A 288,358-nucleotide genomic window follows, 5' to 3' on the forward strand; every position below is an offset into this window, starting at 1 on the left:
AGCAAAATCAGACAATGAAAGATCACTTCGACAATGAATTACATAAACAAATCCAAGAAGCAAAAGATCAACTATACAGGGAGATAGAGGTAATAAAAAACAAACAAACAGAAATCCTAGAAATGCAGGAAGCAATAAACCAACTTAAAAACTCAATTGAGAATACTACCAGCAGAGTAGAACACTTAGAAGATAGAACATCAGACAATGAAGACAAAGTATTTCAACTTGAAAAGAACATAGACAGCTCAGCAAGACTGTTAAGGAACCATGAGCAGAACATTCAAGAAATATGGGATAACATAAAGAGACCAAACTTAAGAGTCATTGGGATACAGGAAGGTATAGAGGTCCAAACCAAAGGAATGAGCAATCTATTCAATGAAATAATACGAGAAAACTTCCCAGACTTGAAGAATGAGACAGAATCCCAAATCCTAGAAGCCTACAGGACACCGAATGTGCAAAATCATAGGAGATCCACACCTAGACACATTATAATGAAGATGCCCAGCATACAGAATAAGGAGAGAATTTTAAAAGCTACAAGAGAAAGGAAGCAGATTACATTTAGGGGTAAACCAATCAGGATAACAGCTGATCTTTCAACACAGACTCTGAAAGCTAGAAGATCCTGGAATAACATATTTCAAACACTGAAAGAAAATGGGTTCCAACCAAGAATCGTGTATCCAGCGAAATTAAGCTTCAGGATGGAAGATGAAATTAAAACCTTCGATGATAAACAAAAGTTAAAAGAATTTGCAGCTAGAAAACCATCTCTTCAAAACATCCTTGGCACATCATTTCAGGAAGAGGAAATGGAAAACAACAATGAAAACCAACAGTGGGAGGTAGGACAGTAAAGGGGGGAAAATAATCAAAGAGTAAAACAAACCATGTTTAGTAACATAAATAAACAAATATGGCTGGAAGAACAAACCATATCTCAATAATAACCCTAAATGTTAATGGCTTCAACTCACCAATTAAGAGACACAGGCTAGTAGAATGGATCACAAAACAAGACCCAACAATATGCTGCCTACAGGAGACGCATTTGATAGGAAAAGACATACATAGACTGAAGGTGAAAGGTTGGGGAAAATCATATCACTCATATGGACTGCGGAAACAAGCAGGAGTGTCCATACTCATATCAAATAAAATATATTTCAAGCCAAAGTTAATCAAAAGGGATAAAGAGGGACACTACATACTGCTCAAGGGAACCATACACCAACAAGACATAACAATCATAAATATATATGCCCCAAACAATGCTGCAGCTATGTTCATCAAGCAAACTCTTCTCAAGTTCAAGAATCTAATAGACCACCATACAATAATCATGGGAGACTTCAACACACCTCTCTCACCACTGGACAGATCTTCCAAACAAAAGTTGAATAAGGAAACTATAGAACTCAACAACACAATTAATAACCTAGACTTAATTGACATATATAGAGTATACCACCCAACATCAAGCAGTTACACTTTTTTCTCAGCAGCACATGGATCCTTCTCAAAAATAGATCATATATTATGTCACAGGGCAACTCTTAGACAATATAAAGGAGTAGAGATAATATCATGCATCTTATCTGATCATAATGGAATGAAACTGAAAATCAACGATAAAAGAAGGAAGGAAAAATCATGCATCACTTGGAGAATGAACAATAGGTTACTGAATGATCAATGGGTTATAGAAGACATGAAGGAGGAAATTAAAAAATTCTTACAGATAAATGAAAACACAGACACAACATATCGGAATCTATGGGACACATTGAAAGCAGTTCTAAGAGGAAAATTCATTGCATGGAGTTCATTCCTTAAAAAAAGAAAAAACCAACAAATAAATGATCTCATACTTCATCTCAAAATCCTAGAAAAAGAAGAGCAAAACAACAGCAAAAGAAGTAGAAGGCAAGAAATAATTAAAATCAGAGCTGAAATTAATGAAATTGAAACAAAAGAAACAATTGAAAAAATTGACAAGACTAAAAGTTGGTTCTTTGAAAAAATAAATAAAATAGACAGGCCCTTAGCCATGCTAATGAAGAGAAGAAGAGAGAGAACTCAAATTACTAGCATATGGGATGAAAAAGGCAATATCACAACAGACACTTCAGAAATACAGAAGATAATCAGAAATTATTTTGAATCCTTATACTCCAATAAAATAGAAGATAGTGAATGCATCGATAAATTTCTTAAGTCATATGATCTGCCCAGATTGAGTCAGAAGGATATAGACAACCTAAACAGACCAATATCAATTGAAGAAATAGAAGAAACCATCAAAAGACTACCAACTAAGAAAAGCCCAGGACCGGATGGGTATACAGCAGAGTTTTACAAAACCTTTAAAGAGGAACTAATACCAATACTGTTCAAGCTATTTCAGGAAATAGAAAAAGAGGGAGAACTTCCAAATTCATTCTACGAGGCCAACATCACCCTGATTCCTAAACCAGACAAAGACACTTCAAAGAAAGAAAACTACAGACCAATATCTCTAATGAACCTAGATGCAAAAATCCTCAATAAAATTCTGGCGAATCGGATTCAAAAACATATCAAAAAAATTGTGCATCATGATCAAGTAGGATTCATCCCTGGGATGCAAGGCTGGTTCAATATACGGAAATCAATAAATGTTATTTACCACATCAATAGATTAAAATTAAGAACCATATGATCATCTCCATAGATGCAGAAGAAGCATTCGACAAAGTACAGCATCCCTTTATGTTCAAAACTCTAGAAAAAGTAGGGATAACAGGAACATACCTCAACATTGTAAAAGCAATCTATGCTATGCTCAGGCTAGCATCATTCTGAATGGAGAAAAATTGAAGGCATTCCCTCTAAAATCTGGAACAAGACAGGGATGCCCTCTCTCACCACTTCTGTTCAACATAGTTCTCGAAACACTGGCCAGAGCAATTAGACAGACGAAAGAAATTAAAGGCATAAAAATAGGAAAAGAAGAACTTAAATTATCACTATTTGCAGATGACATAATTCTATACCTAGCAGACCCAAAAGGTTCTACAAAGAAGCTATTAGAGCTAATAAATGAATTTAGCAAAGTGGCAGGATATAAAATCAACACGCATAAATCAAAGGCATTCCTGTATATCAGCGACAAATCCTCTGAAATGGAAATGAGGAAAAACACTCCATTCACAATATCCTCAAAAAAAAAAAAAATACTTGGGAATCAACCTAACAAAAGAGGTGAAAGACTTATACAATGAAAACTACAGAACCCTAAAGAGAGAAGTAGAAGAAGATCTTAGAAGATGGAAAAATATACCCTGTTCATGGATAGGCAGAACTAACATCATCAAAATGGCGATATTACCAAAAGTTCTCTATAGGTTTAATGCAATGCCAATCAAAATCCCAATGGCATTTCTTGTAGAAATAGAGAAAGCAATCATGAAATTCATATGGAAAAACAAAAGACCCAGAATGGCAAAAGCAATTCTAAGCAGGAAGTGTGAATCAGGCGGTATAGCCATACCAAATTTCAAACTATATTACAGAGCAATAGTGACAAAAACAGCATGGTACTGGTACCAAAACAGGCGGGTGGACCAATGGTACAGAACAGAGGACACAGAAACCAATCCACAAAACTACAACTATCTTATATTTGATAAAGGGGCTAAAAGCATGCAATGGAGGAAGGATAGCATCTTCAACAAATGGTGCTGGGAAAACTGGAAATCCATATGCATCAAAATGAAACTGAATCCCTTTCTCTCGCCATGCACAAAAGTTAACTCAAAATGGATCAAGGAGCTTGATATCAAATCAGAGACACGGCGTCTGATAGAAGAAAAAGTTGGCTCCGATCTACATACTGTGGGGTCGGGCCCCAAATTCCTCAATAGGACACCCATAGCACAAGAGTTAACAACCAGAATCAACAAATGGGACTTACTCAAACTAAAAAGTTTTTTCTCAGCAAAAGAAACAATAAGAAAGGTAAATAGGGAGCCTACATCCTGGGAACAAATCTTTACTCCTCACACTTCAGATAGAGCCCTAATATCCAGAGTATACAAAGAACTCAAAAAATTAGACAATAAGATAACAAATAACCCAATTAACAGATGGGCCAAGGACCTGAACAGACAATTCTCAGAGGAGGACATACTATCAATAAACAAGCACATGAAAAAATGCTCAGCATCTCTAGCAGTCAGAGAAATGCAAATCAAAACCACCCTAAGATACCATCTCACTCCAGTAAGATTGGCAGCCATTAGGAAGTCAAACAACAACAAGTGCTGGCAAGGATGTGGGGAAAAGGGTACACTTGTTCATTGTTGGTGGGACTGCAAATTGGTGCAGCCAATTTGGAAAGCAGTATGGAGATTCCTGGGAAAGCTGGGAATGGAACCACCATTTGACCCAGCTATTCCCCTTCTCCGTCTATTCCCTAAAGACCTAAAAAGAGCATGCTACAGGGACACTGCTACATCGATGTTCATAGCAGCACAATTCACAATAGCAAGACTGTGGAACCAACCTAGATGCCCTTCAATAGATGAATGGATAAAAAAAAATGTGGCATCTATACACAATGGAGTATTACTCTGCATTAAAAAATGACAAAATCATAGAATTTGGAGGGAAATGGATGGCATTAGAGCAGATTATGCTAAGTGAAGCCAGCCAATCCCTAAAAAACAAATGCCAAATGTCTTCTTTGATATAAGGAGAGTAACTAAGAACAGAGTAGGGACGAAGAGCATGAGAAGAAGATTAACATTAAACAGGGATGAGAGGTGGGAGGGAAAGCGAGAGGGAAGGGAAATTGCATGGAAATGGAAGGAGACCCTCATGGTTATACAAAATTACATACAAGAGGAAGTGAGGGGAAAGGGAAAAATAATACAACAGGGAGAAATGAATTACAGTAGAGGGGGTAGAGAGAGAAGAGTGGAGGGGAGGGAAGGGGAGGGGGGATAGTAGAGGATAGGAAAGGCAGCAGAATACAACAGACACTAGTATGGAATATGTAAATCAATGGAAGTGTAACTGATGTGATACAGCAATCTGTATACGGGGTAAAAATGGGAGTTCATAACCCACTTGAATCAAAATGTGAAATATAATATGTCAAGAACTATGTAATGTTTTGAACAACCAACAATAAAAAAAAACCTTTGAATCAGAAAAAAAAGAACAAATTATTATTTACCAAATATACTTACCTGGCTATTTTTTTATAACACTTTGGTAGCTTGCTAACTTGAAGCAAATCTTGGATTTCCTAATTCATTTGGAACTAGTTTGCACTTAGGAAAGGAGTAAGACTTTCATATGCATTTTCACTGAGAACTAGAGCAAAAGCAAACAGGTTTCATAATACCAGTGGGGACATTAAACACTGGGAATTGACCTCCCTCCAAGAGGGACATGGCTGAGTACTTCTATTGCAATTTTAAATAGAAATTTTCCATAAGATGCAAGTCCTTCATGATTTTCCTGTGTCTGCAAGAATATCCAGTGATATTTCTCACATTTGAATCAGAATTTTACTCATTTAGAAGATATAAGAAGAATTGAGGAGGTCATATATCATTTTGACGGGAAAGAATCCAGCATTTTGTCAGGGACTATATCTCATTCCCTCAGTTCAGATGCTAGCCTTGGTAATTATTGGCTAAAAGACCATAGAGAGAGTTCCAGAAAGAGGATATGAAAGATAAAGAACTAAAATAAAATATTAGCTTGAATCTAAAGTTTGTTTCTGGTGATTTAACTCTCTGCTTAATCCCCAAATGTCTTTCAAATTATTGGCTTACATTTGCATTTGTCTACCAATAAGAATCTCATTGAATGCACATTTTTCTATACAGTGAAATTCTAATGAAATTTTTTAATTTTTATATTTTTATTAGTTATCAATGGACATTTATTATATTTATTTATTTATATGTGGTGCTGAGAATCAAACCCAGTGCCTCACATGAGCTAGGCAAGTGCTCTACTACTGAGCCACAAAATATTTTTACCTAACGTATGTAAATCAATTTGAAAAATGATAGTACTTCTTTATTTAACCTATCAAATCTTTCCAATATTCTAAAGAAATTACTATCGAATTTGTATCTTTGAGAGAACCAAATTCAAACTATCTGATATGACACCATTGACTTAAAAACAGAATTTTTTTCAAAGCATTGCATCCCCAAGGTATTATATAAGTCTCTTGAGTAAATAATTAACTCAACATTTGTTTTATGATTTTGTTTTGTGAAACAAATCCTAAATCTTCTCCCACAGTTGAAATATGACTTCTATTTATAATTGGATAAAATATTTCTCTGCAATTTGTACTAACTTTGTGCATACAAAAGGTGGTAAAGTCATTTTGCTTTTGCACAGTCATATTTTATGTACTAAGAAACATGTCATTTTGAATGTACAGACATTTTCTTTGAAGTGCTAAGAACAGTGAGTGTTCGTTTTTAAAGAATAAGGAAGCATCTGTTTGCCAGTCTAGGGAAAATACAAAGACATACGGGCTTAACATATTTGACATAAGTTAACTAACTTTCAGCTCAACTACTATGTTAATAGAGCAATCTTGTTGTTTTGGAATGTCACAGTGTCAAATCACTATTCAACTTTACTTAAATACAGGCAAGAGTAGCAACATTATTCATTTACAGATTTTTTTTAATGTGTATGCATTATTGTTAAAGTGTTCTATTAGGTTCTGTCAGGGAGTCAAACGACTCTTTCCCTGCTTGTAGCACCTCACGTACATGTAAATATGAATGTATGAACCTTTTAAAAATCACAATAAAATGTGTGCATGTAGTAAAAATCAAACAATGGAAAAGTTAAATTAAAACTAACAGTACTTCTCCCTAACCTTCCTACTTTCAGTCACTCTTCTTAGAAATAACCATTTTCAAGTTTTATAGTTGTAGATGGACAGAATGCCTTTATTTTATTTGTTTATTTTTATGTGGTGCTGAGGATTGAACCCAGTGCCTCACGCTTGCTAGGCAAGTGCTCTACCACTGGCCACAGCCCCAACCTCCTACACTTTTGATTGTTTTTATTTTAGTTTCTCCATTACCTTTATATCTTTACACAGTATATGTAAACCTTGGTTTGGGATCCTATCAACTTTAGACTGTGTCTCTTCATGATAAAAAATATAAGGTAATTATGCCTAAAATTTATTGTACATTTACCACATGTAGATACTGTTTAAGGTATTTGTATAAATTGTCGTATTTAATCTTTGTAGTAACACCAAGAGACATCATCCTAACTTACAGATGAGAAAGCCAAGGCATGGACGATGGGGAAATGACTTGCCTAAGGTGACAGTGACAGCAATGTGAAAGGGATATTTAAGGCCAGTCAGTCTGAATCCAGACCCCTGGAGTTCCATTACCCATCCCTACAACAAGATCGGTGTCCCTAAATGTCTCTCTGCTCTTCTCACCTTCACCCCCATATTTGGTCAACCATATCTTTACTTTTATAGGTTCAAAATAGCATTTATAATCCATCATATAATCATATTTAAACATGCGTTTTTCTCTACAGGTCAATTCTAAAAGTGGAAGATCCATAAATGTATTTTTATATAATGACTTTGCAAATATTCCCAGAAGAAACAAGAGATGCTCCAAGGTATTTTATTTCCTACCTCCCAAAATATTTGAAGTTCTTCCTTCATTAATTTCTTCCTTCATATGTTCAAGACCTATTTTTTAAAGTCCATTAAGTGTTGGCTACCTGTAGTGGTGGAGATGAATGCAGTGAGAAACAACAATGTTGTCTAACCCACAGCCTCTGTATAAATTTGCAGTATACAATTTTCATTGCAGCAGGGGTGGTGGAAGCACTTGAAGAGAATATGGAATATAAACTGGGACTTACATGAGAATTTGAAAAGGGGGAAAGGGCAAATGGGAAGTGATAGAAGTGACAGTGGTGGAATTAAGAGAGAGAAAGAGAGATTTCCAAGTTTTCTGTTTAAAATCGATGGTTTGCTCTAGAACAAAGTGATAGAATGATTGTATGATCTTATCCAGCTTGAAGAACTGGTAAGAATTTCCACATAGAAATCAGGGGGTAGATAGAAATGTGAAGGGAATTTATGAAAACGTTTGGAAATCACTTAAGAAGGCAATAAGGTCATGGTCATGACTGTGGATGAGTCTGCTAAGAGGAAACAGAGCTGGACGAGGAGGGGGCTGAAGTAGCTTATATTTAGGGGAACAAGTAAAGGAAAAGAGAGCCAAAGAAGTCAGGGCAGGGATCATAAGAGCATGACACAGAAGCCTCTGGAGGAGAGTTTTGCAAAAGAGAGGGGTGGAAAGCTGCAAAGGAAAGGTGAATGGACATGATGCTGAGTCACCGTGGGTGTGGTGGCTCAGATGACAAAAGACCCCTGAACTTCAGGAGAGGGTCAAAGCTGAATCCACGGTAAAGAGACAAGCTGAATGGATGGAGTAGTGCTGTTGATGGGAATCTGTAGAGGCTGTGGTGTGGGGACTCTGCAAGTGACAGAGGGTGGCTATGTGAAGAGGTGTAGAGGATTATACTGGTAGAAGAAAGCCTTGGGGAATGCAATGGTTACTTTAGGTGTCAATTTGACTGGATTAAGGAATGCCTAGAGAATTGGAAATGCATTATTTCTGGGTATGTCTGACATAGTTTCCAGAGAGATTTTGCCTATTTGTCAGTGGACTGAGTAGGGAAGAAGTACTATCGTATTGATGGATGATATTTATTGGGGGCTATATTTTATCACAATCTGATGCTAAATCACAAAATGCATTGCCATTCTATGTCATACATGAGCCCAGCCTAATGATCAGGATGGGCTATATATTCTGGCCATTCTTCTGTACCATTTGGACTGGATTTCAAATTTCATGTGTGAAAAACCCCTTCAAACATTAACATAGCCCTCTTGACCTTACAGATTTTACGAGGCTGAGATCGATAGGTCAGTCACAGAAGTCAGCCAAAATTGATAATGTCACAAATATGACCAATAATACCAGTCACAGTTATCAGACTTGCTTAAGAGTTGACAAAGCATTTTCACATATAATATTGTATTGACTCTCAGTACAACTTTTTATAGAAACAAGGGCAGGGATTATCTTCATTTTACAAGTGGGAAAATGGGAGCTCAGTGAGACTAAATGGACTTTACCAAGATCTTAACAGTGAAAGGCTAAAGCAGGAGCCAGCTTTCCTGCTTTGTCCAGGGCATTTTTCACAGTTGTCCCAACGTTGAGGTACAGATAGCCTCAATTCTGGAAAGAGACCAGCAAGGACACTCCACCCATAGAGGAGAACGTCCTTTGTCGGTTCAGTCAACCTAGTTTCCCAGAGTCTAGAACCCTGAGACAGGACTCAGACAAACAGAGCCACTCCCTTGACTGTGTGTGTAATTGTAGAAAAGTTGCTTGCTGGGGTTGGCACAGGACCTTGGCCCGCTATTGTCTTCATGTCCTGTTACTCCAAAGAACTTTTTGCCCAGGTTGAAGGTAAGCTTAATGATAGTCCCAAGTGCATCCTCAGAAGGAGAATACTACTTCTCAGGGACCCACGTCAGATACCTAAGAACCAGCTCCTATGCTAGTTGTTTAGGGTACAGAGATGAATTAAAACATGTGCTGTATGCATGTGTGTGTGTTAGGGGGGCTAATCTGACATGAGTTTCTCCTTTTTCTTCTAAATGCATAGCAAACAATACTATGTGTTGAAGAGAGCTCTTCAGAACTAGCCATCTTGGAACTCACCTGTTGCTGGTGCTGTTTGACTTGTGTTTGTCTATGAACCAAGGACACGGGGAAGTTTAAAAATGTTGAGAATAGTTTACTTTGTTTCACACTGTTATTTTTTCATTTTATCACCTCTATTCCATTACTTGTCTTCTATTCTGGGCATGAAATATTAGCTACTGATGATAATTAATATATGGGGTTCTCTGGGCCCTATCAAGGCAGCATGTAAAACAGGTGTGATGCTGGTGATGGGGGAGGCAGTGTCAGGCATCATAAATCCAGTTAGCTTTATTACTGGAGATCTAAAATTCTCTGAGAAACACTCATCATTCTTTGGCATAAATCCCCAAGTTGAATGGCTATTGTTGATTATCAAATTATTATTTCAAGGTGATTAGGTGCAATTAAGTGAAGTGACATTTACAGTTTTTAACAGTAACCCAATGTTCTCTATAACCAAACCAATCAAGTAAAAAGAAAATTAAACCCATTGTGGCTGATTAGCAAAAATGTGGTGGTAGAATCTACAGTTCAGCTTCTGTCTCTCCAACCTTCTGGTTATTGCTCTTGCTCTCTCTGATTCCCACCTCTGTCTTTGCCATGATCTATCTTGAATACATATTGGAGATTTGATCTAGACTTTATCCTTCAGACATGAGTTTTTGATATTATCTTTCTGATCTCAGTTATTCTCTTCTTTACTCTATCCTGTTCCCTAGGTCTTGCCCTCTAAGCCTGGACATTAAATATGTATACTCAGGATTAAAATAGCCTGAATATAAAATATATTTTTTTTACTCAATATGTGGCTTTTAAATTTAGACTTATTTTGAACTAAAGGCAAATGATACTTTGCAATTGCTGTGGTTCGATCCCTAACTCAGAAGCAGGAGGCATAAATAATAAAGTAGCCATCAAACATACAGGCTTTGGAGATAGACTGTCTAGATATGAAACACATCTGCATTTGTTGGCTATGTGACCTTCATAAAGTTGTTCAATTTCTCTGTGTTCAATTTCTTCACCTGTAGAATGGGAATGATGATAATGTACCTGCTTCCCAGAATTGCATTAGCCATATCATCAATTTTTATTTGTCTGTATTGCTTCATTTTATTGTACAAAAATTTACTGAGAGTTTTCTATGTGCTGGTCATTGTGGTAGATGCTAAAGGTAAATTATCACAAGATTAAGTGTTTTTCCTCAAGGAGCTCGTTTATACTGGGGAAACAGTAGCCCAGCGTGATAAGTGAGTGCTAGGAATAAGGAAGATGAGAAGCTTTGAGAGCAATGGAAAGTCAACCTAAGCTAGCCCTGGGGAAAAGGGCATGACTCTGAGTCTTGAAAGATGAGGAGGAATTAGCCAGCAACTAGTGCAGATCACTCACTAAGCAAAGTGATCAGCAGGTGTAGAGGACAGAGACAGAAAAAAGAATAGGTCATATTTGGGGAAATATCAATGCAGTAATTCAGAGGAACAATTATGGTGGAGTGTAAATTTTAAAAGTTTATAAAGATGAAGGCTGTGAGATAAGAAGCCCAACTGAGAGCATCAGGAAGGTCAAAGGGGTACCAGGGTACCTAAGGAAGGGGAGAAGGGGATGAGCGAATGGTTGGTGTCCACAGGTCCAACAAGTGGTAGCAGATGAACAACCTAACAGAAAAGTAAAATGGGTAAAATGTGCAGATTCAGATGGTCAGCAGTGCCCATTTGATGTGGTATCACATGGGAGAAAGACCAGCACAGATAGTGCCCTGTGAGGAGTGTGCCAGAGAGGCAGAGGGAAATGGGATAAGTAGAGCTTGAAAGGCCAGTAGTAGATCTAAGCCTAGAAGCTAATTGACTGAATCAGAGCACAAGGCTGGAACGAAGGTAGCCAGAAGCAGTAACAAAGATGATATGAATAGTTACTGAGAGCAGTGAATGAGCTCCTTAAACATCCTTGGGGACAGGACAGATGCTAGAATATGAGATAGGGTCAAAATTTACTGGAAGTAAGGAGAGGTAAAGTTTCAGCAAATAAAAATTTATCTCATTGTGTGACATTTCTAGGGAAGTTTTAGCTAGGGATGATATTAAAAATATTTAATAATTCATATTGCTTATATACTACTGTTTAGTCAGCTTTTGATCACTTTGATGATGTAAACAACATAAATAAGGATTGATTTATTTTGGCTCATGGTTTCAGATGTTTCAGTCCATGGTCAGCCAGTTCCATTACTTTGTGCTGAGGTGAATTAAAACAGAAGCACATGTGAAGGAAGGCTCCTTAGCTTACGGCAGCTAGGAAGCAGAAAACAAAAAACGAGCAGAAGGAGCCTGGGGATACATATCATCTATCCCCAAAGCCCCAAAGGATCCAATCCTTTCAATTAGGCTCCACTTTCTACAATTTCTACCACTTCTCCATAGTCCATTCAAATTATGATTCCATGCTGTATGCAATGGCACACATCTGTAATTCCAGGGACTGCGGAAGCTGAGGTATGAGGATTGGCAAGTTCAAGTCCATCCTCAGCAACTTAGTGAGATTCTGTGTCAAAATAAAAAAAATAATTAAAATAAAAATGTCTGGGGATGTTGCTCAGTGATAAAGTATGGCTAGACTCAATGCCAATATAAAGAGACCAATATATATATATGAATCTATTAATAAATTATTCCACTGATGAGGTCAGAGCCTTCATGATTCAACCACTTTCCATGAGCCCCACCTCTGAACATTGCTGTTTTGGAGACCAAGGCTTCTACACAAGAGCCTTTGGGAGACATTTCAGATCCAAACTATAATAACCACAGCTCAATCCAGAATTGTTGCTGCCTTGATGCAGAGCAAAGCCCAAACACCTCGCTGGGTAAGTTATTTAAACATTTCTTTCCCCGTCATTGGTAAAGCTCAGAGAATGATAAGGTTAGGTGGAAGTCCCAAGGGAGGAACTAAGGAGACAAAAATAATGGTCTAAGCACTTATGGGGCTCAGAAAAACCAATATGGAAGCATTTCATCATTTTAGCCACTGGAACAACTGCAATGGTGCACAACTTTACAGTGTCAGCCTCAGTTTTTATACAAATCAAGGATTGGTGACATGGGAAACAACTCTCTTATTTTTCAAACACACATATAGTGGGCCTGTGTGTACATTATCAGAAAACTGAAAATTCCTTTCCCCTACTTCTTTCTATTACCTTTTACCCACAAGATGAGGAAGGAGACTCTTGGACTCTGATTCATTGGCAGTGAGAACAAATCCAAGTGTTGCTCAATCTGTCAAGGAAGCGGGACAGAGGTAGAAATGATCCATTGTTGGCCAGTGTTATGCTGCAAATGCCTCTGGGGCAAACCATAGTTTTAAAAATGTCACTATCCTTTTTTCCCCCTTTGGAGCAAAGTGCCTGGTTTCTGTGTGTGATGGAAAGGAGCAATCTTTACCTTAAAATTACAGATCTCAGTGCAATCCACAGGGGAGTGCTGATCTAGTTAGTCTCATCACTGAGGTTGATTTTTCCTCCAAAACCTTTCTGTGTTTCAAGTGTGAAAAATACAATGTCTTTTGAAGGTAGTCTTTACAGAAGCATTGTTTACATTCTTACTGTTCAATTTCATTGGATATTTTTTCAGCATTGCAATTTATTCTTTTAGAACAGTCCTTATCATTGATGGAGAGTAGTTTTTCCACAGGCAATGGGGCTCAGTGACCAGTATCATAATTACATTTGTTGTCATAGTAACGATGATGCAAACAGACAGCCTGTTCTCCCACAATGTGTGTTTAATACTAATTAACTCATACGAGATTGGCAAATAGGAGATGAAGTCAGTGGAAGTCATGTTGGTTCATGCACAATTTTCCCCAGCTTGTTAATGTTTTGAAGCCAGTATGGCTGAGCTTCTCATAGATAAAAAAAAAATCTTCACAGTGTATTCAGACTCTAAGATGAAAGCTGGATATACCCTTCAGAAATGACTTTTAAAAAATATCTATCTATCTATCTATCTATCTAGTTTAGTTTAAGTGGACACATTATCTTTATTTTATTTTTATATGGTGCTGAGGACCAAACCCAGTGCCTCATGCATGCTAAGGTGAGCACTCTACCACTGAGTCACAACCCAGCCCAGAAATGTCTTTCTTTTGTGCAATAGGTGGTTCATTTAGTGGCTTTAAGAACTGCTGTATTGTTTTTTACTATGTTAAACTCTTTGAGAAGGTTAAATAGATATAATGCCTGAAAATATTTCTTTAATGTTAAAAGAAAATTTAATAAGGAAGGATATCCTTGAATCATATTTTAAATTTAACTTAAATGGATACTTAAGTATCTTTAAGAACACGTATTTCAAATGACTCTATGCTAAAAGAACACAAAGGTTGGAAATACTGAGATTCTATAGGCAATATCCATGAAAAGTTAACCATATGAATATGATTTTTATCAGGGTTCTAACTGTTTGTGTTAGATTGCTATTTTCAAAGCTGCATTGATTTTTAATATTCTGCCCTTAATAGTATTTTCCCTACAGACCTTATTATTTTCAGTAAGCAATTTTTGCAAAATGTGAAGCTTTCTAGGAACACATATATAGTGTTTTACAAGATGCCTGCATTTGACGCCTGAGTGGTGGAGCCCTAGCAGGGACCGCGGCCGCCTTCCTCCTCCCAGAGCCGGGCAGGGGCGTTGGGCACCTCGAGGGCCGGGTTGCCGGAGTGGGTGGGGTTGGGGGCTGCTGCGTCTGCCTAAAGCACGGGAGCAGGCGGCAGGCGGGGAGAGCGGGCGACAGGGCAGCACCCTACCAGCGGCTGGACTAGTCGGGAGACCCTAGCGCCCCTGCTCCTGGCCTCCACCCCCTCCTGGTCTCCGCCTCCTTGCCTCACACACCCCTGGGGCCACCCAGGCCCCAGGCCTCCCTGTGGTCCTCCTCCCTCTCTTCATACTCGCACTGGCCGGGGTCCTCTTGCTGCCTGCTGGCCTTGCTGCTTCTGGGGCGAGTCCTCCTCCTTGGGCTCTCCTTTCTCTCTCTCTCTCTCTCTCTCTCTCTCTCTCTCTCATACAAACACACACACACACACACACACACATGCCCTTGCTCTCTGGGCCACCCCTTCCTCTCCAGCCCTACTCCTCTCGTTCTTGCTAACGCCGCCGTCGGGGGAGGATTGATGTCCCTTCAGCATCATGCAGCCACCGCAGAGAAAGGTGAAAGTAACACAAGAACTGAAAAACATTCAAGTTGAGCAGATGACAAAACTTCAAGCCAAACATCAAGCAGAATGTGATTTGCTTGAAGATATGAGGATCACTAGGCAATGCTGAGCTGACTTGGATCTGGGGCGAACAGTCTGGGCCTCTCAGAACACACACTGAGCCCGGATCAGCTGAATTCAAGCTCCCGTTCGCCTGCTTCCCACAGACAAACAGCTGTGACTCAGCACTAATCCATCCGGCTGAAACAACTGGAGGTAAATGCCAACCGAGCCTTCATAGGTAGTGGCCACAGGTTTGAAACGGGGCTTGGGAGAGACACTAAGGACCCACCCGTTGCATTGGTCACCCGGCAAAGGGAAATGAACTGTCGCCATTTGTAAGAGATACCACCATGGCAGAGAACTAACGTCATCAGACTGCGGTGGAGGAGATAACTTCATTGAAACCTGCAGCTACAGCATCAAATAAATTTATAGGAGTAAACAGTAACTCAGCAGTCAAACAGAACAAGAAGTAACATGAGCAGCTTCAAAAAGCAAGTAAGAAAAGGAGTACAAACAATGCAGGACAGCCTAAATATTCAGGAGGACCTAGAGTCATCAGAAAAATGGTCATATAAAGACCTCAAGGAACACCTTAGACAGATGGAATGGAACCTTAAAGAGGATACAAGACAGCAAATTCAAGCAGCGAAAGAACACATTGAGAATGAATTACATAAACAGCTAAAAGAAGAAGTTAAGCATCTCTATCAGGAGATAGAGATTATAAAAAATAATCAAACAATAATTCTAGAAATGAAGGAAACGATAAACCAAATTAAAAACTCAATTGAGAGTATCACTAACAGAGTGGAGCAAGTAGAAGCCAGAACGTCAGATAATGAAGACAAAATATATCATCTTGAAAAGAGTCTAGCCAACTCAGAAAGGCTGGTAAAAAATCACGAGAAAAACATCCAAGAGTTATGGGATAACATAAAAAAACCAAACTTACAAGTCATCGGGATAGAAGAAGGTACAGAGATTCAAACCAAGGGAATGAGTAACCTGCTGAATGAAATAATTACAGAAAACTTTCCAGAAATAAAAAAGGTAACAGATATACAAATTGAAGATGCATACAGGACACGGAGCACACAAAATCACAGTAGACCAACGCCAAGACACATTGTTATTAAGATATCCAATATACAGAACAAAGAGAAAATATTAAAAGCTACAAGAGAAAGGAGACAGATTACATTCAGGGGTAAACCAACAAGGTTAACAACGGATTTTTCATCACAGACACTGAAAGCAAGAAAGTCATGGAACAATGTATTTCAAATGCTGAAAGACAATGGATGCCAACCAAGAATTGTGTATCCAGCAAAATTAAGCTTCAGGTATGACAACGAAATAAAAATCTTTCATGATAAACAAAAGTTAAAAGAATTTGCAGGGCTGGGGATGTGGCTCAAGCAGTAGCGCACTCGCCTGGCATGCGTGCGGCCCGGGTTCGATCCTCAGCACCACATACCAACAAAGATGTTGTGTCCACTGAGAACTAAAAAATAAATATTAAAAATTCTCCCTCTCTCACTCTCTCTTTAAAAAAAAATAGAATTTGCAGCCAGAAAACCAGCATTGCAAAGCATTTTGAGCAAAACATTACACAAGGAAGAAATGAAAAACAATAACCAAAACCATCAGTGGGAAGTGCCTCGGTAAAGACAGAGGGCGAGGGGAAAGATAATCATGGAGAAACAAACTAAATTTTTTAAAAAAAGGATAAATAATCAAACATGGACGGAAGTACAAACCATATATCAATAGTAACTCTGAATGTTAATGGCATAAACTCTCCAATAAAGCGACATAGGCTGGTATCATGGATTAAAAAAACAAATACAACAATATGCTGCCTCCAGGAGACACATCTGATTGGAAAAGACATACACAGGCTGAAGGTGAAAGGATGGGAAAAAAATATACCATGCACACGGTCCTCGTAAGCAAGCAGGGGTGGCCATCCTCATATCGAATAAAATCGACTTCAAGACTAAGTTAATCAAAAGGGATAAAGAAGGACATTATATACTGTTAAAAGGAACCATTCACCAACAAGACATAACAATTATCAATATTCATGCACCAAATAATGGTGCTGCGACATTCATAAAACAAATTCTCCTCAAGTTCAAGAATCAAATAGACCACAACACAATAATTATGGGTGACTTCAACACACCTCTCTCACCATTGGACAGATCCTCCAAACAAAAGTTGAATAAAGAAACTATAGAACTCAATACCACAATCAATAACCTAGACTTAACTGACATATATAGAATATATCAACCATCATCAAATATATATACTTTTTTCTCAGCAGCACATGGATCCTTCTCAAAAATAGACCATATATTATGCCATAGGGCAACCCTCAATAAATATAAAGGGGCGAAGATAATACCATGCATTTTATCTGATCATAATGGAATGAAACTGGAAATCAATGATAAAAGAAGGAAGGAAAAATCCTACATCACATGGAAAATGAACAATATGTTACTGAATGATCAATGGGTTACAGAAGACATAAAGGAGGAAATCAAAAAATTCTTAGAGATAAATGAAAATACAGACACAACATATCAGAATCTATGGGACACAATGAAAGCAGTTTTAAGAGGAAAATTCATCGCCTGGTGGTCATTCCTCAAAAAAAGAAAAAACCAACAAATAAATGAGCTCACACTTCATCTCAAAGCCCTAGAAAAGGAAGAGCAAAACAACAGCAAATGTAGCAGAAGGCAAGAAATAATTAAAATCAGAGCGGAAATCAATGAAATTGAAACAAAAGAAACTATTGAAAAAATTAACAAAACTAAAAGTTGGTTCTTCGAAAAAATAAATAAGATCGACAGACCTTTAGCCATGCTAACGAAGAGAAGAAGAGAGAGAACTCAAATTACTAACATACGGGATGAAAAAGGCAATATCACAACAGATGCTACAGAAATACAAAGACAATTAGAAATCATTTTGAAAACCTATATTCCAATAAAATAGAAGATAGTGAAGACATCGATAAATTTCTTAAGTCACATGATTTGCCCAGACTGAGTCAGGAGGATACACACAATTTGAACAGACCAATATCAATGGATGAAATTGAAGAAGCCATCAAAAGACTACCAACCAAGAAAAGCCCAGGATCGGATGGGTATACAGCGGAGTTTTACAAAACCTTTAAAGAAGAATGAATACCAATACTTTTCAAGCTATTTCAGGAAATAGAAAAAGAGGGAGCTCTTCCAAATTCATTTGATGAGGCCAACATCACCCTGATTCCGAAACCAGACAAAGACACCTCAAAGAAAGAAAACTACAGACCAATATCTCTAATGAACCTAGATGCAAAAATCCTCAATAAAATTCTGGCAAATCGAATACAAAAACACATCAAACAAATTGTGCACCATGATCAAGTAGGATTCATCCCTGGGATGCAAGGATGGTTCAATATACGGAAATCAATAAATGTTATTCACCACATCAATAGACTTAAAGATAAGAACCATATGATCATCTCGATAGATGCAGAGAAAGCATTCGACAAAGTACAGCATCACTTTTTGTTCAAAACATTAGAAAAACTAGGGATAACAGGAACTTACCTTGACATTGTAAAAGCTATCTATGCTAATCCTCAGGCTAGCATCATTCTGAATGGACAAAAGTTAAAGGCATTCCCTCTAAAATCCGGAACAAGACAGGGATGCCCTCTCTCACCACTTCTATTCAATATAGTTCTCGAAAGACTGGCCAGAGCAATTAGACAGACAAAAGAAATTAAAGGCATAAAAATAGGAGAAAAAGAACTTAAATTATCACTATTTGCAGATGACATGATTCTATACCTAGAAGACCCAAAAGGGTCTACAAAGAAACTACTAGAACTAATAAATGAATTCAGCAAAGTGGCAGGATATAAAATCAACACGCATAAATCAAAGGCATTCCTGTATATCAGCAACAAAACTTCTGAAATGGAAATGAGGAAAAACACTCCATTCACAATATCCTCAAAAAAAATAAAATACTTGGGAATCAACCTAACAAAAGAGGTGAACGATTTATACAATGAAAACTACAGAACCCTAAAGAGAGAAGTAGAAGAAGATCTTAGAAGATGGAAAAATATACCCTGTTCATGGATAGGCAGAACTAACATTATCAAAATGGCAATATTACCAAAAGTTCTCTATAGGTTTAATGCAATGCCAATCAAAATCCCAATGGCATTTCTTGTAGAAATAGAGAAAGCAATCATGAAATTCATATGGAAAAATAAAAGACCCAGAATAGCAAAAGCAATTCTAAGCAGGAAGTGTGAATCAGGCGGTATAGCGATACCAGATTTCAAACTATATTACAGAGCAATAGTGACAAAAACAGCATGGTACTGGTACCAAAACAGGCGGGTGGACCAATGGTACAGAATAGAGGACACATAAACCAATCCACAAAACTACAACTATCTTATATTTGATAAAGGGGCTAAAAGCATGCAATGGAGGAAGGATAGCATCTTCAATAAATGGTGTTGGGAAAACTGGAAATCCATATGCAACAAAATGAAACTGAATCCCTTTCTCTCGCCATGCACAAAAGTTAACTCAAAATGGATCAAGGAGCTTGATATCAAATCAGAGACTCTGCATCTGATAGAAGAAAAAGTTGGCTCCGATCTACATATTGTGGGGTTGGGCTCCAAATTCCTTAATAGGACACCCATAGCACAAGAGTTAATAACAAGAATCAACAAAAAGGACTTACTTAAACTAAAAAGTTTTTTCTCAGCAAGAGAAACAATAAGAGAGGTAAATAGGGAGCCTACATCCTGGGAACATATTTTTACTCCTCACACTTCAGATAGAGCCCTAATATCCAGAGTATACAAAGAACTCAAAAAATTAGACAATTAGATAACAAATAACCCAATCAACAAATGGGCCAAGGACCTAAACAGACACTTCTCAGAGGAGGATATACAATCAATCAACAAGTACATGAAAAAAGGCTCACCATCTCTAGCAGTCAGAGAAATGCAAATCAAAACCACCCTAAGATACCATCTCACTCCAGTAAGATTGGCAGCCACTATGAAGTCAAACAACAACAAATGCTGGTGAGGATGTGGAGAAAAGGGTACACTTGTACATTGCTGGTGGGACTGCAAATTGGTGTGGCCAATTTGGAAAGCAGTTTGGAGATTCCTGGGAAAGCTGGGAATGGAACCACCATTTGACCCTGCTATTGCCCTTCTTGGACTATTCCCTGAAGACCTTAAAAGAGCATGCTACAGGGATACTGCCACATCGATGTTCATAGCAGCACAATTCACAATAGCTAGACTGTGGAACCAACCTAGATGCCCTTCAATAGATGAATGGATAAAAAAAATGTGGCATCTATACACAATGGAGTACTATGCAGCAATAAAAAATGACAAAATCATAGAATTTGCAGGGAAATGGATGGCACTAGAGCAGATTATGCTTAGTGAAGCTAGCCAATCCCTAAAAAACAAATACCAAATGTCTTCTTTGATATAATGAGAGCATCTATGAACAGAGCAGGGAGGAAGAGCAGGAAGAAAAGATTAACATTAAACAGAGACATGTGATGGGAGGGAAAGGGAGAGAAAAGAGAAATTTGCATGGAAATGAAGGGAGACCCTCATTGCTATACAAAATTACATATAAGAGGTTGTGAGGGGAATGGGAAAATAAACAAGGAGAGAAATGAATTACAGTAGATGGGATAGAGAGAGAAGATGGGAGGGGAGGGGAGGGGGGATAGTAGGGGATAGGAAAGGTAGCAGAATACAACAGTTACTAATAGGGCATTATGTAAAATTGTGGATGTGTAACCGACGTGATTCTGCAATCTGCATTTGGGGTAAAATTGGGGGTTCATAACCCACTTCAATCTAATATATGAAATATGATATGTCAAGAGCTTTGTAATGTTGTGAACAACCAATAAAAAAATAAAATTAAAAAAAAAGAAAAAAATAAATGTAATAAAAATACGAACAAAGCAAAAAAAATAATAAATAAATAAGATGCCTGCATTTGACATTTTAACAAAGGAAATTAAAATTAAAACCAAGAGTGCTCGGAGTTCTTTTATCACATTGACCTTCAATAATTGAAGTTTATAGATCTGTTCAGTGTGACTCACTTACAAATCCAAGTTAAACTGTGGAATACAAACTACCTCATCAACATGTTCACATACCTGAAGTGTCTGTTGAATCAAAAACAGTACTGATTCACAACAATGACTTCAATCTCACATTAGCCTTTACTGTCTTCCAGACAGACATGAGCATCACGTGAGCATCACATGTGACTCTCACAATAGATTTAGGAGATATATACCATTGCTCCCATTTTAATGAGAAAAGCAATGCTTAAGGTTAAATAATTAGTCAGAGCTGTGCAGGTGTGTATGAATGGGAGCTCTGGGAAGACACAAGGGCTGTAGCAAGATTACTGGACTCAGAATAGAGTTAAAAAATGGCTGTGAAATACAGATTATAGATTTCCTCTAGAGAGGTGATGTCCTTACAAACTCGTCTTTTACTTGACCTTTATAAGTAAACATTATTTTCCTATGTGGGTCCAAATGTAGTTTCTTCCACTATTGAGAGCTTGCACTATTTTGCTTACCTTTCCAAAGTACAGGAAATTCACCATATTTTATTTTTAGAAGTTTTAAGTACATTGAGGTTAGTTGATTTTCAGATGTGTCACACTCTCTCCTATAACCTTTGGAACTCTACTCACCAAGCGGATTTTAAAACACTGCATGGGGAGGATAATCTTTCTAAGGCCATATTTCCCTGAGTTCCCCATTCCCATCTACCCAGGCTTGTATGAGAAAAGAGCATTGTCTTCCCAAGTTTGTTTCCTAGTATTTACTGTGAATAAATACATCTCATATTATACAAGCCATTGCTGTGTGAAGGTGGGTTCACTGCACCAAATTAAATTGATCATATCTGTCCCTCTGACCTAAGAGGTGGCCTTGTATTCCCAGTTCTTGAAATGTGTCCAGTGGTACATACTTTTAACTAAAGATAACTACACCAGGTATTAATACCGACTTTTAGAATGATTCTTTTTGAACTCTGTAGTGTACATATTGTTCATAGGTCTAAAGCTAAAGCAAATTTATCCTCTCTGTCTGGACCTCATGTAATCAGATTTACCTGCAGACTTCTAATCTATTTCTATTATATCTATATCCTGATCTCCCTTATTTTTTGCACACAGGTTGTTTCAAACTAAAGTGGAGAGCAAAGAAATAACCTCTCTCCTGGGAATAGTGGCCACAGTCCTATCTTTGGAGAACACAGTCCTGTCCTTGGCCTGTTCTTTCTCAGTGTGCTCCCAGACCTGAAAGATGATTTGCTCCTTGTATTCACAGTCTATTGCTTTGATTATCTGCTTGACTTTGCATCCATTGAATGAATGAACAAGTATACACACTACCAGTATACCACAGTGAACAAGTATACCACACTGCCCCCAACCCCAACCCTGAAGTGAATAAGGGGCATGATTGTTACCCACCCAGGAGAAATATTTTAAAATATCTTTAGAAAATCAAATTGAAAGTCATCTTCAGTCTACTACATGTCATTTTAACTTATTGTAAGTAGAACATATTCATTTTTCATGGTGGATGAATCATAAATTAAGATAATTTAAAACAGTTTAGCCATGAAAATTCCTGCAGCATGTGCAGAACTGAGATTAAATTTAAGGCAATAATAATTCCCTATCAGGAGAAGACGAATACACTCATCAAGGTACTTCATTTGAAAAGTAATTGAGTCACCATTTCTATTCACATTACCATCTGAACATTGTAAGCCTAAATTAAAGATTATGGGATTATAAGATGTTTTTTTGAAAAGTCTCTTCTTAATTGTCAGACTTGAATATGAAGCTTTGCGTCTAAAATGTTTTTCTTTCAAAAGTAAGAAAGCATTAAATTTATGAAAATATGATACTATTCTCATTGCTGTTGAATAGTGTTACTGTATCCTGTCCTTAAATTTTAATGAAAAAAATGGAAAATGGAACTTTTTCCCCAACGTTTCTTTCAATCCAAACCTAAGAATATAACTTTCCCTGACAACAAACCTAGATATGTGAAAATTGTATTTAATTTTTTTTTCTATAACTGACTCCCAAATATTCCAAGTGATAGAGACCTACTCTTAGAAATTGAGAAAAGTTTCAGTCATAGAAGGGTTTTGTTAGTTCTGGGATTCTACCTTTCTCTACAGTGCTTATGTACTCTCTGGAAGTCATGAGAGGGCTTTACTGCATATGGCTGGGGAAGGTGGAGACAGGGATCTGATCCACAGTCAATGTTCATTCTTCCTAGCATCTCTTCTCATGAAATATCCATCTATGTTGTCTGCCAGATTTCAAGCTCCCAGTATATAAAGGCAGAGGATTTGAATGACCCTGTCCTTGTTGCAGCAGATCAGGGTATCTAATTGTCTTGATGTGTTGTGATAGACTTGGGAGTTTGGCAGGTTGAGGCTTCTCCTACAGAGAGAACCCAGTCCTTGTTGAATGAATGAGTGTGTGAGGAAGCAAATGCCTTCATTGCTGCCCTTCCAAAGGCATTTCTGAGTTCTCTCCACATGAGCGAAGGGTTCTAAGTTCATTTGTCCCTGTCCTCTTCTGCTGTGTGCTTTCCACACTGTCAATGCTGATTGCCTTGCAATCAGTCTTCTGTCCTTTCCCTGGGTCTTTTTACATTTTGTGTTCATCTGGCTCTTCTCCCCTTTCCTACGTGTTTGACCTTTCCTTTATTGCCATTTTCAGCCATAGCAATCATCTGCTACTACTGTCCCAGCATAGGGCACATGAGTGTGTTCTTTGGCTAATCCAGACTATGCATATGTTACCTTAATATTTCAGTGGCCTCTCATAGTAATTTCCGCAGTTCCAGTTTCCAAGATGCAGATTGCAAGAAAACAGAGAGTGTACTCACTGTCGTGCATTGAACACAGAGCAAAATCATTGTCTCTGATAGACTTACTGCATTATGCTTTTAGGTTGTTTGGTCATAAGCCTACAGGACTCATGTTTGAAAAGAATGAAAACTAAGAAAAGTAGCATCAAAAGAATGTGTCAGTTGAGAAGTCCAGTCTAACTATAAATGTAAACCATGTTAAATACAATGTGTTTCCTAAGTTTGCAAAGGGTTCTAGATTTTTATTTCCCTCAGAATTAATTTTAAACTCTGAGTAATTTGTGGAGTCTGATGACTCTGTTCACTCTTTTTTTCATTTATATTTTTAAATTTGTTCTAATTAGTTATACATGACTGTAGAATGCATTTTGATACATCATACATAAATAATGGAGTATATCTTCTCATTCTTCTGGTTGTACATGATATAGAACAACACCAGTCATATAATCATATATGTACATAGGGTAATAATATCTGATTCATTCTACCTCTACCCCTCCCCTCTATTCAATCCCCTCTACCTAATCCACCTCTATTTTCCCTACCCATCCTTTATTGTGAATTAGCATCAGCATATCAGAGAAAACATTTAACCTTTGGTTTTTTGGAATTCGCTTATTTCACTCAGCATGATATTCTCCAGCTCCATTCATTTACCTGCAAATGCCATAATTTCATTCTTCTCAAAGGCTGAGTAATATTCCATTGTGTATATATACCACCGTTTCTTTATCCATCCATCTTTTGAAGGACACCTAGGTTGGTTCCATAGTTTAGCTACTGTGAATTGAGCTACTATAAACATTGATATGGCTGCACCACTGTACTATTCTGTTTTCAAGTCCTTTGGGTATAAACCTAGGAGTGGGATAGTTGGGTCAAATGGTGTTCTCATTCCAAGTCTTCTGATGAATCTCCATACTGCTCTCCATAATGGTTGCACCAATTTGCAGTCCCACCAGCAATGTATCAGTGTACCTTTTCCCCCACATCCTCTCCAACATTTATTATTGCTTATATTCTTGATAATTGCTATTCTGACTGGAGTGAGATAAAATCTTCAAGTAATTTTGATCTGCATTTATCTAATTGCTAAAGATGATGAACAATTTTTCATATATCTGTTGATCGATTGTATTTCTTATTCTGTGAAGTGCTTGTTCATTTCCTTTGCCCATTTATTGATTGAGTTTTTTTTTTGTATTTTTTAGAGTTCTTTATATATCCTGAAGATTAATTCTTTATCTGAAGTGTGTATGTGGTAACTATTTTCTCCCATTCTGTAGCTCTTTCTTCATGTTAGTGATTGTTTCATTTGCTGAGAAGAAGCTTTTTTAGTTTGAATCCATCCATTCACCAATTCTTGATTTTACTTCTTGCACTTTAGGAGTCTTGTTAAGAAAGTCAGTTCCTAAGCCTACACATTGAATATTTGGGACTACTTTTTCTTCTGTTAGATGCAGGGTTTTTATTCTAGTGCCTAATTCTTTGATCCACTTCAAGTTGAGTTTTGTGCATGGTGAGAGATAAGGGTTTAATTTCATTTCGCTACATATGGATTTCCAGTTTTCCCATCACCATTTGTTGAAAGGCTATCTTTTTTCTAATGAATGTTTTTGGCAGCTTTGTCTAGTATGAGATAACTGTATTTATCTGGGTTTGTCTCTAATTCTGTACTATTGGTCTTCATGACTGTTTTGGTGCCAATACCATGTCATTTTCCTTACTACAGCTCTGTAGTATAATTTAAGGTCTGGTATTGTGATGCCTTCTGCATCACTTTTCTCACCAATGATTGCTTTTTCTATTCTAGGCCTTCTGTTTTTTCAAATAAGTTTCATGACTGCTTTTTCTATTTCTATGAAGAATGACAGTTTTGGTAGTATGGTCATTTTGACAATATTAATTTTGCCTATCCATGCACATGGGAGATCTTTCCATCTTCTAAGGTCTTCTTCAATTTTTTTCTTTAGTGTTCTGTATTTTTCACTGTAGAGGTCTTTCACCTCTTTCTTTAGATTGACTCCCAAGGTTTTTTTGTTTTGTTTTGTTTTGTTTGTTTTTTGTTTTGTTGTTGTTGTTTGTTTGTTTGAAGCTATTGTGAATGGGGTAGTTTTCCTAATTTCTCTTTCTGTTCTCTGTTCACTCTTCAACAGCGAAAAGATATGAAAGACACTGTGTAGTTTGGGGAAACCAAGTTCAGTGACTCCTCAGACTGATGTTTTGACAGGGAAGAATCATTGCTTAGAAAATAGCTTTTAGACAATCAGCTCTTGAAGTCATGCCTTAAATGAGAATAAAAGTTCATTTAATTAATAAAAAGAACTAATTATAAACATGGCATAATTTAATTATCCTGGGTTTTTAATTACCTAAAACTCTTTCTTATCAGAAATAATTTTCATAGATGCTATTTATATATTCAGATAGATCCTTTTGAGGGAGTAGAAAGTAGAATGAAAAAAATTGTGCTCACCAAAATATTTTCTGAGTCCTTCAACCTCTAATTTTGAGGTTCTAGATCAGACTTTTACACAATGTGTGCCCTGGAGTGTGGTTGGGAGAACCCAGAGAGTTTCTGAAAAATAATAGGTTGGGTCTAGAAAGAGTTGAACATTCATTTTTTTTAATTTCCAAGAGACTCTAATAATAGAACCTTTCATAACATGCAAATATGCAATATAAATCTCCAAAATTAAGGTATGAATGCAGCATTTCCCAATATTATTTGAACAAAATGGTCCTAGTGTTCTATGGAACACACTCTGGGAGTTCCACACTCTATAATTAACAAGAGTAATTATCAGGACATATTTCAATCTGGTGTTTACATTAAAATGAAAGCTAAAAATGGGTAACAGAGAAACAGAAGAGCATAAAGAGCTGTACTGATCAATTACACTTCTACAGGATTCGTTTACATATTTATGAGTCTTACCAGTGTTTTTAGGTTGGTGAATTAAATATACAAAGTTCAAGTGCACAGTTAGCAGAATATTAAATGAGATTTTTTTTTTTAAATAAGCAAGATTTAATGGAAATCGATCTCATTTTCTTGTTACTGTTCAGCCAGTAAAGGTTTATTTAAGTAGAAGGAGGGAAAGTGTATTTCAGTGTTGCAGTATACTATGGTCCTAATATAGCTTCTCCCATCAAAACTCAGGTTAAAGCCTAATTTCTCAGTGTTGGGAGGCAGGGCCTAGTGGGAGGTGTTTGGTCATGGGGCCAGATCCTTATGAATAGATTATGCCATCTCATAGGAGTGAGTTCTCCCCTCATGGGGCTGAATTAGTTACTGAGAGAATGTGTTGGTGCAAAGCAGATTCTGTTTCTTCATCTTCTCTCACCACATGGTCTTTTCTGCGCAAGCTGGCTTGCCCTTCTGCCATGAAACCCTCCCAGGAGCTGAGTGGATGCAGGCACCCACCTCCAGAGCCCTGAGCCAAGACAGTCCTCTTTTCCCTGCAAATTATCTCAGATATTCTGTTTGAGCAACAGAAAATGAGCTAAGTTCCAATATGTAGTATGTACAAAAATAAGTAATTCAGAGGGCTCATCTCCCAAAATTTGAGTTCTTAATTATAATAGGAAGGTTTCATCAGGTAAGTTCTCATATTTAGGATGTTAACATTTATTTGTTTTTATCAACTATTCTTATGTACAAATATTGACTCTCATGGTATCATTGTTCATCTTTTATAACTCCATTGGTATCATTCAGACTTAACTTATAATTAGCATTTTCCTAGACACTACACTGCTCTGAGGATCAATTGAGTATAGCATCCAAATAGAACCTCAAGTTCACCATGGGTTTTAGTTTTTAAGATTTTTATTTGTTTGTTTAATTTACATAATCAGCAACATTCTTAAAACCAGCCACTCATTCTTTATCATGGATTCACTATCTCTGAATTCATGCTTTTGATTCATCTTTTGGCTGGATGGATGGGGGAGCAAATACTGGGGGTTGGTAAAGCTCCTGAGAACTTGTTTGAAATGCAGAATCCCATACTGCATTCCAGACCTACTGATCATAATTTGCACCTTACAAATTCCTAGGAAATACATGTGAACATCAGAGCTTAAGAAGTACATAAAGGATGCCAGCTCTCAAATTGGGTGGCATGTTGGACATCCTGACACCTGGCTTCAGCTTCTTGAGAGTCTAATTAAATTGGTATGGAATGTGACCTGGGCATCTGAATTTTAAAGGGATCTCTAGGTGATTCTAATGTGTAGAAAACTTTAAGAAACACTAAACAAGGAGAGGGAAAGGATAAATAGATTAGAATGCTGTTTTCCTAACTTTGGTATGTATCACTACACAATAAAGCAACATGAAGAGTAAAGTTGTAGAGTAAAACAGATCCTGAGTCATGTATCAAGTTCCCCAGATGATTCTGAAAAACACCAAGATTGAAGAACCAAAACACTAGGAAAATGCAATCACTGGGCAATCACTGTAAGGACGTAGAGGTCTTTAATGTGCCTTGGGTTCTGCTTTTTATGACTGGGTTAGGACACTGATACAAACACCTGTGGTTAGTTACCCTTCTGTTACCTTCCTATTTTATTCAGTGTCAAGATCTGGTTTTTATAGGAATTAAATTATGGCTTGAGTACATACTAGGCTAGTACTATCAAAAACATTTTTTTCATACTATTTAAAAAATTGAAGATTTTAAATCATACATTTGTATAATTTCACTTCCCTTTTCTCAGAATACAGGTAAAATTTGCACGCACAAATATTTTTAGATTTACAGAACTATATTAACTTGAATAGGTTTTAGAGATAATCTAATTGTTCTTTTCAGTTGAGGGGAGAGAGGATCAGAAAGAAGAAATGAGTACCCTCATATCACAATGGAAGGGTATGATATGAACAAAAGTTGTGACAAGTTTTATTTTTATTTTTGTCATTCCTTTTCCATTATTATTTTCTAGTTAATAAGTTTTTAATTATAAATTTACAAATCACAGTTGTATATATTGATGAGATACAAACTGATGTTTTATTTATGAATAAAAGGTATAATAATTAAATCAAGCCAATATATCTAGCACTTCAAATACTTATTTTCTGTGGTGAGGTCATGTGAAATTTACTCTCCTAGCAATTTTGAAACACAAAATACATAATCATTAACTATATTGGCCATGCTGTCCAATAGATCTCAAAAAAATCAAAAACAATAAATCCAGAACTTTTTCTTCCTGAGACTTTTAACCCTTTAACATCATATCTCCATTCTCCCTACTTTCCAGCCTCTACTAATCACAATTCTACCCTCTGTTATGGCAGCTTGATTATTTTAGACCCTATATATAAGAGAGAACATGCAGTGTTTGTCTTTCTATACCTGGCTTATTCTACTGAGTATAATGCTTTTAAATTCCATCCATGTCATTGCAAAGGACAGAATCTCTTTTTAAAGGCAGAATACTCTTTCTCTGTGTATATGAGGCCACATGTTCTTTATTCATCCATCTGTTGATGGACACATAGCTTGATTCTTTTACTTGGTTCTTATGAATAGTGCTGCAGTGAACACTGGAGTACAGATATCTCCTCAATATACTGATTTCAAATCTTTTGGGCAAATGCCCAGAAGTGGGGTTGCTGAATCATATGGTAATATTATTTTTAGCTTTACAGTTTTCCATAGTGACTGTACTCATTTATATTCCTACCACCAGTATCTTGGGTTTCCTTTCCTCCACATCTGATAATTTTTAAAAGTTCGAGTATGCAAACATCAGTCTAAATGATGCCACATAATTACTATAAATTAGTAAAAAAAAAAAAGAGCCAAGATTTTAGGTAATGTAATAGGTAATGCATTGACTGATGTGCATATAACTAACAAGTTACAACATAATTAATCCCCATTACAAAAAGTTTGAATAAATGATTGTATTTTGTGTTTTTACACTGATATCCTTATATTTTTAATCAATTTTCTATTCCCAGTTCAACTCCCTATTATATATAATCAACACTAGTATGTAATTTTTCTCCAGTAATAGGCATAGTTCATAATATTACACATACACATCATTCTGCATATAATTTTGTAAACTTTGAAAGGCATAATGTCTTAGTACTTTAGCTTATCTGGGAGGTGGGATGATTTTTCTCACCCCAAATTGTTATTCCTGACTTCTCTGCTTCTCTTCCCTGCTTCTCAGTGCTTTGGTATCTGTTTCTTCAAAGAACCTAAGATTAATGATTAAAAGTAAATGAACCTAGCTTCCATAATGTTTGGATCAATAACCCTTTTTTAAAACTTTAAGTAAATTCTCTGCAGAGGAATTGGAGAGTGCCAGAAGTCATGCCAGGCAGAATTCTGAAAACAAAACTTTGCTTCAGCATTCTTGAGGCCCCTCTCTTGCAGTGTCTCCCTCCAAGACACAGCACCTTCAACCTACTATCTGGTTGCTTACCAAACCCCCAAGGGAACTCTTCTGCCAATCGTGCCTTCTTAGTTTTGTTTTTGGTTTTTGGTGATAGTCAATCCAGTGCTGCGTGCATGGCAAGTATACACTCTACCACTAAGCAAAACCCCCAGCCCTAACTTTTTTTTTTTAACTTTTTACTTTACTTCTCCTAAGGACTTGTAAGGTTACTTGTTTGAGTTTGAGCATCTGATAAACTTACTCTAACTAAAATGCTGATTCATTAATGAGTGTATTCTTTTAGATTCTTTATATTGCATATGCCAAAGACTACTTGTGCCTATCTTGAATATATGTGAAGGAAAATGGGTGGCAGTTGTGGGAGTATCTGAGGAATTTACAAATTGAGCAACTTAATCCTGGAAAATTCAGAAAATGGAACATACTCAAGTTTTATGTGAGGGACTGACATTAAAGTGATTCAACTCCATTGGACTGGAGCTGGCTTGTGGCAACTCTGAGGAAACAGAGTTGGAGTGTTGGAGAAGTTTGCAAAACAAATGATATTACATTAGTACATTGAAGCTGGCCATGATGTATTTATACCAGAAAAATCACCAAATGCTACCCAAAGCATCTCTGTACACTCTCTCTCATCTCTAACTTTGTTGTAAGCATCAAATTCTTAAGAAAGGTTATTGAAATTGTTACAGAGCAAGGGTCTGCCACAGAGCTAGCAGCCCCAACATCCTCAGACTGGTTCTTAGAAACCCCAGAAAGATTTCAGAAATGTAGTTCAGTATAGCAGACATGAGTTTGTCAGAAAGAAAAGGAGAAGGGAAGAGGAGAAACTCCCAAGTAAGAGTGGGTCCTCTCAGAGAGAAGAGGGATAGTGCACCCCTCCTGCCCTCAGGTTTTATTGGGGGGTCCAGGGAAGTTTCCAGAGAATTTTGCTCACATCCACCTCCATGGCAGCAGAATTGCTTTAAAATTCCAAGTCCCCACTGTGTATGGTAAGGTCCAACGCTACACTAGGTCACTTTGACCCATGCTGACCATTTCTAATTGGAATCTGTCCTTACAGATTCATAGTTGGGAGAATTATACTCATCTCCCTGAGTTCTGGAATCTGGTCTGTGTAAGGGTCACAAAAGTCCCCATTGCAGGGTAACATGTGTTCCTTGTCAGCATATCAGGCCTGGATTTCTCCTGAAGATAACATGTTGTTTGCTGAAGAATGTAACATATTCTGTTGACTTAAACCAGGCACGTATGCAGTTAAATTGCTTTTTAAAAGAAAGCATGTGGGAATTAGAACATTGGGCCCAGTTTATGGGATTATCCCCTTAACCACCTGTTCCCACCACTTGTGTCTGTCTGCTACCTATCAGAATGACTCAGTTTAAATGTCAACTTCTATGTTAGTTATGCATGTGAGCAGGAAAGTATTATAATGTAAAGACCTTCCCACCCAGTATATCAGGGTGTCCTCATGGAAGGGATTTTTGTGAACTGGACAACCACCCAAGGGCTTTTTGCAATCATTATCCCTTTTCAGATAATATATTTACATCTTAAGTGAAGCAAAGCAATTAGGAAATTAGAAGATACAGCATGTGCTCTTGTTGGGAATAAATTTCTGTACAAGATCATGACTGTGATTAATCTTTCAACTATGCTACTGGACTACAACTAACTGCATATTCTAGTCACCTATAACCTTTTTTATAAAAGGGACCAATGCTTGAGTCCCACTAGAGATTCTGCTCTAATGAAGTTATCAGTACATTCTCAAAGCACCTCAAGTAATTTTAATATGTAACCTGGACTGAGAACAACTGATATTATGACTTGATGTTAGTAAAGGTTTTAGGGAAGTGATACTTTCACATATTACTCACTCATTACTGACTTATAACTATTTAACTACTATCCACAGACTTTTAGACTACCATATATGGGTGACTTAAATTTTAAGTTGTGGACACTAAATTGAAACCTGATTTTGTAGGGAAAAGGATAAAAATAAAGCAATCGACATGTTCTCCAGAGTCAGGGACAATCGTTGTATTAGTCAGCTTTCATCATTGTGACCAAAGTACCTGACAATAACACCTTAAAGGAGGAAAGATTCATTTTGGCTCATGGTTTTGGAAGTTTCAGTCTATGGTTATCTGGCTCCAAGGAAGAAACATTGTGGTGGGAAACACATGGTACAGGAAAGCTGCTCAGCTCACAGCAAGAAAGTAAGTAAGGGACCTGGGACAAGCTGTAGTCCCCAAGGATGCACCTGCAGTGATCTACTTGCTCCAACCATGCCCCACCTGCCCATAGTTCTCACCACCTCCAGTAGTCCATTCAGCTATCAATGGATAAATCCTTTGGTGAGGTCCAAGCCCTCAATTTCCTCAAATACATTAGCCTCCTTCTTCTCAAATGTCATCTTCCCCAAACCTCATCTTTGAACATTGCTGCCTTGGGGATGAATCCTTCGTGAGACATTTCAGATCTAACCAAAACAATCTCACTCCTTTGGAAGTGTAATCTGGGACTGATGAACTAGAAGGAGATGGCTATAGTAATTTGAGAATAATATGCCAGGTACTCTGTCAGAGTTAATAAGTCACATAGTTCCTATATATGAAATTTTAAGTTTTCAGACAGCATAAATCTAGGGAATTTTTACTATTGGAAAGATGTGAATTCTTAAGAATGCTTAAAATCAGCATTTATTCATTGATTGATTTCATTCTTTCTTTTATCTAACAATTATTTATTGAGAAAGTTTGGTGTGCAGAGCGTTGTGTTAGGCCTTGGTAACACAGTACCTAGTTTTATTGAATCTCTATTCTAGCAGAAGAGACTCCGTGTCCCATTTAATTACAAATGTAAATAGTGCTACAAAGAGGTACACATTTTTTTCAGACTGTACCACAGGATGACTGAGACCTGAGGCCTATTCTGGGAGGACAGGTGATTTTGAGAGACTTTTAGAAGTAATGTGTGAGCTAAGATATTCAGATTTGAATATTTGACAGATTTATTAAGAAGAGTTAAGAACAGAGATTGCTCCATGAAGATAAAATATATAGAAATGGACATTTGAGAAGAAGGAGACTAATGTATTTGAGGAAATGAAAGGAGTCCAAGTCGTCTGTTGAAATGAAAGGGAAAAATAAGGTGGATAAAGAAGGCATAAAAATGATTATACAGGGCCACAGAGACCATGTTGGTACATATCCTAAAGGGAACCAGAAATCGTGAAGAGAAGCATGTTGTATAAATAAGAATTTGGCTGGTCTTTGTCCCTGTTTCCTGGGTGGTAACCACTAAACCGTTGGAATTTCCTGAGTAGTTAAAGTGTCTAAGTTATTCATAGTGGGCCCCTTGCATGGGTTTATGATAATGAGGTGACTTGGGGCTGGTCATGCAAGAAAGATCAACCATGTGATTAGATATTTGGAGCTTTAAGCTACTTGATATCAGCCTGAACTCTGGGGCTGGGAAGGGGTTCAATTATATGGCCAGTGATTGAACCAGTAATGCCTACCCACACAGTGAAGCTCCAGTGAAGAAGCTAAATGCTTGAAGCTCAGGTGAGCTTCCTGGTTGGTAACAGATGCATCAACGTGGTTAGTGGGTGTCAGGACACAAAAGCTTCCAGTTTGGGAACTCTCAGACCTAAACCTATGCTTCTCTTTATTTGGTTATTCCTGAGTTGTATCCTTTACAACAGAATTGTTATCCTTTACAACAGAATTGTAGTTTTAAGTATAGCGCTTTCCTGAGTTCTGTGAGTCATTTTAACATATTATCAAATGTGAGGGGTTATGGGAACCTTGAATTTGTAACCAGTTGTTTAGAAGTGTGGCCGGCCTGCGGAATCTCCAAATTTGTGGCTGATTTCCGAAGTGAAAGCAATCTTTTTAAAAAAAAAAAATTATTATTTTAATTAAGTATATATGAGAGCAGAATGCATTTTGATTCATTGTACACAATTGCAGCACAACTTCACATTTCTATGGTTGCACACGATGTAGTGTCACACCATATGTGCAGTCATACATGTACCTAGGGTAATGATGTCCATCTCATTCCACCATCTTTCCTGTCCCCATGTACCCTCTTTACCCTTTCTCCCCTTTGCCCAATCAAAGTTCCTCCATTTTCCCCATGTCTCCCCTTCCCTGTTGTGCATCAGCATCCACTTATCAGAGAGAACATTTGTTTTTTGGGGGATTGGCTTACTTCACTTAGTATGATATTCTCCAACTCCATCCATTTACCTGAAAATGCCATAATTTTATTCTCTTTTAATGCTGAGTAATATTCCATTGTGAATATATACCACAGTTTCTTTATCCATTATCTGTTAAAGGGCATCTAGGTTGTTTCCACAGTTAGCAATTGTGGATTGAGCTGCTATAAACATTGATGTGGCTGTGTTACTATAGTATGCTAATTTTAAGCCCTTTGGGTATAAATCAAGGAGTAAGTTAGCTGGGTCAAATGGTGGTTCCATTCTAAGTTTTCTATGGAATCTCCATACTGCTTTCCAGAGTGGTTGCACCAATTTGCAGTGCCACCAGCAATGTATGAGTGTGCCTTTTCCCTCACATCCTCAACAACATTTATTGTTGTCTGTATTCTTGATAACTCCCATTCTGACTGGTGTGAGATGAAATCTTAGAGTAGTTTTGATTTGTATTTCTCTAATTACTAGAGATGTTGAACATTTTTCATATGTTTATTGATTGAATGTATATCTTCTGAGAAGTGTCTTGTAGAAGACTTAACCATGAATTTTCACTAATCTCACATATTTAGTGTTAGGTAGGTTAGTTAGCCATGAATAGGTGAGTAGGGGAAAGGACAATGAGGAACAGACATCAGACTTATGCATTTAGAAAAATCTAGGAGTCATAAAACTGCAACTGCATGGTGTTAGGGTAGCTGGTACAAATATCCACAAGAGACACAGAGAGTCAAGCAAAGGTTTATTGACAGAGAATATCTGCCAGGCAGCCCTTCTGGAAGGTGCAGCAGCCTGCTGGAAAAAAGCTTCTTAACTATATAGTCATGTACAATGAAGTAGTTAAAAATAACCCATCTGGTCCTGTGACTTTTACTTGATGTCTTGTGGTTTTGGTAGTTAGGAACTCTTTGGAGGTGGGCCTAATGGGAAGGTCATGCCTGGGTGGGCAGGTGCAGATCTTCAAAATGGAGTTATTTTGGCCTAAGGACCAAACATTCCAGCCTTTTGTCTTATAATGATAGGGGGCATGGTTTGTTCTGGTTTCTTCCAGCTGAATGGGGGCAGATAATGGTTTAGCTGGAACTTCAGGGTGGGTGCTATATTGGCTCATAAGAAACCTGTTTACAGTCTGATTAGTAAGTGCCTTTACTTGATCTTGTAAAAAAATTTTCAGGCAATTATCAAACAAGGTTCTATTAAAAGCAGTATGATGAGTGTAAGGAGAGGGCCCATCAATGGAGCAGCCAAGGGAGGGCTGGGGATGTGGCTCAAGCGGTAGCGCGCTCGCCTGGCGTGCGTGCGACCCGGGTTCGATCCTCAGCACCACATACCAACAAAGATGTTATGTCCGCCGAGAACTAAAAAATAAATATTAAAAAAATTATCTCTCTCTCTCCCCTCTCTCACTCTCTCTTAAAAAAAAAAAATGGGGCAGCCAAGGGAGAGTGTAGCCCAAAAGTTTCCAGGGGGACGACTCCTACTGTTCCCAGTGGCATTTCTCCATGCTCTACTGGAGCTCAGCTGTTTTTCCTTGGACTATTTCAGATTTCTGGTGAAATAACAGCATTCCTCTCCTAAAAAGACACAAGTGCCTCCCTTCTCTGCCATTAGTAAGCTCTCCTATTTCGGAGAACTACATTGGCTCAGGAGGTGATTTGGATTGGAAGAGATTCTAGGGAGTCTGTCACCCACTCAAAGTCCTCATTCAATCCTTGATAGAGTTTGTAATAAAGATGATGGCTGTACCTAGTCCTGCTATCCACATGCCAGATGCTGCCAATATGCCTGATCCAATGAGGACTGGAGTGAGAATTGCTCTTCTGCATCTGGGACACTGAAGTGAAGTCCAGAAGGGGGAGGAAAGGGCCAGTTCAACCTCCCCCTCAGATTATATGATCATATTGGATGTGAGGGGGACAGGGAGGCAGAAGGTGGGAATAGGGGTATCAGGCAGTGGAGAATGGAGTTTCTGCAGAGGCAGAAGATGCCATGTTGGCTCTGGAGTGGCTGAGTGACATTGTAAGTTGGGTTGCATAGGGAACTACTATATAGCATGGTGGAATAGAGACATTAGGTTGGGGGAGGGTGAAGCAAAGTAAGAGACATTGGAATAAAGTGATCTTGAGGAATTACATGAGAAAGTGGTGAAAAGAAAGATTAGACTGTAAGTCCATGGACAGGGATAGGCTTCACTATCAATGAACTGTGGGTAAAAGGAATGCAGAGCCAGCAGTCAGAAGTATAGGATGGATTAGAGAAGTTTTAAGGTTGTGTTGAGAAATGTGAGCAGAGGGAGTCTACGTGTGGGTTGCTCATGGCCAAAGAAAGCAGCAATGTGGTGTGTGTGGAAGGGAAAACAGGGGATTGGCAAGAAGAGGAGGGGGAAAGATCTGTAGCTACAGGGGTGGTTTGTTCCATATTGGGACTTATGGAAGGGAAATGAAGGGAGAGAGAAGCTTGAAATTTTGAGAGGAGATCTCTTCCCATAAGGGAGTGGGGCAATTAAAAAGGAATGGGTAAAAGGAGTCCCCTCAATGTCGCATAGTACAGGGTTTGTTATGAGTGGGTCAGAAGTTATTCCCTCTACCCCAACTATAGAGGTTTTGGAAAGCTGAGTTGGTCCCCAAAATTTGGGCAAAGCTGAAAAAAACTGCACCCATATCAATGAGGAAAGAGATTGGCTTAACTTTAACAGTGGCAGTTACCCTGGGCTCCAGTGTTTGATAGTTGTTGGGGCAGAGAGTCCTGGGCACCTTTAATCCTCAGAGGCCAGCCCTATGAGGTTAGTTAGGGAGGATAAAGAGGGAAGGTTTGGCCCCTCACCTTGTTGGGTGAAGGGACAATCAATTTCCCAGTATCTGTCCCTTTTGCATTTAGGAAAAAGGCCAGGTGAAGGTCAGGTATTAGGGCATGCATGGGCCCAGTGTCCTTACTATTTACACTTGACACAAGGTTCAGGAGGTGCCTTATAGTGCCCTTTGTTGGAATCTGTACCCTGGGGTTTGCCTTGTTGGGCCTGTGCCAAATGTTGAAATTTGGCTTTATGTCTTTTTTCCTTATTTTTTGCTGCTTTTCTCTGTAATTAAAAACCTTAAAGGCAGCATTAAGAATGGTTGATTGGCACATTTGGGGACCTCTAACCTCTTATTTTTTTCAAATATCTGGGGCAGATTGGGAAATAAAATGAGTCACTAGGATGATAGTATCATCTGGGGATTGTGGGTCAACTTTAATATACCATTAAAGAGCCTCTGTAAGATAAAAGAGAAATTGGGCTGGATTCTTATTAGGTTCTAGGGTAATTTCCCTAAACCTATCAAAATTAACCTCCTTCTGGGAAACCTTTTTAAGACCTGCTAGGAGACAAATAATCATCTGATCTCTTATTGTATGGCCGTTGATTTGGTAATCCCAGTTAGGCTCTTCCGAGGGAACTGGGGAAGCTCCAACAGGATGAGGGGGATTGGTTCTATGTGTCTCAACTGCATGAGCTTAAATGGCTGCCCAAATCCTCTGGGAGGAGGGTAGAAGGGACAATGATATAGATATTGTGCCATGTCAGATCGTAGGACTGGGAAAGAATTCCTATTCTTTAGCATAGGAATCCGGGTCAGTACAATAGGAACCTGAAGGTTTCTCAGCCTGGGAGAGGTCAGTGATTAAGAAGTGAAAGCGGACAAAGCCTTCAGCTCTGCCTACCTTCCTTAATGGTAGGAGTGTGTGTGTGTGTGTGTGTGTGTGTGTGTGTGTGTGTGTGTGTGTGTGTGTAGGAGAGGGTGCGACCAAAGCCACTGGGAGGAGCCCATGAGAGCCAGTATGAGGAGGGGAAGAGAAGGAGAAGGGAGGGGGAGTTGGAGATGAGGGGTTGAGGTCAAGAAAAGGGGAAGGGAGATGAAGGATGGGACTTCTCAGCAAGACAGGTCCCTATTTAGTGAAGGTGCATCTGAGTGAGGTCGTGAAGGTGTGTTGGTGACAGAGAAGCATAGGGTGGAGGCTGAGGAAATGAAGAGCGATCTTGTGTCAAAAGAGGAAAAATCGCTAGGATTGGGAGGTGAACGGGTTAAGGAAGAGCGAGCAAGGAGGACCTGCCTAGGGGAGCAGGACTGACATAAAGAGGGGCAAAAGCCAAGAAAAGAGAAAGCTGGAACATAGGGGATTCCATCGCACTTGCTGCCGCGGTGACAGCAGTTAAGTTCTGCATATTATAATAGTGGGATTGAAAGTCCCATTCCCCTGGGTCAAGAGGAATCATTATCTAATTTATATTGGGGCCAGGTTGTGTTACAATAGAAAATGAGCTTGCAAGGTTTGAGATCTGAAGTCGAATGGAGAGGCCGGAGGTTTTTGAGGAGACAGCTGAGGCGGGAGTGGCGGGGAATTTTAGATCTGGCAGAGCCCATGGCAAAGACTTCTCAGAAGCTCAGAGAAGGGAGTCAGGAGAGGAAGGGGCGTCCCCACAACCTCTTTGATTTCCCACGTAGGAGCAGATTGTCAGTGAGGGTCCTCACTGTCCCTGACAGGACCAGGGTAGAAGGGCAGAAGCAGGGGGAGGTCCTGACCCAGCGCCAAGATTTAAAGGGAGAGAGAGAGAGAGAGAGAGAGAGAGAGAGAGAGAGAGAGAGAGAGAGAGACACCGACCGAGCTCAGGACCAGTGCAGAAGGGTTCTGAGAACTCATCACTGGTAGAGAGGGAAGGCTGTTGAGAGTCAAATTCTGTGGTGGGCAAGGAGGTCAGTAACAGCAAGAGGCAGAAATGCCCTATCTTGAATATTGGCCAGGGAGAACTGGCACCGTGAAGGCAGCTCTGTCTGATCCCTGTGAAGGGAGAGCCAGCAGGTAATGACTGTGGATTCCCCTCCTGGGTTCAGCTCCAGAATATTAGGGTAGCCTTTGCAAACATCCTCAAGAGACACATCTCTGAGAATATCTTTGTTCAAGGTACAGCAGCCTGCTGGAAAAAAAAAAAAAAAAAACTTCTTAACTATATAGTCATATACAGTGAAGTAGTTAAAAATAACCCATCTGGTCCTGTGACTGTTACTTGATGTCTTGGTTGTGGTTTTGGTAGTTAGGGACTTTTGGGGGCAGGCCTAACAGGAAGGTCATGTCTGGGTAGGCAGGTGCTCATTTTCAAAATGGAGTTACTTTGGCCTAAGGAACTTTAACAAAACAGGCAAGCATTTGAGGAATGAGAGCTGGAATGCCCAACCTTCCTCACGTTGTAGATAAGAATTAGCCTCTCAAGGAAACTATTGCTTAAAATCATAGGGAACCCTATGATTTTAAGCAGACAATCTTCAGAAAAGCTATTACATAGCTACTGACATGTCAAGCCCTTCCCCAATTATAGTTAATTATAGCCCCTCCAGGGAAACTACTGTTTCAGACCATGTCATCAGTATCTCCAGTAACCAAGTCACCAGACCTGTTCTTATCACTCACCATGTCACAGCCACCCAATCACCCCAGCAACCAGATCATCAAGATCCACACAAAGGAAGTTTGCTGAGGGCCATCCAAAACCTAATAAACTGATTATGGTGGCAGAGAAATTGAGGCATGAACAGGGGGACTCAATTTTATTAAAACTCAAACTCTGTGAGCACCACCCATCTTCTCTTCCAAGTGGTCCATGCAGTTCCTTCCTTCCACATTCTATTAAAGTTTTGCTTGCTACTCTGTTGTGTTTGAATTCTTTCTAGCAAAATCACAAGAGCTGGCACCCGAAGACTGCTGTGGCTGTTCCCACTCCGTAATGGGCCCTTGCCCTGTAATACCATCAGAAGTACATTGCAAATTGGTGTGTGTGCGTGTGTGTGTGTGTGTGTGTGTGTGTGCGCGCGCATTTGTGTGTGTGTGTGTTGTGGTAATTTATCAGTTCTTCTCCCATGTTGCACTTTAGGGCTCAAATTCAGTTCTGTCATTTCTTCTGTGAAGGCTTTACAATTACATGGCTTCAAGCTATTCTTACTATAGAATTTGAGAGAAAATATATGGAAGGAAGTAATAAAACTGGGCTACATTATCCTACTAATTTAAGAATTCAAGTTGCAGAGTAAACACCATTATATTAATAATACATGGTACAAATCTACACTACATTTCCAAAAACTGGAAGGAGTGGGAGAATCCTAAATCAAAGTATACTAGTACCAGAATTCCTCTAAGGCTACTGAGGTCCCTCTCAGGAATCTGGTCCAGCTCAGAGCTACTCATTCTAAAGTTTTGGCTGGTCTTGGTCCAGGGCACTGGCAGTCTTGACAACCCATTTTAAAAATTTAGGCATTTGCAAATATTACATAGCTACTAACCTACCTTTCTGTTTCTTTTTGCATCTGTTTTCCTATAAAATAATTTTGAAAACTATGTATCCACAAGACATTTAAAATTTTTAATTTTAAATCTAAATTTCAAATATTATAAATTTTGATAATTTTAATAGTTGGAAATGACATAATTTGTAGCATATTGTAAATATTAACATTTGAAACATATTACATTTTTAAATGTATCTGTGGATTATGACTATCATAAGTTTTTTTAAATTGATTTTTTAGTGGTATGTTATGATTATACATAATAGTGGAATTTATTGTGATGTATGTACATGCACATAATATAATTTGGTCAATTTCATTCCCCAGTAACTTCCTTTTGCCTCCTATCTACCCTTCCTCTGATCCTCTTCTTCTGCTCTATTTCTAATTTCATAATATAGGGATTCAAAACCTACATATTTAAAATAGAACAAGTTCGATTTTAACAGTTTGGAGATACTTTCTTCCTTTGCATATCACTTTTTTCCCAGAATTTTACCCCAAATATTTTATGATTATGAATCCTTATTTCATGATTTTTAAAACTGAAATGTGTATTAATTGAAAAATAAATGAAAAATTAATTTTAAGAGATTATAAAGCTTACCTAATTTTGATAACCTTCTGGTTTGTACTTTAATTACAACTATTGCTTGTACCCAATTGATCAAAACAAGATAAATATATTACAAAAAATTTGACAAATTATTTAAACATTATACATCTTGTAAGGAGATAAATGTTATTTTCAATGATGCATCTGTGTGTGAAAATTTCTAGAATGAGCTAGGATTCAGTAACAATTATTTTCCTACTTTAATTTTTTATGTAATGCTGAGAAATTTGTTTACTGAATTAGTAGTGGGGAATATAATGAGTTTTATTCCAGCAATATCACTCAATTCTTTGAACCCTTTGTCATATATATGGCAAAAATCACATAGTGATCTATCATCAAAAAGTAGTTTTAATTATCTACTAGTTAAGTCTTTAATTTTATTGAAAGTAAGGACTTGGAAACCACCTGGTCACTACAGGTATTAACTTTCTAAATTCTATTTTTTTTAAGAGAGAGAGAGAGATAATTTTTTTAATATTTATTTTTTAGTTTTCGGCGGACACAACATCTTTGTTTGTATGTGGTGCTGAGGATCGAACCCGGGCTGCACGCATGCCAGGCGAGCGCGCTACCGCTTGAGCCACATCCCCAGCCCAACTTTCTAAATTCTAATAACAACATTTTGTATTTCTCTTTATTTAAATCATGGAGGTTTTCATTCCAGGAATAGAACCCTAGTAATATTAGCCATGGAGAGACATTGACCTTTGTTTGTCAAGTGAAAGCAAGAGTGGAAAAAATTCCTATGACATTTAAACTACAAGAGAAGTTCTCAGATCACATTTAGGTAGGGTACATATGAAGTCAAGGTTCTGGGAACTGATCCCCTGTCGGATGCAGCTGTCTGCCTGGGTGTCCCTTGCAAAGTCTTTGTGGGGTACCAGTGGTCTGATTATTGCTCTTGAAGACTTCTGTTTAAATTGTGTTTATTATCCTGCTTCAATTTGGGCCAATCATATAACTCTAGAAATTTGTCAATGCCTTCGATATTTTCTATTTTATTGGAGTACAAGTTTTTGAAATAATTTCTAATTGTCTTCTGTATTCCTGTAGTGTCTGTTGTTATATTTCCTTTTTTATCACATATATTAGTAATTTGAGTTTTCTCTCTCCTTCTCTTGTTAGCATGGCTAAGGGTTTGTCTATTTTTTTTCCTAAGAACCAAGTTTTTGATTTATCAAATTTTTCAATTGTTCTGTTCGTTTCAATTTCATTGATTTCAGCTCTGATTTTAATTATTTCCTGTCTTCTACTTCTTTTGGTGTTGATTCGTTCTTCTTTTTCTAGGGATTTGAGATGTAGTGTGAGGTCATTTATTTGTTGACTTTTTCTTCTTTTAAGGAATGCATTCTTTTTTTTATTGGTTGTTCAAAACATTACAAAGCTCATGACATATCATCTTCCATACATTTGATTCAAGTGGGTTATGAACTCCCATTTTTTACCCCAAATACAAGTTGCAGTATCGAATCGGTTACACATCCACATTTTTACATAATACCATATTAATGACTGTTGTATTCTGCTACCTTTCCTATCCCCTACTATCCCCCCTCCCCTTCCCTCTCATCTTCCCTCTCTACCCCATCTGCTGTTGTTTAGTTCTCTCCCTTGTTTTTTTTTTTTCCCCTTTCCCCTCACAAACTCTTATATGTAATTTTGTGTAACAGTGAGGGTCTCCTTCCATTTCCATACAGTTTCCCTTCTCTCTCTCTTTCCCTCCCACCTCTCATCCCTGTTTAATGTTAATCTTCTTCTCATGCTCTTCGTCCCTACTCTGTTCTTAGTTACTCTCCTTATATCAAAGAAGACATTTGGCATTTGTTTTTTAAGGATTGGCTGGCTTCACTTAGCATAATCTGCTCTAATGCCATCCATTTCCCTGCAAAATCCATGCAATGACCTTTCCCTTAGTACTGCCTTCATAGTGTCCCAGAAATTTAGATATGTTGTATCAGTGCTCTCATTTACCTGTAAGAATTTTTTAATTTCCTCATTGATGTGTTTTGCAACTCATTGTTCATTCAGTAGCACATTATTTAGTCTCCAGGTGTTGGAGTAGTTTTTATTTTTTATTTTATCACTGATTTCTAATTTCATTTCATTGTATCTGATAGAAAGCAGGGTAGTATCTCTACTTTTTAAAATATTTGTTAAGAATTGCATGTGGCATAATATATGGCCTATTTTAGAGAAGGATCTATGTGCTGCTGAGAAGAAAGTATATTTGATCATTGAAGGATGATATATTTTATATGTGTCAGTTAAGTTTAAGTTATTGATTGTATTATTGAGTTCCATAATTTCTTTGTTCAGCTTTTGTTTTGAAGTTCTATTCAGTGGTGAAAGAGGTTTGTTAAAGTCACCCAGAATTATTGTGTTGTGGTCAATTTGACTCTTGAACTTGAGAAGTGTTTGTTTGAAGAACACAGATACTCCATTATTTGGGGCATATATATTTATAATTGTTATGTCTTGTTGGTATATGGTTCCCTTGAACAGTATGAAATGTCCTTCTTTATCCCTTTTGATTAACTTTAGCTTAAAATCTACTTTATTTGATATGAAGATTGAAACTCCTGCTTGCTTCCATAGTCCATGTGAGTGGTATGATTTTTCCCAACCTTTCACCTTCAGTCTGTGAATGTCTTTTCCTATGAGATGAGTCTCTTGGAGGCAGAATATTGTTGGGTCTTTTTTTTTTTTTTTAAATTCAATCAGTTAGCCTATGTCTTTTGATTGGTGAGTTTAGGCTATTAACATTCAGTTTTATTACTGAGACATGATTTATTTTCCCAGCCATTTTTGTTTATTTTTGTTATTTAACTTGACTTGGTTTCTCCTTTGATTAGTTTTTCCTTTAGTATAATACCTCCCTCTGCTGATTTTCATTGTTGTTTTTCATTTCCTCTTCATAGAATATTTTGCCAAAGATGTTCTGTAATGCAGGTTTTGTAGCTGTAAATTCTTATAATTTTTGTTTATCACAGAAGGTTTTTATTTCAGGTTTAATTTTTCTGGATACGAGATTCTTGATTGGCATCCATTTTCTCTCAGAGCTTGACATATATTGTTCCAGGATCCTTTAGCTTTCAGAGTCTGGGTTTAAAAATCTGCACATAATCTAATTGGTTTTCCCTTATATGTAATCTGATCCTTTATCTTATGGCTTTTAATATTCTCTTCATATTTTTTATAGAGGCATTTTCACTGTAATGTACCTTGGTGTGATTCTGTTGTGATTTTCTACATTTGGCATCCTATAAGCCTCTTGAATTTGGTTTTCCAATTTGTTCTTCATACTTAGAAAATTTTCTGATATTATTTTTTTGAATAGATTGCTCATTCCTTTGGTTTGTATCTCTATTCCTTTATCTATCCCAATAACTCTTAAAATTGGTCTTTTTATACTATCCCATATTTCTTGAATGTTATACTGATGGTCTCTTACCATTTTCACTGTGTTGCCTACATTCTTTTAAAGATTATGTATTTTGTCTTCATTGTCTGAGGTCCTGTCTTCCAAGTGGTCTAATCTGTTGGTGATGCTTTCAATTGAACTTTTATTGGTTTATTGTTTCTTTCATTTCAAGGATTTCTATTTGATTTTTTCCTTAGATCCTCTATCTCCATATTGAAGTAATCTTTTGCTTCCTATATTTGTTTATGTAGCTCTTTGTCGAAATGATCTTTTGCTGACTGTATTTGCTTTCTGATATCATCCTTTAATTCACAGAATATTTTAATTATGTACATCTTGAACTCCTTTTCTGTCATCTGCTGTGCTGGCCATGGATTCTAATCATATGGTATCTTGATTTGCTTAGGGCACTTTCTTCCCTTGTCTTTTCATGTCGCTCATGTGTCTTCCCTTCTAGCACTGTGGATCCAAGGTGTTACATTTTTTTACCCTATATGTTTATAAGGCCCCTCTATGGTTCCAATACTTCTCCTTTGAGGGATAGGACAATGTTAACAAATCCCAATATAAACAACATACCACCTAAAAACAAATAGTTGTTAATAGATGTTTACAGTTTGATTACAATGTACAGAAATGGTGAATTCAATTATTATCTACAATATAATCAGTAGGTTTGTAAAAGGGTTTACAGTTTCTGATGTTGGCCTAAGAACCAGGGGTGAGGTGTAGGATGATATGCTGAGGAGGTAGGAGGTGAAGATATATAATTATTATATCTTAGGATGTGTGAAAGAGAAATCTAAGTAAAAAGTTAGTAGCACAAGAGTAGAGAGGAAGTAATTTTGGGTAGACAATAAGTGGAAAGACACACATATATAAAGAAAAATAAAAAATATTAAAGTAGTAAAATTTAGGAAAAAATAAAAGAAAAAGAGAAGAATATATAACACAACTGTAATATACTAGTCAGTCATCTAAGTCCTCAATATCCTAATTCATGCAAAGTACTGGGTTTCACAGATGTTGTGGCTATGAGTGTGAGAGAATTGAGAGGGAGAAGAAAGAAAAAAAGAAAAAAAATCTCGAAGGAGGAAATATGGATTGTTTTGGTTGGAGGTCAGTATCTTTCCTGCTTCCCTTCTCATCTAACAGGTGGGGTCATCTGTTGTTAGCTGGTATCTCTGCCCTCAGGATAATGAAGGTAACCAGGGTAGGTCCCAGGGGTGGAGGGCACCTGGAAGTGGGTTGTGGTACCTGCTGGTCACTGAGGGGAGACTTCACCCCAGAGATCTCTTTTGGGGCCTGCTTCTGTGATGTAAGCATCTGGTCTTATCTCCTCATCTCACCTGAAGACCTCGAAGTTCCTGGTCTTGATGTTAGTCTCTAAAGTGTTTCACCCCCTCCCTCGCCACTTCTCAGTAAGGGACTTTTCTCTCCAGGGCTTGCTTTGGGCATGCTGCACACCTTCCCCTGTGAGAATTATTTTGTGTTGGGCAGTCACTGTGCCAGGCAAGTGGCTGCTAGGAAGAGGAGGTAGTTAGAAACTGGATACCTGGCCAGGCTGAGTTCCAAACTGGGAATTGCCTCTACTAAAGATCTTGATGAAGGTGATCCAAGATGGAGGCATTTGCTTTCAGCAGTGGGGTGTCAGGTTGGATGGGGGGAGCAGGGTGATGGCGTTGGATGAGTTCAGAGACTGGATCTGTGGCATGCAGTGTATGGTTTCGGATGTCTCCAGAGCCTGTGTGAAGTTCCTCAGTGCAGGCAGGCTATGGTGTGTAGGGGACTATCTCCATTGCTGCAGAGTCCCAAGATGGCGGTGACTGAGGCAGCCCCACATTGGTTGATGGGGGTCCACACAGGAGTGGTGGCTGGAGATCCAGTATGTGGGTAGCTGTTAGGTGTCTTGCATGGGAACTGTGGCCAAGATTTCTGCTTGGATGGTTGGCTGAAAATTTTGCATGGGTGATGATGCTGATAGTCCTGCTTGGGCACTGGGTAGTCCTGTGTGGGCAAGTAGTTGGGAGACCTACTCTGACACTGAAGCCTGGAGCCCTGCGTGAGCATGGTGGCCGTGATTTTTATGAGGAAGCAGGAATATCACACACAGAAGCAGTATTCTCACTTCTTGAGTCCCAGATCATGGAGCGACACAGAATGCTGCCTCCCTCTGGCCCGCCATCTTGGATCTCCCTCTTGTAGCATTTCTTACCCTTTAATGGGGAACATCTTATCCTCAGCATTGACCCAACCACATGTCAAGCATCACTGAAAGTCCCAAAACATCTCCAAAGCAGCTCCAAAGCAGCTTTGGTCATAACCTTTTCTACAGTTGCAATTGTCCTTAAGCCTCTTGGAATAGTCAATAGAAGAGTTTTGCCCTTTTCAGTGGACAGTCATAATTTTACATCAAACCATAGACAATTTCATGAGGAATCTTTTTTTGAGTGTGGGGAGGGGAACTATTATCAAAACCAGATTCCTAACCACTAGTATTCTCCAAAGAGCCCCTTAATATTCCTTAATATCAGAGAGGGTCCAGCATATAGCTGTTACTAAAATTCTCATTCTGGTGGTTTTAAACCGGTGGTGTGTATAAGAATCATTTAGGCGCTTCTTTAAAAAGTAATTAGATCTTGATTCGGTAGGCTTAAAAAGTAGCCTATTACTAAGTAAGAATTCTCTGGTGTTTCTTTGTGTTGTCAACATTTGTATCATAATAAATAAGATACAGGATGAATCCTTATTAGATGATTTATTTTTAAAATTTGTTTTAATTAGTTACACATGTCAGTACAATGATCTTGACATATCATACATTTGAATCAGATGGGATATAATTTCTCATTTTTCTGAGTGTACAGGTTGCAGAATCACATTGGTCATGCAGTAACGTATATACCCATAGCAAAAATAATGTCTATTTTATTCTGCTGTTCTTCTATTACCCCCTACCCCTCCCCTCCCCTACCATCACTTCTCTCTACCCAATCTAATGTGACCCACTTCTTTTTTTTCCCCTCACATCGTCATACCTCTATTCTGTATAATGATGAGGGTCTCCTTCCATCTTCCATGCAATTCCCCTTCTCCCTCCCTTTTCCTCCCACCTCTCTTCCCTATCTAGAGGTAATTTTCTTCTCATGCTTTTCCTCCCTACCTCATTTTGAGTCACACCCCCCTTATATCAGAGAAGATACCGGCATTTGTTTTTTTGAGATTGCCTAACTTCACTCAGCATAATCTGCCCTAATGCCATCCATTTCCCTGTAGATGCCATAATCTTGTTATTTTTGTGCTGATTAATACTCCAGTGTGTATAAATGCCACATTTTTTAATCCATTCATCCATTGTAGGGCATCTAGTTTGGCTCCACAGTCTAGCTATTGTGAATTGTGCTGCTATAAACAGTGATGTGGCTGATTTATGCAGGGTGAGCCAAGTACAATTCAACAATTTAATAGTTAGGGTAATTAGAATCATTATTCCTCTACACAGTATCAAACTCTTGATATGATCACATTCTCATGTCTAGTCTCTGTTCTTTGCTGAGGAGTATCAGTACATTGCAGATACCAATGATTTGGATTAATTTTACTTTGATGACAATCCCAAGTCTTTCTATATTATTTTGTTAAGTGGCTCATTTTATTGTGAATCAGGCCAAACTTGAAAGTTTTGTCTCAGTATAAGTTTACATACATCAAGCACAGAGCTCCATTTATCGCAACAAAATATAGCAATGAATTCAGAAATTCTCAAATTGGACATGGTCAATCACAGAAGGAACCAATATTAATGATGTGACTGCTTTGCATAACATTCTCTATGGTTGGAATCTTTATTTCCACATGAAAGATTAGAAAATTGAGGGTAGAAAGTTTTATGCTTGAAGATAAAAAGTGGCAGATCTGAAGGAAGAACCTTTATTGTTTACTGCAAACTTGAGGTATGAATTTTGACAAAATATATCCATATCTCAGCAAAATGAAAATTAGTTTATTGAAGTAGATTTTAAGTGACAGTAAGATAATTAATAAAAAATATTTTTCTTTACTGGAAGCCCCCTTTAATTGTGGAAGTAGCTGAGTTATTGAGACACTAAAAATCCAATATTGGCAACAAATTAAGGCAACTCTTTTTCATTCTGTGAAGCTGTATCCAAGATTTTAAATTTTGGGTTTTCACATCCATCTAGTTGAATGCAATTACTAACTTTAAGTAGCATGATTTTTTTTTCAATCAGCAATGTATTATTACTGCTGGGATGTGTCCTGCTTTATTTACAAATGCACAAAGATATGTGAACATGAAAAACAGAAGAAGAGATGGAAAATTGAACTTGGAGAAAAAAAATCCTGTCAATGAATTCTTATAGTATTTTCATATACAAGGTAAAGCTAGGAGGCCTTGCCAGGTTCTGTTTATTTTTGACATTTCCCCAGACTCTAAAATAGTGATCTGAATATAGCAGACCCTCAATTAAACCACATTTTTTAATTGACTTCATAATAGGAATACACATGTCCTTCAAAGCATCTCTTATCTTACCATCATCACTATCAATAAAATAGCTTCATATACAAAACTCTTTTGATCTGAGTAAACAACTATACGTTTCCAAAATCACCTGTTGAGAAATATTTATGTGCTTGAAATTCACAGTATCAAAAATTTTGTACTCAAGAAACTCAGGACCCCATTTACTCATGAAGCATAATGGGACATAGAATTTAAAGTTGGAGTAATGGTAAAATATCATCTTCAATAAATTGAATAATGTAGTTGATAAATTTAGTTTCTGTCTAAATCATTATAGACCTGGTAGTTTATCAGCTGTTTTCATTTGGGTTGCTATAACAAAGTACATAGAACAGCGGGTGGCTTATAAACAAAAGAAGCTTATATCTTACAGTTCTGAAGGCTGAAAGTCCAAGCATAGGGTTCTGGCAATGACCTTCTTCTGGGTTTTAGACTGTGGCCTATTTGTTGGTCCTCACATGGTAAAAAAATGAGAGAATTCTCTGGGGTCCCTTGTACAAGGGCATTAACACCATTCATGATGTCTTCATCGTAGTGATCTAATTAATTATTCCCACAGGCCCCACCTGCTAATACTGTCACAAGGAGATCATGAATTTTAGAGAAACATAAACATTCAGTCCATAACTTCGGTCAAGGTCAAGGGGATTACGAATACAATTCAAATCATAAGAGTATTTACATCATCAAACCTAAAATCTAAGATATTTGTAGTATTATTTCCCCTTGATAGGTGGAATGTTAACAATGTATTTTCAGATATATATTCTTTTACAAACTGAGGTCAGGAAAATATTGAGAGTGTTTAATCACCTCTAAAAAAACAAAAAGGATTTACAAAATATATATACATTTTACAATTATAAGAAAGTTTTAAAGACATTTGTGAAACAATCTGAATATGGAATCCTTTTATATTTTTTATAATTTTTCCTCAGTCTTTTCCAGTTATTGTTCTAACTCCCAATTCCACTCACCCCTATCAAGATGTCTCAAAATTAGTCAACCTGGGACACATATGCATCAACTTTCTTTTTCTACCCATTGATTTCATAATGTTCCATTAACATAAATAACTACATAAACAGGTTTGGAACAAAAGTAACTGACTCCTGGCCAAACTCATCTCAAGTAAGGGAACAGTTCTGTGGTACCCCAGGAGCTAGGTTTGCTGTAAAGTTAGCAAGTTTTAGCAAGTAAAGCACTTGGATTAATCTAGTGACTCAGATTTTGTACCCAATTATTATGAAATTATTATGAAATTGGTATCTTAGGAGGGACAAGTTTACTTACCCCATCCCCCACTTCAATTGTTCCAGCACACTGAGATCCTCTCTGTGGAGAGCTTCTTCCTGTGTCCTAGATAAAATTATAGGCAGGCTCCATGGTCTTACGGTTTTTCACACAAAAGAGAGTTTGATTTCTTTTCCACAATACTTTCACTGAAGAGGTCAATATGTCCATTTTACTACAAAAATAAAAAGCTGCACCCCAGGTGAAGTTGAAGTTCTCCTCAACCTGTGCTTGATTTTCCTCTAAGAGAAGAGTCTACAGTGGGAAAGGAGGTGAGCATGGTTAGCTGATTCTCTATTTTCCTATCTTTCACTTCCACCCTGCTAAGCCTGGATTTCAGAGAAAGCTATGAAATCATTTATCTGGCCAGAAGAATGCTATCCCAAGTACTGATGGCAGAGAAAAGAACACACTGAACTATATCTAATCAAAGTGACTTTTCATGTTGGAATGGGATCTTAGGGGGGCTGCATCCCAGAAGCATTGATAAACCTGGAAGGAAAGAATCCTTTGCACAAACTGCAGACTAGTCTTGTAACCAACGGAAGGAACATACTCTTTGTCTTTCCCAAGTGAATTGGTGTGCCGAGATATATTTAGAAAATCTATAAAGTTTGTTTCTGGAGAGAACATGACTAATTTTGTTAAAATTTCCTAGATATAGCTAAGAGGTAGAGCACTAGCCTAGCAAGGCCCTGCGTTTGATTCTGAGTCCTACAAATAAAAAAATCAAAACAAAACTCCTTGTGTGAATTTCCCTCTTTTCCAGGGACAGCCAGGGCCCTAGATTTTATACTTAGCATTCCCTAGAATGTAAGCTCAACTACATGTGTAAAAATTCCTAAATAACATTATTTTGTGTTTTAGAATTTTATATTATAGGCATCACGCTATATATAACCTTCTGCTACATGTTTGCTTGCTTACTGAATATTACATTTGTGAGATTTACTTATACTGTTACATGTAGTAATAGGTCATTCATTTTGGCTCTGTCGTTTTCAGTTTTATAAATAGTCCATCTTGTTGATGAACATTTGGCTTGTTTTCAGGTTTTAGTTACCACCATATTGTAATGACATCGTTATGCATGTCTTTGACTTAGTTTAGAGACATTTTGGGGCTTGGATGCTATTATTTTCTCAAAGAAGATTTTTTCATTTCCTGCTGTCAAGTGCCTTGAGGATATAGTCATCCAGAACTGTAATCTAATTTTGGGACCTTGGACTGGTCTGTAATCTGTATGTAGGCTACTTCCCTTCTAGGTTTATCTTTAATACTGGGATGCATTGAGACATGGCTTAGCAAAGCCCCTACCTTGGGGCCTCCAAGCTTTGTTGGACTTGGACTCCTGATTTGTTGAACTTTCTTACAGGGTGATCCTGAGTGTCCTCTTCAACATCTTATTTTCTTTTTGATGCATTTTATGAAATTACCTTAAAATATTTCAAACATTTTTAGTTGTTGTCAATGGGAGAATTGGTCCAATTTACTTAATCTTATTCTTATAAGAGGAAGTTCTGCATTTTCAATGTTAATATCTAATACAAGTATGCTTTCTGAAGTGTATACCTGCTAGTGAGTAGCATTTCCAGTGATGAATGACATTTAATTTCCTGTTCATATCCTTTTGTATACTTTTCCTTTGGAGCTCTGGGCATTTATTATGTGCTAAAAATATATACAAAAGTCACTAAAAATAAAAATGAATTATCATTAATTTGAAAGGCAGTTTGTACTCCAATCATATGTTCTTATTGTTTACTCTGTTTCCCGGTGTTCTCATTCAGTATTGAGCTGATTGTTATGTCAGCCTAGATTTTTTTTTTTATGGATGGTAATGTATGCATCCAAAGAATTTAAAATGAGTAGTGTTGTCAGATTAGAAGCATCAAAAGATTGTAGTGGATGGGGAAAATTTGATCAGGAAGAATTAATGTAGATTAGAGAAATAATAAGTGCAAGGTGTTTGCAATACCTTCCCCACTAGGGACAGTCTTAGGTTTATAAAAATTCAAATCAGGAGAACATACCAGTAGTAATAGTTCTGTAGAAGGCAACCTTGTAAATAATCTCATATTAAATTTTGAAAATCCATTGAATTTTATTTGGTATATGAAAACACAAGGAGTGTTCAAATAGGCCAATACTATCTGTACACATAACCATGTCATTTGGGATAGGATTTGGGGGGGGGCCATAGAGTTTGTTTAAAATCATGAAAAAGAAAAAAAAAGTCATATAAAATATTTTCAAATTTATTTTTATTGCTAGTAAGTAATTTCTTAAGATATAGATTTTTCCCCCCAACATTTATTAGCCTTCCCTATTGCCTATTCACCAGGCATCTAAGATTGTAGCATGTCAAAACTAGGACAGATTTCATTCATCAATGAATGAAACTCAAAGTAGATCAAGGACCTAAGCATTAGACCAGAGACCCTGTGTTTACTAGAAGAAAAAGTAGGGCCAACTCTCCATCATGTCGGGTTAGGAACTGACTTCCTCAACAAGAGTCCTAAAGTGCAAGAAGTAAAATCAAGAACCAATAAATGGGATGGTATCAAACTGAAAAGTTTCTTCACAGCAAAGGAAACAATCAAGAGCATGAAGAGAGCCTACGGAATGGGAGAAAATTTTTGCCTCCTGCACCTCAGAAACAGCATTAATCTCCAGGTTATAAAAAGAACTCAAAAAATTTAACACCAAAAAAAAAAAGAAAGAAAGAAAAACCCACAAATAATCCAATCAATAAATGACAAAGGAACTGAACAAGCACTTCACAGAAGAAGAAATATGAATGGTCAGAAATATATGAAAATATGTTGTACACCTCTAACAATTGTACACCTCAATTCTAGGGGAACAGAAAGAACAGTAGCATTAATCAGACATTATAGCAATTATAGAAATGACATTAAAACTACACTGATATTTCATCTCATCTAGTCAGAATGGCAATTATCAAGAGTACAAGTAACAATAAATGTTGGTGAGGATGTGGGGAGAAAGGTATACTCATACACTGCTGGTGAGATTGCAAATTGGTGGAACTATTCTGGAAATCAGTATAGAGATTCTTCAGAAAACTTGGAATGGAACCACCATTTGACCCAGCTATCCCACTCCTTGTTATGTACCCAAAGGACTTCAAATCAACATACTACAGTGATACAGCCACATCAATGTTTATAGCAGCTCAATTCACAGTAGCTAAGCTATGGAACCAAACTAGGTGCCCTTCAACATATGAATGGATAAAGAAACTGTAGTTTATATAATCAATGGAATATTACTCAAACATAAAGAAGAATAAAATTATGGAATTTGCTGCTATATGAATGGAACTGGAGACTATCATGCTAAGTGAAATAAGCCAATCCCCCAAAATAAAAATATGAATATTTTCTCTGATATGTGGATGCTAACCCACAACAAGAGAATGTGGGGAAAGAAGAAGTCCATTGGGTTAGACAAAGGGAACAAAGGAAAATGGGGAAGGGGAATAGAAAGAACAGTAGCATTAATCCGATATAACTTTTTTTATCCTTGTATTTGAGTACACGACCAGGGTAAGTCTGCATCATGTACAACTACAAAAATAAGATCCTAATAAGAATAAGTTATGCTCCATGTATGATTAGTATGCCAAACTATATTCTATTGTCATGCTTATCTAAAAAGAACAAATAAAATAAAACTTTTTTTTTAAAAAAGGGTAGTGTCAGTACAGCTGTCCTGTCATATAAAATGGTGGCCCTGAAAGTCTCCTATCCTCTTTACCATGGGGATTCTGTTATTATGATTCAAGTGCCCTTATGCCAAAGGATAGGTGTACTACTCTATGGGTTTGTGGCAAACTGCTTAACTGGTGAATCTGCTCTAAAAAATAAAACATTGTTTTGAAAATGAACTTCTAATGCCATCAATTTTCTTTTAAAAATTTTTATTAATGCATATTTAAATAAGTAATATTTATATTGAGAGCTAAATATTTGAAAGACTGACACCTAATAAATGACCAATACATGTTATTTCAGTAGTCACTACTTATCCATGGGGGATACATTCCAGGACCTCCTGTGAACACCTGAAAACATGGCTAATACTGAAACCTTCCTTATATACTATGCTTTTTCCTATACATGCATTCCTATGGTAAAGTTTAGTTTATAAATTAGGTATACTAAGAAATTAACAACTATTAATAAAAAATAGAACAGTCATCACAATATACCACAGTAAAAGTTAGATGAGAGTAATCACTCTCAAAATATTGCACTTTGACTTAGAGGAAGCTCTTTTTTATTTCTATTGACATACTCAGATTTTGAGCATCACTACTCTTGTAATTTGGAAACATTATTAAATAAAATAAGGGTTTCTTTAGCATGAACACTGTTAATGTAACATGGAGATTGTTATTCTGATGCCTAGAAGGCTAAGTGATTAAGAGGTGGGTAGGGTATACAGCATGGATACATCAGACAAAGGGATGATCCATTCTGCAGGTGGGACAAAATGTGACAATGAAAATTTCATCAAGCTGGAGAGAATAGCAATCAATTTAAAACTTACACATTGCTTTTGTGTGTGTGTGTGGGGTGTGTGTGTGTGTAATTTTGCTTTTAATACCTTCAGACCATGGTTAACTATGGGTAACTGAAACTGTGGAAAGCAAAACCACAGATGAAGGTGTTTATATTATCATCATCATCTTCATTATTATTAGTAGTATTAATATATATTTACACAGAATCTAGACTTTTTTAGATCTTTTATATTCTTAGTAACAATCTACATTCAATAGTTGTATTGTAAGCTTGTAGTCATAATTAAAATATAATCAATCTTCAAAGGCCTGTGAATGAAAAACTTGCCCCTGAAATAGACTTAAAAAATCAGAAACCATTTGGCATTAGAAAATCACAAAGGCAGAAGATATGGTTCCTGTATTTTTAATTGTCCTGTTTTTGTTGTACTTAATAGAAAACTATAACCTTTGTGAAAGTGTCAGAAGAATTCCAGACTAAAATAATTTACAAGATGAGTGTGGTTCATTTCTAACAGGCCTTGTTTATCATGGAAGCTTTAAATAGGTTAGCCTGTGAATTGAAAAGTCTTACTTGGAAATTACTAATGAAGCCTTATAAATCTGACTTTAAGTTGGCCTAGTGGAAAAAATAATGGTCAGTGTTTTGGAACTCACTTATCTTCTACAACCCCCAAGGGACTTCAGCCATACAGAGGTCTCAGTGTTCCTCACACAAGCACTGGGGAACTTTAATTAATTTCAGTGGTGGTGGTGGCGCTTATGGGAAGCATGAAGTGGGTAGAAGCAGGGGGAAAGATGAGGTAGAGTGGGAAAGCAAAATGGGAACTACTATTACAATATTCAAAGCAGCAAATTCCAGAAAAAAAAATCTGTATTTTCATTTTTTTAATCGAAAGAAAGCCTTTAACTTTTATATTAAACTTCTTAATCGCTAGTCTTGTACCGCCTACTTTAAAAGAAATAAAGAGTATTTCCCCTTTGTGGCTATGAATCACACAGCCACATGTGATTCATAGAGCTGTTCCCGCTTTTCACAATTTCATGTTAACACTGACTTCTCTTATCTCTGCTTTCCTAAAACACAAGCAAAAATGAAGAAAAGATCTTTGGAAGGATGTGAGATAGAGTTAAGATTAGTGGGTATCTCAGATCCCAAAGTACTTGAAGCATTTTAAATGCTAATTTTGTGACTTAAATAAATAAATAACTCAGTCTGTCTTCCCACTCTTTCTTTTCAGTACTGTCTCATCAGTACCATGGATATCTGACCCTGTGGGAATAGAGGCAGGGATTATTTTTATAGCTATTCTCTGCACCAATAAATATATCTAATAAACATTTCTATGACTAGTTTATTTCAACTACATTGGCTAATTTTCCCTACAGTTAGAGAAATTGATCCATCTCTAATGACCAGTTAATTTCAAAATGAGAGTAGCAAAATTAAGGGGACATGGTGAGCTAAAGTTTCTGATGGAGACAAAAATTCAAGGTCAAAAATTCAGATGCTTTCAAGGGTCCAGTAGGTAATGAGGAATGTATACATCTGTTGCAATAATAGGGTAGAAAAAAATGTGCTGGCCAACAAAATTCAGGGTCAATTCACATGTTTAAAATCACATCATGCTAGCTGAAGCGAGCTGGCTAAATTCATCCATCACCACACTCATTTGTGACCCCTCTCTCCCAGACTCCCATAGCAAAGGAATAGGTTTTATTCAACGAAGATGAAGATCCCAAGGAATTTCACTGCCTTTTTTTTTTTAATTTGATGCTAAAAACCAATAAAGCTAAGGGAAGGGCCAAACCAGTGAACAGATGGTTGTAATTACCAATTCCAATGTTTACAAGGTTCTCACTGCCCAAATTCTCTTCCTCTGTGGCTTGCCATAGCACTGAGAAGCACACTGTTCAAGTCACTAGGCTTAATGCAGTTGTGTTGATAGAGTGGGGACAGTGCAGGTTGGGGTCATCGATTTATCATAATAACTTCAAAAGTGCACATAGGAGTCTGGAAAAAATTTAGCAGTAAAATTCTATAGTAAGGTCATGAGAAAAGTAAAGAAGAGTCAGATTTTCATGGAGCAAAGACATTTCAAAAAATACATAAATTTCTTGCCAGTCAGGAACACCAACAGCATTAGAGCATAGGTGGCATTGGGTGGGGGAATGAAAAAAAACTATGTGGTTGGTAGTGCAGAATGAGCAACAAATCAGCAACTAAACTAAACTCACATTATGGAATATCTGTGCCATGTGCTGTGATCCGTGCCAGAGATACAAAGATAAGTAGCCATAGATCCATTGAGTAGGTAAGACAAATGCTAGCTTACCACAATACCTAATCAACCATACATAACTCAAGTTTTCTCATATTTTAAACATCTTTGAAATTGATGGCATGTCATGATTTTATTGCCACATTTATTTTTCCTTGTTTAGTGGCAGACAAAGTTATTGTGTGACTGTTACATCAGAAGAAATATAGTAAATAGATTGTGAAATATTAACCAGTAGGAGGAACAAGAGTTGAAATGTATTGTGTAGAATTACAATGAATTATTGAAAGCCTTTAATCAGAGCAGTAACATAAAATCTCAACATCCATTCTTCCTCCCTTCCTCTTGCTTATTCTTCCTTCTTATGCAGGGAACATTTTAAGAGCACATGCTATATGCCAAGTTCTCTGTTAGATCCTGGGAAATAAAGGTTGAAAACAAGAGACATAGCCATATATCAACTGGATTTAATCGACATTTATAGAATAGTTCATCCAACAACAACAAACCACAAATTCTCCTCTAGTTCACATAGAACAATTGCCAAAATAGAACACATTCTGGGACCTTAAAACCCACCTTGACAAATTTAAAGACTAGATCTCATACAAAGTATGCTCTCAAACCAATGCAATTAAAATATAAATCAATCAGAAAAAGATAGATTGCAAATCCCTAGATATTTAAACTAACACACAATTCAAAGAAGTTGTCTCAGAAAAAAAATTTTGAATTAAATGAAAATACATTCTCTCAAAAATTGTGAAGTGCCTAGAAAGTAGTGCTAGGAACAGAAACAAGGTTCTGGCCTTATGAAACAAACTAGCTGAGAAAAATGGCCAATGACCAAATAAATAAAAAAATTAAAAGAATGAAAGAAAATGATTGAAACTCTGTTGAAGGATCAAGGGCATGTGAATATTTTTTTTTATAACGTTATTGGGGAAGGTGACATTTAAGTTGAAATCTGATTGTTGGCAGGAGGGAAAGTTTTCCAGGCCGACAGAAGAGCAGATGTTGAGTCAGAAAAGTGCATATTATGCTTATGGAAATGAAACATGGTCAGCGTAGTAGAAACACCCAAGAGAAGAAAAGTCTGAGATATTTGGAGGGGTAAATGGGTAGATCACATCAGGCCTCATAGACCTCTGAAAGTGACAAGAGAAGCCATTTAGGGGTTCTTAAGCAGAAATATGGGATCCAATTTATCCCATGGTAGATGTGAAAATCCTGGATCAGCAGAAGAGACAGAGGAATCCTAAAATTCTATAGTAAGGTCATGAGAAAAGTGAAGAAGAGTCAGATTTTCATGGAGCAAAGACATTTCAAAAAATACTTAAATTTCTTGCCAGTCAGGTGTGACCAAGAACATCAGCAAGGACAGGCAAAAGAGCCCCCACACCAGGCTGCCAATGTAGTAGTGTTCAAGGAATCTGTATCCTGAGGTGATGTGTGTTCTTATGTGGGCTTGGCTAACAGTTGAGCATCAGCATGTTCACTTTTGAACACAATGGAGGTGAGGTGTCCCCCAAAAGCTCCTGTGTGACACTACAAGAAGGTTTAAAGGAGAAAGGATCTGGTTATGAAAGCCTTGACTTCAATTAGTGAATCAATCCCCTAATGGGGATTAACTGAGTGGTAACTGAAGGTAGGTAGGGTAAGGCTAGAGGAGGTGGGTCATTGGGGACATGCCTTCGGGTATATATTTTGTATCTGGCCAGTGGAGTCTCTCCTTGCTTCCTAATAATCATGTGAGCTGCTTCCCTCCATATGATGTCCCACCTCACCTCGAGCCCTGACAATGGAGCATACTGTCTATGAACTGAGACCTCTAAAACCATAAGCAAACGTTTCCTCCTCTACAGTTGTTCTGGTAGTGTCTTTTAGTCACAGAAGAGAAAAAAAAACTGACTAAAATGAGGAGACTGGAAAGATGGTCTTCAGTTACATAAACATGGCAGGTTCCCCTTTGTCTAATCCAATGAACTTCTATTCTTCCCTTACCCCTGCTTATTGTGAGTTAACATCCACATATCAGAGAGAATATTCAGCCTTTGGTTTTGGGGGATTGGCTTATTTCACTTAGCATGAACTGGAGACTTCCAGTTCTATTTATTTATCAGAAAATGCCATACTTTCATTCTTTATGGCTGAGTAATGTTCCATTTTGTGTATATTTCATATATTCTTTATCCATTCATCCACTGAAGGGCACCTAGGTTGATTCCATAGCTTAGCTATTGTGAATTGACCACATTGATGTGGTCATGTCACTGTAGTATGCTGATTTTAAGTCCTTTGGGTATACCAAGGAGTGGCTTAAATGGTGGTTCCAGTTCAAGTTTTCTGAGGATTCTCCGTACTGCTTTCCATAGTGGTCATAAAAATTTGCAGTCTCACCAACAATGTATGAGTGAATCTTTCTTCCCACATCCTCACCAACATTTATTGTTATCTGTATTCTTGATAATTGCCATTCTGGCTGGAATGAGATGAAATCTCAGTGTAGTTTTAACTTTCATTTCTATAATTCCTAGAGATGTTGAACATTTTTTCATATATTTTTGACTATTCATATTTCTTCTTCTGTGAAGTGCTTGTTCAGTGCTTTTACCCATTTACTGATTGGGATATTTGGGGTTTTCAGTGTTAAAATTTTGAGTTCTTTGTATAACCTGGAGATCATTGCACTCTCTGAGTGAAGGTGGCAAAGATTTTCTCCCATTCCGTAGCTCTCTCTTCAAGTTATTGATTGTTTCTTTTTCTGAGAAGAAGCTTTTTAGTTCTGTACTATCCCATTTATTGATTCTTGATTTTATTTCTTGCACTTTAAGAGTCTTATATTTAAGGAATTTGGTTCCTAAGCTGACATGATGGAAAGTTGGATCTACATTTTCTTCTAGTAGGGACAGGGTCTGTGATCAAGGTCCTTGATCCACTTTGAGTACAGTTTTGTGCAGGGTGAGTGATAGGTGTTTAATTTCATTTTGTTATATTTGGATTTCCAGTTTTCCCAGTACCTTTTGTTGAAGAGGCTATGTTTTCTCTAATATATGTTTATGGCATCTTTGTCTAGTATGAGATAACTGTATTTATGTGGGCATGTCTCTGTGTCTTCTATTCTCTAACATTGGTCTTCATGTCTGTTTTGGTGAAAATACCATGCCATTTTTGTTATTATAGCTCTGTAGTGTAATTTAAAGTCTGGTATTGTTGTGCCTCCTATGTCACTTTTCTCATTAATGATTGCTTTGGCTATTCTGGTTCCCTTATATTTCCAAATGAATTTCATGACTGCTTTTTCTATTTATATGAAGAACATAATTGGAAACTTGATATAAATTGCTTTAAATCTGTATAGTGCTTTTGGTAGTATGGCCGTTTTGACAATACTAATTCTGCCTATCCATGAACATGGGAGATATTTCCATCTTCTAAGGTCTTCTTCATTTTCTTTCTTTAGTGTTGTGTAGTTTTCATTGTACAGGTCTTTCATCTCTCTTTTTAGATTGCTTCTCATGTATTTTATTTTCTTTGAGGCCACTGTGAATGGATATTTTTCCTTATTTCTCTTTCAGTTTATTCATCACTAATGTATAGGAACAAAATTGATTTATGGGTATTCATTTTATATCCTGCTACTTTCCTGAATTCATTTATGAGTTCTAGAAGTTTTCTGGTGGAGTGTTTTTGGTCTTCTAAATATAAATCATGTCATCAGCAAATAAAGAGAGTTTGAATTCTTTTTTCCTACTTGTATCCCTTTAATTTCTTTTTTTTTTTTTCTGTCTAATTGCTCTGACTAGAGTTTCCAGGACTGTGTTGAAGAGAAGTGGTGAAAGAGTCAGCCCTGTATTACTCCAGTTTTTATGAGGAATGCTTTCAATTTTTCTCCATTTAGAATGATGTTGTCCTTGGGTTTAGCATTAGAGCTTTTACAATGTTGAGATATGTTCCTCTATCCCTAGTTTTTCAAGTGTCATGAATGTGCATGGATGCTATGTTTTTTCAAATGCTTTTTCTGCATCTATTGAGATAATCATGTGATTCTTGTCTTTAAGTCTATAATGCGTTTTTGTATGTAATTTGCCAGTATTTTGTTAAAGATTTTTGCATATATGTTTATATGGGATATTGGTTTGAAGTTTTCTTTCCTTGATGTGTCTTTGTCTGGTTTGGGTATCTGGGTAATATTAGTTTCATAGAACGAGTTTGGAAGTGTTTCCTCCTTTTCTGATTCATGGAATAATTTGAGGAATATTGATGTTAGTTTGAGAAGGAGAATCTTGAGAATAGTTTAGGTATTGGTGGAAATTCAGCTTAGAAGACAGGTCAAAATTAGTAACTTCATTTGGTGCAGGCAAGGTTCATTGGAGGCTCCTTGGATTTAAGACCTGCTGTGTCCAGCCAAATGTCCTGGGTAGGATGGAGCCAATGTCAAGATAGAATCTTTGTAATAGAGGTATCTTTAAGAATAGAGTGGGAGAGTGAGAATATTGTTTTGTATGTGGGAGCTCTTGTCTAGAGCACAACAAGTCTGGAAGTTAGAAAAGGTAGGAGTTGGAAAAGGAACACATTTCTCTGTAGGTATGTGCATTTACAAAGAAAAGAAAATTAGAGTATTAATATGGTTTTTTTTCCATGTATTTTTTACTCTCCAATTTTAATTAGGTGTCTGAATGCTTAATTTCTTCATTTAGGACCATTTTTAGAGGGAAAGAAGCATGAGAAGTTTTTCCCTTTCTAAACATCTGTGCCCCACGGTTAAATTCTTGAGTCCCGAAGATAGAAGGGACAGTGTTCTAGGGGAAGTAGCAAGACCACGGAGAGATAGGAACATTCTTTACCCAGAAATGATGGGCCCTCGGCTCCAAGGTAGACATGTTCCAGCAAGGTCTGGAGGCAGTGGAGTCACAGATGTGAAGTCTGTGGGATGAATATTTCCATAGTAACCAGAAGAATCTCACAACCAGATGACTGCTTGATACTTTGGTAGTGCTCAAGAATGTAGGACTGGTTAGTTCTAGGTAGGAGTCAAGAGAAGTTAATAATAATTATAACTTTAATTTCCCAGAGTTAGATGGGTCATCATTTAGAATAGCATTTGTTAATTTAAATAAAATAGGAAAATGTGATATTTCATGCACTCTTGAGTGAGGGACTAAGATTCTTGCCCATTTCAAGACAACAATTTCACCTGATATGTGGAATCAATTGTAAGGAGATGAGTGCATAAAGTGAGATAATTTGGAGGTTACTGTAGTATATAGGCACAAAGCAATGTGAACCAGAGTAGTAGGATGAGAAGGATGGCAGTGGAAATAGTAAGAAGTGGAAAGGTGAGAAATGGTTTGAATCTGGGCTGTAACTCAGTGGTAAGGTGATTGCCTAACATATTTAAGGCCTCAGCACTGCAGAATTAAAAAAAAAAAAGTGTGTCAATAATTTGTGGTGCTTGTGATAGGTTCTTAAGGTGCTTCCCATAACCCATGCCAGGTAGTATCCATGTTCTCATGTGCTCCATTTAATTGGATTGTGGATGGGATCTGTCACTTATTTCCAACTATAGACTATAATAAAATTGAGAGGTGTATATGACTACATCACCGTGTAACATGTTATGCTCATAAGGTTTACCCTGGTGGAGTCTCCCTCTCTCTTCCTGACTCCAAGAAAGCAGGTGGCCATATTGAGGGATCCCAATTGGTAAAGAAATGCAGAAGGTGTCTAGGAGATGAGGGTGGCCACTAATCAGTAGCTGACAAGAAACCAAAGTGCCCTATCCTACAACCTCCTAGAATTGAATTATACTAATAACTTGAATGTACTTGTAAGTGGATCCTTCCCTGTCAAGCCTCAGATGAAACTTCATTACTGGGTGACACCTTGACTAAAGCCTTGTGCAACCCTAAGCAGAGGACCCAGCTCAGTTGTGCCTGAACGTCACACTTCAGAAACTGTGTGGTGAGCTGTTGAATTATGTCCTAGAAACCTAACACAGTGCCCCTTAGATCATCCGTCTCTTGCTATCAACAGGTAAATCTAAAGTCTCATGTAAGAAATCCATACCTTCTATTCAAATTTTCTCAACTGTAACCTGGCTGAACATAGTTGTTTCTCTCTGCCTGCATTAGTAGGCAGAGTTCTTCAGAGATATAAAACCAGAGAGAGAGAGAGAGAGAGAGACAGAGAGAGAGAGAGAGAGAGAGAGAGAGAGAGAGAGAGAGAGAGAGAGAGAGAGAGAGAGAGAGAGAGAGAGAGAGAGAGAGGGAGAGAGAGAGAGAGAAAGAAGATTAATTTTGAAAAGTGGCTTGAATAACTATGAGGTTGAGAAGTCCCATGATCTGCCACATGTAAGCTAGAGATCCAGAAAAACCCATGGTGTGATTCAGTCTGAGTCTCAAGGTCTGAGAACCAGAGGAATCAATGATTTAACTTCTAATATGGGCCCAAAGGCCTAAGAGACAGGGAATTGGGGATGCTGGTATAAGTCCTAGAGTTTGAAAGCCAAAAATCAAGGAACTACAATGTCCAAGGCAAGAGAAAATGAAATATTCCAGTTCAGGAAGAGAGAAATAATGTGCCATTCCTCAGCTTTTTCTTACTAATTCAGGGCATCAACTGATTGGATGAGGCTTACAAACTTTGAGTGGATCTTCTTCACTCAATGCTATTCTCTTCTGGAAACATTCTCACAGACACACTAAGAAATAATGTTTACCAGCTAGTTAGGCATCCCTTAGTCCAGTCAAGTTGACACAAAATGAATCATCACTCTGCCTAGCAAAGAATTCTTGCATCCCTGATTGATTTCCTTTGAAATGATACCTTCTCTATTTATCTAGACTTCCAGGCTCATCATTGTCCCCAAACAAAGTTTTTGATTCTGTCTTTTTTCCCCCATTTATTTATTTATTCCTTTTATGACAAGAATTTCTCTGTCTTAATCCCTTGCCAAACTCTGCAAATTCTAACTTAAACTGATTTTTATTTCTGGAACTCCTGCTATCTTGGGAGGGAAGTCTGGACAGACAATAAGATAAAAAATAGATTTAAAAGCAGGAAAAGATTACAAGTTGAAACTGTAGTTAAGAAACTATGTAGGGGCTGGGAATATAGCTTGATACTAGAGTGCTTGCTTAGAATGTGCAATGCCCTGGGTTCAATCTCAGCACCAAAATAAAAACAAAACAAAAGGGTATGTAATGGCACAGGTAAGATGATTTAAGCCTGAATAGAAGAAGAGGAATAGAAAGGAATGGAAAGTTTTGAGACACACTTTGAGATTCATATTGACAGAACCCAGTGGTAGAGGATTTTTATTTAAAAATTTAAGACAAATAAAAGAATGTCTTATTTTCTGAATTAGTAGGAAATTTATAGGACTCACTAAAATTTATATGGCCTATCTCATAGATTGTACAATTCTTAACAGTTTAAGGAAAACAAGTAATGTTTAGATTATAAGATTGTTTTCCAAGACTCGAATCTCCAGTATCATTTGAGCATATATCTTCACCCACAAAATGCAGTAAAATGAACACTAAAACTTCTAGGGATCCCTTCCAGGTCCTTAATGAAATTGTAAAAACAAAGCTTTATTTTCTAGGCGTTTTATCACTTCAGTGAGAAACCTTGACTGTGATGGTGAACAGGGAACAGAAGATTGAGGTCACTGCAAGGACTGGGCATCATGGGGCAGGCGTGCTCACAGGTCACGTCCTCCTTCACTCACCTCCGTTCATGTAACTCTGATCACACCTCTGCAGAATTACAAACCATGCAAGTTCTAGACATTTGGGTCACCTCAAAATAGTCAAAACTGTGAATGTTAAGTTTCCGTCTACTCCTAGTCCATTTTCATACTCAATCTTTTGATAACATCCTGGAAGTTAATATCATCACACACAGAATTTTAAATTACCATGCCGAAGGTACAGGATGCTTGGAAACATGTGTGTTGATCCTCAGAACCCAACTAGAGTTAAAACCCCCTTAAGAGTGACTCTTTTGAGAAAGAAATCGAGATGAGGAAGATGGCGGCGGGAAGTGAGTAAGCCGCTCTGAGCCCCGCACCGCGGCGTCTGAAAAGATGAGGTAAAGATCATTAAAGGAGATCTGTTGACAAAAACCCAGCACCGTGTCAAGAAAGGGGCCTAGGTGGAGTGAATCAGCCACTAATCCAGCCAAGGTGAAGGGAGTACAGCACGACTTCAGCGCGAGCAGTAAGGCTGCAGCCCTAGCCGCCCGGCTCCCTCAGCCCCTTCTCCTTCTCCTTCCCCTTCTCCTCTCCGCCTTTCCGCCTTGCTTCTTTCTCCCCAGCCGTCTCTCCTCCCAAGCTCAGTCTCTAAATTTAGATCTCAACTTCTTTCCCCCACCCCGCCCGCTCTCCTGCGTGCGCGCGGCCCTGAGGCGCCGCCTCCCCTCCCCCAACCCGCACCCCCTCCCCGGGGGTCCCGAAGGCCGCCGCCGCTGCTGCCGCCGCTGCTGCCGCCGCCTCCCGTGGAGCACCATAGAGCAGACTCTTCACCGCGCGAATGAACTGCCGAATTATATGAAACAGCTGATAAGATGAGCGACAATTTAAAATCCAAGTGATCCGAGAACACGCACTGAGCTCTGACCCGCTGAATTCAAACTCCCGGTCACCTGCTTCCCGCAGACAAACAGCTATGACTCGGCATTAATTCATCCGGCTGAAACAACTGGTCAGCCCTTCTCATCATACGAAGGTAAATGCCTACCGAGCCTTCATAAGTAGTGGCCACAGGTTTGAAACAGGGCTTGGGAGAGAAGGACCCACCCGTTGAATTAGTCTCCCGGCAAAGGGAAACCGTGTCATCAGACTGCTGCGGAGGAGATAAATTCGTTGAAACAGGTGTGTGATCCCATAGCCTTGCCTCTCCACACATCGGGAAAACTCTAAGAGCCCCTCCCAGCTCTCCAGTAAGGGCCCCTCCCAGCTCTCCTGTGAGTGCTTCAGCCAGCCCGAGGGAATCAGAGGTGGTGCGGGTCCCGCAAGCGGAACTTCCGCTCCCACCAGGGCTGACTGCTGAGGTCTCTTGCACCACCTACGGGGATGTGGATACCAGAGGGCAAGTAAAAGCCGCTGAGGATTCTCAGCCCCAAACTCTACAAGCTTAGGGTCTGAGGGAATGGCAAACTGGAAGAGTGTGCCCAGTCGTTCATGAAAACAGGGCTCCCGGGAGCAGCAGACTTGGCGTGTAGCCAGTATTGTGGTGAGAGGGGCCTGGCTAGAGAAAAAGTGGGAAGTGACTAGACACAAGAGGAGGCCCTAGACACTCAGGATTGGAGACTCGCCCAGTCTGGGAGGAGCTGCTGCACAGTGATTGGTTCCCGCGTATGGACAGGAGAAAGTTGACCTGGTGGGCACAGCGTCATCTACTGGAAGAGAAGTTAATCAAACTCTAAGACTGCATTTATTAGGTTTTTTTTTTTCTTTTTCTTTTCTCCTTTTTTTTTTTTTTGATTTAGGTTTTTCTTTCATTTTCATTTTTTTCTTTCTTGTTGTTTTATTAATTTTTTTTTACAAAATATTTTTTTAAATTTTTTTCTACTAATTTTAATTTAAATTTTTTTAATTATTATTATTATTATTTTTTTTAATCTTTTTCTTTTTTAGTTCCTATTCTTTTTCTTCTTTAGTCTTCTCATTTTTCTTATCCCCCCTTTCTTCTTGAATTCTACCTGCCTACTCTCATTCTCTTTAGAGACTTCTTCCCTTCCCTTCAAATACCTTTCCTCCCAAGCATCAAACTAATTTATAGGAGTAAACAGTAACTCAGCAGTCAAACAGAACAAGAAGCAACATGAGCAGCTTCAAAAAACAAGGAAGAAAAGGAGTACAAACAATGCAGGACAGCCTAAATATTCAGGAGGACCTAGAGTCATCAGAAAAATGGTCATATAAAGAACTCAAGGAACACCTAAGACAGATGGAATGGAACCTTAAAGAGGATACAAGACAGCAAATTCAAGCAGCGAAAGAACACATTGAGAATGCATTTCACAAACAGATAAAAGAAGAAGTTAAGCATCTTTATCAGGAGATAGAGATTATAAAAAATAATCAAACAATAATTCTAGAAATGAAGAAAACGATAAACCAAATTAAAAACTCAATTGAGAGTATCACTAACAGAGTGGAGCAAGTAGAAACCAGAACATCAGATAATGAAGACAAAATATACCATCTTGAAAAGAGTCTAGCCAACTCAGAAAGGCTGGTAAAAAATCACGAGAAAAACATCCAAGAATTATGGGATAACATTAAGAAACCGAACTTACGAGTCATCGGGATAGAAGAAGGTACAGAGATTCAAACCAAGGGAATGAGAAACTTGCTGAAGGAAATAATTACAGAAAACTTTCCAGAAATAAAAAAGGAAACAGATATACAAATTGAAGATGCATACAGGACACCGAGCACACAAAATCACAGTAGACCAACGCCAAGACACATTGTTATGAAGATATCCAATATACAGAACAAAGAGAAAATATTAAAAGCTACAAGAGAAAGGAGACAGATTACATTTAGGGGTAAACCAATACGGTTAACCACGGATTTTTCATCACAGACACTGAAAGCAAGAAGGTCATGGAACAATGTATTTCAAACACTGAAAGACAATGGATGCCAACCAAGAATTCTGTATCCAGCAAAATTAAGCTTCAGGTATGACAACGAAATAAAAATCTTTCATGATAAACAAAAGTTAAAAGAATTTGCAGCCAGAAAACCAGCATTGCAAAGCATTTTGAGCAAAACACTACACGAGGAAGAAATGAAAAACAATAACCAAAACCATCAGTGGGAAGTGCCTCAGTAAAGACAGAGGGCAAGGGGAAAGACAATCATGGAGAGACAAACTAAATTTTTTTTTTTAAAAAAAGGATAAACAATCAAACATGGATGGAAGTTCAAACCATATATCAATAGTAACTCTGAATGTTAATGGCTTAAACTCTCCAATAAAGCGACATAGGCTGGTATCATGGATTAAAAAAACAAATCCAACAATATGCTGCCTCCAGGAGACACATCTGATGGGAAAAGACATACACAGGCTGAAGGTGAAAGGATGGGAAAAAATATACCACGCACATGGTCCTCGTAAGCAAGCAGGGGTGGCCATCCTCATATCGAATAAAATCGACTTCAAGACTAAGTTGATCAAAAGGGATAAATAAGGACATTATATACTGTTAAAAGGAACCATTCACCAACAAGACATAACAATTATCAATATTTACGCACCAAATAATGGTGCTGCAACATTCACAAAACAAATTCTCCTCAAATTCAAGAATCAAATAGACCACAACACAATAATTATGGGAGACTTCAACACACCTCTCTCACCATTGGACAGATCCTCCAAACAAAAGTTAAATAAAGAAACTATAGAACTCAATACCACAATCAATAACCTAGACTTAACTGACTTATATAGAATATATCAACCATCATCAAATGGATATACTTTTTTCTCAGCAGCACATGGATCCTTCTCAAAAATAGACCATATATTATGCCATAGGGCAACCCTCAGTAAATATAAAGGGGTGGAGATAATACCATGCATTTTATCTGATCATAATGGAATGAAACTGGAAATCAATGATAAAAGAAGGAAGGAAAAATCCTACATCAGATGGAAAATGAACAATATGTTACTGAATGATCAATGGGTTACAGAAGACATAAAGGAGGAAATCAAAAAATTCTTAGAGATAAACGAAAATACAGACACAACATATCGGAATCCATGGGACACAATGAAAGCAGTTTTAAGAGGAAAGTTCATCGCCTGGTGGTCATTCCTCAAAAAAAGAAGAAACCAACAAATAAATGAGCTCACACTCCAACTCAAAGCCCTAGAAAAGGAAGAGCAAAACAACAGCAAATGTAGCAGAAGGCAAGAAATAATTAAAATCAGAGTGGAAATTAACGAAATTGAAACAAAAGAAACTATTGAAAAAATTAACAAAACTAAAAGTTGGTTCTTCGAAAAAATAAATAAGATCGACAGACCTTTAGCCATGCTAACGAAGAGAAGAAGAGAGAGAACTCAAATTACTAACATATGGGATGAAAAAGGCAATATCACAACAGATGCTACAGAAATACAGAAGACAATTAGAAATTATTTTGAAAATCTATATTCCAATAAAATAGAGGATAGTGAAGACATCGATAAATTTCTTAAGTCATATGATTTGCCCAGACTGAGTCAGGAGGATATAGACAATCTGAACAGACCAATATCAATAGATGAAATTGAAGAAGCCATCAAAAGACTACCAACCAAGAAAAGCCCAGGACCGGATGGGTATACAGCGGAGTTTTACAAAACCTTTAAAGAAGAATTAATACCAATACTTTTCAAGTTATTTCAGGAAATAGAAAAAGAGGGAGCTCTTCCAAATTCATTCTATGAGGCCAACATCACCCTGATCCCGAAACCAGACAAAGACACCTCAAAGAAAGAAAACTACAGACCAATATCTCTAATGAACCTAGATGCAAAAATCCTCAATAAAATTCTGGCGAATCGAATACAAAAACACATCAAAAAAATAGTGCACCATGATCAAGTAGGATTCATCCCTGGGATGCAAGGATGGTTCAACATACGGAAATCAATAAATGTTATTCACCACATCAATAGACTTAAAGATAAGAACCATATGATCATCTCGATAGATGCAGAGAAAGCATTCGACAAAGTACAGCATGCCTATATGTTCAAAACATTAGAAAAACTAGGGATAACAGGAACTTACCTTGACATTGTAAAAGCTATCTATGCTAAGCCTCAGGCTAGCATCATTCTGAATGGACAAAAGTTGAAGGCATTCCCTCTAAAATCCGGAACAAGACAGGGATGCCCTCTATCTCCACTTCTATTCAATATAGTTCTCGAAACACTGGCCAGAGCAATTAGACAGACGAAAGAAATTAAAGGCATAAAAATTGGAAAAGAAGAACTTAAATTATCACTATTTGCAGATGACATGATTCTATACCTAGAAGACCCAAAAGGGTCTACAAAGAAACTACTAGAACTAATAAATGAATTCAGCAAAGTGGCAGGATATAAAATCAACACGCATAAATCAAAGGCATTTCTGTATATCAGCAACAAAACTTCTGAAATGGAAATGAGGAAAAACACTCCATTCACAATATCCTCAAAAAAAATAAGATACTTGGGAATCAACCTAACAAAAGAGGTGAAAGATTTATACAATGAAAACTACAGAGCCCTAAAGAGAGAAGTAGAAGAAGATCTTAGAAGATGGAAAAATATACCCTGTTCATGGATAGGCAGAACTAACATCATCAAAATGGCGATATTACCAAAAGTTCTCTATAGATTTAATGCAATGCCAATCAAAATCCCAACGGCATTTCTTGTAGAAATAGATAAAGCAATCATGAAATTCATATGGAAAAATAAAAGACCCAGAATAGCAAAAGCAATTCTAAGCAGAAAGAGTGAATCAGGCGGTATAGCGATACCAGATTTCAAACTATATTACAGAGCAATAGTGACAAAAACAGCATGGTACTGGTACCAAAACAGGCGGGTGGACCAATGGTATAAAATAGAGGACACAGAGACTAACCCACAAAGTTACAACTATCTTATATTTGATAAATGGGCTATAAGCATGCAATGGAGGAAGGATAGCATCTTCAACAAATGGTGTTGGGAAAACTGGAAATCCATATGCAACAAAATGAAACTGAATCCCTTTCTCTCGCCATGCACAAAAGTTAACTCAAAATGGATCAAGGAGCTTGATATCAAATCAGAGACTCTGCATCTGATAGAAGATAAAGTTGGCTCCGATCTACAGATTGTGGGGTCGGGCTCCAAATTCCTTAATAGGACACCCATAGCACAAGAGTTAACAACTAGAATCAACAAATGGGACTTAATTAAACTTAAAAGTTTTTTTTCAGCAAAAGAAACAATAAGAGAGGTAAATAGGGAGCCTACATCCTGGGAACTAATTTTTACGCCTCACACTTCAGATAGAGCCCTAATATCCAGAGTATACAAAGAACTTAAAAAATTAGACAATAAGATAACAAATAACCCAATCAACAAATGGGCCAAGGACCTGAACAGACACTTCTCAGAGGAGGATATACAATCAATCAACAAGTACATGAAAAAATGCTCTCCATCTCTAGCAGTCAGAGAAATGCAAATCAAAACCACCCTAAGATACCATCTCACTCCAGTAAGATTGGCAGCCACTATGAATTCAAACAACAACAAGTGCTGGCGAGGATGTGGAGAAAAGGGTACACTTGTACATTGCTGGTGGGACTGCAAATTGGTGCGGCCAATTTGGAAAGCAGTTTGGAGATTCCTGGGAAAGCTGGGAATGGAACCACCATTTGACCCGGCTATTGCCCTTCTCGGACTATTCCCTGAAGACCTTAAAAGAGCATGCTACAGGGACACTGCCACATCGATGTTCATAGCAGCACAATTCACAATAGCTGGACTGTGGGACCAACCCAAATGCCCTTCAATAGATGAATGGATAAAAAAAATGTGGCATCTATACACAATGGAGTACTATGCAGCAATAAAAAATGACAAAATCATAGAATTTTCAGGGAAATGGATGGCATTAGAACAGATTATGCTTAGTGAAGCTAGCCAAACCCTAAAAAACAGATACCAAATGTCTTCTTTGATATAATGAGAGCAAGTATGAACAGAGCAGGGAGGAAGAGTAGGAAGAAAAGAGTAACATTAAACAGAGACTTGAGATGGGAGGGAAAGGGAGAGAAAAGGGAAATTGCATGGAAATGAAGGGAGACACTCATTGCTAAACAAAATTACATATAAGAGGTTGTGAGGGGAATGGGAAAATAAACAAAGAGAGAAATGAATTACAGTAGATGGGGTAGAGAGAGAAGATGGGAGGGGAGGGGAGGGGGGATAGTAGGGGATAGGAAAGGTAGCAGAATACAACAATTACTATTAGTGCATTATGTAAAATTGTGGATGTGTAACTGACGTGATTCTGCAATCTGCATTTGGGGTAAAATTGGGAGTTCATAACCCACTTCAATCTAATGTATGAAATATAATATGTCAAGAGCTTTGTAATGTTGTGCACAACCAATAAAAAAAATGTAAAAAAAAAATAAAAGTTTAAAATATGAAAAAAAAAAAGAGTGACTCTTTTATATAACATATTTCTAAATGCTGCTCTGATCTGGTCCTAAAGTGTTAAAAAAGATAAACTTAGGAGAAGGTTTTGTCTTCTCAAACTTAAAGTGTAATTAGGCTTAGAGGAAAATTCAAGGCAAGTAAAAGAAATAACACCTGGGTGTTATGGGTAGAAAACTGTTTTTGTTTCTTCTCTGTCGCACACCACACACACACACACACACACACACACACACACACACACACACACCCTATCCCGTGAAGCCATAGGCTATATATACTTCCTTACTTGTCTCATGGTAATTTTTCCTTAGCTTTTTCCTACCACAGTGCGGTATCTGTGACTCCATAGACAGCATGACTGATGATTGTGTGAAGGCAGTTTTCAGAACGTTTTAAAAAAAAGTGGAGTTGTTATAGAATACTTATCTAAAAGCGAGTAAGATTATAATATCACCTAAATTAATTGATTAGAAACATAGTTAAAATTTAGAACTCATTGGAATTTAGGTTGACCTCAAATGATGGATTGGAAAGCAAAGGGGGGGCGTGTCTCACTTTCCCCATGGGATACAAAGGACACTACCTTCCTTCAAGTGCACAGTGGAATACTAGGTTATAAGACAGACTGTGGTTTGTCACCTTCTAAAATTGAATTCTACTGATCCTCAGACTCTCTTAATCCAAAATAGAAGATGTCTGGATGGCTTGTCAAGAAATAGGAAGAAGGTAACTCAAGGCCTGGAGTGAAATCAGAAAATTTGAACTACAAAGAAGTTTCTCAAGCTCTGCTTCTCATTTCTTCTTTCTTTTGGGGGATGAGTTTAATTCTCTGAACCATCGCTCACAGTGGAAATTTATCCATTACATCCAGGGCAACATTCTTCTAGTAGTGGGCCATAAAGAGAAAGAATAAAAGGGGCTTGTCTTCTGAACAATTCTAGGCAAGGACTCTTCTTGGTTTGGCTTTGGTCATGCGTCGATCCTTGGCCCAATCTTTGAGGCCAGAGAATAGAAGTATGGTATTCATTCCAGACTGAGGCTAAATAATGTGACTATCAGTTATATGAAGGGGAGGGAGGGGCATTGAACAGACTAAGAATAAACAGAGCCCTGGAAATAGTCTGAATGATAACTTGATTTATGGTAAAGTGCTTATGTCGCAAAGTTTAGTGTTCATTGCATTCCCAAATGTCCCATACCTCTCATAATCTAAACCTAGAATTGATTTCCCAATTAATGTATTTTGTCCATAATGATAGTACAGATGACATGAGACCTCCACATAATATTATTATTTCTTTTTTCTTTAAAAAATACTTTTTTGGGGGGAGGAGGGCAGGAACCTGCCTGCTAGGCAAGGACTCTACAGTTTAGTCACATTCCAGCTCATTTATTCAACCTAAATACAGTTTAATATGTGTTGCAGTTATTGTGATTGGCTCATTTAGCATCTCTTCTGTTTTTTAGTTGTTGATAGACCTTTATTTTATTTATTGATTTATATGCGGTGCTGAGAATCGAACACAGTGCCTTACACACATGAGGCAAACGCTTTACCCCTGAGCCACAACCCCAGCTCTTAGCATCTCTTCTAACCTCTTTTCATAATTATTCCATTACTGTAGGGTCTGGAAGGCCAGGTCTTCATTTTCCAGCCTCTTCATTCTCAGATTCTGGATGTGCTTCAGGCTCTGAATGAAGCACTGGTGGGAGACTTGAATTTGGAACTGAGTTCAGTGATGAGCAAGGCAGAGCTGGAGGTGTTCATTTTGCTGGGACAGATTGTAGTATATGCTGTGTGGCTTTGGAACCAACAATAGAACAGCAGCTGCCCAGCTTAGCAGAGGGCTCTGGATCATGGCAAGAGAATCAACTTCCCTGGTAGCCAAATTCTGCCTTGTGGCTTTGGGATTTGTTTCTATAAGCTCCATCTAGTGTTTTTAAGCCTTCCCAATAATTATGTAAGTCATGCAATGGCCCATAATAACCCCTTTTTTGATTAAATAGCTTGAATGGATTATATTCTTTGCAATTGAACCCTGACTGATACAAAATAGAAATCATTTTTTAAAACATTATAGACTTTTTTGCTTGCTTTATTTTTCCCTTTTGTAATTTCACAGACATAAAAAGACTAAGTGAGGTTGGCATTGCTTGTTGCCTTCAATGAGCAGTTGAATTAGGAGGCAATCACTGTTCCTAACTGATATGTGGGGAGTCAGATTCACAGGAAACACCTGCTATTGATCAACAGATCTGGTCTGGGTGCTTCCATGTGCCCCTCCAGATATGCTTTCCACTCTTCCCTCTGCTGCTCGTGTCTTGGGACTGACAAGAAGTAATGGCATTTTTTGTTCATAGGGTAGCTTGTTCTGTTGATCAAGCTGCTTGAGTCAATCAGTGAGTATATTACTTCAGCTTTCAAGCATACTACATGCTGAGTGTTGTGATGGTGTTTTGGAAAGTAACATCCCTTATAAAGTTTTAGAACACAGTGGGGAGACATGATTTATGCAGGTTGTCTGTACTTCCATTGTTCCCTGCCCCCATTAAGTTAGCATTTGCTTTCTCTTTCAAAAGTGTCGGAGTTGATAGGATCTTCCTGTCTTTGGGTCATCTTTCTTCTTAGAGTTATTTCTAAATAATAATAGCTGGGGTTTTGCCACCTGTGGATTTGCAGATCAAAAATCATCAACAGGATGACCCCTCTGGGGGCTTTCTCTGCATTTAGTACCCATGTTTTAATCTCCAAGTTTACAATTCTCAAGTTTTTAATTGGTTGAGGATAGAATGTGAGGGGATGATGCAGTTGCTTGTCAACAACCACAGCTGACTCCAGCCTCTCTCTGCTTCCCCTCTCCCCGCTGTCTGCCTCATCACCAGCATTCTAGAATCCAGAACTGATGCTGACAGTGCCCAATTTTGAAGGCTAATACGGCTAATCCTTAGGGGTCTACTAATTCTCCTGAAGTGTTTCTACTAATTTCTGCCTGAAGTGTGGCAAACCCCCTTTCCCTCAGTGCAGCAGTGATGAACAGATTTTTTTGAAAGAAAATTAATATTTGCCCTGAATTTATTATATATCTATGTATGTACATGTGTGTGTGTGTGTGTGTGTGTGTGTGTATTAAGAGCTACAGTATCAGATTCTCTCAGAATCTGACTCAGAAATCTTTTTTTTTTTAAGTTAAGTTTGGCACATACCTATAATTCCAGCAACTTGGGAGGGCTGAAGCAAGAAGATTGCAAGTTCAAAGCCAGCCTCAGCAACTAACTGAGGCTCTAGGCAACTTAGTGAGATCCTGTCTCAAAATAAAAAATGAAAAGAGCTGGGGATGTAGATCAGTAGTTAAGCATATGTGAGTTCAATCCTTGGTACAATTTTTTTTAAAAAAGTTAACTTATTCTGACATATTTCATTGTTTTGATTTACTTACTCCATCTGCAACTGTGAATAAGTTACTGATTCAAAAAAAAAAAGGAAGAAGACATGAAAACAGTCAAACAGTTTAGGTATTTATTTAGCAGTACATTTAAAAAGTATTAAATGAGTATTTTTTACTTTACTATGATTTTGCTATTTTCATCTTTGAGGATGGAAATTGTCAGACAGCTAAATTCACACAGATTCTATAAAATTTAGCAATTTACCAACCAAGTTTGGAAAATCAAATGGGGATGGGGGTGGGAATCTAACACAATGTTACAGAAACAGAAAAGCCCAGAATTTTCACTTTAACTGGACTTTGGTTTTTGACGTCTTCCCATTGATCCAACCTGTCGTTCTCAGTCTCTTTCCTTCCTTTTTGGTCCTACTGAGTTTGAAGTTGGACAATGGATATGAACCAAAGATTCTTAAATTTCTGCCTTTATGTAGATTTGGGTTGGCCCTGCTTCCAGAGCTGGCTAGTGCTTTGCTATCTAGGATCTCTGATGTTGGTCCCTGATAGCCTGCAGAGCAGCCCTGGCCTTCTCAGGTCTTGCTCTGACCCCAGGTCTAAGTACTTCTCTTTTGTTTCTTTCATAAAAGTGTCTTTGACTTTGAGATCCTATTTGGACTATATTATCTTCTGTATTCTATAGAGGGCCATTTTGCATTGATCATCTTATTTACAGAGTGTTCAAATCAGTTATTGGGCATGAAGTCAGATGCCATTTTCTCCATGAGTTCTTCTAGTGGCCAGAAGTGGATTCATTTTCCATAAGTGAAAAAATTTGAGCTAGAACTAATTTCTCATTAATATCTACTTATTTGGATGATAGTCCCATTTTTAGCTCAAAGAATAGAATCCAGTTTATAGAGTTTAGCCTTTTCTCTAGTTTTAATCCAATTATTCATCCACCATTGATTTTCCTGATGTAGTTATCTTTCTTTGCCTCCAGAACACAAATCCTATAATTATGACAGGAAATACCTTTAATGCTCAGTAACACTAATGTTGCAGGCAGAATCTAGAGTGTCCCTGTTATCCTTGCCTCCTGCATTCATACTTTTGCCTCATCTCCTCTTTCAGTGTCATCAGAACCTATGATTTGCTTCTAACAATAAGATAAGGCAGTTGAGAACAATAGTGCAAGCTTATAAGCCCAGAGACTCAGCAGAGTGAGGCAGGAGGATTTTATGTTCAAGACCAGCCTCGGGAACTTAGCAAGAACTTGTCTTAAAAAAAAAAAAATAAATAAAAATAAAAATAAAAAGGACTGGAGGAATATCTCAGTATTGAACCCCTGAGTTCGATCCCCTGTACCAAAAAAAAAAAGCCCTCAATTCAAAAAGGAACTGAATTCTGCAATAACTACATGAACATGCAATGCCAGATTTGTGGGACCCCATAGACCTCCGGGAGCCGAGTCTGATGCAATCACATAAGAGTTTTTATTGCAAGCTCGAGCCTGGACTCACAACCAATTCTGATGCAGTGGTCCCAGGGAATGAGTCCCGGTCCTTTGTTCAGTGAGATTTTATAGGTTTTAGGGGGATACTCTATGTGTCACAACATCACACAGCAAATCATTCCATACCTTGGGAAAGTCAAACAACAACTCTTAACATTGATTAGCACATTCACTGGTGGGAACAAGTTGGGTAGGGGTGATTGGTTAGTACAACAGGGGTATTCCTTTGAACTGATTGGTTTAGGCCACGAGGGGTGTATGTGCTAAACTACATGGTTTCCCAACATGTTATCAACCACATAGACTACTGGGGGGTCATCAGGCATCCCAGGTATTTCCCTGTCTCATGCTGATCGGTGGTTGCTAGGGGGTTGCTATGGGTCTTCACCTAGCCTGACTGAGTCGGGAACACCTGGCACCACAGATCTCTCCTGTTATTTGCAGATAAACAACTCAGCAGGGAGGTTATCTGCCTAGAAAGGCTCTCTTGGTTTTTCCCAGGACAAGGGTCATGCCCCCTTCCTTAGGACAGGCCTTGAGGTAGAAACTGGTTTCTCAAAAATGGAGTCACATCAGTTTCTCACATGGAAGAAGATCCTTGCCTCCAGCTGACCTCAGATGAAACAGCAACTCCAGACAACACCTTGATTACAACCTCATGAGACTCTAAAGCTCAGCTTTGCCTAGATTCACAGTCTACAGGAACTGTGAGATAATAAATATGTGTTTTGCTGGCATTCACAAAGCTCTATGTTTGATCTTTAGCAGCCCCCACAAAAAAGTGTTGTTTTTAATCCAACATTTTTTATTCCTACCATTAGTTTCCCAGCCTTACAATGCCTTTTATTATTATTATTATTATTGATTCTTTCTAGTTATGTTATTATTGATTCTTTCTAGTAAAATCCAGTTTGACATAATTATAGAAGCATGGAATATATCTTGTTCTAATTCAGTTCCCGGTATCTCCCCTCCTCATCTCCTACCCACTGCTCCCTTCCCTCTACAGATATTTCTGCCATTTACCCATAGTTATTTTTTAAATTCATTTCTGTGGATGTACATGACGGTAAGATTCACTGTGGTGTGTTCATATAAGTACATGGGAAAGTTAAGTCACATTCATTCCACTGTTTTCCTTTCCCCCCTCTCTCCTCCCTTCCTTTCATTTTCCTTTGTCTGATCCACTGAACTTCTACTCTTTTTTTTTAAATGTTCAAAATCTGTAGCAATTAGAGAAATGCAAATTAAAACTACACTGAGAATTCATCTCACTCCAATCAGAATGGCAATTATCAGTTAATTATCAGTAACAATTAATGTTAGTGAGGATGTAGGGAGAAAGGTATACTAATACATTGTTGTTGGGACTACATTTGGTGCAACCACTGTGGAAAGCAGTGCAGAAATTCCCCCCAAAACTAAGAATGGAACCACCATTTGACCTAGCTATCCCATTCCTTGTTATATATCCAAAGGACTTAAAATCAGCATACTACAATGACACAGCCACATCAATGTTTATAGCAGCTCAATTCACAGTAGCTAAACTATGGAGTCAGCCCAAGTGTTGGATAAAGAAAATGTGGTTTACATATACAATGGAGTATTACTCAGCCATAAAGAAGAATTACTATGACATTTGCTGGTAAATGGATGGATCTGGAGATTATAATGCTAAGGTGAAATTTCTAGTTACATCTAAATGAACAGATAGAACAACATGATTCCTTGCAATGGAGTGTGTGTGAAAAGTTGTATATTTTGCCTAGGAAGTTTAACTGAAGTGTGTTCAAACCTGTTAGTGAGGAAGCAAAGGTGAATGGATTTGGGGCAGGCAATTAAGAGTGCCTGACTGGAATGTCCAAGGGTAGAGTACACAGAACTTGTGGATCCTAGGTCTTCACAGGGCCCATGCATTGTGTCAGCTCTGCTTTCCTTGGATTGGCGTCACATTAAAGGAGGCTGTCTTCACCAGGTAGGTGTCCCCTGGAAAGTCACCTACCATATCAAATCCTCAGTTTCCTTATGCTAGAAAATGAAGTTATAAGTCACCTGCACAAGTACATGGTGAAGATCCAACCAGACAGTCATGTGAACACTTTCAAATGCAAAATTGCAGAGGAATTTACTGTTATAAGCTCAGTGGCCTACTTTGGGACATTTTTTTTTTTTTTTTAAATTTGGCATCTATACCTTCTTCCCTGTTTCTGAGTACAAATAAAGATTATAAATAAACTCACAGATTTTGTTTAGCAAGTCTCTCCTGCAATTTGGTGCGCGCACACACACAACTGTCATCTTCTTTATCAAGAGTGAGAAACATTGCTATTTAAAAAAAAAATCAGCATTTAAAAAATTGAGTTCTGGCAGGGCACGGTGGTGCACACCTGTAATCCCAGTGGCTTGGGAGTATGAGGCAAGAGGATCACAAGTTCAAAGCCAGTCTCAGCAAAATCGAGGTGCTAAGCAACTCAGTGAGACCCTGTCTCTAGATAGAATACAATATTGTAAAAGTTAAAAAATAATAATAATAAATAAAATACAAAATATGGCTGAGGTTGTGGCTCAGTGGTCAAGTGCCCCTGAGTTCAATCCCCGGTACTCCAATTCTCCCCCCAAAAAATTGAGTTCTGGGGACACAGGAGCCTGTAGAAGTGTCTCAGATCCAGTGTGTGTGTGTGTGTGTGTGTGTGTGTGTGTGTGCGCGCGCGCGCACCTGTGTGTGTAGGCAAGAACTGAAGGGGCAGAGCTGCCTCGTTTAACTAGAGTAGAGCTGCCTTGCTTTTGTCTGTCTTACATCGTGATTTACATCAGTATGAGTAGCAGTATGATTAAAACGGCAGCAAATCTGGCAACAAAACAGAAGAAATAAATCAAATACTGACATTAATGGACTAAAAGCTAATAAAGGTAGAACTGACTCCTAATTTGAGTTAAATTAAACACAGCTTGATGATATTTGGGATCCAATTTAAAAAAAAAAAAAAGACCAGTAATAGCCTGAAGGTGTACATGTTCCAGTGGCTCAAGCCCGAGGAGGACCTCCCTCCTTCCCTTAGCTCTCATCTGGCACTAAGGATACTTAAACACCTCTAAATTGGATGGAATCAACTAGCCTTCTTACACTGTATGCTACACAGTATTATTACTGTTTACCAATCTCTCCTTATTCTGGCCAATGAAATATGAGTGTAGTATTTAGCAACAAGGTTGTAAAGAACTAATGTATCTTCCTCTGAACTTTCATTTTCCTGCCATCACAATTCACAGGGTCTAAGCTTCAGGTGGCACACCCACAAGATGATGAGCCTCTGTCCCCTTGAGTCCTGGTGGCTATGAAGGGCAGAGTATCCTGCCTAACAACAATAGATATGTACCATGAGTGAGAAACAAAGCTTTGCTTGAACTATGGGTATTTCATGGTTGCTCTTTAAAGCAGCAAAACTAACACTGTATCTTCTGGGAGGAAATCTAGAGACTCATAAAGATTTTTCAGGATGGGAGCATTGAGTGAAATGGAGATGGAGCAAAAAAGGGAAGGAAGCAAGGTAACAGCTGAGGAAGCTATGTGATTAAGGGAAAATCATGGTCTTTGTTGTCAAATAGACCAACCTATCTATGGTACAAATAAGTTTTACTATTTTCCTTTTGATTTTGAGCAAACTGGCAACCTCTCTCTTTTCTTATCTATAAAGCATAATATCTACATTACAGGGCTGCTGAAAAGATTTACTCTCTCTCTCTCTCTCTCTCTCTCACACACACACACACACACACACACACACACACACACAGAGCTAGCATTCAGCACAGTATATAACAGTTAGTATGTAGGTAATCAGCAAAATTATGTTCTTTTCCTTTGTTCTCTTCCTCCTAAACATTTCTAAGTGTGGTAGTTTCCTAAGTTTTTATGTCACAAACTCTACAACTTACTCCTTAAAATTCCAACTACTCACTTCAAGGTTTGCAACCCATACATCTCTGCTAGGACTTTGAAAACTAGGAGAAAATGCTGCCAAATCCTTGGTCTTACTGCTTTTGTAGCATATCTGGACTCTTGAAAGACAAAATCAGGACTAATGTAGCTGAGTCTAAAGCCAAGGAGAGATTGGGTGAACAGTCTTCAGGGGGTAATACCTGTCAACTATTTCCTTGCCCACAGATGAGCTCCATTCTTCCAGGTTCATGTGCAGGCCCTGACCTCTTCCTGCCTTTTTGGTTGTCTTCTGCATCAGTCTGTTTGGATCATTTGCTCCTGACTTTCAAGAAATATTTTTAAAGAAGCTTTACTAGAAACAAAACTGAAACCATCAAATCCAAAAACATAAATATACAGGTAAATAAATGCATGGGGTTTGAACAAGAAATCTATCCCGACAAACTGGAGCAATCAAGAGATGGCTGTAGACCTTAGAGGACAGTGATTCAGAGTTGACACCTCCTGCCATGTTCTGAACGTGTAGAAACCAACTGATCCAAAAGTCCCCATTACTTGTTGAATTTTAATGAAAACAAACAAACAAACTTACTCCCCTTGCTTTGATCCTATCCTGATTGAGTCTAGAACTGAAAGTTAATTTTTATATTACAAAATGTCCTGAGAAGAATGTAGGGAACTAAATATATTTTTCAAAAGAAGACATAAGATTGAAAAATAAAAATGTTGACAAATATTGTTCCAGTGATTTAGAACCCCAGTTCTCAAAGGAAAGATCAGTCTAAGAAGGGGGCTGGACGTGAAAGCCTGAAAACAATACTCAAGGGGGCTGCTACTACTACCGGGACCACCGTCCACTCACCAACTTGGAGCTTTTGGTGAATTTGAATGCTCGTTTTCTTAGCTTGTGACCTCAACTGTTTAAATACAGCCTTTTCTAATTTTTAAGGTTCTAAGGAGAGCGAAGAAATCGTCATTGTCCTTATAAAATAGCGGGAACATTTTAATTTGAGAAGTAGCCAGTCCTCAGGGGACTGGTCGTAGTAGGGAAATTCTGGAGGCCTGCTACAACCCTCCCTCTGCTAATGCAGCATGTCCTAATTTAGCCACTCTACGCTGAAAATAATCCCACCAGACAGTTTGTCAACTACAGAGTATTTTGCAGTTCCTGTTTCTGAGGCGGGCCACGAGCTCTCAGCCCATTCGCAGAGGCGAGGTGATCGACACCCTCTGATTCCAATGGGCGTCAAGCCCTTCCAGCCTTGGGGGACAAGTGAGCCTGGGTCCCTTATTTGGTCCCTTCCTGAAACACCAGCTACCTTCTATGTACTCCAAGTGCATGCTTCCATAAGGAGTAACTAGTGGGAAGAGAAAAGAAACAAACAAACAAAAAAACTCAAAATACGCAGACAAAAGAATCCGCGTTCTTAAACGGGGACCCTCCCTATCTGATCCCTTCTATCAACCCCGCAGTTTCCCGGGTGTCCATACTCATTGACAAATTTCGTCCCTGGGGAGGGACGATGGCCTTCGTGGCCATACCCTACTCCCAGGTTTGTCCTTCGTCAGGTCTTGCTTCAGGCAAGGGATCCGTCGCGTCCCTCCACTCCCGCCCGCAGCTGCCGGGATTCCACTTTCACTTTCGGTCCCGGGGCTCCAGGCAGACAGCGGTGGCGCGAGGGTGAGTCGATCTGTCCGGATCCCCAGGCCGGCCGCGAGTGTCCGGCGTTGGCTGGCAGGGAGCGAGCTGCGGAGCCAAGGAGGGAGCGATCAGGACTTTTTTTCCTGAACTTGCGGGGAGGCGGGGAGGAGGGCGAGGCCGGGCTGGACTGGGCTGGGTTGGGCCGGAGTCAGCGGGGACCACTGCAGGTGGGCGAAGAACCCACCCGCACGCTCCCCTGCCACCCGGAGAAGGCGGGGGCGCGGCCGGCGGGTCGACCTGCTCGCCGCTGGGCGGGCCGCGCTGTGGTCCGGCTGGAGGGAGCCCCGCCGCGCGCTCCGCCTCACTGCTGGAGTTGGGCCAGCCTCGGTGTCCGCTCCACTACGCTGGAGGTCAAAGAGGGGCGGGGTTAGGCCAAGGAGGACGCCTTGCTGGTACTTGCCAGAGAACAGAACTTGGCTTTGGGTGAACAACCGGGAAGATGATAGGGGTTTAGTGAGATGGGGCGCTATTTGTGTCCTAAGGTTGGTTTCCTCCCTGTGTCTGCTGTACTACTTCTTCTTTTTTTCGTACCAGGAATTGAAGTCCTGGGGCACTCGACCGCTGAGCCACATCCCCAGTCCTATTTTGTATTTTATTTAGAGACAGGGTCTCACTGAGTTGCTGAGCGAGGGTGCTGAGGGTGGCTTTGAACTCGTGATTCTCCTATCTCAGCCTCCCAAACCGCTGAGATTACCCTCGTGGGCCTCCGCGCCTGGCTCTCCTGTACTTCTTAACAGCAATTTCTTTCCCTTCTTTGTTCTGACTTTAGCCAGGTTTTATTCCGATAAAACTCTCCTGTTTGAGCAATTGAAGGTTTCCTTCTGAGGTTGGGGATTAAATTCAGTGGCACAGGGCTTATCTAGCACACTCCAGGCCCAGAGTTGGGTCCTGGGCCCTTGGGGGAGAGGTGAGAGGATTTTCTTTCTTGGCCCTTCAGTAGGCCTTCAGGTTAATTTTCTTAAGAGGAAGGGAAAAGCAACACTTCCTTATGCTTATGATTCGGCTTCTTTGTATAGACCACATTCAAAATAAATGCTGTTTTCAAAAAAATACCCAAAATATTTACTCTCGATTTAGGATGTGGTCAACAGTTGAAAAAAACTAACAACAACAAAAACAAACAAAAAAATCTTTATATACTGAGTAGTGGCACATTTTTAGGTAGACCTAAATAGAAAAATTCAAAGTGATCCAAAATTTAAATCATTTGCCAGGAGTGACAAGTGGCAAGCTGTTTTCAGTACTTGTTAACTTCATTGTTCAGGAATTCCAGAAGCAAGTTCATTGTTCCTTTGATGCTCTATTTTGCATTCAGTAGTGTCCCATAAAGGGAAGCCGAAAATAATTGAACCAGTTGCCACTGAACTACTAGATGAGTAGGAAAAGTCAGAATCACCAAGGCAGCCCAACAAGATAAGTTGTTAGATTCTTCAGGCCCCGAAGTAAAGCTCAGAGAGCCTGTTGCACTTGTGGGAGGACATTGATTGTGAAAGAGGCTTTAATTTGACCAGATGCCAAAAGAAAATACTTTTTGAAACTGTAAAGGAGTACACAGTGAAGTATAAGAAAGTCCTTTAAAACCTTATCTCTGGGCTCTAAACTCATGAATTTCCTCCCGAATATTACAGATGTTATAAATTAAACATCTAACAAAATGAACCTGAGCCACTTCTCTCTTTTGAGTCTGTTCCACTCTCCATCTCAAAAAAAGGCACCCATGACTACCATATGTGCATTCTAGAAACACAGCAGCCACCCCTGAAAACTGTTCTCTATTTTCCCACTTCCAATCTACCCTAAATATAGATGAATATACCCCCAGAAGTGTCCCTCTTCCTTTTTCTTCTTCATCCCAGTATAAGACATTACTTTTCGAGGACTGCTTTTGAACTAGTCTCTTGCCTTCATTCTTGCTGATTTCCACTCTTCATATAACAACCAGGGTGATTTATTAAAATGTGAATTGTATCTTAAGATTTAGCTCCAAACCCTTCCAGTGGCTTCTCATTACACTGATGATACCATTCTAAATCCACACAGGCCTATAGGTTGTGTGGTGCTCTGGCCTCTACCAACCTCTCCAGGCACACCTCTCCCCAATGTGTGCTGTATTTCAGATTCACTAACCTTTGAATCCAGTGTTTTCTTCTGCCTTAGCCTGCAAGTATGCTTCCTTTCCCTCTGACTGGAACATGCTACCTCCCCATTTTCTTAGTTAACTTGTTTTTGTGCTATAACTCTATAACTAACTCCTTTAGTTATTCTTGGTTTTATAAGTATTAAGTTAACTTTTGGCCTGAAAATCTGAGGAAGGTTCTAATCTGATTAAAGATTACTATTAGGGATACCTGCCTTTTCCCTCTTACTATTCAGCATCTCTGTGTCCTCCCTGTACTTCCTGTTTTAGGAATTCTTGACTTTGTGAGGCTTGCTGGGATCTCATATCTGATTTCCATAGTCAGACTTAGAAGTCCAGATTCTTTCTTTCTCTGCTTTCCCTGCTTGGTGGTGTAGACACCTCATCTTTGCTCAGGTACTTGGACTTCAAAGCTGGAATGTTGAAACTGAAACAAATTATGCAAAGTTGCAGGGACAGTGGGGACCTCAGTCTAGTGGTAGCTGCAACGGTGCTAGCTTCTGCTAGCAGAAGAGCATCTTCCTCTGAGGTCCAGTGTTGTTGAATAGCAACCTCTTGAACAGAATATTGTCTGAAATGATTCTGTTTGTCCATATTTGTCTGCTTTGTGAAAGTACTTTCCCAAATGTCTTGCCCCCCTGGGACTTATTCATTGAGCTACTCCAGATCTTCAAATATTTTTTTTTTTCTGGCTACATCAACCAGAGCTATTTGATTTCTTTCAACCAAGAACATTGACAGAGTTAAACTTTGAAAGCCAAATGATACTTTCTAATATGTGTTAAGATTGTTACTAACCATAAACTTCTTCCCTTTGTGAATTAGTAATATAGGGAAGGTAATTTTACTTTTAAGAAAACTTTTGGAAGTATATGTCTATATCTGTTAATATTGGATAGATAAATTCTGATACTACGCTGTCTTGACAACATATTAATGACTTTTCATTTTGGTCTTTGTGCCCATAGGTAGTTTGAGCAAGAAGATGGTATCTCTGCCCCTCCCATGGCCACTTACAAGCATGTTATTTCTACTTTCCTCACTCTTGACTCTGACAACTCCTTCATGGTGTCAGAACAGTGATGCTACATCTCCAAAAGCAAGTGATGGGACGGCATTTCCTTGGAATAAAATACGACTTCCTGAGCATGTCATCCCAGTTCATTATGATCTTATGATCCATGCAAACCTCAGCACGCTGACTTTCTCAGGATCCACAGAAATAGAGATCACAGCCAACCAGCCCACCAGTACCATCATCCTGCATAGTCACCGCCTGCAGATATCCAAGGCCACTCTCAGGAAAGGAGCTGCCTTGGAGAGGGCATCTGAAGAGCTGCTGAGGGTCCTGGAGTATCCCCCTCACGAACAAATCGCACTTCTGGCTCCGGAGCCACTCCTCACAGGACTCCCATACACAGTAACCATTGACTTTGCTGGCAATCTGTCTGAGAGTTTCCATGGATTTTATAAAAGCACCTACAGAACCAAGGAAGGGGAAGTGAGGTGATTTAAAATGTTTTAAGCTTCAAGTGCCGCCTGCTCTAAATCCCTTCTTTGTTTCTTTCTTTTTTAAAATATTTTGTTTGTTTATTTTTATGGGGTGTTGAGGATTGAACCCAGTACCTCACAGGTGTGAGGCAAGCACTCTGCCACTGAGCCACAGCCCCAGATTTTAAATCAAAATCCATTATATCTGATGGGTTTTCTTTTAAAACCCCCTCTTTATTGTTAAACTCAAGTGAGTTTTGTTTTTACATTTTCTTTGTGGCATTAAAAATGGCCAATGTTTTTTTTTTTTCCCTTTCTCTTTTAAAATCTCATTTTTATTCTATTTTGATTATTTTCTTTCTACCAGCTTAATCAGAGCAAATAGTAATTTGTTTCATTAGGTTTCTGAGACTACTGAACATTTTAAATTCTTTTGGGTACACATTAGTTTCCTAGGACTGTTGTCACAAAGTACCAACAACCATGTGTCTTATTTAAAAAAAAAGCCAAAGAAAAAAGACACTTATTTATCAGTTTTGGAGGGTGGATGTCTGAAATCAAGGTGTCTGCAGGCCCATGTTTTCTCTGACTCAGGTACAACCCTTCTTTCCTCTTCCTAGCCCTGGTGGTGGCCGTCGATCCTTGTGACCATTGAGCTTCACCTTATTGCTCCATCATTGCTCTCTTGTCACAGGGACACTTCCATTATCCCTTCAGAAACCAGTCATATTAGATTAGTGTCCAGCCTGATGGCCTCTTTCTAATTTTATTAAATCTGAAAAGACCCTATTTTCAAATAAGGTCATGTTTGCAGAGACTAGGGGTTTGAACATCAGTATATATTTCTGGAATCACAATTCGACTCATGGCAGCCCATTAGAGGAAAGATTTTTTTGAAGCTAGAGGCATTCAACCATTGAGTCACATCCCCAGCCTTTTTTTTTTTTTTTTTGTATTTTATTTAGACATAGGCCTCAATGAGTTGCTGAGCCTGGCTTTGAATTTGCAATCCTCCTGCCTCAGGCTCCTGAGCCTCTGGGATTATAGGCATGTACCACCATGCCTGGCTTTTAAATATTTTACCTCAATTAAAATATTTTACAGTGCTCCATTGCCTTGCTTTGGTTCTGCTTTTAAGAAAATATATATTTGGGGAAGTTGTACACTAAACTTTAAAATCAAATTTTCATTGTTAGTTAAGTTTCATTGATTTTATATTATTTTATCAAGTAAAAAGTTAGCTGCTACCAAAAAGAATTGTGTGTGTGTGTGTGTGTGTGTGTGTGTGTGTGTTTGTGTATGTATGTATGCATTACTGGTGATTGAACCCAAGGGTACTCTATTACTGAGCTATATCCCCAGCTCTTTCTATTTTTTTTATTTTGAGACAGTCTTGCTAAATTGCCTAGCCTGGCCTTGAACTTGCAACCCTTCTGTTTCAGCCTCTTGAGTAGCTGGGATGACAGACATGTGCCACTGTGTCTGACCCAAAAATATTTTTTTATATTTATATATGGGATAAAATATATTTTATATTTTTATATGGGATAACATTTATCCCTTAGTCCCCAGAGATAATTATTTCTATTATAAGAAACTTCTCTCTGGATATGCCTAAATGTTATTTTATGTAAATGGAATTATGTTATATTTTCTGTTTACAAGGGAGTTTTTAAAATTTAATACATTGAGAAGATGTTTTATATCAATGACTGTCAGTGTACATCATTTTAATAACTATTAAAATACATGTTTATATGTTAATTTATTTAGCTAATCTCCCATGTATGGAAATTGTTTCCCACTTTTCACTATCAGCAACACTTTGATGAAATCTATAAATCATTTCTTTACAATAAATGCCTATAAGTAAAGTTGGTAAGTCAAAGAATCTCCAAAGTGATGGATATCCCTTGTTATACCTTTACATTCCTCATTAATATGTTTATTAGCAATCTTTTTAGAGCAAAAGACCCTTAATTTTTATTACTTTATTAAGACAGTTGAGCAGCACCTAGGTTGGTTCCATAGCTTAGCTATTGTGAATTGACCACATTGATGTGGTCATGTCACTGTAAATAACTTGTCGGTTCTTCTTTTGTGAATTGCTGGTTTGGTCAGAGATTCCACTTGCTCATTGGATATTTTCTTACTAATTTTTAAGTGTTCACTATCTTTTAAGGCTCTTAACTCTTCCTCATGTATTTTTCTAGGCATTTCCCTGGTTTTTTACTTCTCTTTCAATTTAGTTTGCAAGAGGTTTTGTCATATTAATATTTTAAAAATATTCATTTACTAGTGAAATCCACTAATCTTATGTTAACTTCAGGAATTAAAAAGCAGACAAAAAACTATTTTGGAGCCCTTAGTGTATCATACTCAATTTTATTTTCCTTGCCATGATTTCAGGATACTTGCATCAACCCAGTTTGAACCAACTGCAGCTAGAATGGCCTTCCCCTGCTTTGATGAACCTGCCCTCAAAGCGAATTTCTCGATCAAGATCCGAAGGGAGCCAAGGCACTTGGCTATCTCCAACATGCCATTGGTGAGTCTGAACTCCTGCATATTGGCTCACAGAAAAGTCTGTTGCTTCTTCTGGGACTTGCATTACCCCAATAACAGTTAACAGTGGAGTTTCTTTTATTCCATGACAGATAGTTGCTAACTTTTCCTTTTCATTTTCAATGCATGTTTTTGTTTTAAGCTATAGTTCATTTATAGTCAAAGAAAAAATTGCCCCTAAAAATTCCAAGGTTTCAGTATTAATGCCATTCCAGGTTATCAATGCTGATAGAAAGGAAACTTTAAGTACTTTGGGTCAGGTTCCAATGACAACGACCTCCACAAAGCTCTTTCATCCTCATCTTCTTGTGACAGGATTTTAAAGAAAATATTTTGTCAAATAAGGCCATGTTTCTAGTATAAACCCATTTTTAAATAATATCCATTTACAATATACTAATAATAACTATACAATTTATAAGTATATGTGCAAAGTTGGGCAGACAGAAAAGTAATCTTTTCAGAATGTTATGATGCCGAAGGTAGATAATGATAATAGCTTAGCTGCCTTAAGAGAAGTCATTATCCTCTAATGCACACAGCACTCCTGATTTTTGAAAGTGGCCAGAAGATGACTATGCCAAAGGACTGAAACTACTCATTAAGTGCCATCATCCCTTGATTCTGGAAGCTTGGATAAGCATGTGCCAGCTTTTCTTCTGCAGCTGGTGCACACCAGATCCTGGATGTACATTGTTTTGTTCAGAAATGTTCGTCAAGGACAAGACTCGGTGGAATGGCCTTTGCCTAGAGACTTAAAGACTGTCCAGCTTTATCCCTACGATGACAGGGAAGCAATATCTTAGCATGAAGAGACACTGAGCACCAGATACCTTAAAATTCTCAACCTTAAACTCTATCCACCTTTAAATATCTTAAATAACACTTTCTAACAAAATTCTGGCCCCTGAAAGGGCTGTTCTCCATGCAAGGTACTCTTCTGCAAACTCAGATCAGCTGAGAACTTTGTTCCTCTTCCCAATTTTGGACATAAAAAAATAAGAAACAATTATTCCACTTTCCAAATACAAATTTGAGATAGAAAATATGCCTTTCAAGTCAAAATCTTCTTGCCCAAGCAGTACTTGGGCATTGTTTCATGAAAGAGGAATGCATAAGGAGTAACAGTTCTAGGAGAAAAAGGAACAGACATAGGATGGAGATGTGCAAGAGATTGAAAGAGCAAGCAGAGTTAGTGGAGAAATCCCATGGACCTGCAGAAAGAAGGCAAAGAGCTCTGGAGACTCTACAAAGATGCTGGAGTCTAGCCATGGATATGCAGGACCCACCTGTGGAGGACAGAAATATCTCCAATGCAATTTTGGAAAGCCTGGGACAGATAGAATATTATAGGAGTGGCCTGACCTCTGGCTGCAGATGTAAAGCTGAGGGGAAGGAAAGGGGACATTTTTGGAGACTGGAAAATCAAATATTGTATACCACTGAAACATCACAGTGTTCAGGAAGTAAGCAGGAATTAATCATGTTTAAATTTGAATTAGTATAATCAGGTTGCCATCCTGATAGCACAACATCAAAAATGGAAATTTTGGTTGGGAGTATGTAGAAGGCATTTGAAAATAAGGGATAATTTGGGATCCTTAAAGAGTAAATCTAGCTTGTGTAGCAGAATTGGTTTAGACGACTGAGAGGTGAGAAGAAGGTATATGGCTAAGGCTGGTAAGTATAAGAAGGACAAGGGTATACAAATAGGGGCAGGTATGGGATTACAGGAAAAATGCTTGTTGACATGGTTTCTCCAAGCTAATTATGACTTTTTTCCCCCTCTACAAGATCCTACCTCAATACTTCCTGTTGCTGAGGTGTTAAGACTTTCTCCTTTGATCTTAGACTGCTACCCCAATCAAGCCCACTGGAGCTGCAAGGGGTTGTGCTTAAAATGCTGATTGCATTTAAAAGCTGATTCCAGTGAGACATATCTGAGTTTGGGAGAGACTTTACAGATCCTCATGGGCATAGTTCACTTCCATTTGTATAGAAAGCAGAAGCTCTTTTTTGGTAGGACATGGTTATGTATTTGCCTAGTGAAGAGTATATTAGACATTGCATTTCTCAATAATTAGGGACAAGTGGACGACATCTTGGTAAAACCAGCAGATTCAGTTTTGTTTTGTCCCAAATACATGTTATAAACTAACATGTATTAAATAAGAGTCAGTTTGCAGTCATCTCGGTTACTTGGAAGAAGTTAAGGGTTGATGATTGCACAATTTCAGGAGTATACTAAAAACTATTGTATTATATATTTTAAAGAAGCGAATTTTGTGGTATGTGAATTGTATCCCAATAAAAAAAATTGAGTCAAATGGTCTGACTTTAATATCTAAATTATAATAGATATAAGGTAGAGAAGTTTTGAAGTAACTGTAGAAATATCATGTCATATACATTTGATATTATATCTGGTGATTAGGGAAATTTCTCTTATGTGTTCAGTGTTTTGAATTGGATTACTTGGTAATATGATTTACTCTGATTTTAGGTGAAATCTGTGACTATTGCTGAAGGACTCATAGAAGACCATTTTGATGTCACTGTGAGGATGAGCACTTACCTGGTGGCCTTCATTATTTCAGATTTTGAGTCTGTCAGCAAGATGACCAAGAGTGGAGTGAAGGTGAAACTGTGATTGATGCATAGGTTGACCAAGCTGTTCTTGTTTGCCTGGCTAACCTGGTTTTAAAACTGGAAGCCCTGGATCCTGGGAAATCCCTTAATCTTGGGCAAGGATAGTTGTTGGCTCTGTTATCACAAATGTTCCTTTTTTATGTTTGCTTCTGGGGATTGAACTCTCAGGGGTGGTTTTCCACTGAGCTATACTCTAGTTCTTTTTTATTTTTTATTTTGAGATAGGGTCTACCTTAGTTGCTTAGAATCTCACTAACTCACTGAGGCTGACCTCACACTTGTGATCCTTCTGCCTCAGCCTCCAGGCCATTAGGATTATAGACCTGTGATATGGTGCCCAGCTACAGATATTCATTTTTATAGTGAGGCTGGGGATATAGCTCAGTGGTAGAGTGTTCACCTAGCATGTGTGAGGTCCTGAGTTTGAGCCTCAGTAACACACAACATACACACACACACACACACACACACACAAAATAGAAATGAAGATTAAAACTATATCAAGCTACCATTTTGGGGGCTGGGGATATAATTTAGTGGTAGAGCACTTGCCTAGCATGCACCAGGTCCTGAGTTTGATGCTCAGCACCTAAAAACAAACAAACAAACAAACAAAAACAACAAAAAACAACACCCAATTTACACATTTTAAAGAAGTATAATCTTAAGTTTCAAAAGGAGCAAAAAACCAGTTAGTGGTAAATCCAGGTAGATCAGGCCAGGCCAAACTCTCAGTGTTTTATTATTAGAACCCCACAGTAAAAATGAACATCTGTAGTTAGGTACCAACTGCAGTTCTCTGCAGAATTAGAAGTTGCTGCTGTCACTTTGCTTTTGGCCTTTGAGTATTCCTTTTTTTTTTTTTTGACCACCTTATGAACACGTTTAAAAAGATATTTTTGTAAATATTATGCAGCATTTGTAGTTGTTTTCAGAAAGGAAGTCAGCATGAAATTTCTAATTGTCTTCTTTAATACTGACAATCATATCCAACTGTAGGAAGCCATTGATGTCAGTCTTCTCTACAGCTGTAGGGAGAAGCCACTATGATATTTGAATATCTTTCTGTACCTTTCTCTTTAGGTTTCTGTGTATGCTGTGCCTGAAAAGATAAATCAAGCAGATTATGCATTGGATGCTGCAGTGACTCTTCTAGAATTTTATGAGGATTATTTCAGCATACCATACCCTTTACCCAAACAAGGTAGAGATTTCACAAAGATATTTCAAAGTGGCATTTGATGACCCCAGTCATTGATTATATTCTTTCCATTGGCTCACCCCATGGTTCTCTAGCTGCTCCTCATGTCCTCAAAACCCCAGCGTTAAACATCAGATTGATCCTTCTTATTACCTCTCCTCTGATTGATAAAATAAACTTCTAATGATAGTAAAAGCAAATCTCAATACAGTTCTTGAGGCATGTGGCATGGGAACTACTTTGCCTTCTGATATTATTAGCCAGCAGATAGCAGAGTGCAAAGGCTTTTTTTTTTTTTTTTTAAATTGGTACATGCTTAGCAAGTATATAGAAGGTGCTCAATAAATTTTTTTGAGTGAACAAATTTACACAAGTTTAAGAGATTCTGCATTTTATTTCTTATACAATACCTTAAAACTATAGTGTCTTTGAGTTTTTAGTTATATGTGTGTGTCTTAGGTATTCAAAATAGAATGGATTACTGAGGTACTCGTTCAGATTACTCAGCCCCAAAACTCATGGTCAGAAAGCTAGAAATAGAGTCAAAAGACCTGAGACACAGTTTAGCTTGGTCAATTTGGAAGAAAAGTGACTCCGAGTCACTGAGTGCCTTTTTCTCCGTTAAGAAGGGTTCTTCCTATCAGGAATTCCATATTTCTGCACAAGTAGCTCAGCTTTTCTTTTGGTCCTAACTTTCATCCATTCTGATGCTTAATGTGTTGGGGGAATGTGCAGCTTTGTGATTGGTAATACATTGTACTACTTCCTTCCCAAGATCTTGCAGCTATTCCTGACTTTCAGTCTGGTGCTATGGAAAACTGGGGACTGACAACATACAGAGAATCTGCACTGTTGTTTGATGCAGAAAAATCTTCTGCATCCAGTAAACTTGGTATCACAATGACCGTGTCCCATGAACTTGCCCACCAGGTATACAACCTCAGAGACTCTTCTTAAAAAGTATAGTTAAAGGCTGGGATTGTGGCTCAGTGATAGAACACTTGCTTACCATGTGTGAGGCACTGGGTTCGATTCTCAGCACTGCATACAAATAAATAAATAAGATAAAAATTTCATCAACAACTAATAAAAATATCTTTTAAAAAAGCATAGTTAAATGTTTATATTGCTTTTGTGGGACGTATGAAGCAATTCCTTTATTTTTAGTTTTTCTCTTTTCTGCCATAGGAAAATAATTTCTTTAATAAAGTTTCATGTTTCTTAATGCATGTTGAAAAGTTTTCATTTATATTTGGATAAAACATTTATTATATAAGTACATTTTAGTATTCATAAACAGACTTAGACATTTAAAATATTTCTTTCTAAGTGTGTTGCGTTTCTGTCTGCCATTATAGGTAAGTTAATCCAGTCTCCATAGAAATGTGTGAATGAGCTGAACTGTGCTTTCCTTTCAGTGGTTTGGGAACCTTGTTACAATGGAATGGTGGAATGACCTTTGGCTAAATGAGGGATTTGCCAAGTTTATGGAATTTGTGTCTGTCAGTGTGACCCATCCTGAGCTCAAAGTTGTGAGTTGTTATTTATGTTTTTGCATGAGAGCTTAATCTGTGGGTTTGTTCACTGCTGCTGGAAATATTTTCTAATCTTTGATTATAGAATTTATAGAAATATTTCATGAATAAGTACCCTGGAAGCTTAGATATGAATCACATTTCAAAAATGCTATTGAACTTTCAATATTTATCACAGACTAATTTTTAAACTTAAGTGTTGACCCCTGATTGTTATGAAATTAAGTGTTAAATTGTATCTACCCTTAATATTAAAAAAATAGAAATAACTATGGTCTAAATGTTCCATATCATTTTTCCAACTTGTAGGTTGCTGGTTATAGAAGTATTTATTGTTATTATCTCAACAAAACCCTTCTTGGCAAATCACAAGTTATACTGAGTATCAGATGCATTCTCAGATTACAAACTTTATGCTTTGGAACTGCTGTTTATTTGTTTTAAAAATCATATGTTACACTTGAGAAAATCACATGTACCAAAATTAAAATGAACTATTTTATGTAAAAAAAAGATCTTTACCCTACTACAGTTCTTTTCTTTTATGTATATTCACTACTTCCCATTTTCTCTCACAATTTACTTATACATAGTTAAAATAGAAAGTACATATAGCTATACTATAATGGATCATAAAAATATTCCTATTTCTATAATAACCTTCAATAATAAAAATTATTATGAATGCATGTTAGTCAATTGAGTTAATGTGCCATATAAAGTTAAGGCTGGAATTTCTTCTCTATATTTTTCTTTAACTATATGGTTTTAAAGCTAAATATGTCTGTTTCTAAATAATACAGATGATTAATGGAAATGTTGAATCACTTAACATTTTACTTTCCTGTTTGGCTATAGGCGGATGATTTTGTTTTTAGAATAATATGAAATTTTCTTTATTCTAAAATGATATGTATTTAAAATGAATAAAGTCTAAAATAATTTTATTTTCCTGTAATAGGAAAATAATTTCTTTAAAGCATAGTTTCATAATGCATATTTGAAAAAATTTTCACTTTCATTTTGATAAAACATTTGTTCTATAAATACATGTTAATATTCATAAATAGACATTAGATGTTTAAAGTATTTCTTTTTGAGTGTGTTATGTTTCTGGCTGCCATTATAGATAACAGTTTAATCTTGTCTCCATAAAAGTGTGTGAATGAGCTGAGCTGTGCTTTCCTTTCAGTGATTTGGGAACTAGTCAATATGGATTGATGACTTAAAATGGTCACCTAAAATCACTGTTTTGTGGACTCTCTTTAGAAAGCATAGTCATTCTGTCTTATTTCATAAATACTAGAAATATGGAGTATTTTGGCACAAAATTGGAAATGTAGACCTGTGAGCTCAGATCAAACCTTCCTCCTTTCATAATTTTAAATGTAAGTTATAGATGATGTTTTCTTTCTTTCTTTTTTTCTGCCTTAATAGGAAGATTATTTCTTTGGCAAGTGTTTTGATGCAATGGAGGTTGACGCATTGAATTCTTCACACCCTGTGTCCACACCTGTGGAGAATCCTGCTGAGATTCGAGAGATGTTTGATGATGTGTCTTATGAAAAGGTAAAAATGGATTGTATAGGTACAGGTTTTTTTTTTTCTTTTTCTTTTTATAAGGGAATAGTTTGTACACTAAACTTATTAAAACTGGAGTGAAGAGGTCATAGGTAAAGCTGTTTTTATGTAAAAAATCCAGATTGCTGCTTTTCTTAAGAAAAGAAAAAAGGATTTGGCCAACACTGGGCCTGTATTTCCTTTGGCAACATAAACTGGAGCTAAGTGGTGGCTTCTTCTTTCCGAGATCAAGGCTCTGTATTTCCACTTCACTTCTATCCCCAACTCTATTGTCTTCTCCTCACTGAGGCCGAGAGTGTGTTGCCATTTGTCCTGGTGTTTGTCTGTAGTCGTAGCAAACACAGCAGTATTTCTTATTTACATGTTTCCATCAAAAGTACAGGGAAGGAAAAAAAAAACATAATGTAAAAGAGTATGCTCTTAGACAAGTTCCCTCATTTATTCCATCTGTCATTTGTCACTGGAAACATCTGAGTTTGTGACTTATGATCTATGGCAATGGGGGTTAAGCGGGGAAGACAGCTTTTTACAATTACAGTGTACCTGGGAATTGTCTTGCCCCACTCTCCTTGTTACTCCTTCAGTCCTCTGTGCTCAAGGCTGCCTGGCTCCCTCTCTGTAGTTGCCCACCATTCGTCACCTGGCACCTACTCCTGTTTTTATCTGTGGAGCTCCACCCCTTGTGATACCTGCCTCTCCCACCCATGCCTTGGAGTGGCAGTGGGAGAGCTAGGTAGTGGTTCAGAGTGCAGCGTTTACTCTGCATCCTCATCCACTCACACTGAATAAAGGGTGCTGGCAGTTAATTCTAATTTGCCCCAAGGTAAGCTTGGCTACATAGAAAATAACAGCCCCAATGAGTCTGGAGCATTAAAAAAATCACATTAGACAAATCTGTTTCTTGGGCACCTCAAAGGTTAATTCACTTACTCTGTTTCACAAACTGCCATCATTAAAAATGTTACTGTGGCTGCTTTCTAAAAGAATTATGGGAAAAAAAAGAGGTTCAACCAAACTACATGTAACAATTATTTCTATATCTTTTCAGGGAGCTTGTATTCTGAACATGTTAAGGGATTATCTAAGTGCAGATGCATTTAAAAGTGGAATTGTGCAGTATCTCCATAAGTATAGTTACAAAAACACAAAGAATGAGGACCTGTGGAATAGCATGGCAAGCGTGAGTGTGCATTTGATTGTCTCCATACTTGGGATGGACAGGTTTATCATCTTGTTTTGTTTTGCCTTCTCCTTCTGAGAAGAACCATGAGCATTTTCTACAGAAGTGTAATGTGCTTGGTTTTGGTGTTTAGATTTGTCCTGCGGATGGCTCACAAACAATGGATGGTTTTTGCTCTAGAAGTCAGCATTCCTCTTCAACCTCAGTAAGTGTCTAAATCTGTACATGTTCTCCTGAGCATGTTGTCTAACTTCATTTTTTTTAAAGAAAATCATTCATATAGTCCATGAGTCTTTATTTTTCTACATTTATTATGCCATGAATTCATAGGGAATAGGTTCCACCACCTCAGGCTCCTTTCCATTTGTTCTCCATAAATGTACTTCTCTGGGTGGTGTGGGATGGCGCTTCAGCTGAACCCAGGTACCTTTCTCTTTGGCTTCCTTCTTTTTCTGATCATTTTCCTTTATACATTTCAGGAAGCTGTCTCGGCTCTTAGAGCGCTTAATATGCTCAATATGCACATTAATTCTCTTGGCAAGAATCTTGCCCTTAACCTGCTTATTCACAACAAGGCCAACAGCATGCTGGGTAACATTGTAGACTCTCCCAGTTTTGCCATGATAACATTTGTGGGGCATTCCTTTCTGAACACTCCCTTAATGCCTACAATATCACCTTTCTTGTAGATTCACATATATGTGGCCAAAGGAACAACTCCATGTTTTCTAAAAGGCCTAGAGAACATAAATGGGGTTCCTCTTCTCTTTCCCTTGTTTTGACCATTTTGGCAAATTACTGGAAGATGACAGTTCCAGCTGAAAGGAAGCTCTAACTTGATATTTTTTGAAGGATATTAGCTCTGTGTCAAACTTTATGAATTCCCTGATTATCTTCCCTCAATCTAATGCCACCAAACTCAGCCTTTTGCAGTTTTCTTAAGTGTCTATACAAGAGGGTGGCACAGCCTTCTTTGGTGATAATTGTCACTGATACTAATTTCTTTCATTTCACTCTATGTAAAGCAGTTTCTTTTGTAGATTGAGATGCAGTGTATTAGTCAGGAGACAATGATAGTCATTCCAGGCTCTGCACTATTGAAAAAACAAATAATGGCAATGGTATTCTTGAACATTTACTGTATATCAGGCATATGCTAAGCATGTATGTATATTATCTCCTTTACTTTTCACAACAAACTCATGATCCAACTATCTTTATATGTGGGAATATGAAATCCAAAGGCATATGGTCGATAAATTGCAGAGCAAGGATGTGAATTTAGATCTAACTCTTGTTTTTTTTTTTTTTTTTTGTTACTGCTTACACTATAAAGTATTTATAACATCTGAGTAACAAAATGGTTTGATTATTTATCTGGAATATTTTCATAGGAAAATCACTTATGGGTGAATCTGGGAATTCAACAAAATTTTATCTACTCTATTTTTATTTTCTTGGCTTTTTAAAAATAGACTGCTTTATTCAAGTTTCCAAATTTATCCTGTAGCATATTTTATCCTTTTACTAGCTCTTAAATCTTTTCTTTAAAAGCTTTTTTAGTATCCAAGAATGTATTCCCTTTTGAACTTATGACATGAGCCATCTCTATGTTATCACTTTGGAAGCAGAGGCTCTTGGGTGAATGCTTTTTCCGTCCTTGCTTGTCTGAGAACCTGCATAATTATGTAGGTATTGAAAATCTGGTCACTTTCCCTCCCTTCTTTCCCCTCATTGATTCATTTTTGTGCCTGCTTGGTGTCAAGGCTATGCCAGCCCCAGGGTATACCCAGCAGGCCCAAATATGCTACATGCCAGGACATAAGTGTAGTGGAGGAGACTGAAAAGTATACAATCCATGCTGTAACAGATGTACCATGATGGGAACACTGGGGTAAGGGAGTCAGGGCAGGAGGCTGGAGAGTAGAGTAAGGGATCAGGGCTCACAGAGGAGATTGTCAGTAGCAATCCTTTGAATGCAGGCTGGCCTGCTTTCTTAGGTTTGGGTCTAAGTGAGTAATGCATCTGTCCTTTTCTGTATAATTCAGCATTGGCATCAGGAAAGTGTGGATGTGAAAACCATGATGAACACCTGGACCCTGCAGAAGGGCTTTCCCCTGATAACCATCACAGTGAGAGGGAGGAACATACACATGAAGCAAGAGCACTATATGAAGGGATCTGACTCAGAAACTGGGTAATGTTCATGGAATGAAACTCATTTTGTTACCTAGGTAACATCTACCTGATAGGATAAAATCTTACTTTTGGAAAAATGTCTTTACTTCTATTGCTAACGTATTTCAATGGAATCTACATGCCCTATAAAGTTGGCTTATAATTCCTATCTTCCTGAAAGGATAAGGAGGCTTTATACCTTGGTTAATCTTGGTTAAGCTGATATTAAATAATTATTTTAACATGCTCATGTTTTTTTAGTTTAATAGGATGTACTTTCTAGTAACTGGCTTGAAATCAACTGTGATCTAAGCACCTGCCGCTGAATTTCAACAGGGTTTGGCATTTAGGTTGGTGCAAGGAGAAAAGAACTTAGATTATTTCTGGGAATTATGAGAGACCCGATTCTTTTCTTTGGAAGTCCAAGTTAAATCCTGGAAATGGTCAGCTTAATGCCACAGAAGAATACAAGTAAAAATGAGATGCTACAATTCGATTGACAATGGATGGACATTATGTAAAAATATTTGTTTTATCTTGAAATAATTTCATGCTTATGGAAATGTTGCAAGAATAGTGCCAAGAATTTCCATGACATATGCTTTACCAAGACTTATGTTAACTCTATACATATGATATATATGGTTTTTGAACTGTTTGAGAGCAAGTTGGAGACATGATACCCCTTTGCTCCTAAGTATTTGTATAGTATTTACAAAAAACCAAAAACATTCACTATATAATCATAATATAATTATCAAAATTAGTAAATAAACTTGACACAATACTTTTATTTAAACTCCAATCAACTTTTCCAGTTGCCCTAAAAATACCTTTATATTAAGATAGAAAAATATCTGCTTCAAGATTCAATATAGGAGTACATATCATATTTGTCTCATTGTTTTAGTCACCTTTTATTCTGAATCAATTATTCAGTCTTTGTGTTTTTTGACATTCTTGAAGAGTATAGCCAGTATAGAATATTCTAATCTTTTAATTGTGTTTTCTACTGTTTTTTCATGATCAGATTCAGATTGTGCATCACAGATATGACGTTGTATCCTTCTGAGTATATAATTTAGAAGGCACATGATATCAATTTGTGTCTGTACATGGTCACTGTTTTAAATTAGGTCTCTGGCCTCTAATCACCAATCACTTAAGCCCCAATTCCCAGTTCTGCTCAAGGAGTCCGAGAAGGAAAACAGTCTGGATATATTTTGAGATCTTGGATACAGCAGTTTTTATACCATCCTGTTCTAAGCTAGCCAGTGCCTAGTGTATGGCAGGTGATTTAAAAGCTGTTTGTTGAATGAATAAAAATATAAAGAATCTATCCTCCTTCCTTTTAGGTACCTATGGCATGTTCCATTGACATACATTACTAGCAAATCAGACTCAGTTGGTAGATTTTTGCTGAAGACAAAGACAGGTAACTTACTATGAAAATTAAACTAGTTGAACTAAAGGAACTGTAGAAATGTGTAGGATTTAAACACTAAGTTTCTTTTGCTGCTTATCTTGGTTAAAACAAAAGGGATTAGGTTAAATGTTGAAGAATTGCCAATGTAATGCCTGATAGAAATTAAAACAATTGAGCTATGTAATGTGAAAAAGGAGGGATTACCAATGAAAATTCTCATTACTTTGTTAATACTACCGGGGCCTATAATATGTATGGTCAGAAATGCAGTTGCATTGCTTTCATAAATCTATAAATCTCACAAAATTTGTGTCTAAAGCTGGTGTTGGCTTTTGTCTATGGGTTGCTGTTGTCTGTTTCCTAAAAGGAATAAGTGATTTTAATTTGTTCGATATTAAACTCTGATAAGAAAAGCTTTCATCAGTCAAGATAGTAAATGGAACTATGATTTGTTTTATTTGCTGTAGATGTGCTCATCCTCCCAGAAGCAGTGGAATGGATCAAATTTAATGTGCGAATGAGTGGCTATTACATTGTACATTATGAGGATGATGGATGGGATTCTTTGACTGGCCTTTTAAAAGGGGCACACACAACTATCAGCAGTAATGATCGGGCGAGTCTCATTAACAATGCATTTCAGCTTGTCAGGTAATACAAAAAAATATCTGCTGTGCAAAGTCCTGGTTTATTTCTAAAAGCAGCTGTTATTACTCAGATTCTTGATTCTGAAGATGAAAGTGATTGATTGACTGCTAATGCGAAATTGAAAGGTGTTTCTTGTAAGTTCTTCTAACAATCCAAGGTTGCTTTTAACTTTGTAATTAACCTGCTGTCTATCTGTTACTGGTAGGTAACTTGAAGTATGGAATCAGTATTTTAACCTTTCTCATTAACAATTCATATCAGACTGTGGTAAATGTGTAGAAAGCCAAGAGACAACATTATTTTTCCATCCTTAAAGCCTAGTCCTACAGCTTTCCCTTGTCCAGCTATGGCCTCTCAGGTTTCTTCCATGCTGGGTCTTTGACCACCTTGCAGCCATATTAAAGACCAAATATACCAGGCCCAGTTATTTGCATTGAATCTGTTGATGTGTAAAGGAGAGATTTGCTCTAAACAACAGATACCTGAACTTCAGAACATTTCTATGAATATAGCTCATAACATTTGGCCCAACCAAATGACCTTTGCATGGTTGAACAGAGAGTGAAAACTCTCCTTTTTCTTTTTTATCCCATGACAATGGTTTTAAGGAAATGCTTGCCAAGCCTTAAACTTCTTCAGTCTTTAGGCAGAACTGAAGTCTGAAGGGTAACCATCCAGGTGGGAAGGGGTAGCTCTGTTATTCATGCCCCATGTCCTTCTACCCTGAGTGATGATTTTCCCTTCTGGTCCTCCTACCATCTCACTGGTCCTAGAAGGTGACAAAAAGCAATGGGGGAGGAGGGTTGCTTATTTGTTTCTTTCTAAGATTCTGCTTGAGTCTTAGAAGGTTTTTGCTTAATTATATAAGCATATATGGTACTACTGAGACTTTGAACACCAACCCTCTATTAGGAAGAGTTTCTATGTGCATTCAGTGTCTTTTTGAAAGAGGCAAGATGTGCTTACACCAGGGATTCATCCTTTTGCTGAATGGCAGTTTCTCTTGACCAGGTTTCCTAAAGGGTCTTTGATTGACATCCCCTTCTTACCCAGAAAGCTCAGCACACAATCCAGTGCTTCCTGAGGGACTTGCAGTTCATCTTAACCACAGGCTAGTCCTAGCTCTCTTAACGAAACTTCTTCCCCAGTGTAATCTTGCCAGACGTTATATGTGACAGAAAAGGTACTAATGTAAAGGTTATTATTTATGAGGGGCTCATATATGATTGTTTTGCTAGAAGATTGTTACATTTTGAAGCAAAAAAGGTGATTTCCTAGATTTTCTTTTAAAACTGTAACCATGGTCTCTCTCTTGGTCAGCATCGGAAAGCTATCGATTGAAAAAGCCTTGGATTTAACCCTGTACTTGAAACACGAAACTGAAATTATGCCCGTGTTCCAAGGTCTGAATGAGCTGATACCCATGTATAAGTTAATGGAGAAAAGAGATATGAATGAAGTGGAAACTCAATTCAAGGTAAAAACCTGAAGTAAATAGAAAAATTATATAATTATGTTTTGCTTTTCTTGTGTGTGAAAAAGCACTTACCTTCCTGTATTTTTGTGTCTTCATATTAATATCAAGGAAAAGCCAATGAAAGTTCAGTATGTGGATTGATTAGCAAAGACTTTGATTTTATTTGGCACTAAAATAGGAATGGCTGTATTAGAATTCTATACTTAATTGTCATGGATTGTTATTCCCTTCCTTCACACACTTTTTATTTCACTTTACTTCTTTATTACAATGGGGAATATTAAGATTTTCTGGGACTGTCAGGAGTACCTGAAAGAAGCACAAAATTGTTACTTTTGACAAAATGTCATAAAGTTTTATTGTATAATTTGCTCTTTAGTTTAAGAGTGGTAGTTCATCTTACAATATCTTTAGGAAAGATTGTTAAGCAAATAATAAAACCATTCTTGATTATTTCTTGTTTTTGACTCTTTTCATAATTAAATATAAACAGAGATGCACAGTTTAAAAAGTAAGATTTGAATTAAGCTTTAAAAATCAGTCCCCATTACCTGAGGGAGTGCTCCATTATATAAACATGAAATGGCCTGTGATATCATGCCACATGTCACTGTCCCCTGTCCTACCCCTGCAGGCTTTCCTCATCAGGCTGCTGAGGGACCTCATTGATAAGCAGATATGGGCGGATGAAGGCTCCGTCTCAGAGCGAATGCTGCGGAGTCAGCTTCTCCTCCTTGCCTGTGTGCGCAAGTATCAGCCTTGTGTGCAGAAGGCAGAAGGCTATTTCAGAGAGTGGAGGGAATCCAATGGAAATAAAAGGTCAGTCCTACGGAATAACCAATTTGTTAATGAAAAAGGTATCTTTCCTATTCCCCAACTTTGGTGCTGACCAATGAGAAAAACGAGTATAGACATGTCTCCAATAACTGCCTTTTTTTTTGGAAAATAAATTGTTTTTTAAGATTTATCTCTATATATCTCCCAACTTCCAGTTTTAAGAAATACTGGGAAGGAAATTCTGTGTAAGAAAGAGCCAAATATCTATGTAATTAGAAAGGGATTATAATAATTCCCATTTTTGTATAGCTAAATGAAAATCTTATCAAACTGAGATAGCCAGACCACACTGAAAAAGAGGCAATGCATTTTATAATAGCATCTCTGGGCCTCTAAATTCCCTGACAGGGGTACCTGGTTATTGCTAACACTGTCTATGCAAGGTAGGATTCTCACCATATCTGGAAACCTCTTCTCTTTGAAGCTTAAATGCCATCCAGGAAACATGATGCCAACAATCTATATGCTGTGTTTAAAGAAATGCTTACAAAGCAGTGGTTCTATTGGATTCCTGACTTGCACTCATTGAGTAAAATTTGAGGCTATTTTGAATTTCTTTTGGCTTGAAAGGTGACCAACTATGGAGTCACTCAACATTATTAAAAGATGATAGATATATAGGTGTTTATAAAAATTACATTTCTCATTATGTTTTTGAGAAGGTTGCTTAAAACCTGATTTTAGATATTTTCTCTTGCTTCTTTTTTATAAAATGTAACTGAAGGAGAGCAGTAATTGTTGTGTATATTCCTAGGCATATTGTTGGAGTATGGGGCCAGTTCATCAGTTATTAATTGGTCATTATTATGCATCTAAATGTACTTTCTGCATCTCCAGTTCTCACAGGGTGTGTTCTTTCCCACAGCCTGCCTATCGATGTGACCTTGGCAGTGTTTGCTGTGGGGGCCCAGAACACAGAAGGCTGGGATTTTCTTTATAGTAAATATCAGTCTTCTTTGTCCAGTACCGAGAAAAGCCAGATTGAGTTTGCCCTTTGTACAAGCCAAAATAAAGAAAAGCTTCAGTGGTGAGTCATTCATTCATGTTCATATGGCCAAGGGAAATTAAATTAGATCAGATCATTCTGGCACCTATTTTTGTTCTCCTGGCCAGGAATTCCCTATTTGGCTCAGAACATTTGTGCAAGTGGGCACACATCTAATGAAAAAGGCAAATAATTAGGGAGAACCAGGTGTTGGGGAAAGGAATATATATTGTATATCTTTAAAGAAATAATGTACTTGAAATATTTACTAGATATACCCTTCTTAACTATTCTTTTGAGCAATTAAGAGGCTATATGAGGATTGGTATTATGAATGTGATTTAAATGTTAGTTTTTATTATTATGTTGCTATAGTGGGTTTATCAGGACTCTGGTTCCAAATTTACCTTTTGGGCCTTTATTATTGGCAGACTGGTTTGTTCTTTTACAAGTTACTTTATTGTAGTTTTTTTTTTTTTTTTTATAACTATTTCATCACCTACTCATTGCTGACATTTCTTCTCTTAATCATTACAGGCTACTAGATCAAAGTTTTAAGGGAGATATAATAAAAACTCAGGACTTTCCATATATTCTTACACTCATTGCCAAAAACCCAGTGGGATATCCATTGGCCTGGCAGTTTCTGAGGGAAAATTGGAATAAGCTTGTACAAAAGTAAGTAATGCCAAAATGTCTTGCTGGGACTGGACAAGTTCTTTAACCTTCCTGTTTTAGCTTTGCTGTTTGTAAAAAAATAGTAATAGTCTAAAGGGAGTTTTTTGATTGATGATAGGAAGTAGAGGTACTTAAAATATCCACATAAAATGTAAAACCCTGTTTCAATGTTAACTAATACACCTGGATAGTAAGGTTTTCCATTTGGTCTGGAGTGACCCCTCCCCTGTACCCATTGGACTATCTGAAGTCATCCTCCTACAGGTCAGCCTTATTAACTGTTTGCATTTGCCTTTGTCTAACTCTTGTAGCACTGCCTAAATCTCTATCATTTCTTTTAGATACTTAATCTTTTATTCAGATGTTGGCATGTATTATATTTTACCACTAGATCTTAACTCATTGGAGGATAGAGACCATATTTTACATCTTTTTCAGGCCTCATCAGTTTTCTGTTAAATGCTGTTACATATATGCTGAGTGGATAAATATTTCACAATATATTTGAACAATTTCCATTTCTAGATTTGAACTTGGCTCGTCTTCCATAGCCCACATGGTAATGGGAACAACAAATCAATTCTCCACAAGAACACGGCTTGAAGAGGTAAAAGGGGGAAAACAATCTTTTAAACTTAAGTGTCAATCAGCTACTAAATGTGGGAAGTCAAAATACTTTTAAAAGTTTGATGAACTAAAAATGGATTTTGTCATTTAGAAGCAGTTTGGCGTATTAACAAAAGCAAAAATCGGTTGCAAATAAACTAGTAAAAACTATGCCTTTTTTCAAACATGTTAAGTCTTTGCTCTGTAAGTAAAAATAGGGACATAAAAAGATACTTTGAGACAACAAGTCCTTGTTTAAGGAGTTAAAAGTGAGTGCTGGGGTTGCAAATGACTGAAGTGGTCATCAGCAGGCGTGAAAGAGATGGATCTGCAATCTAGGTTCTTCACTATCCAAGCTCATGGTCTCCCTTCTACTTATGGCATATACCTTCTACTTCCAGAAAGAATCTTAGGCATCTTATAAAATCCATCTGCAAAATAATTGTTAAAATTTTAAAAAGCTGTATTAGGGACAGGAGATAACTGAATGAGGAACTATACTAAGGATAATTATTACCATCCTATCCCTAAATTTACCACAGAGTTTCCTAGCAGTCAGGCAAAAATGAGAAATCCACATGAGTTATTCTCATGTAAGAGGGAACATGAGACATACAAGTATTCTACAAAAGCAGACTTTCCTCCAGCTTAAACTGCTTATTGCACAGAAAATGTTCTGAGAAGGCAGGTTTGAGTCAAATACTCAGTTGATGTACTACATTTGCAAGGCAGATGAGGACAGAGAGTGAGTTTTGGATCAGGAAAGGGTTGACAGATGGCTTTGCTACCGCTTGTGAAGAGAGGCTATTTTCTGGTAGTGCTATCATGATGGGTTCCTTTAGGATTAATGAAATATTTTGACCAACTAATGAAATTACACATGTGCTTTGACCAAAGAGTACCCAACATGATTTTGAATGAACTGGGCATGTTGGGTACATCATCTTGGGTTCTGGAGAGTGAAACTAGGATGAGCTACAAGGTAGAGCAGGAGGGGGTGGCCACCCCTAGTGAGACGTCCTGTGTTCAATTCATTGAGAAGTTGTACTGAGATGTAACTTTAAACAACTCTACCTCATTCTAAATTGGAATTTGAGCTTTCTAAACCCAATTATTACCCTGTCTCCCTTGCTTCTAGACTCATAATATGGTGTTCTGACCTGGGTTTTTAGTTGTCTGGAATCCATGTTGAAAAAATAATACATCTTGGCCTACACTTGGCTTTCTCACTACAATATCGAAAATTTATGGATTAATGCTGTGAAAACTTATGGGGAAAGGTTAAGAACCCTTTAAGGTGAAATAAAATAGCACAAAGTTCAGTGCTGCAGCAAAGCTACCTATCCCCCATGTGAGCTCAAGGGGTTCAGATACCCAGAGGTGAAACAAAAACAAAGTATTTTTGAGGAGATATCCAAGAATCACTTCTTGTCTCTTTAAAAACTATGAGGAACTTTCTGTAGATTTTTATCTTGTGAGCACAATACATGAATTGTGGATTAGGACAAAAAAATTGGCAAAACTTGGAGTCTTACCACCCTAACTTGCTAAGAGCCCTGTTCCCTACAGTGTTTCCATAATGACATACCAGACCAGGCCCGTGGAGAAAGGCTGCATTTATGTGGTTGGAACTGTTTTACTTGGCAAAGAAGATACTCTGCATATTCTGCTTTTAGATACCATGTTTTAAAAATATTGTTTGCATTTGTTTGTATAGAATAGAATACACATTAAATAGACACACTCAATTAAATCTTAATTATAAAATGGTAAACACAGTGCAGCCCTGGCAACTGTGAATAAATAAGAGTTGCAGAGAAAAAAACACAAAACCTGACATCATGAGGCATGAGCTCATTTAATGTAGCTCAAGCTTATGTGTACCTAATCATATCCAGACACCTGGGGCTGCCTTATATATAGAATTTTGACAAATGCTGAAATTTTGGCTTCAGTTATAATTAGCCTGGGGTTATATTTGCTTAATGTAATAAAATAAATTTTTAAAAAATATATCTTTTTTCTCACAAGGTAAAAGGATTCTTCAGCTCTTTGAAAGAAAATGGTTCTCAGCTTCGTTGTGTCCAACAAACAATTGAAACCATCGAGGAAAACATTCGTTGGATGGATAAGAATTTTGATAAAATCAGAGTGTGGCTGCAAAATGAAAAGCTTGACCTGCTGTAACAATTCATTTCTTGCCAAGTTCCTATGATCTATGATCACCAGAATTTTGTTGAATGTGAATGTTTTCAAATAGCAATGGTCATTTTGGCTCCAGCTGAAGATACTTCCTTTCCCCATCAACTCTCTGCATTTGACCATTTCACCCAACAGACAGCAATTAGTTTTTTCATTAATCGACTGTGGCTGCTATTTACAGGTGCCTTACGATGTAAACCCAAGTGGTGGGTTCCCTACCACAGAGTAAAGGACCTGATTCTTTTTGTTTTATATTTTATGCATAAGCCATGCAGTGTCCAAACCCCTGTGCCCCATGTGTCTGTCATAAGCTGGCTCATTAATGTCCTTGTTAAGATGTAATAGTGAATACTGAACAATGAACACTGGATGAATAATTAAGGCAGAAATAGCTATGCTGGAGCTCTCCTGTTGACCCTTCCAGATCTGTTGTCCACTCTTTCTTCCCACTTCAGGTCCAGGTGCTGATGTGTAGGGCCCAAGTCATCAGGCTTCCTTGTCCTCTGAATTTAGTCAGTGGCAAGCCCATGAGTTTGGAGCTGGGGTTGGGTGAGGAGAAGGTGCAAATATTTATTCCTTTGCAGGTTGCCGCAGACTGCTCTCCACCAAAGGCCATAGCTCTTGGGAGGTGGCCCTTTTTTCCACAGTCTTCTCCATCTCTGGATTCTGTGATCCTTTCTGCACCAGGAAATGCAATGGGAGCCTGGCACTACCAGTCCTGGAGATTGTGATTTTCACACATGCTGCCCACATCTTCGTAAAACATCCTTGTTTAGACTCCTCCTCAGATTATTCTGAATGTCAACTATTTTCTCAGGAACCCTGATAGAGTATCCCTTCTGGAAATAAGTACAGAGTGCATTCAGGTCCATAGGACACACCTTCCATTTGCTCTGGAGAGCTGTTGATTCTTAGTAGAGAGGGGATGATTTCTCCTTCTGCTCCTCATTTGATATAGTTTTTAATTCCCAAATAATACGTCATTGGCACTTATTGCCAATAAATCATTGTAGAGTCAAAAATATATGTTAATACACTGGGAACCCAAAATTATTTGCTTATTTTAGGCTAGAATACAACAATTACTAATAGGGCATTATGTAAAATTGTGGATGTGTAACCGACGTGATTCTGCAATCTGCATTTGGGGTAAAATTCGGGGTTCATAACCCACTTCAATCTAATGTATGAAATATGATATGTCAAGAGCTTTGTAATGTTGTGAACAACCAATAAAAAATAAATAAATAAAATAAATAAAGAATGTATTATTTGGTTTTGGAGACTTACATGTGATTTTTGAATATATGACTTTTTTTGAATATATTGCATATTTCAAGATAAAGGTATATGACAGTCATGAAAAAATGTTAAAATATGTTGCTCTAATACACTATGGAATACAGTGACTCTTGGAAATAAATGTGTTTACTATTTCATTTTATATCTATTGGATGGTTGATGTTTTAAGAATTAAAAAAATTTAAAAACTCACTGGTAATATCTCCCTAGACTAATTTACTTCTAACAATAATACAAAGCCACAATTTTAATGTAAAATATTTTGCTTTAATGATGTTTTATTTCTTGATTAATGAAACACAGAAATATTGATTTTCAATTTTGGTCACTTGAGGAAACGATCTACTTTGGAAAAACTGATTTTCTAAACAGATACAATATTGCCACAACAATGTGTGGAAACCTTTTTGGTAATAAAAATATTTGTCTGTTCTTTACTTCTGAGTGGATATTTGCAATAATTTTCTCCTGACTAGATTTTTTTTTTTTAAAAAAGAACTGCTTTAGATCCCATTCTTTCTCAAGTCATTGTGAATTACTAGCAAACATTCAAGTTTAAAGATATTTCTAATAAAAAAGGTATATTTCCAAGCATCTCAAATGAATGCTTACTTTTCTAGGCATTTTTAAACCTATGGATCTTTCTATATCATTTAAAAATATCTCTCTATATTCATGGAAATTAGTAATAGTGCAACCATATCCTTGCACACAAAATGTCAGTGGTCAAAGATTTCAGTCTTTTTAAAAATGAACAAAAAGAGCAATACCTAATACTGCCCAAATAGGAGAATTAAGTACGGAGTTAAAGTTCATCAAGAAAAGTGTTTTTTTCCTTTTCTTGTTAATGGTTTGAATGTAGAATCATGACTGCTTCTCTGATGGGACAGAGACTTGTTTTAAGTAGTGAGGTTTGAAATCCTATAGGTATGTGCCTGATTTGTAGAGAATCCTTTTAGAAAGTGTTAACAAATTCAAGGCCCATTATATGCAGTGTTATTGTTACTTGTCCTCACCCCCATTAGACAGCACTGGTCAGATTATATTCATGTTTAGTGAAGTTAGTGAAGTTCTAACAAAAATTTTAAATTGATTTTAAGGAAGGCTGTGCTCTCTAGAAACAAGAAATTCCAAGTCTGTTTTATTATATGTATCTGACATCTTTTCCTGCATCCACTGCCAGGAAATAAAGATGAAATTAATTATTTATCAAAATCCATCAATGATATCAGTGCAATGCTCATAAAGTATTCATTCAGAAAGATATGGGAAACCACTCAAAGTTGTAGGACATCAGAGTTTAGTTCTTGAATTACTGTGGGGGAAAATCAGATTTTAGATTTTAGTGTACATATATACATATGTGTGTGTATTTTTTGCTTTTATTTTAAAGCAGAACTTTATTTTTGTATTTAGAAAACTAAACTTTCATAAAGCCAGATGCAATACAGTGCAAAGACTAACATGGTAAATGGCTCTAAGCAAACAATTGCTGTTTAGGCTTTATGTAGAGAGAGTAGAAAATACAGTTTAATAACATGCTATACCAACAAAATTCAAGCCATATGAATATTCTAAGGATTAAATGTTCTTGTTCTTGAAGCTTACTACACATCATCTAGCCTGTGTCTTAATCTTTTGCTGACTTTTGATTAAAGTCTCAGTGAGTTTTCTCTGACTTTAAGGTGCAGAAGTCCTCACCCCTGGAAATGAAGAGTTCAAACTGAAAAGGAGGATTGGTGCTTCCTGGTTTGTCCAGGTTACATAGTATTCATTTATTATTAGCAGCCCAAGAGGAGATATGTGCCCAATGTACAATATTTTATGTTTGACCTACAAACATTAACCCAAAGAAACATCAAACACAGTCTGAAGCCCAAGAGAAAAGAGGTAAATAAGAAATCAGAACATTGATGAATGTTTGTTTAAAGCTTTGTTTTCCAAATGCTAAAAAAAATATAATAATAAGTGCAAACTGAAAATGCTAATGAGATTTACAGGCACTGTGTGTAGAATGTGCAAAGTCTGCAAGGTTTTTCTTTCTATTTTTCTTTGGGGGGGTATTTAAGAAATTTTATCAAATATATTTCTTACAAATATAAAGCTTCCTTTCTCTCCCAACTGAAGGCAATTTAAAAAAAATTAAAAGTTCATCAACACTCAGTACAGTAACACAGGTGAATCAGACAAATTCATTTTCTTTCTGGAAAAGAATAACAAACACTGTTTAGGATGTCAAACGACTTAACAGATACCACTATCTAGAAGCCACCCAGAAGAATGTTCTGTTGCCAAAGTCTTTATTCTTCAAAAGTCACCATCCACCAGCTGAAGATTTTTATATGTAGATACCTTGAAAAATTCAGATAAATCCAGTGAACCCTTTGATACAATTTACATATCACAAGCACAGAAAATATGCTATGTAGTGAAAGCATTGTGTAACACACAAGAAGCAGCAATTTCCTATTTTAAGGAAATATGAGAGTAGAGCATTCATAGAAAATTTTCATTAGACTCTGGAAAAAATCTTACAGCAGTTCTTTCTTATCACTATACCTCCCCTCTTTACAGGATCCATAAAAATGGATTGTGGTGAGAGAACTGAACCTGAGTTAGTCTACAATTTGAGTTCTCCTAGGCTTTGGTCAGTTAGCAGAGGTATACTATTGTGGCTTATGGTAAGATCTCCCTACTCTGACAATTTCCACAAGGACCCATCTCTCAAGACAGATCTTAGAAATTCCTTCATCTGCTGGATTTTATCTTCATCTTCAGGCATCATAAATTAGAACCAAACATAGTACTTTACTTTCCAAAATTAAGACAAATAAAAATCAATCTTTTCCTTTGCCTTTGTTCCTTAAACCCTGTAATTCCTACTAGACTCTAAAGGGTACTCCCCCGACCCACACACTGTATGTATATTGATATGTTGGTGCAGTGTGAACCAAGGTCATTTCACTACAAGTTGTAACATTAATTTTGCTTTGCTACAGCAACTTGAAGTCGTAGCATTTGAATTTTGAAGTTCAATTGGCTTTAGATAGTCATTTACTTAAGAATCTTCTCTAATAACAAAATCTTAATCATAAGACTAATGTTTTTAAACATTCTAATATTACAATAATCCCATTTTGCATTTCTCAGATAATGTCTGATTACTCTGAAATTGTGCAAGGTGCATTTCATGATGATAGTATAAAAAAAGCATGAAGTAATATTTAAGAGGTGGACTTGAATGCTTTCCATATAACACAGGTTGACAGAAGAAACAAAATAGTCTTCATTTACAATGAACACTCACCTTACCAAACAGTGTAAATTTTAACTTGTTTTTCTTTCATCATTTTTTGGCTTGGAAGCTTCCTCCACTGTCTAAAAGGGAGAGCAAAACCATCAGTGAGCTCCTTCTTTTTTGGATTAAGTGTCAAAAACAGGGAAGGTTTATGAGGAATAGGCTTGTCAAATCAAAGATGATGGTAATGTGAAAATAGGTTGGTTCTAAGTTTCTCTTCTTCAACTGACCAGAACACTGTGTCTTATTCCCCCCTTTGATCTTCTAATAGAAAAAATAATTTTAAGTGATCCCAAATTTCTCACTCTAAACATTTTTATATTTATATGAATTCATTTATGCAGTGCTGGAGATGTAACCCAGTGTCTTACTCGAAAATGCTCTACCACTGAGCTATTACCCAAACCCTATAAACTTGTTTTTTGAAAAGCCCTTGGTAGGCAACTTTTAAATATGGACAGGTCTTCTTGGATGGCAGTATTTTATCATTCTATAGTGATCCATTATTTTCCCATATTTAGGGCTGTAACTGGCTAGCTAATACACTCATTATATAGGGTTATTAAGTTTTCTATTTTCATTAAGGGGCTAATCAAATACTTAATATAAATAAAATTAAATAGTAAGCAAGTAAGTACTTAATCCATCTAAGATATAATGGTATTAGTAACTGTCAATTATGAGTCCTGTTTCTTGTATCCTTTAATAGAATCTAATATGGAAGATTTCATAATCTTTTTCTTAAGAGTTTAATGCAAATAGTCTAGTTTTTAAAACTGTACCTTTAATTTCCCATTATAATCAGAGGATCATAATTATAACCATGTGAGTCATACATTCTTGGAATTAGAAGAGACCTACAAGTTGTCAAATCCAATGTCTATTGCTGACCACAACATGAGTTATTTTAACAATAGGAAGCTCCCAACAGTTGTCCATTAATGTTCAACTAACTCCAAACCTTGGCTTTGACACTATGACTTCCATTCATTACCTTTCATTCTACTTTCTAGAGCAACATGAAAACTTATGTACTGATATAGTCTGCATGCTGAATGCCCTCCAGAAGTCCATGTATGAAAGGATTGGTCCCCAGGGTGGCACTGTTGGTGGGTGCTATGGACCTTTAAGAGGTGGGGCCTTATGGGAGGTCCTTGGACCAGTAGGGGCATGCCCTGACTGTGGTAAACCATTTCTTCTTCCTTTTTTTTTTTTTTCTTTTTGCTTCCTGGCTGATGAAGTGAGCAGTTTGCTTTGGCACATGTTCCCACCATGATGTGTGCCTTACCAGAAGACCAAAGCAAGGGGGAAAACTGAACATGGGCTTGAATCTCCAAAAGCCATGAGCCAAAACAAACCTTTTCTCTTTATATGTAAATTGCCTTAGATATTCACTATAGTGACAGATACATGACTAATACATGAACTAATAATCTCATTAGGTACTAATCTCCCTAATAGTTGCAGTCTAATGAATATATTTGACCATAGAAACTAAATAACTATCTCCCCTAATTTTATATACTATTTTCATGCCCTAAAATTTATATAAATTATATATTCTGGTATTATTGAAATAAAGGCAGAAAATTTGAATTGTGTTAAGAACATTCACAATTTATTTTGATATTTAAGGCTCCAATTATTTAGAAATTATTAATATATTATTAATATATTACTACTTAGTAATATAATAATATTAAATATATTTTACACAGAAATCTAAAATTACTTAGCATATCATGTATACACATGTACCTATATACATACACACATGCATAAGTATATTTTTAAAATTCAGTTTCTTGAGCAAGAAATACTAGAGCTAGCTAGTGCTTAAAAATCTTTTATTGTAAATAGCTGTTATGGTTTAGCTACAAAGTTTTCCCTGAAAAGCTCATGTGTTGCTCTACTGTTATGTATGTATATCTAAAAAAGAACAACAACAACAAAACAATAAAAAAGCTCATGTGTTAGAAATATGATATGCAACATAGGAACATTCAGAAGTGAAATGATTAGATTGTAAGAGCTATAACCTATTCAGTAGATGAACCCATTTGACAGATTAAGAATTTGAAAGGATTAGGACACTGGGAGGTAACTGTAGGCAGGAAGGATACAGCTAGAGGAAGTATGTCACTAGGGGTGTACTCTTGAGGATTTTATTTTGCTCTGCTCCTTGTTCTCTCTTTCTCTCTCCCCACACCCCTTTCTCCTTCTCATGTGTGGACTGAACCTCTAAAACTATAAACCTAAAATAAACTTTTCTTTCCTTTAAATTGTTCTTGTCAGATGATTTGGTCACAGCAACAAAAAGTTGACTTATAATAAGAAACTAAATTACTACCAGGGATAAATCCCACTTCCATGTAATTGCTAAACTAATGTTTAGTTTAACAGCCTCATATTTACCTTTTCTGAATCCTTCGCTTCACCTCCATTTTGGGATGATTTGGAACTGGAAGCCTCCTTCTTATCCTAAAGCAAAGGAAATGCAATGAGGTTACTTGCTGTCATCAATCCACCTAGCAACTAACTCCTGGCTATGATCAAATTAATCTAGACTATTTTTACAAGCAGCCTGTAAATTCCCAATTTAATTAATAACAGGTGTTTTAGTCATGAGTTTTTAAAACAATGGTGAATGTACACAGAAGTGTTTAAGGCAGGAAGTTAAAAGATTAAAAATAAGGTATGAAGTGAGCATCCCATGGATGATCTGCTGAGTTCCATGGTATGTGACTCTCACACAACTAATTCTGATCATCAAAATGGAACTTGTCCATCATCAAAAAGACAAGAAATAACAAATTTTTTCTCAAGGGGGTGGAGAAAAGAGAATCTTAGTACATACACTATTGATGGGAATGTAGATTGGTCCAACTATTAAGGAAAACAGTGTGAATACTAAAGAGTTAAAAATAGAACTATCATATACCCCAGCAATCCTTCTTCTGAGCATATGCTCAAAGGAGGTGAAATAACGCCCTCAAAAAGGTATCTGCACTCCTATGTTCCTTATAGTATCATTTACAATAGCCAAGATATAAAAATAAGCTAAATATACTTAGATAAATAAAAAAAGAAAATGGCAAATATACACAATGAAATACTATTCAAGCCTTAGAAAAGGACAGCTTGCCATTTGCCACAGCATGGACACACCAGGAGGACAATGCTAATTGAAGTATTCCAGGCACAGAAAGCAAAATATTGAATGATCTCATGTAGATTACAACAAAAGAAAAGCAGTCAGGTGCAGTGGTACATGCCTGTAATCTCAGGAGCTTGGGAGGCTGAGGCAGGAGGATAGCAAGTTCAAAGCCAGCCTAAGCAACTCAGTGGGACCTTGTCTCTAAATAAAATACAAAATAGGGCTGGGGATGTGGCTCAGTGGTTGAGTGCCCCTGAGTTCAATCCTTGGTACCAAAAAATAAAATAAAATAGAAAAGCTTAACTACATAGAGAGAACGAACAGTGGTTACCATGGGCAGGGCAGGCATAGGGGGCAGGAAATTAGGGAGATGTGTGATGTGTGTCAAAGAACATGAAATAGAAAAAAAGTAGGATGAACAAGTCTAGAGATCTAAATCACATTATAAGGAGAAAGTTATAAAATTATATTGTATAAGAAATTTTTGTTAAGTAGATTTTAGCTGCTTGTCACAAAAATGTAATAATAAATTAATAATAACCAATATGTCAGTCTGCTTCACTACAGTAACCATTTTCCTATCTTTATGGATCCCATAACATCATGTAAACCTCAAATATACACAAAAACAATTGATGAAAACAAACAAAATAAACTGTACATAAAACACACACACACACACATACACACAAAATGAAACCAAAACTCAGAGCATTTTTGGACTGGCTTTTGTAGTCAAAACCAAGACATTGTTGTCAGTGTTATGTGGAGAAATTTAACAATGCAAACAACTGCAGAGCTGGAGTCGGTTACATAGGAAAATAAAATCCATTTACCATAAAAAGATATTAGGAGTTTCCAAGTGTGAAATAGGTTATTGAGGAGGTTTACAAAGGAAATCACCCAATACAAAAAGACCAACTATGCCATGATTGGAAGCTGTGATTAATAATAATCAAAGCAAGGTTAAATCTAAGATCTGCAGGATGTATTGTTCTGAGAATAATAGCAAAGGCATTCATTTCATGTTTCCTTCTACGTGAATTAAAGGGTGGCTGTGGTTTACAGGTACAGAACCTCATACTTGTTGAATTAGACATTAGTTTTTCATTCACTTTTAATCACATCTTGAGAATCTGCCAAGTATCAGGCATTTTGCTACTGCTGAGCACACAGGTCATCAGTGAATGATGACCATTATTCAACTCTGTTTACATCACAGGGCCCAGCTTATAAATACCAAATACTATTGGCTTAAATAAATATTAACAGAATTCTGGACAGGCTGCTTGTCACCCCTGGGGACACATTAAAAGTGTTCAGAAATGATGCATTTTTAATGCTATTGTAAAAGAGTGCACCTCTACTTATTTTAATTTTCACCTTTATTTTATTTTATCTTGAATTTAGAAATCTTTGTAGCATAAACCCAATCTTGCCATTTGCCTCAGTTTACCTGCCCATCATCGTCCAGGAGGTGTCTGTATTCAGGTGGGATAGTGTCATCTCTTTCCCCCAGCTTGTCTCTGTGTTCAGCTTTAGTTCTTTCCTATAAACATTGAACAGACATAATGACTCTTCATTTCCTCCTTCACTTAGAAAAATACACTCTAGGATGCAGCATTTGTTTTACTCTTCTGAGGCAAAACATATGCTCTGTGTTTATTTTTTAAGCAATAAAACAACAAAATGGATGACAACAGTTGGTGAAAAAATGTCCACCCATATGCTTCTATATGTCAGCCTATATCTGTGAAGTTTCTGTTTGTATTTTAAATTGAAATAAAGGATTAAATAATTATCTTCAGGAGCCACATTAGGAGAGAAAAACCCAAGGGCATAAAATAAGTTTTTTCTTGTTCAAATTTCAAATAAAATACATTGACTTGTCAGAAGGTCATATTTACAGCTTCGACTATTTTTAACCAACTCTGAAGGAGTTGAAAATTGTAGAAAATCTGATGCTTGTGTTGCAGTGAGGAAGCACCTGCTGGTGTGTAAGCCATACTTGCCCCAGCATCCCCACCTGTGGGTCTCTGCTAGGCTCCGTACAGATTCTGGGACCCTCCCTGCAAGTGGAGTAGAGTTGATTTTTCTGAATTATTAGAATTTCACTTTCCAAATATAAATTAAGTTCACAACACTATTCCCGTGATGGAATGACAATTGCAGAAATGCCAGAAATGCCCTGCCTTTGTGACATTGATTTGGCCGATCAGATAGTTACATTGTGGTTCTAAGCTAGTTTCAAAGTAGCTGAAATAGATTAAGTATTGTGCACTGAGTATAAATAAGTGCTTATACCTAGTATATCAAATGTATAGAATTAACTGTGCCCTCTTCATAGTGCTGAACTCAGCCCAAGGCCTCTCATTGGGAGTTTGATTTCAGATTTAGTTATACACGCAAGAGAAGGCTGCTGGGGGAAACCTCTGACCAATACATGAACTTCGCCACTACTAGCACACAAAATGTGTTCAATTAAAAAGTGCACACATATGCATATCATATGTATGATGTCCTTATTCCCAAGTAAAACCAGGAAAAGGTAATGCAAAAGAAGAAAACAGAATTAAGAAAGCAGAACTGCACTGTCTAACAATGGAAACATCACTACAAGGTCAGGTCTCACAAATAGGACATGTGACTGTCTTAGGTCTGTGCGACAAACATAATCCTTCAAGAGGAAATAAAGAAATGCCACATAGACCACAGGGCAGAAAAAACAATGAAACTCAAATTAGCCAACTGTTCGCTTAGGCCAGCTAAATATAACATCAGAGGTATTTTTTTTTCCTTTTCTGTGGAGGATGGGTTTAAAAACCTTATGCTTTAAAAACCTTACATGAATATTTTTTTTTTACCTTCACTTTATCTTCCATTGGTTTGTTCTCATCTGGGTCAGGCTGCCTTTGCCCGAGACTATCAGAAAGTTTATCCAAGGCATCGTCAAGCTCTTTGTCTCTCTGCTAAAAAAGTAAATAATTCTAAATTATTTACTGCTTAGTCAAACTGTATCAGAGGCAAGTCAGCCAAAGAGCCCCATTTTTTCAGGAGTGGACTCGTTTTCTTGGAAGAGAAACTAGGTGGGGTGCAGGAATAGATACGGTTACAGAAGCTGAGTGAAAGGGAGAGGCAGCAGTAATACGTGTCCATTTGACTGGGTTGGAGGACCAGAGCCCATTTGACTGGGTTGGAGGACCAGAGCCCACCCTGCCCAGAATTCTGGAAAAAAAACACACCAAATTATGGAATTCTCTGTGGTAGTGTCAGGGGCTGCACCCCAACAGGTGACTCAGAGGTTACCCTCACCCTAGAGGGTCCAAATGTAAATGAACCAGACACTTTCCTTTTATTTAGATATTAAACACAACTTTTTAAAAAAAGACAATCCACAGATGTCAGATGGTTAGCAGGTGGGATTTTGCAAAAGAGGATGAGTATTTCATTGGTGTTGTGGGTACACATGACAAACAGATCTAGAAAGTACATTCAAGAAGTACAGCATGACCACAGCAAATTGTGGGAAGCCATACAACACATTTCCATCCCAGTACTTACTTCCTGGAGCACAAAACCCCAGAGACAAACTGGTATCACAAGAGTGAATAGGGATTCTCTGCCATAGCAGGGAGGAGGGGATTCAAAAGAATTCAGAGAATTTCTGCACTGGTGGGGAATCGGGGAATCGTGCAATCACCAAGAAGCCCATAGAAGTGAAAATGTCCAATGTCCCAGCAAAGAAAACTCAGGCGAATTATGATGGTTTAGTTGACTCCTAATACCCAAACACATTCATTTGAATAAATCTTTTTGCCTAGTTTTAGGGATGTCTTCAAATAAAACATGGAGTCAAACTAGACTCTGATGGGGAAAGTGAAGGATCATCATTGTGAAAGGCAAAAGGCTTTTGATTACTGTTTCCTAATAGACTCAATAACCTCCGGCCTGAATAGGTGTTAGGAACTGAAATACATATAGCAGCTTGAGTTATTACTGATTCTGTTACACAAGAACTTCTGCCATTAGGGAAACACACACACACACACACACACACACACACACACACACACACACACACTACTTTAGAGCCCAGAATTGCAGCTGCTAATGGGGAAACTCCCAGTGGCCCAGTCTGGGCTTTGTCGTCTGTGCTTCTGGATATTTTCAGATGGCCCTGAGACTGACCAGACAGGATGAAAATCCATCAGAATCTGAGACTCCAGCACTAAGTAAGCTTTGAAGTTACATCAAAAGAAAAGGCAGCAGAGCTGACCTCACCATAGCGACTTCATCTCTTTCTAGCAAATGAGGCATTGTTCCCAACAGGGAAGATGGGGACCTGGCTGGAGGCCACTCTTTATCTTCTGATGTGTTGTAGATAATGTATCATTTAACATAGTACAGATAGTTAATCAAGGAAGTCTAGAACAGCTTTGGACCTATGGCCTTGCTTCAGAACTTGTAAACAATTAAAACACTATTGATGCATGAAAATGACAAATTTTTACTGGTGTGAATTTGTAATTTTTTTTTTTTTTTGCAGGAGAAGCTTAAATGCTGCAAAATTCCATAAAATAAATCTGAGGTTAAATAAACTGTAGTAAATTATAGCATGTGCCAAAAAACTTCATAAAGAAAAAAAAATCAATTATCAGGAAAGCTAAGGAATTTTTCAAATTGAGTAATTAAAATACATACACAATATATATTATTGTACTTGCAATTATGGTAAAGCAGCAATCATGTTAAGGTCCTTGACTGTGAGTAAAATGGTTTCACATATGTCATTTCATTTAACCACTTCACAGATATTCTCTGCCATCTCCCAATATAGCCAGTCGAGGATTTTCTAAAATGGAAAGTGTCTAATCTAATAATCTTGTCTATTTTCATTTGATGTGAGCAGGTATCCTATTTTCTTTCTTATTGCTGTTTTTGGAATATTTTAATTCCAATATCTTTTGGAATATTTAGATAAACTGTTTTAGACATATAGTTTTCCATTTTTGTGTCTTTATTTTTCTATTCAATTCTTTTTCTTTATATCAGTCTAACATCTTATAGCACCTTTTACTTTCTAATCTGCTGCCAATAATATACATAGCATATATAATGTCATCTGCAATGCGTTACATACAAATAGTCATAGTTACAAGTATACATAAGTGTTCCAAATAAGATAAGTTGCTTACCAAATTGTCAGGTGGGGGCTTTTCAGGGTGGGTGGCTGAAGCTGGGGTTTGGGAAACCACTTCTGAGATGACAGCAGAAAGTTTATCATCTGCAAATTCCTTTTATGAAAAAAAATTTTTGTCAGTAATATGTTACATATAAAATCATGCCCACAAGGCTTTGAAGATAGCTCTAATGACTGTTCATTCTCTTGATTCAAATACATGCAGAGCAACACAACTTAAAAGCAATTTTTTCCATTTCATCTCTAAAGCATTATTTTATACTATTTTCTATTTTGTAGTCATATTTATTATTCTAAATATTAACTGTTCAATAATGACTTAAAGTTCTGGAGTTTGTTTATATACTTCCCTTTGTACTTACATTGTTCAAATGTTTTCAAGTTTTTGGCAACAAACGATCTAACTAAGCTTTAGAAGTGAGTGTTTATAGTGCTGGCTATATTCCACCCAATTGCCCTCTCAGAGTTGCTAGGAGTTTGTGCTGCTAAAAAATAATGAATGAGTGTGTTTCTGATACTACAATACATGTAATATGATGCAAAACTGTTGCTTCAATATTACAATATATGGTGTAAAGTTACAGTTTAATATTTTTCCTGAATGTTGGATAATTATTCCAGAAACTTTCTGAAATAATTTCTTCTCACTTTATTTTAAACAATATACTAAATTTGTCATTTATGTCCACTTCTTAATTTTCTTTCACTGACTTAAGCCATGTTTACTCTCTGAATCATAAATAAGAGACATGATTACTGTATAACATATGCTAGTGTTCAGTTGTATTAATCTTCCATAAAAACACTGAAAAGAAGTTTTCCATACTTTGGTTTTCCATATTTTTATACATTTACTTTCCAAATATATTTTAGAATAATTCAAGTTACAGAAAGTAACTTATTGCTATTTTAAAAACAAATTAATACATATAAAATGACTTGAAGTAATTATAAACATTCTTTTAGATATTTAGATAACTGTCTTAGACATATAATTTTCCATTTTTGTGTCTTTATTTTTCTATTCAATTCTTTTATTTCTTCACATAAGTCTAACATCTTATAGCACTTTTATTATCTAATCTGTTGCCTGTTTTATTATCTAATCTATTTCATAGCATATATAATGTCATCTACAAATGTTATATACAAATAGTCATAGTTACAAGTATACACAAGTGTACCTTTTTAATGTGTTATTTTTTAATCTGTCATTATTCCTCCATAAATTATACAGAAATGACTATAAAATCAAATTTTCATAGTTTTTAAGGGAAATGAATTCAGTTTGATATTTAATATATGATTACTGAAATTAAATAGATACTGTGTAACACATTAAGGGATTACCTATCCTTTCTAGGTTTTTAATTAAAACATGAATGTATGTAAATTTCCAAATATATCTTTTATATGAACATAATTACTTGATTGTTTCTCTATGCTTTTCCTGTGAGTAAATGAATGACTCAGTGCCCCTGGGTTCAATGATGTTTTTAATTTTTTTTATTTTGAGACAGGGTCTTGCTAAGTTACTTAGAGCCTTGCTAGATTGCCGAGGCTGGCCTTGAATTTGCAATCCTCCTGCCTCAGCCTCCCAGGGCACTAGGATTACAGGTGTGAGTCACCACATCTGATGAATGCTTAACTTATGATAAAAGCTAGTGACTACTTTAAAAACTTATTATAGTTCATTCTAGTAATCTTTGTATACCTAAAAATTTAAGTGCCTTTGGATGATATTGCTATATTCAGTGAAGCTTTAAGATTTGGACCATAATCCCTGTAGAAGCAAGCATGTATAACACTATCTTTTTCATGACATATTCATCACCTGAAAACTACCTGAGTGTTAAACACGTAAAAGAGTTATCTCTAGAGCTCTGGCAGGAGGTAAGCTGGGGGACAGGTCTAATCTCTTCTTCAGTTTTCCATTGTTCAAATGTTATGAATTGTTTTATTTTGTATTTTTGTTTGTTATCTCATTAGAAAACCGTTATATGTAGTGATTACTAATAATTTTGTGTACTGATTGTTACTTTTACTTGTTCCTGATTTCTTACTTTCACAATGGATTATACTTTTTAAAGACCTTCTTCTTTTATACCTGCCAGTGCTTTATAGACATCCATAAAAATCAACTGGGGATTGGCTTTGAACTATCAATAATTAGGTTGATCTCTAACGCTGATTGTTATCTTGTCCTCATTTTAAAATTTCATTCTATTTACACAATCTTTTTTTTTTTTAGAGAGAGAGAGAGCATTTTTTAATATTTATTTTTTTAGTTTTTGGTGGACACAATATCTTTATTTTTTATGTGGTGCTGAGGATTGAACCCAGCACCCCACGCATGCCAGGCGAGCGTGCTACTGCTTGAGCCACATCCCCAGACCCGCACAATATTTTCCTCTTTTTGATTTGTTGGTGTTTTGTAATGTATTAGTTTTTTTTTTTTCAGAAGAAACAACCACTTCAAGCTGTCACTTATGCTGCTGCTTTCATCTGTTATTATAAGTCCTTTGCTTCCTCTGCTTCTAGGTTGGTGAGTCTTTTGGGTGGTCATGTTACTATAGCTTTTAGCTACTTAAATTTAAAATTCAGCAAACTTTTGGTTTATCAAGTTTTTCTTTCTCTGTTATTGAAAAAGGCATTTATGACAATAAATACATCTCACGAGTACTGCTTTGGTTGCTTCGCAAAGTCTTTTAATTTGTAATGTCTTCTTGATTTTTTTTTTTCTTGGTACTGGGGATTGAACCCAGGGTACTTAATCACTGAGCTATATACCCAGCTCTTTTTATATTTTATTTTGCAACAGGGTCTTGCTAAGTTGCTTGGGGAATTATTAAATTGCTGAGGCTTGCTTAGAACTCACCATCCTCCTGCCACAGCCTCCCTAGCTTCTGGGATTGACAGGCATGTGACACCATATGCCTGGCTCTTCTTGATTTTTTTTAAAGATAATCTATTTTGAATTTACTACTTGATTTCTGTCACCTTAGGGGAATATTTTAAATATTCTATTTCTGTTCTGTTTTATTATGATCAAAGAACATGATATATACAGTAGTCTTGTACATTGGACTACTATGAGCCAGTATATGGTATGTTTCCCCCAATGTTCTTGGGACTGTTCCCCAAAGAGTTTTCTAGTTTGTCCATTTTATTTTTTATCTCAAATACAACTTCTTAGGGTGAGGAGGTCATATAAATTCAATGTTACAATTTTCAAATCTTTGAATTCCTAGAAGGGAGAAACCCTTACTATGGTCATAATAATAATAATAATAATAATAATAATAATAATAATAATAATAATACTATGTTGAAAGGAAGTAAGGCCCATTTCCCACACCTGGCTCATGTGTTCTGAATTACTGTGATGGGATGATTTCATATCCCCAGGACACTGTTCCTGTTGTACTTTTCCCCATATCTTACAGCCAGGTTGGAGGTGCCTGTCTGTGATGTGTCCTGCTTACACTCATGATGAGAGGAAGGTCATGGGATGGGGTGACCGCATGTCATGATGTTCTCCTAGGGGCACTGTGAGGAGCACACACTGCTTAGTGGCCTCTTCTCAAAGGGCTTATTGCTTTAGCAGCTGCAGAACTTCAGATCATGCCAAGGAATCTTTATTTTTTCTCCTCCTGCTTTCCAACTGATATGCTTTCTTTGTCATCATCCACACAAGAGAGCTTCTTAATTTGCTTTTCAACTGACTGCTAACAATACATTCAGTGATTTAAGTAACTGAGTTAGCTGTAAATAGATATACCAGGCCACATAAGTTACTTAAATAGGAACTCTAACAGACTTATATGTTCACATATAAAATGCCATGAAAATCCTACAGTAGAAAAGCCTGTTTGACATTACCAACATTGTCCAATTTGTTCAGCAACATTCCCTTTGAGAGACTATCTATTCCATATGGAGCTAAGTTTCCTTAGGAGGCAATTTGGAAAATGATAAATTACAGAAATGACAGGTAAAGTGGTCTGAGAAGTGATTTTAGAGAAACTCAAATTTAAACTCTCTTTTCATATATATACTTAATATAGTAAATACTCATTGGTCCAATTAGTTAGACTGTTGAAATCATCCACTGTTCAGAATAATGTTTCAGGTGTGATACATTTTTAATGGTTACAGTGTGTTGAGGACCATAAATTTTGTGATCGTTTCCTCAGCTTCCAAGTCAGATTCTAGTTACAAGTTTCCATTTATTTCTGCCAAAAATAAACCAGAAGTTTCAAACTTACAAGAGAGGAAATGTCCGGGTTACCAGCGAAGTCCTGAGACAAAGCATTGAGAAGGAACTCATCGCTCATGGGCTGCAAGAACCAGGAAATGAGATCAACACTAGTGACATCTGTCTCCTCTTGAAAAGGCAGTCACTATTGCATACTGATCAACTTACTAAAAGGAAAACTCTCCCTTTCCCAAACTATCAATCAGGACCAAAAGGAGACAGATATACTCAAAGAAAACTGATTTGCTTACCGGAAGCTGTTCCTTGGGCTCTTTAGCCAGGAGTGGTTTTCCATCTTTATCCTATTCAGGGGGAAACATGGCAATGAATCATTTCACACTTTATCACAAATATGAAATCTATACACATTGCAAGGGATCAATATACCTAATGTTGTACACATTAAATTAGAGTTAACATTTCAGGAAACAAATTCTCTCACTAGAGAACACACTCTAATTAGTTCATGCCAACAGTCAGCTCACATGCACCAGGTATTCCTAAGGCATGGGGTTTGCACACCTGATTACACATGGCTTATGGCCCCAGAGGCCCAGAGAGTAGGCACAGGAGAAAAAACACACGAACAGTCAATGTAATGTGATGTATGGGGTTGTGACAGGGATTTACAGGAAATAACAAATTAGTCCCTTGCCTACCTGGGGATGGGCTTTGCAGGAGTTGCCTGGAAAATTCAGGTTAACTTCATAAAGCATGCATACAACAAACAAGCATTGATAATGGGCCTTAAGCACTGAGAATACATTAGAAAAAAAGCACGAAGTCCCAACCAAACTTCAGGAAGCTTAGATTAGTGGTGAGTGTTTAAAATTTAAGGCTCAAATTATACCGTGCTTTAAATGACTCCAAGTATAATAAGAAAAAACTGATAGAGCATTTAGGACTCTTCAGGAAAAGATGATCTATAAATTAATGGTAAATCTCATTTATCCATGTACACGCACACACAAATAAAGCCCAAGGTTATATATGAAGATATCTCCTGAAAAACTGTTCAAGGTGGTTTTATTTGTTTTGGTTTTTATATTTAAAATGTGAGGTGCAGTGATTTAGAGATAGCATCTGCTTCCCTCATGAAAAACACAAACTCCTTTATCCCTTTCCATTTCCTCTGTAGTCCACTTGCACCTTCTGACCCTTCTTCCATTAGGAGCGAAAGCAGAACCGGGGCTTGTTATCCGCCATCCCTTAGCTGCAAAGGTAATAAATGTCCCAACTGATATCCTTGACCTTGGGGACCTTTCTGTTCCACACTCAAATTGAATAAATCTTCTATCACCCCATCATCGAGTGTCTGGAATGGGAAACTTGAGATCTGCCTTCAGGAGCTGACTTTCACTGAAGAGACCTTATGTAATTAAGGTGGATGAATAAAGGTGTATTATTTAAACAAAAGATCAAGGCAACACCTGGAAACGTTATAAAGAAGAAGGTAAGTAATGATGTGTGAGCTAAATTCAGAAGAGGATGAAACCACCACTGAACAGAGTGGTCAGGGAAAGCTCATCACTTAAATGCTGCTACTAAATTTCAGTGAAGGCAGTAAGTTAACACCTACTACAGAGCAAGTTAACTGCACCCGTCTGGCTTCTACTGGCTTCTATCTGTGGAGACAGACATGTAGCTCTGAAGACGCTCTCTAAGAATTTGCAAAGCAACATACAAATAAGCTCAAATTAAGAGAAATGCCACGGTTTCAGTTGCATTGTGAAATGCAGAAAGCCAGCAGAATAAAGGTGTCTAGAATAAACTTTCAATCAGTATAGCTCCCAAGTTGCTGAATAAACGTAGCAGTGCATGTGGATGAATTTCCTGTAATTGTTAATAGTTTAGTTGCACCTTCTTTTAAGTAGTGTTATGTTATAAAGATGGCTGACATTTGTCCATACACCTGCTCTGCTTAAGTGACCACACTTAATCTATGACATTCCTAATGGGGTCTTTCCCTCTCATGCTTATTCTGTGTAATCTATTCTTGCAACATAAAAGAAATGGGTCAGTTTTATCACTTTACTTGATGACAAACAGGCTCTCAGTTTTTTGACTTTATCTTAGAGTCACAAATTTTTCCTCATAGTAAGTATCTGCTCTTCATTCTGGTATTACTATCTGCCTAAGGTTTCCTGTATTTCTGCACTATAATAAATCAGGTATATAAAGGAGATAACTTTGGGTAGCAGTGCCAATAGATTTCTTTCACTTAAGGCTGGATTGAAGTCTCATTTAGAAATATTTTAGCTTCATTTCTGGTTTTCTAACATGATATCTGTGGACGAATACAGCGAGTGTTTGAAATTTTAGAAAATAAGATCTTAATATTGCAGGTCTATTCCACATCCCTTCAATATGTTTAAGAAATCCAGAATGAATTAAAATAAGAAAATATTCCAGCCTGTTTACCTTGACCTCCTCTAACCTATAATCAGGAGGAATAGTTTCTTCTTTTTCACCAAGTTTTTCACGATCTTCTTCTTTGGCTTTCTCCTAAATAAAAATCATACCATTTGCATAGTTAATATATTTTCTTCCTATACATTGGATACCTGGGATAGAGTGACTAAATTTGAGGTAAACAAATGTCATTATATTCCAGTATATATATGATCATACATGGAGAGTTCCTCCAGCAACCCAATTTCTAACACCACATCCAAGCTTAGCAGGTACAGGCACCACCACACAGGCTGCCGGGCTGAGTGCAAATTGCAAGGAGCAGCAGGCAGCTGCCACTTCACACAAGTTCTCAGCAATGGGAAGGCAGCCATGGGAATGCAAAGGTGAAACTCAAAGAGCTTGGACATGTGCATGCTGTCCATTCACTGTGGGAGTTAAACACTGGAGCTTCTTCCAGTTTAGTTTATTGACAGAACAGGCGTAGTAATCGAGAAAGCCAATTGGACATGTTTTATGAATAACTTGTTTTTTAAAAGAGACCAAATGACTAACTTATTGGGGGTTTGATCATTGGCAGTTCTTTCTAGATGTGTCAGAGCTGCTATTTATTACCTTGACTTTATCTACTACAGGTTTTCCACCTTCTGGATCTGCTTCCCTTTTCCCCAGGCTACCAGCTAAGGCTTCTACAGCATCATCTGGCACCATGCTTTTCTAAAAAAACACAGGTGGATATGTTAAGTAGGTAGATAGTGATTTTCTTTAAAAACAGACTCTCATCAAATAATCCAGAAGGGCAAGTCCTTATTTCAGGCCTAGATAAGAAGCACACATTATTTTGTAACAATTTCAGTTATCAATTGAATTAGAATCAATATTTAGTAAACTTAAAAGATTAAAAATTATAACAAGTTTCTTCCATACAACCTCACATGTGTGGAACTTACATATTGGCCAGAAATTTGCAAGATCTAGCCAGAATTTTGGTTCAGAAATAAGAAATATAAGGAAAGTAAGAGGAACTGAAAAGTCAGTAAAGAAGACAGAAGTAGTCACTGTGGAGTTCATTGTAAAGACTGCACAGAAAAGATTTTCATAATCCTGTAGGAGAACTTCCTTTTCTACTTCCTGTGAGTTAGATGGCCAGTCCAGGAGGTACGGAGGTGTACCTATGTAGCTTCTGCAGTTCCTGTGGATCACCGATGGTTCAGGTGACCCTGCTGTGACCGATTAACCTGAGCAGCACAATGAAAACTGTCCATCTGTGGTCCAGTAATCAAAAATAAAATATGCTCCCACATGATGTCATGAGCTCTGGTCATGGTGGTATTTAAAGTGAAAAGATGAACACAAAACATAAAAGATGTAAAGGGAAAATAAAGAGGAACACATGTTTGAGTTAAAAGACAGAACTAGCTCTGACTTTTCTAAACAATGGGTTGTTATCTGTACATTAGGTGACTTATGAAAAATCAGTGGAATATTTTATGGCCAGGTCTTATTTTTTTAATATATAGACTATAAAATAGAATGGTTAATACGTAATGGGGATAAGTGCCATTCATTGAATTGTCATTTCAATCATGTGGTACTGAGTTGCAATATCAACTGATGATCTTGGTCAAGCAAAGGCACAGAAGCCTTTGGTTTGAATAGTCTCAGAATTTATTCTTACTATAAGCTTTTTTTTGTGTGTGTGGTGCTGGGAATTGAAGCATTCTAGGCAAGCACTCTACCAATTGAGCTATATCTCCAGCCCCTCAGAGTAAATCTCTCACCTCACACTGATGATCTATTTTTTAAAAAATAAAGATAAACAAAATAAAGGTAGTTGGACACAATACCTTTAATTAATTAATTAGTTAATTAATTAACTTATATGTGGTTCTGAGGATTGAACCCAGGAACTCGCACCTACTAGGTACTCTACCACTCTACCACTGAGCCACAAATCCAGCTGGAGGAATGATTTTAATATTACCAAACAATGGGGCTAGGGCTGTAGTTCAGTGGCAGAGCCACTGAATCATTGCCACACATGATTCAGGCACTGTGTTCGATCCTTAGCACCACATAAAAATAAAACAAATGAAATAAAAGCATTCTATACATCTGCAACTACAAAATAAATAAATAAATAAAATTATCAAAAAGTGTCCTTCTGTTTTATATATCTTAATCATCATCATTACAAAAAAATATTTTCTTTTTCCTGCTAAAGTGTGCTATAAGTCACCAATGAGGAAAGGAAGACCAAGAGGAAGGTAATTTTCTGCCACCTTGTGGCTGAATGTTGAATAGATTTTATTTCCAGGAGGGGGAAAAAAAAAAAAAAAAAAAAAAAAAAAAACTAAACTAAACTCTTTGGTATTATACTTAATTCCTAAGAGTTGCACTAGTACCCAGATCTCATCCAGGAAATCTGGCTTGGTATCTGAGACACCTGCTCACAATATACTTCTGTTTTGTCATACTAAGTCTTGTGGGACCTTTGGAAACCACTGCTTCCCAAACCTGTACCCTTCTCCCACATTGGGTTTAAGAAATTACTGAAACAGAGTTAAAAGAAAAGCAAGGAGAACAGTCTTAGGACTGAAGGAAACTGAAAACAGGACTAAGGACTACAAATTCCATTTCTGTAGTATTTCATGTCAAATTCAGAAATGAGTACTCAGGTTTCTGAATATCCTTAGTAAATTTTCTTTTTATACACAAAAAGAACCATCCTAGACTCACATCCATTTCCTTCTGCTGGTTGTCTTTCCTTCACTCACTAATCCTCATGCTTTCTGAGGTCTTCTGACCTTTATCACACTTTGCTGCTATTCTTTCTGGCTCCCAAGGGTGTCACAATCCCAGAAATGCCAACTGCCTCACTGATGGAAACCTTGGCAACTGTTGCCTGAGTTGACAGGGTGGAGGCCTAGGAAAGGAGGTCTAGGAAGGTAACATTTTTGTTCCTTTTTGCTCACTAAAAATTCAACTCTCAACTATGTAGTCAGGGTCAAGTTGGGAAGAAACTGTCTTGAGTCCCATAATGCTTTTCCTGGCAGTCACACTTGGTGGCTCAAGGTTTTTCACAAGAGCTCTGCTCTGGAATGTGGCTATTGTCCTTTTGATTCCAATAACCATCTTTGCTTCCACTGCTGGTCACTGGACTCTTCCTGGATTCACTTCTCCCCTCCTATTCCTTATCCCTGTGGCCTGTGGCCTGACAATGGAAGCTGGTAGAAGCCTCAAAAACCAACACTCAAAAACTAACACCAGGGTCTCCTTCCTGCCTTTATAAATGGGAATCAAGTCCCATTTATAAAGGCAGGAGGGAGACCCTGGACTGGGGGATTTGTAGTTGACACCAAGCTCTTCCTTGACAGGAAGTGGCCAGTACACAGCATTCAAGATACTTGTGTTTCACTTGCTTCAAGACCCCTCATGCCACTTTTCTCAAACAAATGGATGTGCACATCCCAAGCAGACCAGGGGCTCCAAATGTCTCTGTTGGTCTATTCTAGTTGACTGGTCTCCCTGGAAAATGGTGCTACTTCCATTTTCCAGTGTGACTTTGCCCTTCACCCAAAAGTCTTTCCTAACTCCCATGAAGAGGGGCTCTTTCACTCATGTTTCCTCTGCCCTTTTCCATATAAATATGAACAAACTGTACCGTAGCTGAAAGCAAGGGCCATAGCTCTCATCTCAGTCGAGGCTCTAAAATGTTAGATGGGTTTCTCAAGGTCAACTCAAAGCCCCATTTCTCTCCTCTATTATGGAAAGATGATCAGAACCGAGTTTACAGTGTGCTTGTAAAAATCCAATGAGAAGATATTGCCAAGCATCTAGAACAACGGCATTGTTGGTGACTCATGTTAGCTCTTCACAGTATAGATTGACTTAGTCTCTAATAGAGACGCTATTGTCTGAATCAGATTCTATCATCACTTAATGGAAACAAAATCCATTGAAATCAAAAGTAAACAAAGACTCAATTAGTTAAATATCATACTTCATACAAAAAATTAGAGCATGAGGAGGAGGCAAGAAATGAAGAAGAAAATGAAAGGGAATTGAGTCAATCTCTCCTCTTCTGGTTGAGACAGTGGAGTGAAATCATAATGATTTTGTTGGAAGTTATTCCATCAGGAGTCAGTAAGAAAAGTGGCATTGGCTATCTGTCAAATTCCAAATAGGCTTGAAAGACATAGGACAGTGAGTAAGCAGGATGAAAATATTAGCCAAAGAAATAGAAATAATTTCAGAAGGTGAAAGAAAAACACAGCTTGCAACAATTTAATTAAAAATTTAAATCTAGCTTGAATTTTCAATAGTATAACTAAATCATATTTTGTTTATTTTCTCAGAATACAATGATTTGATGATAATGCATAGCAGAGACTGATAGGAAGAAAATTAGTCCCAGAGAATCACTTACCATGGAAGCTGGCTTGGGTGGTGCCGACTGTATACTGCACATAGAGGTTCGAGACACAGTCTCTGCCACAGTGGTGGGGGCAGCAACCTTATCTTTCTGGGGAAACAAACAGGTTCTTTGACTAACTTTAGAAATAACTGGTCAATGATGGAGCAACAGGACACTGCAGTATCATATGTTATGAGTATGAGTCTCTTGAATACCTAAAGATTTTTCAAAAGTGTGTAATCTAGGCACATTAAAATTCTTTAGTAATCATTATCTTAACTTCACTTTACCTCTTACCTCAGGTAGGTTGTTAAACCTCTCTGAGACTCAGTTTCCACATCTGCAAAATGAGAACAATGACAGTACCTACATCTCAAGGGTTGATAAAGAGGCTTAAATGAGATAACACAGGTGAAGTGTAACCCACAGTACCTAGAAACACAGCAAACTCAACAAATTTGAGTGATTATTGCTATTATTTGTATTATTTGTCACAACACAATATATAAGAATAAAATATGCATATTATGTAATACAAGAGAATCTTACATAAAATGGTATATTTATATAAATCTAAGGGCACATTATAAACTATAAACAGTTACATGTACAGGGAGTAATAGTGACCTCAGAATAGTCCCTGGACTAACAGCCTCAGTACTATCAAGCAATTTGTTAGAAATGCAGATTCTTGGGCCTCCAATGTACTAATTAGAAATTTTGGGAGGGAAAGGCTAATAAATCATGTTTTAATAAACCTCTAGGTGATGTTTGCTATAAAGTTTGAGAACTGTATCATATCTTACTACAGGAGTCAAATTTCAAATCCAGGCATTTATGAGAGCCTGTCCTCTATGCAAAGTACTCAGCAGATAATCTATTTCATGATCTCTTCTTTTAAGAAACTTCCTGTTTTAAACTGCATGTTCAATGTTAGAGTTGGAGAAGGACCAATACAGCTAAAAACCTGTTTGTTATCAATGCTTTAGGGGTAAAAAAGGAGTGGCAGGATTCCCTGCCATGCTGCACCCTTCACACAGGTTAGAAGGATGGTATGGTTAAGCGAGGGGAAGACAAGAGATAAAGGCCATGTTTTAGCAGAGACTTAGAAGAATGAGCAATATTTTTCTGCTGGCTAACACATAATAGACTTCAGGTGATCTAGAATTAGGAGGAAAGGCTATTCCCAATGGAAAGAACCAAATGAAGAAAACCATGGAGACAGATGTACTTACTGTTGAGTGATTGCGGAAACTGGGAAAGGAGGCTTGGGCAACAACACATCAGTAGGAACTTTTCTTTTGTAGGTAATAGGAAGCCCCCTGGTGGGAGCAGGGATATGATTTGAATACAAATATGCTTTAGAAAGAATAATTTTGGTGGACATGTAGGACAGACAGGAAGGAAAATGAAAAAATAAGCCATTTGAGACCCAAGGGGAGAGATGATAACAACATTAGGTAAGTTACAGAAACAGAATAGAACCCCTGATCAATGGATCAAAGTATGTATTTGAGAGCACCCTGAAGGAATAATTGCAGGTCTTAAATTGCAAGAATTTCAGGGTTTGTTTGGTTAAAGAAAACACATCTAGGAAAAGATAAGACGAAAACTGCACATAAAAAAGATGGTATAATGAGCTTATCCACTCCATCATGGTCAAATCATTCTGATTTCACATATTTTAAAATTAACAAAACATAAAACCCTTCAAAAGTAGAGATTTATATTTTCAGAAACATACTTCTGTTTTCTCAGTTGGCTTTGATTGTTTTTCTTTAGATTTAGACCGGCCAAAATCTTCTGAAAGTTCAGCAATGAGTTCTGATTCACTGAGGGGCTGTAACATAGGAACATTGTATATTATGAAGCAACTGTTTCTACTTTGTAAAAAATGTTTTCATAGAGCAATATTTTTCTGCTGGCTAACACATAGTAGGATGACTACATTTTAGAACCTAAAACCAAAAGCTAACTTATAGGGGGCATATGTTTCATTGATCAAGTAAGGAAAAGTCACAACACAATAAGAAACCCTAAATAGCTCAATACTACTGTTAATGGCTTACTTAATCAAAAGTTTTCCTGATGTATCAATTTCAGAAAAATTTTGCTCAAATAGAATTTCCCATTCTCCCCAATGAAGACCTAGATAGATTTTTTCAAATGTGATTACTGTGCTCTTATTTCCGAGTCACTTCTTTTCTGCCTAAGTCGGAGAAACACGTCACGTACTCCTTTGCCATGTCTTTGTGGCTTTCTGGCAGCAAAGTTGTGTTAACCTGGTTGTTTCAGGGGCAGTGGTATTACTAGTTTAGACCTTGTAGAGATGTCAACTAACAGCAGTGGCCTGTGATGGCAGGGCATGTCATTCAGACGCTGGGTCCCACCAGGGACAGCCTGAGCTTGCAGTGTTAGCCTTGCTGTGTTCTAGCTTGTAACTCTCTCTCTCTCTCTCTCTCTCTCTCTCTGTCCATTTCTCACTGTCAAATGAAAATGATGATGCTTCTTCATGCAGTGAGGACTCAAAAAGCTCACAAGAATGCATTTGTTACAGTTTTGAACACAAAGTAAGTGGTTTATAAATGTTGCTAATTAGAATTATCATGACAATGCTACCAACTGAAGTCAATATAGAATAGGGGAATTTGATGGGTCTAGATCAAATTCTAAAGTAAGTGCAACTTAATCTCATCTAAGGCATCAGAGCTCCTAATATTCAATGAAAATCTTAGAAACTTATCATCTACTAATAATTCATGCAGAAAATAATCATTAAAATACATGAAAAGGAGTCAGAGGTATCAGCCAAGTGTTATCATCTGCAGTTCCCCCTCTTTACTAAGTTGGCAATAAGACTCCATAGTAAAATATATTTGTTAAAATTACCTTATTTTATACTTAAATGTCTGTTGTTTTTTAAGTATAAAAAAGACTTATTTTCTAACCTTGAGTTTTTCTTCAAGCTCTGGCAATAGTAGTTTTCCATCTTTATCCTATAAATAAAAATGAAAAATTCACTGGAAATGAAATTGAAAATTTTGCTTTCATGTCCCATTAAGTTTAAGTTTGTTTTTGAGAAATGCAGAATATGAGAGTAAGCTTATTTTTTCTTATATTTGAGTGAAGTTTTGCTTTAGATTAACTTTTTATACAGTATATCAAAAGGACTTCAGCTATATAAAGATCATTATGCCAAATGTTACCAAATATGATGTGCATTTACTATTAAAAGTTACTGAAAAACATTTCTATCTGTTGAGAAATAGAAGAGTAATAATCATTTTAAAAGGACGTTGGCAAGAAAAGTACATCCACATAAATGGAAATTTAAAAAAATATCCAACCCAGGGTAAAGAGGTAGATACCATTCCTGTGATAAATAGCTTTTAGTTTCTTAAATATGATGTTATACAATTTGTGACATTTCTTAAAATAAGAAAATCTTCCCATAAAAAGACATATAACAATAACAATTATCTTCCACCATGTGTTTAATATGTAAGTTTTCCAGAGATTAATTGCAAATGTAATTACAGGAGTTAGTCTACCATCCTCACCCCAGACCAAAACAACACAACTACCTTAATGCTAAGGATACTGCTAAATAGTTGTATGTTTAAGTCTACCACTTGCAGATCTATGGTGCTTTTATTCACATAGCAGTTAGAGAAAAAATTATTACTGATCTGTGTCAAGCATTGTTAGTAGCTGAAATAACTGAATTGGTGGGACTTTACTGACCAATGGTCCCTACTTAGGAAACCAGGAAGGAAAACCCAACCTTAAAAGGTTTTTAACTGCAAAGAGTTAAAGAGAAAGGATCCAGAGATCTCAAAGCCCAGATCTGAACTTGAACATAAGTTTCCTTGGTGTCAAGGGTAGGGACACACGGGAACATGATGCAAAGGCAGGAGAAGTATACGGCTGCTTTAATTTTTAGCACTGCAGCTAAAATTTTACCGTGACTGGCTTTAATCTGTATCCAGTTGGGACTGTTTCATCATCCTCACCACACTTCTCTTGTTTTTCTTCTTTAGCTTTTGCCTGATGACCAAAGAGAGACAAAAAGAAGAAGAAGCTGGATGATGCGTGTAAAATGAGATGACATTGCTTTGTATATTTACCAAAGCACCAAATCAGAAAAGAGCGTGAGCTCTGGTGAGCAGTAATGAGCAAGGCAGTAGGGTGACAGTGAACACAACACAGCCAGGAATCCTGGAGCACGTTGCTCTGCTCTTAGGCTCTGTGACTTGAGGAAGCCCCCTAGCCTCTTCAGCTGTAAAATGTGCTGCTATAATCCTTACATAGCTCCCTGACTTGAAGGCTCACCACAAAAGAGTAAAGAAAAGATCCTTGGACAGTTTAAGTGCAGTGCCAAAATTAGCTGCAATTATTTTAATAAACTTCATCTGTCTTACTCGATGAGGCAGTTGTCCAAGGAAGGGAGAGGGCACAAATCAATCCTCATCCTAAACCTCTAAACTTAGTTCAGAATTGAGAGAAACATCCAATCCCAAATCTCTGCCAATTCATGAATAATTGGTTTTAACTTTTTAAAAATAACTTCCTTCAATAACACTAAGACATCATGCCATTACTGACCTATAAAGAACTAACTGTACTAGAAATAAAAGTATAGCTCTACAGGAGACCGACTTCTAGGACATAACATTTGCAGCTTAGTCTTCTGGTAAGAAGTCTAACATTCCACAACAAGTCATAATTTTTATATCTGTATCAAGGCATGGATTTAGTTCACAAATCAAGAGGGAAATTAACTGAGCAAATTCCAACTCACTCCAGTGCCCCCTTCTACATCTCAGCCTATGAGTGTAGTTTTCCATTAATTGATTAGTCTTTGATTAATTTTCAAGCACTTTTAATGAGCCAGGCTCTATTCTAAGTTTTGAAGTTTTTATAATTTTATTATTCTTTAGATAACATTTTTAAATTATGAAAGTTTTAAAAAAATTATTGCCATTTCTTTTAACAGTTCCAGTTTTATTTTGCTGTAGCATATGGAGAAAATTCTATTACACAATGGTACCCTCAAATTCAGGGATTAGTGAGGTCTCTGGCCATAACAGCCTGCATGAACTTGATCAAGGGGCCCCTGTGTAGCAAGACTGCTCTAGGCTGTGGACAGTGAGAGTTATACACACAGCTAGATACTTTCTTTTTATCTTTGATCTTCATATTCTTGAATGACTATACTGTGGTTTGTACCAAATAGGCACTGGAAAAAACAACAACAAAAAAGTCTACTGAACTGAAATAACAATGGATTAGATAACCACATGTAAAAATGGGGGAGATTCTGATGTAGAATAAACACACGTCTGATTTGTGTTATAAGAATACCAGGGAGGCCTAGTCCCTGCCTCTGAGGTATTATGTACTTTCCACAGAGAGCTGTCTAGTGTGGAACGTGCTGGAGTGGCAGTGGACAGTAGCCACCTCAGGAGCCTCAGCATAACATCAGACTACTGCAAAGTATCTGTATTAAGTACTACAAACTCAGCTTAAGTATCTAGAGGATTGAAAGATCTTCTTAGGAAATATTTATGTTTTGGATATGAGTGAAAAGGAAAACTAGTATGTCATAAGAGTAGAAAAGAAGAGTTCTCACTGGAATTTTAGCTTACTGCTGCCCCAAGATTTTCTAGAGAAAACTGAATACATTCATTTGTATCCCTGTACTAGTCACCCACTCTGCCTTATGAATTACATTTTTTATATCTAGTTTTAGTCACTGCAAGACTCTTTTGGTGCTAGAATTTATATTATGTTTATGCCTTCCCTCCCACATTTCTTATCTTATTAAATCACTCTAATGATCTGTAAAAAGCCTGAGGTGAAAGTGCATTCACTTCTGGCCACAGCCTACTGGTGGTGGAACCATGACTCCACCCAGCCTCCCAACTCCCCCAGCATTCTGCAAGACCACCCTTTCCTTGTGACAATAGGTTTGTGTCTGACTAATCCAAACAACGTGCATCTTCTGTAGTGTAGTAATCAGTTTCCTGTCTTCCAGATACATTACTTGGTCCTGGAGGACAGGGACTACTTCTCCTGCTCCCTTATGTTCACTTTCATAACACTTATCCTGCCACACTGTGGCTGGTGAGCCCTCCAAGAAAGTCGAAGTTAGAAATTGGCCCATCTTGGACCACGCTGTTCCCGACCCAGGAGAGTTCCTGAGAGTTAGGGGGACTCCACTCCCTTGGTGACTCAGAACAGGAAGTGACATCAGAGGCCAGGCATTGTGACAACACACTCCCCAGCTCCCCTTCTAAGCAGATAGGGTGGAGCTCCTGAGGAGGAGGATCCCAGGTTGTGTCTCTATCTCCCACAGGACACTGCCTTGTCAAACACAGGGAACTCTCTTTTCCCCTTAAAGACCAAGTTGAAAATTTCTACAAAAATTGTCATTTATTTATTTTTAGTTTTTATTTATTTATTTATTTTTTTAGTACCAGGGACTGAACCCAGGGGTGCTTAACCACTGAGCCACATCCCCAGTCCTTTCTCATATTGCTAAGTTGCTAAGGGTCTTGATAAATTGCTGAGGTTGGCTTGGAACTTGTGATCCTCCTATTTTAGCCTCCTGAGCTGCTGGGATTACAGGCCAACAACTGCAATTTGATATCAAAACTTTTCTATACCAAATACAAGCTTGCTTTGGCTCAGAAGGCTCGTTAAGGTCTTGGAGGCTGGTGAGATGCACAGGAATTGGCATAGTGCTCTAAATGTGCAGAAGCTCCAATTAATAATTGTGGCTTTGTTTTTGTTTTTATTTTTCTTTTTTGAACTGCTTTATTGCAAAACAGAGTGACAGAAAAAAATTTTTAAACCCTGCACAAGTCTATAATGCATTGTTTTAAGGTGATAACTTTGTGACACCACCTTGTAAAATGGTGAAACTGTCAACCACACTAGAAATCCCACCATTTGCCCATCCTAGTCAGAAACCCTTCCTTCTCTGACACTCTGATGTTTATGCTAATCATCATCTGCATTTCTTGTATACACTTGGTTAATAAAACTAAGTTAAGCTTAGTCATCAATTTAAAAAAATTATGTCTTTTAGTCAATTTTAAGTCTTTTTAAATATATAGATTCTCTTCCTTCCTTGCTTTCAGAGTACTACTTCTCATTCTTCTGGTTGTACACAGAGTAATAATGTTTAATACATTCTACAATCCTTCCTACCCCATACCTGCTTCCATTCCCTTCATTCCCCTCTGCCTAAGTCAAAATACCTCTATTTTTCCACAGGTTCCCCCCGGCCCCAGCATCCGCATAGCAGAGAAAACATTTGGCCTTTGTTTTTTCGGGGATTAGCTTATTTTGCTTAGCATGGTATTCTCCAGATCCATCCATTTTCCTGCAAATGCCATAATTTCATTCTTCTTTGAGGCTGAGTAATGTTCTTTATTTTATTCTAACTTGAGATAACTTTCAATTGCTTTCTCCATGGTTATATAAAAAGGATCTTCCTATCCTTTTATAGTGTTTATTCTCCTCATAGAGAGAAATGCCCAGCATTCCTCTGAAAATACAACTGAACAATTTTCATCAAAGCAAACAAACCTCTTTCCTCACCAGGCCACTGCCTCCTGCTATCTTGTTTAGTCAGGTGCCATGTAAGTTTTGGCAAAAGAGATTAGTGTTCATTTAAAATAGTAAATTCTATACTATTTAAAAGACAGAGAAACATTTCTCTTGATTGCTAACTATCAACAATAAATATCTAAATTAACCATATTTGAAAGTAAAGCAGAATGGAAAGTAGTTCATATTTTTTTAAAGAGAGAGAGAGAGAGAGAGAGAGAGAGAGAGAGAGAGAGAGAATTTTTTTAATATTTATTTTTTAGTTTTCGGCAGACACAACATCTTTGTTGGTATGTGGTGCTGAGGATCGAACCGGGCCGCACGCATGCCAGGCGAGCGCGCTACCACTTGAGCCACATCCCCAGCCCCAGTAGTTCATTTTGAATCCCTTGTAAAATACACCCCCTCCAAAAATTCTAAACACATGAGAGGCATTCAGTTTTAGAACCTGCAGACTAATATGCTTTGTATATCAGCTGCAAGGTCAGTACCTCATTAATTTCCTTAATGGTGCTAAGGTCGAGTTCGGGTTCTGACTTCCGGGTGCCCAGTGAAGCTGACAGAGCCTCAAATGCTTGATCGCTCATGGCATCCTGTTGGAAATAAAAAATTCTGGTTTGAAGAGAGAGAGAGAGAGAGAGAGAGAGAGAGAGAGAGAGAGAGAGAGAGAGAGAGAGAGAGAGAAAGAGAGAGAGAGAACGAACTTCCCCAGAGTACAAACAATCCATTTACTTCTTTGTGAAATACACATCTTAAATGTATAAGATGCATTGTGGATTGGGGAAGTCTTTTAGAGACAATTTTATTTGAAACCTAAGCAAAGAAAGAAAGGAAAAAGAACTTACCAATGAATGAAAACTGGGGCTAAGACAGTTCTTATAGTGATAGCGCTCTCTCGGGTACACTTCGCCCCTTACTTTACAAGTTAGAAGTGTGACTGCAGTAATAACTATAATACCATAAAATACTCTTATCAAAATAAAAATGCAAGTACTAAACTTTCACTACTCTGTTTTTTCTTTTTCTAAAAATGGCTCCTTGCAGCCCTATCCTTCAACAAAATAGCAGGGTGGAAAGCAGAGAAACTTGAAAAGGCCCCTGCTGCTGCCTTCTTCTCAAAAGGCACAATGGCTCATCCTAGTAGGAACTCCCACTTTCAGGGTGTGGCACTCACCACTGTTCCCCCAGTCAGTTAGATAAAAATAAACTGTCCACTCTAGGAGGAGAGAAACAGAAACAGCTATGATAGAAACTGTCCTCAGCATTATCTGGGCTGCTTATACATGTGACCCGTTTTCTCATTCAGCTCAGGGCTGCAGGATCCCCATTCAGATTTTGTTAGATTAAGACATGGTTGACTGTAGTGAAGAAAGGTGGTCAGAAACAGCTGCCAGTGACATCCCTCTAATGATCCAACAAGGCTTGAACTCTTCTAGGAAATTGTACTTAAGATCTTATGTTCCAAGAACCTAATTTCTCTGGTTTCTCCCTTCTATGCGTTGTGGTCAAATGGTCTTAGATCATAACTGTGCTAAAATCATTGATAAGGTCCTATAGAGATACAGGCTTGCCTGTACATGATCAATCTTTCCGTCATTGGCTTCACTATGCCACATAGGCCCAGGGGAGGGAACATATTCCTGATCATAGGTAATGCAAGATCAGACTCAGGGAAGCAACCACTGTCAGTGGGCCAAGGTTCTTTTCCAAGGAATAATTACTGATACCTCTTCCAACTTTCTTTTCTTCTCCTTAGGTGGAACAGCACTTCTGATTACCCCCACTGACTGAGCTTTTAAAACATCTCCTGCAGATTTCTGAAAAATAAAATACAAAAGGTCAAATTATAGTTAAGGGAAATTAAATTATAATAACCAGAACTAAAAAGTTGTTCTTCTGAATTCAAGAGAGTTTCTATCACATTCTCCTTAAGAGAACTAAAAGCAATACCTCTTTCTCAGTTTCCTTTTCATCAGCTGTAGGAGAACAGGTAAAGTCAGAAGACAAGGCGTCTATGGCATCATCAGGCCCCATAGGTTTCTAAAGAAACAAGACAGGGTCAGCAACAATGCTGGGAGCCATTGCAGGGAGGAGGGGATTACACGCCAAGTGAAGGAAGAATTTACCTCTGCACTCCTTTGCTACTTTATGAGATACACCAATGAAATAACTTTTATCAAAGCCCATATTTGAGAGAATAGATGCTCAGTAATTATTATTATTCTCTTCCTCTGCTCTAAAGCAATTTCATGGTGGGACACAGTCATTTTATTGACACGTAATGTTTATTTTATCCTAATATCTTCTTGGCTCCATTCTCTTCCCTTCAAAGAAACTACCTATGAAATGAACCATGGACACCACCCTGCACCCACCCTCTTACTCTAAACAGATACCATTATCTGATTTAGATCAGTTGTGATTTCCAATTATAGAATTGATAGTCCTATTCCCCCAACCAAAGGCATAAATAATATTGATTTACATCTTAGAAGACATTTATGTAAACTCACCAAAGAGTCTGGAGGAGGCTCTGTGATCCCTTCTTTTTTCTGAAACAGACATGAATTAATCTGATGAGGTTGAGAAGGCAAAATTAATCCTCATGATTGTCAAGATGTATTCTCAGTTTGTGATAAACTAAATTGTGCCTCCCCAAAGCCAGACACTAAAGTCTTAATGTCTAGTTCCACAGAATTAGACCTTACTTGGAGACAGGGTCTTCATAGAAGCAATCAAGTAAGGGAGAGGTCATTAAGGTAGGCCCTAATCCAGTATGACTAGTGTCCTTATGAAAAGGGGAAATTTGGAACTCAAGATTTGCATGGAGGGAAGATGATAGAAGAGACTCCTAAATAAGATGGCCACCCACAAGCCATTCACAGCCTTCAGGAGGAACCTTGATTCTGGACTTCCAACACTAGAATGGTGAGACAAAAACTTTCTGTTGTTTAAGCCACCCAGTCTGTGGTACTTTCTGTGGCAACTCCAGCAAGCTAACACATAATGTGAGCTTCTTAATAATGACAATTCAAATGCCTCATTATATTTTCTAACTTGTAAAACCTCTGAAGATATCAACATGAAATTATATTCCAAAAAGGAAACAATGAAATAAATAAATAAATGATTAAACATAAATAAATAAATAAACATAAATAAGTGAATGAATAAATAAACGATTAATAAACTTACAGCCAAAAGTTCCCTGTATTTTGGAGGAATTGTGATTTCTCTTTTACCCAACTCTTCAATATACCTAGAAGTCATTTGATCCTGGAATAAAACCACAAAGATAGAGATATTATGCAATTAATAAGCTGAGAATGTTATGTGAATGTTCTGAAACCAAAGTACTATTGCATTATTCATTTATGGAACTATGAGATGTAATATAAATCATTAAGAATTTAATACTTAATCCAGGCATGGTAGCCTACAGCTGTGATCCCAGCAGCTCAGGAGGCTGAACCAGGAGGATCACAAATTCAAAGTCAGCCTCACCAATTTAGTGGGGCCCTAAGCAACTTAATGAGATATTGTCTCAAAAAAATAAATAAATAAAAAAGGGATGGGGATGTGAATCAGTGGTAAAGAACCCCTTGATTCAATCCCCAGTATAAAAAAATTCATTACTTAATTAAATTAAACAAAAAATCTAATACTTCACAAATTAGGAGTTCTAAGTTTACAAAAGTATTCGATTGTCTTAAGTCATATGTAGTACTAGAAACTATTCAAAATACCAGGCTAAAGTTGAACTTTATATTAAACAAAATGTATTATTGTTCATATTCAATATCTATTTCTTATCTAATGTCTAAGAAACAAAATTACAAATACAGTGGATATCTCCTGTTTGGATCTCTGTAATCCAATACCCTTGTTACCCGGAGATATCCACAACTTTGAACTTTATCATCTCCATATATTTAATGTTGAACATATTTTAAAAAATTATTACATATGTACATATTCATAAGTAATACATAGGATTACTATGAATATTTTCAAATGTTATATAAATGGTGGTATATTCTGTATGCCATTCTGCATTCCTTTTATTTAAAATTACAAATTCATAATGTATCCATGATGATACATGCATAATCCTTTTTTACCACTATAGAGCATTATCCTGTCCTATGTTGAACAAAGTTCTTTCCAAAAGTTTCACCAGTTCTTGTCATTCTTTGTACTTTTTGTATTCATGGGCAAAGCTACACCCCTAAAGAATCACTCTGGAGGTGGACTCTGATTTAAGGAGAGATGTATCTTCATACCCACCAGATATGGGCAAGTCATCAGACTTTAATGCATTTGCCAATCTGATAATGCAAATGTTGTTTTCATGTGTTTTAATGTAATTTTCCTGAATTATTAGGGAGACTTATTTTACTTGTTCATTGTCTAATCACACTTATCCTAAGTTTCTGTTGGCTTGTCTTTTTCTCACTCTTTTGTATTCTTTATAAACTCTAGAAACTAATTCTTCATTATATCTGTTGAAAATACTTTTATCTAGTCTGTATCATATCTTTTTCAATACCAAGAAATACATGTTATTGCTTTTTTAAGAATTAGGAATTGGATGAACAAAGTTAAGTTCAAGATGTAGGATTGGAAATAACTGGGCATGAAAATGAGTTCCAGTCCACTGGACTTAAATCTTGAGGATAGAAAATGAGACTTTCAGACCCAATGGTCTGTGTTTCAGTGTCAAGTCTTAGTACAAATATTTACTGAAGCAACTTATTTGTGTGTTTATCACAGGACAAACCATTCCATCCCCAACACTAATTTTTGGTTGCAATTATTGATAGCAACATCATCCTGCTTCTACCAAGCAACAGAATACTAGGTGTTTTCTTGCATTTGCTGACTTATTTGATCTCCTATCCATTTAATATGAACTTCTACAGATATCAGATCACATACCAAAACTTCTGGTCCAGTATATGTTGTATTATCATCATTAGTTTCTTCTGGTTCTCCTAAAGTGTCTATTAAATCATCCAAAGCAGCATCCATGCCTGACTGGAAATGAAAAAAAAAATAGATATTTAAATGTTATTTGTTAAACATATTTCAGTTTTGATTTTTTAACTATAAAAATGCTTACTCATTCTAAGAAAATATCAAACACTAAAAGTTCTTCAAATGCTAAAATAGTTTTAAATATGATCTTATTATTTATTTGCATCCTCAAATACAAATTCTGTATTGGCAAGATAAAAAGCTATATTCAGATAAGAAACACAATTTTAACAATTTCAAAGGGCAGTAACTACATGAATAAATGTACAAGTTTATTAAAGCTCCAACCCAGTGAACTGACAGTTATAAAAGAAAAAGAAAAACAACAAAACAAAGAATTATGACAATGCTGCTATAACAACATGGTATTTGGTATTTATTGCTTATCAATTTTTTTGGCAGAGTTTTATACAAAGAACCCCTGCAAAATCTCCAGATAGCACTCCTTTCAAATGGAATCTCTCTCAAAAATAGATTTCCCTGTATTCTTTCATTCATTCATTCATTTGTGTGTGTATATGTGTGTATGTGTGTTTTATTCACTTGCTTACCCCCAGCTGTCTACAAAACAGAAATCACCTGAAATACATGTTAAAAGTTATAAGAGGGCTGGGGATGTGGCTCAAGTGGTAACATGCTTGCCTGGCATGAGTGGGGCGCTGGGTTCGATCCTCAGCACCACATAAAAATAAAAGATGTTGTGTCCACCGAAAACTGAGAAATAAATATTAAAAAAAATTCTCTCTCTCTCTCTCTTCTCTCTCTCTCTCTTAAAAAAAAAAAGTTATAAGAACTGACAGTTCTATATTCTATCTACATGGGTTTAAATCAATATAACAAATGAAAGGGAGCTTTCATCTTATTTTTGAGGTTGAAATAACTCATTGTGAACAATAATCCAAATATGAAGGGGGAAAAGAAAAGTCTGGGGAAAGACTCTTTACTATTTAACTTAGATTAAAAAGGATTGCTTAAAATGCTTGCTTTTTTTTCCCTGAAACTATGATATTCACACAAAAAATTTAGGACCCACCTGATCATTGATATGTGTAAAAAAAAATTAAGGCCTGTTAGCTTTGGGCTAATTTTTTTTTTTTTTTTTTTTTTGCGGGGGTGGGGAGCGGACTTCAGAACAAAGAAATACTTTATATTCTTTAGTGATACATCTGGTTAAATAAGATATATTTACAGGAGGGAAATTAGAACATGAACTCCATGAAATGAAACTAGCATTTGCAAAGTAGAGTGTTATAATATAAAATGTTACAACAAAATTAGCTGTGAAAGTCATGCAGACAGCCTAGTCATATTTGTTTAAAATAATTCATTAAAATGGTCCTTTAAGTTGCTCCTCTCATATTGTTTGCCCACAAGAAATCAGATTGAGATAAATACAGAGCAGAGGCTGGACATGTAATCTAGAAGTGCACACAACCGCCATACCTTTTCAGATAGCTTTTCTGGTTTGGATTCAACTGCTACAGCTTCTGTTAATAATTTCTTTTCTTTTTTCTGGTAGGAATTTAGAAAGACATTAAAACTCCTTTTCACATATCTTTATAAAACTCAATACTATTCCATACTTTAAGATGAATTCATTGCAACATCAATAGCATCGATCATATACTCAGCATCTGCTCTGCACCTGTCACATGTTATTTTGTAAGTGTTATATACTTTTTCAGAACTCTTTAAATAACATTAACCTTGTTTAGTCGCTCTTCTCAGGTTACATAGTAAGAGACAGAATCAAGGTTTGAATCCAGGAGTGTCTGTCTCTTTCTCCCGGATACCTCTTCTAAGGCCAACTGCCAGTTTTTGCAAAACCACTGGATTCTTTCTGTAGGCTCTGACATCTAGCTATGACTCTCAGGGTCTTCACCACAGCTCTGACCCCATATGAAGACCTCTATATCCCTTGCTAATATCTCATCACTCAAATTTCCCCACAATGAGTTTCTCTCACTCTCACCATTTCTGTAGTTCCTCTCAAAGACTTTCAGTAATTTCCCAATCTGCAGCCTAGGTGACTTTATCTAGACGTAATCTCTCAAGTTTGATCCTGGGAAGCATCCTTGTGACTCTCATCAATCATAGTTGCCATAACCCAGCACCATCCTTATTCTACTCAGTGTTTATGTCCTTTGTTCTCTGTCACCTCTGGCATCACTTCTGCTTTGCCCCCAACTGCACACATTGAACATGTTCCTGTTCTGTGCTGTGCTGGCGATCTTACCTCAAACCATTCTCTAGCACCAGGCTTCAAACACTTTCTGGGCTTGGCAGCAACTAAATGGGTGAAGTTGTTGGGTTTAAGACAATAGGTGACAGTGTCTCATTTGAAGGTATCTGAATTCCAGTGGCAGAGCACAGGTGAGGAGCATGGGCTCCAGGTACTTGGCTTTGCCTACCGATCATGATTTGCATGGTTGCTTGACACTTGGGAAGTCACTACTCCTTCTGTCTTTTGGTATTCTCTTGTGTGAAGTGGGATAATGACAGTACTATCTCAGGGGTTATGGGGATTAGATAACATATGTAAAGTATGAAAATCAGGGTTGGGCCCTTGCAAATCACTGTGTAAGTATTTGTTATTTAATTAAGAGATAAATAAATGATTTCTGTGATTGGGATGCTAAAAATACTATGGGGACCACGGTGGGTGTCAGAGTCTAGACAATTGAAACACCTTCCAAATTGAAACCATTTCTGTGATTCAACTACCACCTCATGCACATATGCACTCATATTCTCTCCCTTAATTTCCTCCTCCTCCTTCCTCTCTCTCTCTCTCTTTCTCCACCCAACCCTTCTGATTTCTGTATACCTGTCAAAGATAACCAGGGACCCAGGGACAGAATTGCAAGGTTCCTGCTTACTATGCAAGGGGGTACTCTCAGGTGCTGACCCTGCTCCTGGGCTAACCTGACAGTGAGCACCTCCTTCAATTTTGTGTCCTGGCACCTCTTCTGCCAACTTAGTTTAATCAGACTTGACTATCTTAGGATATCTTAGATCCTACTTTGCCTTTGTCCAATTTGGCCCACTGTTTCCTAAAACCTGGAGATTTTATCTCTGCAATGCCTCTTGCCTAACTCCCCAGTCTCTTATTCTATAGCAGCTCTAAGTTAGGCTGACCTATGAATTACCAGGACTATTAAAACACCCCTTTACCAACCTTCTACCTTCCTATTTCTACATATAAACTCACCTTGGCATTCTCCATGGCAGCCCTAACCTGTTTTTATGATTTTATAGGCCCACCACTCACCTCCTGCTTCATCACACTAGAATGCGTTTTGTGCACAGAATACATCTTAAACTTCCAACACACATGGAAGGGTTTGCAAGACTGCAGTCCTAGATGTTTTCCATGCCTAACTCAAGTGGGATCTACCCTCACAAAGCTCTTGTGAATGCCTGAGTCAGATACTCCGATTCTTTAAGAGAAGTTAGAAATTGAGATTTTAGGTAAAATATCCTGACTTTAATTATTGGCAACTAACTAAAAACAATTCCTTTCATCATCAAACAGCTCTCTGTAGGGGCCTTTCTTAATTTTCCCTGAACTGAAGACCAGGTATACTATCTTCTCCCCAAACCTCAATGGGCATGTTCTACAGAGCCAACCATAGTACTTCAAGCATAGAATGTACTAAAATAAGAAGGCAGATCTTATCAACCTTATTTAGTGAGGGAAGAATCAGGGGCAAAGAAAAGTGAAATGACTGGGTTGCAAGTTTCAGCACAAATCAGTGTGTAACATAATTCCACACAAGCTTCACCTGGTTTTATTGTTTAGTGTTCCCTGATAACACCAGGATAAAACTTCAAACTTTTACTGCATTTTAAAATGCATTCTAAAATATCTTAATTTTCTGCCTTACATCACTTTTCAACCTGTTTCATTTAAGCACTTCTCATTGGTTTAAGGCAGTAATATGTATTCCTGGGGTCAGGGTGGGGGTCTCAAGGGCGTAAACAAGAGACCTATTGCAAGGAAAGAATAATCAAGATGGATACTGCCATTTACAAATTTTTGTAATTTTTGCCTTAACTCCTTCAAAGATCTGAATGAATTTGGATAAAAATAATGTGACCTTTTCCCCAAAATCTGAGAAAGAAAACATCCAGAGAGATATACCATCCTTTCTCATGACTTCCCTTCTATTTAGCCCACCAGTAAAGCAGGAATATAAATAAATACATACTACTTTTTTCTATTTTATTTTCCATATTCTCATTGTTGCTTCAGTTGCTTACTTGTGGCTTCAAACTGACTACAGGCCCTCTAAACTGATTGTTCTGTTCTGGGTAGAAAAGGTAAACTACTACACATCTCGTATTCCTGGACTAGATTCTGAAGTTGTTCAAAGGCCCTGAGGAAGGATTGCCAGGAACCAGCCAGCACAACACATAAGTTTTCCCCTCAGGGAGACTGCCATGTCCTCTTTGGAAACATCCCTTGTCAATTCACGTTGATGTCGTGACTGTGATTACCAGCATCAAGGTAACTGGTATCAACAGTGAAAGCTGAGAGTAATGGGTATTCAAATTCTCATGGAAATTTTATTTGCTTTTTATTTCATATCCATAAATTTGGAAGGCAGGATCTGAGTCAACTCACATTTTAATTTCCTTGGCATTGATACAGGTCCCTATTTATGGCAGGTGCTAAATATACTTATTGACTATATGAATTTTAAAATCATTTTAGCACCTTGTTTGCTTTATATCCCTAAGTGCATGTTATTCTTCATAAAACTTAACATAAACAACATTCAGTTGGATAGAGTGATGAGTTATCTGAACATATGTTTCTTATAAAAGAAACCTGATAAGCACAGAGGCCTACCTTTTATGTTTGCTTATGTGTGCTCACCTTGTCATCTGGTTTGATAGTTGTTGCAGCTACACTAGCAATAGCACTCTCTCCACCAGCAGAAACAGTGTCTTGTGATTTGGTCTGAGAGTGAGGAAAAAGATTGACAGGACTAAGTATCTTTGACTATTACCAGGATCATGAATTTCAAATGTCACTATTACCTGTCAATTTTTCCTATCAGAAGTCATGAGAGAAGACTGTTTACTAGCTTTACTGCACCTGGTGCAGTACTTAGAATCACAAAGAGTTGGCCTCAAGGCCTCCAGACTCTATGCAGGTCACACAAACAGGCAGATGTCATTACACCCGCTATGTGTGCCCCCATGTATTTGCACCAGGTAGAATGGCTCTAGTTGACTTTTGCTATGTGAGTCCCCTGTTGCTAGATACTCCAATTCTTCAAGAGAAGTTAGAAACTGAGATTTTAGGTAAAATATCCTGACTTTATTATCGGCAACTAACTAAAAACAATTACACATGTGGCTGCATTTAACTTGGAAGTCACAAATTTGTAAAGTCTGAGGTAAAATATATTACAAAATAGGCCTAGTTATTATCTTCCAAGGGCTGATAATGAACAATTTTTTTCTCCTAGATATTTATTCTCCATTAAATATAAAATTATGGAGTAAATTCCTGATTTTTAGCTCTATAAGTTCATCTCTTATACAACAAGACTGAAAACACTTCAAGACTTCCATATAAAGAAGCATATAAGGCTGGGTATGATGGAACATGCTTGAAGGCCCAGCTACCTGGGAAGCTGAGGCAGGAGGATCACTTGAACCCAGGAGTTCACGGCTAGCTTGGGAAACATAGTAAGACGTCTCAAACAAACAGACAATAAACAAAAAAGAAGCAGATAATACAGGGCACCTGTATTCTCCCTAGCCCAGGTTTCAGTGGGTCCAGGAGGAAGCTACAATTCAAAGTTTACTGTTTGGGAACCCAAGTTTCTACAAGGCCATTTGCAAAACCAAAAAATAATAGCATCGAGTCATTACAATACAAACTATATTCAGCCCCAGAGATTCAACTATACACCTCAGTGTGAATAAGGGAACTATATATTATTATCTGGTTGATGTGAGTGTTTTTGTATCTATCAACCTGCTTTATTTACCTTTGGTTCTGTTGATTTTTCTGATGTCAGCTGCTCATTTGATTTGGAAACTGCTTTTTCACTGTGAGCATGCTTGCCTCCTTTATCTGATGCATGCTTGGGTAGACTTTTTGGCTGAAAGCACACACATGTACACACACACATGCAAAAACATTTTTAACTTGATGGTAGTTTTAAACATAATACTGATACTTTTCTTCACAGAATAAAACTGCTCATAATAGTTGTGCTGTCTGTGGCTTTGAATCATATGAATTTGAATTAGAGTAATGTAAATGTGACAAAAACTTCATTTTAGGTATAAAATTTGAAATGGCACAAATTCTACCTCCCCATAAGCAAGAAATCACTTGAGTAAATTGTGAACACTCCTATAGCCACGTGACGGCACCATTTTAGCTGATAAAACATTTCAGTAATTGACAAGTGTGTCTCAAAAGATAAGAGATTTTAAGTACACTACAGGGAAAATATAATCTTATAATATAATGTCCTAATGATAATCATTTACCTCTGTATGCTCCTTTGGCTTTCCTTCTTGGGGTTTTTTCTCATGAACCACAGACGTCTATTGAATCCAAAAGATTAAAAAGTCAGTTGTATTGGAGTCCATTGTTTTAATAATTCCAAACAAGTTCAAAAATACAATTTCCCACTTAAATCATTTGTGTCTCTCAAGAAAAGCTCACTCAGACCAGTTATTTGAGATCAGAGGACGTGTGCTGTCTGGTCAACAGTAATCCTGCCAATAATGGCAATTACCAGAAAAATTAAAAATTGAGTATTTCATCTAGAATGATGTGATCAAATACACCTTTCTCTACACTACTAGCAATTTTTCATAATCCATGCAGATAAATTGCTAACTGCAAGTCTAACTATGGAAACATTAAATGATCAGCATGACCACTAAATCTGTGGACCAGGGGATCCCACTCTATAAATTAAGTTTTTAGAAATCTTTCATAGGAGATGAAGAATGCTGTAGCTTTTTCTCTGTTACAAGCAGCAAGATCATATCACCAGATACCCAATTCTCTGGCAATTTTATAGATAATTATAAACACCTAAATGTGGACCAGAAAAAAATTTCCACCCAGCCACTGCATTCTTCTCTCTGGAGCTCACTATTTGACCACCATCCTTAGGGACCACCAAGAGGCCTTCCACAAGATCAATACTTAAGCCCAAAGCATCTCAGCTTTCCCATAGAAAATCCTATAGACTTAGCTCAGTGTTTGCTTAAACATCTAAAAAAAAAAAAAAAAAACAAAAACAAAGCACAGCACTTTATTGAGGAGAAACTTGTGTGTTGGGGCAGACACCCAAGGATCCACCTCCATGTGGAGGCACAATGGCTTTCAGTCTGGAGAGCATGAGTCAAGAGAATCCACTCCAGGGAAAGGCCCCCAAATAACTGAGAGCCGGCTACACCAGCCAGGTGAGGCTCAAGACTAGCCTAGCTGGCTTCTTAGCAAAGACCCTCATCCTTACACTATCTGGGGCCGGGTTCAGCAAATTCATTTTTCTTGATGATTTGAGCTATAATTGCATACTCACTCCTTTTGTCCTTTCTCCTTTGTTCATATATATATATAATACTTTACATTCTTTTAAGCAATATATAGATTTAACGTTTTAAATATTTTACATATACTCTATCCAATCATATTCAAAGGGTAGTCCAAAGTTAGCTGACAAAGCCCTTTACCATGGCACCAATGTAGGAAATTGGTTATTATTATTAAAATGAATCTGAATAACTTATTAGCCGACTTAACTCTTTTACCTTAGTTGATGGTGACTTCTCAGGTTCTGCAGGGTCTGTTTTCACAGCCTAAATTCAGATTTAAAAAGAAAAAGAGGAAGAAAGTAAAGGAAGAAGGAAGAAAATAAAAATGAATATAGTTTATAAAGATTATATATTTTATTCAACTAAGTAAGCTCAAAAGATGATTTTGATGTTATTATAAATACAAACTTTATGAGTTAATTTTATGACACTTTGCTTGGAATTATAACTCTTTAGATAGATAAATACTTGAGTGCATTAATCAATATTTTGCTCTTACTATTTATATGGCAATTTATATCTTATTTTTCTGCTATGTGTATCAAAGAAGAGTAAAAACTCATTACCATTAACATTGTAGTATGAGTAGAGAAGCAACATACAATAAAAGCCCTCATACTTCATACTTAAGGGTGTTATATTTCAAAGTCATTAACATGAATGTTTTATCAGTGAAATACTTACCACTGGGTTTTAGCTAAAAGTGTGAAAACAACGGGATGGTGACAGAATCAAGGGCACAGAAAGCAAGGAAATACATTTTTTAGTGCCAGACTGACTGTGGCTGATGAATAGTGAAGCCTATGAAAAGTCCAAGATGGAGTCAGAGCATTATGGAAGATTGTGAACTGCAATTATTAGGGTGTGCTGAGCAGTTTAAGTGAGCATTAGTAAACAGAGATGCCCTAAAACAATGAACCACATCACCTGTTTTTTGTGTCTTTTCTTGTTAGGAGGATGTGGTCCTTCCATCTGTTGGCTGACTGGAATTGCCTAATATATAAGAGCACAGCCCCAAGTGTGATTTTATTTTATCTGACAGTCAAACAAGTATATCCATAAAAAGTGCTCAAATGTTTACTTTGAGATCTGCTCTACTTATCCAGTCATCTACCCAATACATATGTTTAAATTTCAGGAAGATGTAGGCACATGAACTTTTAAGGTCTATGGCATATATTTCAGTTTGGGTTTACATTTTTTCAGTGAAGATTTCCATTAATAAAATTAATTTCTCTTTCCTTTCCCTTCCTTTCTCTTTGTAAAGGCTGCTTGAGCAATATTTCTTCTAGTTATGTTTTCAATATTTGGATATAAAACGCATAGTCATAGGTGTTGTCAAAAAGTTTTCTGAAAAAAAAGTTTTCTGAATTCTATTAATATGATTTTAAAATAATTTTTTAAATATTTAGTATGGATATTTATTGTACATGTCATTGTCCTACATGCAGAAACCTAATTTAAAGTTCTTCTGAAGAACTGTTTACAATTTAGGACCTTAGTATAATATTTGTTGACAGAGTTTTACCCTACTAAAGGTTTCCTGTGGAAAACAAAAAACAAAAAGATAATTATAAGTATATTCTTGATGTAGGTAATATATGAAATCAGGAATAAAACTTGATTAAACATTTTATAAACTTTTTTCAAATTGAGAGATTACAAATTAAGCCTAATAATTCATATAATTTCTTTCCTTCTTTGCAATTTGATAATATCAGCACAAATTTGTATTTTTAATCATCTGAAGAGGTTAAAGCCAAATATCTTCTTAATTTACTATGTCTTTGCTATAGTAGTGAAGACATACTCTCCCTCACAAAATGACCCCTTATTATAGCAACACACTATTGTTTGGAGAAGAAAATAAAGTTCATGATCAAAGAAATATTTTTAATTTTTTTAAAATTTGGGATATTTTCACACTGTATCCTTGCTAATGAGTTTCTGTTTATGCTACTGTTAATGCATCTTCTGTTTATGCTATTGTTTATGCAAGTGCACTTTATTAAGTGATTAACAAGGAAAATAAGCCAGCTGGTATTGTAGTGGTTTGAATCTATTAGTAGCTTCCAATTTACAATTTGGCACTTAAAATTTTTTCATGGGAGAATTCTATTCTACAATTAAAAATGTATGTTCACAGACAGAAGCAACTTGTCATGCAATGTGCATTTATATCAGTAACCACTGAACTTATTTTTGGTAGTTGTTGGTGCTGAATATAATGTGATGATAAGAAATAATAACTAGTGCTTATCAATCACCCCTTACCTACCAGAGACTGTTGTAAGCTTTATATGTGTCAACTCACTCAACTACCCCATGAGATAGACCTTGGCATTATACTTAATTTTGCAGATGAAAAATTGAGGTTAAGGAAGTTAGATTACTTCCCAAGGACACCTGTGATAGAGCTGGGCTTGAGTGTTCTTAGTCACTGAGCTACGTTGTCTCTCCTGTGTTGGCCAATAACCAGCTCACACTGGCAGTGGGACAGGCATGATAGGTTTGTTTCTTTATAGAGTCTTATGAAATATATGGCACTATCATTTTCCTTTAAGCTATATAGGCAAGGAAACAAAAGCAAACAGGGGTTGTCTAATATCATAGCTGGTATAGAGTCAGGATTCCAAGCCAGGACATCTGGCTCCAGTGTCCGCAATACACAATTTCTCAGGGTTTTCATTGTGATTAGAAATTATTTGATTTTCCATCTTATTCTCAACACCATGAACACCAATTCTAATATTCCAGGGAAAAGAGATATAGAACACAGATCTAGACATAACATCTTAGAGATAGACTGACTTTTATTTTACAGTTCAGAACAAGACAAGGATTTGATATAAGCATTATCTTGAATTAGCATCTTTTCTCTGAAAGCTCAAGATATTTGGGAGACAAAACTCATTAAGCTCAAGCTCTCAAAGATATCCAAGAGGAGGCTAAGAAAACTTATGAAATATCAGAAGCACATCAATGAGAGCAGTGTGATTGAAATATACCATGGAATGAATTGAGTCCACAAGTAGTCCCCAGTCACCCACCAGTGATATCACATCATGTGCATCTTATTTTTGTCTTTCCCTCTCTGTCTTATCCTTTCCTTCTTTCCCCTGGTTTCATAGGACTTGCCAGGAATTCTCAATCTAAGTGATGCCTGAAGAGTTTGCTGGCACTTGCTCTAGAACACTGGGCATACATGATTATAAGCACCGGAACTTAGGCTGAGACACAGGGGGACTGCAGTTGAACAACGAGTTAAAAGTGAATTGAAAAGGTGGCACGGTGGCTCACTCCTATAATCCCAGCGGCTTGGGAGGCTGAGACAGGAGGATCACTGGTTCAAAGCCAGCCTCAGCAAAGGCGAGGTGCTTAGCAATTCAGTGAGACCCTGCCTCTAAATTTACAAAGTACAAAATAGGGCTGGGGATGTGGCTCAGTGGTTGAGTGGCCCTAAATTCAATCCCTAGTGAAAAAACAAAACAAAACAAAAAAAAAAACCAGAAAGAAAAAAAAAGTGAACCAAAAGAGTAAAAAGTAAGTCCATGTGACAAGGTCACCAGAGAACATTTTTATTTTCCTTCCATAAAATTCCATAAAATAATTAAAAGAATAAATCCCAAATAGAGCTCAACAAAAGTTTACCAATAAGGTGATATCTCCACATGACTCTGGCCCTCCCTGTTTTCTCTTTACTTAAATTTCCATTAATTTTAAACTTGAAGAGAATTTTTTTTGTAAATGGTTCTCCTTTAATTTCTTAAGATTATTTTAAGATTAAGATTGAATTTAGGATGGGGGAGTTATAGGTGTAGCTCAGTGGGAGAGCACTTGCCTTACATACACAAGGCACTCAGTTCAATCCCCAGCACCAGAAAACAAACACGATGGTTTTTCAATTTTAAAATATTATTTGATATAAATTGTGACAGCTAATAGATTAATCATACATCATATAATGTATATTTTGAATATAATTAAGAATTCAATGTAAATTAAAAGTGTGATATAATTTTAGATAAAAATATATTTAAGAATTAAAACAGATACTAACTGACATTTATAAGAGCTTAGATAAGTGGACACGTTGTTTCCAGACCTTTGCAATGTTTTAGTTCAAGATAATGCCTTGGAATCCCTGATAGCATTAAATTATGGTGCCATTTCCCCAGGGATAGCAAACTAATAGCAAAGTAACATGGAAGACAGAAAGCAACCAACCGTATCTGGTAATTTTAAACAAAGCAAATAATGGAGCTTAGTTTTGAAGGCACTAAGGAATAGGTTTAGGAGTTGAGAACATTTTCAAAATGCCCCTTCTTTAAGCTCCACTTTGAAATAGTGCCAAGAAATAGAGTTTGGGGCATAGTAACTAAAAGCCAGGGCTAAGACAGCTTCAATCACCACTCAGAACTAGTTCACTCCATGTGACAAGCCCACCAGAGAACTTTTTAAAAAAATTTCCTTCTGAAATTCCATAAAATAATTATAAGAATAAATCCCAAATAGAGCTCAACAAAAGTTTACCAATAAGGTGATACCTCCACATGACTCAAATTTTCAGAATGCAAACACAGAAACCATCTGAAATAAGCAGTATATGTTTCCTTTGTTATTTGTTCTCTTAGTGTAATCTTTCTCATTTTTAGATTTATTTTTAAATGTCCAAAACAGTAAGATCACCTTAGTAAAGGTTTAAGAATTCATATTCTTATTTAGGTTTACAACTGTACTTGGAGAGATTATCTTCAATTCAAAAAACTTAAGTAGAGAGAGAGAGAAAAAAAAAAAAAAGCTCTAGATGATTACTCCTTTCTAAAGAGTATAAAGCACTCTCTATAAATAATGTCCAAAGTAAATATTATAAGGAGAACCGAATTTCCCAAGACCCCACAAATTAGGAAGGAAATGTTTATTCCCATAGCATAAGCTTCTGAGGACACATAATTCACCAGTTAACAATTATTCTACATTTGATTCGCTTATATATCATATAACCAAGCTAAAGTAGCATTCACCCAAGTTGACCTTGAGAGGTCTTCCTACCTTGGTTTCTTTGGGATTCATGGTGGAGGATTTGCTGGTTGTACCAGAGGAAGTTGACATCTAGAAAGGAAAGAAAGAGAATGTCTGATTCTATGTAACCCACAATCTACATTGTCCTTCAACTCCTCTTAAGCACCCTGCATTCAACTCTTCACCTTTACCCAGTGTAGAGCCCTATATTCACAAAAATTCAGTTGGTGGTGTTGCCCAGTGGATAAAAGCCTTTGTAACCAGGTTAAAAGGAATACATAGGGCTCAAATGTGGGGTCTGTTATTCACTAAATAACCTTGGCAAGTTATTTAAATTTCCTGATCTTCAGTTTCCCATCCTCAGTATTTTCTTCAGTAGATAGTAACTCCACTTCAAGGCTGAATACAAGAATTATTGTAAGACATATAACTGTTTGATAAATGTTATTAAAAATACTGTTAATACTGTTTTTTACAATGAATATTGACTCTGAAACTTGAAAGAACTTCTTTTCAAATCTAAGCTCCTAATTACTAAGCTCTGTGTCTTTGAGCCTTGGTTTTCCAAATTTATATAAAAAAAGGTCAATAATATCTATTTTGCAGGGTTGTAGAAGTATTCAAGATAATGTGCATAAAATGTTTGTTACCATGTAAATATTCATTAAGTTACTAGTGCATTACTTCTAATACAGTATGTAAAATAGAAGGAGCTGCAAACAATTTCAGGAAACAGACTTGGGTGTATAAGAATCATCCTTTCAGTGTTACTAAGGAAGAGAAGGTAGGAGATAGAATTGCAGAGGGAATTTTGATGAATTATTTGTCTAATCTAGGCTCCTCCTCAGAGGTTATCAATATTAAGAGCAGTTCTCAAAAAACACTCTTCTTAGGGATGCATGTGGGTGGTGAAATCCTGCATGCTAATCATCTAAGCAGTGGGGATTAGATATTTACATGACATTGAGTACTATTCTCATACTTAACTTGTATTATACTAGTTAATAATAAATAGAAAATTATTGCCTTTGCAAATCACATCTGGGACTCACTTAAACCTCTTCAACATCTGAGTCCATTAGGCCTTGGAGCCCAGAAATTCCATCCAGCATGAGTTGCCTTCTTAAGCAACTGGCTGTCAGTAAACAACTGTTCCCTTGCCAACAATACCCAGGAAAGCCTACACTATGGACCTCACCCTGTCTCTAATGCCTGGCCCTGAGCCACTTCAGGGATGAGTCAGAGGGCAGCATCCCTGCTTCTCCTTTATCCTTTCCCTTCTCCTTTCTCCCTTCCCTTCTCCTACCCCCAATGCACTGTCACTCAAGGTAGCTATTTAAAACCCACTATAACCTATGAGCCATAAACAAAATCACCTTGTCCACAGACCTTAGTTAATGTAGAACATGTTGATGGTCAGAGTTAAATTACCATGATCACAGATAAAAACCCAATGTATTGGTACACTGACTTTTCAAATATGATCATATGAACGTAATCTCCTGAATACTCTTAGGCACCAATCAGGCATCCCCCCACCACCAACCACATACACATGCCCTGGTTACTGTAGCAACCTCTCTCACATTGTTTTTCAAGGTAAAGAACTAGAAAATGGGCCGAAGGTAAATTTTCCTCCCCATCAAATCAAGAGAAAATCATGAATGTCCATTTCTCCTTGAGATTAAAATTTGAGGGAATTAAAATACACATGTTTATATAATTCTATCTTTCAACAATTAAAATTTGTTGTACAAATTTTTGTTCGAAAAGAAGTTCTACTTTTCTATATGATTTCCTCCACCATATGAAAACCATCATAGAAACCAAATACTTCAAACAAAAAAAGAAAGAAAAAAATACTTCATATGGAAGTGCTTATTAAGCTGAAAATCTTTAGGTGAATATTAACTTATTTTTGAAATATCCAAATATATTAAAACATTCATAAAATAACCTAGCTTTGGATTGTCCAGCCTTCCTTATTACTTTATTAAACAATAGCTGAACGTAGGTCTCAAGTCCTAGAAAGGAGAAGACTTTGAAAGAGCCAGGAACAATCAAATTTCTATATAGAATAACTATAAATAAGCACAGAGCAGGTTATAATGGGAATTTAGCTGAAGGCCTTGGCCCCACCTGTTCACAGCATAGATTCCTTCGTAAGAGTTTTATCCCCTCACTAAAAAGCATGAAGCATTTTGAAATTGAAATATGAAAGCTGATTCATGAGGACAAACATAAAGAAAATGACTCCAGCCCATTGTTAAAATACTCCACTCTGGCTTATTCTAGCTTGTTGATTTCTATGGTAAATACAAGCAATTTTTAATATTTGTAACTTCAGGTGAAGGATTGAATATCCTTTCATTTAAAATTCTTTTGTACTGTTTGAATTGCTAATCATGATGTGAATAACTACTACAAGTAAAAAATTGTAAAAAATCATACTCCATGTATGTATGTCAAAATATACTCTATTGACATGTATATCTAAAAAGAACAAATAAAAGCAATCATGCAAAAAATTAACCCCTATATATTTGAAGAGAAGAACCTCAGTGATATCCTTATTAAAGATTAATATACATACTTCAAATAGATAAGGAAAACAGAATCTCATGTCAAGGGTTCACCATAGTTCCCTGGCTCCTCAGGTATTTACCTGGAACACAGTTTATGTCAGGTACTTTATTAGGTGCTGGGGACACTGGGCTAAAACCAATAGACATGCCTCTGCCCTGGTGAAATTTATAGCCTCATTGGAGATGACATTAGTAAAGCAGTCATTCCAATCACTACTCACTACAAAAGAAAATCACAGGGTCCCCTGAAAATACAGACTAGAAGGCCAGAATTGGTTCAGGGGACAGTTGAGCCAAAAGAAGCTGAGGATGTGACAAGATTATGTGGTAAGTGAATGGTGCTGGGCAAAAGGCTGGAGAGGAGCATTCCATGCATGAATACTCTAAACTGCTATAAAGGAGCTGGGATCTGCAAGCCATCTGATTTCTAAAACAGTGTCCCTCCACCACAGTGCCTATACTCAGCAGTCATGTGAACATCAAGGAGCTGTCAGTGTTTAAAGCACAATCAACCATGCTCACATACACCAAAATAACTCTAAGAGATTAGCACTGTAAATCAGAGCAAAGTACAGCTGATAACAATACTTTCCTAAATGGCCCATGCAAATTTCTTAATATTCAGAGTACTAACAGCCCTTTATTAACCTGTATTAAGGCATAAATCAGAGTAACAAGTAACAGAGGTAAAGTGCTTAATATAAATCATTCTCTACCTACCTGCTCAACTAACAATTGTTATATAAGCCAGGGGTTGAACATACTCTGTGAATAAGAAACAACCATCACCTTGGTGGAGTTGAGTTCAATGAGAAAAATGGATATTAAGCACACTTATATTACAACTTAAGTGGTCCAGAGCAGGCACAAAGTGGTCTCCCACTTGAAAAAACAAATATTTGAGTTCTAAGTTCCAGGTCCATCTCAAATAATCTTACTGCATTGTCCAGTTGCATTAAAATAAAGCAATATTGATAAGGCTTCAGTTAAAGTCCAGAAAAAAATGAACACTTAATCCTTTACTCAACCAACACGATATCTAGTTTTCTGGCATTCTTTAACAAAGTTTCTTTAAATTTGTTTACTGGTTACAGGAAGAATTTTGAAGATTTTATCACAATAAATGATTAGAGTTAAGAGGGGAAGATTATATGCCTTTAAAATCCACAGAAAATGGAAACAATTTTCCTTTTTTCACACTATTTTCCAAAGATTTCCCAGTCTTCAGATTTTGGTTCTACCACCCCTCTGCTCAAACTCATTGTTCCTCATGCTACTCATGAACACACATCTAAAGTAGAACCAACAGACTCCTATAGTTCACTGTTTAACACAGAAAACACAGAAATGCTTTCTCCTGCCTAAAGGCCGGCAACTCCAATCTCTCCTCATCTCCCAATGCAATGAACACAGCCCCATACGGACTTGGGCACATTTCACCCATTTTTCCTTTTACCTTTTTCACACAAATGCCACTGGTTTGTACGCTTCTACCCAATGTATCCAAAGCTTCTATACCCTTTCTTTAAGGTATCCCATTGGCTCCTGTCCTGGCATTTTAACTTCTGCACCACAGCAGATAGTCTTACTGAGCACCCTCCTGCAGTTCCAATTGGCTTCCCCATAATACCATGGAGAGGCAATTTGTGATACTGTATCATGGATGAACTCTCTCCCACTAGAGGGGGCCCCTTTAAAAGAACAGTCAGTTGGGTACACTACCGTGTTGACCTCCATTTTTACTGACTGCAGGTCTCTCTCCTTGAATCTTCAGGTGTTTGAGAGAGCCTACTTAAGAAGAGAAAGCAAGACCCAAGACAAACTTCAACCATCTTGCAAAGCTGAATGGGAGTGGAGAGGGGTTTGAGGTCCTATGAAATGGGTCAAGGTGGGAGGATAGGGCTTCTGTAGAAGAGGTGGATTCTTAGAATTTGTCTGCTTACGTATTCTTCTACCATCAAACCCAGCTGAAGGGAAATTTCCTCAGCCCCTTACTTCTCTACCACCTATTAGAATGTTTTCACCTCTTCCTTGAAACCCAGACAACTTTCAACTTCTTCCTAAAAGTTCCAGCTGGTTTATGGGAATCCTCATTACCTCCCCTCTGACCACTCAGCTTCACCTTGATCTCTGCTCCTCCCCAGCTGGCTTGGGTTAGAAAGTGCATGTGGAGTGAGGCCTCAGATATGCCAGAGTTCTTTCTCCTCAGGCCAGAGTCTGCTTCCTTTCCCCACACCATCTCTGGAAGCATGCCACCTGCCTCACTAGTCACCCCTCGCACACCTTCATCTGTTTGTTGAGGGTTACTAAGAGCATCAGGCTGAGTGCATGATTCTCCTTTGCCATCTCATAGTGCCTCAGCAGTTAGCTGTGAGTCACTGACCATTTTCTTCCCATTGGCTGCATGCACTGGGGGCCCAAGGTTCTCTCCCCTCTGAACTGCCTTCACCTGGAAGCTTCTTCCACTTCCTCTATTCTTCTCCATGCTCTTTACTATTCCACTACTGGCCTTTTCAGTCACCCTGCTTTTTCTCTTGAGTCACTGCTCACACAACATTGGTCTCTCCTCATAACTGCATCTCTTTATTGTGTGGCAATTCCTCAAATCTTATCAATAATCCTGTTTATCACTAGACTACTTAAAAGGAGGAAACTTTGAAAGATACATTGAAAGAAACTTTGAAAGATCATAACTCTGCTTCAGCCCTTATTTATCCAAGTCAATTAACTTCTTGGAGCCTCCATTCCCTCATCTGGAAAATGGGAATAATCCCAATGGATTCTAAGATTGTTGTAGAGAATTTACCCAGCTCTGATTCAACAGGATTCAGGAGCAGGGCTGGCTCTAGATCTCTTCACCATTTCATTCTTTTTCATTTCCACTGACACATCCACTCCTGTTCTAATCACGTATCACCCACACATACATCAAGTTCCTTCTAATAGTTTCCGGGCCTTCTTCATCCCCCTCCCACCTCATCCCTACTCTTTTTATCTCTCAATCTTTTCTGTTTGTGCTGCTTGACTAATTTTTTTCTAAAATAAATGCATATCATATTGCCACACTGATGAAAGATCAGGGGTCTCCCACACTCTGTCCTGGATTAAAGTTCAATGCCGTCTGCCTAATTTTTAGGTTCATCATTCAATTTATTTATTCAACTACCTCTCTTACTAAGGCCATACATATCACATCTCCCTTCCAGCCAGGATCGAGTCCTTATCATCCTATGGGGTGGCATGATGTACTGGTTAAGACTGTGAGAGGGGGCTGTGGCTTTGAGATGGGTGGAATACGGGTGACATTTAATGCGTGTACAATCTCAGGGCAAGTTACTTACCCATTCTGTGTCTCAATTTCCTCATCTGAAAATGGGAATAATAACAATTCTCACTTTGCTGAATTGTTTTGAGAATTGTGTCAAGGGTGTTTTAAGGATAAGTAAGTTAAGGTATACAAGTCGATTATAACAATGGTTGGTAAGTGGCAATTGCTAGGCACATGCTCGTTATTATTATTACAAACAAGGTTCCTTCCACCTTGCCATTCCCACTGCCAAGAAAGCCTTTTCCCTGCCTAAATCCCATCTTGAAGATTTGGTTCAAGATATATTGTTTTTATCTGCTTCAGCTCATACTATCTTCTCAACCTGTAGAAATTTAGCACTTTTCACTTGAACACTTACTCATCTTTTTGCATGGGAAGATTACTGAGCTTCTTTCTAAGTATACAGCATGTCTAATCAATGAAGCTATAAAGGTCCAAGAGGCAGGGGACATTTCTACTCCCTACAGTGCCCACCATGGTGCTGAGGCTATGGTAGCAGGGAGGAGATATAAATCACAGCTGATTCAAATCTTGCTTCCATTTTGAAACCATCAATTCAATTTTTGCTTAAACAAAGAATGAAATATAGTTTTAGTACTTGGTATTTTGTTTTAAGCCAGACTCAAGAACATGATTGATAAGACAGAAGACTTAAGTTTCAGTCATGATGGCCAGGATGCCTCGTTTCTCACCTGGGATACCACGGACCCCACAGAGCTATCAGGAGAGGTAAGTTAGATACCAAATCTTAGGACAATTTAGGGAAACACAAAATAAATGTTAAACATTCTCTAAATTAAGAAGTCTGACAAATCAATAAGTGATATTTTTAACTTTTAAAAGTAGCTCTATTTAGTGGAAAAGAGAACAAAATAATTTTTTTTTCTGAACATGACTAAGTAGGTTTTAATTACATCAGTAACAGATCCTAAATAATGAAAGAAATAATGGATGTAAAAAAAAATACTCTCTCCTCACAAGATATATGAAATAGAGAAGAATGTGAACTCCTTGAGGGCCAGGCCCAGACCTGTCTCCATCGGTAAATGTCCAGTGTCTGCCACATAGTAGTAGTTTACCATGTATGTGCTAAATAAATGTATGAGCTTTTACTTTAATAAACACAAGAGTATTATCTGATGGCTCACATTCAACATTATACGAGTTTAATTACTTGATTAACAAAAATTTTATCCATAGCACAGGTCAGAACACTGGTGAGGATAACATATTTTAACCATCTCATCATGTGCATCATTTGTCATCAACAGGGAGTTGTCCAACTTACAAAAATATATATATATATACACACAAGAAATCTCCGAGCCATTTCCTGTGAGATACCTGCCACAAATGACAAGCCACTAATGAGGCACTTTTCCAAGGGCACACTGACATTCTTTACAAACACCAGTTGCAGACCATTATACACAAGCTGACATGTTACTTTCTATAATGACAGATTCTTCACTTCAGGAAATTAATATTCAGATACTTAAATTGTCTGTTATGTGCCATGATGTCACATGGTGACACACATTCTTACAATTCCTTTAATTATGAAGCATAATAATGTTTCATAATCATCTAACAAAGTACACAACAAAAAATGTGATTCTGATGAGAGATAATAAAACAAATCATCTATGAATGAAGCTGAGCCATTTCTTTCAAGGAGAACAAGTCCTGTGCTAGCAGATCTAGTTAAGGTGTCAACTTATACCTTAGAACATTAGAAGATGACAAGTTATATTGTGATTATCATATGATCTTATAGGTGATGAGAAGAGAGAAATTGAAACAAATGTAGGTTTAGCAATGGTTAGGAAGGGTTTCATAGAGGAGGAAGTAGGGATTACTTATTGAGTATTAGTATAATGTGATCAATAGGAAAGTGAGGACTTAGAGAATCTTACATATATCAGGAACTTTATATATCTGATTTCATTATATATTTATAAAATCCTAGGATGTAAACAGTATTATCAGAAGCTCAGAGAAATCATGTGAGTTCTATAAGATCACACAGTTTGGAAGTAGTGGAGCCTGGATTTGAACATAGACATGATAAAAAAAGCCCATGAGCCTTTTGCTATAACAATTTGACTTCCTTTGTTTTCAAACTTAAAACATTTGGATTTTACAGAAAATGCAGATGGATGCTAGAATAAGGTGGGCATTCCAAAACAGCTAAAGCAAGATTTGTAGGTAGCAACATCCAGAAATACTTGGTCCAGAGTACAACAAATAGAATGCTACAGAATGAGGCCATCTGAACACCACCTGGGGAAATCTGCAGATGATTATGGCTCCATGGAGTATGCTATGCACTCATGACATGCATTAAAAGGGACACATTGATTTAAGATAAAAATAGAGTGTGTAAGGCCAACTTGCTCTGGAAAGTCAAGTGCACATGAAACTTTGGCCTCTGATGTAACATGTGGGTAAAGATCAAAATAAACATCTGAACATTGCCTAGCAACTTCGACAATAACCACAGCTGATCTGTGATCTAAATCCAAGCTAGAAAGTCTGTACAACGTTTAGTCACAGCCTGGCTATGAGCTCTGACACTGGATCACCCCTCTGTACAAAAATCCGCCTCAGTCATGAAGTCAGACTTCCAGTTCTAGAAGGCAACTGCTTCGTTTTGTATTGCTTTGCAAACTCTAGTTTTTTGGTGCTTTTTTTTTTCGGGGGGCGGGGAGGGGAGCGGGCAGGGGGTGGATCACAATAACACTTTGTAGACAAGGAAAAAAGCAAAGTGCACAGCCTAGATCAGCCATTGAAGAATGGAAAAGTAGCTTCTTCTCTCTGAACTTCTGCTCATGCCTGCAGAAATCCTGGATGCTTTTCCTTTTTTTAAAAAAATAATATTTTTTTATTTGTCAATGGACCTTCATTTTATTTACTGATACACAGTGATGAGAATTGAACCCAGTGCCTCATACATGCTAGGCAAGCGCTCTGCCACTGAGCCACAACTCCAGCCCCCTGTTGTTTTTCTTGATGCATGAAATAATTCCAACTGTGTTTGACCTTTGGCTGCCCAAAATAAAAAGTCAGACCTGGAAAAGACAGTTTATTTTCTATTATCTCTCCCCTAGAGAAAGTGGGTTTGGCAAGGATTTACTATAGCCTGTGAGTTAAGCAAATTCAAATGGCAGAACAATCCTATAATGACCACAGCTTTGAGAAGTCACACACTAAATCTTGCTTATGTTTCTCAAAGAAGAAAATGTAATGTTCTATAGTATGAAATTTTTTTTGGATTAAAATGCATGGTTGGTATATGTCCATGTTCCAGTCCAATAAGAAAAAGGAATCTTTGTAGTAAGAGCACAGATTTGTAAAAATCCTAACAGATTATGAGGACATTTAGAGCATACATGGTTATTGATGGTATGATTATTATGTAAGAATGAAAAATCCTGATTTTTGCTAAACAATCATTTTAGAAGCCTTTCAACTTGGACTCCACTGTGTTCATTCCATAGGGATAGACCTAACAAAGGGTGAGAGCAACATGATAACTTTTTTAGGTCCTCCTGCAATAGAACCAATTGCCAGCCTCAATCTATGTGGCTCCCCCACTGAACTACATCCCCAGACTTTTAAAAAAATTTTTTTTAGTTGTTGATAGACCTATATTTATTTTTTTAAAATTTATATGTGGTGCTGAAAATCGAACCCAGTGCCTCACACATGCTAGGCAAATGCACTACTGCTGAGCCACAGCCCCAGCTCCTGTCCCCCAGACTTTTTTTGAGATAGGGTCTCATTATATTGCCCAGGCTGGTCTTCAACTTGCCATTCTCCTGCTTCAGCCTTCCAAGTAGCTGGAATTATAATCATGTATCACCCCATCCAGCAGAAGCATGTTCCTAATTAGAAATATTAAATGTCGGAAATTATAACTATGTTTTCTTATTCAGGCTGATTTTCAAATAACCAAAATTTAAATGGGGAATGAAATAAAATGCCATTAGGGAAACTCACAGATGTATGTTGACAGAAAATTACATCTTTGCCATTATGAAAGAGGTGGTATACAGTATTTAGAAGAATGGCCCTGAATCCAGGCCATTTGTGTTTGAATCCCAGCTCTGCTATAAGCTATGTGACCTTGAGCAAAGTTCCTAAGTGCTCTGTGTCATATAATGGTGCTTCTGCTGTATATCCCACTGTTAAGTAGAATAGAAGAATAGATTTTAAAGTATGATTTTTTTTTGAAATTGATGCAAAGAATGAACATTGCTAGTTCCTTTCAATCCAAGCAAAAGTACTGTTTTTCAAACCACACAAGTGAGTTTTCAGTTAAATACTGCTTAATTCTGCCATTTAAAAATTTTACCATATTCAAAGACTGCCGATTCATTCCTTCTCTACTGCTTATGTAAATTGTCTGAAGAAACTATCAACTACACTATTATCTGCTAATTCCAGGGTATAGTATTCTCAGAGAAACCATATCTATTAGAAAGCATTTCAAAAGTATTAACATATTGAGAGCAATAAAGAACATAATATTGATTTCTTGTGCTTATTTGAATTTAGAGAGACATTCCCTTTTGTTATTTACACTACCTAGATATAAACTACTAACTAGAGGAATTTGTAAGGTCAATCTATGGAAAAAAGCCCCAGAATCTACTGGAATCTTGCTATCTGTGTGATGCAGAGTTAAGTTGTTTAAATTCTCTGAGTCTCTGTCTCCTAACTTATAGAAGTCAGAATACCTCTTTGCGTTGTTTAAGATTACACGAATCTTAAGAGGAATAAATGAAATTTTATGTAAGTCCTATAGCACAGTATTTGTCCAAGTCCTCCAGTGAGGAGGGCTAAGGACACACAGCTTATTAAATATTAGATATTAGAAGTTTTAGTGACCAAAGACTTGTAAAGAAAAGAGCAATTTTAGAGGAGGAAAAGTTCATTTGGCGCTCACAGTTTCAGAAGTCTCAGTCCACAGACAGCCGAGGCAGAACATACTGGCAGAAGGGTTTGGTGGAGGAAAGCAGCACAGGACATGACAATCAGGAAATAGAGAGCTCCCATGACCTGGGACAAAATATATACCCCAAAGGCACACCCTCAGTGACCCACCTCCTTCAGCCACACCCTACCATCAGCCTATAGTTACCTCCCAGTTAATCCCTATCAGCTGATTAACACAGTGATTAAGTTAAGACTGTCATAGCCCAATCATTTCACCTCTGAACTTTTTTGCCTCACACATGAGCTTTTGGAAGACACCTAATATCTAAACCATAACATTGAAACAGATTCAACCATTAGGAATTGGGAACTGAAGAACCCAATGAGAAAGGAATCCTGGCTGCAGGCCTCATGTTGAGTTATCCACACAAAAAAACAGAAGCTACCAAAGACTGGTCATCAGTGAACATTAGCCTGAAACCTGCCCACCCGCCCAGGGTAATAGTAAGAGAGTTTTCTTTCTGACTGGAAAATGAGTTTAAAGCACACTTTAAGAAAGAGGAATTCCAAACCTGTGCCACTGGGTATTCAGAATCCAAATTCACTTTATCATCTTGGAATGGAAGCTTCAAGCCAAGGTATACATTTTGATGAAATCTGAACCATCCTAGGTAGAGATTTATTTAAAATTACCTGGTAGAGCTAGCAACTTCAGAAGCTGAGGGAGGATTGCAGGTTCAAGGCCAGTTTCAGCAATTTGGGGAGGCTCCAAGTAACTTAGTGAGACCGGGTCTCAAAATAAAAAATAAACAGGACTAGGGATGTAGCACTGTGGTTTAGCATTTAGCACTCCTGGGTTGTTGAATCCCCCATATAGAAACAAAACCAAACAAACAAAAATGCCAGGTATAGAGGGGCTGGGGATGTGGCTCAAGCGGTAGCGCGCTCGCCTGGCATGCGTGCGGCCCGGGTTCGATCCTCAGCACCACATACCAACAAAGATGTTGTGTCCGCCAAGAACTAAAAAATAAATATTAAAAAAATTCTCTCTCTCTCTCTCTCTCTCTCTCTCTCTCTCTCTCTCTCTCTCACTCTCTCTCTCAAAAAAAAAAAAAAATGCCAGGTATAGACAGTTCTAATAACATAGAAGAAAAGGGACTCTCACAAAAACAATATTCACTGAATGTGAGTTTCAAGCCATCTGTTTCAAACTTCTTCAGCAAGTAAACCACCATACGGAAGAACCGGCAGTCACAAGCATGGAAGAAATTGCTTTTAAGGGCCTAAAGATAATAGAAAAATCCGAAGGAGACCTTAAATAGGTTTTGAAATTTAGAGACAAAATAAGGAATAAAACACCCAAATCACAAATAGATGAAAGTATAAACTACAATTACCTGAGTAGAGATTTAAGACACTGGAAGATATTTATAAAGACACTATTCATAATAGAACACATAAAAATAGATTAAAATTACCAAAAGAAATTAATAAAGCTGGAAGATAAAAATTCTGACCACTGGGTCTTTGCTGCAGACCTCTGAATATGATGCATCTTTATAAACAGAATATTATTTTTAAAATGCACTTCTAAGCATATGAGGCACTCTTTTAAACACTGTTAGCATAAGAATACTATAAGGGCCTCTGATGATTACTTCCCACAGTAATCAAGTTGTATAAAAAGATTTTATTTGCTCTGTTGGATAGAAACACAATTTCCTATTTTCATGATCAAGAGAACATAGAAAAAGTATATATAACTAAAAAATGTACAAATAATTTCATTCTGCTACTTTCCCTGATCACCCTCTTAGCGTAGACATTAAAGAAACATTGTGCCCAGAAAGCTGAGCTTCTGGTTTCTGTACAGGACCAGTATTCTCTCACACTTCTAATAACCCTATTCTGGGCAACTCTGGAGGCCTCAGGGTCTGATCTAGGCCTTAAGTCACTTGAATGGATGAACTCAGTCCATTACGAAGTTTAGGAGTATGCTTGCATACTAAGGGAGTCTTGATCTCTTCAACTTTGAACAAAATGGGATCAGTCCAGATTTTTCCTTGGATTCCAAACTTAAGAAATGAACATTAATCAATTCAGTTTACAGGAGACCTTCAGTGTGATTCAGAAGTCTGAGACTCTGTGGATGATTAGAATTCTTATGAAGATTTCATTGCACAGCTAAAGCCACAAGGCAACTTTACAGACTGGTTCTTTATAGTCCAATTCACTTTTTTAGAGCAGTGGTCATCAAACAGGTGTAAAGATTTATCTACAGAGTTTATCAAGCCAGAGATCCCTCAGTAACTCTGATTGTGTGCATCTGAGGTAGGATTTGAAGAATCTCTATTTTTTAGTCAAGTATCCCCAGCTGAATTTGTTGCACATATTCTTTAGGCCACACATCATAAAATACTGTCTTAGAGAATTCTAATAAATTGTAGGCCATCCCCAGGACAACATGGGGAGAGCACCAGGACCATGGGAAAGGGGTGATATTCCAGAATCACCTACTGGCCTGCACTTTCTGAACCAAAAATTTTCTCTTTTCTAAGAGGTCCCAGCTGCTAAAAAACAGCTCCCTATAGTTAAGGAGGCTTGCTTAGATAACAATTACATCTGTCATTCTTCAGTAATCCATCAGCAATTCTTATTGGTAAGATTCACGTCAATATTGTTATTGTTGTTTTCAAAGATCATTGCAAAGGGATCTGTAGGAAAATAAACAACGGTCAACAACCAACCAAGCGACTTTGTAACCAATATGCACCAACCGTTCCTATGTGGGGAACCATGGAAATGATAAAAGATGAGTAAAATGAAGAATGAAAGTCTCTCCATCTAGCTAGATATGGATCCAATAGCAGCAGCCAAATATGGAATCAGAAACTAGATTGACATAAATGTGTCATCTGATAAGAGAGGGATGGAATTCCAGGCAAGTTATTCTGACTGTTGGTGAACTTGTCTATCCTTTTTTGTATCTTGGTGTGGGTGGAGAAGAAAGAAAGAGGAAGATGAACAGCAGGAATGTGTAACTCTAAAAGCTTGTTTGTAGGGCTGTTATGAGGTCTCCAGAGCCCCAGGACAAAACAGAAATCTTTGGGATACCTGATGCCAGATGGAAATCCAGTCCATTTACAAGGGAAGGTTGTCAAGAACATCTCATCAGAGGATTCTACAATTAGAACAATCTCACAAAATAGCCCATGTATAATTATGTAGGGGGAAACTGGAGTGTCTTAACTTATAAGGGAAAAGTATGGGAGGATGGACAGGCAAGCCCATGCTTAGGAAGTTGAATGCGTATCAGATGTAGCAGTTCTGCCTTCCACCAATAGTGCACAACTTGAACAGCGTCTCAGTCCTTAGAATCTGTAACTGTTGTCATTTCTGTTTTGGACTGGACTCCTAATTGCTGATCTCATTTAATAACTCAAATTCCTAGTATTTATTCCCAGAAAGAGAGTCCCTCTCCAAGCTTTACCTTTAGCTTCCTCCCTCGACCTTTCCTTTTACTTATAGGACCCTTCACAGAAATGCTACTTAGCCCTTCTCACATTGTCTCTTTATAGCTGCCATATGACAATACCTCTGTTTGCCTAGCTTCATGTATTGCCCACTGTAGAAACTCAAGGAAAAAAGAAAGCAAAAGTGGTTCCTTACTCATCTTCTAAAAATTTACTCACTCTTCGATCTTTAGCCAAAAGACAAACAGATATTAAGTTTCAAAAACTCTACTTGTAAATCCTAGAGAATAAAAATGAATATTATTTTACATTTGTATCTACCCAGGAAAAATCTCTATTTCAATGCAACAACATCTCAGGGCTCTATTCATATTAAGATAAAATCAATCTATTTTTTGCAATCCAAAACATATTTATTGAGAAATTGGTATGTAGAAGTCATTATGGTAGATGCTGTGGGGGTTTAAAGATGGAGACTCTGTCTTCAAGAGGTTTTTGGTATAGCAAAAAGCTTGCATTCTGGGGCTAGGGTTGTGACTCAGTGGTAGAGCGCTTGCCTAGCACTTGCAAGGCACTGGATTCGATCCTCAGCACCACATAAAAATAAATAAATAAAATAAAGGTATTTTGTCCAACTACAACTAAAAAAAAATTTAAAAAGCTCACATCCTTAAAAATGATATAATTGTAGTCAAATGAGACTTTAGTATGTGATAACTTCACTCACTAAATCTCATTTTTTGAAAAGTATTTTATGGAGAGCTATTAAAGATATCCTGAGAAATGGTGCAGTGTCATTTTCTTAATCTACAAAATGGGCAAAAAAGAGTATCTATTTTATAAGTACATTATCATCACAGTATGTCAAGTGTTCAACATATGCCAGAATACAGTATATTTCAGTAAGTGTGGCTATTACTATTAATACTCTGTTATGATACAGATGATGCTTATCTATTTTTCACTAGAACCAATTACAGTCACTTTGTAATGATTAATTATTGCTCAGTGTAAACAACAGAATACGCTAGGGCATGCAAACAATGTCACTTTTCTACTGGTATGATTGCACATAGTTTTCACCCAAATCTCCAAAGTTCAAATGAGTAAGATTGCTCAGAAGCCATCAAGTCTAAGGAGATATTATGAAATAACTTAAACATTGGAAATAAAAGGACAATTCAGAATTGTCACCCCAAATGCCATGAGTATGCCTACTGAAGAACCTAGGGTAGCTGACCTTTTAACATAGAGCTATTCACGGAGAGAAAATGAAATGCAAAATGTTTGAGAAGGTTTATTTTACTTTTCCAGTATTGAGATTATTAATTCAAAGTATCAAAAAATAGGATAAAATCTATCCGTCTTCTGGGGTTAAATATGTTAGTATTAAAATATATATCTGTTGAGCTGGGGTTGTGGCTCAGTGGTAATGCCCTTGCTCGGATGCATGAGGCACTGGGTTTGATTCTCAACACCACATACAAATAAATAAAATAAAGGTTCATCAACAACTGAATATATATATATATATATATATATATATATATATATATATTTTTTTTTTTTTTAATATGATTACCCAACTGAGGGAATTGTAAGCTATAATGAGAGAGAAGATACAAAGATATATATGTACACAAAAGAACATTGACTGTGAATGTTTTGTTTAAATAACACTGACTAATTAAGTAGTTCGTATTTTGAGAAAAAGTAAATAATTCCACCTAAGAAGTTGTGATGACTTCAAGATATAATTGTTAATATAGCCCAACAATAGAAACATAAGTACTTGGCCAGTTTGAAGACATTAGTCCAAATAAATTACTTATTTTCCAGATAGCTTTCTTTTCTTTTTGTTTTCATTCTTCCAAATTATTATTTTAGTGATACCTGTTAAACTTTAAAATTTTTTTTATTTTAGTTATTCACTACAGTAGAATGTATTTTGACATATTATACATGCATGGAGTATAACTTCCCATTCTTGTGGTTGTATATGATGTGGGATTCCTGTTAAACTTTAATTGTAAGAGAGGCATTATGCTCAGCCAATTCTACCAGACTGAAGAACACCACACACATTGATACTTAAATGAGTCACTTCATAATCACCAAATGACAGTTTGCCTAGCACACCAAAAGTCCTTGCTACACACACTGGGTCCCCCCTTCAGCTTCATTGCTATTGGATGCTGACTCCATCCATCGGTAGAGGTGGCCTTTTGCAGTTCAGCATGATTTTGTTCCATTTTACTACTTCATTTTAATCCTCTGTGCCTCCTTGAGCCCAAGTAGCACACCCTACCACATTCCCAGCAACTCAATATTCCTTTCAGGTACTCAATAAGGAGTGTGCAAATTGGATTCATGCCTACAAGCAAAACATCAGAAGAGGCTCTCTATAGTTACTAGAAAATAAACTTCTCCCTTTCAAATAGTACATGTCACTGCTTGTTGAGCTTCTCTGCAATGCAGAGGTTTTTCCTCTAGAAAACATCTCAAACAGCTGGAACTTTTCCCCACTACTGCCTAAGAATTCCTGTCACTCTGAATCTTGAAGACTAGTCATAGGCTCTAAGGTCCCACCCCTTAAGGAAGCTGCAAAAAGCCTCTTTGCCTCATTTTCTCAAGCTGTAAAATGGGAATATTGAATTTGCTTCTTGCTAGTTAATAACTGGAGAATGCAGGGGTCCTAACACTATGGAACAGATTAGATTTTTAAATTTCAGTGAAAACACTTTGTATCATTGAAAGATACACAAAGCATCTACCAGTGAAGTTAACCTACAGTATAGTCTCAGATAGTGCTCAAGGAAATAGAATGGAAACGTGTTACAACACTTGCCACACCACACCCAGCATGGGTCAGGTATTCAGAAAGGTCACACAGAGTGAGCTCATTCTCTAAATCAGAGGTCATCTCCGGGGCGGGGCGGGGAGGGGAGGGGTGCCGGCTGAGGAGGGGGTCTAAACCCTAGAGACCACAGTATCACACCAGATCAACACAGCGCCTGCTGTTCTTCTTTCATCATTTGCCCCAAATCACACAAATCCCTTGTATTTTAGTCACCAGATACATTCCCAGCTGAAGGGTCAGTACGGCATTCTGGACACGGAGGAAGGGTCTTCAAGAAACACTATGGAACTTAGAACCTGTCTGGAAAGAAATGTATCTTGGGGGTGAAGATAACAGTCAGAGCGCATGTCCCAATCAGGGGAGTAGCTGGAGGGTCCAGGCCCAGGACAGGCAGGGCCCGGGCGCAAGGACAGGGCCAGTGGCAGAGTCTGCTCAATTGAAGCTGATGCTGCGGTGGAGCCGCAAAAGGGCTGAAATCAGTACTCACTCTGCGTGCGGCTCGCGGGCCCAGGAAACCTCAGCTGGGTTTTCGGGATGTTTGCATTCCTGTTGGGCTCTGCCCCCGCGGTTTCACTTCGGAGCCACTGCCCAGCCCGCAGTGTGACGCGGCGGGGCGGGTCCCGGGATGGCAACGCAGGATTGTTCCCTGCCCTCCCCGAGCGGCCACGCCCCGGCCGCTCCTGATGAGTCTCAGGAGGGAGGTCCCTGCTCCCCTGCCCCACTCACTGGTCGGGAGCCTGGCATCCCGGGGGCTGGCCAACTCTAACCACGTAGTTTGTGATGTAGGCCACATGCCCTGTGTACTGTACAGCGCGGGCTGATGACAGGCCTGCAGTTCCCTGGGTGTCACTCTTGGTAAAACAAAATACGGAGCAATGCTGGGTAAGTGACTCTTCCTATATAGGCTCCTCCCATGTCTCCTTTGAAACTATACAGTAAATAATCACTAAAACCCAGGGTTCCCAAACCCATTTTAAATTGTGTAATGGATTTTTTTTAAAAAAGAGCAGTTTAAAAGAATCAGAATCCTACTGAATTATTGTGTGTTATACATTTTTATGATTAAAAAAATCAAAATCAATAAGAATGGCTTTGAAGCCATTGAATAAAATGTGAACTCAGAAGTCTATCCTGCTACACGTAAGTGAATGTATAAATAAGTAAATAGGGGAAAAGGAAACATTCTTTCTTATAGAAGAAATACAACCAATAAATATAGAATGAATGGTGGAGAAAAGAAGAGTTATTAAATTTTAAAGAAATTTGGAATCCCAACTTTGCCCAGAACTATACACGATCATGATAAAGTCTCCAGACCCCGAGTTTGGAGAGAAAGTGGGGAGGTGGTGGTGGCCAGTGTTTGAGGAACAAAGAGCTCAGGCCTAGCTAGTGACAGCTGAGCAATGACTCAGAGCTGCCTTCAGCCAAAACAGAGTTGGCAGCCAGCAGGATTTTAAAAAAAAAAAAAAAAAAAGTAGAGCACTGCTCCACACAGCCTGCCACCACTCCACCAAGTGGTCAGTGGGTCCCCCTGACTTCTCCTTCAATGCATTCCTCACAGCCATCTTGTTTATTTTTATCATTCTTCTACCTCTTTAAATAAAGCAGATGAATAAGAGGCCTTCCAATGCTAAAATTTTATAATTCCCCGAGAAGACCCTGCTATTATTCTTGATAAAAATATACTTTAAAGTTTCTTTTTTGTTAATCATTAGCATTATCTTTTCTTTTCACAAAACTTCAGCTCATCTAGTTTCCATTGATATTTATTTCTCCTGTGACAAAAACAGTACAGGGTGACTTGTCCCCAATAGGGACAAGCCCTGGACCCACAGGCCCCAGAGTTAGGCAGCTGTATCTTCCTCAGTGAAGGTATTTCTATACACCTAAAGAGTCCACATGAGTAATCATATGGTTATGAAATGAATTTTCCAGATTCTTATGTTGGCAGACCAGATGAAAAAGGCTTCCTTCCTTGGAGATGAAGGGGAATGTTAACGGTTCCCTGAGGAACTATGGCTTTCATGGTCCCTAACGGTTATCCTTTCTCCTAATGTGGTTTTCAGATCACCTGCAGCTGAAACACCTGGGGACGCCTATTACATATATAAAACCCTGGGCCTTGATCCACCCTGGTGGATCAGAAATTCTTGGCTCAGGACTTGAGTCTACATTTTAACAGATGGTTCAATTGATACTTAGGTAATCTCAGGTACAGATAGCCTAAACTCCCACATTTAGCAACTCAGCCTCCTTGCTGCTTGTGGTATGGCTGCCAAATCAGCAGCACCAGTGTTAACTGAGAGCTAGTTAGAAAAATAGGATCTCAGCATCATCCAGACTTCCTGAACCAGTATCTTCATTTTAATAAAAACCCTACTTATTCAGTATATACATTAACATGAGAATTACTGATTGAATCATATTCCAAACTTTGAGTATTTGTACCTATGCAACATTTAAAATCTTTCATAATTATAATAAGTTTAGATAATTTAAAAAATAGATTTACTCTTTTTATTCTTTAATTTAGCCTTATCATAAGCAAAAATATCAATGGAAGTTTGATGTGCCACTTGTTTTTTTATAGCACATTAAAGTATATGAAATATTATTAAAATAAAATGTTTTCCTAACACATGAAGTCACCTCACAAACTACACATGGTTTAAGGGCACTATGGGGGTGATTATGACACTGAATGACAGTGACTTTCCAGGCCCTAACTCAAATTATGGATGAGAAAAGAGCCTGAAAGGACATTTGTGTTGCCAAAGTTAACAAAGCTATTTATAGCAAAAGAGGACCCAAATCACAGAAGTGTTTCCCCAAGCTCTGCTTATTCTTTTGTAGAACTTTTCCTCTCTAGGCTGGGAGAAAAGTGGTTGGCACCTTCTTCTGTTAAATGCCTAATATTGCTGAATATTGACACTGGCGATTTTCTTCTTCAATTAGTTATTTCTCCTATGTTCCTTTCTGCAGTGGAAGTCTGTCATTTGGTAGCTGACCACACATTTGCAAATCTTCACCACATGTTGACAATATGCTTCTTTCCTGAGTAGAATCCAGAAAATTCATAACCCCTTGATTTCCCTGTAGCAGGATGGAGACATGTGACTTAATGTTGGCCAATCAGATATATGAGCCATAGGAGTCTGAGGTGAGCAAGGTGAGGAGAATTTCCACCAGAAATGTTGTGACAAGGCTTTTGTCATCAGGACTGGAACTGGCAGAGCTTCTGGCATCTAGTTCTGAAGGTGTTAGATGCTGAGCTATGGTGGCATCAGAGTAGAGCAGGAGAAACCCAGTGACATAGCTGGGCCTTGCTTCTGACTGTGAGGAATAGTGATTCCTTCTGTTGGACTTTCCTAGATTTCCCTGTGAACTACTCACTATCCCTTGGGAACTTTTTTTTTTTTTTTGTCTTAAACTCTAGTTGATTCTAACTGGAACAAACAACCAATACATATAAACCAATACATATAAACCGTACAGTCTTTGGAGACGTTCCTTATGCAAACTTGGTTTCAGAAGAATCTATGTTGATTGTCAAAATAGAAATTGTCTGAAAAATTTTCCAGCAATGAAATTGTATGACTAATTATTGATCGCAATTATTTTCATGTTGACTTTAGTAAAAGCTTAGATAATTTCGGAAGCCTCATAAGCATTCTTTCCTTAATTACCAAAAAGAAAATAAAAGAAAAAGAAATTTAAGCACTCAACATTTTACAATAATAATTCTGTTGTCTATACCACTCAAGAAATTTGGATTTCCTAAGTCTAGAACTGCATAGCAAAAGGGGTATTATTATGGACATAATTACTTATTTTGTAAGACTTCTCATTTAACAATTTGGCAATATGCAGAAATAATTCTATAAGACACAGCTTGCACATAAGCTTCAAAATAGGTATTTTAAAAGACAGATGCTAAAGTTTTCTCAATAATTATAAAATTAGCACTTATTTTATTTTTCAGGTTAAATGTGTCCAGAATGATGAAAAACAGTACTAATGCTAATTGTCAATTGTATCTACCATTTGCTCATGACTTTTCTGAATGTTTTAGGAGAATGCTACTTTGCCTGGGTATGTGTTCTGGCAATTGTATAATAAAAGGCTTCAAGTTATCACGCATGCCAATATCCCCAGGTTTTTTTGTTTGTTTGTTTGTTTGTTTGTTTTTTTAGTGAGGGCTAGGAATGACAATTTTTAAAGAGATATTGATAGAGTCTTTCCAATCTGACATCAAAAGAAAAAATAGGCAAGCATCTGTAGTTTTTCTTCTACAACTCTGAGTGTTAAGAACATGAGAGAAGTGGGTGGGAAGAATTACAAACCCTAAGAAACCTACCATTCAGGAAACTAGTGAAGGAGGAAAGTGAGTTAGAAAAACAGTGAAAAAGAGCAACACTGAGCGACAAGAACAGGGATGGGAAAGAAGTCAAGGAAAGAACTTCAAGTTTGCTTTTAAATACTAAAACAACAAACATGTGGCCAGCTATGCCACCTTCCTCACCTACTTAAGACAAAACAAGTCTGAAGGGGTGAGCCATATTTTTACAATCATTATACCTCCAAAAGTTTGGAAGAGAACTTCCTGGTAGGAAGAAAGTGGTAGAAAAGGATCTGATTCTTATGCCTTTCAACTCCTAAAACTTTTCAAGGAAAAACTAAGTTTGTTTTCCCACGACATACCAACCCTCCCAAAGTTTAGGTAATAGCAATCCTGGAAACCATTTACAAATGATTTCACCAAATATCATTGCATGTGGGTTTTGCTAATGAGCTTTTTCATTTTTAGAGGTGTAATTGAGTGATAAGGTAAATATTAATCCTAACACCATAAAAGATCAGACATGTTTAGAAAATCTTTTCTAGTTGGAGACCTCCAAACAACAGAAAATGAGGATAAGAAGAATCACATCAGAGATATATTTTCCCAGCACCTATCAAATGTCAGGCCCAGGGCACAGTGTTTTATATATTTTATTTCATTTCAGTTTCACAACAACTGTGACAAGAGAAGTTTTTATGCTATTCTGATGAGGAAACTAGGGCTCAGTGACACTTAATAAATAAATGGTAAAGAGGAAATTCAAACTCAGGTTTGTTTGGATGAATGCACAATCTCTCACTCAATGATCATTAATGCTCTAGAGTCACCAATAGCAGTAACAGAACGGCAAAAGACAGCAGACCTGAGTAGGGATTTATGTTGGTCCCAAACATTAATTTACCCCCTGTATTTAAAATTCATTATCTTTCAATGATTTTTATTCTTTTTCTTGATGGTAGGGAGAATTGAAAAGGTCTATAAAAACACACTCACTCGATACTTCAAATTAGGGTGGTGTTACTATGCTCAGCTCAGGTGTAGAGGACACAGCCTCTTCTCACTTCTGGGAGATACTAAAATATTACTCTTTATCAAACAAATGACATTAGTGAAAAAGCTCACAGACTTCCAATTTTACAGGAAAAAATGCTATTTGAAATAGTTGTATAGATAATCCTGAAATATATTAAGGTTTTTAGATAAACTTGGATACCCTGGAAGACCGAACACAATCATTTCATTAAAACTGACTAGATAAAATTATAGTTCTTTATCTTGAAATGTATGTATCAATGATTTTTAAAAATAAGATGCAAAGCTTTGAAGTTTTATATACAAATAAAAAGCTCAGCCAGAGCTTATGGGGTCTAGCTATGCTAAGGACCTTGTATGAACAGGAAACCCAGGCTTGAAATCTAATTGTATTTGTTTTGTGACCCTGTTGAGTTTATTTAGCCTCTTTCAGCCCTGGTTTCCTTAGGTATAAGGGAATGACAATACTAAGGTGGTGAAGGGATTACATAAGAATTATATAGAGCTTTAGCAGAGATCCTAGTGTGGTTCATGATCATGACGGGGATTTTATTTTCTGAAGAAGGAAAAGGCCAATTATGTCTATTTGCACTATACACAAAAGTATCAGTAGATATTTATGATGATATCTATTAAATGCTTATTATTATATGCCAGGAACAATTATAGCCAATGGTTTCACTAAATTTTAAACCTCTAATCATTGTCAAGAAATTACATAGATGGACACAGTGGTACATGCCTGCAGTCCCAACTACTTGGGAGTCTAAACCAGGATAGCTTGAACCCACAAGTTCTCAATCATCCTGTGCCACACAGCAAGAGTCCTATCCCTTCCCACACCCTCAACAATTACATTCTTGTCTCCAACATAGAAATGAAACTTTGTTTGAAAAATGTCAGTAATAAATGGACACTGTTTGCCTCTTTTACAGACCCCACCCATTGGGGATACCTCTGTAGAGTAGGATAGAATAGGGGTCTTCCCATGTTCAGGAATTGACTGACCTTTGTGGCCAGGGTTTTCCCACCAGCATGGCTTCTAGAGGGCTGACTGCTCCCAGGGTTTGCTGCTTTTTCCTTGAAAAAGAGAAAACATTAGTTTCAATGGGGGAAAACACCTTAACAATGTAGTCAAGTGCTAACTTTCCTATTAATAAAAATACCTTCTCAAACAAAACCAGACACACCCAAGGTAAACAAGATTTTAATTTTTCATAACTTTGCCTTAAGATTATATAAATAATTAAAAGGAAGAGTAAGTTGCATACATCCCAGTTGTTCAATATTCAAAGATTCTGAAGAACTGCAAAAACCGTCTCATGGGCAGTTGTCATTTCCTTCCAGAAACATCACTCACTGTGCAGCAGTTGCCCCTCTTGCAGTTCTGTATGCAATAGTAAGCCTCTATGGAGGATGGTTTAGCAATATCTTAAAATATGATTCTACTTGTAAAAATCTACCTTAAGGAAGTGATTAAGAAAAGAGCAAATGACTTTTATTCAAAGATATTCATCACAATACTGTAACATGAAAAAGACGAAAATAATATAAGCAATAATAATGAATATCTGAGAATTTATGATGTGCTAGGTCAAATAACATAATTATAAATTAGAATAACAGAATTATAGATAACAATGCTTTAATAATAAACAATGCCTAGATAACAATGTTTTAATAATAGTCATTATAATTCTATTTTTTATAGATATAATTATTATTATATTTATTATTAGAGCTTCTGAAAGCTGTGTTTTAAGTACTATCTGCAACACCTATTAAAATCTTTACATTAACTGACATAAAACTATTACTATTGTTACTATCATTTTATAAGTGAGAAGAATAAGGAATGGAATGGATAAGTAACTTGACCATGGCCACAACAAATAAAAGGATGTCTGCTTCAGACCCTTTCCCTTACCGACATTATACTACTCCAATAGGGGGTTAGGCCATGACATAGCTACAGGATGAAATATCTGTGGCTATTAAAAATCATTTCTTAAAAGAAATCACATTAAATGAAAGTACATTATTCTTATTTTATATAAATGAAAGTCATTATAAAATATTATGTATAATACCATTTTTGAAGTTCATATGGGCTCAATTTCTAATGGTAGGGTTGAAAAAGATTTTAAAAAGATTCCTTCTTGGGCATTTTTGGTATTTTCTCATATGAATATTTTTACTGAGAAAAGGAAAACAAGTGAGCAAAAAAGAAAACATAAAATACAGCTGCTTTCTCAACAAGGCCCTCATATTCTGTATCTCCTAGTTTTGAATATCTATATCTCAAAGAAGCAAACATAAAAATTCTAAAGCTTTATAATATAAAACTGTGAGATTATACTCCAAGATATATAATATGTGAATAATGCATGATAAGTGTCAAATACACAAGAGATGGCAAAGCATTAATTAGCTGATGTATAAAATTGGCCTTTAACTGTGCAGCAAAAATTTATATATATATAACTAAAAATAATTTGATTTAATTATTTGATATTTGATGAAAGGCTTAGTCAAATTTTTGTTGCTTTCTTTTTTTAATTATTGGTTTGAAGTCTTATTCTCCTAAAGGGAAAATACTACCTTTGCAAGTGTAAAAATCAAAACTTATCTTTCTGTGCTCCCTGTGTAATCTCTCTGCATCCACTGGTTGACTATTCTCCAAGTGTTCAGGAAGATCACCAGGGTTAGACATGTTTTTATAAAATGGAATCTAGAGGCCTCAGAGAAACCTGCAGGAATTGCAGCCCCATGGGCATTATTTTTAGAATAAATAAATGGTTTCTCTCAAGCACACATGTACTGCCATCAAAAGGGGAAAGAAAACCATATATAAATACGATAGAGCTGCTAAAAAGCTAGTAACATGGGTGTGATCCGAGAAGTGGTGAAAGGAGGACATAGCCTGAATTTCATCCATTTTGCAAGGATTTTGAACTTACTAAGTATACTAAAAAACCTCTTGGCAACTACAATGTACAAATGGATTCAGTGTATAGTCTATAGACAACCAATGTAGTTCAGCTGGAACAAGAGTAGAATTTATAAATATAATCTTTCATTAATTTTTTCCTAACATTTACTAAGCCCTTTGTAAATGTCACTTAAAATGTAATGTAAAAGCCAGGCACAGTGATGCACACCTGTGATCCCAGTGGCTTGGGAGGCTGAGGCAGGAGGATCCTGAGTTTGAAGCCAGCCTCAACAACAGTGAGGCACTAAGCAACTCAGTGAGATCCTGTCTCTAAATAAAATACAAAATAGGGCTGGCGATGTGGTTCAGTGGTTGAGTGCCCCTGAGTTCAATCTCTGGTACCAAAAAAAAAAAAAAAAAAAAAAACCCAAAACAAAACATACACCTTAATATAAAAGCTTATTTATTAGTATACCACAATATCACTATTCTAAAGGCTGCTCTGGCACAACCTAACCCAGTTTAAAAGCAAATTTCAAAAGCAATCAAACTATTTCCAAGTAACTTAACTATGTCCCACTGCTAGTCCTAAGCTGGGGAAATCACATTTTTTTCCATCCAGTAAAAAACAAAACAAAAAAAAAGTTATTTCTTCCGGTAATATAAGTAATACATGCTAAAAGAAGGTTTTCAACATCCTCTAAATCCTCTCATGAGTTAAAACTAGGCCACTGTGGTTGCTCTGGGAGGTCAGTCTATTCTATTGCTATCTCTCTCTCTCTCTCTCTCTCTCTCTCTCTCTCTCTCTACTGGAAATTGAACTCAGGGGCACTTGGCCACTGAATCACATCCCCAGATGTATTTTGTATTTTATTTAGAGACAGGGTCTCACTGAATTGCTTAGCACCTTGCTGTTGCTGAGGCTGGCTTTGAACTCATGATCCTCCTGCCTCAGCCTCCCAAGATGTGTGTGTGTGTGTGTGTGTGTGTGTGTGTGTGTGAGAGAGAGAGAGAGAGAGAGAGAGAGAGAGAGAGAGAGAGAGAAAGAGAGAGAGAGAGAATGTGTATTTATACATATATACACACACAGTGCAACCTTATTTTCACGTTAGGAACCAAACTTTAGTTGCAGATTGTTTCAGCTGATATGTATAAGATCTGATTTCCTTTCTTGAATTGTGTGTGACTTCATGTATTCATTCATTTGTTTATTCACTATGAGCCAGGCCCTATTCTAGGCAGTAGAAATAAAATAGCCAATTAAACAGAAAAAGCTCTTCTCTCACAGCACTTATATTCCAGTAGGAGGTCCCAGTCTCTAAACAGATGAACAAAATACAAGATGTTATCAGAGCACAATGACTGCTGAACAGACTATAAAACAGTGGAATGAGATAGTGACTGGCTGAGTGTTGCTTCAGACAGGATGCATGAAATGGCATTTTCTTGAGTCCTGTCATGAAGAAATCAATCCCGTAAAGCTGAGCCAGGAGAGAAGAGGTATCTATCTAGTTGGACAGAGGAGCATGTCCAAAGGCCCTGAGCTAAGAATGGAATTGATATATTAGAGGAACAGGAAAAAGCCAGTGCAGAGTGGAATTCATCTACCCACATTAAGTACAAACTCTCAAAACAAGTTCATCCGACATTCGTCCTAACCATAGGTATGTTCTATTCCCTATAATAAAAGGTTAAGATGTTAAGTAAGAATACTAATCCTATGATATATTTAAATTTTGGATTATTTTACTTAATTTCCATAGACTAAAAGCATTCCAGCAGATTTTCCTTTGCTAACCAATCACATTCTTTCTAATATTTATGTGCATATCTTTGTTGAGTTTTGCAGAAAGTAAATTGCTAGGAACATCTCATTTCCTCCTTGTGGTTCAGCATGTCACAGGTACTAAGGATTGACAGGAACAGCAGTGTCTTCTTCCATGCCCTATTTTCCTCTATTGGATCCAAACTCTAAGGCACCAAGTCTGGTCCATTTGCAGGAATCCTCCTGCTCAATAGCAGACTATTGATATACACAGGTCCTATTTCCATGAACTAGGAATCCACCCTACTGGAAGCAGCTGCCTCATCTCCAAATCAGTCTATCAACTAAGAGGTCAGCAAAACAGACACTTTCTGCTGTGCCAAGAAGTTCACTAGAGAATGTACACATAGATGATTTGGATCTTGGGTTCCAGGAAGGCATGAAAAGAATTAATTGTCTAACTTTTTGTATGTCTATTTTAGTTATTATAAAGTTTTTTACTGAGTAACTCAGAATTAAAGTCTTAAAATCTGTTTTCAAAATAACAATGAAGATTCAAGAACCAGGGACTGGGGATGTGGCTCAAGTAGTAGCGCACTCGCTTGGCATGCGCAGGGTGCTGGGTTCGATCCTCAGCACCACATAAAAATAAAAGATGTTGTGTCCACCGAAAATTAAAAAAATATATATATTAAAAAATCTCTCTCTCTCTCTCTCTCTCTCTCTCTCTCTCTCTCTCTCTCTCTCTCTTAAAAAAAAAAAAAGATTCAAGAACCAGGCAGAGTTGCTATGTCGTTGCTACATGAAATATCAGTGAAGGTCCATAAGTGAAGCCTCCTATTATCCTGAGACTTGGTGACTATGCACGGAAAGGTACCATGCTCTCTAGGATAATGACCCTATACTTTTCATGTATGTCTTAAGAATCCCAGCCAAACAATTGCGAGTTATGAGATTATGGTGAAGTTTAGAAACATTTCTAAACACCAATTTCCTTATCTGAATAATAAGAATGACTCTACTTTTATCTCAAGGGTGATTTTGAGCATTAAATGAGATGTGTCCTGAGGTCTGTGCCCACAGGTTAGAAATCCCTGCTTTAAAGAGAGAGCTCCAAGCCAGGTGTGGTGTGGCACACACCTGTAATCCCAGTGGCTCCGGAGGCTGAGGCAGGAGGATCATGAGTTCAAAGCCAGCCTCAGCAACAGCAAGGTGCTAAGCAATTCAGTGAGACCCTGTCTCTAAATAAAATACAAAATACATCTGGGGATGTGATTCAGTGGCCAAGTGCCCCTGAGTTCAATTTCCAGTAGAGAGAGAGAGAGAGAGAGAGAGAGAGAGAGAGAGAGATAGCAATAGAATAGACTGACCTCCCAGAGCAACCACAGTGGCCTAGTTTTAACTCATGAGAGGATTTAGAGGATGTTGAAAACCTTCTTTTAGCATGTATTACTTATATTACCGGAAGAAATAACTTTTTTTTGTTTTGTTTTTTACTGGATGGAAAAAAAAATGTGATTTCCCCAGCTTAGGACTAGCAGTGGGACATAGTTAAGTTACTTGGAAATAGTTTGATTGCTTTTGAAATTTGCTTTTAAACTGGGTTAGGTTGTGCCAGAGCAGCCTTTAGAATAGTGATATTGTGGTATACTAATAAATAAATATTAATCTTGTGCCCTTGATTCTTGGCACAGAGCTCCTAAAAAACCTTATAACTTCCTGGACCATAAAGAGACAAGGAGGATCTTTGGTTCTGGTATTTGGTGTTTGGTCCTGGTTTCTGACAGAGGTCCTAAATCCTGTGGAATTTCTTGGTTGACAGAGTGTCTTTTTTTCTAGTGAGGTGACTCTTAGTGGGCTTCTGGATGGGGGCTGGTCACCAGAAGCTATTAGAGGCATGGGCTTTTATTCTCACCCACCATTCTCTGGAGGAGGGAGAGGGATTGGAAATAAAATTAATAACTGATTATGCTTATAAGATGAAGCCTCTGAAAAATCCCCAAAATTCAGTGTTTGGAAAGCTTTTAGGTTGGAGCACACATCTGTGTGCCAGAAGCATTGTATATTTAAACTCCACAAGGACAGAAGCCTCTGGGCTCAGGACCTGTCAACACCTTGTCCTATGTACCTCTTCTTCTGTGTCTCTTATTGTGACCTTCATTATTTAACAAATGATTTAATATGTTTCCTAGAAGTCCCTGAGCACTCTTAGCAAATTATCAAACCAAGGAAGGGGTCATGGGACAACCTGGGATTTGTGATTGGCATCTGAAGTCGACACAGCCTTGTGGGATGCAGCCCTTTTTAACCTGTGCAATCTACGCCACCTCTGGTCAGTGTCAGAACTGAGGTGAACAGTGGACATCATTGGTGTTTGCTGAGAAATGAATTGCTTATTTGGGAGGGACCGCCACACATTTTGACAACCTGAAGTGTTCTGCTTTGGATGTGAGAATAAAGTAGAATAAAGTAGAAAAAAAGTCTGTGTTTTCTTACTACACAAGTAAGACTAACCTTTTTTCAACACTGAACTAACACTCTCTGGAGTACTTTATCTAACTATTCTGACTAGTTGAATTGTGCTATTCCTGGCCCTGTGGATTACATAAAATCATAAATGTGATGTAACTAGCCTATGGACAAAAATACAAAAATACCATGTGTGCTAAATAAATGCTAGCAAAGAACAGCCCAGGACCAGTTAGAGAATTAATGCTGGAAGGCCTCTGTGTTAGCTTTGCATAACTGTGACCCAAATACCTTACAAGAACAACTTAAATGAGAAAAAGTTTATTTTGTATCATGGTTCCAGAAGTTCAGCTCATGCTTGGCTGAGTCCATTATTCTAAGCCCAAGGTAAGGCATGGTGGAAGGGCATGGTGGAGAAGCACAGCTCCATTCATGGCAGCCAGGAAGCAGAAAAAGTGAAATGGGAAAGGGCAGCAGGCAAGAACAACCCTTCCAGGGCACACCCCCAATAACCCACCTCCTCGAGCCACTCTCCACATGCCTACAGTTATCATTCAGTCAGTCTGTTCAAACTAAGATGGACTGGTAAGTTACATTTCTCACATTTCACTTCTGAGTATTCCTGTATTAGGAGCTCTGGCGAGGTCTTATAGCCAAACCATAATAGCCTCTCTAATGCACGTGGCCAGCCAGAGCTTGAACTGTAGGTTCTGGTATTCATGCACCAGACATCAAAGATGAAGGCTCCTCTGGTCCATTCTCTGGTGGGTCCCACAGGTGCCTATGTAGTCACACAGATGTGTGTTGGGGGGAGGCTTCAATAAAACCTACAGGAATAAGCCTGACCTCAGCATGCATCCAGAGAGTTTTAAGAGATTTCAAGGTGCTACAGGGTTGCAGTGGGTCAGGATATTACATGGGTGATTTCAACAGTTTCACTGCACATTTAAACATCAGCAGAATACCTGGAGAATAGCTAAACTCATTGACACATGAACAAAGAAGCAAGGCAGTGTTCAGGCTTATGAATGAGAAAAATTTAACAACTGAAGTTCAAAACTCTGTTTAGGCACCTTCATAGTAAATGAATGAACTTAAGTATGTAAATAGAACTACATCCTCCTTTCAGCAACAGAGGTGTTTTACCTTCCTACATTAATAAAGTTTCTTAATGGAATTTAGATTTGGAAGTGAGAAGTATTTCTATTTTAAATAACTAAAAGAAAAAAAAAGTATATAGTGATTTGCAGACCTTGGGCAAGAGGCCTTCACGGTACAGTGTTCCTTGAGGAAGAAGCAAACCTAATAAGTGAACCCTGTAAGTGCCTGGAGTCCAGGTGGCAGGAAGGACTTGGGCAGCTGCAGCCTCCTGGGGGTTGAGGAGGTGGAGCTGGCAGTTGTACAGGCTGAGGAGGCTCCAGTTACCAGGGAGAGCACCAGAGTGCAGAGAGCTTCAGGAGAGTCTGGAGAACTGCTGCACAAGCTTCTGAAGAAACCCTGGATTTGGGGAAAGAACACTCAGAGTAGCAGAGCAAGCCCCGTGGCTTCCTAGGGCCAGGGAGAGCAGGTGTCCTCACCAGCCAGAATCACTGGGTGGAGTCTTCAGAAGGGTGTCATGTCAGTACTGAATAAAAATCAGTCTTCCTTTACAGGGTGATGTGGCTTAGCCAATCAAAGCATAAAATCAAATCTCCAAAGGATCGTAATATTTTTAAGTAATTTAACTGTGACCCAGAGCAAAGGTCAAGAAAACTTCAACAACATCAAATAAATACCCAGCAATAGAAAATTCCCATCTTTCTGATAGCTAATAAAAAATTATAAGACATGAATAAAAGCAGAAAAATACAGCTTTATGTTCTTCATGTTCTATATGTATGAAAATAAAATATTCAAAAAGTCTTGCTTCTCTGGTCCTAGAGTAGTGTCTTGACTGTAGTTCTGGCTACATGTACGTGATGAAGTGCCATAGAGCTATGCACACCTATTGTGTGTATGTGCATATTGTCTGTTTCCTAATCTGGTTATTGTGCTATATAGACACGTAAGAGCAATCCATGATGGACTGGGTAAAGAGTACAAATGACCTCTCCATGCTATATTTGCAACTTCTTGTGGATTCATAATTATTTAACAATAAAGCTTTTTAAAATGTGTTAGGGAGAGATATGGAAGAAAAAATTTTTTTAAAAGATCTGAGCCAAACTTCAAGAAATAAAAAATAATAAAATATATAAATACAAAAATAATGTCTGAGATTAAAAATACACTGAGTGGAACTAAGAACTTATTAGATATTGCAGAAGAAAAGAATTTGGAGACAGAGCAAAGGAAATTACCCAGAATGATATACAGAGAGAAAAGGAAGTAAAGCAAACTAAACAATGCATCAGTGAACTGACGGACAACTTCAAGTTGCTGGTTCATGTGTAATTGCAGCCTCTAGGAAGAGGTGAGAGATGAGAAGAAAAAAAATATTTGAAGAAAAAGTGGTATTTAGCTTCCAAATTGTATACAAACTACCAATCTAAGAGCCTGAACAAATCCCTAGTGAGGATTGAATATGAAGTAAGGTGCAATCTGTGTTTCAGATTTCCATTCCCCAAAGACATTCAGTGATCATCCATCCACCTATGGGGGTAAACACCTTTTCCTGTCCTAGCTAAGAAACTGTCTTTCCCTGCCATGATCATGATTTGGAACTTGGTCTGAGCCCCTGCTTCCTACCACCCAGTGATTCTCTTCTCCACTCTCAAGTGCACTGAAAATGAGTGAATGAGGATGTGAGGGAAAAGCACACTCACACATGGCTGGTGGGACTGCAAACTGGTATAGCACTATGGAAAGCAATATGCAGATTCCTCAGAAAACTTGGAATGGAACCACAATTTGACCCAGTTATCCCAATTCTTGGTATAGACCCAAAGGAGTAAAAATCATATATATGATGGAATAATATTCAGACATAAAGAAGAATGAAATTATGGCATTTGCTGGTAAATGGATGGAACTGGAAAATATCATGCTAAGTGAAATAAGCCAATTTCAAAAACCTAAAGACTGAATGTTCTCTCTGATAAGTGGATTCTAACACACAATAAGAGGGGCATGGAGGGAGAAAGAGAAGTTCATTGGATAAGACAAAGGGGAATGAAGGGGAGGGGGAATTGGAATAGGAAAGACAGTAGAATGAATTGGATAACAATTTTTCTATGTTCATATATGAATACATGACCAGTGAAACTTCACATCATGTACAACTACAAGAATAGGGTCCTAATTAGTGTAAGTTATTTTCCATGTATGTATAACATCTCAAAACATACTCTACTGTCATGTATATCTAAAAAGAACAAATTTTTAAAAATGAGTGAATGAGGGAGCTAATCCACCTTTCCACCAAAACAGTGGCAAATATCCTCTGGAAGTTCTTGAGAAGGGAGCAGGCTGGTGACTCTCCAGCTCACAGTGATGTGTGAGCAACAGACTAAATATTATATGTGACTCAATTTTTGATCACACAAGTACACAAAAACATAAACATCTATTTGAGTGTTGAAAACTTCAGAGGTTGAACTTGGCAGTTGGCATGCTCAAAAAATTATTCAAATTTTTTGGAACCCTGTTTGTTGAATAGTCTATAGAAACTGCAACACATTATTTGAATATCCTCAAAGGTAAAATCAATATTTATCCTCTGAATGTAGACTTAAGTTACTGGAAGGACTGAGATTAAACAGATTCATATCAGGTTGATATAAGAGGCTAACGAAATGGACAACTGTGAAAAAAATTATAAAAGGAAAAAGGGAAAAAATGGTGAAAAACAACTATATAAATTTTTAGGTTGCCTATTAAATTTTATTGATTTGAATTTATTATTTTCTTTCCTGTTTTATATCTCTTGCATAAAATATATCTTAAAATCAATATAATGATTTGGTTAGAATTTGATAGTTTTTATTTCTTACTATTTTTAAACCAGCATTTTTATTTATTTATTTATTTATTTATTTTAAAGAGAGAGTGAGAGAGGGAGAGAGAGAAAGAGAGAGAGAGAATTTTAATATTTATTTTTTAGTTATCGGCAGACACAACATCTTTGTTTTGTATGTGGTGCTGAGAATTGAACCCGGGCTGCACGCATGCCAGGCGAGCGCGCTACCACTTGAGCCACATCCCCAGCCCCAAACCAGCATTTTTAAATCAATGAAATATTAGACTTGATGAAGTATAGTAATTCCAGGATAAAATCCTTCATTAAACTATGTAAGTTTGGGGTTGAGAGTGTAGCTCAGTGGCAGAGTGCTTGCCTACTATGTGTGAGGCATTGGGTTCGATTCTTAGCACCACCTAAAAATAAAACAACAACAACAACAAAAGGAGATGCTATTTATTTATAACTACAAAAAATGTTTTTTTTAAATATAAATTTTGATATCTTTGTTACCAAACCAATTCCATTAATTGTCACCTTAAAAAATGACAAGTACTATTTCCACATGGAAACATCTACTTTATTTGAAAATAGTTTCTAGAAAAAGATTGTCTTTCAGATTAGGCAGATTCCCCAACACTAACAATTACAAAACTGTGACTCGTATTTACCATGTTCTTTTATACCATGGTTTAAGTAGTCTACAAGTAAGTATGAGTTACTTTTATTACAAAAAGAAGTTTAACTGTGTGCTATTACAAATGCAAAGCAGTAAAAAGGATATATTGGTTGCAAGGAATACTGATCAGTAAGTAATAATAAGTATGTCTTGTTAACTCATAATATTACAAAAAAATTCACTTAGTGAATAAAACGCCCCAGGATTAATGGCCTTAATAACACAGTCTCTGGTGAGCACTCTCCAGCAAATCTAGATTTTTTTCTAATCATTCAGTTCCCATTCATCATCTCAGGTGGAATCCACCAGGTGACCCAGCTCAAGCCTTTCTAGTCTAGAGGTGGCTGCACTGACCAGGGATCAGGAGAGTGCTGTCCTCTCCTGGCTGTGCCTCTGCTTTCAGTTACCTTCTTTCTGGACTCATTTCCTACCTACAGAGGGAAGAGCTTTACCCATACCATGGGAACTGGAATGATTTGGCTTGCTGTATGATCTTGAGTGAAAAGAAGGTAGTACATGGGGGAAAAAGGGTAAGGAAGAGCTAGAGAAGTAAAATACAACACTTGACAATAGTAGTAAAAAAAAAAAACAACTGTAGATGGCCTCCATATTTTAAGGTAGAATACCTCATATAAATAACTTTTAAAATCAGTATCAGATATTAGTAACCATAGATTTTGAAAGTGAGTTTAATTTCTAACTACACTAATAAATACCATGTGACCTTGGGCAGATAATTTAGTCAAGGTGTGCCTCAATTTCCTCATTAGGAGAAGGGGATTACTATAGGAGACGTGTGCACGTCTATAATGCCTATATAAGTATTACCTATTACTATTCAATGGTCTCAGTTCCCTACCACATCTAGCAAATCTACAGAAAAACAGTGCTTACATAAGTTACTTTCCTTTTCTTAAAATTCCTTCTCATTAAGGTGGTAAAAATTAATGTTTTATCCTTGTAAGCATACCTACTATTTAAAATGAGAACCAGGAAAGTGCAATGTTTTGCTAAAAGGTTAAGAAAGTTGCCAAGGGCGGAATTTTACACATCAACAAAATACTATTCTATGGTGCCTTCTGAATATACCTACTCGATAAGATGACCCCTGCAGGGTGGGGATGATGTGAATCTATAAAGATCTCTAAATTGCATGCAACATTTTTGGAGGTGACTATGTCTTCATATGTGTGTGTAGTTTTCAGAGAAAAGATCACAGTTTTCATCAGATTCCAAGGGTATGAACTAAAAATATTTAAGATTTTTTGCTCTCTAAGTTGTCTATGTGCTTAAGTGTTTATAGTGTGTTCTTATCTAAAACTTGTTATTCATGCCCCCCCAAAGCACATTTCTCTCTTTCTCTCCACCCCCTTCCACACACAACCCAGAAGCAGCTTTGTTCTAGAAGTAACCCTTAGGGGCTCCAAAGTAAAAAGGCTCCTTCCTATATGCTGCACTCTTTATTTAAGATATAAGAAGACATATGTATAGAATTGGTTCTGATCATTGTTAAAACACTCTTATATTATTCTATTACCTATGCTGCTTATTTCTCTTTTTCTTCTTGCTTAAATAAACAGCATAAGGAGAAAAGTAGACAGAAAAAATATGAATTACTTACAATCCTGTCAATCAAGACAACTACTTATTTTTTATTTTATTAGTACAAAAACATGTAATCATATTACATGTATGTTATATAAATGGAATGTAGATATTTCACTTTTTTAATAACATAAACATTTCCTCTGATATTAAATGTTCTCCAGAGTTCGGTGTTAAAGATGCCTTCATCATTACATTTGTGCTTCAATTTTTACAATTCATTACTTCTGTACATTTCTCTCACTGTTGGTTTGTTATTATTATTAAAAAAAGCTATGATAAATATGCTTATCTATAAGTCATTGAGCATATCTCTGATTATATACTTGGAACAAATTCCTAGAATTTGAATTTCTAAGTCAAAAAATTTTAATCATTCTTATTCATAAATCTTAGTCATGGATTTAACATTTTAAAATATCTTATATTTTATTAAAGAAAAAGTCTAATCACATTTCTAATATTTCCAATCATATAATTTATTATTTTTCAAAATTCCAAGGAAAAGATATATATAAAATCAAAGCCAAACTTCCTCAACACACACAGACACCACACATGTGCACTGAGAAGGACAAAGTTAGTAATGTGTTATCACTATGGAGGCAAGAAATAGTTTATTCCACAATTTTTTCCACCACAGTATGAAATTACCTATTTTAGCCACTGGGTGTCACCTGAAGTATATGTTTAGCATCCAAGCAGCTATTTTAGCAATGTTTCTGCTTTATAGCTAGTGGTAAGAACCCTCTCAATATCTCTTAAATTCGATAGTCATTCGCCTTTTTATTTCATTGTTCACAGAAATAAATTTATGATCTCAGATTCTACTGAGTCCACTCACTATATGGAAAAGGAAAGAAAGCAAATGACAAAATTAAATTCAGAGAAGCAAATTTTTATCAAGTACTGAGTGAACCCCAAATCAACATGCAAATATGAGATCCCTTTACCTTTCAGTTTCCTATACAGTTTTTCTTCAAAACTGCATTTTCAGATTTCAAATTTTATACTCCTGGAATTTACTAGAATCCACACATTTTCTCCTTGACCTCAAATGAGACCACTTAAGAATCAGAGATTTGGTTTGTAAAAGAGAAAGTCCAGGGATGCCAAACTTCATGTGAATGACCACTAGGAAGTCTGGAGTCCTAATGATTAAGATTAATGTATGTTTAGAAGTCACTGTGAGGTATTTACAAATAATCCCTTTCTCATTTGATACTGTTTAACTAGTTAATGAATCCAATTACCTATTAAAACCTGGCAGAGATCAATACCAAACAATCCAAGACATCTCAGTCACACACAGATTCTCTTATCCCTGATGTTTCCTCTTCATAAGTTTCCATTCACCAACCTCCTACCCTGGTCTTTGATTTTAAATCTCCATTTTTTTTCTTACTGCATTTAGAATTGAGTTCAATCTCTCTCTCCTACTGCAAAATGCCATTGCAGTGGTCCCTATGCCCTTAGTGATAGATTTGAATAAAGTCTGTCTTACCATTCCCTAGAAGTGTCACATCACGAGTACTTTTTTCTTCAATAGTTATGGTTCTGTGACTTGGATAGGATGGACGTATCATTTTATCCATGGCCTCTCACCCTTGACCCTGGGTGGATGGATGTTTCATTTTATTCCTGGCCTCTCACTCCTGACCCTGGTGTGCCACTTTGATGCCTTTATCTTCACTCTTGGCTGATCCATTTTAAGTCACAGCACCCCTGAACCACTATTCTGGACCAATGCCCTATGAAGCTGGTGAGGACAGATATTTACCCTCAAGATTCTGAATGTACTCTCTGAAGCTGGGTGAAAGTCTCAGGCTTCTTTAGAAAGGTATCTCCTGAGCTGGAAGGTCTTCCTGGCTTTGTTTGGAGTGAAGATTTTTCATTACCTGACCCCTGGGCCTGGGTCTGGGCTGAAAAATTCTCCCAGCAGTGGGAATCCTCTCCTGGACTTCTGGGCTGGATTTTTTTCTCCCTGCCTCTCTGTGAGGGCTTTTTGTTTTATCTGATCCTATCTCTCATATGAGAACTTAAAACTCCTCTTCTCAAATCCCTGCCAACCACATGCTCCTCCAGCTCTGTCTACCTCCTTCTTGCTGGTATGATTTCTCTAAGGATAATTTGAACTGTTAATGTTCCCTTTAGAAAACTTAAGATGTCCCCAGAATGGCTCCTCCAAGAAGCCTTTCTTCCCATCAGGTCCTATCCTCCTTTCTCATCTAACTACCTTTAATCCCCCTTTAAGCTTCCTCAAATCCTTAGACATGTCCCACTTTGAACATCTACCTCTTCCACTCCTCTGTCCACCCCTGCCAGACTTTTCCTTCCCACTTCAGGTCCTCAGTTTTCTACAGTGGCTTGCAATTTAGGACCCCACCCCATTGGGGAGATCTCAAGGGACTGGGGACCCCAAAAGCAACCACCTGAGGCTGAAAGGTTAAAGGCTAACTTGAAATAAACAGTATTTTATTCACTCAAATGAGGCTTTAGACAAATCCAGATAGCTGCTTAATGTCTTCTGGGTCACTTGTCTAAAACTTTATCCATAGCCTTCCTAAGAGTACATACCAAGGCAAATGAAAATCTAAAAATCTGTCCACAAATGTTGCTATACAGTATTAGTCTTCTCATTAAATAGGTAGCCTTGCTTTGATCCATCTGTCAGAAACACAATGCACATAAAATTTAAAGTGCAGTAAGAGCAGGCTCAACTCTTTGATATAAACCAGTGAATTATTTATGGTTGTCTTTTCCTAATTAATAATTAAGATAGTAGAATGAAAGCTATAAGACCTTTGCATTTTTGTATATTTATGCAAGAATATTTATGTATGCATACATACTACATATATATGATATTTCCCTACCCCAGATGGCATTAGCAAATATGTTAGTCAGCTTTTAATTGTTGACCAAAATACCCAACAAGAACAACTTAGAGAAGGAGAAGTTTATTTTGGCTCATGGTTTCAGAGGTTTAATCCATAGTTGGCCAAATCTGTTGTTCTTGGCCCAAGGTGAGGCAAAAAATCATGGCAGAAGGCATGGCACAGGGAAGCTGCTCCCCTCATGGCAGCCAGAAAGCACAGAGGGAGGGGAAGGGGCCACAGGGAAGATGAATCCTTCCAGAGTTCGCCCCCAGTGGCTCACCTCCTCCAGCCATGCCCCACTTGCTTACAGTTACCACCCAATCATTCCATTCCAACTAGGATGGACCAATGAGATTACAGGTTCTCACAATCCGATCGTTTCATCTCCAAACATTACTGCATTGACACAAGAGCTTTTGGGGGATATATCATATATCAAATTAATTTTTTAAGGTACTGGGGATTGAACTCAGGGGCACTCGACCCCTGAGCCACATCCCCAGCCCTATCAAATTAACTTATGACATTCATTGAAGAAATTCTATTCAAAGTGACTTAGAGATAAGTGAGCATTTTTGCAAATTAAATATTTCCCAAACTTCAAGAAAACAAAAAACTAACTTGGATAAATCTTTGGTAAATAGGATTGTTTAATATTACAAATTTAATGAAACAAGAAGGGAGATCAGTAGAGGAAAGAGACCAGGGGCATGGAGGAGGAAAGGGAAGAGGAACTACTGGGGAATGACATTGGCCAAAATATATATCATATTATGTACATGTACAGGTATGTAACAACAAATCCCACCATTATGTACAACTATAATGCACCAATAAAAAATATGTCAGAAAAATTAGTAAATAAAAAGGGGTAGAGATGTGAAAAGAAAGAAGTTATGTTTTCTGAGTTATTAGAATGAAATGCAATAATATAAGTGTCTATAATTTTACTTTACCTGGGTTTGCTAATCAAAAAAACTATTTTAATATTTAATTGGGAAATATCTTGAGGTGATGGCTAGTTTTGTTTGGTAGTATAATATGTCTTCCTGAAAACACTTCCCAAACACATAACTTTTAATCTTAGGTTTATGTTAAGTAATAGATATTCATTAAGTATCTAAATCATTATTAAATAAGATAGACTACTGAAACATTCACTATTATGTTTAAGTTTATACATTTTGGCATCTTATTTTTATATGGTATAAAGAGAGGCTAAGTATAATTGAGTCTGATAATAAACATATTCTTTTTGCTTCATGAAAAACTGTAGTATGAAAATGCATGTGAGAAGCAGATGTTCAGTAGGGAAAATAGATAAAACAATAATTTACTGTACATCTACAAAAGCTAGAAACAATTTTGAAAGATTTTTACTATAAGGAATTGATAAGTATTTGAGGAGATAGATATGCTTAACCCAATTTAGGCATTACACTATATACAATATGTATTGACATCATACTAGTCCATTAATATGCATGATTTTTACCTTTTTATGTACCAGTTAAAAGAAATTTAATAAAAAAAGAAACAGCTTGTGTCTATAAAATTGTGAGATGGAATATTCATAACATTTGCTGCTCTGCTACATAATGTTGGTATCTCAGAGTTTCACAATTGTCTATTTTCTACTTTTTGTAAAAGAAAGGTTACTAATGATTAAAATTATAAACAATATATATAAATGAAACTTCTGGAAATCATAAGGGTGAAAAAAATAACTTTGTTTGAAAAGTACATAAGGTATTCAGAATGTGCTTTTTGTTAAGGGAAAAATAAAGTAATTACAGTCAAGGTAGAATGATTGGTTGTTCCAGACCAGTTAGAGGAGAATGTCAGGGATTAAACAAAGCTGGATGGATATAAGAAATTTGGAACAGGTTTGTGGAAGTGAACTTGTCTCATGTAGTCAAACTGGCTAAAATTTGAATGGATTTATTTAAAAGAGTTTTATTTTGTTTTTTAAATAAGCCTTAATTTCAAAAGTACCATAGTGCAGGCTGGGGTTGTGGTTCAGTGGTAGAGCACTTGCCTAGCATGTGTGAGGCATTGGGTTTGATTCTCAGCACCACAAAGAAATAAACAAATAAAGGTCCATCATCATCATCAACAACAACACAGAAGTTAAAAAAAAAAAAAAGTACCATGGTTTGAGCCAGGCACAGTGGCACACACCTGAAATCCCAGCTGCTTGGGAGGCTGAGGCAGGGGGATTGCAAGTTCAAGGCCAGCCTCAGCAATTCAGTGAGGTTCTGATCCTATCTCAAAAAAAAAAAAAAAAAAAAAAAAAAAAAAAAAAAAAAAAAAAACAACAACAAAACAAAACAAAACAAAACAAAACAAAAACACAAAAAACAGGGCTGGGAATGTGGCTCAGTGATTAAGCACCCAGGCTTTAATCCCCAATACCTTAAAAAAAAAAAAAAAGTGCAGTACCATGTTCCATGTTTCAAAACTAGAAGTTGGGTTTTGTCTTAAAAATGACAAAGTTTTCTTGAATTATTGGTCTGATCTAAATAAAAGATCATAAAAAATGTGTTTTCTTTCTTATTTATTTATTTATATTATTTTTAAATTATCCATGGAAACAATATCTTTATTTGGTTTATTTATTTTTATTTGGTGCTAAGGATTGAACCTCGTGCCTCACATGTGCAAGGCAAACACTCTGCCATTGAGCCACAATCCCAGCCTTCTTTTTTATTTTTTTAATCTTTTAAGTGATTTTTCTGAGAAATTAAGATTTTGTTTTAGGGTAATTTCCTGTGTCTTATGTTAACCTTTGTCACTTCATCGATTACTTAAGAGAAACTTATCTGTGATATTATTTAATTAAACGTTCAAATCTTTTGACCTTTTGTACAACTTCCTAAAATTCTAAGTGAAGTCTTTCTTGTTCTCAGACTCACCCTGAGATTTCCTAGTGGACCTCTGGAAAATCCCAAAGGATTTATTTTTTCACCTTCTAAAGTAAAAAGTTAAAAATCTGTTCATTTGATATGTGAAGCTGCATGGGAAGCATTGTCAGATAAGAAATGATACTTAACCTTCACTAGATTGTATTTATATGGGTATTTATATGTTGTTATTTCTGAAACTGTATGAAGTCTATAGAAATATGCCAATACCCTCACAGTCTGTGATATGCCCTGGTATATTATATTATCAGTCATTAATACAGTAATATTTTAAAATGTTGTATGCCGGGAAAAATAACCAAATTTCCTTTTCCCTTGTGCTATAATAAACTGGTCATAAGATCTTTCTTTAGAATCAGGCAAGTGCATAAAATTGTTCACCCAAGATCGAGCAGTATAAGAATTAATGACATGGGACTGAATAAACTGATAAGGATCATAGCAGTTTGGGTTTTAAAACTTTCCTTGTTCTTTGTTGTTCCATATTTCCATATATAAATAACCCCTTTCCCTTTTCTCTTAAGTTATTTGTACCAGTAAAAATTCAGTAGGTTACATACTTTTATAATATAAAATACAATATTGATCTTTAGTCTCTATCTGATTCTTCTAAAATTTGGAAGTTTTTATTGAATGTTCTTATTTCAATGACAATAAAATTATTTCCATAAATTCAATAAAAATCTATTCTCCTTTAAAACAAGAAATAATTTGGAAAAAAACTGGTTATATTACCAAGAATTGACTAGAATGTCCTATTTGAGTATAATAGATATAGAATTTGATTTAAGGAACAAAGATTGACTTTATGGAGTCAATGATTACAAAGCCCTTTAGGAAAAATCTGCCTGGTACTGACTTTCAGGTTTCCAGACTTATAGGTGAGAAAGGATGATCACTTCTTGGCAACCATGGGAAACTCAGGGCATCATTGTGATCAAAGAAAGCAATGAACCCTAACCTATTGGTACAGAAGAGGAAGTATGGTGGTGAGCTCTTGGTTTGCCTTTCTAGCCTTGACAGCCTTTTGAAAGTTTAAAGATTCATGAAAAGTTCCAACTAAGGAAACTCAAAAAGACTAGGTAGTCAATTAACCATTCTTCTTGCCAAATATAATGAGACAAGACTTATTTTGTAAACAAGAACCAAAAAGGACGTAATTTTTGGAGAGAAATTTTGTACCACTGTAAAACTATAGCATGATTTATAGGTTTTTCAATTCTTTTGATTTCCTCAAATTTCTGGCTACAACTCTACAATTTTTCTCTCATCATTCTGACTTGGCATATAGGACTGAGAACTAAAACTGCCCTTTTCCCAAAGCCCTACAATCTAAAGCCAGACAACTTGATATTAACTTCAAGGAAATCTCCACAACAGATAACACATGGCAGCCTTTGTGCCTGCTGCTCTGTGGACCAATCAAAAAATTCTCCCATGCCATCACCAAGGAATTCCAACCGCAAATCAGGACCTGAATCAGATTGCCACTGCCACACTTGCTCCACCATCTAAAGATGTTTCAAGTTCACATCTAGAAACCTTCCTCTGGAATCACAAACTGTTTCCAACGACTAATCTTTGTTTTTCTTTTATTTTTAAAGAAATTGCCTTCCTTCAGTGCCTCACTTCTCACACTACCCAGCAAGTGCCCTCCACTATGAATAAGTGTCATACATGAGTTTTCTTTATAGCATTTATTCTTTTTTTAACATTTTTAAAAAAAAAATTTATTTATTTTTATGTGGTGCTGAGAATCGAACCCAGTGCCTCACACATGCTAGTAAGCACTCTACCACAGAGCCACAACCCCAGCATTTATTTTTTTGTGTGTGTGTAAAGAAACACCAATTTCTCCCCTCTTTCTCCCCTTCCTCCTTCTTCTTTATTAGCTGTCCTTCACATAAATCTATGTATACTGGAAGAAGAGTCATCTATGTAGAATCTCCATTCAGCACCCTCTCAATCATAACCATAGTGCAATGGACATCTCCTGTCACTCTACAGAAGCAGCTCAGAAGAGTACTGACATCCTCCCAGTCTCCAGTCAGGGTCTTGCCTCAGTCCCCATCATTCTGGAAATATTAGCAGCTTAGGTCCTGCTGACACTCTTTGCTACTCCTTACACCTTCCCCACTGATTACTCTCCAGTGCTCAGTTTTCTCCTACTTTTTTGCTACTTCTTTGACTTATTCTCTAATTTCTCTTTCCCACCTTCTACCTAGGCATTTGTCAATATTTGCTTTTAATTTCTCTCTCTTTTTATTCTACACTCTTTTATGCAATAGTTTCAACCAAGAATTTTCAATGGTAGGTTAACTAGTTTGTGAGTGTGGCTTTTCATAGCTTCTACAGTAGAAGTGGCTTAGAGTTTTTATCCTGAATTTTGTAAACTTTCTACATCTCTCAGAATTTAACCTGAGTCTGTGTCTCAGGATACAATGATGGTTTTAATGTCTATATAATGCCTGATGTTTTATTACAGGGTTTGAACTTAAATGCATGCCCCATTCATGAAGAGCTATATTAGAGGCTCCATGTAAGGAAACAATTCTAGTACCCACATAAACAAGTTCACTCATAAAAAGGCAAGCAGTGACCTAAATTATTTCATGGTGACTAACAACTAAAAGAAGGCAAATGTACAAGAATCCACACAAACAAATCTCAGGGGGGAAAAAAGCGAGACTGTGAATGTCCCTTAGTAGTTGATAATCTCCAAACTCATAAGCTTCAAGACTCCTGTTGAAACCTATAGGAATCACACACAACCGACAAATGAAAGAGTCTAAAATGAAAACTTATATCACATGTTATATCCAAAGAAGAGCAGAATGGAAAAGACTTGAAGAAGCTAAACACTGTCATTACGAGACAATCCCAAGAATTTTTGGCATAAAAATACAATTATTTTAGCAGTTTCTATTCTTTCATCTTCTCACAGAGGTGGAGAAAATTTCATTAAATATTGAAGAAAGTCAACCCAGTGCCAAAATCTAGGCAGAATCTCCACTCTAGTCAAAGCCAATGAACTGTATTGAAAGGCACTATTGGTGAGCATCTTGTGTCATGACTATGAAATGGAGCAAGTCTATATCCATGGAAGTTCTTTTCTCTCTCCTGAATTCTTTGATTCCACACGGAAATGCAAGTCTAGAAAACCTAGTGTCACTCCTCTTTAATAGAATCATTCTCATGAGGCAATCTACCTTTATTCCCTTGGTGAATAAAGTAGAATTGGGGACTAAACTCAGGATCACTCTACTACTTAACTACAACCCAGCCCTTTTTGTTTTGAGACAGGGTCTTGCTAACTTACTCAGGCTGGTCTCAAACTTGCAATACTACTGCCTCAGCCTCCTGCATTGCTGGGATTACAGGCATGTGCCACCAAACCCAGCTAGGGTCTATTTCTAAAATAATTTAATAATTACTCTATTTCTAAACTAATTAAAACACTACAAATCATGGAAACAAACTAAACAGAAATTGGGGCAGGCTTGGAGGAATGTGGGAACATGGGTTTGTGGGCAGGGTGTGGCAGTGGCATGCTGTAATCTGGGGAGAATGTGTCCTAAGTAAATGGTCTTCATGAGGGTAGAGGTAAGAAGGGCCCCATTAGCAGTACATCCTAAGGAGTGAAGTTCTTCCCTGTTTCAGTTCATACTGATGTTCTATACTGAATGAAAGCCTTTTAGAGACTGGAGTTTCACCAGGAGTATATACATCCATCTGTCAAAACCTTAGATCTGAGGAGATTCACCTATGGGCAGGGACAGAGAGCAGGCATTGGACAACATGCTCATAATTGTTGGCATGCTCTGGGTGCAGATAGAGCCCTACTTCAAAGTGGGGGAAGAGAGAAGTCCAAAGTGCTACCAAGGAAGGAAGAGAGCATCATCATCCTGAAGGCTGAAAAACTGACGATCTCATAGAAAGATATGCTACAAGAAGAAAACGTAGGAAAAAGCTTACCTCCATGATAGGAAACGTGATATAATTACCTCCATGAAATGTGTAGAGAGCTACAGATTGAGATGAAAAGGTAACAAAGAAGGACAAAAAGAGAGCTAAGAGAAGAGAGGGCCCAAAACAAACACACCACCTCCATTTAGAACTGTATTGAAAGCTTCAAAGAGCAGAATTAAGAAATAAAAACATGAAGGAGAAACTTTAGAAATTCCCTCAGAATGCAAAAGTAAATATCAAGGGGCTGGAGCTGGGGCTGGGGCTCAGTGGTAGAGCACTTGCCTTGCACGTGTGAGGCACTGGGCTCAATCCTCAGCACTACATATAAATAAACAAATAAAAAAGTAAAGATACTGTGTCCACCTACAACTAAAATTTTTTTTAAATGTCAAAGAGAGAAGACTGTGAGGCAGAAGATTAATGAATGTCTAATCTCAGAATTATTATTTGTGTTTTGAGAAGAAACAGGTGAAACTTAAGAGCAGTAACTAATAAATTAAGTAATAGAAATTACAGAAAAATAATTTTAAAAACATAAAGTCATATTTGGCAATTTTTAAATGTAGAAATAATATTTTAACATCTTATAAGCATGAAGGTAAAAAAAAATAAACTAGACTACTCAATTTTCTCAACAGGATGAAAGGTCAGAAAACCATGGAGTTTGGAGGGGATAGAACTGTTCCCTAAAAATGTTGTACTATAATTTTATATTGATTGCCTGTCTTGGGTAAAATCAATAGTAAAACATGCTTAGATTCACAAAACTATTCTCCTACCCTGAAAAAATTTTCTTAAAAAATATCTGACCAACAACAACAAAAATAGATTAAATTTTAGAAGCAAAAAATAAGGAAACTGCAGTCTACAAGAATTTGGGGGTTCCAGATGGATTCAGTGTTGGCCACTAGTGTCTGGATCTTCAGGTGAGCCAGGTGGGACTGGCCTTGGCCAAGCTCTGCAGTTTTGCCTCTTTCTTAGCATTGAAACATGAGCTTGTGAGCCACAGTGAACACCCCACAGCTATCTCTCTGTCAAGACTCATCTCCCTTAAATGGACAATTATCCAAGTACTCTTCCAGGATTTGTTTATGTTGACCAACTCACATGTGGGGACATTAAATGATTTATTTAAAAAAAAAAAAAAGCAAGTTTCCCCCTTTAAACCAGAACACCAAGTATTGACCAGATTAAAAGCCATGTTTAATCCCAGGTGTAGACAGAAGATAAAGTAGGGTAAGTGTGTATGAGAATTTGTTTATACCAATTGTTACCCATTCTTTAAACCCTTCTCAGATGTAGAGAAATTATAAGACCAAAAGGTTCATGAACTAAGGACCCAAAGATAGAGTGACTATAAAGCAAGGAAAAAGAAAAACGAGTACATTTATCACCAGCATCCTTAAATACAGTGGGGGTGGGGGGAGAAATCCTTCCAAACCTGTAATAAAATCTATTTAAATTATTTGACTGACACATCTGGCCACATTGGAGGAGTGTGAGCCTCTTAGAAAAATAGTTCAGTGAAATCCTGGGGAATGGACTTTAAAGCACAAAAGTGGTCATTATCTCACAGAGTACATTTTAAAAGCTTCAAATTTAATAATGGATTTTTTTATGACTAAAACAAAAAGGAGGTATAAATAGAGGAGAATAGAAACTGTGTCTTAAAGAAAAAGATGCTTATTACATTTTCCTTACCATAACAGAACTGAGGCATCCTCTTCTTTACTATTTACCTTTTCCCTTTCTTTAAAATGTATAAATTAAACAGTGACTCAAATTTAAATTATGTTTTTACATTTTTCCTTTAAATGAATTCAATAATTTTTTATCATTAAATCACAAAAGTAATATGTACTTGGGCAAAAAAATAATACTAATACCCAGAGTCTCAACACTTAATTATAACCACTACTACAAAATTTTGTGTGTATTCTTAAATCAATGTAATAACATCGTGCACTCATAATTATTATATGGGGCTGGGGATATATATCAGTTGGTAGAGTGCTTAGCATAATTATGATATGTACTATTTTGGTAACTTTTTAAAAATATAGCTAAAACATAATAATTGAAAAAAGTCTTAAAAATGCTAATGAATTTTTTAAAGATATCATCTTCTAGAATTCCGGCACCCACAGAGATGGCCACTATTTACATCTTGGCATATTCTCTATGTCTCTTTTACTCCTATATAGTCCTCCCTTAGTATATGTGAAATTGGTTTCAGGATTCCCCACCCCCAACAGGTACCAAAATCCATGATTCCCTAGACCCTTACATAAAATGGCATAATATTTCCATAAACTTAAATCCTCCTGAATATTTTAAATCATCTCCAGATTATTTATAATACCCAATATCAATGTAAAAGCAATGTGAATAGTTGTTCCATTATAGTATGCTATATCATTTAGGGGATAATGGCATGTGAAAAAAGTGTACACATGTTCAGTGTGACACTTTTTTCCCAGATATTTTTAATCAAAGTTTGATTGAATCCCTAGGTATGGAATGCATAGTACAGAAGGCTAACTTTATGTTTGGTGAAATGTCACATATCCTGATTTCTTTTTTTATTTGTCTTAATTAGTTATACATGACATCACAACTTCTAAACAAAGATAACAAAAGAGCATCATTAACAGGGACCTACAATGAAAATGTATTTATTTATAAATATCCAGGTAGATAAATATCTGGAAATAGAGACATCCCCAAGGGGCTTTTAAGTACATAGGAAGTTTACACAGATAGTAATTTAGAACTGAAAAATGAAAAAACCACGATCTCAAGAATTTTATTCATTGTGGTTCATAAGATGCTGAGGTTAAATGTTTTCTGCTATCAAGTCATTCAATCTTTGGAGCACAGGAAGGGGATGGGAAGAAAGCAGAGGAGAAGATATATGATCTACTGGTCTCCCTTGTATATTCTTTATTCAGCAGAGTAGCAGATAAGAAACTGTTTGGAAAAAGGAATCAGTTTAGGAAACCTTTCTCTGGTAAATGAGATAAGAAAGTTAATGATAACTGATCATAGAAGGGTAGGTTAGATAACAAATTCAGATTGTACATGATCTTATAATCATGAACACATAGGCAAAACAATGTCTAATGTGATTTGCTTGAACTGTCTCCAGAGCCAAGATATCTCATCAGTGGCTTACTTGAACATAAGGTGATGCTAGACACTTGGGGAATGAATCATTTACACCCATGCTTGTCTACTCTGGCAAACAGACATGGGCAGAATTCGGTGAGAGAGGAGAGAGCTCTCTGAAACAATTCCAGCTTTCAGTACTGCCTTGTTTGAATTGTTTTTTTTTTCTCAAATAAACAGTATTGCATTTATTTTGTCTAAAGCAATAATTTAAGACAAGGGAGCAAAGGCAATGGCTCTGTTCTCTATGTCTGCTGGCAGAACAAACCAACATACCCAGGCTCCAGAAAAGGTTATGGGTTGTAAATGTGAATTTTCCAGTGATGCTATAAAACAATGTCAGAATTGTTTGATTATTAAGAGATAGAAGATAACCCCCTTCTTCTTCCTGTTGAGGTAGAAGTTCAGCCTTCCAGTTTCAAAATCAAAGTACTGTGTCTACTTCTATGGACCCAAAACCTTGACTTCTTCCCTGGTGGCATTTGTCGTAGGATATCTAAGAAGTGTTTCACAACCCTTTTATAAAGACAAGATGAGAGGTTTTATACTCCAGATATAATAAAAAGACAACTCTCTGCCAGCAGTTGTTGTCTAAACAAACAATGCTGATGACATTTGTTATGGTTTAGGTATGAGGCATCCCCCAAAGCATCTGGGTTAATGCAGGATTATTCAGAAGTGAAATGACTAGATTGTGAGAATTGCAATCTAATAAATTCATCTAATTTGAATGGACTGGGTGAAAATTGTAGGTTGGAGGGGTATGACTGGAAGACATAGGTTACCATGGGAAAGCTCTGAAAGGGTTCATTGCCCCCAAAGCACCTTCTTCTCTCTCTCTCTGCTTCCTGGCCTCCATGAACAGAGCAGTACTTCTCTGTCAGGCCCTTCAGCAATGATGTTCTGCCTCACCTTGCACCAAGAGCAATTGACTCCACTCACCATGGACTGAACCTCTGAAACCTAGAGCCTAAATAAACTTTTCCTCCTCTAAGTTGCTTTTGTCAGGTGTTTTGGTCACAGCACTAAAAACTAACACAACATTCAGGATATACTATTTAAGCCTCCAAGTTATAACATAATTGGCCAGAAAGACCATATAAAAATACTTGACTGTGTTGGAAAAGATTTTGCTCTGTATATGTGTGTGTGTGTGTGTGTGTGTGTGTGTGTGTGTGTAAATAGTTTAATATTGATTACTATTAATAGAGAATGATATCCAAAAACTTGTATCATAGTCTGGAGTGTAAAGGAATGCTATCATTTTCAAATAGGAAATGTTTGCTATTTGTCTAAATAATTAATTTGGTTAATTACTTATTTGGGAATATAGTTAGAGAATAGAGTTGATAAAGAGATTAAATGATGCCAGATAGAGTTACAGACATTAAAAGAGAGAAATACATTATTTTTCATATGGAAAAGTATTTCTTTAATAATTAAAAAATGAAACCTTAATATAAATTTATTTTTACTTTTTATTTTTTTAAAAATTACTCTGTATGGCAACAAAAAAGTTTAATACAAAATTGACTGATAAGAAATAATCTAAATTATATTTTCATGGATATTGGTAATGGAAACAATGGTAGAAAGTCGAGGAATAAACAGTGCAGAATATATAGTAGCTTCTAGTCAAGAGGTATTGAATATTCTGGAACTGCAGAGAATAAGCAGGGAGAAGACTAAAGTTTCCAAAAACACCAGCTTAATCTTGATAGTATGAAGATAAAATAAAGCACTTTATGCTTTCTAAATTTCCATATATCTTTTGGGATCGGCTTTTGACCATTTAGAAGGTAGAGATAACACAATGTCTACTGACTGAAGTTGAATAGATCTCCTGATTCATAATGTGCAAAAAAGGAGCAAAATGAAGGCAAATCCAATATCCTTTCAAAAGACTGAACTTTCACACGACCCTTCCCCAGACAAGTGGGTCAAGGCTGAAGGTGCACAAAACAGTGCGTCATTCAGTGAATGGAGAGATTCACAGGGGCAAAGAAAACCCATCTCTGAATGGGAATATTTGGTTTTACTAGTATTTCCACAGAACCAAGGCACATAAGAATAGTTCACTTTTCCTTTTGTCTACAAGCCCGAGTAGTTAATGTAGGCCATCATTGTCCTCCTTTCATGGTGCACTCTCCTGAGAAAGGGTTTCCTTTCCTACTACAGCATTTGGCTGCCCTTCTATCCCTATCATGTTCCCCAACCAAACAATTAAGATGTACCAGTCTTGTAGGGAATACACTTTTAAAAAACTGAATTTTATTTCTAAATTGAAAGTATTTCTAAAAGTTCCTTTCTGAGGAAATTTTTTAAAATTTATTTTTAGTGATTTTTAACTTCTATTCATGAATCAAATCTTAGTTAAAACTAAAGTGACCAGTACAAACTCTTTACTACATTATTACTTAGTATTTCAAAAGAGAATTTGCAGTTTACAAGCAAGAGAAAAATGAAAATGAAGTACTGTGGAAATTACCTCATCTGATCCTTTCTTTCCTCCTGGTTTGGAAGGTGATCCACTGGTTTTTTCATTGACATGCTATAACAATATTAAAGAGAAAAAAAAAAGATATGTTTAAGAGAGGAAGGTGATGGAAGATAATAGTGTCTTTAATTCAGAAATGCTAAATGAATAGACTTTAAATACAGTACCCTTTAATCTCCCTCCAGAGAATATTAGTAACACAAACATAGGGAGGCTTTTGAAATAGAAGGGATGATAGGGACATTCATGTGGGATCTAGAAAGTGAGTCTGTAATTAGCCAGATGCAGAGCTGATGGTGATGCCAATGCGGCATCTCGTCTCCTACAAATGCCTCATGGATTTTTAAAGCCCAAATGGCTACTGCAGGAGACGTCTAGTTCATCATGGAGATGAGATCTCTAAGAGCCATCTTGTGTCTGAAGCCATACTTAAGCCTCAGTTCATATGGACACAAACGTCCACCACAGCCTTCCAATCACCCACCACTTCCAACAGATCATGTGAATTCCCTTGAGTTCCTCCATCTGAATATCCACCAAGGCAGAATGGCAAAACCTGAAGGGGAAAGACCATACGTGCAACTTGGATTTGTTATGGCTTTAGAATTTCATTGTGTCTAGAAATAGATTTTTTTTTTTAAACTAGGACATTAGGGATGAAGGTAAGTCTTTTTATGTGGAACTCAAAGCTTCATGAATCTCACATGTTCATTTGTTTTAGTGATAATATAAGCCACCGAGTTTATTAAACATTTTTGAGAAATGAAAAACATTTGCAAGGCATACAAAGAATTATTTCATTTCTTTTACACTGTGAGGAATGCAAGACAGATAAAGGGGTCCCAAATATGAGAAATAAAAGCTCACTATTGCATTCAATCCTGATCACCTTCAGTTAAAACAAAATATAAAATAAGAATATATTCCCTAGAGCAGAATCACTCAGGACTATGGAGAAGGAACTTTTTAAATTAAGTGTGACAAGAATAGTAATAATAATAATATATATAATTCTACATTATTTACCAAGCATTTTCATATACATATTTGATACAAAATGGGTCATATTGTTTTAGGAATGAGAAAAGTAAGAAAAACAGCAATTTGATATTTTTCAGAAGGACACATTTCTAGCAAATGTAAAAAGGTCACAAAACAAGGATTTTTTTAAAGTTAAAATCTGTTGTTTGCACACTACTATGCTAAATGGGATTGGATTATAATATTTTTAATCATATCAACAGATATGCTAGTTTAAAAAAATGCCCAAGGACACCAGAACACACGGCTAAAATTCTTCCTTCATAGTTCTTTGTATGAACAACTAGTAATGAATCATTTTGATGGGTGAAAATCTTCCACAAGAGAGGATCCAACATGGCCGCCGGCGAGGAAGCAGCGATTCCAATGTCTCCACATTAACGGGATCAGAAAGACCCATTGGAACAGCGGCAGTCTACCTACTGAGGAACTTCTAGCAAAATTCCTTTAAGAGGGGACCTGCCGGGAATTGGTAGGTTTATTAGAAGTGTCAGTTTGTCCCAGACAAGTGGATCTTGGCCGGCCAAGGTCCAGTCCCGCAGCCACCAGTCACTTCTGCAAGCGGCCGGCGGCCCAGAGCGGTGCTACCCGCCCGAACCCGCAGACGGCACCCGCCATCCCGCCGTCCCGGGGAGGCCCTGCTCTCGCTCTGCGAACGGCCACCACGCCTGCCAGGCTCGTAGCCACGCAGCCCCAGCTGCCCGGCTCTACAGGCGGCTCCCCGGCGAGTGCAGAGGTACAGTCACGCGGCCACCAGCCGCTTCAGAAAGCGGCCGGTGGCCCCGAGCGGCGCGGCCCGCCCGAACCCGCAGACGGCACCCGCCATCTCGCCGTCCCGGGAGGCCCTGCTCTCGCTCAGCGAACGGCCACCCCGCCTGCCCGGATCTTAGCCACGCGGCCGCAGCTGCCCAGCTCTACAGGCAGCCCCCGGCGGCCCGGCGCAGCGAGAAGTGTCCCCGCCTGGCCCAGCAGACAGCCCGTGCCCTCCCGGCTCTACTAACAGCCCCGCCCACCCCGCGAACGGCTCCCCCCCTGAGACAGTGTGAAGGGAATCTAACCAACCCTTTACGAAATAGCGAACTGGGAACTAAAACCAGAGATTGTGTCAGACCAGAGACAAGCCAGTTCCACCCCTCCCTTCGGACACTCCGGCAAGGAGCCAGGGGCCCGCCATAGCAGAGAGGGGCAGTCACCAAAGTTCGGCCAAAGAGATTCCTTCCCAGCGGAACCTACTTTAGCAGGTGTGTGACTCCCACCCACACCAGATACAACCAACTGGGAAACTTCAAAATCTCTCCGTGGGTGTGACCGTAAGGGCCAAAGGACTCTCTACCCCCAACTCCCCCTACTGCCAGTGACGAGGGCGTGACTGTAGGGGCAGAGGGAAGCAGAGAAGACTCCCCACCCCCAAATCCCCCAACCGCGAACTGAGAGGGTGTGACGGTAGGGGCGGAGGGAAACAGAGGACACTCCAGACCCCCAACTCCTTCTACCGCCAGCAGTGTGGTTGTGACTGTAGGGGCTGAGGGAAGTAGAGGGGATCCTCGACCCCCAACTCCTATTACCACCAGCAGGAACACCAATGGTCTTAGCTGCCAGATTCCGAAGGTGTGCCCACCAAAGGGGTCCGGAAAAATTAAACAATTGACTCCCAGACCACAGCTCCACAGCACTGGGGCTTAGATGAATGACAGCGAGAGTGCTCAGTAGTTAGGGAAATAGAGCACTCGGTGGGGCTGAAAGTGTAACCAAATCCTTGGGGAACTGCCTCCGGTGAGCAGGACCTGGCTGGCTGGCAGGAGGAAGGGGAGGAGGGGCCGTAGAAGTGAAACGGCTCTGGACCAACAGGATTGAGAGACTCCCAGGAACCGCCTTACAGGGATTGCTGTTGACACATTGAGGGCAAAACACAGCCCGGAGGGCACAGCTTTGCCTACAGGAAGAGAAGAAAAGGGATCTCTAAGACCTAATTTTATTTCCTATTTCATTTTAATTTTTTCTCTCCCTTTTCCCTCTCTCTCTCCCCTTCCAAGTTTTACTGCTCTTTCCATTCTCCTCTATGCTATCTATCTCCCTCTCCTTCTTTCTTTTCAAGAGCACCTACCTTCCCCTTCCCCCCAACTTTCATCCCAAGCATTACGTCCTCCATTTCGAGTAACTGTCTAAATACAAATAGGTGTGCGCAACCCACCAGCAGGTCAGGCCCAGCAACCTGGGAGTGGCAGAGCTGCCCCACGCACCTGCTACCAACCAGCAGAACAGGCCCAGCGGCCTGCCGATGTGGTAGGCACAGTGCCCCAATTGGAGGAGGAGCAGAGCCCCTGCCCGCGCCTGCGTGGGAGACTTTGCAACTATACAAGAGTAATACAAATATATAGGGGGAAAATTCAACAACACAACAGTCTGAGTAAGCAGAAAGAAACGCGAACAGTATGAAGAGACAAGGAAAGAAAGGACCACAAGAATTGCAGGTCAACTCAATGTTAGAAGAGGTAATATCTGCAGCAGATGGAATGTCAGATAAAGAATTCAGGAGATACATGCTTCAGATGATCTGGAGTCTCAAGGAAGACATTAGACAGCAAAATCAGACAATGAAAGATCTATTCAACAATGAAATACATAAACAAATCCAGGAAGCAAAAGATCAACTATACAGGGAGATAGAGGTTATAAAAAACAAACAAACAGAAATCCTAGAAATGCAGGAAGCAATAAACCAACTTAAAAACTCAATTGAGAATACTACCAGCAGAGTAAAACACTTAGAAGATAGAACATCAGACAATGAAGACAAAGTATTTCAACTTGAAAAGAACATAGACAGCTCAGCAAGACTGTTAAGAAACCATGAGCAGAACATCCAAGAAATATGGGATAACATTAAAAGACCAAACTTAAGAGTCATTGGGATACAGGAAGGCACAGAGCTCCAAACCAAAGGAATGAGCAATCCATTCAATGAAATAATTCGAGAAAACTTCCCAGACTTGAAGAACGAGACAGAATCCCAAATCCTAGAAGCCTACAGGACGCCAAATGTGCATAATCATAAGATATCCACACCTAGACACATTATAATGAAGATGCCCAACATACAGAATAAGGAGAGAATTTTAAAAGCTACAAGAGAAAGGAAGCAGATTACATTTAGGGGTAAACTAATCAGGATAACAGCTGATATCTCAACACAGAGTTTGAAAGCTAGAAGATCCTGGAATAACATATTTCAAACACTGAAAGAAAATGGGTTCCAACCAAGAATTGTGTATCCAGCAAAATTAAGCTTCAAGACGGAAGATGAAATTAAAACCTTCCACGATAAACAAAAGTTAAAAGAATTTGCAGCTAGAAAACCATCTCTCCAAAAAATCCTCAGCAAAACATTACAGGAAGAGGAAATGGAAAATAACAATGAAAACTAACATTGGGAGGTTGGACAGTAAAGGGGGGAAAATAATCAAAGAGGAAAACAAACCATATTCAGTAACATAAATAAACAAATATGGCTGGAAGGATAACCCATATCTCAATAATAACCCTAAATGTTAATGGCTTAAACTCACCAATTAAGAGACACAGGCTAGTAGAATGGATCACAAAACATGACCCAACAATATGCTGCCTACAGGAGATGCATTTGATAGGAAAAGACATACATAGACTGAAGGTGAAAGGTTGGGAAAAATCATATCACTCATATGGACTTCGGAAACAAGCAGGAGTGTCCATACTCATATCAAATAAAATAGATTTCAAGCCAAAGTTAATCAAAAGGGATAAAGAGGGACACTACATACTGCTCAAGGGAACCATACACCAACAAGACATAACAATCATAAATATATATGCCCCAAACAATGGTGCATGTTCATCAAACAAACTCTTCTCAAGTTCAAGAGTCTAATAGACCACCATACAATAATCATGGGAGACTTCAACACACCTCTCTCACCACTGGACAGATCTTCCAAACAAAAGTTGAATAAGGAAACTATAGAACTCAATAACACAATTAACAACCTAGACTTAATTGACATATATAGAATATACCACCCAACATCAAGCAGTTACACTTTTTTCTCAGCAGCACATGGATCCTTCTCAAAAATAGATCATATATTATGTCACAGGGCAACTCTTAGACAATATAAAGGAGTAGAGATAATACCATGCATCTTATCTGACCATAATGGAATGAAACTGAAAATCAACGATAAAAGAAGGAAGGAAAAATCATGCATCACTTGGAGAATGAACAATAGGTTACTGAATGATCAATGGGTTATAGAAGACATTAAGGAGGAAATTTAAAAATTCTTAGAGATAAATGAAAACACAGACACAACATATCGGAATCTATGGGACACATTGAAAGCAGTTCTAAGAGGAAAATTCATTGCATGGAGTTCATTCCTTAAAAAAAGAAAAAAACCAACAAATAAATGATCTCATACTTCATCTCAAAATCCTAGAAAAAGAAGAGCAAAATAACAGCAAAAGAAGTAGAAGGCAAGAAATAATTAAAATCAGAGCTGAAATTAATGAAATCGAAACAAAAGAAACAATTGAAAAAATTGATAAAACTAAAAGTTGGTTCTTTGAAAAAATAAATAAGATCGACAGACCCTTAGCCATGCTAACAAAGAGAAGAAGAGAGAGAACTCAAATTACTAGCATACAGGATGAAAAAGGCAATATCACAACAGACACTTCAAAAATACAGAAGATAATCAAAAATTATTTTGAATCCTATACTCCAATAAAATAGAAGATAGTGAAGGCATCGATAAATTTCTTAAGTCATATGATCTGCCCAGATTGAGACAGGAGGATATAGACAACCTAAACAGATCAATATCAATTGAGGAAATAGAAGAACCATCAAAAGATTACCAACTAAGAAAAGCCCAGGACCGGATGGATATACAGCAGAGTTTTACAAAACCTTTAAAGAGGAACTAATACCAATAATTTTCAAGCTATTTCAGGAAATAGAAAAAGAAGGAGAACTTCCAAATTCATTCTATGAGGCCAACATCACCCTGATTCCTAAACCAGATAAAGACACTTCAAAGAAAGAAAACTACAGTCCTATATCTCTATCATTAGATAGACGCAAAAATCCTCAATAAAATTCTGGCGAATCGGATACAAAATCATATTAAAAAAATTGTACACCATGATCAAGTAGGATTCATCCCTGGGATGCAAGGATGGTTCAATATACGGAAATCAATAAATGTTATCCACCACATCAATAGACTTAAAAATAAGAACCATATGATCATCTTTATAGATGCGGAAAAAGCATTCGACAAAGTACAGCATCCCTTTTTGTTCAAAACTCTCGAAAAAATAGGGATAACAGGAACATACCTCAACACTGTAAAAGCAATCTACACTAAGCCCCAGGCTAGCATCATTCTGAATGGAGAAAAATTGAAGGCATTCCCTCTAAAATCTGGAACAAGACAGGGATGCCCTCTCTCACCACTTCTGTTCAACGTAGTTCTCGAAACACTGGCCAGAGCAATTAGACAGACGAAAGAAATTAAAGGCATAAAAATAGGAAAAGAAGAACTTAAATTATCACTATTTGCAGATGACATGATTCTATACCTAGCAGACCCAAAAGGGTCTACAAAGAAACTATTAGAGCTAACAAATGTATTCAGCAAAGTGGCAGGATATAAAATCAACACGATAAATCAAAGGCATTCCTGTATATCAGCGACAAACCCTCTGAAATGGAAATGAGGAAAAACACTCCATTCACAATATCCTCAAAAATAATAAAATACTTGGGAATCAACCTAACAAAAGAGGTAAAAGATTTATACAATGAAAACTACAGAACCCTAAAGAGAGAAATTGAAGAAGATCTTAGAAGATGGAAAAATATACCCTGTTCATGTATAGGCAGAACTAACATCATCAAAATGGCGATATTCCCAAAAGTTCTCTATAGGTTTAATGCAGTGCCAATCAAAATCCCAATGGCATTTCTTGTAGAAATAGAGAAAGCAATCATGAAATTCATATGGAAAAATAAAAGACCCAGAATAGCAAAAACAATGCTAAGCAGGAAGTGTGAATCAGGTGGTATAGGATACCAGAATTCAAACTATACTACAGAGCAATAGTAACAAAAACAGCATGGTATTGGTACCAAAACAGGCGGGTGGACCAATGGTACAGAATAGAGGACACAGAAACCAACCCACAAAACTACAACTTTCTTATATTTGATAAAGGGGCTAAAAGCATGCAATGGAGGAAGGATAGCATCTTCAACAAATGGTGCTGGTAAAACTGGAAATCCATATGCAACAAAATGAAACTGAATCCCTTTCTCTCGCCATGCACAAAAGTTAACTCAAAATGGATCAAGGAGTTTGATATCAAACCAGAGACAAGGCATCTGATAGAAGAAAAAGTTGGCTACGGCCTACATACTGTGGGGTCGGGCTCCAAATTCCTCAATAGGACACCCATAGCACAAGAATTAATATCTAGAATCAACAAATGGGACTTACTCAAACTAAAAAGCTTTTTCTCAGCAAAAGAAACAATAAGAGAGGTAAATAGGGAGCCTACATCATGGGAACAAATCTTTACTCCTCACACTTCAGATAGAACCCTGATATCCAGAGTATATAAAGAACTCAAAAAATTAGACAATAAGATAACAAATAACCCAATCAACAAATTGGCCAAGGACCTAAACAGACACTTCTCAGAGGAGGACATACAATCAATCAACAAGTACATGAAAAAACGCTCACCATCGCTAGCAGTCAGAGAAATGCAAATCAAAACCACCCTAAGATATCATCTCACTCCAGTAAGATTGGCAGCCATTATGAAGTCAAACAACAACAAGTGCTGGCAAGGATGTGGGGAAAAGGGTACACTTGTACATTGTTGGTGGGACTGCAAATTGGTGCAACCAATTTGGAAAGCAGTATGGAGATTTTTTGGAAAGCTGGGAATGGAACCACCATTTGATCCAGCTATTCCCCTTCTGGGTCTGTTCCCTAAAGACCTAAAAACAGCATGCTACAGGGACACTGCTACATCGATATTCATAGCAGTACAATTCACAATAGCAAGACTGTGGAAGCAACCTAGATGCCCTTCAATAGACGAATGGATAAAAAAAAATGTGGCATTTATACACAATGGAGTATTACTCTGCATTAAAAAATGACAAAATTATAGAATTTGGAGGGAAATGGATGGCATTAGAGCAGATTATGCTAAGTGAAGCTAGCCAATCCCTAAAAAACAAATGCCAAATGTCTTCTTTGATATAAGGAGAGTAACTAAGAACAGAGTAGGGAAGAAGAGCATGAGAAGATGACTAACATTAAACAGGGATGAGAGGTGGGAGGGACAGGGAGAGAGAAGGGAAATTGCTTGGAAATGGAAGGAGACCCTTAGGGTTATACAAAATTACATACAAGAGGAAGTGAGGGGAAAGGGAAAAATAATACAAGGGGGAGAAATGAATTACAGTAGAGGGGGTAGAGAGAAAAGAGGGGAGGGGAGGGGAAGGGAGGGGGGATAGTAGAGGATAGGAAAGGCAGCAGAATACAACAGACATGAGTATGTCAATATGTAAATCAGTGGAAGTATAACTGATGTGACTCTGCAATCTGTATACGGGGTAAAAATGGGAGTTCATAACCCCCTTGAATCAAAGTGTGAAATATGATATATCAAGAACTATGTAATATTTTGAACAACCAATAAAAAAAAAAAAGAAAATCTTCCACAAAAAATATCCTCATTGGGCTGGGGATGTGGCTCAAGTGGTAATGCGCTCGCCTAGCATGCGTGAGGCACTGGGTTCGATTCTCAGCACCACATAAAAATAAAATAAAGATATTTTAAAAATTAAAAAAAAAGAAATCCTCATGGATCAGTGAATGAAATCCACTCAAAAGAGAACCCATCTCAAATGATACTAGTAATAACAGTATTAACAAAACTAAAAGCCCACATAGATACCTAAGGTAGATGGTAAGTGGCAAGTATTAGAAGAATTAGTAAGAAAGATTTGTAAAGTCAGGCTGGGGGTTGAGGTGGACAATACTTATGTAGGTTAAATCAGGAAGCCATTAGCATAAGGTTGCCTCTGCAGACAGGTTCCCTACATAAGGCAATAGAAACTGAATTAGGAAGCATTTCTTATAATCAACTTAAAAAGCCTCAGCCAATTACATCCAGTCAATCAAATATTAAAACAACAACAACAACAACCAAAAAAACAACCTAGGGACAAATGTCTAGCTGTAGCCAACAAGTAATTTATTTATTTCTCTCTTTGGCCTATACAAGCTCACATCTCATGCTGCTGGAACACAACTATCTGAAACTTTTCTGGGTTTGAGAAATACCCAATTCCTGAACTGCTTTATTGTTCAAATAAACTCTGTTAAGTTTATGTTGTCTGAAGTTTTTCTTTTACCATCTCTACAAGAATTACTCTTTTTTTTTTGATTGATAAGGACAAATCTACCAAGAGATTTACCAAATCTGTCTCCTTCCAAAACTAGTAATTTTAGAACCCGATATCACATTCATTATCTGTAGTTCCATATCTCTTTCAGATTAGATAAAGTAACAACAATATCCACTGTTTTACTGTCTGTTTACCAATTCAAGTGCCTTATCTACTTGTCAGGAGTTGTTACTATTTCATTCTACAAATGAGAAAACATAAAAAGCCAACTCGCTTTTATCCAGTGCAAGATCCTATGTTCTCTACACAGTCCTCCTCAGATTCCTGCTTTGTGGCAAATGTATATCATGATTTACTGCCTTCCAGTGAGTGTACATATAGCATTTTCTCTTTTAAATTTAAAATTACTAGTAAATTAAAGTTACTGGTAAAGATTGTTTCTTTCAAACAGACAAGTTTGGCACAGTATATCAAATCTGTGTTACACAATAAAGTCTACCTGCTTGTTTTCTGATTAAATAAACACAACAAGTTGGCAAATAAAATATAAGCATATAGATGATTTATTAAAAGATTAAAAAAATGTTTCCCATATGGTGCTTCAATGTAATTCCATTATAGTCCTCTTGATTAACCAACATCATTCATTACTCTTCTCCAATGAAGTGCTCTAAATCCTCCAAATTTTTTAGGTTTTAAGTAATGGTTTGGGAGGGTTGTATGTAATGAATGTTTTTATAAAATCCTGAGTTATAATGAAAACTTAAAAATGTATTGTAAGCATGGCACTTTATGATTTCAAAGGTTTATTTCCTTTTAATAAATGTAACTTCCGTTTTCATTTTTATTTGTTGTTTTTATATATACATGACAGTAGGGTGTGTTTTGACATATTATACATACATCAGGTACAACTCATTACAATTTTTATACCATTTTTGTGGCTGAACACCATGTGGAGTTACATTGGTCGTGTATTCATATATGAGCATAGGAAAGTTATGTCTGATTCATTCTACTGTATTTCCACAGTCCCATCCTTCCTCCCTTCCCTTCATCCCCCTTTGTCTAATCCAATGATCTTCTATACTTCTCCTCCTTACCCTACCTTGTTATGGGTTAGCATCCATACATCACAGAGAACATTCAGCCTTTGGGTTTTTGGAACTGGTTATTTCACTTAGCATGATAGTCTCCAGTTCCATCCATTTATTGGCAAATGATATAATTTCATTCTTCTTTACAGCTGAGTAATATTCTGTTGTGTATATATACATCACATTTTTTTATTGGTTTTATTTTTTAAATACATTACAGTGGAATGCATCACAATTCTTATCACCATATAGAACAATTTTTCATACCTCTGTTTGTATATAAATTCCCAGACATCAATTCATGTCTTCATACAGGTACTTTGGATAATGATGTCTATCACATTCCACCATCCTTGCTAATCCCCTGCCCCCCCTTTCCCTCCCACTCCTCTTCCCTATCTAGAATAAATCTATTCCTCCCATGCTCTCCCTCCCGACCCCACTATGAGTCAGCCTCCTTATATCAGAGAAAACATTCAGCATTTGTTTTTTGGGGATTGGCTAACTTCACTTAGTATTATCTTCTTAAATACCATCCATTTACCTGCAAATGCCATGATTTTATTCTCTTTTATTGCTGAGTAAAATTCCATTGTATATATATGCCACATTTTTTAATCCATTCATCCACTGAAAGGCATCTAGGTTGACTCCACAGTTTGGCTATTGTTAACTGTGCTGCTATAAACATTGATGTGGCTGTGTCCCTGTAGTATGCTGTTTTTAAGTCCTTTGGGTATAGTCCAAGGAGAGGGATAGCTGGGTCAAATGGTGATTCCATTCCCAGATTTCCAAGGAATCTCCATACTGCTTTCCATATTGGCTGTACCAATTTTCAGTCCCACCAGCAATATGAGTGTGCCTTTTCCCCCACATCCTCATCAACACTTACTGTTGTTTGTATGCATAATAGCTGCCATTCTGACTGGAGTGATTTGCATTTAGAGTAGTTTTGATTTGCATTTCTCTAATTGCTAGAGATGATGAACATTTTTTCATATATTTGTTGACTGATTGATATCCTCTTGAGAAGTGTCTGTTCATGTCCTTGGCCCACTTATTGATTGGGTTATTCTTTTTTTGTGTGTGTGTGTGTGTTTAGCTTTTTGAGTTCTTTATATTCCCTAGAGATTAGTGCTCTATCTGATGTGTGGGGGGTAAAAATTTGCTCCCAAGATGTAGGCTCTCTGTTCACCTCACAGATTGTTTCTTTTGCTGAGAAGAAACTTTTTAGTTTGAGTCAATCCCATTTATTGATTCTTGGTTTTAATTTGTGCACTATAGGAGTCCTATTCCATTCATCTGCTAAAGGACACTTATGTTGGTTCCATGATATTGTGAATTCAGCTACTGTAAACATTGATGTAGCTGCATTTCTGTAGTATGCTGATTTTAAGTCCTTTGGGTATATTCCAAGGACTGGGATAACTAGGTTAAATAGTGGTCCCATTCCAAGTTTTCTGAGGAATCTCCATACTGCTTTTCAGAGTGGTTGCACCAATTTGCAGTCCCACCAGCAACGTATGAGTGAACATTTTACCCCACATCCTCGCCAACGTTTATTGTTACTTGTATTTTTCATAATTGCCACTCTGACTGCAGTGAAATGGAATCTCAGCATAGTTTTAACTTGCATTTCCAATTGCTAGAGATGGTGAATATTTTGTTATATGTTTTTTGACCATTTGTATTTCTTCCTCTGTGAAGTGCCTGTCAGTTTCTTTGCCCATTTTTTGTTGGGGAATTCGTTTCTTTGGTGTTACATTTGTTTTGTTTTGTTTTGTTTTGTTTTGTTTTTTTTTTAATTCTTTGACTAATGCTCTAAGGTGCAAGTGGTAAATATTTTCTCCCATTCTGCAGGTTCTCTGTTCATGTTATTGGTTGTTTCCTTTCTTGTGAAGAAGCTTTTTAGTGTGATGCCATCCCATCTATTGATTCTTGATTTTGCTTCTTGTGCTTTAGGAGTCTTATTAAAGAAGTCTGTTCTGAGCTGACATGAGGGAGAGTTGGGCCTACTTTTTCATCTAGTAAGCACAGGGTCTCTGGTCTTATGCTTAGGTCCTTGATCCAATTTGAGCTAAGTTTTGTTCAGGATGAGATACAGAGGTTCAATTTCAATCTACTACATATGGATTTCCAGTTTTCCCAGCACCATTTGTTGAACTTTTTTAAATACATGAAACTATAATGATAAATGAAAATCACTTATAGAACAAGTAGCAACTCTTTTTTCAAACTTCATGGATTACTTTTTCCCAGTTTTTTTAACCTAGCTTTTTATTTTTTAAAAAAATTTCAAGCATACAGAACAGTAGAAATAATAATACAATGAATACCCATATTCCCACCAGCTATATTCAACTATTAACATTGTCGCTATATTTCATGATTTTAATACACACAAATACACACACACACACACACACAGTCTAAACATCTGTATATACCTGTATTTAAAGGCAAATTGCAAATAATCTGATACTTGAATGCTAAATGTTTCAAAGGTTAAGTATTTCCTTAAATTGAACACATTTCCCCATACAAACCTAATATTATTATTACACTATGACAACTAACAAGAAATCCTTATTAACATTCAATTCCCAGTAAATAGCAACTTTATATAATATCCATTGCCCTGACCATTTCTTGGGGTTTATTCCATATTCAGCAGTTTGTTAATGATACGAAATGAATTAAGTCTTTTCATTGAGAGATTCAAAGTGCCCAGATTTTTTTGTTTGTTTGTTTTTTAATTCATGGAATAACAGATTGTTATTCACAAAATTTAGGTGGTGGAATGAAACACTTGAGAAAGAGGTATGTAAATTGATCAAGTCCAGGAACCTGCAGTGAATCTTCCTAAGAAAAAAGACAACTGCTTACATGACAGTACCCACATGTAGCTGGTAGGTGGGGAAAAGTAAAAGAGACATGCAGCCGGAAAGTGGTATAGACTGGAAAAGAGACTGAACCATGAACTAATGAATGTCATGAGAGAAAAGACACCACCATCAGTGTGGGGCATTTTTCTGTCTAGTCTCCTTGGCTCTCCACAGCAACTCTGGGCACTACACTGTGTTGCCTCATTCTGTGGATAAATAAACAAAGGACTGAAAGGTGATGTCCTGCTTGGCTGACCCATTCAGGATTATAGTTTACTATAATCACTATAATCCTGAGATTATATTACTCTATATCTAGGTAAAAGCTAGCTAGGGACATGTGATTTGCATCAAGAAAGTCTTAGAGCAATCTTGTACTCTAAAATGAAAACAAAATAAACAAGAACAATAAACAGCAAAACAAGAAAACTTTCCTATTCTAAAACTGATTTGTTGTATAAAAGTAACCAAACACACAATACTTATTAATTTTGTCCTACATTAGCTGCTGGAGAGAAGGCCAAAGCCAGGGTATGTGTACAGGGTGCTAGTCCTAAAGCAGTGAAGAACTTCATTGGGAGGATATGGGCACAGAAGACAGGAAGTCACATGGGGCTGAGATGAAGAACTGGGCGGTATGTATTATAGGAGTTCAGAGGTAGGGGGCAAAGATCAGTTGGAAAGCTTCCCTGTCTTCCATTGAGAAGAAATAATTCTTCTTGATGTTTTTTGTTTGTTTGTTTTTGTTTTTGTTTTGTTTTGTTTTTAACCCCTGACATCAGCAAGGAGAGCTGTCCTCTGGCCTCATTCTAGGAGATGGCATTTATATGCTTAAAATTTTCTGCCACCGCAAACCCATAAAACTGTGGAGAAATCAACAAGAACTAGGAGTAGCAAGGCTTGAAGCCTCACCTTTTACCCAGTTAGGGATATCTGCTAGTGTTGGGCTTCAGTTTGGGAGAATTTGGGCATCATACCAATTATTATCCAGATACACATATAGAAATCATGTCACACAAAACAGGATAAAATCAAACTAATTTCTAAACCTGTAAGAGAAGAAAGAAGACAGAAAGACCTCTTGCAATTCTAAGGCAGGATGTGAAAAGAGTGTGAAATGCTACTGTGTTTCTGAAATTGGAAAAAAAAAGTACAAATTTTCTTTTGAGGGATACAGAAACATTCTAAAATAAAATTGTGGTGATGATTGCACTACCCAGTAAATACACTACACACACACACACACACACACACACACACACACTCACACTCATACATAGAATCATACACTTGGATGGGTGCAGGGCATGGGCTGTGAGTTACATTTGAATAAAGTTATTTTTAAAATCATCCTTCTTCAACTTGGAGATAAGGCCATTAAGATCAATATTTGCACATTCAGGGACAGCTGTGGCAAAATCATGAAGCAATAAAAATGTTATCTTAGTAACTTCTAGAGTCTTCCTAGTGCACATAGATCAGCTCTCACTCTGTTGCCATATATACTGAGAAACGCTTGATTCGGGGGACCTCATGGGGACAGAAAACCTTCCAGTCAAGTTAGTGTTGAGTTCCATCCTCTAGTCACAAGCAGAGTCATGCCACAGAGTAGGGGGTGAGTTTTAGTTTGACCTAGGAGAGGCCTGGAAATGGACATATTTTTCTATAATTTCCCAGCTGACTGTAATAAGCAGCCAGGATTAGGAACTACTGGTTTTGAGGGGAGACTTGTGGAAGTAGAATGTTCTACTCCTCAAACCACCCAACTGAGTCAGTCCCCATGGGGAGTTTTGTAGGGTCAGGCAGGTGATTGCAGCTCTGGGCTTCTCCTGGGTAAATCATGATTGCTTAGTGAAGGAACACCATACTCCATGTTCACATCAGGATTTCCTGTCTAGTTCTGAGCTCTATTAGTAAAGCATCATATTTTCACATCTGTACAACAGTCTCTATTTCCTATGTAAAAACAAACAAATTAGTACTTTGTTGTATACATTCTTGCTCACTAATTACTTCCTGCATGTATATCTTGCTTCCCCAACCATAAAGTAAATTTTGCTCTCTTTTTCCCCAAGACACATGGTTTGACCATTATAAACAATTCTTGATTGAATAACTGCATTTCCATAAACCTGTAAACAGTATTGAGAAGTACTTTAGCTCTATTTAGATTAGTAAAGGAGATGAAAAAGAACCCTGAAAAATGACTTGGAAATTAAAGAGAAAATGTGCAAATTGTATTTCATGCAATAATCTATTCTTATATGGATTCTACTTATTAAGGCCAGATTATATGACAAACAAGCAAGGCCAAGACACATAGCTGCCTGTGCTGCAGATCAGTCTCCCTGGGAGCAGATCCTGGGCCTACCTGCTTAAGGTGGCTTTCTCCCCTGCGCAGTCCCACCCCAACTCTGCTGGTGTCTCAGGGTATTTTTGCTGGTTGCTTTTCTCTTAATGGATGGGCTCAAGCTGGGTTTGGCATAAGAGAGCACTGATAGGTAGTGGGTCAATGAGAAATGGGAGATGGTGGGTGTGTGTTGGGGGTGATATTCCCACCTCTCCTGCCTCTAGGGGCCTCTCCAGCACATGGCTTCTCTTCAGGCCAAGCCAGTTGTGGATCCACTATAAGCAGGGTGACCTAAACCTCCCTCAGTCCCTCCAGGCTTGGGTTAGCAGTATCCTGTCATTTCTAATCTCTGGGTTGCCTTACCCATTCCTGAGAGTTTTCTAGTCTCTTCTATTATCAGGGCAACCAACTCGCCACAGTCTTTTTTTGTTTTTTAGTTGACTGTGATACGCTCAAATAGGACAGAAAGAACATGGATTTGGAAGGGTATGTGAGCTTGGGCAAATAATTTAACCTTTCAGTTTCTCCTGACAAAATGGAACTAATGGTGCCTATCTCGGGGCTGGTGTATTTATGAAAGGATCCAATGTTAAAGGAGACTGACCCAATGTATAGTTCATTTTAAAATACAATAAACATTCTTCCATTCCCTTCTTTTTCCTCAGCATCAATCTGATTGTGGTGAATATGAGACAGTAAAATAAAGAGGAGAAGTAAAGAAAGGTTTAAAGGTTTCATTTTCTTAGGCTAATAAGTATTATAGCAGAAGGATTTAGTTTTTGACTTACCCTAAAGTACAAAGAAAACAGGTTAACCTGCTAAGATTTTGTTGAGTATTTTGTTTATCTCATAACTGTTTATTATATTATTCTTACATCTTCATGTTACCCCAGAGAAAGTGAACTGCATGGGAGATCTACAACAAGTTGGTTACAGGTATGAAACTTAAATTTGTAATTCCCATTATTTTAAATATTTTGCAATGGTGTGTGTGAACAGAAAAATCAAAATTGGTACAATATTGATGATTATTGGTCTCAGTTGATTTATATATGGGCAGCTCATTATATTCTTCTTATTCTGTATATATGTAAAATTTTTCCTAAGAAAAAGTCTTAAAAATTTTAGGATCCATTTATCTTAACGGTATTTGTCCCCAAAACAAATCCTAGCTGTTTTAAGTTTTAATATTGAAAATTCCAAACTCATGAAAAGGGCTAATGTGAAATATAGGTCTTGTTTTTCAAATAAATAAGTTTCATTTGAGTGACCACTATGAGCTCAGTGTTGTGGGAATGTAATGTTAAATAAATGTAAGAAAATTAAAGGCCAGGTTTTTAATATATGATACCTTTATATTCATCTAAAAATGTTATTAAATTATAACATTAAAGAAATAACTTTCTTTTTAATACCCATATAAAGAATATACATATTCAGGATTAACTGCATGGCTATAAATGAAATCTCTATTTGAAACCCAAGCATGCTTTCTCCTAACATTTTAGTATTGTGTTTATTTCATGACAGTGTATTATATTAGTCTCACACCTCCATATTACATATGGAGATTCTGATGGACATTAAAATTCTGGTGAACATGCAAAGATGGCACTGTAAAAGCACATATTCTTTTGTTCAGTTTTTAGAGGTAGCATTGATTACTTAACTGCCAGTTTAGCTTTTAGGATCTATCTGCTGGATATCTATTGTACTCTGCACAGAACCTGACACATAGTATAAACAATAAACAACCAACCTTGAACATCTATGACCTTCAGCTTTTCACTCTTGGGTTCACGAGTTTTCTATTGTAAAACTGAATTACACACATTTTTAGGAAACTCTAGCCGTAGAACATTTTTCCTTCTATGTTAATTGACTCTTCCATCTGAGGAGGTGACTTCTGTAAATAGTGTTCACTGAATGGAACTGTTTTTTCAATTTTCTTAAATGAAAGATATCTGTTATCTTTTTATTTTTTTCTTTATGGCAAAGCTTTCTATGCAAGTTTTCATAAAAAGAAAGTGAGACAACTTGAGGAACAGAACTTTTATATTACATTAATAATATTTCCATCTTAAAGATGTCCAAAGAGAGAAATAAAGATGGTCTGCTTAAAGATGAGGAGATAGGCTACCCAGAACTAATTACCCACCCATCTACTTTGGAATCTCAAATGACCACCCAATGTTTCCACCCCCAGAGAGCTACATCACTCTTTAAGAAGCTCTTGAATAATATAATTAACTTTCTAGGAAGTATCAACATTGATTAAAGAACAATATTATCAGGTGGTTTAAAAGACTGGTGTGCAATGGAAAGCAACTATTTGGAGATTGCCAGCCCAAAAAGGAAAGTTTTATTTTATCTCTGCATTCCCACTGCCCTAAAGTCTGTGATCTTTTTGCAGACTCTATCTTCTGCCTTCCTTACTTCTAAACTGAATTGCATCCAAATGGTCTGTCATGCCATGGAAGGCCTATGACACTCTTCTTAGACTGACTGCAATAATAAATAACTAGGTTCCTTGACCATGCTGTCACTGAGTCCATGGGTCTAATTAGGCTAAGAAACACCTTTAATTAGCATAGGCTAATAGAATCAACTTATGACTCAGGAATCTGATTAGTACTGGTGTAAGTCACATTTACTCTTCTTCATGCTTGATCATTACAGTGCTCATCAGATGTTCTTCAAATGTAGTTTTTAAAAATGTTGTGGGTTTATTTTTATTATAATCACAAAATTCTTTCAAAGATAAGATCAATAGAGGGTATTCTATGTGGAAATATAACAGACTAGCTGTACAGGCAGAATGCTATTAAAGAGACTCATCTTAGGTACATCTTTTAATCGTTTTTTTTTTTTTTTTTTTTTTTTTTTGCCTAAATTTTGTGTGAAAGTTAGTTCATTTGCAATCTTTTCAAGTATTTAAAGGATCCCAATAAAGATATTTTAATGTCTTTAGACAGAATTTACCAAAAGTATTCTGAGTTTTATACACATACACACACACACACACACACACACACACACACACACACACATAGTCATCTCTTGGTATCTGTGGGGTATAGGTTTCACCAGGACTTCCTCAGACACCAAAATCTGCAGATGCTTAAGTCCCTCACATAAAATTGCAGAATATTTTAAAATACCTATAAAATCCTCTCACATACTTTTGATTATCTCTAGATTTCTTATGTTATTAATCTAATATAAAGGCTATATAAGTAGTTTTACTACTCTATTTTTTAGGGAATAATGATAAGAAAAATGTATACATTAAGTTCAATTTTTTTCAAATATTTTTGATCTGTGGTTGGAGAGTTGCCTATATACCTTTATCTGTCTATCCAAATGTCTATAAAATCTCTTTATACATGTATTATGCACATGTGTTTCATGTATAAAATGCATATATATTACATACAATAGATTGTACAATGTGTACATATGTTATAAATTGGCTTCATGAACCTTTGGGGGATTTATGAGTGGGCCTTTGGAAAAATCTCTGAATTCCTTCAAGTAATATAGATAACTGTATTTTTGTATCTGTGTATTTTGTTGTGAGAAAATAATACATAACTTCATTGATTCTCAAAATGGCCTGTGCTCACTCACCCAATGCCATTTAAAAAAAAACACCCATGGCATAGAGCTTTATTATACAATACTATAGCCACTAGCCATTTGAAATGTGACAGATGTGCACTGAGATGTGCTGTAAGTGTAACATACACACTGGATTTTGAAGAATTAATGTGAAAAAGAGAATTTAAACTACCTCAATGGTTTGCACATTGATTGCAAGTTAAAATAACATCTGGAGTATAGTGGATTAACTAAATATAAAATATATTAAATATATTAACTAAACATAAAATATATTATTACCACTGATTTCACCTCTGCTTCTTTTTGCTTTTGTTAACTTGGCTACTAGAAAATTTAAAATTTCATGTGTAGTTCATACTACATTTGTATTGATTAGAACTGACTTAGGAAAAGTTAAACCTCAGTCACAGGTGTGTTGCTGATTCTAGGAGATTTCTACCAGAAAACAGTATTTTATAATAGCTCCTAAACTGGATTCTAAGAGAAGCTTTAGCAAAACTGTCAGACTGTGTCTAAACATAAAAGTGTTAAAGGAATAGGTTTAAACCATTTTCATCCAAGTAGCCCAGCATAATTTCTTTCAGAGAATCATGAGTTTGGAAGAAGTTTGATGCCAACTCAGAGCACCTACCATCCATATTTGCAGATAATTTACCAGGTACATTTTGATGAAAATCTTAGGACAATAAATATTGACTCAATACAAATTGCCCCTAATACATCAATAAAAAGCTTCCTTTGAAATGCACATAAAATGTAATAGAAAATATTCATGAAGAAATACCTCAAGAGAAATTTGAGTTCTCTGTCAGTAAAAGTTTAAGTATATGACATCTTGATTTATTAATCTGGTTAGGCACCAACCCTTATGTAGTGCATATCATTCCTCTCCTCCAGATGTGGAAACAGGATAAAAAAGTTAAATCATTACCATACAAGAACAACTCTGTGTTGTTCTCCACTGTGTATTTGGAGGCTAATACCTTGCCTGCCACAGAAGAGAAGCTCATAAATGCTCATTACCTGAAAAGTAACATCTTTTGAATTCCAATAGGAGCTTTTTGGCTTCAAAGAATGCATGATAAACTACATCTTTGCTTCTCCCAATACACATGCTGAGAGGGAAGTATCCTAATATGATGGAATTCTCACCATAAATTAGTGGAACATAAATATTTTGTGGCTCTCCCTGTCAACAAAACGTGTGTGTGCGCGCGTGCGCATGCGCACGCTGCGTGTGGATTTGTAAAGCAATTTAATATTAAATTTTGCTTCCAGGTTTCAAAACATTACAAGTGCCAGCTTGACTGGCTATCACACTTAATCTGTAAGGTAGACACATTCAATGCACTACACAAATGGAACATGTTTGTCACTCATCCAAGGTAATTAAGTACAGAGCAGCAATCCCTGGATCTCTCTTTCCCTCCTCTCATCAATCTTGATATCACTTGCTTCTATGTCTCGGTGTTTCGGGTTTTCTTCTGTCCTCCCGCCCCCCACCCCGCCTCTCTATGCGATTGAGATTGCACTGTCAACACAACTTTTCTTTACAAATATTGTGTCTTACTTAAGGATAGAAAACAACCCTAGGTTCTCTAGCGATCTGCCTCAGAGTTCATCCAGGAATGCGCCTCCAGGGGCGGGATTCCTCCAGCAGTAACTCCTGTTCCATTCAACTTGTGAGCACCCAGCTGAGCTTGGGGCATCTGCTCGCACCAGCTCTCTCACGGCTGCGCTCCTGCTCACATACCACAGGAGGGTGAGCCTCCAGCCTTTCCCCGAACCTAACCCAAAGGTCTGAGACCAGGTTGCACTCGATCCTCACCCCTTCCCACCCAAACTTCGTATAATATTTCGTTGGCAAGCTCACAAGAGCTAAGTAAAGTAAGCACTCTCCCTTCCCAGTCCAGCCCAGGCACGGCCGCTTCTATTTACCGTCTTGTACCACCAGCTTGCGAAGGCCATGGCGACAACCTATTCTTTCCGAGCGGCACCACGGATTACCCAGCGAGCGCTCAGGGTGCGGTGCTGGGGGCTTCCGGATCACACTCAGCCTGGCTAGGACCTGGCTGGCACCTGACCTGCACTGAGCTGTCGCGGGCCTAGCAGCTGCCAGGTGGGCGTACCCCCGAGGGAGGAGTGTTGGGTCCCGCCCCCACCAGTCTAGCCCCACCCCCGACTTGGCTTCGGGCTAGTTAGGGAAGAGGTGTTATTTCTTCAGGAGCCACGCCCTGCGACCCGGACCACTCGGAAGACAGGGTCCTGCCTTCAGATGAAACCACCACACTCACTTTGGAGGGTCCTGAGTGAATTTTATTCTCCCTTCACTCCGTTATCATTTCACCAGTGTCTCATAAGCCAACTTTTTTCTGCGCGCCCCTCTACCGGGCCGGCGCCACGCCCAACGCACTTGACCCAGGCCCAGGAATGTCCAGCCAGAGTTCTCCACCAGTCCCGGGAAGGACACTGGAACCCCGAGCCCTTTCCCTGCAGTAGAAGGGGCGTATAAGGAGCAGGTGGGGCAGGCCTGGCAACGCCCAAGGGGAACCAGGATTCCCGGAGCAGGTCCGTGCGTCGCCCAGCCCTAATGCTGGAACAGGAGCGCCACTCACCTCCTGGGTGTGGCGGGCTGCCGCGGCGCGCCGAGGCCTCGGAGAGGCAGCGGGCTTCTGGCGCGGCTGGGACATGGCGAGGCTACTGCAGGCGCAGCCTCTGGGAAGGCTCAGCAGGGACTGAAGGGAAGCTCGGGCGGGCGGCGAACTCTGGCAGGGAGGGGGAGGAGGGAGCGGAGGGGCCGGCTAGTGTGCCCGTGAGGCAGCTTTTCCGACCCAGCCCCAAGCCCGCGCCCGGGCTCCCCCTTGCCCTGCTGGGCCCTCCCCTTCCTGCCCGCTACAGGCGCGCCCCAGTTTTAGTTGTCCCGGGCTCCTGGCCTGAAATTTAATACCCTCCACCCAGAATCGTCACTTAGTGATCCTCCCTGTGTTCTCCCGTGGGTCAGAAAGAGGGGGAGCCGGAGGTTGCAGTGTTCCTCCTTTGACTTGCCCAGACGTATCGTGCAGTTGTGCTACAGGAGAACGGGACCCGGGCGTAGCCAGTATGCTCCTCGACCCTCCTCCCTAACAAGCTTGAAAGTTTGGCACTTTTTCTGCAATCTGTCGCGGTTATCTGTGTTTACGAATCTGGCCCAAGTCTGGACTGTCTAGATAAGGAAGCAGATCACCAAAAAAAAAAAAAAAAAAAAAAAATTGTTCTGCATGCGTATGTGCACACAACTGTGTATGTGTTAGGTCCTTTCACTTTGTATTGGCAGTTTTCAAAGTTTAATAATGTTGTATGGACAAGCTGTAGGTTGTAATCCAGATCCAAGAACCGTCCCAGGTCCCAGATTTAAACCCTTACATCCTGTCTGGAATCTAGTGTGGTTTGAGTGTGCTGCTTTTTTTTTTTTTTTTTTTTTTTTTTTTTCATCCGAGGCTGGATTGCTTTTGTCTTGGACTCATCTTAAACAGCACTTCCTGGTTTGGGGTTGGGGCTGAGAGTATTTAACACGCCCAACTAGAAAATGCTCCTCTTTGGTTGATGCTGGTTCGTGATCATAACTGACCGAAAAAACCTGTTACCCGGAAATAGCATTGTCGTTTTGGGACTTGGGTCACCACTCTCTGAGGTGTTTTTCAGACAATTGAAGAGACAGGAGCCAGGTTGTAGGGAAAGATTTGACATCTACAGAGCTTGGCAGATCACAATTCTGGTATGAGGTGGCCCCTCAGTTTTAGGAATTCTGATTTCCCTTTCCTAGAGGATAGGTTTGTAGCTTTCTTAGTGTAGGAATGTGACCCGTGGGGTTGTGGGGAGGGGGGCACATTTTCTTTTTAATTGTTCTACTACTTTGTATCTAGCATTTCAACAGACTTCAATGCAGGGATATATACATAAAAATGAAGCATTCTGGATATACAGACTGTAATTGTCATAATTGTCCATTTAGGAAAAATTGGTAATATCTATTACATTTGGATTTGGAGAAAATATGGCATTAACCTGAAAAGAATGTCTTTATTGTTGTGACAAAGGTATTGCAGTAATTTAAACAAACACAGAAACTATAGGGGTAAATTAATAGTTAACTCTTCCTCCCCAGCCTCTACCCCAGAAACCTGAACAATTTTCTTATTAGGGAGATATTCCAGATTCAAGATTTTAGATCTCTGAAGTATGTTATTCTAACTCTGGAAGAATGGTTCTCATTACTTTGATGACATTAAAATGTGAAGTATTTTCAACTGAGTATTTAAGAACTGAAGCTAGTTCATTTTATATTTTTGAGAGGCTTTTATATAAAGCAGTGTAAAAGGAACAGTAGAGGGAGAGATAGAAAGATTTAAAATGCACATTCTCTGCCCTTCAGAGACTTATATGTTAGCTGAAGTCATATGGCATTTGTAACATATGATTGGGTGACATTGAAAAACATGCTATGTGAATAAGTACAAATATGCTTCAGGAGTTTATGGACATTATCAATTATAGGATGGGAAGGAAGGTTTGAGCAGGGTGGCTGACTGGTAGGATATGAAAAGGAGGGGAAGAGGGAGGGGCACTTCAAGAGACAAGGTGCAGTCCACTCACTGGATAGAGCAGAGGATCTATGTTCAGGAGTAACTAATCCATTTAGCAACCCATTATTTACTGAGCAGCTACACTATGCTACAAAATATATTAGATATCAAAATCTATAAGACATAATGACCCCAGCCTTCAGGATTTGCTTAAAAGTCACAATTACATAAACAGTACTTGCTAATTAGTGCGTTAATGACTTTAAGCAAAGAAGAATCTCAAAGAAGTTGAAGAAGCATCTTCACTTTCCCTATAGTCAGTGAGGTATTATTAGAACTTTGAAATAATGGAGAAGCTCCCCCCTTTCTTTATCCCTCTCTCCTCTTTCCTCTCTTCTTTCTTCCCTCTCTCTCCCTCTCCCTCTCTCTCTCCACACACACACACACACACACACACACACACAAACACGCACGCGTACACACACACACACTCATGGATTTTGACACATTATTGTCTGCACATTTTATGAACACTATTCCTTTATTTACTCAGTAACAGTTTATTGCTACTACAAGGAGTTACCAGAGGCTTCCTATACTCAAGAATTAATAGTTCAGCTAGAGAGACAAACAAGTAAATATGCAGTCACTGTTGCCTGCTCATGGAATAAGCGCAAATGTAGGCAGAGGTATTACTATCAGAGTGCTCTGTGACCTCTCACTTAGACAGAGAGGTACACTGGAAGAGGGTGTGTCAAGAACCACTCCCTTTCCCCATGTTTGATCTGAATGAGTTGAAATCCTCTGCTAGTATTCTTCACATTTTACCTAGTCTTCATCCCCACTGTTGCTGTACTTGTTCAGAAACTCACTACTTCTTATCAAGAAATGTGTAAAATGAGAACAGGAGCAACAGAATAGAGTTCAGAAAAGGAGGAGCAAGTAATGTCTGAGGAGCTTCAGGGGAAGGAAGGAAGCCTGAGACAAGAGTGTGCCATAGGCCAAGGAAAAAAGGCATTCTAAAATGAAGGAATTTGTCCACAATATAGGCCATATAAACATAAAAAATGTAACTCAAAGGTTGAGTCAGACAGCATAGGAAGAGTAGACAGGTGAGAGTTTCTTGGTAAGTCAGTGGGTAAAATTGAGAAGAAAGCAGAGGAATTATACAAGGTACCCAGAATTTAGCCAGTGCCTTTCATTTGGGTATTTGGTATTTATCACACTATCACACATCGCTGGAAGAGAATCTCCCTAGAAAACCTAAATCTCCTGACAACCTGTGCATTCCAATCTCATTGAAACTTATCTGTTCTATTTGTTACCTCCTTTCAGCTGACTTTGCTTCAATTTCTAGTCTATTCTTCCTGAATAAATCAGAAAAAAAGAAAAGTCTAAAATAAGCAAAGACTAATTAGCAAAATAGGCAAAACTTTCCAAGCCTTTCCCCCCACATAACATACATGTATCTGAATAGGAGCTTCATGCTCCTGACTGTTGAGTTAACCCAAAGGATGGCTTTAGTGGTGAAATTTTGTGTGGAGTAGAAGGTGTGTCAGTCAGTTGGAGAATTATGACTAGGCCACAGAGGCCTTTCAGTGCTTCTTAGATTACAGTAGACTTGCTCATGGTTGCACATGTGTGATCAGGGGTTAGAAAAAAAATGAGATGGAAGGAATGAAGGAACAAATCAAGAAGAGGAGAGAATAAATAGTGTATGAAATAGTTTTAAGTTGCTACTACCAAGCAAGAATTTGAGGCACACACATATCTGTAGCCAAGTCCTCAGGATCTATTGCTTGTAATTTCTGTCCCACTTCCCTCTAGTAAAATGCCTGCAAAACATCTTTATACCCTGTCCTTTGGCTTGGCAAAATTTCCTGCTTCTTGTCTTTGTGGGCCAAAGAGGACTGAGATCCTATCTCCTTTTCAGGAGTGTTCTTGGGACTGACACCTGTGGGCAAAATTTCCTGCTTCTTGTCTTTGTGGGCCAAAGAGGACTGAGATCCTATCTCCTTTTCAGGAGTGTTCTTGGGACTGACACCTGTGGAAGGGAAGTGAGAGATGAGCAAGGGGAGAAACTGAGTTGAAATGCAGATGATGAGATGCCTCAGACAACCTTATAGTGGGGAATTATGATGAGATGGCCCTTTAGATTTGTCTGGAATGGGGGTCAGGGAGAGAAGGCTGCAGCTTTATATGCCTGTACCACCAGTCAACAGACATTGTTTGGGCAGAAGGAGAATGGTCATAGGGGAGGAAGCTGGATCTCTGAAGCTAGGACGTCCTCTGAGCGGGACTGACAGATGAGGTTTGTCTGTTGGTACCACCTCCTGGTGCTTTGGCAAGGTCTCTATTATTTCTGTGGATCCCAGTGACTCAGTGGTGTATAACACCATAAAACTTTGCAAATACAATGGAAGGGATAAACATTGCAAAAGCATGCTGTCATATTACTATATAGCAGGACATTAAGATTGAAATTATTACTTTTTTAAATTAAATTTTCTCTCTTTTACAATGATATTTGCCTTCTAGAGGAAGCACAGATGAATATTTTGATTTGGAAAGCAATCGTGCTGTTAATACTACTATCTAGCAATAAGGAAACAATAACTTTACAACTGTGGATTGCTAAGAATGGTTCAAAAGAAAAGATAAATGTGATTTTCATTTTTTTAGTTTTGTCTAGTTACATTAAAACAAAATAAAGAATGCCCCTACAGGCCTGGTAGCAGACAAGGAGACATAAGATGCCTTCTGCTTGCTAGGAAGCCATTGGAACCTCTCCACCACCCCACCTCTGTCTTCTGCTTTCTTTGTTAATTTTCTTGAGGTTTACAACTTTCCATCTTCTGGAGTCTGGGGTTCTGAATAGAGCTCCAGCCTGGAGTCAGTACCTTCTGCTAGGCCAACAAATAACTAGTGCTATATGAATCATCCCTCTTCATTGTATGTAGTTCTGAATGGTTCTCATGCCAACAGGATGAGGTTTAGATTCCTTACTGTGGCCTCCCAGAGCTGCAGGATCTAACCTGGGAATCCTGATCTGCAGTCTGGCGCCTTCCTGCTGCTATCTTCCAGCTATGGCTACCTACTTCAAACCCTGGAACTCACCTGGCATTCCAGTTGCTCACTAGTCTTTTCCTGGAATACTTTTCCCTTTCATTGCCAATACCTCGTCTTCTAAGTCTGAGGGAAAATAAAACCAACTCTTTCACATCTCAGTTCTCCACGCCTGTAGTGCCCACAGTACCCTGCAGGTTTTAGTGTATTTGTCAATTAGATCCAGTCCAGATTCCATTGGCACATGTTGTACAAGATCAGACACTGAAGGTGATTTGTTCAGATTGATAGAGCACAATGCCATAGTGAAAAAGGCCTTCTTAAAAAGACGTTTTTTTTTTTTTTTTTTGCTTTATTAGGATTTTTACTTGTATAAATCTTGGGTTATACTAATTTGTACTATTCTTGCTAATGTTATATTTTATAATTATATCAGTTTTCATTTTGAAGTGTTACAGATATGTTATCTATATATTTCAAAATAGATATGTTGGAGTCTTACCCCACCCATACCACCTGAGAATGCAACCTTATTTGGATTTAGGGTTTTTACAGAGGTAATTAAATTAAGATGAGCTCATTAGGGTGAGCCCTAAATCAAGATGAAAGGTGTTCTTATAAAAAGAAATTGGGCACAGACACACATACAGTGAGAATGCCTCATGCAGATTAGAGTTATACTGCCATGAATCAAGGAGCTAAGGGAGAGGATGAAGCAGATCCTTCCTAAGCATCTTCAGAGCATGGCCATGCAGACCCCTTGATTTTGGACATGTAGCCTCCAGAACTGTAAGGAAATAAATTCCTCTTGTTCTGAGTCATTTAGCTTGTGGTTCTTTGTGGCAGCAGACCTAGAACCCAGGATGGGGAATATTTGAATGTAAGCACAGTTCAAAATGAATTTCTTCAGTTTTTTCCTGTACAAGAAATGCCTCTGTGAATTTGAATTCTGATTTTTGCATTTAATTTAAAAATATAACAACTTTTTCAGATCAGGTTGTGTTTCCCCACATTCCCAGGAAGAAAGGCTATCATATCACTTGTCTCTATGGACTGATCTACCCTTTTGTTGTATTTCCATTAGGATTTAGATCTTCCTACTCAAATTATTCCTTTTATCCTTTTGTCTAAAATAAATTTCCTCTCCTTCTGTTAAGCTGTGTCCCTTAAAAACTCATCTTCAGAACTTGTCTGAAGCCTCACACCCTCATTGGTCTTTCTAAACTGACTTTCAGTAAAGGGTTGCTCAGCAACACCCATGAATGACTTGGAATGTCAAATTTGTTACCTTTGTCCTCTGTGTTTCCTTAGTTTTTCTCTTTGCATTTTTAAGTTTCAGTATTTGATTTAGTATATTTATATATTATTTTTTATCATATGGTATGATCCTTGAAGGGAAGGTTGTTTCAACAAGTGGTAATGAATGTTATAATTAGAATTTATGAGTGTTTAACTTGTACCTCTGCAATGTGAACCTGGTTTCTATATATACAGGTTGAGCATCCCCACATCTGCAAAGCACCAAAACCCAAAATTTGAGTACTGACATAATACTGCACATGGAAAATTCCACTTGACCTCATGTAATTGGTCACAACCAAAATGCAGACACTCCAAAAATATTATATAAAATTATCTTTAGTCTACCTGAACAAGGTACATTTGAAAAATAAATGAATTTTTGTTCAGACTTAGATCACATCTCCAAGATATCTCAAATGTATATGCAAACATTCCAAAATTAGAAACATTTCAAATTCCATCTTGGTAAAGGGATCCCCCCCCCACCGCTGTGTGTGTGTGTGTGTGTGTGTGTGTGTGTGTGTGTATAAGAAGACATTTGCTCATGGCCACAAGCTAGGTGGGGTGGAGCCAGGAATTTATGGCAGGTTGGATTGACTGAAGTCCTGGCTCTTGACAGTCATACTTAATAAAGATAATCTGTTCAGCCAACTCTGACTAACAGGGCAGGGACTTCATCTATTGCTCATTGATCTATCCTCAGTGCCTAAAACAGTGTCTGCTTCATGGTAGATACACAATTCATATTTTTATTGCATGAACTGACTGTAGAACTGTACAGGTATGACTACGTAAATAGGAATAGAGGCAATCATAGGGGAAGAAAGCTTTCTACTCCATATATTAGTTCAAACCATTTTAAATTGCTTATATTTGAAGTTTCATTTCTACAGAAATGACAACTTTGTATGAATCAATCTTATAAAATTTGAAATATTTAAAGTTGATAGAAAATTCAGTCTTTTGCTTCTTGATTTCTTTATAAAAGCTTTTATTTTTGCCCATGTCATAGGGCCTCATTCTCCCATTTTAGAGCTTGGTTTCTGACAAGTACTCTGCATAATTGTTTTTCTGTCGTTGTACAATCTTAACCTGAGCATGCAATACTACCATTGCAAACATTTCCGTTTCCATAGGCATGGTTGAAATTCTTCTACTGCAAAAAACTTGGCATTGGTCCTTGGTATTGGGAATGTAACCTCTCCCAGGATCTACTGTTTATCAACTTTTTAAAGTATTTGAAGTCAAGGGACCTGGTTTCTCACTTTTTCAGTTCTGGTCTGTGACTCAGATCAAACCACCTCTGCCACCTTGGTTTCTACCTTGATCAGTCAGTCTGGGGTGAGTGGATAAGTCTGTGCACAGAGTCAAGAGAACTGGACTCTGGCACAAACCAGTGGTGTGGTTTAAGCCAACTGTGAAGTCTCTGTACTATTTTTAATAATAAAATGGAAATTATATTAATTCTGCAAATATTAGATTTATTGTGGGTATTTAAACTGTAAGATACTATTTATGTTTAATATGTTCCTCCTATCCCTGAACCTGTGATTTTAAGTCACAGAGGCAGGGATTAGCCAACACTGAGTGGACATAACAGATTAGATAATAATGGTGGTGATGCAGTAGCTCAATCACTGAAAACCCTTTCAGTAGTAGATGCTATGCCAAGTGCTTTACTTGAATATTCTCTTATAATCCTTAAAGCATCATCATAAGTTAGATACTATCATGAACTCTCTTTTACAGTTGAAGAAAGTGAGCCACAAAGAGGTTGAATAAATCATAAATAACTGGCAGATCCAGGCCTTGCACCATGTTTCTGCTTGTGGTAGAGATGTTTATGCTGACCAAATATCCATGAGCTTCTCTCCATCTCTCAGACTCCCTTGTAATTAAATTGGGGCCTTAGGGTCAGTCTGACCAATGGGCTGAAAGTGAAAGTGATGTGGCAACACTTCCAGGTGAAAGCATAGAAGAGTGGAATTTTCCACATATTCTCCCTTCCCCCTTGTAGGCTTCAGGTTGAAACCATGAGGTTAAAAATGAAAACAGCATGGATTACTGGAAGCAAGCTGCCTTGGGGAGCCACTGGACCTGCAGTGCACTTTACATGACCTTTATGTGGGTACCATAAACTTAAGTTGCAGAAAAGACAGCCTCTTTAAGAAATGGTGCCAGGAAATTGGATATCCATACTAAAGGATTGAAAATAGATTCTGATATTTCAACAGGCACAAGAGCCAAGTGGAAATGGATCAAAGTCCTTGGAATAAGATCAGAAACTTTGTAAGCACTAGAAGACAATGCAGGGGAAATACCCCAACATATAGACATAGGCAGGGACTTCTGAGTAGGATTGCTATAGTGTAGGGAATCAATAAGTGGGATGACATCAACCTAAAAAGCTTTGAGAGCCTACAGAATGGAAGAAAATCTGTCAGCTAGTCTTCCAACAGAGGACTGATATCTAGAATATATAAAGGACTCAAAAAACACAAAGCCAAAAGAAAAAACAACCCATCCATCCAATAAATGGACAAATGAACTCAACACTTTTCAAAGGAAGTACAAATGGTCAACAATTATATGAAAAAATGTTCAATATCTCTAGCCATCAAAGAAATACAAATAAAACTACACTGAGATTTCATCTCGCTCCAGTTACAATGGCAATCATCAAATACACATACAGAAAAACAATAAATGCTGGTGAGGAAATGAGGGGAAAGGAACTCTAAGTGCTGTTGGTGAAATATAAATTAGTATAGCCACTGTAGAAATCAGAATGGAGTTTCTTCAAAATATTAGGAATGAAACCATTGTATGATCCAGCTATACCACTCCTTGGTATTTATTCAAAAAAACTGAAATCAGCATACTACATTGATAGATACATACCCCTGTTTTGTGGCACAATTCACATAGCCAAGTTTTGGAATTACCCTAGCTGTTGGTCAGTAGATGAATGGATAAAGAAAATGGGTATGCACAATGAAGTTTCATTCAGCTATAAAGAAGAACAAAAGTATGTTGTTTGTAGGAAAATGGATGAAACTAGAGAGCATCAACTTAAATGAAATAAGCTAGACTCAGAAAGTCAGGGCTTATATATTTTCTCTCATATGTGCAAGCTAGAGAGACAAAAGGGGAAAAAAGGAAACAGAAGGGAAAGTAGTATAATAGAGAAAGGGAATCAAGGGGAGGGAGGAGGGGAGGTACAGGGGAATAGAATTGACCAAATTATCTTATGTGCATCATAACTATGCCATGATGAAAGCCACTATTCTATATAATTATGATGCACCAATACAAAAAGAAATGTACCTTTATAGGACCAGCCACTAAGGTCTTAAGTTTGTTGGTTATTATAGTGTAGCCTCTCCTATTATAATATACTGTACTGCCTATTGAAGTAACTATATTCAGTTTTTTCACCTAGAAATTATAAATTGTGGTTTGGAATTTGCAACTCAAATTTAATAATCAGACAATTTTCCTTTAACATGTTTCTACCTCAAAAACTAAGTGCATAGTAACTGTACGCAATTTTCCTGGTTCTCCCTTCCACTCTCTCTACCCATCAGTTAAAATGCTCTTTCCATGTACACTGTCTCAACTGTGTGTGTGTGCACGCATGCATGTGGTGTGTGTGTGTGTGTGTGTGTGTGTGTGTGTGTGTGTGTCTGAGTTCAGAAGGGGAAAAGAAAGAAAATACTCAAAACAGTCTTTACCACTTCCCAAATGTATATCATACCTTTAAGGTGGAGAGGCAGAAAGTTTAGGAAAGATTTTCAAGACAGTAGGAAAAGAAGATATTTGGAATTGTGTTTGGAAATTGATTTCCTGATTTTGAAATTGCAGTATTTATTGACTGGTATGTTGTGATTCATCTTCCTCTATTCTCTTTCAGAATTGAACATGGATGGACAATGTAGATCGATAATCTGTAAGGATATCTGAAAATTTTTTCAAGAAGTAAAACACAGATGTGAATAAGACTAGAAATAAATGTAGTTTGGGGAAAAGGTGCTGCTGATTCAAATCTCCTCATCTCAACGGAATCAGACAAAAACATATGGTTCCCTGGGCTCCTCAACAGCAACTATTCTCTACCTAGGAGAACAGAAACCTGTATTGGGACAAGAGATCCAGTTTTCCTACAATAGTCTGCAGAGGATGTTCCCTGGGCCTCTGGTACATTTTAATTTGGGACAGAGCGCCAGTGGTGTGCTAGGGGAGTGTGTGCATCTCTCTCTCAGCTTGTAAACTGCTATTAACAAGTTTTGATCTTTTAAAAATGCTATTACTTGATTATAGTATATCTGCTTTTTCTATTATCTCTTTTAATAACTTTACCTGGTAGGTGTTGAATGTCCTGAGTTGATTCTCTAATTTTCCTATCCTCTGTGTGCTGTCCTTTTCTTTGTGAGCCCCTTGTCTCCTTTGAGGTTGAGAAGGCATCATTGGTTTGCTGTGTTGGGTGGAAGAAGGTGCCTGGGATGCTGCCTGCAATCTGTAAAGTGTGTCACCCTCTCCCTCTTTTTGGCCCATGCTCCACCTCCAAACTGGAGCCTTGAAACTGGCATCAGCCTGGCTCACTACTCCTGTCAGGTTACCCTCTGCAGGCTCTCAGATGGGCGCCCCCATTCTCTACAAGTCTGTTTCCATTACTTCACTCTTACTCTGCATTTTACAAGAACATGTGGCTATTTCATGTCTGTAGTTGTCTCCTGTCCTATTTTTTTTTCTTGGTGGATTTATAACTTTTATTTTGCTTTAAATTTATGTTTCCTATTTTCATGGTATTTCAGGGAAAGAAGGGATAAAAACATGTATTTAATTTGTGTATTAAACTAGAATTTCCCTATGATGTGGTTTAAAAATAACAGCTCTGCTAAGGTATGTATTTTACAGATAAAGATAACTGTCTTTTTACAGATAAAAATACTGAATCTCAAAGAAATTGAGAAAGTCACCTAAGAACTCACAGCTTATTTCCAGAGCTATGATTCAAACCTATATTTAATTAAATCTAAAGTCTATGCTCTTCCCCAGTGCAGTGGCCATATGAGGCAAGGGTCAGAAGACCACAGTTAAGGGATTGTTTTAAGAAGATGATGATTCAAGTCAAGAAAATTCTAAAACATCCCTAAGTCTCTTCCACCCTTAGTTGTGATATTTGCCTTTGCTTTTCTTGATAATTAAAAATGGCTTTGTATGTGAAGTCTATAATTCTTATAATCACAGTGTAAGAATAACACATTTTAAGAAATATAGAGTCAATGGGCTATGAGATATTTTAAGCAAAGATAATGGATGGAATATCATTTTAGCCTAAGTACTAAATAGTGATTAATTAAAACTCTGGGGAGGGACATAAAACAGAAGAACAACTGAGTAATCCATAGCACCTAATTATAAATTCAGCTGTAGATGTAATCAGCTTGTGGAACACCCACAAAGAGGAAGCCCTATGGTTAGATGACTCCTCTATGAAGCCTGCACTTAAATGCCCTATTTTGTGGAACCTCCTGGTACTCAACATTCAATCAAACCCACACAGAGAATGAGGTCTGCACCACTGGTTATGATTCCCATGAACTGTGATTACTGAAGTACCCAGAAAAGATAAGCTGGTGACAGAAATGGTGGCCACAAGGATTCCTATAGCAGGAGGTTGACTACTTCATTCTTTTTTAAAAAAAATATTTATTTATTTGTTATACATGATAGTAGAATCAATTGTGCCTCAATTAGAAAAGCATGGAATATATCTTGCTCTAATTCAGTCCCTTGGTACCTCTCCTTCCCCTTCCCTCTCCTCACCCCGTACTTCCTTCCTTCTACTGATCTTTCTGCCATTTACCCATGTTTTTTTTTTAAAGTTTCTTTCTTGTGGATATGCATGACCATGAGATTGAGGGAAAGGAAACACAGAACTAGGGAGCTGTGCTCCCTTATTGTGGAAGAACAGGTTCAAGAGAGATAAATAGGCAACATTTGAGACCACACCCTCTTACCCTACCTGAGGAGATAGTTTGACTCCAACCCAGTGCTGAAGGAGCATCTCCCAGAAGACTTAGAAGGTTTCCTCTTATGTTGTTCTTTCCTCAGCCATATCTCTGTGTTCAATGGCAGTGTGTCCACATTTCAGGATTGCCTTGGATATATTCTCACAGGGTCCAGGGAGCTATGTTTTCCATACTGCAGTTGTCTTTTATATCTAGGGAGGTCAGACTGCATAGGGAGTCTTGGGATCAGAGCAGATTCTAGGCCAACCAGTTGAGATTTACTGCCTCAGAGCAAAGCCAGGTTCAACTTGGGATAGAAGTTAGATCAGACAGGTGTTTATCATCACGAAATTTGTCCCAAAGGCCAACTGTATGCCAGTGCCCCCTGGGTACAGGTGTGGGCAGAGGCTGTAGGTATGGGTGTACAAATGGGTTGCAGAAAATAGACTCCTGAATGAATACTATTTCATTTAGAGAGTTCAGGGAGATCCAGAAAAAGAGGCATTTAAAAGGGTGCAATCTCAGTGGTGCTTCTGGAGGAAGGGCAATACCTTAGAGATAAAAGATAGCTAATACACCTTGCTTTGCCAGCTGTGGGACAGATGCTTGTCTTCCTGAAACAGCCATCTCCTTCCCTGTAAATGGGGTGCTAATAAAACTTCAGACTGTTGCTGTGAGGATTCATAAAATGCACAAAGAACCCTAGCTTAGAATAGGCAAAAGGCAAATTATAAATGAAATATAAATTATTTGAAAACTTATTTTTTCTTATTTTTCCTTCAGATCTTCACTTAATGTTTTGACTTATAAAAACTAAGGAATATTTTAATCTATTTAAGTAGAGGGGGAAAAACAGATCTGAACAACCAAATAAGCTATCTTTAAATATTCAGAGGATTGGAAAAACAAACATCCATTGGTCTTATTCATTATTTTTATTCTTTTTCTAGTGGTAGTTTTGGCCTAATATTTATTTGGCCTAATAATATTTATGGTTTATTCTTTAAAATGCTACTTCATTTCCCCCTTTTAATTCTTGTCATTTCACTGTACAATTTTCCTTCTTCCCCTTTTGTTTTTTTTTTTCTTTTGAATCTCTCCTTTCTACTTAACATTTTTCTGTTTAAATTCTCTTTCTTACTTTTCTTACACACTCTGTACTTTCTTCATTTTCTTTTCTGTATCTTTTTCTTCAGAAAACTAAATTGTTGAGAACATAATGTAAGCAAAGAAAACCCAGATGTGTAGTTTGCTTAGTTACTACATATTATCAGTTTCAAAAACAAATTGCTTTCTTCTCCTGTTGTCATGTATTAATCTGAGAAGCAATATTTTGTCTACCTGTCAGAGCTCTGCTTGGTTTGAAAGAATTAAAATATCTCACCAATACTTTACACACAACACACAAACACACACACACAGTTTTTCTGAAGTTTTATTTTCTACTGTTTGTTTTGGAATCATTCCTATTTTGTGTTTACACATTAATAAAACATATTTCACATTTTAATATGCTTTTACTTGATTACAGGTAATAAAGATAAGTATTATTTCTAGAAACTTCATGCTCTAATGAGTCACAGGAATTTATATGTACTGGTTGCATTATAAAATGATTTTCTTACCAAAGATTGAGGGGAGATGTTTTCCTCAAGTCTGAGACATTTTCCCAAAATCATTTTGTGCAATTCATGTATATTCCGGTTATTCTCTGAATTTGTTTAGATTCTTTAGTTGTTAAGTAACAGAAAAACCAATGTGCACTAAAACAAAAATGAGGGAGATTTCTGTCAAGAGGATAGGGCACCTTTCAGAACCAGACTTTTGCAAGCTAAGGGGCCTCGTTAAAGAATAGCCAGTTGCTGAGGGATGCCAGGAAGCTGGGCCTTGTCCTGGCTGCATCTCTCATCCCTGCTTCCCCAGGCAGGCTTGCTCCTTCTTCCTGTGCAGATCAGTTCCTGTCATTAGTTCCTACAATGAAGCTCATATCCACATGCCTCATCTCACACTCATTGCCACTTAGAAAGTTTCTTTCTCTGTCTCCATCTTAATTTCTTTAAATAGTCCTCACCTCCCAATAAGAAAAGCAAGCCTGTTTGGGTCAGTTCAAGTCAAGTCTATCATGTTCCCATCAACACTGGGCTGAGGTGGAAGAGCATAGAATGACAGGGCTTCCTGGAGCTCTGAGATTCTACTCCAGAGAAAGAGGATCAGAGGCATCCTGAGCAGACATTCCAAATGGTCCCTGGTGAATGCTATTAATACTCCTCTCTAAAAATTAGTGTATGATTATAAATTGAGTTAAAGAAATTGAGATTATGCATGTGCTCAAAATGTTCATATCCAAAAAGACACTTTTTCTCAGTGAAAGGAACTCTGGCTTTCAGGCAACTGAAGAGTCTTTTGGAAATGGCATATTGTTCTCATGTGAGAGCCCGAAATAAAGATGCAAGGGGAAGAAAAGCACAAATAAATAAATAAGTAAAACCCAAACCTTTACATTTGTAATGTAAAGTTATTAGTAACAAGAAGGATCAAGACTATTAGAAAATCCAAACAGAGGTGACGTTAGGCATGCTTTGGAATAAAATTTTGCTCTCTGTGATGGTTTTATTTTATGATTAAATCTCACCAGGCTTCTTGCAGTGTTGTGTGGTTTGGGTGTGGTGGTGGAAGTCTAGATGAGTCACATTGATGACCAATAGTGGTTTCTTTTTCTTTATTGTGAAGAAATGAGGTTTGCTTAGTATATCATCCCAGACTAAATGCCTTCTGGATATGCTATAAGAAATAGTTATTAATGGACTAAAGACATGCTGAGAGAGGAAATGAGGGTTAGGCCAGAGACATGTCCTTTGCCTAGGGCAAATTTAGTTGACTATTATTTGTGAGGGAGGGGGTAGATCTAATATAGAAAATAGGGAGGATGAGATCATTAATTTTAAAACTTCTACATCATAAGAATATAATATTTTTTATAATAAAATTTGGTTCCAGCATGCCACTTCGTCTTGGAACATTTCATAAAAGCAACACATTAGAGAATTAATCTATCTTTATTAAACATTGGAATCAAGCACTGCTGTGATGAGGATTAGGTAGCTGAAATTTCTGTAAAGAAAATTAACTCACTAAGACGCCTTTACTAGTGGGAGAAGAATGGAAGTTATAGGGAAACAACTAGATTTTAAAGAGCACAACTCAATTTTCATCTCAAACAGTAATTGTGTGACTCGGTTTCCTGTGTTTCTTCCAGGTCTCAGGGGCTGTAATGAACATATAACCACCTCAAAATAGGAACCCTGTAGGATTTGGGGTTGATGCATTGATCAGTATGCACATATCATCCCAAACTTGTTTTCAGTGTTGTTCAGAAAATGTTAGAGTTCTTTCAAATAACCGACCATTCTTTCAACATAGACACACACACACACACACACACACACACACACACATACACACACACACATATACACACACACACACACACACATCAACTTTATATTTCCTCAGGAAATGGAGAAAACACTAATTCTTGGGGATGAGCATCTAGCTGAATTCTGCCTGCCAACTCAGTCGGAGATGTGCGCCTGGATCTAGGCCTTCCCAGAACGCTATTCAGCTGTGGCTCATCCCCTCAGCTAGAGAATGTCTGGAATGCTGGCTGACTGGGATCAGATCTCGAGCATTCATCAACTGTATGGGAGGTTGCTTCTGACCTGGAATCTAGTCAAAGATGGTTTGTCCCTGTCCAGAGAACACTCTGGGGTTTTTAATAGTTTAATTAATAATAATAATTTAGTTTAATAATTACAGTTAGCATTTATTGTGAGATTATCACACACAAGGTTCTGCCCTAAGTGCTATAATATATTACCCACCCAATCTTCAGAATAACCTAGACAATAGGCATTCAGTTTTACCATGCACAGGTAATAGGTGAGGGAGGTGAGGCTCACAGTGATTTAGCAACTAACTCATGGATACGCAGACAATAATGCAGGGTGGGATTTGAATGCAGCTGTATAAATAGGCAGCTTTTATGCTTTGTCTACTATACAGTATTGCCCAAATATGGGGACCCCAGCAAATGGGAAGTGATAGTTATCTGGATGTTTACTTGGCTATCTTCCTTACATTTCTATGGAAATAACTATTTCAAGTATACATTAGTATGCAAATTGATTTCTAGTTAATTTTTCAAAATAACATTTTTATTTTGGAATACTTTTAGATTTACAGAAAAGTTGCAAAGATAGTACAGAGATTTTTCATATATCCTGCATGCAGTTTCCCCCATTATTAACACTACATGACCATGGAACATCTGTCACCACTAATGAACCAACACCAGTATGTTACTATTAACTATATCCTACATTTTGTTTTGGTATCTTTAGTTTTTCCTTATTGCCCTTTCTCTGTTGTAGGATTCCATCTATGATACTACATTTGTCATATCTCATTAGGTTCATATGTCTTGTGCTAGTTTCTCAGACTTGGTTTTGATGACCTTGAAATCTTTGAGGAACACTTGTCAAGTATTTTGTAGAATGTCCCTTAACTTGGGTTTTGTCTGATGATTTTCTGGACTGGGGTTATAATAGGGTTTTGTGAGGAAGATATCAGCGGTATACAGTCATTGTCATTGTCTCTTATCAGGGATGCAGAGCGTGATTTATCAGTAATGATATTTACCCTAATGGCCTGGCTGATGTGATGTTTGTCATGTTTCTCCACTGTAAAGTTATTCGTTTCCATTTTCTCATGTTCTTTGGAAACAAACCACTAAGCTCCACCTCCTGGAGGAGGGAGTGGTTATAAAAATTAGTTGGAGTTCTTGTGTGTGGAATATTTGTCTACTTATTTGTTTATTCAATCACTTATTTAACAGTATGGACTTATGGATATTTATGTTATACTTTGGATTTGAATTAGTCTATAGGAGCTGCTGCAAAAAAAAATGCCATAAAAACCATAAACTTGACAGCATCTTTATTAATCACAATTCTGGAAGTTGGAAGTTCTAAGATCAAGGTAGCAACAGATTTGGTGTCACATTCTCATAGATGGTTATTTTTTACTGTAGCCTTGCACGGTGGAAATGGCAAGGAATCTCTTTGAGGTCTTTTTTTTTTGTAGGAGGGAATCATCTTATTCAAGTGGGCTCTGCCCTCAAGACCTAATCATCTTCCAAAGGTCTCACCTCCAGCTACCTTCAGCTAGGGTTAGTATTTCGACACATATGTTTTTGAGTGAACATTCACTTCACTGCTAGTCTATAGTCTAAAAGCACATTATTTCTGATTTTTTTTTTTTGTTTTTGCTCAGATTATCCCAGCTTTGGCCATCACAGCTTATTAAGGTCACCTCCTGTTTTCCTTTGACTTGTCTCACCATTTGGTTGATCGTTTTTTTACTTGTGATACCCCAGGATCACCCTGTATGTTTTTTGCCCAACCCTAGATTCAGCCATTTTCCCAGGGAGAACTTTTTGTTGGAGAATAATATTCATTTGGGTATGCTCATTGCCACTGTGGTATCATTGCTCTAGACCCTGTCAGCAGACAGTTAGGAAATAGAGGGCCACATCCCAGGGCAAGTGTGTCTAGTGAAGGGAAGAAGTCCTCAGAGGTAGACTGGGCCTCTTTGGTAATAATCTCCCTAGGAACTCTGGTGGAGAGGAGAGGAGAATAAATAGGGAAGAGAAATGCTCCAATTGTTACCAAAAAAAATGTAACTTACTTCATGCTTCACTTAGAAAGGAACCCTTGGAATCAGATGGAGCTGATAGAAAATCAAGAATTTAAGGGGCTCATGGGATGTGAAAGTTTCCCTAGTGTTGATAATGAACAGGAATAAATTTGCTATGAAGGATTTTAAGAGTTTACATGGTTCTTACTGTGTGTATCAGAACAAAGCCCTTTGAGCCCATTGATCAGAAAATCAGAAAAGGAAACTTCAACTGCTTTGCATAACTCTAACCTTTGCGGGAGGCCTAGGGGATCCCCTAAAGGATGTCAAAGGCTTTTCCAAAGGAAAAGAAGCCATTGGGGTGTTGGACCTAGTATGGCCACTGCTTAAGACTGTGCATTTTGCACAGTACATGAATACAGTCAGATAAGGAACCCAAACTCCTTTGCCAAACCATGTGCCCTTCCTAAGACTTGATTCAGTCTAAGAAAGTGGCTTTTCCCAGGTAGTCTACCCAGGAGAGGATACTTTTTGAAATTTGCATTGAGACTTTTCAGAAGATAGTTAGTGGTTAGGCATCTAGCCAACTATCTCTAAGTTGTAGTCATACTTGTTCTCAAACTATGAATTTGGTATATCAGGTCAACCTAAGAATTTTTTAATTTACTTAGATGCACAGGATATTTATTGTAGGTTTCTTACAGTACCATATTTCACTTAAATACTAAATTTTATTTATATAGTAAGAAATTGTCTTACTGACTAAAGAATAAGCTGTATTTAGAAGAGAAGCTCTTTTGCTTTGATTGGGTTTAATTTATCTTATTATACTGGGGAGATATCTTTACCCTAATTCTGAAAGGTTGATAATGTGACAGCAATGCAATTTCTAAAAGTTTATTAAGCCTGGCTGATCTTAATGTGTTTAATATAACTTTAGGGCCCTAAAATTCCTTTGATTATTAGTCCTACAACAGATCACCAGTGTGTTCCAAGAAGCTGACTTCATTTTTTGATAGAGGGATGATTTTAAAACTGGGGCCGGGGTTGTGGCTCAGAAGTACAGCACTCACCTAGCATACATGAGGAACTGAGTTTGATCTTCAGCACCACATAAAAATAAAATAAAGATATTTTTTAACTAGAAAAAAAATAAATGGAACACTGGAATGTTGGAAAGCTACATTTTAGAAAAGTAGTATAGATTTTTGCTTATGTAGGGTGCTGTGGGGTTAAACTTCTGAGTAGCTGTATGAATTTTGTGGCTGAATTGACTTGGACAAATCACCTGAACTTCTCCATCCTTTAGTTTCTCATTTTTGAAATAGAACCAAGACTATGATTTCTATGAACATTAACTGAGAAAGTAAATGTGAAATATTTGGACTTGCACATGACATCTGATAAACATTAAAAAAAAACTACATTAATAATGGTACCATTGATACTGGGCTGACCTAAGACATAATTGACCAAGCCTGAGAATTGCTACATTTTCCTTTGGTGCTACCCCCAAAGTTGAGCTGCACACAGGGAGAGGCAGAACAGTTGGAAATTCCAGCAGGGAACTCTGATCTATACTAGCTCTGACCCATCTCAGGATCCCACTGAAGCAAAAGAAGTGGATGGAGGGCTGCTCAGGTCCATTAGCTCCTGAGTCGGGTAGCACTGGTCCTCTCTCCTACACCTGTGCAGATGTCTTAAGGGGATTATAGCAGCCACATTTGAGCTTCTCCTGCCTCTCAACTCACTGATAAATTTACATTTGAAAGCATTTCCAAATATGGCTAAACTTTGCATTTAATATTTTTTCAACTGTTTTTTCTTTTACTTTTCTGTTTTCTTTACATTCTTGCCAAATCCCACAAAGTAGTTTAATATTAGGGGATCAGTGGCAAATATCTAATTATTCTGATACCTACAGAATTTTATTTTTTATGTTGTGCCAACCAAAAATGGCAGTCATTGGTTAAAAAAAAATCCACCAGCAACATTAATGACAGTTACAGAAACTCTTCTGGACACATTAAAAGATTATATGAAGCTTTGAACAGGGATAGGGGATTCCTGTACTTTAAATAGATTTTTAAGCCTAAAATTGAAATCATTTCCTTTAATACACTATAGAAGTGGACAGGCCTTTGTGAGTAAGATTTTTTCTGCATTAGCAATGACTTCATTCACCGAAGGCTGCTATGTACATGTCAGACAGGAACTTAAAAACCTGTGAGACAGGTCTGATTATACTCATTATCAGATGAGGAAACAGAAAGATTAAATCATCTAGCTAGCATATGAAGGGGTGAAGGTTTAAACAATGAATAATAACTACTATAGACTGCTCACTATGTACCAAATTCAGTAGGCAATACTTTTTATAATTTTCACACAGCAAACTTATGAACTTAGTATCATTATTTTCATCCTTTTGAAGACAGGGAAACTGAAGCAGAGAGATCGAGTTGGCAGTTTAAGCTTGTTTGACTCTTAAAACTCAAGCTCCTTTGATAAGGCTGTATACCTCTATACAATGGAAGTTGAGATTTCCAAGATTAAACATTAGTTAATAAGAGAAAGTAAGGTTTTAGAAAGTAATAGGGAGGGGATAGGGGAAAGTAGAGAGAATTGAGCCATCTAAGTCTGTCACATGCCTTATGGAAGAATCTTTAAAATAATCTGAAGCAGAAGCAATCTTTTTTTATCTAAGCACAAGATGTGCTTCATTTACTATTTCAAAGAGATAACTGAATAGCAATATCTCAGGGTTAGAGTTGATAATGGAATTGGCTGTGAGCATTGACTATTTTTAATTTCCACTAAGGCAGAAACAATCACACAGGTTACAATGAGAGAAACTTCAGTACACTGAAGGCAAGATTTTCTGATGTGAAGGTTGCTTTGGAATTGGAAAAATTACATAAAATGTCTATGTCTAGAAATTTTAACACAACAGCTTTAAATCACTCTAGGATAAATTACTTCTTATCCTGTTCAGTCTAGAGAGATAGAGGCACCCCAATCCAAGTGTTGATTCTTTAAAACATCTACAATTCCTAATCAATTTGGAGAGTGATTGACCTAGACTTACCTTCAATGCTGCAAAGCATTTTGTTTTTTCTAGGCTTTCTGATCTTCTTCCTGGGGGAGTGGGGAGGGCAGGAGTAGTTTGAATTTGGAAACAGAGATTAGCAAAATCCTGTAATTTCACTTCTTGATATGTTCCCCGTAAAGTCCCAACAAAGATACCTTCCACAGTAAGGGTATTTTACATCTCACTTTGTTACATGTCAAGACCCATTGTTAAGGTCTCTACTCAGGACTCCCCCTGCCCAAGGTACTCTTCCCTTTAGGAAATCCACACACCTCTTGTCTCATATTCTACTCAGTGTATCAGATCTCACTCAAGTTGGAAATCTTTGATGGTCATCCTCCTAGAATTTCTATGACACTTGAAGTCTGCATCACTGTTAGCTGCTGAATAACATTGTTTGTGAATCTTTGACCTTATACAATCTCCATCTTTCCAGCCAGATTGTAAATTTCCCAAGTAAAGAAATTTTCCCAATGTACCTTTGAGTCCCCCAAATTGCTGGATGTATAGTCAGAATGCAAATGATTGTTTGGCTTTAGTCACAAATACTTTTGTGGGCTTATTTCAGTCTCAAGTTTTAATAAGTTAAAAAATATCAAAAAGAATAAAAAACTGTAATCCTCATAGAATATACTAGAAATTGGTCCAAAAAGCAGACTAGGTTGGGCATGACAGATCTCATTTCAGGGGGAGTGCTATCTAATGCTTTTTATGGATGGCTTTTCAAATAGACACTCTTGACATTTTCAGGTTGGGGAGCCAGGGAGTATTCAATAAATGAGGCTACTCCTGTCCTCTGGAAACCCCAGCTCTCTGTTCCTCTATTTCAAGAGAAAAGTCTATTCTGTTGATTTAGTTTATCTGAAGTTTAAGCATAGATAGTGTGTTATATATTGAAAAATACAAAAACAAAACAAAGGAAGAGAAGGCAAACCAAAATATGTGAATATATGTCAAAAACTTTATGTACATTATTTCATATGATCCTCACAGCAATCTTATTTTAGAAACTGAATTTCATAAAGATTGGATAATGTAACCATTGCAATGAATAAAATAACAAGGCCACTGATCCCTAAGATAAAGAATAAGCCAGTTAAAACACATACTAAGAAGCAAATGAGATTTATAAACCGCCAAAGAAATTGGTGAATTGTTCTGGAATTAGAGCATTATTCTGATTCCTAACAGAAGTTTAGTAAGCACATTAATCATTCAACACAACCAGAGTACACACAGTATAAAATTTGATTTGCTTAAAGAATTTATATTACTAAGCTAGAACTCAGAGGCATACTAAGGAAATAAGATATAACTTTTATCCATTTGCAAAACTGAAGGAATTAAACTGAGTTATGACTTGTTCTAATTGGTTGGAAAATTAGAGAAGGAATATGCATTGGCGGTCATTAAAAGATGAGGAATAAGTTTTAATAAAGGGAAGACTTGAAGTGCTTTCTTCCAGAATGATTTAGCATAGAGTGTATTTCTTAGTTAAGTTAGGCCTTTCACTAAGATCATCAAGAAGACACAAAAGTTATCATTTCCACCAGATTAACTTCATCCTTGTAATTTTCTGGTTCTATCTACTCTTTCCAGGAGGGAAAAGGTGAAGGACACCATCTCTGTCCACAAATAAGGGAAACTGACATTTCTCAGATTTTGGCCTTTTGGCACACTTTAGTAGTTTTTATAAGGCAGGTTTATGCTAGGTACCAAAAAGACATTGAATGGAATTATTGATTCTTACATGGGGGATGTGAAGTTCAGGTAAGTTCATATGAGAGAAAACACTTCTGACAATTAGATTAAAAAGTTAATTTCACTACAATAGTATAAAAAAGAAAACAATTAAAACCCTTAGGAAAATCTTAACCAAAGAACATTAAGACTTATTGTACTTGTCCACCAGACTGAAAGTAGAGAGAGAAAATGTGGAGGGAAAGATTCAAGAATAAAATGGTCTTATTAGCACACACCTCATATAACCATTGCTACGTGTGCAATGTTATTTACCAATCCTGTGCGAATAGCAGACAAGCAGGGACACAAAGGAGCAAAAGTAATTTTTAAGAATAAGATAGTTGGAGGATTCATGCTTCCCAACTTAAAATTTATTATCAAGACAATGTGGCGCGGCATTTTTGAGTCAGCTTTTCTACCATTGTGACCAAAAGACCTGACAAGAACAATATAGAGGAGGAAAAATTTATTTGGGGCTTTTGGTTTCAGAGGTCTCAGTCAATAGACAATTGACTCCATTACTCTGGACTGAAGGGCATGAAGGCAGAAGGGCATGACAGAGGAAAGCAACTCAGGACATGACAATCAGGAAGCATGGAGACCTCACCAGGGACAACATGTAAACCCCAAGGCATGCCCCCCGTGACCTACTACTTCCAACCAAACTATTCCTGCCTATAGGTACCACCCAGTTAATCCATATAAATGGATTAATCCATGGGTTAGGTTACAACTCTCATAATCTAATCTTTTCACCTCTGAACTTTATTGCATTATCTCACACATGAGTTCTTTGGGAACACCTCATATCTAAATCATAACGTTGGCATATCAGTAGAAATATAGATAACATAATAGAATTGACAGTCCTGAAATAGACTATACATTTATGACCAACTGATTTTGACAAGCTTACCAGAAAGATTTAATGGGGGAAAGAAATGGTCTTTTCAATAAATGAACATATACATGCCGCAGTCTGGCTGGGCACAAATCACGAGCCACTGAAGCAGGAACAAACTTTAGTTCCGAACTCCCATGAACACCATGCTCGCTCGCGGCCTTCTCCCAAGACATACCATACCAACTGGAAATCCCTCCTCTGGAAATCCCTTCTCCCGCACTTCCCCAACCAATGAGAACTCCAAAGTATCAGGCTGAGGCGGACAGCAGGGGTCTAATATACAATTGAATACACAGCTTAACATAACCATTATCATCTCAATGGCTTGCTGGTGTCACCTATCAACCACTCCATTCTGGCAAAAATGCCATGGTCATTCCCACTCAGCTATGGCTCTCAACAAAAAAGTGATTTGGTACCATTTCTCATCCATATATGGAAATTAACTGAAAATAGATTAAAGACCTCATACAAGAATGAAAAGTATAAAACTCCTAGAAGAAACATGGGTGAAAATCTTTAAGACCTAGTGACATGGCTTGGCTGCCAAGCTATACAGCCAGCCCACTAGTCCCTACTGAGAAATAGCAGCAGAGCAGTTAAGTGACAGAGCAGCAACTTAGGCTGGAGCACAGAGGCAAGCAAGGGCTGTGGCAGTGTGCAGACTGTCAGGCTGGCACATGCCTGCATGCAGGGCCTGAGGTCTGACAGGACTAGGTGCAACTTGCCAGGGAATGGTGATGTGGCCCCTGTAGAGCCATTTTCACATAGCACTGCTGCTCTGGAACCCTGAGCAAGAACTCTCTGCGGAAGGAAACCTGTTGTGAAGCTGCCTGCAGATGAATGGAGAGAAAAGGAAGTGGGGCAGACCTGAAAGGAAGTTGGGACTCAAGAGTTAACCAATGACATTAGTACTTTTCCAAACCCTAGTTAGCATAATTTTGGACCAGGGGTGATAGTACTTTTCCAACACTAAATAGCATAATTTTAAATGAATAGCATTGATTTTTTTTTCTTTTTTTATGACAGTAGAATGCATTTATGCACTTTGATGTGTCATACATAGATGGGATATAATCTCATTTTTCTGAGGGTAAATGTTGTAGAATCACATTGGTCATGCAGTCATATGTAAACATAAAGTAATAATATCTGTTTCATTCTACTATCCTTACTAACCTCACTTCCACTTCCCTCCCTTCTCTTCACTTCCCTCTACTTAATCTAAGGAAACTCTATTCTTCTCTAGTACCCCCACACACTTTATTGTGAGTTAGCATCCACATATTAGAGAAAACGTTTGGCCTTTAGTGTTTGGATACTGTCTTATTTCGCTTAGCATGATATTCTCCAACTCTACCCGTTTACTGGCAAATGCCACAATTTCATTCTTCTTTAAAGCTGAGTAATATTCCACTGCAAAAATATATGTATATATATCTCACATTTTCTTTACCCATTCATCTATTGAAGGACACCTAGGCTGTTTCCATAGTTTAGTTATTGTAAATTGAGCTGCTATAAACATTGATGTGGTTGTGTCCCTGCAGTATGCTGATTTGAAGTCCTTTGGGTATAAACCAAGGAGTGGGAGAGCTCGGCCAAATGGTAGTTCCATTCCAAGTTTTCTGAGGAATCTCTATCTTTCCATAGTGGTTGTACCAATTTTCAGACCCACCAGCAATGTATGAACGTATGCTTTTTATTTTTTCTAACCCTGATTAGCTTAAGTTTGGATCAGTTGCACTGACCCTAGGCCAGCACACTCAGGCAACCACTCTCCATCCCTTTTTTCTCTGTGTGACTTTCTATTCCTGTTTCTATTTTTCAATAAATCCTACTATTATACTCACTTATCCTTGTCTCTGAATTTTGTTCTTTTAATTCATGAAACAAGAAACCAGAAGAAGAAATTGGCAATGAACTGCTGGGGTCTGTTTTAACATTGGAAGGCATAGCTTGCCATTAAGAATGGCAATGAACTTCTCAGCTGCAGAGGCCTACAGCTTGTGCTGACCCTACCTGCCAGAAGAAGCGGACAAACTGCAGTTTCACTAGGAGTGGGGAATGGTTTGGTAGATATGACTCCCAAAGCAGAACACATACACACACACATAAATACATACACACATATATACATATATATGTATATATGCCCATGCATACATATGTACATATACATATATAATATCTGTATATATCTACTATCCATCTAGGTATTTTATATATATATATATATATATATATATATATATATATATATATATTACAAAGATATATAGTAGATATATACATATATTGGTAAATGGGGCTTCATCAAAATTCAAACTCAAAGTGTATCAAAAGAAAATAAACTGGCAGCCCACAGAACAAGAGAAAGTAGTCATAAATTATATATCTGATAAGGGCCTAATATCCAGAGTATATAAATAACTCCTACAACTCAGCATAAAAAAAGACAAGAAACCCAAATAAAAAGTGAACTGTGGTCTTATATATACATATCTTCAAAGAAGATTTTCCAATGGCCAACACGCACATGAAAATGTGCTCAATATCAATAGTCATCAGGGAAACGCAAACCCAAACCGTGATGAGATATTGTTTCATATCCACTAGGAAGGCTATAGTAATAATAATTTGAAAAGGTCAATAGCAACTATTTTTGAGGAAATGGAGAATTTGGAATATTCATACTGTGTTGGTGGGAATGTAAAATGTTACAGCCCTGTGAAAAACAGCTTGACAGTTTCTCAAATTGTTAAATGTAGAATTAGCATATGACCTAGTAATTCCACTCCTAAAATATATATCTGGTCACAGAAAAACTTGTACACAGATGTATTCTCAATAGCTCAAAAGTTGAAACAACTAAAACGTCCCTCAAATGATGACTAGATAAAAGTGAATCTGTCTATACAATGGAGCATTATTTAGCTATCAAAAGGAATGAAATAGTGACACATTACAATGTGTATTCATCTTTTTATTGTCACTGTGACCAAAATACCTGACAAGAACAATGTAGAGGAGAGAAAGTTTGTTTTGGGCATGCAGTTTCATACATAGGTCTCAGTCCCTGGTCTGCAACTCCATTGTTCTGGGCCTGAGTGAGGCAGAACATCAAGATCAAGGGGTGAGGTAGAGGAAAGCTTCTTTAGCTCATGGCATCCAGGAAGCAGAGAGAGAGAGAGAGAGAGAGAGAGAGAGCGAGAGAGAGAGAGAGAGAGAGAGAGAGAGAGAGAACAAAGAGCCAGGAACAAAATATATAATCCTCAAGGAACACCACCAATGACCCAAATTTTCCAGCCACACCCCACCTGCCTGCGGTTGCCACCCAATAATCCATTCAAGGTTATAGCTCTCATAGTTTCATCATTTCACCTCTGAACATGTTACACTCACAGGAGCTTTGTAGGGGATGTCTAATATCAAACCACAATGCAATGTGAGAGAACCTTGAAAACATGATACTAAAAGAAAGACAACGGACACAAAAGTATATATGCTGTATAATTCCATTCATATGCAAGGTTAAAAAGAGTCACATCCATAGAGACAGAAAGTACTGCAGATCAGTGGTTGCCAAGGGATGAGGATGGAGGAGTACCCACAATAGAACGAGGGTTCTTTGGGGGATAATGAAAATGTTCTGGAATTAGAGAGCTCTGACAATTGCAAACGTGGTGAATTTTCCCCAAACTACTGAAATACAGATTTTAAATGATGAATTCCATGTCATATGAAGTACATTTCAACTTTAAAAATGTTGCTAAGAAAATTGCTTGAAGTAAGTCTCTAAGAAAAGCAAGGATGGATCTGTGAGCGGAGAGTAGAGAAAAACACACCTAGTAAAGAATGTCACATGTCCAAAAGCAGAGCCACGAAGCTATATGTCCAGATTAAGACTCTGCATGAGATTATTTTTTAAAATTAAAATATGTAAATAATCAGTTACAGACTTAAAAAAATGAATTTCTCTCTTTCTTTATAAGTCACTATGACTCTTCATTCTCTTGATTAGAAAATTTGTTTTTTTCCCCCTCCTGTATTTTGGTTGTCAATTTAAAAGTGACTTAATTGATCAATGCACACAGGATAACTGGGTATAGTCCCTCTGCCTGGAATGCTCTTTCTTTCTCTGGGTCTCCCATGGTGCCTGCTTTATTGTCTTTCACATCCAACTTAAATGCCTTGTTCCAGAGAGGCCTTCCCTGACAACAAAGCAGATTCCCACTTGTCACCATTATTTTCCATCACTAGACTCCATTAATGTGCTGCACAGGCAAATATATCTGTTTTTTGGATTTTTGCCTCTAGCCCTGGACAGTAAACTCTGAGGACAGGGAACATGATTGCTTTATTCACTGATATATTTCCCGTGTCTAGAACAGTTTCCCATAAATATTGCATGAATCAATGACTAATTTGAGAGTGTGGGAAGCTGTAAGAACTAGATCAAGCCTTCTCCAGTTATAGGCTAAGAAGCAGCCTAGAATTATTCTATCTAGGTCACAATACCCATAGCTTAGCTGGTCTAGGGCTTAGATGTTGTTTAAATATATTTGAAAAATTCATAACACTTACAGCAAAATAAATTCATCTCTGCCAAGGTCAACACCAAATAAGTGCTATGACACATTGCCCAGTCTGATTATTGAAGGTTGAGCAGACAGGCATGGGGAGGGCATTTCTCCAAGGAAGAACAATGGATTTTAAAGATAAGAAGTAAACAACTTCATACCATTTGAGTTAAAGGCTCATGGGAGGAGTGATGGAGAATGAGCATGAAAGGAAAGGTTGAGATACAAGTTAGTTTGAAATCAGGTTGGATGGTCTAGAATGTTCTTCCTGTTCAGTGATGTGTTATGAGAGAAAATCTCAACTTTAATCCGGCAGTCCTGTCAAGTTGCCCCTGAATTCTATGACATAAAAGAAGTCATGCTCAGCTCTTCTTTGTCTATCTTTATTTTAGCCATTTAACCAGCTACTGTGTATAATAATGATTATAGGTTCATGAATGCCTGTACCATGCTCCCTGCAGAGTGTTGAACTTTATATTTATCATCTCAGCTGATCTCATAATAACCCATTAGGGTAAGTGTTCTTATGTGATCCTCATTTATAGAAGAGAAAACTCAGTCAGTTACTTAGGGTGGCTAAGTAACTAGTCCAAGATCCTACAACACACGATGGTGGATAAAAGATTTGAAAAAGGCCCTTGAACTCCCTTCTTCCCCATTTAGAAATACTGGTTCCAGAAATGCCCTTTCCATTGTTTTCTCTGTGTTTGTTTTTGCTTTGGCATGTGGCTGTTCTCTCACAGTTTTCGTTTCCTCTTAGCTAACCTTAGAACAAGGTCTATCTATTTACATTCTCCAAAATAAAACACTCCTGGTTAAAGTATTAGAAAGTGATATAGAATTGGCTAAAAGTTGATAGCAGAGCTGAAGGAGAGGGTTTATGTCACACATCCATGTCAGACCCTGCCAGACATTCATTGATTTATAGGCGTTCCTGCTATACACAAGTGTTGGATCCTAGATGTAGAGGGACATCCACCCCCACTGAAAATATGCAGCTTCCATTTAGTGAGAGATGACAACAATCTAGATAGGGCCGGGCACAGTAGTGCATGTCCATAATCCCAGTGACTCAGGAGGCTGAGGCAGAAGGATGTTAAGTTCAAAGCCAGCCTCAGCAATTGATCAAGGTGCTAAGCAACTCAGTGTGACTCTGTCTCTAATAAAATACAAAATAGGGCTGGGGATGGGGCTCAGTTGTCGAGTGTCCCTGAGTTCAATCCCTGGTACCTTCCCCTCCCCCTTAAAAAAAAAAACAATCTAGATAGTATTGGAGAAAACATTGTCATGAAGAAAGTTCCCCATAGAGGGAATGATTGGAAGGAAGGGCTTTGCAGAAAGTGCTCAGGGAGACCATCTCTGGGGTAATGGTAATGAATTTGGACTCTGACTCTGACAATAAGCAACCCTGGAAAAATCAGGGGAGGTGGAACCTAGTTTCAGGAAATTGGATGTGATAAGGCTATGAGGGATGACTACTTGGATACATTTAAGAAAGACAAAGAAGAACAAATGAGGCAAAGAAGGCCAGAGAGAGGAAGGAGAAGAATAGAAAGAGATGAGGCCCAAGACAGAAGCAGTGCCCAGATCAGGAGGCTGTGTAGACTGTGAGGAGTTCAGATTGTATTCCAAGAGCTATGAGAAGCTGTCGACTAGAGAGGATCTTGCCTAAAAATGTTTTATTCTAATTACCCAGGGGACAGGAGAGAAATCAGGTAATCATTATGGTGGGTTGTTCTTTGGTGGTAGCAATGGTAAGGGGACAGCCTGATCTGTCCTCTGAAGGCTCCTGTCTGCCTCTCAGAACAGCCAGCCCAGGTCCTCATCCTCTCTTATGTCAGGCCTTGTCTGAGAAGCAGATGCTGGGATGAGATTAGACACAAAAGAGATTAATTGGGTGGACTTATCTGTGAAGGATAAAGGGGGAGAGGCAGGAGGAGGCAGGAGGAGCCTTCGGACTGCAGGAGGCCATAGGACACAGGAGTACAGGGCAGTAATCTCTGACTGCAGGATGTCTTATCCAGGCTGATGGGTCTCCTGGAGGTGTCCTGCTTGGGGCAGGAATTATCCAGTGTTACTACTTCCTCTATGCTCAGCCAATAACCAACAAAGACAGGAGAGTGTGGCCTCAACACAAAGGCTGTGGTGCATCAGGAGGTGCAGAAGCTGGGACTGCCAGTCACCTCTGCTCCCTGAGGAATTTCTTCAGGCCTCACTCATTTCACTCTCAGATTTAATCAATCTTCTTGAGATAGGCTCCAACCCTCACAGGCCTGGGGGCCCAGCTTCTAATAGGCTTATCAGATCTTTCAATCTGAGAACTATTAAGAAACCAGATCTGTTGCTGGTTTTCTGCACCATCTACCCCAACCTTTAACATGGTGCTGGGACACTTTAACTCAGCTTCAAACTTCAAAGTGCAGAAGAAGATAACATTTAATTGCAATGCATTCCCATGGGTTTTGAAAAGACTAGTGGGGTGCAGGGTGCACACCTATAACCCTAGTGGCTTGGGAGACTGAGGCAGGAGGATCGTGAGTTCAAAGTCAGCCTCAGCAACTTAGAGAGATCCTGAGCTACTCCGTGAGATCCTGTCTCTAAATAAAAAATAAAAAAGGCTGGGGGTGTGGCTCAGTGGTTAAGTGCCCCTGGGTTCAATCCTCAGTTATGACCGCCATGAAAAAGAGACAAAAATAAAAACAAAATGCAGTCTTGAGTAATGTCATTTTTATTTCTAGGATATTTTACATACAAAAATAACCTTTGCTTAGGGTTGTTATGAAATTTCCTCTCCCTTCAAACTCGTTTTCCTTCTCTTTATTAACTTAGATTGTTTCAATAAGGAGAGACCAGAAATGCAGAGAGGATGAGGAAATTGCCCAAGATTGCAGATATGGTGGCAAAACTAGGACCAGAATTCTGTCTGCAAGCTTTCTAAACAATTTTGTTGCTAGTTAGTATTTATCAGGAAAATTTTACAAGGAAAGATCTTGGACAAAAATGTTGGTTTAATCCATTCCTGTAAAGGGGAAATTCATAGTCCACTTTCTCAGTGTGGTATGTGTGTGTGTATGTGTGTGTGTGTGTGTGTGTGTGTGTGTGTGTGTGTGTGTGTGTAACAGAGAGAGAGAATAAATCCCTAATTAGAAACATCATGGTTGTCATATAGTGTACTAACTAGTATTCCTAAAGAGATTTTTGTTTTGTGACTCTTTAAGAGAGAATTGTAATGGAAAGTCGATGATATTTTTGGTATACTGATTCTCTTCATTGCTACTCACAGAATTATGGATACTAATGTCAGTTCAGAGAGCCAGATTTGTACCTCACTCAGCTTCAAATATTTACAACAAAATGAGGCAGTCTTACTTGGAATTAACCTTTCTATCTTAGAAAGACCATGTGTCTATAAAAATTGCACAAAACAAATAGCAAAGACATTAGGGGCACTTCCTCGAGTCTATGTGTTGCCATGGAAATAGATAACCAAAATGACATTATGGTTCCTAAAGTCTAGAAACAATCCTTGCTCAGAGGAAACAAACATGAAGCCACACAAAGGGAAGGAGTATATTTGTATATTAAATGATGTTTGTTTAGTTCATAACCTCATGGGAAACCCTTTGGCTTTGTTATTTTATTGAATCCAGTTATCTTTCCAGCTGATGCAAAAGTAGCATAGAAATATTAAAGATCTTTATATTAATGACAGCATTCATAAGCAAGAGATGGGTGAACTACTAAATGATCTCCCAATATGTGACTGTGCTTCCAGACACTCATTGTATACCCATTAAAAATATTACCTTTGAGGGGCATTATCTAAGCAATACCCATTTATTTTAAGTCATTTAGAAGGAGCTGGAAAGAACAAAAGGGAAACCATTTAGAATCCTACCATTCAGTAATAACCAGTGTTACAATTCTGGATGATAATTACTTCCAGATCATTATACAAGTATATTATAAAACAAACTAGACATGTTATTCCCCAGATGCTTCCAAACTTGTTCAATGTAGTCTGTTTACTCAGCCAGCTGAAACATTCCATTGTTTAACCAAGGTAGTTGCTGCCTTTCCAAAGAGAGATGCACCTTGACAAAAACCAAACAAAATCCCTAAATACCACAACATAGGGTGAGTCATCATTTCCTTGAATCAATTGTAGTTATTTCCTCATTGTACCTAAAAATATTTGGAGAGAACCCTGATGTGGTACATGGATAAAAGACAGGTCCAATTACAATCTAGAAAAATGTTCAGAAAATTGGTACATGTTCACATCATGCACCAGCCAGAAGAATGAGAATTTATACTCAATTTATGTATGATGTATTAAAATGCATTCTACTGTCATGTATAACTAATTAGAACAAATGAAGAAAAAAAGATACAAACAATCTGGCCAAAATAACATGGCTTAGATTTCATTGAAAAATTAACAATTATAATCTAACAAAACAAAAGCCCTAACACTGCTCCCCTTTTCTTCCAAAGAGGCATGCAAAAATAATGTCAGAGGAGCAAGGAAATTGAAACTTCGTGAAGCAAACAGGAGAAAAGAGCACAGATTTGGTTTCAGGCAGAGCCAGATTTAAATAATGATACTATACTAGTTATTAGTAAGACTGAGTCTTACTTTCCTATTCTGGAAGATGGGCATGAAAATGCTCCCTTGCAGTATTTTTGGAAGAAATAAATGGGGTATCTGGCTCAAAGTGGGCACTCTACTTGGTAGCTGCTATTCTTCTTGTTGTTATTATTATTAGTCATAGTTTTTATTGACTTTGAAAGCATATACTCAAGGGCTCGATGCTCACACCCATGTACTACACTATTAATTTAGCAGTATCAGTTAGCTTTAATGTTCACTTAACTGGTTGTTTTTTGAACTGATGAAAAAATGCTATCATTGTGTTTTAGATTCTGTGATATGTCACTATGATATAGACAGTAGAGGACAGCAAAGGGCATCAGAATTATAAACAATGTTGAGGTGGGTGGTTGAGAGAACAAGCACCTGTAATTCCAGTTACTCAGGAGGATCACTTGAGTCAAGAGTTCAAGGCTGGCCTGGTCAATAATAGAAAGACCCAATTTAAAAAATTACTGAGGTAATTAGATATGATGTAATTTATGAAATAACAGAATAAGGACAATATGTTTGTGGAGGGAAAATAATTTCAATTCCTTGTGAGGCATTCCACTAGGAGACATATGTGAGCATGACTGCTTTGAATACAGAAAACACAGCACTAAGCACTATTTCTCCACTAGGGAGAATGTATTTTAGCTTCTACCATTGCTGCAGGTCCTGTATGCTCTTCTTCTAGAGGGTTCCACAAGGGGTCATCAATTAATGCCAACTGCTTGTACATTTCAAAACTTTCTCTCATAAAAAAAGTCCTGCCTTTTCTTGTTTTTAGTTTAAAATGAATATTTCCCCTGGGTTACTTTGTTTTCAATGTTTACCTTAAACAGGTAGAGGCTCTGAGGGCACTTAAGGTTTCCTACTCTTTCCAGTCAATCAGATTCTTCTATCTGGGAAGCTTTCATCATGCATCTTGGCTCTCGTATTTGTGCAGCCAGCTCTGATACTTATTTCTCATTGCTATTTTTAGCTGAAAGAATCTTTTAGTTTATTGCCTGCAATTCTGAGATTAAAGCTAAATGTTGGAGAGAATCATGTGTCCATAGAAAAAGAATCAGGAGGACTATATTTGGCATTAGGCTCCATGTTGTGAGCACTGTACCCATTTGATTAGTTTTTAGTGATGTTAGCCAAGAAATCCCAGATTATGTTTGCACATAGCAACTAACCTGGATGATTCACACCTGGTTGGTGAGACTAGAAATTATTCCCCAAAGATATATTTTACCCTCATCCACCAGTCACCACTGTATTAGCAATTCTAAGTCACGAGCTGAAGGTTCATTGGTCGTTCCATATTTCCTATATGAGTCATAATCAATAAATGTTGGAAAATAAATAGCCTCTGCTCTTAAGAGTTCCTGGCTGCTTTCAGAAATTAATTTCATTACACAGTTGAGGAATAGCAAAAAAGCAATAAATAGAATCTCAAGAGAATATAAGAATCCTTAAATCACCAGATCTGTGAAGTCTATACTGTAGGGTTTTAAAATCCTGAGACAGAATATCCCTTAGAAATGTGACAGTGACCAACAATTGAGCCCAAACCCCTCCAATCTTCATTATTTTATTAGTCGCTGAGGAATGCCTAAATTTCTGGTGGTCATCAGAATTGGGAGAAGAGAGAGCTACAATGATAGTGATCTTGTTTACATGTCACTTACAAATCAGCCACTAGGGGAAACAACAGAAGCTTTATCCACAGCAGGTTCCCCTTGGGTATATTTTCTAGATACTTTCACCATTTCTTCCTTAGTATCTGACCCCAGATTTTATGCAAGGCTGAAGTTCACTCAGAGGAGAGCATATTTACAACTGTCTGTTGCAACTGGTGGTAACCATGTGATCAAGCTCTGACTGGTGAGATGTAACTCCATAGAACTTTTGAGAAGGTTGCTTACAGGGAACTGGCTTAGTTGGCCAGTTACTTTTTCTTGCTTATGGCCTTAATTGATTTGTCAGGGTTGGCTCTCCAAAAGCCCCTGGGATCAGGAAGTGACTTTCAGAAAGGACATCAGCACTTGGATGGAGGAAGAAAAGGACTAAAGAGACCATGATCCACGAGAGCTGGGAAACTGCCAAGCCAGACATTGTATACGACGGAGAAATAACTCTCCTCTTGTTTAAATGGTTATAATCTTACGTTTTCTTACACAGCACTTGAGCTTAGCTGAATGGACACAGTCACCAATGGTGGTGTGTGAACTTGCTTGAATAGGTGTCAAAGCCTGGCTTACAAGGCAAAAAATTTAAAATGCAAAACCTTTTAAATTTCTTAAAGTACAGATGATTATTAGCAACTCTTTTCTCAGAGGAGACTGAGTTTGAGGTGCCTGTGGGGAGTTTGAAGGATGCAAGGAAGAAAGAAAAAAAATATGCAAAAAGGGAGAGGTAAAAACCAGCTTCCACCTGGGCATGGGGGCACACAGTTACTTGGGAGGCTGGGGCAAGAGGATCACAAGTTGGAGGCCAGCCTGGGCCGCTTAGGGAGAACTTGTTTCAAAATAAGATAAAAATGGCTGAGGGTATAGCTCCATGGTAGGATACTTGCCTAGCATGTGTGAGGGCTTGGGTTCTAGTCCCAGTGCCACAATAAAACAAAAAACAAACAACAACAACAAAAGAAAACAAGTTGCCTCTATCTCTGTCTAATCTTTGGGTTGTCAGAATTTCTGAGTCCTGATGGTTAATCATGGAAATGGGGCTGAAAACTTTTGCCTTAGAGGCTGAACTGGATGAGAGAGGAGAGAATTTCCTGTATGTTACCATCTCTGAACCATTTCAGACAGCCTAGCCTTCCAGTTATAATAGCAGCAATAATAGACAGCCAGTTGACTTACTGCCTGTGCAGTTAGCATGCATCTCTCTTGTAATATAATCTTCTCCCCTCCCACAAATATGTGGGTACAATCTTCCTCTTATAGAAGGGGAAACTGAAGCTCATGAAAATAAGCTTCCTGCCCAAATTCATACAGATAATGAGGTGAGGGACAAGGATTAGAGTAAGGTGACCAACTGTCTTAGTTTGACCAGGACTGAAGGGTTTCCTTAGATGAAGGGCATTTAGTACTAAAATCAGGAGAATATCAGGCAAACCAAAATGTTTGGTCACCTCAGACTGAGTGAGGCGATCTATTAATACTATCCTCAAGCCCCAAGAATCACAGAGTTCAGACAGATTTCCCAGGAGGTTAAAGACTCTGCAGAGCTAGTTCTTGCATCCTAATTGTTGACCGTCAGCCTAGAAATCTGCTCTCTTTTCTAGAGGTGCACCCTGGAGTCAGTCTAGCAGGACCATGTGGATGGCATAAATTCTCAGTCTGTCTGCCCATTCTAAGCCAAGACCACTCCTTCCTACCCCTTTAACTAATTTCTTAAAGAACTTTGTCCTGTGTAAGGATCAGAGCTGTGTCCTCCCAGGGGCAGATCTCTGGACTTTGTCTGAATGTGAAAGTGCTATTCCTTCTGGCTGAAATGCTCTCCAAATCCTCCTCCCTCCTCTGGACAATGGATATGACTACTGAAACTATTATAAAAAGCCCCTACTTTTTCCTATTAAAATATTTTAAACAAAATTTGAAAACCCTATTATTGATGCCTGCTTAAAAATATAAAAGGTACAAACTTAAGATGGATAGTGTACAAGTTCTGTTTCTTCCCATCTCAGTTTGTCCCTTAATAAATGGTGCCAATGGTATTTTGTAGGTATTTTCCAATTTAAATTAACCCAAATAATGACCATCTAGGGTGGAGGTTCTAGTTTGGGGTTTCTGAATGGGACTGGGGGGTGGTGGTACATGAATTTCATTGAAATTGTCTCTTTATTTTTTGGTGTGTGTGTGTGTGTGTGTGTGTGTACACATGTGTGCTCTTTTCTGGGAAAGGATTGATAGCATTTAGTACATTCTAAAATAGTCTGTTATCTAAAGATTATTCAGAACTGCTGGTGCAGAATCAGTAAGAATCAATTTGGAAGGTTTTTTGTTTTTAATGAAAGGTGTCTTTGTTTTATAAAGTGATTCACAGTAGCAGCCTATCCCAGAGGATTAGCCTATGATTCAGGCTGTGGCCTTGGTATATCAGAGGAATAGGGCAGAGAGCCATAAGCAGGTGGGGTCAAGGTAGTAATAAGCAAGTGTGGCTTAAAGCTCCGATCAACTGGGGTGTCACACCCTAGAGTGAGACAGCTGGAATCCTCAGACCCAGAGAAAATAGCCATGGGATAGGAGCCCAATGCCCGGACTTTTTCATTCTTTAGGCCAATAGCCTATCTCTGAATGGTTAGTTACTTATTTCTGGTGTTTTCTTAAAGAGTATAATTTCCCTCATAAATGAACTTATTCAACATGCACTTTTTGAATATTGTATTTTGGTGTCTAAAAACTTGTTCATTGGAGCCTACAGTTCAGTGACCAGTGCATGTCCCAACACCACACACCATAGCCAAATGATTTTGGAAGCATCCTGACCTCCCTAAGCTGCTGTTTTCTCATCTATAAAACGAAGGGGTTACTAGTATGCATCTCACAGAATGGCAGTGAAGATTAAGCAATAAGCAAGTGTGGCTGAAAGTCACAAAAGTCAATTTATATCAGTGTGTTTTCCATCTAGGTGCTAGGCACCGTGGTGGGTGATGGCCATCTAAGAGCCCACAGTTCCTGGTCTCTGGATGCTTCCCATCAGGAGCCTGGCTGCCTCTGTCTCTGACTCTGGCAGGACTTCACAGGCAGAAGAAGCTCTCCTAGGACATGTCCCTAGACTAAGATGAAGCTTTAACATCTTGACACTGAGGTGTAATTTCTGACACTTGTCCTGTCAGCGTAAGTAAGTCACTGAGTTTCAGTAACATGGACCCTGTTCTCTGTCTCTCATTCTGAGCAGGCACTTAAAGCAGAAACCCTTAAATAATATCTTGATTCTCTACTCATAGCCATACTCCACTAGCTGGCCTCCTCAGGCTCTGGGGTCCATCTGCCTGAGGCCCAGAACAGTGGATCCAGTGAGCTCCCCCTCAGTGCCAGTCTCAGCAAGGACAGCCACACTGTGCTTTTCTGTTTCACTACCCTGGATGCCACTGGCACCATGGATGAAGAACCCTGGGAGATGTCCCCATGCTGCCCACATCAATTGGAGAGTTGGCTACTGTAGGACAAGGGAAGAGGAGGAGGTGGGACCTGCATAGGAGTTCTGACTGTCATTAAACACACCGAAAGCCACCTCTGGGGCTTCTTATGCTGGTGAGTAACTAAAAGGCAACAAAGCATAATGAACTCATTACCTTACTAATGATGGTGAAGTATTTTCACCTCACCAAGTTCAGGATGAGAAAATTAAGAGGTGATAGATTCCTTTTTTTAAGCACACCCCCCCCCCCCAATTGATCATGGTTGCAAAAGGGATTTCTCCTATACTGTTGGGGTGTGGATTTCTTTTCATGACTGAAAAACAACACTTTTTATTTTTAATTTCATAAAAGAAAGTAAAAGGGAATTGAGAAAGAGGGCTAAACTATTGTTCCTGGGGATCACTTGGGCCTGGGCTAATGATCCACTGGTGCTGTGCAGATTTCCCCTGAATCTTTGAATATTGTTGTAGGTTTATTGCCTGAACAGTTTGCCCTTCCTCCACAGTGAATGAATCATTTCCTCTTCTCATCTCTTGCCCAACATTTCAAACCATGCCTCCATTTCCTGGTTAAAGTCTAAGTTATCTGAGTTGAACTCAGTATGAAGAAAAAGAAACCCGTGGAAAGCACAACTTTTCTACTCGTTTACAAACCTCTTGTCATAAGGATCTTGAGAAAAGCTGATGGTCACGACATCTTGTCCCAGTTGGATGATTTTGATGAAAACTCATTGTCAACACAAGCACTGTCATGGGCAGGACTATATGGAACAGTAGGAGTGTGGGGCTCTGATTCAAATCCCCCGGAACTATCTAACAAAATCAGGCATTTCTTAACAGCCAATCTTTCAGAGAAGTAATAATTCATTTGAGAAAATAACGAACCTCTGCTGCCACCTGGTGGAATTCTTACCTTGATCATTGTTAATTAAAGAGGGTATTTGCCAGAGAATACCATAAGTAGTGGTTCTTGAAGTTCCTGCAGTATTAATGACTAACAATTGACCTGTTGTTAGTTATTTTGTGCCTTAGTTTCTTTAGTTATAAAATGGGTTTATGATATGTAACTTACAGGGTGTCAGGACTTAAACAGAAAATGTAAGTAACATGAACAATATAATATAAAGCACCTAACATTAAATCTAGCAAAATATGTGCAATTATGAAAAGAAGTTTAAAATTTCATTGAAATGTCTTTGAGAATACCTAAGAGTTCTTAGATTCCACCTCCTATAGAATTAAGATGGACATTTTTACAGAATTCTCAGGTTATTTGTATAGACAGTAAATTTTAGAGGTGCTAATCTTGATGTTTTTCCAGGGAGAGAAATGCTTGTTACTACTATTGCTCTGTGCCTTTGAACATCTATAAATTGATTCATTTTTTAAAATGCCATCACTGAAGACAATCATCACAGACAGAGTGTGGATTGGAAGTTAAAAACACTGGGCCAGATGGAACCTGACTTATATTCCATCCAACTCACTATATACTGATGACATAAGGCAAATTAATTAATCTCTCTGAATCTTAGTTTCCTTAGTTACAAAATGAACATGAGATCATATGATTGTGAGAATTTAAACATAAAATTTTGATAGCACAGATAGTGGTGATAAAAATATAAGGTACTGACCACCATGTGTAATTATGAAAAGAGTGTGACATTTCATTGAAAGACATGAGAGAATGCCTAAATGAGGGGAGAGATGAAACTATATTAAAGGATAAGACCTCTGAATATTGTAAAGCTGCCAATCATCCTCAAGTTAATTTTTTAAATACAATTCAAATTACAACCTTAACTGGATTTTTATTTTTGTTGTTGTTGTTGTCATTGTTGAACTTGACAATCTGATTCTAAAATATGACTCTAAAAAAGGGCTAAGAAGAGCTTAGATAATTCTGGAAGAAGAACAGATGGGGGTAGGGATGTCACTTTACCAGATATCAAGATATACTATAAATCTATGGTGGGTGAGGCATTATGGTATTGTACAGGGAATAGAAAGCTAACCAGTGAACAGAATAGGCATCAGAAAGATGCCTAAATAGGTTTTGGAATTTAACATATGACAGTGGTAGAATTTTCAATAAATGAAAATGCACGAGCTAATGGCTAAAAGGTCCTACAATGATTGGTTATCCATAGTGAAAAATCACACATGTATTTATGTATGTATGCAAATACAAATATATTTTAGATCTTTTCTTTATATGGTACACAAAGATAAGTTACTTTCAAGTTCATTAAGCATGTAAAGATATAAAGAGAGACTAAAAGAATTTTAGAGAAAATGCAGAATTTCTTTATGATTTCAGTACAATAAAGAATATACTAAGCAAAACCCAGTACAAAACTAAGTAAAAGATTTTGATACATTTGATTAGGCTAAAATGCAAAATTTTCACATATGGAAAACCACCATAAATAGAGTGAAAAGATCCAGATTGGAGGAATAGAGTAAATAACTGATAAAAGGACTCAACAAAATGTATAAAATGCTCTAATAAATGAAGATGACAAAGACATAACCCAATAGAGAAATGGACTTGTTGAGGGCCACAACCAAGCCAAGATGGCGCCTGGCAGTTTGCCAGGAGGAGTGGTTTGTGAAGCAACGCCACCGAGCCATTAAGATGATGAGGATTCCTTATTGGCTGACTACTGTATCTATATGATGCTAATTGAGACAAGCAGTGTGTAATCAGTAAGGTATATATACCTCTGCTATACCGCAATAAAGCGGCTCTTGCTACCTGAGTGCCCGCTCAGTTCCCACTGAGTTTCCCTGCAATAAAGCAGTTCCCGTTTCAACCTTCAAGTTGCTTGTCACCTCCCAGTTATTTGGCCCAGCCCGACTGCGGCATGGACTAAAGACATTAATATGGTCTTCATAAAAGTAGAAATGACACTGACCTACACATACAAGTGTTCAGACTCAGACTTGACTGTGAGATGCAAATTCAAATATGAGAGACCGTTTCCCAACCACCCTCTTGAATCTGATGATACCAAGCAAAGAAGCAATAAGAAACACTCCATGACTATTAGTGGCAGCTGGAATTCAGTCCAGCACCCTTGGAGAATAATTTTCCATGATCTCATAAAGCCAACAGAGAATCTTGTAAAGCCAACAATCCCACACTTATGCATATGTCCTGGAAACACTTTAGCATACACACTCATGGATTATTTACAAGAAATTTATTGAGGATCTTGTAAAACCAAAAAATTGGAAATAACTAACCTAAATAAGCAGTATGGCAGTTAAAATGAATGGATTAGAACTATACATCCCATACCTCATGAACATAATGTTAAGCAAAAAAAAAAAAATAGTAATAGGTAAAATTATATGAAAAACAGAATACCACTCATTAAAATTTGAATCTACAAAATATTATTAAAATGTATCTGGAATCATATTTCCATGCCTCAGGCATGTAATGAGTGGTGTTCTTTTCCTGAAAAAAAGAAAAAGAAAAAAGAGAAGTGTGATTATCTACCTATATTTTATTTATGTAAATAGATGAAATCTACAGATATGTGTTTACATATGGTATGTATCTATCTACACATATTTTATATATACATATATAGATAGATAGATATGTGTATTTTATCTATCTATGCAGAATCCTATTCAACAATAACACCTATACATGTTGATGTATATAACCGGATGAATTTCTGAGGATTATGCTGAGTAAAACAAGGCTAACCTTAAAAAGTTATGGACTGAATGTTTGTGCTCCCACCAACCTGATATGTCAAAATCCTAATCTCCAATGTGATAGAATTTAGATGTGGAGCCTTTGGGAAGTGATGAGATCAAGAGAGGTAGAGCCCTCACAATGTGATTAGTGGCATCATAGGAAGAGATAGGAGAAGCTTGCTTCCTTTCTCTGCTCTTCACCAGGAGAGGAAACAGCCAGAAAGTGACCATTGGCAAAGTAAGAAGAGGGTCCACACCAGAAATGAACCCTACCTATGTTCTGATCTCAGATTCTCGTCTTCTAAAAGTGTAAGAAATATATTTTTGTTGTTTGAGCCAAAAGAGTGCATGTATTTATATTTACACTAAAAATTAAGATAGGCATATAAATAATAAACATGAATTTCGGGTAGCAGTTACTTCTGAAAAGGGAAAGATGATAGTCAAGTAAGGATACACAGGGTTTCAGTAAAGTCTGTCATGTTTAGCAATGTGAAGTCACTGGTGAATACATTTTAAAATAATATTATTTGGAATTGTTATTTTTAAATACCTTAGAAACAAAGAAAATGTCATAGAGTGATTAGTCCATATTAACATTTGGCTGTTATTATTAAGGAGGATGAAATTATTAAGTGATTCCCTCTAAATCAGTGACATAACTGATGTTAAATAGTTGCCTCTAGGAAGAAATTCTTAAAAATTAGCATTTCACCCTAAAAGGGCTCCTATATAAGCATAAACTTATTTCCTTTTACCAACATGTGTACTGAGTGAATTAGTCAACTGATATATATATTTTTTTCTGACACTAAATAGGCTTTAACAAAAGACAACTTACAGAGAGGGGATATAAGAGAAAGAACACCTGGCCCCTAATGTATCTGAAATGAGGAGGAAGAGAAAGAGGAGAAAGAAGAGGAGGAGAATTATTCAGACAGTAGAGTCAAGCTGCATAAGGTCATGATACTTTTACTTTTAAAAACATTTTTTCAAACATAAAAGGGAAAGTTATGATATTCAAGTCAGCCCCTCACGACTTCTAATATTTTATTATAGAGATACCACTATCATTTAATATATTTGAAACTCCTCTTGGAATTACTTTGAGTGTATGTAGAACACAAGTTTCTATGATAGGGAAGTTATTTGGGAAATGAGTTTGATTTTTGAGAAGTAAGAAAAATAGTGATCAGTTTAGATAATAGTCAATATTTAGTCAGTAGCTAGATGGTTTTCAAACCACAAAATGATGTTGTATGGCACATTGGCACAAGATGGAGGCTATTTAAGACCAGTGGTGGCTGACCTGACGGTTTGGCTGCCATAATCTCGGCCCACTCTCCCCGAGAGCTAATGGGTATGGTATTTCTGCATACCCATAAATAATGTTGACACACAACTTTGCTCCAGGTACTTTTCAGGTTGAAGGGCTCTTTAAATAGTGGAGCAGATCTTCCTGTACTTCCTATAAAATGACTTTGAATATTGTAACAGAACCTGGCCGGATGTACCGTTCCCTCTATCTGGGAATTTAGATTTACTTGCATTTAAGTGTAAGGTCACATGCTGGATTTTAACCAATGGAATGTTGGAACCATTTCCTGTCCTGGTCATAGACCTGCTTGTGTAATTATCAATGTGCTTTCTCCATGTGCTGTCAAGCATTCTGAGATGGCAGAGTTGCACAATGGAAGGAGCTTTAATCTCTGAGTCACTAGCTAGAACAGAGCTTCCAGGAAAAGCTCCTGACTTGCAATGGACTATGATGTGAGGAATAAACTTTTCTAGTATTAACCTAATGGGATTTTGGAATAGTTTGTCATGCAACATAGCTTAGTACATTCTGACTAATACAGGGGAAATTCCAAAAAAAAAAAAACAAGTTCCAAAATGCTCTAAGGAACGATAGCATCCTCTCAACCTCTAAACCAACCCATAGACTTCCACTGTTGTAAAAATGAAAGGCAACATTCATTGTCAACTGTATTGGCATTTGGCGGCTTGGGTGTGGCTCAGCAGACAAGTGCTTGCCTCCCACATGGGAGGCACTGGGTTAGATCCTCAGCACCACATTAAAATAAATAAACAAAATAAAGATACTGCATCCATGTATAACTAAAAATTATTTAAAAAGAAGTATATTGGCACTGGTGGCTATATATATTTTTATCTTATTTTATTTGTTTTAAGTTTTTTTTATTTGTAAATGGACACAATACCTTTATTTTATTTATTTATTTTTATGTGGTGCTGAGGATTGAACCCAGTGCTACACACATGCTAGGCAAGTGCTCTGCCACTGAGTTACAATAACAACCAAAGGTGGTTATATTTTGAATGTACTATTGCTGCTTTAGAGATGTATGTTGAGTTGTTGTATGACAAGACACTTGCATGCTGAGAACTAAAGTACTAGTGAAAGAGCTGGACCTAGGGTTCAGGTCAGATTTGAGTTATCGAAAAGGAGGAAAGAGAAGAGCATTTTAGATATGAAGGAAGTGTAAGTACATGAAAAAAAAAATGCTTTTAGGGGAAAAAAGCGCAATTCATTAAAAGAACAGAAGGAAAAGTTAGTCTCTCCTTCTCTTTTATACCCAAACAAAGCAATTATGAATAGTTAGTTATTGCAATCAACTTCTGGTTTTGAAAGATACAAATTCCATTTCATGGCTACCTAGTTCAAAAATCTACAAGTATTTCAAATTATCATGGAAAGCAAAATGATTTTTGGAAGTCACAATACTAATGCCTAACATTTACTGAGTGTAGTTACATGTTCATTTTCTGGGATATGAGTTCAGTGCTTTAAATGTAGAATAAGCAGTACTGGCATTCTTGGAAGCCTGTTGAAAATGCAGCATCTCAGACGCCACCTCAGACATTGGACAATATCAGCATTTCATAAGGTCCTTAAGCTTTGAAAAGCACTACACAAAATACTTTATCTCAAATCGGACAGCAATCTTATGATTCTATTTCACTTCTCCAAAATTTGTAAGCTTTCCATTACACATTAAAAGCAAAGAGAAGCCAGGCACATGCCCAATCCCAAATATGGGGGTCTGAGACAGGTGGATCACAAGTTCAAAGCCAGCCTTACCACTTAGGGAGACCCTGTCTCAAAACAAAAAATAAAGGGGACTATACATGTAGTTCAATGGTGCAGTCCCCTGGGTTCAAACCTCAGTACAACAAAGCCTTCTGAAAGTCACAATACCAATAAATAGTATTTATTTATTTTTGTGGTATGAGAGATTGAACCACTGAGCCACATCCCAAGTCCTGTTTATTTTTTGAGACAAGGTCTCACTAAGTTGCTTAAGGCCTTGCTAAAATTGCCGAGGTTATCTTTGAACTTGCAATCCTCTGCCTCAGCCTCCAGAGCCACTGGGATAAAAGTATTTATTAAATATTTAACATGTTTGACAAAAAATATATGAGGCACATACAGGTATTACTATTAACTCCATTTTTATAGATAAGGCAACAAGAGTGTCAGGAGTTAAGTTATTTGCCTAAGGAAACAGATAGTAAGTAGCATAGATTGGATTCAACCTGTGTAAGGCAGGGTCCACAGCCAGTGATTTCTTCTCATGCCATGAAGAGCATTGCAGCCAGACCAATGGGCCTTACTTGGGAAGGGCAACAGAGTATATGGAGACACCTGGAAAACTGATTAGGAAAAGAAACTCTTGCAAAGGAGAATACATACATATTTAAACATATGCAAGAGTACACATTCATACCCAGGTGGATATATTAATATGTAAAAATATAATTTAAAATGCTATCTGGGAGCTTTAGCAAGTGTCAAAAGAATGTTATTCTGTTTCCTTCTGAAGGAGAATATGATTTGGAAATTCCCTCAATTTATTGGGCCTAGAAGACAAGAATTAAAAATATATTTAACATGATTACAGGAGTGAATGAAATGAAAAGTGCTGTGGAGTTTACTTGTTGCTATCCATTTTATTGTCGGGGATATCTGCTTCAATACAGTAATACAGTAATTCTAAAACTTTAGTGTGCATCAGATTCATCTGGTGGCTTTTGAAAACCCAGAATTCTTAGAATTTTTGATTCAGTAGAGCAGTATTTAATATTTTCATTGGAACTTTATTGTCATTCATAATTTTGTCTAATGCTGAATCTATTCTCTGTAGGTTTGAATGTTACATTTTATGTCAAAAGCAATGGAATATAAAACCTGCCAAGGTGAATACTGATCATACCAAATACAAGGCAGCTAAGAACCAGCATTGTGCACACACACAAACACACACACACAAACAAACACACACAAACACACATACACACAGCTGAGCTTCAGTAAAATGAAAGAGAAGCTATTTTCCAATAACGAGTATCTAGCAAGAGGGAATTTTGTAGTGCCTTTTAGAAAAAAACTAAAATCTCCGTATCAAGATAACTGATAAATATCCTAAATTTAATGTGCACTAATAGCAATGGTTGATGCAGAAAGACTTGCTAACGAACAATATTGCAAGGAATCAAAATTCTAATGGAACAGCTAATGGAACAAACACAATGTGGGACATAGGAGCACATCAACAAAACCTGACTCATGGAAGAAAAAAATATGGTTAGGAAAAGAAATCTGACAATTCCCTGCTGTTGACAAAAGCTCCCTCTGTTCTTTATTGAGGATGTATCTCAAATTAATATCAGAAATTCATGATCATTTGACCAAATTATATAATTACATTGTGTATTGTGTGCATATTCGAATATGTAACAACAAACCCATCAGGGTATACAATTATAATATACCAATAAAAATGTGGGGAAAAAAAAACACTTAACACCCTCTTACCCCGCAAAAAGAAATTCACTATTCATGTTGAATTAAAATGGGATGGGTCACATAGAAATTGACTGGCTCAATGTACCTCACTATAGGGACCATCTTTTTTTCCCAGATAACAATCAGGTGAGAATTGCCAGTGTTCATCTCAGTGACTTTCATTTTTCTGTATTTTAATGGTTGATCAAGGCTGCTTCAGGACACATTCTTCGAATAGAATAAATGTCATTAAACACCTCATCTCTCCTTTTATTTTTTAACCTAAAGAAGTATCTTATTGGCATGCTAGCCTTGATGTGATTTAGCATATTTTTAAAGTTAGAGTGGTATTGACTCCCAGGATCATCTGGTTCTACTGCATGCTTCCCCTCCATTTACAAGGACTGACCTGGCTACAGGGTGGGCATATGATGCTAACTCAGTGACTCATAGTCCCCCGTTTCCCTGACCCAAGCAATTGGTTCACAAATTCAAGAAAATCAGATTTGTTTCTCAGGTTTTTAAAACTGAGCCGAGAAGAAGGGAGCTTTTCTCAGTTTTCATGCTATGTATGTGCAATTCAGAGCTGCCAGCAGCCATAGTTCTAGCCTGGTGGTAGGTGAGACTGAATCCAACATCCACAGAGAAGTAGAGAAAGAGAAGTCAGTGATATCCCTGGTTCTAGCATCCCTAGATATGCTTCAGTTACATAAGCCGGTAAATACCACTTTCCCCAACTCTCTTTCCTCTTAATTTGAATTTCTGTCTTTTGTAATCAAACAGTTCCAATAAATATATGATCTGTTTTGCACTGATTTCAAAATGTAAATGTCTGAGGGATATTTTATTTCTTTTAATGACCTGAATCAGCAATGTTTAGAGAACACATGCCACTTTGTCATTCAACACACTTCAAATACATTTCCTTGTATCTGGCCCTTCGACAGAGGGACCCCTTTCTTCTTCCAGGCCTTTGAATTTTTTGATCCCCCCACCTAGAAGGACTTTCTTCAACTATTTTTGTACATGAAATATTTTTGGTATTTGAATCTCACTTGGATGCCACTTCTCAGAAAGGCTTTCACTGACCATCTTAAACAAAGTAGTCTTTTCCAATAAGTTTATCTGTGAACCTGTTTATTTACTTTATAATATTTATCCTAATATGAATTTATCTCTTTTATTTGTTTGCTGTCTGTCTTCCTCTATAGAATGTAAACTTTATAGGGACTAGCATGTCATAGTAGATAGTTACACATTTGCAAACTGTTAAATTAAAATGTCATTGCAAAAACTATGTATAATTATTGTTAAGATAACAGCATAAAATAAACTATGAATACTTTTTAATTTTTATTTTTATTGTTATTTTTAGATATACATGACAGTAGAGTTTATCTTGATATATTGTGCAGGTCATAGCATGTTTCAGCTGTTCTTACCCATTGTTTGCTCTGTCAAAAAGTCTGGGACCAGAGCATTCCTTTGAATGTTTTCAAGTACAGACCAGAGGACCCCACCTGATTGACAGGCCGATTCTCCTAGTCAGGGACCCTACGTCAGACCTAGTGGGCTTTCCCAGAGAGAGGTTCCTAACATACAGGTGAGTTTGAATTTATACACCAAGTGTCCCACCCTGAATTCAGAGAGAGCCAGAACACCTTGGCTGAATGAATCATTTACTACAGTTTTTTGGTTCAGACACCAGGTGGCAGATGACTATGCTCTTGGATAGAAATATGAATAATTAGCATTGTAATACTTATCAAATTTTGAATAACTTTCTCACTTGACACTAAATATGCAGGGGTTTTGATAATTTGACAAGAAATATGATAAGGGATTTGGCCCTAGTATATGGAGAGTAAGATGTATTCTGAAATTCTATTTTCAAATTCACAAAGAAAATGTGCAATACAGGAACATTAAAAAAAACTAATCCAGTAGAAAGATTAATGTCAGCACCAGAGTACCATCCAGAGAGAGATATCTTTATATAATAAAGCTGAAATCACTATTTTCATAGTAATAACAGCTTCGTATCTTTTGGATTAATAATCTAATTTACTAAATAATTGATTGCATCTTTCCTTTCTCTTCTCAGCTTAGAGAAAACTCCAAGGACATTTAAAAAAAAATTCCTTTCAAACATAAACTGATCTGAAAATCTATTGTTTCCCTAGTAACCTTGTATGCAGAGTCCTGAGGGATAGAGAGCCTTTATTTTCTGCTAAGATCCTGGAGATAGCAACCAATTAGGAGACACATACAAAAGCAGATGATCTAGGCATTTTTCTTTATTAGAAAACAATGAAATGCTTAAGCCTCCTGATGTTAAATAAACAAAATAGATCACAAAATATGATGAACACAATAAATTCTAATAAGTACATTTCCTTTATGTCTTGTGGTCTTTAAACAGTTGCAGAAAGGCAAGTATTAGCAGGTAGACAGTAGCAGAGGCTCTCAGGGAAGAAGAAATTGTGAGATGAAGAGTGAGGGAAGGAGAGAGGTTGAAGGAGAGTGAGAGAGACACTCACATGAAAGAAACCTAGAAAGAAAGGAAAGGGGAGAATAAAAAAGGGATTCACATGAGAGAAGGTTGGGGGTGGGGATGAAAAGTAGGTACATAAAATAAAAGAAATGCAGAAGAAACAGAGAGGGAGACCAAAATTCAGTGAAGCAGGAGGAGGGAAAGAGGTCTAGCAGGTTCTGATTTGTCTTTATTAGAGGTTATTTCTTTAGAATTGTTTAACTTTCAGACTTTAGAATAAAATCTTAATATCTAAATATTAAACATTTAGTTAATCAGGTTTTTTTTCCTGCTTTTTGGCCGCTCTAATACTTAAGATTTAGAAGCTTTTATTTAAATAAATGTGAGTGAGCTTCTTTCAGGTTGCAAGAACAGATAAGGACTCAGGTTTACTCAGAGGATCAGGGTGTGTGGAATGGACATGCAAAGAAGAAAGGAAAATTGGAACCATGGACAGCCAGACCTTTCAGAAAAACAGGGCCTTTGAAAGACCATTAGCTGAGAGCACAGTTGTAGCCATCAGGTGTTCCGTCACTGGATTAGCTGGAGAAATCTGTTGTTCTTTCTTTGGTTTTCCTCCATTCCCTTCACTTTACTTGCAACCTCTGATTCAGTCACTTCTCCTTTTATTGGTGGTTTTCTCTGTCTCTGAGTTCAATTTTCCTAATATGGAAAGTCTGCACTTGATCAGTCTTCATCCACATGGTGTCTCCTCATGGGACAGAACTCTTGATTGAAGCTCCCTCAGAGAGAGAGATTGTCTGACTTTGGGTTATGTGCCCATCATGACTCCAACAGCCCTCATCAGAGGGGAAGGACCATGTGGAATCAGGCATATGTGAACTTTCTGCATTAAACTGTGTGTGTGTGTGCGCGCGCACGCGCACACCAGGTATCTAGGAAAGGAGGAGGTAAAACTAAAAGGCACTTTGGTAAGATCAGTACATCCCACCCTTGGCCCATCAGGCACACGAGGAAAGTGTGACATTTGACTTCCATAATACCTGTTCAACCTAGCTAAACCACCACGTGTGCAGTCACCAACTCAAAGTCAATTCTAGCCAATAATCCCAAAAGAAGTGATAGAAAACACTTCAATCTTACTATATGAAGTCAATAAACTTTGAGTTTTTTTTTCTTTTGAGCCTAGACCTAGTGAAGCAAGAATATGGGATATTTTGGGTAGAGGGAAGGAAAAATGTGGGAATTGAATACATTCTTCAAGGGATAGGAAAGGAAAAGAAAGGAAGAGAAAATGATTTTTCTCTGCTCTGAAAGAGAGAGGTCTGCAGGCTACAATGCCTGGAAACAATTCTGTGTCCCAAGTGGGTGAAATGCAGAAAAGAAACGGGGTGGTGTTCCAGCCCTTGCAAACATTTCTGAACCTATTATATGATAAACTGACTTTAAGTCACCAGAGTTTGAGGGACTAATGTTCACTTAAACAGAGCGGGGTTGTGATATCCATGGTAGTCCAAAGAATGGAGACCCTGGAAAGGCAGATGGAGCAGAAGGTATTTTATGGACACTGTATAAGACTTTCAGGTTCCTATCGGACTTTATAGGAAAGCAGCCCAAAACTGCCTAAGATGACTTTCCAGTATTACAGCTTACTGAATTCATTGCTTGGATTCATATTCTATTTGATTTAGGAAAAATAAAGAATAGATATTTCTTTTATCTTTGAGGTTAGAGGCTAAAAATCATAACACTTACATTCATTTGAGGACTGGGGACCAATAGTGAGTAAAAATATTCTAAGGTCATATTGGCACATTAATCATCAGTCTCTCCTCTTTCAAGCCCTAAATTAAGATAGACTTAATCAAATAATGATTTTCATATGGTGAATTTGTCTGATAACTTGAAATATTTCTATTAAAATAATCATACCTTTAAAGTCTCACAAGATTATCATTTTATTAATCATATACATATCATCCCTCAGTATCCATGGGGTTTAGTTCTTGGACCCCCAGGAGATACCAAAATCCACAAAAGTTTGAGTCCCTTATATAAATTGGCATAGTGTTTGCATATAACTTATGCAATCTTCCCCTCTACCTTAAATCATCTTTATGTTACTTATAATACCTAATATAATATAAATGCTATAAAGGTTCTATAATGTGTTTTTAGGGAGTGATGATAAGGGGGAAAATGTGTAATTGATCAACACAGATTCAAATTTTTTTTTAAGTATTCATTGAACCTGCAGATGTCAAACTCATGGATGAAGAGGAGAAGACACATATTTACACACAGAAGGATTGGGAGTGGAGACAGCTTGGCTCGTGTAAGTATGGAGGTGGACAAGTCTGCACTCTGAAGCTGGAGAATCAGGAGAGCCAATAGAGTACCTGCAGTCCAGGTCCAAAGACCTGAGATGACAGATGGCCCCACAGTATAGCTCCAGCCTGAAAACTGATGGGCTCAAGCCCAGGAAGAATCAATGTTTTATTGTGAGTACAATGACAGGAAACAAATCAAAACAGGCAAGAGGAGGTCCCTCTCACTTGAGGGAGGGTCAGTTTTCCTGTTCTATTCAGGCTTTCATCTGATTGAACGAGGGCCACCCACATTAGGGATGGAAATTTGCTTTAACCAGTCTATTGATTCAAATACTATTCCAATCCAGAAATATCCAGAATGTTTGACCAAATGGCCCAGTCAAGTTAGCACATAAAAATTAACCATCACAGAGATCATCTTAAATTTTTCTCATATATAACTATAACTATGTGTTTATTGGTTTGTCCTGTGACATGCAGCCCAGGGGACCCAACTCAGAGATCACAGAGAGGAAGAACAGAAGTACAGTCAGGCTGTTATTTGTCTTCCCAAAGAAATCAAGACTATAGCAGGAGAAAAAGCAGCCAAGGGATGAGTCTGCTTTCCCTAGTGCTCAGATGAGAAGGAAGTGACAATCTTTTCTGGTCCTGGTCACAGTTGAGGTTGGGACAGGGGACTGGCTGGCTAATGGGCAGATTTGAAGGTCTTATTCCACTTCAAATGGACAAAAATCTATTGTGGAAAGGCAAAAAAGGATCTCCTGCATGGAGAAGAGAAGGAAATTGACAGCAAAGACGAAGTGCTTCCTTAAGGCTGACTGTGAGATCTCATTAAGCACAGGAACCAGAGCTTATTTATAGAATAGCACTACAGATTGTTATGTCTGGGCAGCCAGTTCAGCCTATTCTCATCAGGCAGGTTGTACAAGTTCCCTTTACAATGAATCCTCATACAATTAGTCTCTGGGCTTAGAAACTCTGGGGGATGTGCAGGACCATAGACCCTGAGGGAACACAGAGGTAGAGCTCAGTAAACTTCACTGAGGTCATCCCCCTTCTCTTGCAGAATTCTCTTTCTTCATTTCTCTCTCCAGATGCCCACTGGGGTGACTCAGGAGGTACTAAGCCATATAGCCACTCCAATCCCCATTTTACCTATCTAGAGAGACTATTAGAATGAAGACTGAATAAAATAGCACATATAAATGTCCATGCACAAAGAGACCCTTGATAATTATTTGGTAGGAAATAAGGAAGAAAGAAATAAGGCAGTAACTTACATGCTACTGAGTACATAGGAAGACAAATCGCTAGATGGAAAGTTTATCTGGGAGTAGGATGAGAGGAGGGTGAGTCAGAGCACACTAATGAAGGGGTGTGATGTTGCCAGGTGCAGGCTGTCTCTGCTGCTGCTGATGTCATTTGAAAGAGATACAGGACTAACTCTTGTTGGTGATAATTGGAGGATCTCTCTAGGCACTTTATGTGGCTGGGATGATAGCTTTCGTGTCCTGCCTGAGACCAATTCCAGTTTGTGTAATTACATCCTAACAGCAGGCCCTCAGCTAAATGCTTTTTATAAAAAAAAAATAACATTTTCTTTATTGTACAGTTTGAATTAGTATTTCACATAGATGAGGGAGGATAAGGCTCCCCAGTACAAAATCTAATCTTTTCTTTCTCAGAGCAGATGAATGAATTCCTAGGAATACTGTGGCATTAGGTAAGACTTGAGAATGCATGAAAAATTAAAAGGTGTTCTGGAAGTATTTTTTAATGCTTTCTGATATGGTCTTCGTAACACTGTGTAAATGAGGTCTCAGGATGGTACCATCCTGAACATCACTGTCCATTATGGACCAAATTTTATTCCCCTACTCCAGTTTAATTTCCCTCAATATAACTCTATTTGGAAACAGTGCCTTTACTAAAATAATTAAGGTAAAATGAAGCTATAAATGACAGGACTGGAGACCACATACAAGGAAGAGGAGACAACAGAGGTCTCTCTCTTGCGTGCATAGAGGAAAAGCTATGTGGGGATATGGTACAACAGTGACTGTCCATAAGCCAGGAAGAGCCCTCACCAGAAACTAACCCTGCTTGCACCTTCAGTTTGGATTCCAGCTTCCACAAAGTGAGAGCAAAACCTGTTGGCCCCTGAGAACTCTTTAACATGGTGCTGTGGGCTGAGTTCAGTTGAGTCTTCCGGGCTTAGTTGAGGGTACCTGCTGTGATATATACTTAACAGAGAAGAAAGCATGTCACAGAAAGCTCTATTATATGATTGGCTACATTTGTTTGAGTTTTTTTTTTTTTTTTTTTGCATAGCCATATTGATCACAAAGAGCTTTGATGCTTAGTCCACATTTCTTATCATCTGTATTTGTTTCATTTTTCTGCTGTAACAAATGACTTACATTTAGTGGCTTAAAACTGCACAAATTTGTTCTGTTACAATTCTGGAGGTCAGAATCCAAAACTTAAGTCTAAGATGTTGTTCCTTCTTGAGGTTCTGAGAGGAAAATCGATTTGTCCAGATTTTAGTAGCTGCCTGTATTCCTTGGTTTGTGGTTGCTTCCAAATCACTCCAATCTCTGTTCCCATCATCACATCAGCAGCCTCTCCTCTGGCTCTGACTCTTCTTGCCTCCTCTTGTAAGGATCACTGTAATTGTATTGGGCCCACCCAGACCCAGATAATCCAAGATAACATGCCCATCTCATTTGAAATGTTTGGGTTTTTTTTTTTTTTTGCCATATAAGGTAAGATTCACATATTCTGGGAATTAGGACATGAATTACTTGGATGGGGTTATTATTCAGCCTACCACGCTACCTCTCCCTGTGTCCCACACTCTCAGATACAAACCCCTTAAGGACACTACTCTCATTTGCAGCTGTCTATGGGCTCATGATATTCCTTCTAAATGGACCTCTTTGAACATCCTAGACTTATGCTACCTCTTCTAGGAAGACTTCACTCATTTTTCAGTGCAGTCTGACTTCTTACATTACTTGCAATAGAAACTCCACTATTTGGCTCTAATATGTTTTGTAGAATTGTTCAAAGTATATTTATCTTCTTTCTCTAACTAAAATATAAATTTCTTGTCTAAGTTTTGCACTTTTCCCTGTTTTCTTCTTCTCTGTGCTCTGAAATAATTTCTTTAGATGGAGGAAAGAGAACATTCTAATGAATGTGTGTGGAAGGAGCTTTGTGCAGGTGGAGTCTCCCAGCCTGTGCCCCACAGGTTTTGGTGCCAGGTGAAATCCAACAGTGTTCCCATATTTTCCAATTACCTGGATGTGTGGCTTTCCCCAGATGTTGCTCTGAGTACCTGATTGGTTGCTTTAGCAGCCATCTCAAGGAGAAAATTTCCCACCATCTCTCTTGGTTTGAATCTTGTGTAGAGGCTTCTCCTATTCATGGCTCAGGGCCAAAGAAGTTTTGTTGTCTCTTTCTCTGATTCCCAACAACAGGCAACTCTTGATTTGGTTTTAGGACATGTGTGTTGCAGTGACTGTTGCCTTTGCTTACCAGCTAGCTTATTGTCCACACCTGCATGCCTTATAGGAGGAACAAAGATGACTATGTTGGGGCAATCATGGCACTGGTACCCTGCACATAACTGACACTGCTATCTGGGTCTGCAGCCCCTCACCACTGCCAGAGGCCATTCGTTCATCCTCTTCTTCCTAGTCACTAGGAAGACAACCTTGGAATAACTGAATTCTTCTATAAGCTGATCCATGAGATCAAAGGCAATGACCTGAAAAAGTTTCCTGTTATGCTGGTGGGCAACCAGAGCCAGGACAGGCTCCTGGAGCTGGCTTCAAAGGATGATGCTGCTTATGTGCTGAAGTAGAATTGTGCCTTCACGCAGACTTTGGCCAACACAGATATCATTGTAGGAGCTGTTCCATATGTGGCTGAGAAAAAGCCCACAACCTGCATCAGAGAAAAAAACCTCAGAGATCCAAGACCCCTGAGAAGCTGCTTGACAAGTGCATTGTAATGTGAGACCTGGGTTTTAGGAGGCCTACTGTCCTATCCTATTGTATGCAGAAGATACGGACTGTTTCCAGTATAATATGTCACCTGCATGTGGTAGATTTTATTGCTTTGATCTGGACTGTAGTAAGAAGATTAACAAATATACACAGTCAAGTTTTATTTTTCCCAGGAAAGTGAATATACATTGTTAAAACATTGACATTTGAGGAGGAGGAGAAAAAATAAAGGAACACCATGTATTTGCAATAAGAACTTCCATAAAAAAATTTAAAAAAGAAAATGTTCTTAAAAGAATATAATATTAAAATGAAAGATGCCATAGCTCTTTTTGTAATATTAACGTGTATGATTTTTAAACATTTCAAGTCTTGTAAATGCATAATCATATATCATTCCATTGTATATTTAACCATTAAAATGAGGTGTTTTATTTTTCCACAAAAGCCTTGACAAATTGCTGTGAGACAGAAATACTAAACAGATTTTTAAAAATGTATTTTTCCTTTGCTGGACTCAGTTACCTCCACTACCCTTTGCAGGTTGTATTTGGTTCTTTTGGCTGGGGCAAGCAAGGCACTGATACCCTGCACCTAACTGACACTGCTATCTGGGTCTGCAGCCCCTTATGCTGGTGGGCAACACATATGTCAATGTGTAGGAACTGTTCCACCCGAGTGCCTGAGCCCATCAGCAGTATACTTTTTCATTTTTTGTCCCTCCTCATTCCCCCGTTGGCCCTTATTGTAGGTGACCCTCTGCTCTGGCCCTTGACCCAATGGCCCTCCCTGGTTTGAGTCCCACTTCCGTGCTGGTTGTCCTTCCCTGGGACCTGAAGCTCTGCTGCTGAAGCCCAGATTGCCTGGTGACTGAGGCCCAGGTTGTGGCACTTAACTTCTATGGACAGTTCCTGTTTTGATAGTAATCTGGGGACTCAGGCCACTGCCCATAGGTTAGAGCCCTCCTAACTCAGCTTGAGCTACTGGGGTCATCACTGGAGGAATTATGCTTTTATCTTCTGGGATGAACACCCACTTCTGCAGATAGGGCAATGTGCATGTCCTTTGGCAGTCTTGGCCCTCTGCACTTTTTACCCTGTATTTCTGTTGGAAACAGGGCTCCCAGCTACAGCAGGAGTCTTCCACAGTGCCTAACACAGACCTAGCAGGCATTCAAAACCAGTGCTAATTGAGAAGTT

General features: G+C 37.5%; 2 protein-coding genes and 1 pseudogene across 12 annotated transcripts; 1 reads left to right on the top strand and 2 right to left on the bottom strand.

Annotated features, from left to right (window-relative positions):
• The first annotated feature begins 83,181 nt into the window (after positions 1-83,181).
• Positions 83,182-109,979, top strand: ERAP1 (endoplasmic reticulum aminopeptidase 1). 2 transcript variants are annotated; one of them, XM_081274248.1, is made up of 19 exons: positions 83,182-83,511; positions 86,638-87,175; positions 89,570-89,708; positions 92,229-92,363; positions 93,458-93,578; positions 94,351-94,505; positions 94,994-95,107; positions 96,548-96,679; positions 97,740-97,871; positions 98,005-98,076; positions 99,920-100,068; positions 101,405-101,484; positions 101,943-102,126; positions 103,444-103,600; positions 104,235-104,419; positions 105,303-105,464; positions 105,960-106,100; positions 106,626-106,707; positions 108,738-109,979. In XM_081274248.1, the coding sequence occupies exons 2-19, from the start codon at positions 86,655-86,657 to the stop codon at positions 108,891-108,893; spliced, it is 2,817 nt and encodes a 938-aa protein (XP_081130374.1). In that variant the 5' UTR covers positions 83,182-83,511; positions 86,638-86,654; the 3' UTR covers positions 108,894-109,979. The 2 variants fall into 2 exon arrangements, with proteins under 2 accessions (XP_081130374.1, XP_081130375.1); XM_081274249.1 differs by lacking the exon at positions 83,182-83,511 and adding an exon at positions 86,041-86,065.
• Positions 98,089-99,896, bottom strand: LOC308652501 (large ribosomal subunit protein eL21-like; annotated as a pseudogene). Its single transcript has 2 exons — positions 99,819-99,896; positions 98,089-98,643 (listed from the first exon to the last, which is right to left on the bottom strand). The product of its transcript is annotated as a large ribosomal subunit protein eL21-like (transcript).
• Positions 109,980-110,452: 473 nt separating the features above from the next.
• CAST (calpastatin) lies at positions 110,453-231,954 on the bottom strand. Of its 9 annotated transcripts, none has more exons than XM_081288840.1 (30): positions 231,677-231,954; positions 209,586-209,648; positions 181,779-181,850; positions 158,240-158,299; positions 154,115-154,180; positions 153,404-153,451; positions 152,126-152,182; positions 151,615-151,728; positions 150,489-150,572; positions 147,050-147,118; positions 145,508-145,606; positions 143,765-143,845; positions 143,083-143,121; positions 142,520-142,609; positions 142,297-142,386; positions 141,061-141,162; positions 136,916-136,999; positions 135,901-135,948; positions 134,697-134,792; positions 132,965-133,060; positions 129,151-129,252; positions 128,545-128,628; positions 126,375-126,425; positions 126,134-126,205; positions 121,861-121,959; positions 119,530-119,631; positions 118,122-118,214; positions 115,924-115,989; positions 113,518-113,588; positions 110,453-112,562 (listed from the first exon to the last, which is right to left on the bottom strand). In XM_081288840.1, the coding sequence occupies exons 1-29, from the start codon at positions 231,749-231,751 to the stop codon at positions 113,538-113,540; spliced, it is 2,253 nt and encodes a 750-aa protein (XP_081144966.1). In that variant the 5' UTR covers positions 231,752-231,954; the 3' UTR covers positions 110,453-112,562; positions 113,518-113,537. The 9 variants fall into 9 exon arrangements, with proteins under 9 accessions (XP_081144966.1, XP_081144965.1, XP_081144967.1 ...); XM_081288839.1 differs by having other exon boundaries at positions 119,530-119,634; positions 231,677-231,952; XM_081288841.1 differs by lacking the exon at positions 231,677-231,954 and adding an exon at positions 231,000-231,122 and having other exon boundaries at positions 119,530-119,634.
• Positions 231,955-288,358: the final 56,404 nt, after the last annotated feature.

Source organism: Spermophilus citellus (genome assembly GCF_964194105.1).
Source record: "Spermophilus citellus genome assembly, chromosome: 1".
Lineage (NCBI taxonomy): Eukaryota > Metazoa > Chordata > Mammalia > Rodentia > Sciuridae > Spermophilus > Spermophilus citellus.

Coding starts and splice junctions, on each gene's coding strand:
- CAST (XM_081288839.1), bottom strand. CDS start 231,751: ATGTCCCAGCCGCGCCAGAAGCCCGCTGCCTCTCCGAGGCCTCGGCGC. Junction 153,452..154,114: donor AGAAAAGACACAAAAAACAG/GTGATGTGGTTC, acceptor ATCTGAATTTAG/GCTGTGAAAACAGACCCTGC. Junction 142,610..143,082: donor AGCCTCCTCCAGACTCTTTG/GTGAGTTTACAT, acceptor TTGTTTCTTTAG/AAACCTATGGGGCCTGATGA.
- ERAP1 (XM_081274248.1), top strand. CDS start 86,655: ATGGTATCTCTGCCCCTCCCATGGCCACTTACAAGCATGTTATTTCTA. Junction 100,069..101,404: donor GGATCTGACTCAGAAACTGG/GTAATGTTCATG, acceptor CCTTCCTTTTAG/GTACCTATGGCATGTTCCAT. Junction 101,485..101,942: donor TTTGCTGAAGACAAAGACAG/GTAACTTACTAT, acceptor TATTTGCTGTAG/ATGTGCTCATCCTCCCAGAA.